We start from the raw sequence: 243,793 nt of genomic DNA, 5'->3' as shown, positions 1-243,793 counted from the left end.
AGGGATGGGGGCCCCTGAACCGTAAAAGACCACATGGCATCTCTTTTATCCTTTCCACAACCTGCTTGCCAAGTGACATCTGAGGTCTGCTTGCAGTAACTCAGGGGATCTGAAGAGAGATGGAAAGTAACGAGTTAGCAGTATGAATGATAGGAGTAGGAAAGAAGCTGAGGTGAGTAGGTTTGAATGGGATGGGGAGAAGGGTTTAAACACTTACAGGAAATGAAAACAGCAAACATTTAGTGGGATTCCTATACATTCCGCCCTGACAGAGGCCTTTCATGTTATTTGTTCCTAAGGTTCCGTTCATTGTTCTGGTGGGAAAAATGTTCCCGGGATGCTCAAAAGTATTTTGAGGAAAGAAAAAGAAAAGGGGAAAGCAAGACAACACTTTCCGAGCGCCACACGCGGCGAGGGGCTCTGGAGATGGGTGCTCAGCTCTGGCTTCCGCCCCTCAGGAACGCCAGAAAGGGCGGGGCCTCGGCGGCATTCTGCTTCCGCCCCTTCAGGTGCGTCGAAAAGGGGCGAGGCTTCGGCGGCACGCTGCAACCACCCCGCCCCAACATGGGCGGGGCCAGGAAGACGGCCGTCGGGGACTGACTGATTTCAGGTTGAGCCTTTGGGCGTGTCTTCGCGCCCGGTAGGTATTCAGTGACGCGGTCGCTTCGCACCCATTGGACGCAAGCTCAGCACCGCCTTTTCAGTGTTGTACGTTGCTACAGCAACCGTCGCGAGGGGCGGCAGTGTGCGGGCGCAGAACGTTCGTGCCAGGAGGGAAGGACTCAGGTGAGATGAAATTATACCTGGGATGTGGGGTTCTACACGTAAAGGAGATTATACCTGAGAGAGAAGGGGAAATGGGAAAATGTACCCCAGAGAGAGAGAGTGGGAGAGCTGAGATGTGGGGTTCTACACGTAAAGGAGATTATACCTGAAAGAGAAGGGGAAATGGGAAAATTTACCCCAGAGAGAGAGAGAGAGAGTGGGAGAGCTGAGATGTGGGGTTCTACACGTAAGAGATTATACCTGAAAGAGAAGGGGAAATGGGAAAATTTACCCCAGAGAGAGAGAGAGAGAGTGGGAGAGCTGGGATGTGGGGTTCTACACGTAAAGGAGATTACCTGAGAGAGAAGGGGAAATGGGAAAATTTACCCCAGAGAGAGAGTGGGGGAGCTGGGACGTGGGGTTCTACACATAAAAGAGATTATACCTGAGAGAGAAGGGGAAATGGGAAAATTTACCTCAGAGAGAGAGAGAGTGGGAGAGCTGGGACGTGGGGTTCTACACATAAAAGAGATTATACCTGAGAGAGAAGGGGAAATGGGAAAATTTACCTCAGAGAGAGAGAGAGTGGGAGAGCTGGGATGTGGGGTTCTACACGTAAAGGAGATTATACCTGAGAGAGAGGGGAAATGGGAAAATTTACCTCAGAGAGAGAGTGGGGGAGCTGGGACGTGGGGTTCTACACATAAAAGAGATTATACCTGAGAGACAGGGGAAATGGGAAAATTTACCCCAGAGAGAGAGAGTGGGAGAGCTGGGACGTGGGGTTCTACACATAAAAGAGATTATACCTGAGAGAGAAGGGGAAATGGGAAAATTTACCTCAGAGAGAGAGTGGGAGAGCTGGGACGTGGGGTTCTACACGTAAAGGAGATTATATCTGAGAGAGAAGGGGAAATGGGAAAATTTACCCCAGAGAGAGAGAGAGAGAGTGGGAGAGCTGGGATGTGGGGTTCTACACGTAAAGGAGATTATACCTGAAAGAGAAGGGGAAATGGGAAAATTTACCCCAGAGAGAGAGTGGGTGAGCTGGGACGTGGGGTTCTACACGTAAAGGAGATTATACCTGAGAGAGAAGGGGAAATGGGAAAATTTACCCCAGAGGGAGAGAGAGAGAGTGGGAGAGCTGGGATGTGGGGTTCTACACGTAAAGGAGATTATACCTGAAAGAGAAGGGGAAATGGGAAAATTTACCCCAGAGAGAGAGTGGGTGAGCTGGGACGTGGGGTTCTACACGTAAAGGAGATTATACCTGAGAGAGAAGGGAAAATGGGAAAATTTACCCGAGAGAGAGTGGGGGAGCTGGGACGTGGGGTTCTACACATAAAAGAGATTATACCTGAGAGAGAAGGGGAAATGGGAAAATTTACCCGAGAGAGAGTGGGGGAGCTGGGACGTGGGGTTCTACACATAAAAGAGATTATACCTGAGAGAGAAGGGGAAATGGGAAAATTTACCTCAGAGAGAGAGAGAGTGGGAGAGCTGGGATGTGGGGTTCTACACATAAAAGAGATTATACTTGAGAGAGAAGGGGAAATGGGAAAATTTACCTCAGAGAGAGAGTGGGAGAGCTGGGACGTGGGGTTCTACACGTAAAGGAGATTATACCTGAGAGAGAAGGGGAAATGGGAAAATTTACCCCAGAGAGAGAGTGGGAGAGCTGGGACGTGGGGTTCTACACATAAAAGAGATTATACCTGAGAGAGAAGGGGAAATGGGAAAATTTGCCTCAGAGAGAGTGGGAGAGCTGGGATATGAGGTCCTATACGTAAAAGAGAGAGGATGGATTTGGAGATTATATCTGAGAGAGAAGGGGAAATGGGAAAATTTACCTCAGAGAGAGAGTGGGTGAGCTGGGACGTGGGGTTCTACACGTAAAAGAGATTATACCTGAGAGAGAAGGGGAAATGGGAAAATTTACCTCAGAGAGAGAGTGGGAGAGCTGGGATGTGGGGTTCTACACGTAAAAGAGATTATACCTGAGAGAGAAGGGGAAATGGGAAAATTTACCCCAGAGAGAGAGTGGGAGAGCTGGGACGTGGGGTTCTACACATAAAAGAGATTATACCTGAGAGAGAAGGGAAAATGGGAAAATTTACCCGAGAGAGAGTGGGAGAGCTGGGACGTGGGGTTCTACACATAAAAGAGATTATACCTGAGAGAGAAGGGGAAATGGGAAAATTTACCTCAGAGAGAGAGAGAGTAGGAGACCTGGGATGTGGGGTTCTACCCACAGAAGAGAGGAGGGACTTGGAGATTATACCTGAGAGAGAGGGGAAATGGGAAAATTTACCCCAGAGAGAGAGTGGGAGAGCTGGGATGTAGGGTTCTACACATAGAAGAGAGAGGAGGGACGTGGAGATTATACCTGAGAGAGAGGGGAAATGGGAGAATTATACCTGAGAGAGAGAGTAGGGGAGCTGGGATATGGGGTCCTATACATAAAAGAGAGAGGAGGGAGCTGGAGATTACACCTGAGAGAGAAGGGAAAATTTACCTCAGAGAGAGAGAGAGAAGGGAAACTGGGAGAATTATGTCTGAGACATAAGGGGAAATGGGAGAATTATACCTCAGAGAGAGATGGGGAGCTGGGGCATGGGGACCTATAAGGAAAAAAGTGAGGAAGGACTTGGAGATTATACCTGAGAGAGAAGGGAAAGTTGGAGAATTATGCCTGAGACAGAGAGTAGGGGGGGCTGGGATATGGGGTCCTATAGTAAAAGAAAGGAGGGACCTGGAGATTATACCTAAGAGAGAAGCAGAACTGGGAGAATTGTACCTGAGAGAAAAGGGGAATGGGAAAATTTACCTCAGAGAGAGAGAGTGGGGGTGCTGGGATAATGGCCCTATCTGTAAAAGAAAGAGGAAGGAGTTGGAGATTATGTGCGAGAAAGAAGGGTATTGGGAGAATTATACCTAAGGGAGAAGGGGATTGGGAGAATTATACCTGAGAGAAATGGGAGAATTATACCTCAGAGAGAGAGGGGGTGCTGGGGCATGGGGACCTATAAGGAAAAAAGTGAGGAAGGACTTGGAGATTATACCTGAGAGAGAAGGGGAACTGACAGAATTATACTTGTGGGAGAGTGGGGGAGCTGGGGTATGAGGCCTTATACGTAAGAGAGGATGGATTTGGAGATTGTACCTGAGAGAGTAGGGGAAATGGGAAAATTATACCTGGGAGAGAGAAGGGAAACTGGGAGAATTATACCTGAGAGAGAGAGTAGGGGAGCTGGGATATGGGGCCCTATCCATAAAAGAGAAAGGAGGGATCTGGAGATTATACCTGAGAGAGAAAGGAACTGGGTCCTATACATAAAAGAGAAAGGAGGGACTTGGAGATTATACCTGCGAGAGAAGGGAAAGTTGGAGAATTATACCTGAGAGAGAGAGTAGGGGGGGCTGGGATATGGGGGTCCTATAGTAAAAGAAAGGAGGGACCTGGAGATTATACCTGAGAGAGAAGCGGAACTGGGAGAATTGTACCTGAGAGAGAAGGGGAATGGGAAAATTTACCTCAGAGAGAGAGAGAGTGGGGGTGCTGGGATAATGGCCCTATCTGTAAAAGAAAGAGGAAGGAGTTGGAGATTATGCGCGAGAAAGAAGGGTATTGGGAGAATTATACCTGAGGGAGAAGGGGATTGGAATAATTAGACCTGAGAGAAATGGGAGAATTATACCTGAGAGAGAGTGGGGGAACTGGGGCATGGGGACCTATAAGGAAAAAGTTGAGAAGGGACTTGGAGATTATACCTGAGAGAGAAGGGGAACTGGCATTATTATACCTGTGTGAGAGTGGGGGAGCTGGGATATGGGGTCCTATAAGTAAAAGAGAGAGGAGGGAGCTGGAGTTTACACCTGAGAGAGAAGGGGAAATGGGAAAATTTACTTCAGAGAGAGACTGAGAGAGACAGAGTGTTATGTTCTTTGTGTCTAGAGTTAGACAGTGGGCCCCTTGTTCGTGGTAAGAGCTGACTCCACCCACAGGGAGGAGCCCTGAGGGGACTCACCATGACAGGCGGAGTCTCAGAGAAGGTGAGCAACAGAGAAATAACTTTATTGTATTACAGTGGTAACCCGAGGAGTGGGTTAATAAACTCAGTCCAAGATGTAGAACCTGTAAGCAGGTCTATTCCGATGATAGCCCGCAGTGTGGAGTGGTCCAAGAAATACTTCCTCACGATGGAACTTGTGTAGGCTATCTCTGGTAGTGGTCTGCAGTGCAGATAGGCTCGAGATAGAAGATGGTAGTAGAGATCCGGTGGTAGCTCGCAGTGCGGGGTGCCCTGGGGAATACCTTCTCTTGTTGGAGCTTGTGCAGGCGATCTCCGGTAGTGCTCCGCAGCGTGGGGTAGGCTGGACGCCGGTGGTGAGGTTGTACAAGATGGTATGGATCTGGTTGTGGTCCACAGAGCGGGATAACCCGAGAATCCACTCAGTGAAGGTAGAGGCAGGAAGAGAGCAGGCTCTGTATTCACACGGCACTGAAGTAGCAGGTTGAAGCATAGACACCGAGAAGACCTGGAACGGAGCAGAGATAGGTCGTCCAAGGAACGGTGCATGGGCTCACTGAAAGAGAGCAGAGGCAGTGAGAAATGGCCCTCCGAGGAGCGGATAGCTCTGAGTACACACGAGGCCCCCCGTGGAGCAAGTACCGAGATCACCCAGACAGGAACAGCAACTGAAGTCGCAGAATGGCGGAATTAAGCAGGACCGGAATCCTTGCTAACTTGTCATACTGAAAGGCAGCTGAGCTTAAGTAGTGAAAGCGGGTGACGTCATGTGGTGGGGACGCCCCCGAGGTTCCCGCCATGACGCGCTCAAGCAGGGGCCAGGCGTGCGCTTGCCTTAGGTCACCCCGGATGTAAGATGGCTTCCAGGAGCGCCCATGCCGTCCGGGAACGCCCATGCCGTCCGGGAACGCCATGAGGGTCGGTGTGGAGAAGTGGAGGCAGCTTTTCTCCCCAGACTCGAAGCAGTGGAGAGAAAGGAGGTGAGCAGCAGAGGTTGCAGCTGCCTGCGACCAACAGGCACAACACAGAGAAGGGGAACTGGGAGAATTATATCTGAGAGAGAAGAGGAATGCGGAGAATTATACATGAGAGAGAAGGGGAAGCAGGAGAATAACACCTGAGAATGAAGAGAAATGGGTAAATTTACCTCAGAGAGAGTGGGGGAACTTAGGTATGTGGCCCTATATGTAAAAAATTATATGTTAGAAAGGGAAATGGGAAAATTTACCTCAGAGAGTAGGGGAGCTGGAGTATGGGCGTCCTATACCTAAAAGAGAGAGAGATTATACCTGAGAGAGAAGGGGTACTGGGATAATATTACCTGAGAGAGAGTCAGGGAGCTGGGGTATGGGGTCCTATACATAAAAGAGAGAGGAGGGACTTGAAGAATATTCCTGAGAAGGAAGGTGAAATGGTGAATTATACCTGGGAGAGAGAAGGAAAACTGGGAGAATTATAGCTGAGAGAGAAGGGGAACTGGGAGAATTATAGCTGAGAGAGAAGGGGAACTGGGAGAATTATAGCCGAGAGAGAGGGGGAATTGGGAGAATTATATCAGAGAGAGAAGGGGAACTGGGAGAATTATAGCTGAGACAGAAGGGGAACTGGGAGAATTATACATGAGAGAGAAGGGGAAGCAGGAGAATAACACCTGAGAATGAAGAGAAATGGGAAAATTATACCTCAGTGAGAGTGGGGGAACTTAGGTATGTGGCCCTATATGTAAAATATTATATGTTAGAAAGGGAAATGGAAAAATGTACCTCAGAGAGTAGGGGAGCTGGAGTATGGGTGTCCTATACCTAAAAGAGGGAGGGGGACTTAGAGACTATACCTGAGAGAGAAGGGGTACTGGAAGAATTTTATCTGAGAGAGAGTGGGGGAGCTGGGATATGGGGTCCTATTTGTAAAAGAGCAACGAGGGACTTGGAGACTATACCTGAGAGTGAAGGAGAAATGGGAAATTTATCTCAGAGAGAGAGAGAAGGGAAACTGGGAGATTTATATCTGAGCGAGAAGGAGAATTGGGAGAATGATATCTGAGAGAGGAGGGAAACTGGGAGAATTATAGCTGAGAGAGAGGGGGAATTGGGAGAATTATATTTGACAGAGGAGGGAAACAGGGAGAATTAGACCTGAGAGAGAAGGGGAACTGGGAGAATTAGACCTGAGAGAAAGTGGGGGAACTGAGATATAGGACTCTGTATGTAGAAGAGAGAGGAGGGACTTGGAGATTATTCCTGAGAGAGAAGGAGAAATGGTGAATTATACCTGGGAGAGAGAAGGGAAACTGGGAGAATTATAGCTGAAAGAGAAGGGGAACTGGGAGAATTATAGCTGAGAGAGAAGGGGAACTGGGAGAATTATAGCTGAGAGAGGGGGGGAATTGGGAGAATTATATCTGACAGGGGAGGGAAACAGGGAGAATTAGACCTGAGAGAGAAGGGGAACTGGGAGAATTAGACCTGCGAGAAAGTGGGGGAACTGAGATATAGGACTCTATGTAAAAGAGAGAGGAGGGACTTGGAGATTATTCCTGAGAGAGAAGGGGAAATGGTGAATTATACCTGGGAGAGAGAAGGGAAACTGGGAGAATTATATCAGAGAGAGAAGGGGAACTGGGAGAATTATAGCTGAGAGAGAGGGGGAATTGGGAGGATTATATCTGAAAGGGGAGGGAAACAGGGAGAATTAGACCTGAGAGAGAAGGGGAACTGGGAGAATTAGACCTGCGAGAAAGTGGGGGAACTGAGATATAGGACTCTGTATGTAAAAGAGAGAGGAGGAACTTGGAGATTATTCCTGAGAAGGGGAAATGGTGAATTATACCTGGGAGAGAGAAGGGGAACTGGGAGAATTATATCAGAGAGAGAATTATAGCTGAGAGTGTTGCGGACCTGCTCCCGCTTCCAGAGGCCTGGTGTGCGGCCTGTTTGGCGGTGTCCCCAGTGGGGCTGCGCCGCTGTGAGGTCTCCCATGGATGCCCGGCACCTAGGCGCGCACGTGCCCCACTTGGGCGCTTTTCTAAGCCGTTTCCCGCCAGTGGTGACTCCGCCCAACTCCTGACGTCAGACGCCGCGGCCTTGATAAGCCGGCCGCAGTCATCCAGTCTTTGCCTTGCAACGGGTTAGCCTCCCGATTTCCTGTTGCGCTGTGCCCCGGAGTGACTCACTTTGCTTCGTTGCTCCGTTCCTGCTCCAGTACCTGCTTGGTTCCTGCTTGCTTGCCCCAGTACCTGCCTGGTTCCTGTACCCGAATCCTGCTACAGTTCCTGCCTGGTTCCCGTACCTGAGTCTTGCAACAGTTCCTGCCTGGTTCCAGTACCGAGTCTTGCTACAGTTCCTACTTGGTTCCAGTACCCGAATCTTGCTGCAGTTCCTGCCTGGTTCCAGAACCCGAGCCCAGTTACAATATTGCAACCTTCCTAGTCTAGTTCCAGTTACCTGTCCTGATCCACAACCCACCTAAGTCCCAGTGGCCGGGCCCCTACGGGCTCTTCCCGGGGGGGGCCTCGGCTTCCAAGGGTGAAGCCATCTAAGTCCCAGCGGTTGGGCTCTTACGGGCTCCTCCCGGGGGAGTACCAGCTTCCAGGGTGAAGAGCATCTACGTCCTGCCTGAACATCTGCCTCCCGGCCTGCTATTCATTAGAGACATTGACCACCTTTCCCAGTCTCCAGCAGGTCGGCCCAAGGGTCCACTAAACAGAGACTCCCATAACAGTGCCAGGAAAAATAGTGGAAAGTGTTCTAAACATCAAAATCACAGAATATATAGAAAGACATGGTTTAATGGAACAAAGTGAACATGGCTTTACCCAAGGCAAGTCTTGCCTCACAAATCTGCTTCACTTTTTTGAAGGAGTTAATAAACATGTGGATAAAGGTGAACCGGCAGATGTAGTATACTTGGGTTTTCAGAAGGCATTTGACAAAGTTCCTCATGAGAGGCTTCTAGGAAAAGTAAAAATTCATGTGATAGGTGGCGATGTCCTTTCGTGGATTACAAACTGGCTAAAAGACAGGAAACAGAGAGTAGGATTAAATGGACAATTTTCTCAGTGGAAGGGAGTGGGCAGTGGAGTGCCTCAGGGATCTGTATTGGGACCCTTACTTTCAATATATTTATAAATGATCTGGAAAGAAATACGACGAGTGAGATATTCAAATTTGCAGATGACACAAAATTGTTCAGAGTAGTTAAATCACAAGCAGATAGTGATAATTTGCAGGAAGACCTTGTGAGACTGGAAAATTGGGCATCCAAATGACAGATGAAATTTAATGTGGATAAGTGCAAGGTGATGCATATAGGGAAAAATAACCCATGCTATAGTTATACAATGTTGGGTTCCATATTAGGTACTACAACCCAAGAAAGAGATCTAGGCGTCATAGTGGATAACACATTGAAATCGTCGGTTCAGTGTGTTGCAGCAGTCAAAAAAGCAAACAGAATGTTGGGAATTATTAGAATGGTGGGAAAAGTAATGGAGTCACTGCTGAAAGAGAGAATAGTGAACTATCTACAGTCAGGAGAATTAATGGACCAGAGGCAACATGGATTCACCAGGGGAAGATCCTGTCAGACAAATCTGATTGACTTTTTTGACTGGGTAACCAAAGAATTGGATCAAGGAAGAGCGCTCGATGTCATCTACTTGGATTTCAGCAAAGCTTTTGATACGGTTCCGCACAGGAGACTGGTGAATAAAACGAGAAGCTTAGGAGTGAGGGCCGAGGTGGTGACCTGGATTGCAAATTGGTTGACGGACAGAAGACAATGTGTGATGGTAAACGGAACTTTCTCTGAAGAGAGAGCGGTTTTAAGTGGTGTACCACAAGGATCGGTTTTGGGACCGGTCCTGTTCAATATCTTTGTGAGCGACATTGCGGACGGGATAGAAGGTAAGGTTTGTCTTTTTGCGGATGACACTAAGATCTGCAACAGAGTGGACACGCCGGAAGGAGTGGAGAGAATGAGACGGGATTTAAGGAAACTGGAAGAGTGGTCGAAGATATGGCAGCTGAGATTCAATGCCAAGAAGTGCAAAGTCATGCATATGGGGAGTGGAAATCCAAATGAACTGTATTCGATGGGGGGGGAAAGGCTGATGTGCACGGAGCAGGAGAGGGACCTTGGGGTGATAGTGTCTAATGATATGAAGTCTGCGAAACAATGTGACAAGGCGATAGCAAAAGCCAGAAGAATGCTGGGCTGCATAGAGAGAGGAATATCGAGTAAGAAAAGGGAAGTGATTATTCCCTTGTACAGGTCCTTGGTGAGGCCTCACCTGGAGTACTGTATTCAGTTCTGGAGACCGTATCTACAAAGAGACAAAGACAAGATGGAAGCGGTACAGAGAAGGGCAACCAAGAAGGTGGAGGATCTTCATCGGATGACGTACGAGGAGAGATTGAAGAATCTAAATATGTACACCCTGGAGGAAAGGAGGAGCAGGGGTGATATGATTCAGACTTTCAGATACTTGAAAAACTTTAATGATCCAAAGACAACGACAAACCTTTTCAGACGGAAAAAAATCAGCAGAACCAGAGGTCACGAGCTGAGGCTCCGGGGAGGAAGACTAAGAACCAATGTCAGGAAGTATTTCTTCACGGAAAGGGTGGTGGATGCCTGGAATGCCCTTCCGGAGGAAGTGGTGAAGTCTAAAACTGTGAAAGACTTCAAAGGGGCGTGGGATAAACACTGTGGATCCATCAAGTCTAGTGGGCATAAATATAGAGGAGGTGGTAAAACACTGCACGGAGCGGCAGTAGCCACAGAGGCATTCACGGAGCGGGATGCCAGTGGCAAGTAGTTGTTCCACCTTCAGGCAGCAAAATACTGCACGGAGCGGCAGTAGCCACAGAGGCATTCACGGAGCGGGATGCCAGTGGTTTGTGTTCCACCTTCACGGAGCGGAAGGTTGGAGGGCTGCCATCTCCAAAAAAACAAAAAACAAAAAAACAAAAACAAAAAAACAAAAAACAAACAAGCAAAACAGAGGTGGGTAAGAGTATGGGGCAGGGGTGTGGCCGTTTATTGTGGCAGTTGCTACCCCTGATTGAACTGGATGTTCATTGGGATGCGGATACGGCACTGCTCTCTGCATTGGTGGAGGGGTGGAAGGGAATTGGGGCCGGAGGGTGCTGGAAGCCAATAGTGACGGGGGAGGGGGAGAAAAAAAGGGGTGGGGGGGAAGATTAAAAAAAAAAAAAAATGGATAAACTGCGTAGCTTGCTGGGCAGACTGGATGGGCCGTTTGGTCTTCTTCTGCCGTCATTTCTATGTTTCTATGTTTCTATGAATAAAACGGAAAATATCATAATGCCTCTGTATTGCTCAATGGGGAGACCGCACCTTGAATACTGTGTACAATTCTGGTCGTCGCATCTCTAAAAAGATATAATTGCAGCTCGGGGGCCTCGGCTTCCAAGGATGAAGCCACCTAAGTCCCAGCGGTTGGGCTCCTACGGGCTCCTCCCGGGGGAATACCAGCTTCCAGGGTGAAGAGCATCTACGGGCTGCCTGAACATCTGCTTCCCGGTCTGCTGTTCATTAGAGACATTGACCACCTTTCCCAGTCTCCAGCAGGTCGGCCCAAGGGTCCACTAAACAGAGACTCCCATAACAGAGAGAGAAGGGGAATTGGGAGAATTATATCTGAGAGGGGAGGAAAACTGGGAGAATTAGACCTGAGAGAAAGTGGGGGAACTGGGATATAGGGCCCTGTATGTTAAAGAGAGAGGAGGGACTTGGAGATTATACCTGAGAGAGAAGGGGAATGGGAGAATTAAATCTGAGAAAGAAGGGAAATGGGAGAATTATACCTGAGACATAGGAGATTTCGGATATGAGGTCCTTCATGTAAAAGATGGAGAAGGGACCTGGAGATTATACCTGAGAGAGAGAGTGGGGTAGCTGGGATACGAGGTCCTATACGTAAAAGTGAGAGCTGGAGATTACACCTGAGAGAGAAGCGAAAATGGGAAAATTTACCTCAGAGAGAGAGAAGGGAAACCAGGGGTCATGATTTAAAACTCCACTGAGGAAGACTCAGAACCAATGTCAGGAAGTATTTCTTCACAGAGAAGGTGGTGGATGCTTGAACACCCTTCCGGAGGAAGTGAAGACCAAAACTGTGAAGGATTTCAAAGGGGCGTGGGATAAATACCGTGGATCCATAAGGTCTAGAGGATGTGAATGAAAAGAAGCATGGGAGTGGCTTGCGGGAATGACGGCTACTACCTGGAGATTAATATCCTTATTCAATAAACATACGCACGGTTAATGCGACTCAAGCATTGCTCTATGCTTCAATGGCAAGAGGAAATGTGGAGAAAAGGATTTGCATCCACATAAAAGCAAGGGAGTAGCTTGCTTACGGTGGTTACTACCTCAAATCAAATAAGCCTGATTCTTCACTTTCAATGCATATCCAGCATAGTTCTCTGCTTCAGTGGCAGGGGGAATGAAGAAAAGAGGATTTATATTCAGACAACAACCAACAAGGATTAAATTGCACAGGCTGGGTAAACAAGTGTGGGAGTAGCTTGCTTTTTACGGCGGTTACTACCCCAAACCAATTAGCTAGATACTTCACTTAGATGCAGCTCCAGCACTGCTATCTGTGATGGCGGGGATGGAAGGGAAATAGAACCAAAAAAGTTATTTAAAGGGACAAGAGTAACAGAAAAGTATGAAAAAAATGTGTGAAAGCTTGCTGGGCAGACTGGATGGACAGTTTGGTCTTCTTCTGCCGTCATTTCTATGTTTCTATATACCTGAGAGAATAGACTTAATTTTTGGGTACTTGCCAGGTTCTTATGGCCTGGATTGGCCACTGTTGGAAACAGGATGCTGGGCTTGATGGACCCTTGGTCTGACCCAGTATGGCGTGTTCTTATGTTCTTATGTAAGGGAAACTGGGAGATGTTAAGCGCCATTATACCTGAGAGAAGGGGAACTGTGAGAATTAGACCTGAGTGAGCAGGGGAACTTGGAGAATTAGACCTGAGAGAGAATGGGAAATGGGAGAATTTATATCTGAGAGAGAAGGAGAACTGGGAGAATTATACATGAGAGGGAAGTGGAACTGGGAGAGTAACATCTGAGAGAGAAGAGAAATGGGAACATTATACCTCGGAGAGAGAGTAGGGAAGCTGGAGTATAGGGGGTGCTATACCTGAAAGAGAGAGGGGGGACTTAGAGATTATACCTGAGAGAGAAGGGGTACTGGGAGAATTTTACCTGAGAGATAATGGGGGAGCTGGGGTATGGGGCCCTATATGTAAAAGATTATACCTTAGAAGGGGAAATGGGAAAATTTACCTCAGAGAGAGAGAGTAGGGGAGCTGGAGTATAGGGATTCTATACCTAAAAGAGAGAGGGGGGACTTAGAGATTATACCTGAGAGAGAAGGGGTACTGGGAGAATTTTACCTGGGAGAGAGTCAGGGAGCTGGGATTTGGTGTCCTATACGTAAAAGAGCAAGAAGGGACTTGGAGATTATATCTGAGAGAGAAGGGGAATTGGAGAATTATACCTGAGCGAGAATGGGGAGCCTGTATATGGGCCCTATACGTAAAAGAGAGAGGATGGACTTTGATATTATACCTGAGAGAAAAGGGGAAATGGGAAATTTATGTCAGAGAGAGAGAGTGGGGGAGGTGGAGTACGGGGTCCTATACGTAAAAGAGGAAGGAGTTGGAGATTTTAAGTGAGAACATAAAAACATAAGAAATTGCCATGCTGGGTCAGACCAAGGGTCCATCAAGCCCAGCATCCTGTTTCCAACAGAGGCCAAACCTGGCAATTCCCAAACACTAAGAAGATCCCATGTTACTGAAGCAATTAATAGCATTGGCTATTCCCTAAGTAAACTTGATTACTAGCAGTTAATGGACTTCTCCTCCAAGGACTTATCCAAACCTTTTTTGACCCCAGCTTTACTAACTGCACTAACCACATCCTCTGGCAACAAATTCCAGAGCTTTATTGTGCGTTGAGTGAAAAAGAATTTTCTCCGATTAGTCTTAAATGTGCTACTTGCTAACTTCATGGAATGCCCCCTAGTCCTTCTATTATTCAAAAGTGTAAATAACCGATTTACATATACTCTTTCAAGACCTCTCATGATCTTAAAGACCTCTATCATATCCCCCCTCAGCCGTCTCTTCTCCAAGCTGAACAGCCCTAACCTCTTCAGCCCTTCCTCATAAGGGAACTCTTTCCCGTTGATAGCAGGGCTGAATTATCCATGCTGTCATAGGAACTGTCAATCAGGGTCCGGGAGGCAGAGCTTCCTAAGTAGAGGTCAGAGCTTTGGTCTATGCGGCTGCGCGTGTGTTCCCGTGCAGGAAAACAGAATCTCCTCAGTCTGTTTTTTCCATGTGTTGGAACACATGCGGAGCTTCAGTCTCCTCAGTTTTTGTTTAACACGAGACAGAAATTATGTCTAAAAAACAGATCCCAAGACCATCAAGGTTTAAGCTGTGTAGATGTGGCAATATCATGTCCATCACTGATGGCCACGATCGATGTTATCGGTGCTTGGGACCGGAATATGACCAAGGCACATGCGAGCACTGCGGCTGCATGTCGCCCAGGGCCCAGTGACAGTGAGCACAAAAAATAGAGGACCTCAGGATCAGCACCGGAGGTTCCTATGCCCCACTGTCTGAGGCCCATTCATCACTGGGGTCCTCTAAAACACAGGCCCCAACGTTAAGGAGAGCATTGTTGTTGGATCCATCCACCTCCAGGCCTGGACCCCCACAGATCAAAAACCAAGGCCCACCAGGATAAGCTGGAGTCGGGGCGTTGATTGCACTCAAAAAGCTTGATGCAGAGCGGGGACCATCAAACTGCTTCTACGTCGAAACATCGACAAGGTGGGCCGCCATCGTTGGTGCACTCGGCGCCGAAGTCGATGCATAAAATGCCGATGCAATCGCGAACTTCGCACGGGGCTCCATTGTCGAAAACTGCGTCGGCTCTGATGCCTTTGGATCCAGTATCAAAGCATGGCACAGGACCGACCCACATGCAAGTGCTGTCGACGCAGGGTACGACGCAGTTGGCGCATGATGCGTCCCGATCGGCTCCAACTTCACAAAAATCAAAGCAAACATCACACTTCACAGGGAAACAATTGACAACAGCCAAATTTGATAAGGCTGGGACCAGCCTTCCCAAGAAATGCAAGACCACCGACTCAGGAAGATATGTATCCTGACACTCATCACCTGATACAGTTCACACAAAGGCTAAGGGTGAGTCGGGATGACAACACTTACCATTATCAAGCCCTCATCTCTCTAGGCAATCAAGTTCATCCTTCGGACAGCAGACCCCAGGGACCGTTTTTCAGTCAGAGGATGAATGGGTCAACATAACCTCCCACTCCTCTTCTTAATCATCACCCTCACAGATCTTCTCTGACCTATCATCTCTATCTAGAACCTGTGATCTAAGCCACGTTCTGCAAGAACCATTGGCGAAAAAGAGAAAGGTCACAGAGGAACTATACCCACAGAAAGGACAGTCTGGGGCCCCAGACTCGAATATATTATTGGCGGCAGTGCCACCGCTGGGTTCCAATCGATCCTCGAAACAGCATATGCCACCTCAGACCCAGCAGGCTTTCTCTCAATTGTCGGCAGCACTCTCAGGTTTTTCGAAACACTTCAGTCCACTTTTACCCTATCACCTTCACCAATAACTAGTTCATCAGGGACGCCACAACTCACAAGGGAAGCATCCCGGAACCCCTAATATCGCCTCAACCGCTCGAGCCTCAGCTACCTGCATGAATGCCTCCTTCCCCTTTAGGGCCCGACTCACCTCAATCATCCCCAGGTACATCTACGGGGTATCCGTCGGACCCGCCTGAAGATCCGCCAGAACTCTATTCCCCGCCTGAGGAGTTATCATACCCTAAGTTCTTAGAAAAAATGGGATCCGTCCTTCAGTTGGAGATACAAAAGATCCCAGACCCAAGAGCTGAAACATTGGGCCTGTTAAAAAATTTTTGATTTACTGGGGGAACCCACATCCTTTCCTCTGCATGAAGTGCTAAACATAGTATTGGAAAAATCATGGGAAACACCATTTACCATTCCCCCAGATTCTAGAAAGACAGATTTAAAATTCAGAATGAAGCAATAGCCATACTACTCCCTTCCACAACTACCTCAGACATTGATAGTGATGGAATCTGCCATGCAGCGCATGAAAAAATTCAGGCTGCATGCATTCACACCCCCAGGGAAAGATCCCCGCTGTCTTCACGACTTTGCGAAGAAAGCGTTCCAAGCTGCTATGCTTTCCGCTCGTATACAGCAGCATCAGTTTTATATGGTGCAATACTTATACGAGTGTTTACAATCGGTGAAAGGAGTGCTCACCACCGTTGACCCAACTGCAACGGCCATTCCACAACCAGGGTATTAGACACCTACTCCGCACAGTGTATGAAGCTTTTGAAACCTCTTCAAGAACTTCTGCATCAGCCATAGCAGCTAGAAGGATGACTTGGCTCCGGGCAACCATGATCCGTGAAGACGTGCATGACAAGTTAGCCAATTTGCTGTGAAAGGGAGATAATTTGTTTGGAGATCGCTTTCAGGAAACGGTGGCCAATTTAAAGGAGCAGTCTGTATTTATTTATTTATTTAATATCTTTTAATATACCGATACTCAAGATAAAGATCTTATCGTACCGGTTTACATCAAACAAGGGATAACCAACGATATAGTAGCATAAGAGCATAAAGTTACATGGAACAGGGTGATGAACTCAGGACGACTGTAGAATGGATACCAAGTAGAGGTAAATAGTAACTAGGTGAACGATTTAGAGGGTGAACATCTAACAAACATACATTTTTTTAAATTACTAAGTAAGTGGTCAGACAAACAGTTTTAAGGGGTAGTGCTATCTGTGCAGGGCAAAGGTTCTAGGGATGAGGCTGGTGGAAGGGGGTAGAAGGCCAAAAAAGTGAGGAAAGATTAAGGGAGGAAAGAGTGAAAGGTGGGTAGGAATCTGGCGGGGGGGGGGGGGGGGGGGTGTTGCAATTTTATTGGTTTGGGCGCAGGAGAGCATTCTGAGCTTAAAATTGTGGAAGGAACAGAGTATTTTTGTTGGAGGCTATGACAAAGTATTTATGTACAATCTATGAAAGGATAATTGTGTCCAATCTTAATTTTTGTAGTTTGAGGAATGGTCAATCGGGGAAGGCTTGTTTGAAAAGCCAGGTTTTCAGTTTCTTTCTGAAGGCGACTGGGCATTGTTCCTGGCGAAGCTCTGGTGGTAGTGAGTTCCATTGAGAGGGTCCAGCAGTGGATAAGGCACGTTTCTGAATGGCGGGGTGAAGTGAAGCTTTGGTGGGGGGTGCGCGAAGAGATCCTTTGTATGCCGTTCTGATTGGTCTAGTAGATGCGTGAAGGTTGAGTGGAATTTTCAGTTGGCGTGTGGACTGAAGATAGATGGTTTTATGGATGATTGTCAGAGCCTTGAATAATATTCTAAAGTTGATGGGGAGCCAGTGTAGATTTTTGAGTATAGGTGTGATATGGTCTCTTCTCCTTGAATTAGTTAGGATTCTAGCTGCAGCATTTTGTAGCATCTGTAAAGGTTTTGTAGTGGAGGCAGGAAGGCTGAGAAGTAAAGCGTTGCAGTAATCAATTTTTGAGAGCAGTATGGCCTGAAGGACTGAACGGTAGTCATGGAGGTGTAGGAGAGGTCTGAGCCGTTTTAAGACATGTAGCTTGTAGAAGCATTCTTTGGTGGTGGTGTTTATGAACTTTTTGAAGTTCATGCGGGAGTCTAGAATGGCTCCGAGGTCTCTTACTTGGTTTACTGCTGGTGTAGATGGTGCAGTCTCTGTAGCGGTGCAATCTTTGATAACCCCATCTACATACCCTGTGCCACGGCGTTACTTCGCTCCATCTCGCCAGCAACAATTTCACCATCTTCCATTTAGACTATATCCACCATATCGACCTCCCACATACCAACCATATCATCGGACGCAACAACAACCATCGCAAAACAGGAGAGGACGACCTAGAACCCAGCGAACCCAAGGCCAGCAACCTTCAGCCTCATCCAAAACAACCCCATCTTTTTAGGGTTACAGATGCCACCATCACAGCCAGCCCCACCAGGTAGGATAACGTCCCACTTCTCGGCGTGGGAAGCCATAACAACCAATCATTGGGTATTGGACATCATTCAGAAGGGCTACCAGCTCCAATTCTTAACCAGACCTCCACGTCCTCATTAAACAGTAAAGAAAACCAGAGTAATCCAACCCCAACTAGTGGAAGAGATAGCTTCACTACGACACCAACATGCAATTCAGATTATCGCGCATTGCGCCCGGAGCAAGGGGTTCTACTCGCCATATTTCCTAATTCCCAAGAAGTCCGGTGGCCTCCGACCAATTCTGGATCTCCGCGAGTTGAACAAATACCTGATCAAAGAGAAGTTCAAAATGGTATCCCTAAAAACCATTCTGCCCCTTCTTCAACCCAACGACTGGATGTGCTCAATAGATCTGAAGGATGCTTATACCCACATCCCTATCAACCCATCTTTGTGGCGTTACCTGTCCTTCCATAGAAACATAGAAACATAGAAACATAGAAACATAGAAATGACGGCAGAAGAAGACCGAATGGCCCATCCAGTCTGCCCAGCAAGCCTCACACATTTTTTCTCTCATTCTTATCTGTTACTCTTAGCTCCTTGTTCTATTCCCCTTCCACCCCCACCATTAATGTAGAGAGCAGTGATGGAGCTGCATGCAAGTGAAATATCTAGCTTGATTAGTTAGGGGTAGTAGGGGCAGTAACCGCCGCGATAAGCAAGCTACACCCATGCTTATTTGTTTTACCTAGACTATGTTGTACAGCTCTTGTTGGTTTTTTTTTTTTTTTTTTTCTTCTCCCCTGCTGTAGAAGCAGAGAGCCATGCTGGATATGCATTGAAAGTGAAGTATCAGGCACATTTGGTTGGGGTAGTAACCGCCGTAACAAGCCAGCTACTCCTCGCTTTGTGATTGCGAATCCTTTTTTTTCTTCACCCCTGTCGTTGAAGCTATGCAGGATATGCGTGAAGCATCAGTTTTTTTTTTTGTTTTTTTTTTTTTTCCCCCTGCCCTTGAAGCAGAGAGCTATGCTGGAAATGCGTGATGTATCAGTCTTTCTCCCATGCCGATGCAGGAGAGAACCATGCTGGATATGCATGGAAAGTGAAGTATCAGGCACATTTGGTTTGGGGTAGTAACTGCCGTAACAAGCCAGCTACTCCCCGCGTTTTGAGTGCGAACCCTTTTTCTTCTCCTTTGCCGTTGTAGCAGAGAGCTCTGCTGGATGTGTGAAGTATCCAATACAAGGACCAGCACTACCAATACAAAGTTCTCCCGTTTGTCCTATCAGCAGCCCCCAGAGTCTTCACGAAGTGCATGGTAGTGGTGATGGCATCCCACCTTCAGCGAGGTATACGTATCTTTCCATACCTCCATGATTGGTTCATAGTAGCATCGAATCCCACAATGCTCATCTGTCATCTTCAGCAACTGTTCCAGTGCTTGGACCGATTGGGGCTGGTAGTCAATTACCAAAAATCCACCCTAAACCCAAACAAATTCTGCAGTTCATGCCAGAGGACAGGAAGTTGGAGATGCAGCATCTCTTGCACTCCCTCAAGATTACGCAGAGACCTTCAGTGCACCAAATACAGTATTGGGACACATGGCAGCAGCCATTTACACTGTACCCAACACCAGGTTACTTATGTGTGTCGCCTATAGTGGAGTTTGAAACGACAATGGAAATAACACGACCGTTAACGAAACGACTGGTGCTAACTTCAGAAATGACGAAGGATATAGATTGGTGGCTAAACAAGACAACACTGACCAAAGGTGCATTGTTCAGTATTCCCCCACACAACACGGTACTTACCACCAATGCCTCTCGCAAGGGCTGGGTAGCACATTTAGACCACTGGCAAACACAGGGACTGTGGTCTCGCCAGGAACAGATTTTACAGATCAATTTGCATGGCACAGGACCAACCCACTTGCAAGTGCTGTCGATGCAGGGTTGGTCCTGTGAGCCTTTCTCCCTCACCTGCAAGGTCGTCGAGTCATGGTGTACCTCGGCAGTCAGGTAGCAATGTTCTACATAAACAAGCAAGGAGGGTCAGATTCATGGTCCCTATGCAGAGAGACACTTGTCATCTTTGACCAGGAATACCGCCACTCAATCCACCTTCAGGCAACATACCTACTGGGAGTTATCAATACTCGGGCGGACAGGTTAGGCCAGATATTCTACCCTCACGAATGGTCACTCAACCAGCAAGTGACTCAAGAGATATTCGCCAAGTGTGGAGTACCAATGATGGACCTCTTCGCTACGGAGATTAAAGCGAAGGTTCCTTGCTTCTGCTCGGTATGGACTAGTCATCAAAGGACAGCGCAGGACGCCTTCCTCATCCCTTGGACGGAGGACCTAATGTATGCATTTCCCCCCATACCTCTCATTACGAGGACAATACAGAAATGCATAAGAGATGCAGCTCAACTGATATTAATAGCACAGGTTTGGCCCAGCAAGCCATGGTACACCTACCTGCTACATCTCTCCATCGAAGAGCCAATCAGACTACCGAATTGACTAGATCTTTTAGCGCAGGAAGGGGGAACCCTTCTTCACCCAATGCACTCCTCCCTCCATTTAACAGCATGGAGATTGAGCGGGTCCTCCTGACAGAGCAGGGCATCTCAGTCGCAGCCCAGGAGATAATTTTGGAGTCCAGAAAACCATCCACTAGAAGGAATTACAGGTTTAAATGGAAATGTTACTCTACCTGGTGCACATCCAATGACCTACATCCCTTAGACCAGTGGTTCTCAACCTTTTTTTGGCCGGGACACACCCGACAAATGGTTCTCATATGCGTGACACACTGAACATGTGACCATCACGGGGCTAAGTGTAAAAATGCACTCTGCATCCACAGGAATTTCCTCAACCCTCAGCAATGAGTGCAGAGCAGATCTAGGGCATAACCCGTACAACTCACCATACAAAAAAAAGATATTCTGGTTCTGATGACATCTCAGTAAAAGCAAAACAAACTCCCTTTACTACCAGGCACAATAGCCTTCCTTATGAAAAGACAGTAATTTACCACTAATGCATATCCTATTGAGAAAACACATCAAATAAGATTGATACAAATGCCTACATGCTAGTAAAATACCTCACCTCGGTCACACATCCAGAACTGACCTTCACCAAGTACAGAAAAAACACAAATTATAAATATGGAGATAGAAACTGGAACGGAAAACCAAAAAAGCCACTCTGCATACAGTGCGAACCTGGAGAAATGGAAAGAGAAATATAGCATCTAACAGACTCAGGATTTGCAATAATGCACACAAACTAACCTGCACAAAGTTACACCTGTATTACGGAACACACGCAAACAGTAACAACCCTATCTAAGAAATACAACTATTAAACCAGGCCCTAAACACTAAAACATTTCCTATTGGGAAAACAGAATAAGCCAAGCTGCTACAGAGCCCCACACTGAAATCATTGTAAAGTTATACCAAAAATGTTACAAAGCAGCTGCTGAACAAAATAATATTCAATTAAATACTCATAAAAATTATTAAAACATGTCCAAATATCAATAAAATATTTCAAAACAGCAGACATCGCATAATACCCAATAATTAAAATGGCAGTCAATCAAGAAAAATAAATTTAAAAAGCCACCTTTACTTACCTTCTCCAGCAACTCTCCTACTCCTTTCCCTTCCAGGCCAATAGCACTAACCAGAAGCAGCAAGGGCTGCTGAAGCTCTGTCCTCAATCTTCTTCCTTAGCACCCACAACCAGTCACTCACAACACACACACCCCCAATTAGACCCCACGACCAGTCTCGGTCTCTTTCACACCAGTCATCTTCCTGACCAGTTTCTCTCTCTCACACAGAAACACATCACCTCCCTGACCAGTCTCGCTCTCTCAATCACACTCATGTTCTCTTATATACAAGCTCTCAATCACACACAAAAGCTCTTACACCCATTCACACCAGCTCTCACCCAGGCTTCCATTCACACCCCTACACACAAGCTCTCACCCAAGCACCCATTCACACCCCTACACACAAGCTCTCACCCAAGCACCCATTCACACCCAATGACACAAGCTCTCACCCAGGCATCCATTCACACCCACAGACACAAGCTCTCACCCAGGCATCCATTCACACCCTCAGACACAAGCTCTCACCCAGGCATCCATTCACACCCACAGACACAAGCTCTCACCCAGACATCCATTCACACCCACAGACACAAGCTCTCACCCAGACATCCATTCACACCCACAGACACAAGCTCTCACCCAGACATCCATTCACACCCACAGACACAAGCTCTCACCCAGACATCCATTCACACCCACAGACACAAGCTCTCACCCAGACATCCATTCACACACAAGCTCTCACCCAGGCCCCCATTCACACCCACAGACACAAGCTCTCACCCAGACATCCATTCACACACAAGCTCTCACCCAGGCCCCCATTCACACACAAGCTCTCACCCAGGCCCCCATTCACACACAGACACACAAGCTCTCACCAAAAATAACTTCTTCCTTCATTGCAGGGATGGGCTCCGGTTCCGCCGTTGCTTTAATCCGGCGGGCCTTCTTTTTTCGGCGCCACAGGGATGGGCGCCTCAGTCAGAGGTCGGGTTTTTTCTTCACCGCTACGGGGCTGGGCTCCCGTAGCGGCCTTGCACCGTCGGGGTCGGGTTTTCTCTTCACCGCTACGGGGCTGGGCTCCCGTAGCGGTCTTGCACCGTCGGAGTCGGGTTTTCCTCTTCACCGCTACGGGGTTGGGCTCCCGTAGCGGCCTTGCACCGTCGGAGTCGGGTTTTCCTCTTCACCGCTACGGGGTTGGGCTCCCGTAGCGGCCTTGCACCGTCGGGGTCGGGTTTTCTCTTCACCGCTACGGGGTTGGGCTCCCGTAGCGGCCTTGCACCGTCGGGGTCGGGTTTTCCTCTTCACCGCTACGGGGATGGGCTCCTGTAGCGGCCTTGCACCGTCGGGGTCGGGTTTTCCTCTTCACCGCTACGGGGATGGGCTCCCGTAGCGGCCTTGCTTCGTCGGGGTCCTACACTGCTATTCCTCCCACCCCACTCCCGGGCAGTGCCATGCCTGCCTCACCGGCCAATCAAAGGCTTCCTCCCTTCTTCCTACTCCCACTGGCAGGTGGCAGGGAGGAGGCTTCTGATTGGCCTGCGCGGGGGAAGGCAATATGAAGGAGGCTTCCCATTGGGCAGTGGGGGTAGGAAGAAAGGAGGCTTTCAATTGGACCACGGAGGCTGGAAAAAGGGAGAAGGAAAGTACAATGGGGCAGTGGGACACCGGGAGACGCGACACACCTGCCGGTGTTTGGCGACACATTAGTGTGTCGCGACACACCGGTTGAGAAGCCCTGCCTTAGACTATTCACCTGAATCACTACTGGACTACCTCCACATGTTATACATGTCCAGCCTAGCAACTTCTTCAATCAGAGTTCACCTCAGTGCCATAACGGCGTATCGTACACCACATCGCGGTCAGCCAATATCAACTCATCCCTTGATATCTCGATTTCTCAAGGGTCTCTCTCACCTTAGACCACCTATCTCCAAGCCACCAGTACCGTGGAACCTCAACCTCATCTTGGAACAACTTATGCTATCGCCATTTGAACCTATGAACTCAGCCCACATAAAGCACCTCACATGGAAGGTTGTCTTCCTCATAGCAGTAACCTCAGCACGCAGGGTCAGCGAACTTCAAGCCTTAGTCCATTATAGTCCATACCTACAGTTTTTATTATCACAAGGCCGTTCTTCGAACTCACCCTTCTTTCCTCCCGAAGGTGGTTTCGCAGTTCCACTTGAATCAATCGATAGAACTACCAACATTCTTCCCTAAACCACATCACAATGAAAGGGAAAGATTATTACACACATTGAACTGTAAGAGAGTGTTGGCCTACTACAAGAAAAGGACACAGTCAGATTCCCGATCATCTCAGTTGTTCGTATCATTCAACCCAAATGCACCAGGCCTTCCGGTAGCTAAACGTCGCAGGCTCCACACTCTGCAACTCTTTACCAAACTCACTAAGGCTTCTGTCGAACCCCAAAGAATTTAAGAAAAAATTGAAGACCTTTTTATATGCACTGGCTTTTAAGCAACCAATGTCTTTTTTTTAACCCTCTCTATCCCCACTGATGCAAGTTGCAGCTTCTTTTTTCTGTTTGGCTATGTTATATGAGTTGTTTATTGCTTTTATGTTTTAACGACTACTTTTTAGTATTTCATTATTGTATATGTGTTTTTGGAAACCGCTTTGACCTACCCCCATTGAAGAACGCAGCATATAAAAAATGTTAATAAATGAAATAACATTGTCGAATTGGATAACTCAATATATATAGTTCTGCTATACGTCACATTCAAACAAGCCACCTGATGCCATTAAGGCGCATCAAGAAAGAGCAACGGCTGCTTCAGTAGCATACCAGATAATGTTCCAATTTAGGACATTTGTAGATTGCAGCATGGTCATCAATTCATACATTTACACTCCACTGCTGTCTCAACTCATTTACACTCCACTGCTGTTTCAACTCATGGAGCAAGAACTTAAGGGCTGTCCACGAAAGGGAAAGTTTGCAAAAAAAAAAAGGAACACAGAAAGGGAATGCAAGTAAAATCAACTTAACTGTGTTTTTTCACACAAAACAACCCTTAGCTTGGGACGCCCAGATAGCATGGCTAAATCATCCTGCTATCTATGGAAAACACTGTTTATGGTAGCAAACTTGCTTCTACTTGCTAACTTCATGGAGTGCACCCTAGTCCTTGATTTATCTGAAAGGGTAAATAACCATTTCACATACCTATTCAAATCCTTTCATGATTTTGTAGACCTCTAACATATCCTCCCTCAGCCATCTCTTCTCCAAGCTGAATAGCCTTAACCTCTTTAGTCTTTCCTCACAGGGGAGCTGTTCTATCCCCTTTATCATTTTGGTTGCCTTTCTCTGTACTTTCTCCAGTGCAACTATATATTTTTTGAGATGTGGCAACCAGAATTGCACACAGTATTGAAGATGCGGTCTAACTAGTGAGCGATACAAAGGCATTATGAATCCTCTATTTTATTTGCCATTTACTTCCTAATCATTCCTAAAATTCTGTTTGCTTTTTTGACCACCGCAGCACACTGAGCTGACGTTTTCATTATAATATCAACTATGATGCCTAGATCTTTTTCCTGGGTGGTAACTTCTAAAATGGACCCTAACATTGTGGAGCTACAGCATGGGTTATTTTTTCCTATATGCATCATCTTGCATTTCTTCACATTAAATTTCATCTGCCATTTGGATGCCCAGTCTTCTAGCCTTGCAGGATTCTCCTGCAATTTATCACAATCTGTTGTGATTTAGATACTCTGAATAATTTTGTGTGATCTGCAAATTTCATCACATCACTCGTCGTACCTCTTTCCTGATCATTTATAAATATATTAGAAAGGACTGGTCTAAGTACAGATCCCTAAGGCACTCCACTGCTTCTTTTTCCACTGTGAAAACTGACCATTTAATCCTACTCTCCGTTTCCTGTCTTTTAACCAGTTTGCAATCCATAAAAGGACATCGCCTCCTATCCCATGACTTTTTAGTTTTCTTAGAAACCTCTCATGACAGACTTTGTCAAACGCCCCTCTGTTAGTATTTTATTGTCTCTCTATTCATTTTGGCCAGGTGGGCATAGTATAACTCCACTGTTACTCTCCTCCCCATCACACATGGAATTTCCACTCATAAGGATTCTACTGTGCATTTAGTCTCCTGCAGGATCTTTATCCTATTGGACTCTATGCCATCCCTAACATAAAGCGTCACCCTTCCACCAAGTTGATCCACCCTATCTTTGCGATATAATTTGACCCTGGTATAGCACTGCCCCATTGATTATCCTCCTTCCACAGGTCTATGAGATGCCAATTAATTTTACCTCTTTATTCAGTGCTATACGTTATAATTCTCCCATCTTTTTAGACTTTTGTCATTGGTATACAGGCATTTCAAAAGGCGTCCAGGATCTCTATACTTAATTATAGAAATATAGAGATCCTGGACGCCTTTAAATTGACTCTGATTCTTTTGAGGGGATGCTCCAATTCACATCTGGCAGGTTAAAATCTCCAACCCAACACTTCACCCTTCATTCCAGCTGTCTAGTTCTTCCGCATGAGTCTAGACCAATCCAGCATAGATGGAAGCGATATTTTCCCCTTTCCAAGACATCCCAGATATCTCCTCCTTTCCCAGTACCCGTTGCATTTCAGTTGCTTTCAGATTATTTTTTTACATAAAGAGTTTCTCACATTTTCTACCATTCCTATATGTCCTGATCTTGCTGGGCAGACTGGATGGACCATTTTGGTCCTTTTCTTCTGTAGTTACTATGTTACTTTGTTACTCTTTTTTTCTATTGGAAAGGAAACTGTAGAATGAAATGAAACTCCAGGGGGGACGATTCAAAATGAACATCAGGAAATATTTCTTCACAGAGAGGGTAGTGGATAATTGGAATGCTCTCCTGGAAGAGGTGGTAAGGTGAAAACAGTAAAGGCCCGATTTTTAAAAGCTGGCACGTGTGAAAACCGAGAGATATGCACGTGGCCAGGCCACATACGAGCTATGGGCATTTTTAAAGGCCCACGGCCACACACGTATCTCTTGGTACGTGCTGAAGACCAGCTAGAAGAAAAAGGGGCGGGAACGCCGGACATGCGCAACTTACTACTGCTCTGGAGAGCAGGTAAGTTGCAGAACAGAAAAAAAAGGTTAGAGGGGTTTAGCGGTTGGGGAGGATAGGAGAAAAGGCAGGCAGAGTAGGTAGGGTGTTTAGGAAGTTCCCTCCCAGTTGGAGTGGACTGAGAGGGAACTGGAGAATGGCCCTATTGTGTCTCCGCGTGCATATACTAAACTTTCCCCCCTTGCACATGCGAGTTGGCACTCGTGCACTCTTGCTCCCACCGATATAAAATCAAGCATATATGTGCACATGGGTAGTGGATGTTATAGTATGTGCGCGTTGACGCGTGCATGTTATAAAATTGGCGCATCCATGAGCGAGCGCCGGGAACCACGTGTACATGGACACTCATAAGCGCACACCGGGAACCACGCACACATTGTCGTCCACGAGCGGATTTAAGAATCTACCCTTAAATGAATTCAAAAGGGCATGGTATAAAACTCCGGGTCCGTAGATGCTAGATGATAGAAATGATGAAAGGGGTGCATGGGATTATCTGCATGGAGCATCAGTTACTACCCTTAACAGAAGGCATGAGGGTAACCTGCACGAAGCGGCAGTTACTACCCTTAACAGAAGGCATGGGGGTGACCTGCATGGAGCGGCAGTTACTGCCCTTAACAGAAGGCATGAGGGTAACCTGCACGAAGCGGCAGTTACTACCCTTAACAGAAGGCATGGGGGTGACCTGCATGGAGCAGCAGTTACTACCCTTAACAGAAGGCATGGGGGTGACCTGCATGGAGCGGCAGTTACTGCCCTTAACAAAAGGCATGAGGGTAACCTGCACGGAGTGGCAGTTACTACCCTTAACAGAAGGCATGGGGGTGACCTGCATGGAGCGGCAGTTACTGCCCTTAACAGAAGGCATGAGGGTAACCTGCACGGAGCGGCAGTTACTACCCTTAACAGAAGGCATGGGGGTGACCTGCATGGAGCGGCAGTTACTGCCCTTAACAGAAGGCATGGGGGTAACCTGCACGGAGTGGCAGTTACTACCCTTAACAGAAGGCATGGGGGTAACCTGCCTGGAGGGGCAGTTACTATCCTTAATTGCAAAACCGGATGGACCATTTGGTCTTTATCTGCTGCTGTTACTATGTTAGTAGGGCTCATTGAGCCTTGTCTCTATTATAGCAACAATATCTAGGTCTGTCTTTAAGGCTTGCAGATCTAACATTTTATTGACTAAACTCTGAGCATTTATGCTCCTAGCCTTCCAGCTTTTTCTCAATGCTTCTTCCTTTGTTCTGAAGTAGCCTAGTCATTTCCTCACTTCCAGAAGGTCTATCCAAGGACCTGAGTTCCACCGTTATTACATTGAATAAATCCCATAGTGTCAAATATTTTTTAATTAGTATGCAGATTAGCTGGTTTTTTTTGTAAAGAATTCCATAAATCCTTTAAGATTATTACTTAATTGAGCAAGATTTCAAAGAGATCTAATGATTGTGGAAGTCTACATAAGAAAAGCATACCAATCTGATTGGTATGCTGATACAATTAACTTTCCTCCAACTAAATTCACTAACAAAACTGAAAAGAATAGAAACAAATATTGAAGGAAGCTATGTCCAAATAAAACAAATAGCCTAAAGGTAATAATGAGAAGGAAAATATCTGCAAAGCAATAATGGAAGCAAGAAAATAAACTCAGCTTATAGTTAGCAAGTCAGTCCTGCGATGACTGAGACTGTTTCAACCCAGTCTGTTTTCAAAGTGGTAAACCCCTCCAGATGTGCTGATGTAATTATCCTTCTCCCAACTGATTCATTTAAGCAGCAAAGCAATTTTCAAAGAAAAAAAAGCAGGCAATTATCAAAGGGAGGAAATCTCAAACAGCTTGTAGTTAGCCAGTCCGACCTGCTATGACTGGGCTGACTACACAAGAAAGGCTGTTAGTAATGTTGTGCCATGGGAGGTTATGGTGGAGGGGTTCCCATCAACAGCCTGCCACAGGGGTAGAAGAACTGACTGAGTTTTGAATCTACTGACTGTGCTGACATTCAGGAGGTAGACATGTGCTAGCTGGGAGGGCTTTGCATGTCACTGTGTACCATGTGTGCTAAGGGCTGCTGACCCCAACTAGAACAAATGGTCACTTGTACGAGGCTCCAGGGGGGCTGGCTAAGGAGCAACATTAGAAAATATTTCTTCATGGAAAGGGTGGTGGATGCATATCACCGACTCGGAGAAGGTGGTAGAGGCAAAAATCAGTAATAGAATTTAAAGAAGCCTGGAATAAGCACAGATGTTCTTTAGTTAAAATGAAGTGAAGGAAAAACCAGGGTAGATATTCACAGCTGCCCGTGTAAGCAAATTAGCTGGTTAGAAATAATCCATCTACGTTACGATGTATAATCAGCAGCATGGCAAAGCCACTAAATATACACGTATAGGTGCACAGTTCGCTGCATAAGTCTACTCGGCTAAGTTTAGACCTGCTTTATGGGTTTTATGTATTGTAAACTGCCAAGAAATGGTAATTGGCAGTCTAGAAAAATTTTAAATAAATAAATGGGGAGTCTAAACTTTGACATAAACTTATCCAGCTAACTCCAAATATCAGTAGATAGGCATGTAAGTTATATGGCTAACTTGCTTCTCCCCCAATCCACTCAGTACATGCCCACGTTTTATGAGTGTAACTTTTAGCCGTATAAGGGACTTATATGGCTAAGCAGCAGCCGCTGCGCGTAGGCACATATTCAGTGGCCACTACTTAGCTGCATAAGTATCCGGCTAAATAGAGCTGAATGCGATTTGAATATCTACCCCCAGATGTCAACTGGGTATCTGATATGCACCAGGAAGTAAACTGGAAAGACTGGATGGGCCTAGTGGTCCATATCTGCCCTCATATTCTCTGTTTGGCTTCCAATTGAATACAAGATACTTACCATCTTACATAAAATTATATATGAAGAACAGACAGCTTGGCTAAATGCAGTAATTAAACTTCACGTTCCTCAACGAAACTTACGGTCAGCCAACAATTTCTTCAGTACGCCCTGCACAACTTGCGTTAGTTTGCGAACATGCAATCTCACTTGCCAGTCCAAAATTATGGAATGCATTTCCCACCGAATTACGACTATAATCTAGTCTAAAAACAATTAAGAAGGAGCTAAAAACCTGGCTTTTTACCAAGGCATACCAAGATTCGTAATAATCCTCGCACCTCCTTACCCACCCTGCTCTAACATCTTAAGACTTTATTCCTTTATATGTTCTTAATATTTATTTTCTTTTAATATGTAATTGTATCCTATTTTTATCATGAATGTTATTGTATTTTACTTTTATTACGCACTGTTTTATTTGTACTAGAATTTGTTAAACCGTTGTGATGGCTACACCGAATGACTGTATATAAAAACCGACAAATAAATAAAAATGGTGATTTTGTATCTGAGCCAAACACGGGAGTATTTTTGTGTGAGGGCCCTCAGGTATTTAATCTGAGTATGGGGCTATGTTTGCGAAATAGAGTGTGGGCTTCTGAGTGAATATGAGAGTATCTTTGATAGGATATGATTTCTTAGCTGCTTGTAGAGGTTTTTCTGAGCTGGATGTGGTGGTGTCTCTGAGGGAGCTTGGGTCTCAGCTGATTATGGGGGATTGCGGAATGATGAAACATGGGTTTCTGAGTGATGGCTTGGGTTCTCTCAGCTGGTTTTGAGGGTATCTCTGAGGGAGTGAGCTGGATGCGGTGAAGTCTCTGAGTGAAGTGGCATGGGTTTCTTAACTGGTTGTAGGGCTGTTGGACTGAGGTGGCATGAGCCTCTTGGTTATAGGGGTGTCTCTGAGCTGGGATCCATAGTGGTGGTGCCTCTGACTGAGGTGGATTGGGTCTCTCAGATGGTCGTGATGGTGTCTCTGAGGTGGCATGGATCTCTGAGCTGGTTGTGGGGGTGTCTCAGACTGAGGTGTCATGGGTCTCTCAGCTGGCTATGGAGGTGACGCTGAGTGATGGACATCGGTTCCTGAGCTGGTTATCCAGGTGTCTCTAACTGAGATGGCACGGGTTTTTTAGCTGCTTAGTGGCATGTCTCTCAGGTGGCATGGGTCTCCAAGCTGGATGTGGTGGTGTCTCTTGAGTCTGAGCTGGCCATGAGAGTCTTTTTGAGTAATGAGTCTTTGAAGCTGGTGGAGAGCTGAAAAGTAATTGATGCTTAGACTCTGGTAGCATTTTGAAGGTCAGTTCCTGCAGAATTCAATGGGTCTGTGCTGTAGTCTTTTGGATTGCCATTTTTTTATATTCCTAGATGTTTTGCTCTATTTTTTTTTCATGATAATCTCCCTCCTCTTGCTTTTCAGTGTTGAACCACTGTGCAATAGCACTGCCAGCGAGGAGGATGGAGGCCGGTGATCGGAGCAAGTGTCTATTAGACAACTGGGTAGAGGAGGTAATGTCCTTTATCCAAGTCTCACCTCACACCTGCATTCCTTGTATAGATTCTGTTTCTTTTTCTGCACTACAGCTGCTCCCATCTTGTTTGGTAGTTACAGGGCTGACAGTAGTGTGAGCTATCTGCACCTCTGTGAGGAAATTCATGCTGCTGAAATCCCCTCTGGCACAGACAATGAGGACGTTTACACTGCTGGAGTCCTGTCTGGCATTGATAGAGCACTGCTGTGAGGAAACTCACATTGCCATCATCATATCTGGCACTGCTGTGAGGAAGTTTGCACCACTGCCGGCCCATCTGACACAACAGGGCATGGCTGTGAAGAAGCTCTTGCTATTGGAGTATCATCTGGTACTGACAGGTCACTCCTTTGTAGAAGCTTCCTTTTGGAGGCCTGTCTGGTACTTACAGGACACTGCTGTGAGAAAGATCATGCTGCTGTAATATCCTCTGGTACAGACATGCCACTGCTTTATAGAATCTCACAAAAAGGGCTGTATCTCACCTAGGGGTGTCATGATAAGATTCTTTGTGTTCTATCTTTATAGAGAGCAACTGCTGCACTGGACAGTCCCCCTCCCTCTGCTGGGTGTGTAAGTGAAGGATTCTTTCATCGTAATGGACACCCCGGCCTCATTACTGTGGAGCTGCTGTCCAAGATGGCTGACCTCACAACCACACATGATTCCTTTCGCAGGCCTGTGTGTGATGTCACTCGCCAGAAAGGTAAATCTGAGCTAACTGCTGTTAGCAGATTCCATGATGATAGTGAGCTATAAGCATAGTGCACATTTTTAGCAGCACTCCTAAATGAGCAAATAACCACCTATCTGAAAGGCTATCTGAAATTCCAATAGCGGTTGCAAACCAATAGAGGCTCAGTGGTGAAGGCTTTAGCCCTCTCTCCCCATAGCCGGGACCTGTTTCCGAGAGAGGCTCGGCAGTAAAAGCTTTAGCCCTCTCCCCCTGTATTGGAAACCGTTTCTGCTCTAGCCAGAGAAGGCTGAGCTCAGGTAAAAAAAATTTTTCCTGAACATACCCAGATCAGTCCAGAGAAGTGGGTTGTGTATCCCTACCAGCAGGTGGAGTCAGAGAACAATTAGACCTTTGGGCACTGCTACATAACCAGAGTGCACCTGCAGTCCCTCAGTATTTCTCTGACTCCAGCGGGTGGTATAGATGCACTCCTGCAGTCTTCAGTTATATTTTTTATTTATGTAGTTTGAATTTAATTTTTTGGTTTACGGTCGCTTCCTGAGGTGTTAGGTGCCTTCATGGGCCATCCCTCAGTAGAAGCCGGGCGTCCGGGAAATTGGATATTCCTGTCAGGGTTTCGCCCGCCACAGTTCGGTGTCTGACGAAACTTGGAGACTCAGGCGCGTAGGGCGCGTCTCTGCTACAGCTGCTCTGCTTGTCTCCTGCAACAGCTTCTCCCTTGTCACCACCGTCTCTGCTACAGCTGCTCCCTTGTCTCCTGCAACAGCTTTTCTCTGTGTCTTGGTAAAGTTTAATTTAAAAAAAAAAAAAAGAGCTGTTTTCACTGCGGCTGACTGACAGTCTTCAGTGCTGAGGTAAGGAGAGGTGCAGGAGGGACCCGGTCTTTTAAGACCGGCCGGGGAAGCTGTCAGCAGTGTTCTCCTCAGCTCCCGGGGCATTTTTTTTTTGCTTTATAAAAAAATAAATAAGTAATACAGCAGCGAGAGGAAAAAAAGGAGAAAGGGGCTCTTAGTGTTATGAGGCTGCTCCCGGGTGCAACTGCGAGCAGCCTCTCACCTCCCACCAGCCGAGGCCAAGGGCGTCCTGCTTGCCACGGCAGGGAGCCGCTTTTATCCTCCGCTCCCGTACGGCTCAGAGGCCGCTGCTGCTGCTGCCTTTCCCATGCGGCTGGAGTGCAGCCGATACCATGCTTGTCCCTCGCGGATAGGAGGCTGCCGACATCCTCGCTTCCTCTGCAGCGTGGAGAGCAGCCACCTATGCTGTCCCTTGCGGCAGGGAGCCACTGATGTTCCTTCCTTGTCATGTGGTAGGCTGCTGCCGCTTGTCCTTCCCTTATGGCCCGGATGCCGCCACCATCTTCTCTCTGCAGCCTGGAGGCTGCCAACATCGCTGCTCCTACTCTGTCCCAGTCCTGGCTTCTCCTTAGGTGCACGGCCGTACCTCTCCTATATTTAAAGGGCCCGTGGCGGGAAAAGCCCCACAGCTCTGTTTGATGACATCACTCTGCTCTCTAGCCCTATAAAAGGGCTCTTCACCATATCCTCATTGCCTTAGCTAGGAGCTGTCTGCTCCTGGATGCTCCATTCCTATTCTTCCATCCAGGAGGCTCCGAGTTCCATCTTCTCTCCTTCAAGGTTCTTTGTTCTTTGTGGGAGCTCCCTTGTCTTCGTCCTATGTTCCTGGTCTCTTGACGGATCTTGCATCCCATCTGTCCTTTGTCCTGATGTTCCAGTTCTCTTCGGTTCCTTTCTTCGGATGCTCCAGTCCCTTCGGTTCCTGTCTTGGATGTTCCAGTGCCTTTGGTTCCTATCTTCGGATGTTCCAGTCCCTTCGGTTCCTGTCTTCAGATGTTCCTGTCTTCGGATGCTCCAGTCTCTTTAGTTCCTGTCTTCGGATGTTCCAGTCTCTTTAGTTCCTGTCTTCAGATGTTTCAGATTCTCCAGTCCCTGGATCGGGGAGTTCCAGTCTTGTCTCTTCCTGCTGGATCCAGTCTCCAGATGACCATTCTGTGAGTTTATCCTAAATCCGTATCTGATCCTGTGTCCTGTTGCCAGTCATTGGAGCCCTGTTCTGGTTGGATCCTTCTTCAAGTGCCATCTGGATTCCTGTTTTTTCCTGAGCTTCAGTCTTGTGCTCGTCCCGCTTTCCTTGTGGTCTGTGACTGGCCTTTCAGGTTGTGTAGGGTGCGCAGCGGGTCAGCGTGGTCCACGACCAGCCCATGGGGGTCTGTGTAGGGCGCGCTGAGGGGCAGTACCTGCCTGAGTCTCCAAGTTTCCATGTCTCATCCAAGGCTCCAAGTGCTTATGTTACGTCCTAGTTCCAGAGTCATCATCTGTCCTCAACCTCTGTCCATCCTGTAGCACCTGCCGTTCCTAGGTGGCAGGTCTGAAAGAACTATTGAGTGGCTGGAGGGCTACCCCAGAGACCAACATTGCGTTGCTGGGTTTTAGGTTTGGCAGAGGTCAGAGTGCTCCGAGTTTTCAGCCTGTCCGCCCGTGCTCTGATACGCCTCGCCTGCCACGGCTCATGCCCTGGGTTCTCCTCTGGGCTCGTGCTGTGGTCCAAGGGCACACACTCTGTCCCGAACAAGCGACCGCTCTCACGTGCTCGTAACAGGTTGCGAAGGCCATGTGCTCGGTGAGCGTTTTCCTGTGTTGGGCCCATGTTTTGAACTTCCAGAATTTTTAAGCCAAGATTTCTGTTTGGTTTTTTTTTTCAGTGGAATTTTTGTGAATCCCTCGACCTGCTGGAGGCACCAGCCATTCTTTGGGATTTTGTTTTTCCTATAACCTGCAGGAGGCACATGCATCTGCTTGACTGCCAACAACTCTTCGGGAAGCATCTGGAGGTGCCTTCACCCAGGGTTAATTGCTTCCACAGCGGCCTAAGCTTCTGGTTTTCTCGTCCTTGTCTTTTCCAGTTCGCCAAGATGTCTGGCGAACATCTTGGCGATGTTTTTTTCTATGACCTGCAGGAGGCGCCTGCACCCAGGTTCTCAACTTCCATTGCAGCAGAGAACTCCATGCCCTTGTCTACAAGCATCATTGACCTGCAGGAGGCATCTGTATTCCGTGGTTCCTGATATCTAGAGTCCTTCCGGGCTCCTTGCTCTAGACCAGCGCTTCTCAACCGGTGTGTCGCGACACACCAGTGTGTCGCCAAGCAAAGCAATAGATTACCTCTAGGATATCTGTAAGAAAATAAGAAACTAGTGCTGAATGCTCTACAAAGAGAAGTTCTTTAAGACCAGGGGCATTTTCACCCCTCTTTTTCTGCTGACCATTCCTCTCCCTGTGCAGCCAAGCATCTTTCTGGCTTTTGCTGTCACTTTATTCACCTGTTTGGCCACCTTAAATACAATCACTCTCAGATCCTGCTCTTACTTCATCCTTAGAAGAATTTCACCTCCAATACTGTACCTCTCTATTGGGTTTTGTAGTTTAAATGCATAACTCTATATTTTTTAGCATTAAAGTTTAGCTGCCATACCCTAGACCTTTCCTCGAGCTTTGCTAGATCCCTCCTCATGTTTTCCACATCTTACTGGCTGTCTACCTTGTTGCAGATTTTGGTATCAGCAAAAAGACAAACTTTTCCTGACAGTCCTTCCACAGTGTCACTTACAAAAATGTTGGAAAAACTGGCCCAAGGACTGATTCCTCAAACATACCACCAGTAACATCCCCCTTGGCTAGAACTCCATTTACCACTATCCATTGGGTTATATGGCAAAAGTGTAGATCGGTTATACCAGTATTTGAGGTATATGTTGAAGAGCATTGATGTCTGTATGGAGCCTTGGGGGACCCCACAGTCTAGTATCCAGTTTGCTGACGTGTTATCTGTGAAATGTATAGTTTGTTGCCTATCTGATAGGAAAGAGTTGCACCATGTTAGGACCCTGCTTAGACCATCCTCTGATAAGATAGCAGGATATTAAGATCTACTCTATCAAACACTTTAGAGAAATACAGTATAATAGCACCAAGCCTGCTGCTTGACTTCTATTGTGATATCCCAGGAGATCACCTAGCAGAGCGACTAAGACTGTTTCTAGTCCATTCTTTTCTGAATCTGGATTAACAGATGTCCAGCCAGGTTTTCTCTGCTAGTCAGTCATTCAGTCTAGCAGATGCTAACTGTTCTATACATTTCCCAAGTAAAGGGATATTTGATACAGTGAAGTTTTTTCCGGTTTGTCTGGTTCCACATTTGACTTTTTTTGTAGTGGCTTTTTTTAGATCTGTAGAAAGTATGCCCTCTTTGAGGGAAGAATTTATGATTTTGGTTGTTCAGACTGTGATGCCCGCAGGGCTGTTTTTCTCACTTTGTTTGGGTGGCGGGTTGTTTTCACATGGAGCTTCCCTTTTTTTTTTTTATAACTGTGTAGCCACTTAACCAGCTATATTTTTTAATATAACCAATTATGCATAAAATTATTCAGCTACTTGTAGTCAGATTACTTTAAACCTAACTGGCTATATTCAAACATATCAACTATGCTAATGCAGATATATATTCCAACATTCATATATATTACATCCAATAAAGGAATCTATATGTAATTAACATTCATTAAACCACAATATTACAAACAATTTAATATTTTAATAAATTACATGTGCTTCTTGCAATGTACATTATACCGTAACAGTCCCAAATTATATATACCAGTTTATGAAAATGTATATTATTCATACCAACTCTCATGTATCACACGCATGCAACCCACTCATCTCTCATCATCTAAAATACACAAAACTCACTAATATCAACCCAACAATAAACTCCCCAATTTCCATAAACTTTAAATCCCTCAATAAACACCCCAGTACCCATACAATACATTTCCCGATATCAGGATCCAGTATGCTTTGCCATAAACATGGCTTCTTCAGGGAAGGAAATACCAATGTTATACCAAATAGAATCCCTTTTAAAATCAATTTAAAAATCTGTCTTCCAAAAGCTATAGTTGAAAGGGACTATTCCATTATATGTGCTGCCCTTCTTGTGGCTCTTTCTACTTCAACTATGTTTTAATCATAGGTCTCTTAGATTTTTTTAACACATTTTTATACGAATAAAAAGAGTCTCTGAAAAAATTTTGTTAAAGAAGCTCTTATCTGTGTCTCCTGATATAATAGGAATCTGGAGATAGAAAACACCAAACCGATATGTGTTTCGATATTTCTTCAGGGGCTGTGTTTAGTGATTTGTTTTAAAGAGATACTCTCATGAAAAGTCACGGACCTATGATTAATATATTTGATCAGTATTTCATCTGGGTGGTTTACATAGTAACGTGTAACTGTCAATAAATGAGACATTACATGCTCATTTTATGAGGGTCTCAAGTAAATTCATTATTCAGATAAGTCGGTTCATAATTTGTGAATTTACCTGTGGCTGTTTTATGAATGAGCCTCATGCATGTCTGACAGCAAGGAGATGGTTCTCCTGAGGCTTTGGCAAATCCTTTTCATCATTCAAAGGAGAGATATTCTTTCTTAGGAAAATAATCTTCCTGTTCATACCCCAGATCAGTCCAGACTTAGTGGATTTATGCATCCCTACCAGCAGATGGAGGCAGAGAACAAAACTTTGAGACACTGCTACATTTCCGAGAGTGCCACCTGCAGTCCCTCAGTATTTCTCTGTCTCCAGCAGATGGTAGAGGTACAAACCTGTAGTCTGTTGGTTTAAGTAAAATAAGATTCGTTTAGGATTAGAGAGAAGATAGAAGACTGAAGATGGAGCTCCCAGAGTGTTAGGTTCCTTCGTTGGCCATCCCTCTGGTTGAGCAGGGGAGTTGGAAATCCCTGGCCAGACTTGATCCTTGATTCCAGGGTAAGGAAAGCCAGGGGTCTTGGTTCCCTCGCTCTCCATGAGGTCCTCTAACGCAGGCTGACCAGCTGTAGTGTCCTGGATCTTCCAGAAACAGGAAAGTAGTATTTTCATTTGCTTTTACTGTTCAGTGTGACTCAGCAGGCTGTTTCTTTAAGAGCTTAACTTAAACAGGCCGCACAGCTTCTGAGCTTTTTTTTTTTTTATTTTTTCTCCGTCGGAGCACCTGAGGTGTGTGTCAGCTTAGCGACGGGGTGAGGAGGAAACAGTGCACTCAAAGCTGGGACAGTGGTGGCAGTGGTGGTGGCTTTATTTTCTCCTGTTCAGGGTTATTTTTAGCCGTGTCGTGTGTAATGCCATCTCCTGCTGAGCACGGGAAAGCAAATCAGGCAAGCGGGGGGAGGCACTCTTGCCTCAATGCAGCCCTTCTCTGGCCTGTCTATGTCTCTGGAGGCGAGGGAGCCTTAGCAAAAGGATCAGGGGGCAGACACTGCACATGTGTCCTATGCAGGAGGCCCCATGGGGGGTGGGGGGGGGTGAAAGAGATGGTGGCCATTTTAACTCCTCATGGCAGGAGCCCTGACATGGATGGGAAGGCAGGGACTCTCCTCCCCCACTTTCTACTATGCATCAGGGGCCTGGAGGGAGGGGGAGATGTGCCAGAGGATGCAGGGGAGGACCCGGCGCCCATGGAGCAGGGAGACCACTGAGGATTTTCCGCAGATTTTTGTTTTATTAATGCATGAGGCCTATCTTGCCAAGCAGGAGCTGGCAGCAAAGAACCCAGCTTTTCAGACTATCTGAGGCAAGGGTAAGAAGACTCGGGCTGAGGCGCCTCCCAGGATGGGGGGCATTTTGTGTCTGTTGGGTCTAGATCAATCGCGAGGGTCAGATCTTTCCTCTGAAGGTTCCGATGGTGCTGATCCGCAGGGCGACAATCCGCAGGACCCACAGGTGGACCAGGGCTCTGGTCAGGGCTTGGATCCGGTGATTAATTCGCTGGGGGACCCAGATGCAGATGAGGTCCCTCTGGCAGGTTATTCTGTAAGGAGGAATTGTGAAATCCCTCAGGTTCTGGAGGAGCTGGGGATTAAGGTTGTGCAGGAGGATTCTGACAATGAAGGAGTAAACTGTGTGGAGAGACTGTGTGGACCTCTGAGGGCATTCCCTTTGCCACAACAGGTAAAGAAGCTTATTGACCAGAAATGGGATTTCCCAGAAGCTGGTTTGAAGGTGGCCAGGGCTATGCCCAGGTTGTCTCCCCTGCTGGAGGACACGTTAGAGCTGTGGAAACTGCCAAAGTGGATGCGGCGGTGTCAGCAGTCACAAAACGATTCCTGTGGTAGGGTCGGCGGCCTTGAAGGATGCCCAGGACTGGAAGCTGGAGATCCTGTTGAAGAGGCTGTTTGAAGTCTCGGCTCTGAGCCTTAGGGCTGCAGTCTGCGCTAGTCTAATGCAGAGGGCCTGTTTGTGCTGGGTGCAGAACGCGCAGGTGAAGGTAGCGGAAACCTCTGTGGAGACTGGCCAGGATGCTCAGTTGGAAATAGGGGTGGCTTATGTGGCCGATGACCTCTATGATATGCTTTGCACTTTGGCTAGGAATACGGTGTCCTTGGTTGCTGCACAAAGTCTTCTGTGGCTATGTAATTGGTTCGCAGATGTGTGGCCGAAGGTGCAGCTTTGTAATCTTCCCATCAAAGGAAGGTTATTGTTTGGGGAGGATCTAGAGAAGCTGATGAAGCATTTGGCAGAATGTAAAGGGAATAGATTGCCTGAAGATAAGACCTTCCCACCTTGCACTTGATTCCATGAAATGAGATTTCTCTCCAGCAGATATTCTTCAGGCTCTACGCAGAAGCAGGGTTCAGGAAGGCAGCAGTCCTTTCGAAGGACCCATAGACTAGCCAGAGAGAGTTCCAGAGGTGCAAAGCCCGTCCAGTGAAGGCAGGCTGGTCCACTCCTCCCTGGTGGTGGTTGGAGGAAGATTATCCCAGTTTTACGAGGATGGACCAGAATCACTACAGACCAGTGGGTGTTGGAAGTAAGGGAAGGCTACGCTTTAGAATTTTCTCGTCTCCTCAAAGATGCCTTTGTGGCGTCCCATTGCGCTATGCCTGGTAAGTGGGCAGTGGTGTGGGACACTCTGCTGCAGCTGCAATGATTGGAAACCATCCTTCCAGTGCTGCAAGAGGAACACGGTCAGGGAAGGTATTCCGTGTTCTTAATGGTTCCCAAGAAGGAGGGCTCGTTTTGGCCCATTCTGGATCTGCAAAGGGTCAATGTGGCATCGCAGGTACCACCTTTTCAGATGGAAACGTTATGAATGGTGATTGCAGTGGTGCGCAAAGGGGAGTTTCTGGCCTCCTTGGATCTTACGGAGGCATATCTCGACATTCCCATCAGAGCAGACCATTAGAAGTTTCCAAGCTTCACGGTGCTAGGGGAGCATTTTCAGTTTTGAGTCCTTCCCTTCGGGCTAGCTACTGCTCCGAGAACGATCACAGAGGTGATGGTGGTAGTGGTGGCAGCCCTCAGAAGAGAAGGGATACTGGTGCATCCGTACCTGGACTATTAACTCATTCGGGCGAAGTCGGAGGTGGAGTGTCTGTATTCCATTTGACGAGTGATGGAGCACCTGGAGTCCCTGGGCTGGGTGATAAACCGAGCGATGAGCCATCTGGAACCATCCCAGCCCTTGGATTATCTGGGAGCACAATTTGATACCCAGTTAGGCAAGGTGTTTCTTACCTTGGAAAGAGTGCTCAAGTTGCAGTCGCAAGTGGTTCGGCTGAGGGACCTGTCGGTCCCCAAGGTCTGGGACCATGGTTTCTGTGCTGGATTTGGTGCCATTGATGTTTGCACACATGTGTCCATTTCAGAAGGCACTTCTGTCCCGTTGGAATCCAATGTCTGAGGAGTTTCAGCTGCCATTACCGCTCCAGGAAGAATCCAGGTCCAGTCTCTCATGGTGACTGTCGCAGTCCAATTTAGAGAAGGGAGTGGATTTGGAGGTTCCAGACTGGGTGGTAGTAACCACAGATGCCAGTCTGAGTGGTTGGGGAGCAATATCTCAAGGATCTACAGCCCCAGTGGTCTTCGATGGAAGCGTCCAGGTCAGTCAACCGACTGGAAACAAGGGCGGTCCAGAGGGCACTGTTGATCTTTCTTCCTCGGATTCAGGGATGGGCGGTATGTGTGTTCTCAGTCAATGCGATGACAGTGGCCTATATCAATTGACAGGGTGGAATGAAGAGTCGCTTGGGGCTCAGGATGTTCGTGAACTCTTTGCCTGGGCAGAACTTCAGCTAGAAGCACTTGCAGCCTCTTGTGGCAGGGGTGGACAATGTACAGGTGGATTATCTCAGCAGACAACAGCTGGACCCATGAGAATGGGAGCTGTCAGCAGAGGCCTTTGTGCTCATTTGGCGCAGGTGGGGCGAACCCCAGTTTGATCTCATGGCAACAAGGAAGAATGCCAAGGTGACCAAGTTTTACAGCCACCGACAGGAGTTTGGCTCCTCAGAGATTGACTCCCTAGTTCAGCCATGGACAGAAAGGCTCCTGCTATATATCTTTCCTCCGTGGCCGCTTGTAGGTCAGGTGTTGCGTTGCATTGAGTGGCATCAGGAATGAGTGATCCAGTGCCAGAGTGGCTGTGCTATCTGTGGTTTGCAGATCTGGTTCAGCTAGCGGTAGAAGGGTCCATTCAGTTAAGCCACCTGGGAGGAGTGCTACGTCAGGGACCCATCTTGTCGGAGCAAGCAGATCACTTCTGTCTAGCGGCTTGGCCTTTGAGAGGTGACGTTTCCACTTGAAAGGATATTCCGAGCTGGTGATTTCTATTTTTCTTCAGGCTAGAAAATCCTCCACTTCTTTGGAATATATCACTGTCTGGAGAGTGTTTCAGTCCTGGTGTGGGGTCCATGACCCTGATTCTTTGCAAACGAACGGTGCCCATGTCTTGGCCTTTTTGCAGGAGGGCTTGTCAAAAGGTGCGTTTTCTGAAAGGAGAGAAGCATTTGTGTCCTCCAGTCTGTAGACGTTGTCCATCCTGGAATCTTAACTTGGTCCTGTGAGTATTGTGTGGTCCTCCCTTCGAACCTTTACGAAGGGCTACTTTGAAGGATCTTATCTTAAAGGTGGTGTTCCTGGTGGTGATTTGCTTGGTGAGACGGATTTCTGAGCTCCAAGCCTTGTCATGCAGAGAGCTTTTTATGCAAATTTCTGATGAGGGGGTCTCAGTGAGGGTGGTTCCTTCTTTTTTGCTCAAGGTAGTGTTGACTTTTCATCTTAGCCAGACGGTGGAGATGCTGGGGTTTTCTCACCTGATGCCCAATTCTCCCCATGCTTTATTTATCTTTCGGATGTGTGTCAGGTTCTCCTCAGATATCTCAAGGTGACCAATGGATTTCGGTGCTTGGACCATCTTTTTGTGTTATTCAGTGAACCAAAGAAGGGTTGCAAAGTGGCTAAAAGTACGATTGCTCATTGGTTGAAAGAGGCAATAGTTTCGGCTTATGTTAGTAAAGGTCAGTTGATCCCTGAGGTATTGTGTGCGCATTCTACTAGGGCACAGGCAGCCTCCTGGGCAGAGTGTCAGTTAATGTTGCCGCAGGAAGTTTGTTGGGTGGCAACTTGGCCCTCTTTGCACACTTTAACCAGGCATATCTGTTTGGATGTCAGGGCCCCAGAGGAGGGCTCCTTTGGTAAGAGTGTACTGCGTGCAGGTCTTTCGGGATCCCACCCAGGTTAGAGGAGCTTGGGTACATCCCACTTGTCTGGTCTAATCTGGGGTATGATCAGAAAAGGAAAGTTGGTTCTTACCTGTTAATTTTCATTCCTGGAATACCACAGATCAGTCTAGAATCCCAGCCCATTATAATGCTTTTCAAAAGACCTCTCCTGATTCTGGACACTCCTGGTGATGCAGTCTTAAGTTGTGTACTGCAGAATAATATTGTATGTAGTTCTCACTTGTTTGAGACTCAAAATTCTTTTTCTTGCTCCTAGTTCTGCGGTCAGTTTGGTTGGGAGTTTGCTTTTTTAGAGGAAGAGATACTGGAGGTTGGGGTTAGTCATCTTGGCTTGGGTATAGGTCAATACTGAGGGACTGCAGGTGGCACTCTCAGTTATGTAGCAGTGCCTCAAAATTTTGCTCTCTACCTCCATCTGCTGGTAGGGATGCATAAACTCATTTGTCTGGACTGATCTGTGATATTCCAGGAATGAAAATTAGCAGGAAAGAAACAATTTTCCTTTTATCTATCTGCTATTATTGTTTTGATTTACCTTTCTTTTTTGCTTTTGTTCAGTGTTTTATTATTTTTGTTGCTTTGTATTTTATTTGTGCTTTTATTATTTCATTGTATAGCAATTTGATTTGTTGTTAAGAAAGGCAGTAAACTTATGTATTTCATTTTCAGAGCTGCATGAGACCTTGATGTCATTGCATGTCACTTGTGCAATAACTTCCTCCATAGTGAAAGTTCTCTTCCTTGCTATTCTTGACTGAATAAAACAAAGAGAAAAAGATTAGCACAGTTGCACAAAATGCACCACCCCACAAGTACATGTTTGATGAACATTGCCAGTGTGTCTGCCAGCCTTACCATACCTTTGCAATGGGATGCTAGGGCATGCAAGGTCCCAGGCTCAAACAAAAGTTCCTTTTCCCCCATCCCCCCAACACACACGCACACACTCTCTCACACTCTTCCAGCCTTGCCACAGCTTTGCAATGGAATACACAGAATTAGCAATTCAGTCAGAAGTACTTACTGCTGAAACAACTTTCTTTTCTTTTCTTTTTTAATTTTATATTTATTAATTTCAAAATATTACACAAGCATAAACTTGAGATAAGGAATAAAAGTACATTATTGCAGCAATACATTTAAAGTGAAAGAAAAAAGAAATAGACAAATAAGTCTTCAATTAGCCCACAATTAAGGGCAGAACAAACAGAAAGGAAAATTAGTTTCTTACCTGATAATTTTCGTTCCTGTAGTACCAAGGATCAGTCCAGGACACCTGGGTTGTGACCCCGCACCAGTAGATGGAGACAGATTAAAACTTGTGGGCGGAGCTACATATGCTCCTGTGCCAGTCACAGCCCCTCAGTCATACGTAATGTCAAAGTAGACAAAAAATAGAACAACCAAACTAAATAACTAACCTTAACAGGGAGCCATTCAAGGACCCCCAACCGGAACAGAACCCCAAAACGAGGGAACGAAGCAATAACCGGAATAGTTAACAAAGAAATGAGCGGACTCTCCGTTTCTTCAGAACAGTACGGGCGGGATCCTGGACTGATCCTTGGTACTACAGGAACGAAAATTATCAGGTAAGAAACTAATTTTCCTTTCCCTGTACGTACCAGGATCAGTCCAGGACACCTGGGATGTACCAGAGCTAAATTACCGAGGGTGGGAAGCAGAGAGTCCCGCTCGGAGTACCCTCTCTCCAAAACCCCCAGAATTTGCAGCCTGAACATCCAACCGATAGTGTCTAATGAAGGTATGTAAGGACTTCCAGGTAGCTGCCCTACAAATCTCTTGAGGCGAAACCTGAGAAGATTCCGCCCAAGACGCAGCATGAGCTCTTGTCGAATGAGCCCTGAGACCGTTCGGGATAGGCTTCCCTCGTAACACGTACGCTGAGCCGATGGCCTCTTTAAGCCACCGTGCGATTGTCGTCCTGGAAGGCGGGCCCCCTTTCTTTGGGCCCGAGAATAGAACAAAGAGATGATCCGACACCCGGAAAGGGTTAGTGACTTCTAGATAACGGAGGAGAACCCTCCGCACATCCAACTTCCGCAATTCTTTCCATTGCGGGTCCGAATATTCAGCACCTGCGAAAGCGGGAAGCTCAATAGACTGGTTCAAATGAAACGGTGACACCACTTTTGGCAAAAAAGACGGAACCGTCCGCAGGGAAACTCCCGTATCTGAAATCCGCAGGAATGGCTCCCGACAAGACAAAGCCTGTAATTCCGAGACTCTCCGAGCCGAGGTAATCGCAACCAGGAAAACGGTCTTTAAAGTAAGATCCTTAAGAGTAGACCGTTTTAAGGGTTCGAACGGAGCCGTAGACAAAGAAGAAAGGACCCAATTAAGATTCCAGGAGGAACATGGATGATGTAGTGGTGGACGAAGATGTTTAGCCCCCCCGAAGAAAACGAGAGACATCGGGATGCAGGGCCAGAGAGGAACCGCGAACCTTACCCCGCAAACAACCAATCGCCGCCACCTGTACACGAAGGGTACTACATGAAAGCCCTTTGGCTAGGCCGGCCTGAAGAAAAGCCAGAATATCAGAGACGGAAGCGGAAATGGGATCTAGCCCTCGGCTGACACACCACTCCTCAAAAACTACCCAGACACGTACATAAGCCAAGGACGTAGACTGCTTTCTGGACCGCAGTAACGTGGCTACCACCGCATCTGAATAGCCTTTTTTTCTTTAGACGTTGCCTCTCAAAAGCCATGCCGCGAGACAGAAGTGATCCGCATCCTCCAAACAAACGGGGCCCTGACGAAGGAGCCCCGGAAACCCCTGTAGCCGAAGGGGAGCATCCACCGACAGCTGAACGAGATCCGCAAACCAAGGGCGCCGTGGCCACTCCGGCGCTACCATGATCACGTTGGACGGGTGCAACTCTATGCGCCTTAAGATCTTGCCTATCATTGGCCACGGAGGGAATACGTACAACAACACGTTGGTTGGCCAAGGAAGAACCAGCGCATCGACGCCCTCGGCTCCTCGCTCCCGACGTCGACTGTAAAACCGAGGAGCCTTCGCGTTGTGCCACGTGGCCATCAGGTCCATGTGGGGCAGCCCCCACCGATCGCAAATGAGATGAAAGGCATCTTCCGTCAGCTATCATTCTCCGGGGTCGAGGTGGTGTCGACTGAGGAAGTCCGCCTGAACATTGTCGACCCCGGCTATGTGAGACGCTGCTATGGAGTTGAGATGGCGCTCTGCCCAGCTCATCAGAAGCTTTGCCTCTTCCGCCACAAGTGGACTTCTTGTCCCCCCTTGGCAATTGATGTATGATACTGTTGTTGCATTGTCCGACAACACACGGACCGCCTTCCCTTGGACCAACGGGAGGAAGGCTTGCAGAGCCAGGCGCACCGCTCTGGTTTCCAGACGGTTGATGGACCACTGCGACTGGACGGAGGACCATCGGCCCTGTACAGACTTGTCTAGGCAGACCGCTCCCCAACCGGAGAGACTGGCATCCGTCGTCACCACTGTCCAGTCGGGGACCAACAGAGACACTCCGCAAGAGAGATGGCCCGGATCGAGCCACCAGTGAAGACTCTCCCACGCCTGAGTCGTGAGTGGAAGTGGGAGGTGGAACTCTTCTGATACCGGCTTCCATCGGGAGAGCAACGCAAATTGTAATGGTCGCAGATGAGCAAAAGCCCAAGGAACCAACGCCAGTGTGGACGCCATAGATCCCAGAACCGTCAGATAATCGCAAACCAGCGGCAGCTGAAGACTTAATAATCGACGCACTTGACACTGAAGCTTGCGTGCACGATCCGCGGACAGAAAAACCTTGCCCTGCTTCGTGTCGAAAAGAGCTCCCAGGTATTCCAAGGACTGGGTAGGAACAAGCTGACTCTTGTTGAGATTGACAACCCAACCTAAGGTCTGCAACAATTGGAGGACTCTGGCTACCGCCTGACGGCAACAGGTTTCGGACTTGGCTCGAATTAGCCAATCGTCCAAGTAGGGGTGCACCAGGAACCCCTCTCGTCGAAGGTGAGCCGCCACCACTACCATCACCTTTGTAAATGTTCGCGGAGCCGTGGCGAGGCCGAAGGGAAGAGCCCGAAATTGGTAGTGTCTGCCCAAGATGCAAAATCTGAGAAATCTCTGGAAAGACGGCTGAATTCCGATGTGGAGGTACGCCTCCGTGAGGTCTAAGGAGGCCATGAATTTGCCTGGACGAACCGAGGCAATCACTGACCGAATCGTTTCCATCTTGAAGTGTGGAATACGCAGACACTTGTTTACTCCTTTGAGGTCCAAAATCGGGCGGGACGTGCCATCCTTCTTCGGCACGATGAAGTAAATGGAATAACGACCCGTGCCTTGTTGATTGGGAGGAACGGGGACGATTGCTCCTAAATCTTCCAGGCGCCGGAGGGTGCTTAGCACTGCCGTCGTCTTTTTTTGGGCACTTGCAGGGCGACATCAGGAACTTGTCTGCTGGAGTCCGTGCAAAATCTAACGCGTAACCGTGTCTTATGATGTTGAGGACCCACTGATCGGAAGTTATTTTGGCCCATTCCTCGAAAAACAAGGTCAGCCTCGCCCCTACGTTTGGAACGGAGGCCAGCGGCTGCCGTAAGGAATGGACCCGCCGTATCTCATTGAGAGGCTTTGGGCCCCGTGCTGGACGGGGTGCCTCCTTGTCTGCCGTAACGTTTCCCCCGAAAGGACTGTGGCCATGAAGAAGCCCGGGAAGAAGTCGAGCGATAAGACTGACCCGAGGACCTCTGTGGACGAGATTTCTTGTTGCCTCGGAACCGGGATCTGGCCGAATAAGAGGACCGGGCTCTGGACCTGTCTTCTGGGAGTTTAAAAGCCCTGTTCTCACCAAGAGAAAGCATCAGATCATCCAACTCTTTTCCGAACAATAACTTTCCCTTGAAAGGCAGAGCTCCAAGGTGAGCTTTGGAGGATCCATCCGCCGCCCAATTGCAAAGCCAAAGCAAGCGGCGCGCCGAGACAGCAGAAACCATGGATCTAGCGGAAGTACGTAGTAGATCATAAAGAGCATCCGCACCATAAGCAATGGCAGCCTCTAGGCGATCCGCCTGCGTGGCCTCTTCAGGGGAAAGACCTGCATTCGCCTGTAGAACTTGGGCCCAGCACAAACTAGCCCGCATGGCATAGTTGCTACAGATAGCAGCTCGGACTCCCAATGCTGAGACCTCGAAGATCTTCTTGAGCTGCACCTCCAGCTTCCTGTCCTGTATGTCTCTAAGGGCCGTGGCCCCAGTGACTGGAATCGTGGAACGTTTCGTTACCGCTGACACCGCAGAATCCACCTTTGGAAGCCGAAGAAGTTCCAGTGCGTCCTCCGGCAGGGGGTAGAGCTTATCCATAGCTTTGGTTACCTTCAGTCCCAGCTCAGGAGTGTCCCACTCCCGAAACAAAATGTCCGATGCCGAGAAATGGAATGGGAAGGCTACTGCTGGACCAGTGAGTCCCAGCAGGACTGGGTCCATAGTTGCTCCGGGGCGAGAAACTGTCGGTGGGGCTTCAACCCCTAACTCGTTGAGAATTGCCGGAATAAGCGGGGACAGCTCGTCCCTTCGGAAAAGACGTACCACCTTCGGGTCGTCCCCATCACCGGCTTGCGAAGGTTTGCCCGGCCCCGACTGGGCAGAATTGTCCCCCGTCGCACCATCGACCCCCGTCAGGGGCTCGTCGGGCGGATCCACCTCATCTTGTGAGGTGGAGTCGGTATCTGTATCCTGCGGGACACCTCTTGGTGTCCGTTTTCTTGTCGCAGGGTCATCCCGGGATTTTTTCTTCTTTGGAGTGTCCCTTTTGGAGTGGCTATGCAGCTCCTTGCGCCTGCGGCCCTTGTATTTTAAAACTTTGCGCAGCAGGAGGGCAAAATCTGCCGAAAACGAAGACTCCGAATCTGAGGTGACCGAATCATCACCATCCGGGGACTTAGCCCCCCCGGTGGAAGCCCCCCCTGAAGACCGTTGTTGAGGCGACAACGCGGGAGGCACGGCAGAATCCCCTGCAGGTTCCTGCCTGACTTCATGAACAGAAGCCAAGATGGCCGCCGCTCCCGCACTGAGCGGGAAGGGGTCAGCTGGCGTGACAGAAACGGTGGGAGTGCGCGACGGTGACCGCACCGACCGGGAACGGACCCCCCTGCTTGTTGTAGACGGTCCCTCCCCGCCCGGAACGCAGGCGGAACAAATCCCCTCACGGGAGAGCCGCGCGCACGCCGAGCCGCAAGCGCGGCAAACTGTACCCCGAGGCATCCTCACAGTCGCGTGGGAACGCGAAGGAAAAATAAAAATAAAATTTAAAATTTAAAGCGCCGAAAAACTCCCCTCCCCTCGCCGAACCGAGGACCTATTTCCCCCCTGGCGAAGAAGAAAAAACGGAGAGCCGACACAAACAAAGAAAAAATAAAAAATACACTTTTTTTTTTTTTTTTTTAATCAAACCTGCCGCTGTCCAGGGTCCTGGGGCTCCTGCTCCTGTTGGGGGTGAGTGAACCGGGCTCCCCGGTGTCACCCCGACGCTGCTGCTTTGGCAGTTCGGGTCCTCGACCCTCAGCAGCGGCCTCAACCAGGGGGGGATGGTCCTCTCAGAACCTTCCCACCCCCCTGGGAGGCAGGACGGACAGCTTCCGTTTAACTACTCTAACCAGAATTAGAATTAAAAATTTACGTTAAAAAACAAACTGAGCAGAAAATTAGTAAAAGAACTAAAATAACCCTGACTAAACTAAGAATCAGTCCTCAGGGCACCCAGAGGCTGTGACTACACCTGCACCACCTACTGGAGACAGAGTAAGACTGAGGGGCTGTGACTGGCACAGGAGCATATGTAGCTCCGCCCACAAGTTTTAATCTGTCTCCATCTACTGGTGCGGGGTCACAACCCAGGTGTCCTGGACTGATCCTGGTACGTACAGGGAAAAAAACATTAAGAATATGGAGGGTGGCCAATGTAACCCCAATATTTAAAAAAGGCTCTAGGGGCGATCCGGGTAACTATAGACCAGTGAGCCTGACTTCAGTGCCGGGAAAAATAGTGGAAACTATTCTCAAGATCAAAATCGTAGAGCACATAGAAAGACATGATTTAATGGGACACAGTCAACATGGATTTACCCAAGGGAAGTCTTGCCTAACAAATCTGCTTCATTTTTTTGAAGGGGTTAATAAACATGTGGATAAAGGTGAACCGGTAGATGTAGTGTATTTGGATTTTCAGAAGGCGTTTGACAAAGTCCCTCATGAGAGGCTTCTACGAAAACTAAAAAGTCATGGGATAGGAGGCGATATCCTTTCGTGGATTACAAACTGGTTAAAAGACAGGAAACAGAGAGTAGGATTAAATGGACAATTTTCTCAGTGGAAAAGGGTAAACAGTGGAGTGCCTCAGGGATCTGTACTTGGACCGGTGCTTTTCAATATATATATAAATGATCTGGAAAGGAATACGACGAGTGAGGTTATCAAATTTGCGGATGATACAAAATTATTCAGAGTAGTTAAATCACAGGCAGACTGTGATTCATTACAGGAGGACCTTGCAAGACTGGAGGATTGGGCATCCAAATGGCAGATGAAATTTAATATGGACAAATGCAAGGTGTTGCATATAGGGAAAAATAACCCTTGCTGTAGTTACACGATGTTAGGTTCCATATTGGGAGCTACTACCCAGGAGAAAGATCTAGGCATCATAGTGGATAATACTTTAAAATCGTCGGCTCAGTGTGCTGCGGCAGTCAAAAAAGCAAATAGAATGTTGGGAATTATTAGGAAGGGAATGGTTAATAGAATGGAAAATGTCATAATGCCTCTGTATCGCTCCATGTTGAGCCCGCACCTTGAATACTGTGTACAATTCTGGTCGCCGCATCTCAAAAAAGATATAGTTGCGATGGAGAAGGTACAGAGAAGGGCGACCAAAATGATAAAGGAGATGGAACAGCTCCCCTATGAGGAAAGGCTGAAGAGGTTAGGGCTGTTCAGCTTGGAGAAGAGACGGCTGAGGGGGGATATGATAGAGGTCTTTAAGATCATGAGAGGTCTTGAACGAGTAGATGTGACTCAGTTATTTACACTTTCGAATAATAGAAGGACTAGGGGGCACTCTATGAAGTTAGCAAGTAACACATTTAAGACTAATCGGAGAAAATTCTTTTTCACTCAACGCACAATAAAGCTCTGGAATTTGTTGCCAGAGGATGTGGTTAGTGCAGTTAGTGTAGCTGGGTTCAAAAAAGGATTGGATAAGTTCTTGGAGGAGAAGTCTATTAACGGCTATTAATCGAGTTTACTTAGGGAATAGCCACTGCTATTAATTGTATCAGTAGCATGGGTTCTTCTTAGTGTTTGGGTAATTGCCAGGTTCTTGTGGCCTGGTTTTTGGCCTCTGTTGGAAACAGGATGCTGGGTTTGATGGACCCTTGGTCTGACCCAGTATGGCATGTTCTTATGTTCTTAATTACTCTGAATAATTTTGTATCATCTGCAAATTTGATTACTTCACTCATATTCCTTTCCAGAACATTTATAAATATATTGAAAAATATGGGTCCCAGTACATGAGGTACTCAATTGCCCACCCCCCTCCACTGAGAAAATTGTCCATTTAATCCTCTCTGTTTCCTGTGCTCAGATGCTCCAGATATGTGCTGGTATTATATCTGAGTACTCTGGAGAAGATATTGCCTTGGAAATATGCTTTTTTGATGGCAATTGACAGTTATTGGAGTCATTTTTGAAAGTGCATTGATGAGGTCCTGGTGAACTTTTTATGCGTCTTGGACCACAGACCTCACAAATAAGTCCATCTAAACCAGGTTCTGGAGAATCAAGACAGACTCTGAAATGACGAGCAGTGCAGATACACCCCTATAGAAAATGATGAGATCCAAATTCTTAAGGCAAATTTGAACCCTCTGTGTTTCATCTGCAGAGATCAAACCATTTATTATAATGACAAGTCCTTTTAAGGCTTTGTACAGTAGGTGGTTTGTGACAATGTCTTGAATCGATAACATTTTAAAACCAGGAACAAAAAGTTGTTTATTATTTCCTGCTGATGGGGTGTAATTGCAGCTCCTTGCCAAATGCTACGGTTAGGCAGTAGAGGCCCAACATAACCTATCTCCCATTCCCTCAACCCTAATCAATCCCTGAAGCAGATGCCTAACTAAAGTCAGTTTCTTGGGATGCAGTGGGAGAATGAGCTACTATAGGAATAGAAGAAGCAATTTTTAAGGTTAAAATCTCAGAGGATTAAGAGAAGATTTGTGTTCAAATATTTTTCTTTATTTTCCTTCACAGGGAAACGGGAAGAGATGATAGAGCGACTACTCTATAGCCAAATCTGGTAAGCAGCAAATAAGTTCAAATGAAATCAAGTTATTAAAAGATCCCAAATTTTTTAAAAAGTCATTAAAAACATTCCTATGCCAAAAAGCCTACTCTTGATAAGTATTCCATCTTAATATTCCCATAGGCTGCACGTTTGTTTTTTTTGTGTTTTTAGTGACATGACTGTATGAAGGTTTTATTGTATTATTGATGTTTGTTTTTAATTATATATGTACCTTGTACCCCACCCTGAACATAGGAAGGGCGGGTAATAAATGTTTTCAAATAAACAAATAAATATGGCTCTTGTCCTTTTCCATTGAGGCCAATCTGCTTCATGTCAATTACCCCAGACTTCTTGAAAACCTAATGATTTGAGGGTTGTAACCGTAGCTCCTTCATGTCAGTTTGCCCAGATTTTTTGGAAGCATTACACTAGAAAATGGCCAGAAAGTAGTTGACTGCATTTTCCATCATGTGCCCTCTAAAGTTGGATATGCCTGAGCAAATACTCAATTTTCCTCCTTCATTTCTTCTACCTATTACTCTGCCTCTTCTCTTACCACTATGCTCTGTGTCTGTCCCAAGCATATTTAATTTCTGTCATGGTTTTGGTTGCCACTTCCTCTGCTGGTGGCTATTTCAAGCATCCACCTCCCTCTCAATAAAGAAGTATTGCTTATTATCCATCAGACCACTCCAAGTGCATGCGTTTTGCTCCCCTACTAGCAAATGGAAACAGAGAACAAGAGTTTGCTGATATCATCCTTTATAGGGAACTGTGACACCTGCAGCTTCTCAATATTTTTCTGTTTCTAGCAAATGGTAGACTCCACCCACAGGGAGGAGCCCTGTGGGCACTCACCACAACAGGCGAGGTCTCAGCAGTGATAGACAACAGAGGAAACAACTTTATTATATAGCCAATGATGATCCAAGGAGCGGATCAATGGAGTCAGTCCAGAGAGTATGACCTGCAAGCTGGTCCATCGAACTACTCCGCAGAGCGGAGTAGTTCGGTGAATACCTTCTCTAGGCGTAGCTTGTGCTGGCAACTCCGGTAGTGGTCCGCAGAGCAGGGTAGGCTGGAAGCCGATGAAATAGTTGCTCAAGGCAGGATGGTTCCGGTAGTGGCCCTCAAGTGGGGTAACCCGAGAACCCGTGCCATGAAGGTAGAAGAGCAGGTTCCGTACTCACACTGATTCTGAGGAAGTAGATAGAAGATCAGGCACCGAGTAGACCGGAAACTGGAACAGCAAGAGGTCATCCGAGAACGATGCAGGAACTCACTGGTAACGAAGTGAGGCAGAGAGATGGCCCTCCAAGGAGCAAATAGCCCTGAGTGCGGCAAGGCCCCTGAGGAGCGGGTACCTAGGTCACCCAGAAAGGACAGCGAGGCGAAGTCCCAGAATGGTGGAAATAGCAGGACAGGAATCCTTGCTAACTCGTATTGCAAGAAGTCAGCTGAGCTTAAATATGGTAGGCAGATGACGTCATGTGGTGGGGGTGCCCCCGAGGTTCCCACTATGACTCGTTTAAGAAGGGGGCAGGCGCGTGTGCGCGTGCCTTAGGTAACCCCGGATGTAATATGGCTGCCGGGAGCGCCCACGCCGTCCCGGGCACGCTATGAGGGTCGGCGTGTAGAAGCAGATGCTGCCATCTTTCCCAGACTCGGAGCTGTATAGAGAAAGGAGTTGAGCAACAAAGGTCGCAGCCGCCTGCGACCGATGGGCGCAACAGGAAGTTCTTGTTCTACTGGGACATTCTTCCTAGTTGAATAGGGTGAACAGTGGTAGGGGGTTTGGGAAGGGGGTGGTCAGTGGCCCCTTTCTAGCTTGATCCTGTCTATTGAGTTGTGCTGATTTCCTTCCCCCCCCCCTCTCATCTTGGCCTCTCCGCTGATATACATTATGTACGTGAAATTATAATCTGACGAGATTTTCAAATCGACGGAATAGAAATTGGTTAAATAAATAAATAAATAAATAAATAAATATATCCTTCTTGGGAAGGTGGAATTTGGTCACGGTGTGGATCCTTTTATCTGTTTTTGTTTGGCTTTACAATAAAGTTTAAAAACATAGCAACATAGTGAAAGATAGCTGATAAAGACCAATATGGTCCATTCAGATTTGTTTTTATTTTGGGTAGTAGCAACTGCCACTGTATGCAGGCTAACCCCAAACCTTCTATTAAGGGTAGTAGCAACTGTCGCTCTGTGAAGGCTACCCACAAGCCTTTTGTTTAGGGTAGTGGCAACTACTACTCCATAGAGGCTACCCTTAACTCTACTGGTCAGGCTGGTAACAACTGCTGCTCTGTGCAGGCTATCCCCAAGATGTAATAGAAAAGTTTCCCCATTTCTTCATTTCTTTAGTCAGCAGGGATCCTCTGTGTTTGTTGCATACCCTTTTGAGAGAAAGGATGGTAAGAGGCAGCTTGTTTATTTTCAGTCCACAAACGCTGCATTATGGTGGCTCCTGCTGAGGTGGGAAGCTCTGAATGACAGGGGCAACTGGTATGGGAGCTTATGCCATACTTGTGTAGGAAGAACGGAGAGTTTCTCTGTTTTAGCTCGGGGGACCCCTTCTTTGGTGAAGGCAAATCTTTTCCTGTTTCTGGGGAGAAATCGAATCCTGGACCTTGAAGCAGGCTCCACCAGGAGATACCCAGTGAGGATGGGAACGACAGCCATTTTAGCACCGGTTTTGGCAGTAGCAGAGGAGATCTCTTTTCAGAGCCCCCAGTACTATCTTCAGGAGGAGGGGCCAAAAAGACCTCAGGAGGACAAGGGGCTGAAACAGTTAATAGGAAATTTCCTGGCGTGTAGCCAGATGGACTCAGAACGAATGTGTATAGTATGCTCATGCTAGCAGTTGGAGAGGGATCTGACGTCAGCACGGGTATATATACCCCCACAGGAAGCATAGCAACTTAGTAATTTCCGTCTCCAAAGCAGTTTGGAGAGCCTGCACGCTCACGGAGCGTGTTTTCCAAATCTACTTTCTATTTTCTACTTTCTTTTCACCTAATCTTCTACAGCATCGAGCCCCGCACTCCTGCGGTGATACCCTAAGGTCCCTCCCCCAATAGAGTTTCCCGGGGTGATTTCCGGGATCCCCCAGAGGTGTAAGTCCTCGGTTCGGTGGCCGAATCGCAGCAGGGACGTAGCCCCCGGGCGAGGTTCGGGTGAGGCATACGAGGCGCCTCGGTCCCGGCGTGGACGAGGCAGCGGGTGCATATCCTCAACCGCGGCGGTGAAGGTACTTGCCCTCTCCCCCCGCAGCCGGAGACCGATTCTGTATAGCCGGTGCGCGCCGAGCCGCGCAGCCTACCCCCGTTCCCTCTGAGGCCGCTCCGAAATCGGAGCGGCCTCGGAGGGAATCCTCTAACGCCCTCCCCTCACCTTCCCCTCCCTTCCTCTACCTAACCCACCCGCCCGGCCCTGTCTAAACCCCCTGCTTACCTTAGCAGACTGACAAGCAAAAGAAAACTTCCAAAACAGACACAGCAATTAATTACAGCTTCCTTCTTCTTCCTGGGGCCTTCTCCTCTCTCTCAGGGCCTCACCTTTTTATCCCTTACCTCAGGGAAATGCCCCCACCCGAGGATCCCCTTCCTGTCTGTCTTAAGGTGGACCGGGCCAGTTAGCTGGAGCCGGTCCCTTAAAGCAGTCTGAGGCTTTCTGTCATGTTCTCTACCATATTCCCTCCCCCTCAGCTCAACCTTCCTTAATTGAGCGCCTGCCTGTACAAGGGAGACTTTCCTAGAAAGGAAGTCATCATTTGCGTTTGCTTTCCCTGCTCTGTGTTGGACTTTAAAGTCAAATGGTTGGAGTGCCAGTGTTCTGTCCCCAGCAGTGGGTACATGTTTGTATCTGTATATACTGTAGTTTAACTGTGTTTAGTGCAATCCTTCCTTCTGAGGATTCTTGTTACTGAAACACTTTTTGTAACCCATGATAAAAGTCTGTGAGCTTTGCCCTTAAGAGAAAGCTCCCTCCCCCTCAGCTTTCTCTCACTATGGGAAGAGCTCGAATGCCCCTCAATCTAACTTGAATCTTCCTAGGTGCCTTATAGGTTCAAGGGACTGTCCTTCATGCTCCCCTTGTGTCACATGGTTTTTAGGCTCGCTGCCATTGGTCCTTGCCCCCTGCCCCCAGCTTGTGCAGGCGTTTCCCTTAGCAGCTCAGGACGAAAGCTCAATCTTGCCCATGCGGGCTCCAGAGCTAGCTGCACTCTGTAAAGCTCCTGAAACGATTGAGTTTTTACCTTTTTTACTGCCTTCTTCTGAAGACTAAATCAGCCTCATATCCCTCAAGCTCCCTACCTCCACCATAAACTAATTCCTTAAACTCAAGAGACCGTCTTCTCCCTCCTGCTACCCTGTCTCCAGTTACCAAAGATCTTTGCCTTGGGGCTCACGTTTGAGATGCAATAATTGTAAGTAGAATCTACCTGTACAATAAATAATTTCAGTCTTAAAGAATCTTTGTCATGAGGACTGATTGGAAAGAAAGTTTACCTGCCTGGATGGCAAACTCAGATGTCTGTCTGATCCAGATCAGTAAAAACTGGTATGACCCAGGAAAATAGCAAAAACTCAAGTAAATAGAGTAAAAACTCGTATCAAACAGGAAAATTAAACAGTAAAAACAGTGAAAAGAACTGTATGCAGTGCAATGAAACAGGGATTTCAGCCCCAAAGCACAGCCTATTGAAAGGAAGTCTACACTGAGTAGAAATCATTAAAGGTGAAAGGTTGTTAGAAGCACTGCCTTGCACTTGAATAAGCCTTCCACACCTCCCAGCTGTGGTGAGAGGCAAGGGAATCAAATATAAAAACCCTACGATTGTGAAGACTTATACTTTCAGAACTGACTTTGAGTCTGCAAAGCATTAAAGAAGCAAACTGCAGATGTAACATGAACCTATGCTATAAGCAAGGTATACAAAGAGCAAGCCCGCCAGAATTGAACACTAGACAAAAGACTTAACAACAGTACTTAAGCCCGTTCAAGCTTCCCTCTTGCCAAGGAAGAATTTCTCACCTGTGAGCAGCTCCCCCCTCCCCTAGCTATGCTCCAGCAGGCTAGTAGCAGAGAGCAATTAGTTGCCATAGATACCAGATCTTCTAACTCCAAAGGAACAGCGATTGTGAAAGCTGCTCTGCCTCTCCCCTATCTCTCCTGTTACACATTTGCCACTGAAGGTTGCTATAGATACCAGATCCCTGCTGACTCCAGGGAAAGGGAGCAGAAAGCCTAGGCTAACGTCCCTGAAGTGTTAGCTAGCCTCACCCATCTGCCTCTAAAGCAATTCAGAGTTATTCCCTTTAACTCAGTGGCAAAAGAAAAATGTTTGCTGTTGACATGGCTGAATCAGCAATACAGAAAGACAAAGACACCTTGGAACAGCTAGCCGAAGCCATTGAATTAAGAAATGACACAGAGCAAAAAGGGAGAAATGCTGAAGGAGGGGATGAAAGCAATAATTTGAAGAGATTATCTAAGCCAACAGACAAAGCTAAGCAGAGATTTGAGGCAAGAAGACAGAGGCATAAACACAGAATAGAAAGAGAGTGGCATAACCTGGGGCAGAACAGGGAGAAGGTCACAGAGAACCCCACCAACTTTAAGTATCATATAGAACAGCTGAGGGCTCATTCCCAAACCTATCAGCTCATCACAGAAGAGTATTTTCTATTTATTTATGTATTTATTTATAGGTTTTTCTTTACCAATATTAGTTTAGTAACATCACATCGGTTTACAGACAATTTGAAATTAGCAACAGTGCTTTACAATTGTAGTTAATGAACAAAACGGTTAACATAAAGAGAGTTGGCGAACAAGGGTAGAATAGGCATAAAAGGGGTAAATCTAAGTAAAAAAGGGGAACAAAATAGAAAAGAATGATGGGAAGGAATATGGGGGGGGACAAGGGTAATGAACAAAGTGGGGTAAATAAATTATAAAATCATGTAAGACATATTAAATATTGAAGACTTATGTCGAGTTCTTAACCCAAGATAAACCATACACTTGCCGAGGTGTTTTGTCCATAGTCAACAGTCTGTATGATCCACTGGGGTTTGTGGTTCCAGTCACGAATCAAGGAAGAGACTTGTTAAGAGAACTCTTGTTAAGAGAACTCTCATCAAGTACCACCAAGTGGGACATCCCACTACCTCAAGCAGTAGAGCCAGAATGGGAAAAATGGAAGAGCTCCCTAAAAGTGCTTGAACAGTCCCACATACCACACACTTATGTCCCAATATCACTCAATACAACCAGCCACAAAGAGATCTGCATTTTCTCTGACGCATCTGTGAAGATCACAGCTGCGGTGGCCTTTTTGAGAGTGACAGACACAGAAGGGATAGTGCGTGTGGGCTTCATCTTCGGCAAAGCCAAGTTAGCACCACAGCCTAACCACACCATGCCACGTCTGGAATTATGTGGAACGGTGCTAGCAGTGGAAATAGTGGAGTTACTAACAGCCGAAGGACATGCAAATTGATGCTATCCATCTTTACATGGACAGCAAAGTAGCACTGGGCTACATCTACAACCAGACAAGAAGGTTCCATGTATACGCTCAAATCTGCAGTTCAGCCACTCAGACCTGCTCCGACTGTGGAACCAACTTCGTAGGAGCCTGTAAAGAGTCGAACATTGCATGTCATGCTTTTAACTCAAAAGACTATTGACATTCCTGTGCCACATGGAGACTTTGACGGCAGGGAGCTCTATAGGCGTTGATGGAAACGGGTCCGGCAGCTTGCCAACTCCTTTTGGAGTCGTTGGAAGAAAGAGTACTTGCCGACTCTCCAGTATAGAAGCAAGTGGCAATCCAACAAACCCAACATCCGAGAAGGTGACCTCTTCCTTCTCAAAAACAGCCAAAACCAAGGCAACAGCTGGCCTCTGGGACTCGTCGTCAAGACTTACCCCGGAAACGATGGAAGCGTTTGCAAGATTGAAGTAAAGACTGTGAACCAAGGGACAACCAAGATCTTCTACAGGCCCATCAATGAGGTGGTGCTCCTCATGCCGCATGAAGAAACTTGAATTCCATGGACCGTTGCCCACCCCAGAGACTCTTTCTCTCTTTGTGTTGTCTATCTCTCGTTTCAGCTTGGTGAAATCCTTTGAAGAAGACATTACCTGGATGACTGAGGGACCGAGATGATCGTTAACTTCCCTGAACGTCGAAGGATCCAATTATAATAAACTTTGCACTCTTGCATAATGATACAGTGGTATCATAATGATATAATGGTATCTTGTGATACCAGATGGGGAGTGTTCTGTCCCCAGCAGTGGGTACATGTTTGTATCTATATATACTGTAGTTTAACTGTGTTTAGTGCAATCCTTCCTTCTGAGGATTCTTGATACTGAAACACTTTTTGTAACACATGATAAAAGACTGTAAGCCTTGCCTTTAAGAGAAGCTCCCTCCCCCCTCAGCTTTCTCTCACTACCGGAAGAGCTTGAATGTCCCTCAATCTAACTTGAGTCTTCCTAGGTGCCTTATAAGTTCAAGGGACTGTCCTTCATGCTCCCCCCTGTGTCACATGGTTCTTGGGCTCACTGCCATTGGATCTTGCCCCCCTGCCCCCAGATTGTGCTGGCGTTTCCCTTAACAGCTCAGGACGAAAGCCAGGTCTTGCCCATGCGGGCTCCAGAGCTAGCTGCGCTCTGTAAAGCTCCTGAAACGATCGAGTTTTTACCTTCTTTTTTACTGCCTTCTTCTGAAGACTAAATCAGCCTCATATCCCTCAAACTCCCTACCTCCACCATAAATTAATTCCTGCAACTCAAGAGACCTTCTTCTCCCTCCTGCTACCCTGTTTCCAGTTACCAAAGATCTTTGCCTTGGGGCTCACTATTGAGATGCAACAATTGTAAGTAGAATCTACCTGTACAATAAATAATTTCAAACTTAAAGAATCTTTGTCTTGAGGACTGATTGGAAAGAAAGTTTATGTGCCTGGATGACAAACTCGGATGTCTGTCTGATCCAGATCAGCCAGAAACCACCTCATTACTCGTCCATTGGACTCCTTATTCCGAGCGACCCAGACAAGGGGTTGGTGATCCATTACCGGTGTGAACTGGCGGCCCAGTAGGTAGTAGCGAAAAGGCTCCAAGGCCCATTTGACAGCTAAGGCATCTTTCTCTATCGTAGAATAGCGTCTCTCTCGGGGAAGTAGCTTCCTGCTAATGAAGGCTTGTGGGTGTTCTTGGTCTTCTTTCTCTTGTGCAAGTACGGCTCCTAGCCCCACCTCTGATGCGTCTGTCTGTGCTATAAAGGGCTTAGAAAAGTCCGGGCTTAGCAGAATAGGTTCAGAGCATATGGCTTTCTTTAAAATCTGGAAGGCTTCCTCTCCCTCTGCAGACCATCTAACCTTCTCCGGGGCTGTCTTTTGTAATAGGTGTGTGAGGGGTTCCGCTTTTTCTGAAAAGTTTGGTATGAGCCATCGATAGTAACTGATGAGACCTATAAAGGCTCTCACCTTACTCTTTGTCTGTGGGATTGGTACTTGGGTAATTGCTTCTATTTTCTGCGCCTGTGGGTGGACGTTTCCTCTCCCAAGGGAGTATCCCAGATATTGTACTTCTTGACCCTATAATTTACATTTCTTGGGGTTGGCTGTCAGTCCAGCCCTTCATAGACTTGTAAGTACTGCCTGTAATTGACATAGGCCTGTCTCCCAATCTCCACTGTAAATGATGATGGCATCAAAAGAGGCCGCTACATAACCCTGATGTTGTTACACCCGTCGGTCACAGAATGCTGCGACCACTGTTGCTCACCTCCTTCTTTACAGCTTTGACTCTGTTGGGAAGACTTGCGGCCTCGGCTGCCCTGCCTACCACTCCAGGGCCTCCCTGGATGCAGCGGACGCTGCCGACCACTATCTGGCCCTTGGAATCCCCTAGGCGCGCGCATAGGCCAGTCTTAATCACATCATCCTTCCAGGACATTTAAGCTGGCTGGCCCTGCCTACCTACGACTTGGCAGCAAGTTCCCTCATTGCAGAATCTGCTTCGCTCTCTACGGACTTCCCATTCCAGTTCCTGCTCGTTTGGCGTGAGACGCTTTGGGTACCCGCTCCTTGGAGGGCCCTTCCTCGTCTCTGGCTATCCGCTCCTTGGAGGGCCTTTCGCCTTGGACTGCTGCTGTCCCATTTCCCGAGGCTTCTCCTGGAACCTTCACTACTGTGAGTACCTCCGCTCTACGGACCACTACCGTACCATCTCTAGTGTGGAAACCTCATCGGTGTACCCCGCGCTGCGGACCACTACCGTACCATCTCTAGAATGGAGACCTCATTGGTGTACCCCGCGCTGCGGACCACTACCATACCATCTCTCGTGTGGAAACCTCATCGAGGTACCTCGCGCTGCAGACCACTACTGGACCATTTCTAGTGAGGAACCCTCATCGGTGTACCCTGTGCTGCGGACCACTACCGTATCATCTTTAAGTGAGGAACCCTCATTGATGTGCCCTGCTCCTCGGACTACTACTGTATCATCTCTACTAAGGAGCCTCTCTGGTCTACCCCGCTCTGCGGACCATTGCCGTATCTTCACTACAAAGGTACTCCCTTTGTACTCCCTTCACTACAAAGGTACACCGCACGGACTCTGTGACTTCTCCTGCACTCCCTGCCTCTCGGGCAGTGCCTCTCTATTCTCTAATAAAGACTCTATTCCACAGCTGTGTCTGACATCCATTGAGACCTCGCCTCCCAATGGTGAGGCTCACAGGGCTCCTCTCTGTGGTGGGTACCATCTCTCACTCGGCCCAGGGTCCACATACCTACAAATCCTAACAGATTGCCAAGTCCATAGACCCGGCACAGGTCTCGGCGATTCAGGCCATCCCTGGCTTGGCCCAGCGAATTACAGAGCAGCAAAAGGTATTAGAGAGTTTGGCTAATGCCATAAATCAATTGAGTAATCGGCTGGACTCTGTCCCAATGCCTCTCAAGCCAAGCCTTATTTCACAGGCGTCACCGTTCTGACCTCTAGTGCCCTTGCCGGCACATCCTCGTTTCGCAGGTGACCCCTTGTGTGTAGGGGCTTCTTGAACCAGTGCAGCATGCACTTTTCTTTACAACCTGCATATTTCCCCGATGTAGTTTCCAAAACTATGTACATCTTGTCCCTCCTGGACGGAAAAGCCTTGGCCTGGACGTCACCCTTTTGGGAGCGAACGGATCTGATCCTCAATGACTTGCCGGTCTTCCTCGCCCTATTTCGCTCCATATTTGACGACCCCGGTCACAAGACCATCGCCGGATCTGCGCTCCTGCATCTGCAACAAGGTGCCAGGCCACTGACCGATTATGTCATCGAGTTTAGGACTCTCTCCTCAGAATTATACTGGGATCTGGGCTGCCTGTGTGCCATATTCCTAGAAGCGGTCCCACAGGGGAACATGTGTTGCCTCAGAGTCCCTGTGGCTTTGTCACCAGGTCCTCTGGCTCTGAACACTCTAAGGCCATGGTTTTGAATCCTGCTGACCCTGACACAAAGCTGTGATTTGGAGTTCTTCTTCATACATTCACATTATATTAATGTTTGGGTAGGGATTCCCGACACAAATTTAGGTTTGGTCAGTCTGCCCTATAGGTTCTGTTTGAGGTGTAGAACCCAATTCCGATTCCTCCTAGGGCCCATTGTTATGTTTCAGGCTGCACCTCATAAGAAAATAAAAGATAAAAGGCCTGTTGCCAACAAAAATATTTTGTGGTTTTGCCCATTGGCACTGTTTACAGTATTCCCTTTTCTTTGTTAGGAGGAGCCTGTAGGTAGGAATTCTTCATTTGTGAGGACTGCCATCCTGCGTTTCCTCAGAGAAAAAGGTAGAGTGGCTTATATGTAATATGTGTTTTCTGAGGACAGTAGGATGTTATTCTTCACAAAACCCACCTGCCTCTCCTTGGAGTTGGCTTCTCCTTATGTTTTGTTTTGGGTTTTTTTTTTTTGTTAATATTTTATTGAAATTTTATCAATTCTACATTAATAAAACATAGGTATTCAGGATTACACCACAGCAAAAGAAAAACAAATCTTTAAGTAATTTTGACTAATGTCATCAACCTAATCTAGTCCACATTACTTTGGGGGAGCGCTATAACAAGCAAATATTTCTATATATAATTCAAATCATGAGAGACATTTTAAATGTGTATGTTCATCAATACCTCAACAATTCTCTAGATCATTCATGTTTCTGCTCTTTATCTCGAAGGAAAGTTTCCAAATGTGTGGAGTCAAAGAAAACAAATTTATTTCCCTATACAGTAATACAACATTTACAGAGACATTTGAAAAAAAATAATCCCCCTAAGGATAAAACCCTCTCTTTTAACAAGAAATTTTTTCTTCTCATCTGAGTACTTTTTGCTATGTCCGGGAATATCTGAATTTTTTCCCCACAATAGAGAAAATCCTTATTTTTGAAATACTTTTGTAACACCAAATTCTTGTCTATTTCACTATTAAAGGTAACTAAAAGAGTAGCCCTTGTTGGGATGTCATCAATTGATGCCTCTAAGAATGATGTTAAATTGGGGCTATTTCCTTGTATTAAATCTATTCCTTCTTCTGGACCTAAGATCTAGGTACATAAAAAATCTTAGACAATACCATTTCCTGATATGAGGGAATTTGTAATACTTCATTCAAGTATTTCCGTAGTAGCTCAGTAGCCGATAAGTCTGGTGATGGGGAAGTTAAAAAAGACGGAGATTCTTAGATCTCAATACGTTTTCCAAACCTTCAAGTTGTCTAGACATCACCAGACTATCTTTAATAAAAGATGTATTTACTGCTTGTAAGTTTACCACTTATGTATTAACCTCAGAATAATTACTTTCCAAGTTATTTAAGCGACTTGAATGGTCTTGAAGCATATTTTTTGTTTCAGTGTTAAAGAACACAAATTGTGACATAGCCTGCGTTAATAATTTATCCATACTATTCACAGATCTCCAAACATCCATCAATGTCACATTTTTTAAATCAGGCAAGTCTACATTTGAACTTTCCATATTCCTTACTGGCTGATTTTCCTCCATCGGGAGGAACTCTCTCCAGATGCACTCCCTTAGAGCCAGCCGCAGGCCCATGGTTATATCCAGTCTCACGGTCAGGTGGTTTCCTCAGGGCGCGTGGTTCAACTCGCTCCGAGGAAAAAGTTCAGCAATGTTTCTCAGGCTCACGGCAGTCCCACTGGGCGATTCCCTCCAGTGGGAGGAACTCTCTCCAGGTGCACTCCCTTAGAGCCAGCCGCAGGTCCCTGGTCATATCCGGTCTCACTCACGGTCAGGTGGTTTCTCAGGGCGCGTGGCTCAACTCGTTCCGAGGAAAAAGTTTAGCGATGTTTCTTAGGCTTACGGCAGTCCCACTGGCCGATTCCCTCCAGCAGGAGGAACTCTCTCCAGGTATACTCCCCTTCTCCTTATGTTTTTAAGGATCAAAACTGAAGTGGCCCCTTTGTGGATGCCTGGCTCAATGCGGCACAGTCAAAGTTCTAGAAACTTGGATCTAAAAGTTATGTGCCAGGCTCCATCAGATTATGTCACCTACTTGTGAGGACTGACGTCGGGCTATCCTTTTGAACACCTGTTACAGGTAAGCACGTTCCAAGCTACTTTCATGCAAATTTTCAAAGCAAACATATGCAGACTTTTTGCTGTGAAAAGCTGGAATAAAGTGTGTGTAAAAAGTGCACACATAATTTACCACAACTTGTACAGTTATAAAACTATCCTCATAGAATACTCACTGACTAGCTTTATCCAGATATATATATATATTTTTTATTTTTATTTAAAATTTTTATATACCGGCATTCATGTTACAAACACATCATGCCGGTTTACATATAACAGGGGTGTACAATGAACAATTGAATAACCTATTGGTGTGGAAGGAAGCAGTTACAAATAACAGGGTAATAGAACTGGGAGAAGAGAAGAAATGGAGTGTATAACATTAGATGAAGGTATTTACATTAGCAGAAACATATTTACATGAGTAAGTGGTAGATCTGGCTGAATAGAATTAATCGGTGTCCGGGAATGCTTTTTTAAAAAGCCATATATCCCATATATTCAAAGAAAGACGTATCCGGGTAAGTCCCATTGAATGTTTCTATAAAATGTTAAGCATAACTTTATTCAAATTAATTTTTAATTTTTTTAAGTCCACATTCAAGGCACATCATAGTAATTTACCCATTCACTGGCTGTCTGAATATTGGTCTCTATTGTTTTTAGCTTTTCAATTTCATATTTAATTTTTTAGAACTCTTGGGTGAATGCTGTATACAGCCGGTGACTTGTTACTCCTCCTGCTCCTTTTTACTTCTAGCTCAATCAGAATCTGGCTTATGCAGGAGGAAGTGACGTCATCCATGCCGATGGCAGCCTGAAACCGCGGCTCCTCCGTTCTGAGACAGCATTCTATCGCATCGAGCGCTCCAAAAACCATACCTCGGGGCCAAAACGCACACGGGGCACCTCAGCACTCCTCCTATGTCGAGCCGGAAGAAACCGCTCGATCTCAAAAAGTATTCATACCACAAATTGGTGCTAGCCGAGGAATCGCTGGGAAGCAACATGGCGGCCGGCAACGTGGAGGCGGCGGAATCGCCAGGGGAGATTGAGGAGGACCAGCTGGATACTTCAAATCTGCCTACCAGGGCGGACATGAAAAGATGGTTCGCGGATTTAAAACAAGAATTGGCAGCGAACACTGCAGACCTCCGTGCTTCAATCGATGATATCAAAGGGGACTTGGCCGAGAATGGGCGGCGACTTTTTGAGGTAGAGACCCGAGCCGAGGCGAACAGCGAGGCGGTGAAGGTAAATCGCACGACTCTCACCCTTATACAATCTGAAGTGGAACGCCTGCAGGATAAGGTCGAGGACCTAGAGAACAGGTCACGGCGGAACAACCTCCGCTTTCGCGGCGTGCCTGAACTCCCTGATTATGCAGACTGTGCTTCTGTGGTGAAACAAATCTGTGGCATGCTACTGGCGGCTGGAGAGACGGCCCAGCCCTTATCTGCGGCCGCAGAGGTCCAGTTGGTTCGGGTGCACCGGGTTATGGGCCCAAGGGTCAACAATCTCCCCAGAGACATTATTGCCTGCTTTCAGGACTATGTCTTAAAAGAAAAAATAACAGGTATTGCTCGGCGACAAAATAAATGGCAGTGGCAAGGCCACGAGGTAATGGTTTTCATAGACCTCTCACCAGTGACCATTCAGAAAAGGCGGGATTTCAAACCAGTTACCGAGCTGTTAAGAAGAGAGGACATCCGTTACAGATGGCTGTTTCCCTTTGGGCTATCTTTTTCAGTGAAAGGTGAAGCGCACCGAGTAAAAACCCCAGCAGAGGCTTCGCAAGTGTTACAGGCCGCCGGATATGGAGAGATTGTGGAGCTGCCTGCGGCCCCTAAGCCACCCTTGCGCAGGGAAGATCCACCACGGTGGCAAAGAGTTAATCGAGGTGACAAGCGGCTGCGGCGGCATTCGGACAAGGAACCGCAGGGATGAGCTCTTCATGGGTCCTGGTTCCTTGTTACTTGGAGACTGGACAGTGCAGATTAAGTTGCCTTGCGCTGCGCTGCGACGGCGTAGAGTACGCTGGGCCACACGGGGCTTGCTTGGGTGCGGGTCCTGTGGATGTTCATCTTCAGTTCATTTTGTACTGCCACGTTCTCTATCTTTGAGAAGTTGTTCATTATTGGTTTGGTTGGTAATCAGTTATTCTATTTGCAGGAGTGCTTGAATGTTTACTTTTGAAAGTATATGAGGTTAATAGCTGTCGAAGGGGGAAGGCTGTTGCTGGAATGATTGTTTCCTCCCATATTCACAGGGTATGGGCCTCTACGGCGGACCATACCGAGTGGGGGGTGGGGGCGCGGGGAGGGGGAATAGAGGTGGGTTTGTATTTTGTTTTCGTTACTGTCAGGGGGACTGCCAGATGTTGGTTATGGGGACAGGTTGGGAGCTTGATATGGTATAGCCTCAGTACGACTCAAATAGGATTTTTATTATGGTTTTGATATGGCGACCATACATATCCAAACCCTAAATGTTAAGGGCCTCAATACCCCTTTAAAACGCCAGTCCCTTTTTTCGGATCTGGCCCAGCATCACACCATGATAGCGTTCCTACAAGAAACGCATTTGAAAAAGCGATATGAACGCTTATTACGTAATGGCAATTACCCGGGACAATATTGGGCGGCGCGGCCACTAGCCCATAAATATCTGGGGGTGGGTATCCTTATTCACAAGGATCTGCACTATGAACTTCTCGGTTATTATCCAGACCCGGAGGGACGATATGTTTTAGTAAATGTGGCCATTGCGGGTGTCAAATATTCTTTACTCAGTGTTTATGCTCCTAATGTGGCCCAGGACATTTTCCTGGCCCGCTTGACACAGTTTATTGATCAGAGCGCAGAGGGCCACCTCCTTATAGGAGGGGATTTTAATGTAGCCACGAACCCCAGATTAGATAATTCTAATGGCTGTACTTCCAATCGGCGGAGGGAGCGCCAGGGCTTTCATAGCTTTCTAAGACATTATAGTTTGATTGACACATGGCGGGTTTGGCACCCCAAGCAGAGAAATTATACCTTTTACTCGAGGGCCCACAAAACGTACTCCAGGATTGATTATCTCCTAGTCGACAAGGGATGCTCTAATCAGGTTACTCAACCTGCCATTGGGGCTATCACCTGGTCCGACCACGGTCCGGTGTCTTTACAATTAGCGGTTTTGGCAACCGATTCCGGACAACGATATTGGAAGCTTAATGACAGCCTGCTGGAGGATGAGGGCTTCTGCGCTCTTTTGTATTCTGATATTCAGGAATATTTGTTACTTAATGATATTCCAGAAATCGCACCGACCACGCTATGGGATTGTCTTAAAGCCGTAATAAGGGGTAAACTTATAGCCCAAGGAGCCTTCCTTAAGAAACAAAAGCAGAAAGATAAGCTGGAGACCATACAACAGCTGCAGAAGCTGGAGCTTCTACACGCAAAAACCGGGGCAGCGCGCCTCTTATTTCAAATGGACCAATTGTGTATGCATTTGGTGTCCATTGAAGCGGCGCAAATAGCCTATCAAATGGCCCGAGTAAAACAGCTTTTTTACGAAGGGGGGAATAAGGCGGGGAGAAACCTGGCCCGTAAGTTGAAGGCTAGGCAAGTCCAGTGCAACATAGTAAAGGTAAAGGGTGAACGAGGGGATATTCTTACTTCTAATACGGATATCAGGCAGCGGTTTACACGGTTCTATTCCGAATTGTACGCCTCCAATTCTAACATTAGCCCAGAAGCTATAGCGGACTACTTACAGTCTATTCCGCTCCCACAGGTTTCATTGGAGGACCAAAAGTTCTTAACCCGCGACATTACGGCAGCGGAGGTCCTGTGGGCGATACGATCCCTGAAAGTGGGCAAGTCCCCGGGCCTGGACGGGTATACTGCAGTTTTTTATAAAAAATTTGCTAATGTCTTGGTAGCTCCTCTCGTAAAATTATTTAACTCGCTCCAACACCAGAGCACCCTGTCCAGGGAGGCAAATTTAGCAGGGGTGACCCTGATCGGTAAGCCGGGGCGCGACCCAACGGTTTGCGGCTCTTATCGTCCCATTTCCCTAATCAATTTGGATTTGAAACTCCTAGCGAAAATCCTCGCTCAACGGCTTAATACCTTCCTGCCTGCTTTGGTTCATTCCGAACAAGCTGGCTTTATTCCGGGGCGGATGGCATCCGATAATGTCCGTAAGGCTGTTGATGCTATGTGGTGGGCTAGAACTCAGAATATACCCATGGCTTTGTTGGCCATCGACGCTGAAAAGGCCTTTGATTATGTGCACTGGCCTTTTTTATTTCAAACACTGCAAAAGTATAATTTCGGGGACAAATTTTTAAGGTGGATTCGCCAATTATATGAGGGGCCGACAGCCTGCTTAAAAATTAATGGCGCTTACTCCTCCTCATTCGCAGTTCAGCGGGGAACCCGGCAGGGCTGTCCCTTATCCCCCCTCCTCTTCGCCCTTTTCCTGGAACCCTTTACCTACCGCATCCGGCATAACAATAGCATAGCAGGGGTTCGGGCCGGTGACTTCTCCTCCAAACTGTCCCTTTTTGCGGACGATTTACTGTTTACTATTACGGACCCCTTGCTATCCCTACAAACGATTACGAGGGAACTCCAGGCCTTTAGTGCGGTTTCTGGTTTCACCATCAACTGGGAAAAGTCTGAACTTTTCAATGTCACCTTAGCGCCAGAGCTGGTAACGCAGATCACGCAACAGTTTCCGTATCGCTGGGCTAGACACCAGTTAAAATATTTGGGAATTAATCTGGGACTGGGCTCCGATTTATTTCGATTAAATTACCCACCTTTATTGGCTAAAATATACAAGGACCTGGAGGAATGGGACCGCTATCATATCTCCTGGCTGGGGAGACTGGCGGTCCTCAAAATGAATATTTTACCTCGCCTATTGTACTTGTTTCAAACTTTGCCACTTGTAATTCCTGCCAACCTTCTGGCTAAGTGGCAAAAACGGTTGAATAAATATCTTTGGAAGGGCAGGAGGCCCAGGATTGCTAGGGAGACTCTATACCTTCCACGATGGCAGGGAGGTCTGGGCATGCCTAATCTTGCTAAGTACCTAGGGGCTGCTCAGCTCAAGGCGGCGGTTGACTGGCACTGTGTTAAGCGTTGTAAGCCGTGGACGCTATTAGAACAGGCGATACTGGGATCTCTGCCTTTGGGGGCCCTGTTGTGGCAGGCTAGGTCTTCCTGGCTCCCTGTGGTGCGGTTGCCGGACTCAGTTGAAGCAACCCTCTATATCTGGAACCAGTGGAGGAAAGCATTGGTGGGAACACAAACTATTTTTCAAAGTACCCATTTGTTTCACAATCAAGATTTTAGACCGGCAGGTCACCCTCGGGTCTTTTCCCATTGGATTCAGCAGGGTATAACTCAATTTGCCCACGTCTGGGAGCCGGGGGGGCTGATCTCATTTGCTTTACTCAGGGAGCGGTTCCAATTGCCAATGGGGGATCAGTTCAAATACCTGCAAGTTAGACATTACTTCCAAAGACACCAGGTGGGAGGAGCACTGACAAAGGGCATATCTACCTTTGAAAATATGTGCCGCCAGGCAGATAGAGTCGATAAACATATTTCTAACCTCTATAGTTTATTGAGCGGTAGATTTAATATGCTGGCACCACATATAAAAGCTTGGCAGTTGGATTTACAATGTGACTGGGAGGCGGAGGATTGGTTGCGGGTGTTTCAGGGTTTGCGGAAAGGTTTAATATCAGCCCTGCATATTGAGAATGGTTACAAACTGTTTTTTAGGTGGTATATTACCCCCACCCGGCTACAACATATTGTACCAGGCTCTGACGGTCTTTGCTGGAAACTTTGTGGAGAAAAGGGGACTTTCTTTCATCTTTGGTGGACGTGCCCAGAGATGCGAAAACTGTGGACCCTGGTATCTGACTGGATTACCACAGTACTGCAAATTCAGTTTCAGTTGACCCCATCGCAAGCCTTGCTAAATAAAGACAGGACAGATGGATACAAATTTCATGATTTCTTTATTAAATATGTGGTTACAGCGGCGAGATGCTCCATTGCTCAATTATGGAAGGACCCGAGAATCCCAACGTTACAGATGATACAAGCTACAGTTCAAAAAATGCATAGTTTGGGGCGCATCACAGCTTACAAGAATAAATCACTTCATTCCTTTCATAAGACATGGGGACTATATGAACGCTGGCAACAGACCTTTTCTGGTTGACTTTTACTTGCTCAGGCTGGATTGTGGTACCCAGCTGGAGAGTGGGGCCCGCTATATTATTCGCAGATCCTGGCGCTCTTTGGGATCTTGGAAGGGCTGGAGGCCTCATCATGGCTAGCAGTATAGAGCTCGGTCTTTCACCTGTCCTATAATTGCATTTTATTATGATTTTCTGTGCACAGTCCTCTACTTTTTCCATTTGGATGTACACCTCTATGGGGGGGGGGGGGGGGAGGGGGGAAATGGGAACATCATTTATATAATGGCGATTGATTGTTCGGCTAGTTACTTCACAAATTTTGTGTACTTGTTCTTACTGTTTTATGCTAGCGGTTTGTGTCTAGGCTGTTTTCTACTGCCAATAAAAGATTTAAATATAAAAAAAAAAAAAAAAAAAGAATCTGGCTTATGCAACTACCCAGGGATTTTTTTTCCCCTATTTGATATCCTGCTCCTTGCGACATACCTAATCCAGTCATTGCAATGATGATCCTTGGCCAGGGGCCATGTCCTAGCCTCCTTCCAGAGTCCGGCTAACATGGGCCCTGGATCTGGCCACCAGCTGTCACCTTTAAGCAAGGGCTAGGACTCCCCACTTCCTTCCCTGATGGTTGTGAGCAATGTCTCCGCAGCATCCTCAGCTGACCTAGGGAGAGGGAGATTTGACTTGGGGATCAAATTGGGGACCTTCTCATGGCAGTTTCAGCCCGTTAATGTTTAATTTACCTATTCATTTATTTCTTTGATTTATATATTTATTTGATATACCATCTTTCAAGATATAACAAGGCTGTGACTGCTTTTTCCATACAAATGCTCAAAGTAGTATATAATATTTATTTATTTAAAAAGTTTTGGTACCTGACTTATCCATAGTAGAAAACATAATATCAATACAATTTGTTTTAACATCTCCTGTGTTGTTACCTCAGTATGAGCAATTTCTTCATGTTAATGTTATGATGAGAATGATTCAGGTTTTGGAAGACCCCAGCATCCTCTGCAGAATATGTTTCAGTGGTCAGACCCAAGTAATTGTGCCTTTTCCTTTATAAGGACTGTATTATAGAATTCCTTACCTGGAGATCTTCAGTCTAATATAGACTACAAGCCGTTAAGCCCGTCACAACGGGCTACATTACATTTTTGTTTTCGGTCCATTTTCGAAAACAGCACCCTCCTACACTTTTTCTCCCTCATTCCCCCTTCCCCTCAGTCACTCACCCCCTTCCCACCCCTCAGTCTTACTCACTCTCTGTCTCCCACTGCCTCCTTCCCCTCACTCTCACCTCCTTCCCCTTCCCTCAGTCACTCCCACCTCTCTCCCCTTCCCTCAGTCACTCCCCACCCTGTCTCAATCCCATCCCCTCTCCCTCAGCCCTCCTCCACTCCCTTTTTCTCTGCTTCACAACTTCTTACCCTTCCACTTACTCACATCCCTGTCTCTCACCTCTCCCTCATTCTCCCTCTCCCCTCACTCTTCCCCACCCCCTACCTCCCTCCCTCTCAGTCTCTCCCCCTCCCTCCTCTCAGTCTCTCCCCCTCCCTCCCTCTCACTCAGTCCCTCCCCCTCCCTCAGTTCCTCCCTCCCACTCAGTCCCTCCCCCTCACTCAATCCCTCCCTCCCCCTCACTCAGTCCCTCCCTCCCACAGTCCCTCCCTTTCACTCCCTCCCTCCGTCCCTCCCACTCCCTCTCACTCAGTCCGTCCCTCCCTCTCACTCAGTCCCTCCCTCCCTCTCTCTCTCTCCTCCCTCCCTCGCTACTGGCCGCCGCTGCCGCCGCTCCTCGTCGTCGTCGTCGTTCGCCGCCGCTCGCTGCCGCCGCTGCCACCCGACGCCGCCGCCGCCACTCGACGCCGCCATGTTGGTTTTTTTTTTGACGCTGGCTAAGACCGACGTCCTTGCCCGCACATGCGCAGTAGAGCTGTGCTCTACTGCGCATTTGCGGGCCGTCGGTCATGGCCCATTTATAAGGTAGATTGCCTTTTTTGCAAAAAGCTTAAAGCATTGTTGTTTCAGGAGACATTCTCTGAGGAATAATGACTAGAGTTATTGTTCAGTTATCAATGAGTGTACATTGTTATAGAAGACATTTTGAGTTGATTTTTGCTGTATGGTTATATTTATGTTTTTAATTGTATTTGTTTTATGCAATCTGCTTAGCCCAACTGGCCTGTTAAAGGCAGAATATAAGTATTTTAAATAAATAAATCACAATAAACAGTATAAAATCAAGGATTGAAAGGAGTGTCTCAAATATAAAAAAGAAGGAAAATTGCACCCTCATCAGTACACTTAACAGAGAACATATACCATACACATGATGATATACACATAATATAGCATCTGTACCATTTTAGTGAGTTTGTTATTCACTGTTTTATTTATTTAAGCGTTTCTTTGACCTCTTCGGTTTCATATTGTTTTACTGCTTCATTTATACCTCCCTTTTGCCTACTCCAACACTTACCGACAATACCTCAATGTAATCTTCTTTGAAGTGCCAAAAAGCAGAATATAAATAAATGCATTTCTATGTAACTTGTTTTTATGGAAAGGTGAAGTTAACCTGTATGTAAACCTGTGATTATTGTCTTCTCAGCAAAGAAACATTTGAAAAACGTGACCCTCCTCCGCCAAAATTGATGGAGACAGAAAGTACAATGCAACATGATTATCAAGTGAAAGGCTTCAAATCCATCCCTCCTCCACCATCTAAGGTATGCTTCAAATTCACCAGTTCACCACTAATCAAGATAAGTTTCAACTGTATCATCACCACCAAACATGGTAAGGTTTAGCGCCATACTTCTGCCACCAACCACTGTATACCATGCTTCATTACCATACTCTTGCCAATAAGAATCCTCTGTATTTATCCCATGCTTTTTTTTACTGTTTTCATCTTTACTACCTCCTCAGGAGGACATTCCAACTATCCAGCACCGTTTCTGTGAAAAAATATTTCTCCCAGGACAAGCAGGATGGTAGTCCTTCCATATAGGTGACATAGAAATGACGACAGAAGACCACCAAAGGGTTCATCCAGTTTTGCACTTTTTTTTTCTCTTACTTATCTGTTACTCTTGGCTCTTAGTAACCTTTTGATTCTATTTCCCTTCCACCCCCGCCATTAACTCTCTAGATCATCTCTAGAACTCTCTGGAACCCTCTAGAGAACTCTCAGGTCATCTACGAATCCTTATGCAGTCGAAAATCAAAAAACCTAACCTTATGCCTAACACCTGTGTCTCCAGCCTACATTAGGCTCCGTAACTTTTACGTTTTGTTATTAACCCCATATATCTGTTTCCAAGTTCTATCTACCTGTTCATTGTAAGACATCAACTTGTCATTGTTATTGTTTAGAATGTAAACCGAATTGATCAGTAATTCTGTTATTGGAAAGTCGGTATATAAAAGTGCTAAATAAATAAATAAATAAATAATGTAGAGAGCAGTGTTGGAACTGCCTCTAAGTGAAATATCTGGCTTAATTAGTTAGGGGTAGTAACCACCGCAATAAGCAAGCTGTACCCATGCTTATTTGTTTACCCAGACTAAATAATTCAGACCTTGTTGGTTGTTGTCTGTTTATAGATCCACTTTTCTTCATTCCCCCTGCCGTTGAAGCAGAGAGTTATGCTGAATATGCATTGAAAGTGAAGTATCTGACTTTCTCCCCTGCCGTTGAAGCAGAGAGCTATGCTGGATATGCGTGATGTATCAGTATTTCTCCCCTGCTGTTGAAGCAGAGAGCTATGCAGGATATGCATTGAAAGTGAAGTACCAGGCTTATTTGGTTTGGGGTAGTAACCACCGTAACAAGCAAGCTACTCCCCGCTTTTTTTGTGAATGCAAATCTTTTTCCACGTTTCCTCTTGCCGTTGAAGCTTAGAGCAATGTTGGAGTCGCATTAACCATGTGTATGTCTATTGAATAAGGGTATTATCTCCAGGCAGTAGCCGTCATTCCCGCGAGCCACCCACTCTTCATTCACGTCCTCTAGACTTTATGGATCCACAGTGTTTATCCCATGCCCCTTTGAGGTCCTTCACAGATCTGGTCTTCACCACTTCTTCCGGAAGGGCATTCCAGGCATCCACCACCCTCTCCGTGAAGAAATACTTCCTGACATTGGTTCTGAGTTTTCCTCCCTGGAGCTTCAAATCGTGACCCCTGGTTCTGCTGATTTTTTTCCGACGGAAAAGGTTTGTTGTCTTTGGATGATTAAAACCTTTCAAGTATCTGAAAGTCTGTATCATGTCACCTCTGCTCCTTCTTTCCTCCAGGGTGTACATATTTAGATTCTTCAATCTCTCCTCATAAGTCATTCGATGAAGACCATTCACCCTTTTGGTTGCCCTTCTCTGGACCGTCTCCATCTTGTCTCTGTCTCTTCGGAGATACGGTCTCCAGAACTGAACACAGTACTCCAGGTGAGGCCTCACCAAGGTCCTGTACAAGGGGATAATCACTTCCCTTTTCTTACTCAATATCCCTCTCTCTATGCAGTCCAGCATTCTTCTGGCTTTAGCTATCGCCTTGTCACATTGTTTCGCCGACATCAGATCATTAGACACTATCACCCCAAGGTCTCTCTCCTGCTCCATGCACATCAGCCTTTCTCCCCCCATCGAATACAGTTCATTCGGATTTCCACTCCCAATATGCATGACTGTGCACTTCTTGGCATTGAATCTCAGCTGCCAGTGACGTCACTGGATGGAGCCCTATCATGGAAAACTTTTCTGTCATAGTTTCTAGAACTTTTGACTGGCACACTAAGCATGTCCAGCATGCCATAATCCCTCTAGCCACAGGGGTCTCCCTTCAGTCACTTTTTTTCCACGCTGCAGTTTGCCTTGCAGTTAGGAGCTCTGTGAGAATTTTCTCATAACTTTTCCTCACGGAAAAACTTGAAGTTTTCTTTACAAAAAGTTCCCTCATAGGGGTCTCCCATCGTGACATCGTTTTCCTCAACGCTCGGTGAGTAATTTCCACCGTTTTTGGTCGGTTCCGGCTACCTTACCATTGGTTCCCGGAGGCCACCGACCGTTTTAGCGGCCCTTTTTTCAAACATGGCTACGGGCTTTAGAAAATATCCAGAGTATCTGCTACGATGTCAATTACAGACCCGTATGATGTCTGTGTGTTGTGCCTTGATGCCCAAGCTGTGCTGAAATGACCCTGAAGGGCAGGCGTGCCTGACTGGACAAGATGGAGACCCTTTTCCAACTAAAGTTAACTCCATTGACATCCACCAGTCATCACCGGCAGGAGCATCGTCAAAGTCCATCGACAAACCTCGTCAGGAGCAGCAAGGCAGCTGTGACTGTCCGTCACTGACGACATCTAGGGTATCGGCATCTTCTTCCTCGGTGCTGGAGAAAGACCAGGCCGAGCACCAAGGGAAACACCGGCACTGACGCGAGTCTACTCCCGGTGCCGGCAGAGACACTGCATCAGCTTTGATGGCTATCGAGTTGATGGTGAAGAGGGTCGGGTAGAGGAGCCTCCAACCTCCTCTTTACCTGAGATACAGAGGCGATCCCCACTGACATCGATGCTGGGTACTGAGGCCCCATAGACTCCTGTGGAAGTACCAGTAGTGCCTAGCCTGCCTCCCCCTGTAGCTGTGTTACCTATACCAGCTTCCAGGGAGGAGCTGGACATGCTTGTCCGAGAATTGGTCCTCGATGCCCTCCGAAGCATTCATCCTCCATCGATGCCGGCCCCCATACCGGCACAGACACCGGAGCCATCGATCTTTACACAGCTACTTGACCACCTGGACACACTCATCGGTGCCTTTCTGATCCAGCCTGGGTCATCGGTACCGAAACGACCTACTGAGTCTCCGAAACCCCCGATACCCTGGTGCCGGCACCGATACCGCATCGGCTTCGATGGCTATCGAGCCGCTTGTGAAGAGGACACGGGTAGAGGAGTGTTATCACCCTCTACACTCAAACTCCTAAGGCGATCCCCACTGATATCGGTGCCGGGTACTGAGCCCCCACAGGTCCCTGTGGAGGGGCCAGTAACGCCTAGCCTGCCACCCCCTGTAGCTGCGATATCAACACCAGCTTGCAGGGAGGAACTGGATGGTTTCATCCACCAGGCAGTGCTCGATGCTCTCCAAGACCTTCATCCACCGGTGCCGGCCCCCAAACTGGCACCGACACTGAAGTCATCGATATTTACACCGTTGCTAACCAGGCTGGATACACTCATCAGTGCCCTTCCAACGCAGCCTGTGCTACTGATGCCGAAGCAACCTGCGCAACCTCTGAAGGCCCTGATACCCATTCCTGGGTCTTCAGAAGACGAATGCACGGATTCCAGTCCCTTTTTACCGATGCCTGAACTGATGTCTGGTCCATTAGGGCTCTCGGGACCGAGACGCCCGTGTTTTCCATCGATTCCTCCGGTGCCACTGAAACCTGCATCCATGCCATTGCACCATCCATCGAGGCCATCGAAGGATCCATCAGTGCCAACACGTCCTACACCATCAACCTTCTTCCCTCCTTCAGGATCTCAACCTGACACATGGGAAGATATAGACACTGACACTTCCACGGAGCATATTTTGTCGGAACCATCTCCTCCAGAGGAAAGGAGAAAATCTCCCCCAGAAGACCTCTCCTTTGCCAATTTTGTTAAGAGACGTCAGAGACAATTCCCTTTGATCTCATTACGGAGGAGGACACAAGGCACAAGACATTGGAAGTTCTCCAATTTGTCGATGCCCCAAAGGAAGTGGTAGTAATTCCAGTACATGAGGTACTTGTAGATCTACAGTATCGTCTCTGGGAGCATCCGAGCGCTGTTCCACCAGTAATTAAAAGAACAGATGCAACTTATCTTGCTCAGCACATCCCTGGCTTCCAAAAACCACAACTACCACATCAATCAGTAGTGGTAGAATCTGCACAAAAGAAATCCAGGAAACTGAGACCACACTCTTCCACACCTCCTGGCAAAGATCCTAAATTCCTGGACATATTAGGTTGCAAAATCTTTCAAGGGTCTATGCTGGTGTCACGAATAGCTGCATACCAACTTTACATGACACAGTACCAGAGGAACCTGTGGAAACAGGTTCAAGAAGTAGCTGACTCTCTTCCTCAGCAACAGCAGGACACCCTCAATGCCATATTATATAAAGGCCTTGAGGCTGGTAAACATGAAGTTCGTACTGCTTACGAATCTTTGAGACAGCTTCTCGAATATCAGTGTCAGGAATCAGTGCCAGGAGATGGGCCTGGCTAAAAGCTTCGGACCTGCGGCCTGAGATTCAAGGCAGACTTGCAGATTTACCAAGCACCGGCGAAAACCTGTTCAGTGTCAAAATTCAAAACGCAGTGACTCAATTGAAAGACCAAAATGAAACCCTGCGCCAATTGTCAACAGTGACTACTGAGGCCCCTTCCTCTGCGAGACGATCAACCAGAAGGGACCCTAAAAACCATTTTATCGTTCTCGCAGATACTACCCACCTGCATTTCGCGTGAAGACAGCTAGGCCATCTCAACCTAAAACATCCAGACCTCAGCCTCCACCACAAACAGGCCAGGCATCTGGATTTTGAAACCTTCCTAGAGAACAGCAGCCCCTCCACAAATTCAGAACCAGATTTGCCAGCAGGAGGTCGACTTCATCATTTCATAACCAATTGGCTCAACATTACCACAGACCAATGGGTTATTTCCATCATAACCCAGGGATACCGTCTAAACTTCTCACAGAACCCCAGAATTCACCGCCCAATCCTCTGTGGATGCAAAAAGATCACACAAGTCTTCTACAGTCAGAACTGTCCATCCTTCTGGGCGCCAGGGCTGTGGAACCTGTACCCCGGTCACAGCAGGGCAGAGGGTTCTACTCCCGCTATTTCCTTATTCCAAAGAAAACAGGCGGTCTCTGCCCCATCTTAAACCTCTTACAACAACCAATCTCGTTGCCTTGTGCTATAATCCTATACCAACGACATAACAAGGAAACTCCTGTGATGTGGGACTTTTGTGCGGATGCCAGCCTCGAGACAGCCTTTAATTTTGACTGCCCCCCTCGGATGGCTCCCGTTAATTATTCTTTATTTCTTTACTCAACCAATTTTTTAATTATTTTTGCGTTTCTCGTGCTTGCTCAGTCCATAGCTCAGTTCCCCCGTTGTGCGGACCGACCCTTCCCTTCCACTGTGAATATTGTGATTAAATTCACTTATCTCTGTTATTGACGAATACCGCTGATTTTTGGGTCTTGCTCCGCCTGCCCGACATGGGCCATGTTTCGGCAGATAATGAACGAAGACTATAAAAACGGTCCATACGAAGATCCCAGCACAGCTAGTTCCCGCGGCCCCTGAAGCAGGCAGTGATCTGCCGAAACATGGCCCATGTCGGGCAGGCGGAGCAAGACCCAAAAATCAGCGGTATTCGTCAATAACAGAGATAAGTGAATTTAATCACAATATTCACAGTGGAAGGGAAGGGTCGGTCCGCACAACGGGGGAACTGAGCTATGGACTGAGCAAGCACGAGAAACGCAAAAATAATTAAAAAATTGGTTGAGTAAAGAAATAAAGAATAATTAACGGGAGCCATCCGAGGGGGGCAGTCAAAATTAAAGGCTGTCTTGAGGCTGGCATCCGCACAAAAGTCCCACATCACAGGAGTTTCCTTGTTATGTTGTTGGTATAGGATACCATCTTAAACCTCAGCAATCTCAACAAATTTCTAAGAAAAGAAAAATTCAGGATGGTGTCCTTGGGCACGATGCTTCCCCTTCTGCAAAAAGGAGATTGGCTCTGTTCTCTGGACCTTCAAGATGCTTATGCTCACATTCCAATATACCCACCTCACCGCCAGTACTTGCGCTTCCTAGTGGGACATCAACACTATCAGTACTGGGTCCTACCTTTCGGACTGGCCTCAGCACCCCGTGTGTTTACAAAGTGCCTAGCAGTGGCTGCGGCTCATTTATGCAAGAACCACGTACATGTCTTTCCTTACCTAGATGACTGGCTCATCAAGAGCCAATCCAAAGAAGGAGCTCTCAACGCCCTCAAGCTCACCATTAATCTCCTTCACTCGTTGGGATTTATCATCAACTACCAAAAATCCCACCTAATTCCATCTCACCTCCTCACTTTCATCGGAGAAGAGTTGAACACCACAGTGGCAAAGGCCTTCCTGCCCAATGACCGCACAGACACACTCTCCAAACTAGCTTCCTCTCTGCACACAAAAGTAACAGTCTCAGCCCATCAATTCCTAACGTTGCTGGGCCACATGGCTTCCACGGTCTACGTCACTCCTATGGCCAGGCTGGCCATGAGAATCACTCAATGGACTTTGAAATCTCAGTGGCTCTAAGCCACTCAACTGCTTTTATCCCAGATTCAAGTAACCCACCAGCTATGTTTATCGCTTCTCTGGTGGACAAACAAAGCCAATTTGCTAACAGGTCTACCCTTCCAGCAACCAATTCCACAAGTAACTTTAACCACAGACGCATCCAACTTGGGTTGGGGAACTCATGCCAACAATCTTCAAACACAACTCGAAGCAACATTTCAGATCAACTTCCTAGAGCTTCGAGCTATACGTTATGCTCTATATGCATTGAAGGACTGCCTTTCACACAAGACTGTTATCATTCAAACATACAACACAGTTGCAATATGGTACTTAAACAAGCAGGGCGGCACAGGCTCTTATCTCCTCTGCCAAGAAACCGTGCAGATCTGGGCCTGGGCCCTTGCATACTCCATGTATCTCCGGGCCACTTATCTGGGAGGCATACAGAACGTAGTAGCAGATAGCCTCAGTCGACAATTCCATCCCCACGAGTGGTCTCTGGATCCTGTGGTAACGACCAGAGTCTTCCAAAGCTGGGATCAACCAACAATAGACCTCTTTGCATCCAAACTGAATCACAAATTGGACAGATTCTGCTCCCTGCACAGGCATCAAATCAAGTTAACTATGGACGTCTTCGCTCGCCCCTGGAACACAGGCCTCCTATACCCGTATCCCCCGATACCGCTGATAGCCAAAACTCTCGTGAAGCTATTGGCCTCGACAAGTATGATTTCCCATGCTTCTCGACCTCTCGATCAGAGAACCCATTTGCCTGGGCACAGCTCCCAATCTCATAATTCAGAACCAAGGCATGTTATGCCATCCGAACCTTCAGACCCTATCCCTCACAGCCTGGATGTTGAAAGCTTGTTCCTGCAACCGCTCAACCTTTCATCTGATGTCTCTCAAGTGCTCGTAGCTTCACAAAAGCCTTCCACATGAAAATCCCATTGTTCTAAGTGGAACTGATTTACCATATGGTGCACCCAAAAAGGTATCGACCCCTTTTCCTGCCCCAATCCATCTCTATTAGACTATCTCTGGCACCTTTCAGACTCTGGTCTCCAGACGACTTCGGTGAGGGTACACCTGAGTGCAATCTCAGCGACCACAAGGGAGTTGGGGATGCCCCGGTAACAGTGCAACCCCTTGTGAGTAGGTTTATGAGGGGCCAATTACAACTTAAGCCCCCTCTACGGCCACCAGTCACTGAATGGGACCTGAATGTAGTGCTTACAAGGCTCATGTGCTCTCCGTTTGAGCCTTTGCACTCCTGCGATGTTAAATTTCTTACATGGAAAGTTCTCTTCCTAGTAGCCATTACATCTGTTCGAAGGGTTAGTGAGCTACAAACACTTGTCACATACTCACCCTATACAAGGATCCTACATGACCGAGTGGTCTTCCGTACTCACCCTAAATTCCTTCACAAGGTGGTTACTGACTTTCACTTAAATCAGTCTATAGTCTTGACCACGTTTTTCCCAAGGCCTCCCTCTCACCAAGGCGAGAGGGTTTTACACACCTTGGACTGTAAACGTGCACTTGCATTTTACCTAGACCACACTGCAGTCCATAGGAAATCCACCCAACTCTTTCTGTTTCATTTGATAAAAACAAACCAGGAGTTGCAGTGGGCAGACAAACTCTTTCCATTTGGTTAGCAGACTGTATTGAATTCTGCTATGACAAAGCAGGCCTTCCTGTCCAGGGACGAGTGAAGGCGCACTCAGTGAGAGCCATGGCAACCTCAGTAGCACACTATCATTCAGTACCGATTGCCGAGATCTGTAAAGCTGCAACATGGAGCTCTCTTCACACATTTGCAGCACATTACTGCTTGGACAAGGAAGGACGTCAAGACTCTCCCTTTGGCCAATCCGTCTTGAAGAACTTATTTCCAGAATAATCCCAACTCTTTCCACATCCAATCTACTGTGATTTTCAGGCTGCCTCATTTTTCCCAACAGTACACCACTTGTTGTGTATGTTGCACAAGTTGTACGCTGTTGGGCCTAACAAATATGAGTCGGCTTGAAGCTTGCTAATCACCCACATGTGAGGACTACCATCCTGCTTGTCCTGGGAGAAAGCAGAGTTGCTTATCTGTAACAGGTGTTCTCCCTGGACAGCAGGATGTAGTCCTCATGAAATCCACCCGCCACCCCGCGGAGTTGGGTCTGAAACATTTTATTATTTTATTTTTTCGCTCGTACCTTTTTCTACAAATGAGACTGAAGGGAGACCCCTGTTACTACAGGGATTCTCCCAGGACAAGCAGGATGGTAGTCCTCACATGTGGGAGACATCACTGGACGGAGCCTTATCATGGAAAATTTTTCTGTCAAAGTTTCTAGAAAGCTTTGACTGACACTGGCACACTGAGTGCACTGAGCATGCCCAGCATGCCATGATCCCTGTGTCCACAGGGGTCTCCCTTCCATCTTCTTTTTTCCGCGATGCAGTTTGCTTCGCGTTCAGGAGCTCTGTGAGAGATTTCTCACAACTTTTCTTCACGGAAACACTTGAAGTTTTACTTCACAAATAATTTTTCCCTACACGGGTCTCCCTTCACGTGCATTTCATCGATGCTCGGTGAGTACTATGCCCTGTTTTTTGGTTGGTTCCTGTCACCTCACTACCGGTTCCCCCAGGTTACCAACTGAATTGCAGCCTTCTCTTTCTCTATGTTTATCACCCTTGGTCAGCCCCACGATATCTGCGAGTGTCCTTCCTGCGATTCTCCACTGGGTTCATCGGGGCTAGAGGGATAGGGACGTCCACGGTAACCTTTGCCACCAGGGCCACCTTCGATGCTCTCATCGATTCCATCGGTGCCTCCATCGAGTCCTTCGATGCCCTCATCCATGCCGTCGATGCTCCATCGATGCCGTCCATGCCCTCATCGATTCCGTCGATGCCCACATCGATGCTGTCGATTTCGTCGATGCCCACATCGATGCTGCCGATTCTGCCGATGCCCATGTCTATGCCATCCATGCCGTTGATGGCATCCATGCCGTTGATGGCCATGTGGATGCCATCCATGCTAATGTCGATTCTATCCATGCCATCAATGTCTGTTGATTCCATCGATACCGTTATCAATTCCATCGATGCCCGCATCGTTCCATCAGTGCCAACATCAGTTCTATCGATGCCATCTATGCCTTCGTCGATTCCATTGATTCCATCGCTGCCGTCGATGTCCTCGTCGATGCTGCCATCAATCCCGTTGATGCCACCATCGATTCTACCAATGCCATCAATCCCTCCATAGATGCCATCGGTGCTTCACCCATACCATCAATGCCTTTGCCGATGCCCTCGATGCCGCCTTCAATGCCGCCATCGATACCGTTGATACTACCGAAGCACCTAAATCAATGCCCTCGACTAAACAAAAAATGATCCATACTCCGTGTTCTAAACCAGAGCACCATGTAATCCTTGGGTGATAAACAGTGCCAGGAGCAGTGAAGGCACGGAGACAGTCTGTAACCAATTGCCATCCGAGAACGAGGGCATCTTCCTCGGCAATGGAGAATGACCGGGCCAAGCACCATGGGAATCATTGTCACCGGCATGGTGAGCGTCTGCCACTGACACCATCCAGGGCATCGGTGGCATCTTACTCTGTGCTGGAGAATGACAGGGCCGAGCGCCGAGGGAAACTTCGCTATTGCCACGGTAAACAACCATTGCTGACACCGTTCCGGACATCAGTTGCAGTTCCTCGGGGCTGGAGAATTACCGAGCCGAGCTCCAAGGGATACAGCCAGCACCAATGTGAGTTCCACATTCGGTGCCGGCACTAATACCGCACCAACATCAAGGTCCATTGAGTCAGTTGCGAAGCGGGCCTGGTACATGGGCACCTGAGGTGCCGAGTCGTTCCCCACTGATATTGGTGCCAGGTACTGAGCCACCACAAAATAATGTGGAAGCGCCAGTAACGCCTAGCCTGTCTCCTCTATAGCTGCGCTACCATAGCAGCTTATAGAGTCGAGCCGGACGTTTATGTCCCTCAGGCTATCCTCGATGCCTCCCGAAATCTACTAACACCGTAGCCATCGATATTCGCACCGTTGTGGCACCGCCTCATTGTGATACCTACCAACAACAGCCTAAGTCATCGCCGCCGACTCGTCCTTCTGAGCCTCTACCACGAAGGGCGATGGGCACTTTACTCCCGCTTCATCACCAATCTCATCGAGACCTGGTCACTAAAACTAGCCAGATTTTCTTGGAAGGTTCTAGGTCATCACATCTTCCAAGAACCATATGGGTGTCTCATATTGCTATTTACCAACTATATTTGACACAACACCAAGGGAACCTCTCTGCCAGCAACACGGGATTACTTCGAGAAGTCTTCCTGTTGCCAGTAATGGGACTCTGTACTTGATAGTAACCTGGCTTCCAGCCTCTGATTTACGGCCTCAAGTCCTGGATAAACTAGCTGATTTGTCATGTAAAAGGTTCAGCAAACAGTGCTTCAATTACAAGACCACCGTGAGACTAGTGACAGCTCTCTGCGTACTTGCACAGCAGAGAGGGATGCTAGAAAAACCTTTTATCGCTCACCCTCTCGCCTGAGACCAACGGATATCCAGATTATACCAGCTCCGCCAGTCGGGCAGGCTCCTGGATTTTTCAACCTTGCCAGACAACAGAGCAGCCATCCCATTGAGGACCAGGGCTCGGAGCATCATTCCTCGGGCGTGACAAGTGGGAGGATTTTAATCCTGCTATTTCCTTTTTTCAAAGCAAAGCAGGTGATCTCCGCCCATCCTGCACCTCAGAAATCTCAACAATTTTCTTCAGAATGAAAACATCAGAATCGTGTCTCTCGGCACCATGCTTCCCTTACTACAATAAGTGGGTTGCCTTTATCCTCTGGTCTTTCTATGCGCTCCATAGTGAGTCAACAACATTTTCAATACCAAGTTCTACTATTCGAACTAGATTTGGTGTATTTCACCAAATGCCTAGCAGTGACTGCTAGGCATTTGGCATCTACAATGAACAACAGCATTCACGCCTTTCCTTGCCTGGACGACTGCCTAATAAGGAGTCAATCCGAGCAAGGAGCTAAATTCTCTAAGACTCACTATAAATCTTCTAAATTTGGCTAGGATTTCTGATCAAATACCATAAATCCCATATGGAGCAGTTCTGGACACTACAGTCGCAACGGACTTACTGCCCAACAACCGCGCAGACATCCTGTCAAATTCTTCACATCTCTGCGCGCATGCAACATAGCCATAGTCTATAAATCCTTTAATTGCTGGGCCACGGGGTTTTCAAAATCTACGTCACTCATAAGGCCAGACTAGCCATGAGTAAGATTCAGTGGATTTTCAAATTTCAGTGGCTCTAAGCAATTAACCGCTTTCGTCCCTGATCCATATTACCGATCCAGTACCAATACGGTCACATTCAACTAGGGTTGGAGAGCTCGAATCCACATCCTCCCAACCCAAAATGCGTCTTTTCCGCTCCATAAAGAGTCTTACATCAATTTCCTGGAGCTTCCAGCCATGCGTTATGCCTTTTATGCCTTAAAATACTGCCTCTGACACAAACCTTTGTGCATACAGACAGACAGCAAAGTGGCAATGTGGTATTCCAACACACAAGCACACACAGCCTCTTATCTGCCCTGCCAGGAGGACGCTCAGCGCTAGCCCTGGGCCCTTGCTCACTCCATGCATCTACGGCCCTCTTATCTGATAGGCATACTAAACACACTAGCAGACCTTCTCCATAGATGTCTCCATCCTCACAAATGGTCTCTGAATCCATGTGTAGCGAGCAAAATCTTCTAGCGCTGAGGTCAACCAATCTTTGACCTCTGCGTCTGAATCGAACCACAGAGTGGACAGATTCTACTCCCTACACATGCATCGAAATGCATTCGCATGGATGCCTTTGCTCGCCCTGCAACAAAGGCCTCCTATATGCGTCTCTTCCGATACCGCTCATAGCCACAGCTTTCGTGATGCTACAGCAGGACAGGTTTCCAATGATTCTCATAACAACGTCCTGGCCTCGATAAGTATGCTTCCCCATACTTCTCAACCTATCACTCCAGTAACCAATTAGCCTGCCCACAGGTCAGTCACATAACACAAACTCACTGATGTTCTCAGGTACTGGTAGCTTCACAGCTTTCCTCACGTAAATCTGAGCAAGATTTACCACATGGTGTGCACAAAAGGGTATTAGCCCCTTTTTCTTCACCACTCCATCTCTCTTAGGCTATCTAGCATACTCCTCGGATTCTGGTCCCCAGACATCCTTCGCACGGTACACCTCAGTTTCATTTTACCGTACCACCTGGGAGTAGGGGATGCCCGATTAACAGCTCAACCCCTTATGTGTCGGCTTATCATGGATTCTCTACAGATTAAGCCCCCTTACAAGACTTACAAGACTCATACGTTCCCCGTTTGAACCTTTACATTCCTATAACTTTAAAATTCTAACATGGGAAATTCTTTCCCTTGTAGCTATCACTTCTGCTAAAAGGGTCAGTGAGTTGCAAGCCTTGTTGCATACTCACCCGACACTAGGTTCCTCCATGACCGAGTGGTCCTCCGTACTCATCCTAATATTCTTCTTAAGGTAGACGCAGACTGTCAACTTACTCAGAATATACTCTGCCCATTTTTCCCAAGGCCTCTCTCTCACCAGGGCAAGAGGGTTTTCCACATCTTGAACTGTAAGCGTGCACTTGCATTCTATCTAGTCTGCACTGCACTCCATAGAAGTGCAGTGCAGTGCACTCCACACCCAGCTCTTTCCTTCTTTGACAAAGACGAGCTGCGAGTTCCAGTGGCAAACAAATTCTCTCCAACTGACTAGCAGACTGTATCGAATTCTGCTATGAAAACACAGGCCTTCCTCTCCAGGGTTGAGTGAAGGCGCATTCTGTAACAGACATGATAACATCGGTACCACACTATCATTCAGTGCCAATTGCTGACATTTCGTAGGCTGCAACTTGCAGCTCTCTTCACATATTCGCAGCCCCCTACTGCTTACATATGGAAGTCTATCAAGACTCTGCCTTTGGCCAACGTGTCTTGAAATGCTTTCTTCCACTATACTCCCCAAATCCTACAACCACCTGCTGTGATGTCAGGCTGCCTCATCATTGCCAATAGCAACCAAATTATTGTGCCTGCGCACGGGTTGTCTGCTAATGGCCTGTTGTAATACGAGTCAGCCTGTAGCTTGCTAATCACCCACATGTGAGGACTACCATCCTGCTTGTCCTGGGAGAAAGCAGAGTAGCTTACCTGTAACAGGTGTTCTCCCAGGACAGCAGGATGTAGTCCTCACGAAACCCACCCGCCACACCGCGGACTTGGGTCCGCATACGTTTCTTATTTTATTTTATTTTTTGCTTGCACTTTTTGCTACAAACAAGACTGAAGGGAGACCCCTGTGGACATGCTCAGTGCACTCAGTGTGCCAGGGTCAGTCAAAGCTTTCTAGAAACTTTGACAGAAAGGTTTTCCATGATAGGGCTCCGTCCAGTGATGTCACCCACATGTGAGGACTACATCGTGCTGTCCTGGGAGAACACCTGTTACAGGTAAGCAACTCTGCTTTATGTCATGCTGGGCATGCTCAATGTGCCAATCATAAGTTCTAGAAACTTTGACAGAAAGGTTTTCCGTGATAGGGCTCCGTCCAGTGATCTCACCCATATGTGAGGACTACATCCTGCTGTCCTGGGAGAATACCTGTTACAGGTAAGCAACTCTGCTTTCTCTTGTATCTGTGGACCCTTGGGCTGAGGCAAGATTGATGCTACCTGCAGGAAGGAGCCCTACAGTTTCTCAGCATTGGCAGGTGGACCCCGGTGAAGCAGAGACCAGTCAGGACCTTCACCTATACCAGACCATGTTCCCTTCAGGTTGAGCCTTTAGGTACAACGTATCCAGAATCCAAGCAATGGTCAGAGGAAGATGTTGGTCAGGCGTAACAAAGATCCAGGGAGTGGTCGGGGCAGGCACAGGTCAGGTGTATTCGAAGTCTAGGCAACGGTCAGAACCGGTCATTCGTCCAAAGGGGAGGAAGAGGGAAGGACAGGCTGGGGCAGCAGGCAAGGCGCTTGAGAAACAAGCAATGAAGGTTGGAACAGCTGGAATGAAGACTAAATACAAGCTGGATGAAGATTGAAATGCTGAGAAGCAACACATACTATAGAGTAGCTGGATTTGCTGCTGAGGTGAGTTGCTGCTGGGGAACTGCCTTTATATAGGGCAGTACTGATTATGTCATCTCTAGGTACTGTGGGGACTTTCCCACTGTGGTCCCTTAAATCCCAGGCAAAAGTGCATGTGCTTAGCGGAAGGCACAGAGCGTGCTGTCAATGGAGGCATCTCAGCATGATGGGGAGCGGTGTCCTTCTGCATGGCCCAGCTGGTGGTGTTCGCCGCATTGACGAGAGGTGGGCCTGGCCTAGCTGGGGAGTGCGGTGGTTCACAGGAGCAGCCCACAGACCGCCAGTTAAAAAAGTACCCCCTTCTTAAGCCCCCTCCCTGAGGCTCTGATTTTCCTGGGCTACCATTGGTGGAAGTCCTTCAAGAGGTTGATGTCCAAATTGTTAGAATGGCTCCCACAAATTTTTTATGGGGCATAGTTCTTCCAAGATATTAGGTACATGACCTTTTTTCCCCTCCAGTGGGAATCCATAACTTTTTGGACTTCATAGATATCATCTCCATCAGCTGCGACTTCCTGTGGTTCAGGTGGCATTCTGGAGGGCCATGAAAGCACCACTGGCTTAAACAAGGAAAAATAAAACACATTATGAATCTTTAACGTGGGCTTTCATGACATTGCCCAGTTGGCATAGCACAGAAAAAGGCCCAATAAAACGCGGTGCCAAGCACATTGAGGGAAGTCAAAGGCTTAAGTGGTGGGTACTTAGCCAAACCTTCTCCCCTATTTTGAATTGGGGAGCTGGCTTTCTCCAGGTATCTGCCATTCTCTTGGCCCAAGTTGAAGCTTTCTCAGTCACCCGCAAGCAATACAGGACATGGAAGGAGAAAATAACAAAATCAATCAGCCCCCAAAAAGCAGAAAATTGCTACAAATCAAGGGAGAAAAGTTGGAAAGCTACGGCTACAAATGATTGTAGTTTGGGAATAAAATCTCTGACCTGCATGCCCTAATGGTGGAGACAGACTTGGACATTGTTGCTGTTACGGAGACATGGTTCACAGATTCTCATGATTGGGAAATGGCCATACCGGGCTATAACTTGCTAAGGAAGGATAGAGAGGACAGAAAAGGGGGGGAGGAGCTCTTTATTATTTATTATTATTTAAATTCTTTTACTATACCGATACTCAAGACGCGGTCTTATCGTACCGGTTTACAATAGAACAGGGGAAACCAATTAACAACTATGTAGAAGGTAAAAGTTACATCAAACAGGGAGCGAAAAACTTGGGAGCTGGAGGACAGGAAAGATATTTTAAAACTATGGAAAGATATTTTAAAACGATATCAACTGAAGAGTGCTAAAATAGTCATTGAAAAACCCTGAAAACCAAAGACAGCGATACAAAATCAGCTAGATTAAACTCGGCTGTGGGTTAATCTTGGGTAATTATTCACAATTATTCATAAATCTTGTGGACGGGGGAAGCATGAGGGTAAGCGGGGGGGGGGGGGGGTAGGAGGGCTGGGATAGGGGTAGGGGGAGAAGGGAGGCAGTCAAGGGTGAGAGACAATGTGTTTGATAAAGTGTTCCTTCAACCATAAGCTTGAGTGAACAGCCAGGTTTTCAGTTTCTTTCTGAAGGAGAGATGGCAATGTTCCTGGCGTATATCCGGGGGAAGCGAATTCCAATGGAGCGGGCCCGCTGTCGAAAGTGCTCGCTTATGAATGGAGTTGTGGACCGAGGATTTGTTAGGGGGGGCCTTGAGAGAACCTTTGTAGGTGGATCTGATCGGTCTTGCGGAAGTATGTAGTTCAAGAGGGATGGAGAGTTGGAGTGTGGATTGCTGGTATACAGATTTGTGGATGATGGTGAGAGTCTTAAATAGTATTCTGTAATGGATGGGTAGCCAATGAAGGATTTTTAGGATAGGTGTGATGTGGTCCTTACGACATGTGTTTGTAAGGATCCTGGCCGCTGCGTTTTGCAACATCTGTAGAGGTTTAGTAGAGGTTTAGATTGTCAAAAACAATATCCAAGCTACTGAACTGCAAGAAATATGGGCTAGAGAGGAAGCATTATGTGCCGTCCTAAAAAAAAGATGATGATGCATCCATATTTACTGGTGTGGTATACAGGTCTCCAACTCAAACGGAAGAACTAGACAGAGATCTGGTCAAAGACATCCAAAAGGTAGGAAAAAAGAGAGAAGTGTTGATTGTTGGAGACTTTAATATGCCGGACGTAGACTGGAGAATCCCTTCCTTGGAATCGACCAGAAGTAGAGAGATAGTGGATAACCTGCAAGGGGCTGTCTTCAAACAAATGGTAATGGAACCCACGAGGGAGGGTGTTATACTCAACCTAGTGCTCACACTCATAAGAACATAAGAAATTGCCTTGCTGGGCCAGACCAAGGGTCCATCAAGCCCAGCATCCTGTTTCCAACAGAGGCCAAACCAGGCCACAAGAACCTGGCAATTATCCAAACACTAAGAAAATCCCATGCTACTGATGCAATTAATAGCAGTGGCTATTCCCTAAGTATTTATTTATTGATTAATAGCCGTTAATGGACTTCTCCTCCAAGAACTTATCCAAACCTTTTTTGAACCCAGCTACACTAACTGCACTAACCACATCCTCTGGCAACAAATTCCAGAGCTTTATTGTGCGGTGAGTGAAAAAGAATCTTCTCCGATTAGTCTTAAATGTCTACTTGCTGACTTCATGGAATGCCCCATAGTCCTTCTATTATTTGAAAGTGTAAATAACCGAGTCACATCTACTCATTCAAGACCTCTCATGATCTTAAAGACCTCTATCATATCCCCCCTCAGCCGTCTCTTCTCCAAGCTGAACAGCCCTAACCTCTTCAGCCTTTCCTCATAGGGGAGCTGTTCCATCCCCTTTATCATTTTGGTTGCCCTTCTCTGTACTTTCTCCATCGCAACTATATCTTTTTTGAGATGCGGCGACCAGAATTGTACACAGTATTCAAGGTGTGGTCTCACCATGGAGCGATATAGAGGCATTATGACATTTTCCGTTTTATTAACCATTCCCTTTCTAATAATTCCTAACATTCTGTTTGCTTTTTTGACTGCTGCAGCACACTGAGCCGACGATTTTAAAGTATTATCCACTATGATGCCTAGATCTTTTTCCTGGGTGGTAGCTCCTAATATGGAACCTAACATCGTGTAACTACAGCAAGGGTTATTTTTCCCTATATGCAACATGTTGCACTTGTCCACATTAAATTTCATCTGCCATTTGGATGCCCAATCTTCCAGTCTTGCAAGGTCCTCCTGTAATGTATCAGTCTGCTTGTGATTTAACTACTCTGAATAATTTTGTATCATCTGCAAATTTGATAACCTCACTCGTCCTATATATAGGAAAAGCACCGGTCCAAGTACAGATCCCTGAGACACTCTACTGTTTACCCTTTTCCTCTGACATACGCCAAGAACACTGCCTGAACAAATTTAAACAAAAACTAAAACCTTGGCTCTTCACACAAGCATACTCATGATCTCAAGACACCACACTGCATCCTACTACTCCACCCTGCCTCCTATAACACCCTTCTCCCTGCCCTCACAATAACCTATGCCCCCATCACATACCTTATCACCTCACCTCTCAGTAGCTCTCCTCTCGGAGAATACTAATCTCCACCTTACCCTAGTTTATCCTACTGAAAACGGTCCAGTCCACATTCCCAATGATATTATGACAATATTTATACCAGTCACTTTAGATATATATGTACATTATTATTATATCACTTAGCAACCCTGATTGGTTAAATTATAAACCTGTTACTGCTGCACGAAGCAAATATATTCTGCTTAGCTGTTTTTGTTAAAAACATTATACTGTTATTATAGTTATTCTGTAAAAGCTGTTAAATGGGTTACAATGTAAAGCTATGTTGCTGACTCCATGTTGACTGTAAACCGATATGATGTCCAACAATGAATATTGGTATAGAAAAACCATAAATAAATAAATAAATAAATAAATAAATAAATCTGCAACAGAGTGGACACACCGGAAGTAGCAGAGAAAATAAAAAGTGATTTAAGAAAGCTTGAACGGTAGGCGAAGATATGACTGCAGAGATTCAGTGCCAAGAAGGGCAGAGTCATTCATCTGAGGTGTGGAACAAGAGAGAGACCTTGGGGTGATAGTGTCTAGCGATCTGAAGATGGTGAAGCAATGTGACAAGGCTATAGCAAAAGCCAGAAGAATGACTGGCTGCATTGAGATAGGTATAACCAGTAAGAAAAATGTGGTGATAATCTCCTTGTACAGGTACTTGGTGAGGCCTCACCTGGAGTACTGTATTCAGTTCTGGAGACTGTATCTCAAAAGGGACGGAGATAGGATGGAGGCGCTCCAGAGAAGAGCGACCAAAATGGTGATGGATCTCCATCAAATGATATATGAGGAGAGGTTGGAGGTCCTAAATTTGTATACCCTGGAGGAGAGGAGGTGCAGGGGAGATGATATACAAACCTTCAGATACCTGAAATGTTGTAATGATGCACAATCAATGACAAACCTTTTCCAGTGGAAAGAAATCAGTAGAACTAGGGATCACCAAATGAAACTCCAGGTAGGATAACTCAGAACCAATGTTAGGAAATATTTCATCACAGACAACAACCAACAAGGGCATTGAATGGCACCATCTGGGAAAACGAATAAGCATGGGAGTAACTTAATGATATGGCGGTTACTACCCTTAACCAATAAGCCTTTATGCTGTTGATGCAACTCCAACATTTCTCTCTGCTTCAATGGCAAGAGGTAACGGGGAATTGGACTCAAACAGCAAACAACAAAGGCGTGATTCTGACAGTCTGGGAAACTGATAATTATAAAAGTGGCTTGTATGGCCAGTAGTTATAACCAGAAGCTTGCTGGGTAGACTGGATGGATTATTTGGTCCTTTTCTGCTGTCATTTCTGTTTCTATGCGATGATCACTATTGCCAAGTGGCCCCACCACCGTTACCTCTCTCAACAAATCCTACATTTCCCAAGGATTTGATGTACAAATACTTCCTCTCTCATGGGTTCCGGAACCAATTGCTCCATGAAGAAGTCATTTATTTTTATTTATTTATTTAGTTTTATATACCGTCACTCGGAGTCCATCGTAACAGATCTTAGCAGAACAGGATATAATATACCTAAAAATTAGTGTACATGATAAGGCCTAAAAACTGCATCATATTATAACAGAAGTAACTTCACAAATTTAGGTAAAAAAAAGTCCCTAAAAACTCAAATCTCTTCATAAAACAACTTAAAACTATACTTAGTGATTAAAACATAAAATATTTATTCCATCCAGGAAATTTATAACTCTAGCATGTACTGATGTTACATTTACCCTGGGGGGTGAAGGGCTGATGTGCACGGAGCAGGAGAGAGATCTTGGGGTGATAGTGTCTAACGATCTGAAGTTGGCGAAACAATGTGACAAGGCGATAGCTAAAGCCAGAAGAATTCTGGGCTGCATAGAGCGAGGAATATCGAGTAAGAAAAGGGAAGTGATGATCCCCTTGTACAGGTCCTTGGTGAGGCCTCACCTGGAGTACTGCGCTCAGAGACAGACAGGATGGAGGTGGTCCAGAGAAGGGCGACCAAAAAGGTGGATGATCTTCATCAAATGACTTATGAGAGATTGAAGAATCTAAATATGTACCCCCTGGAGGAAAGGAGGAGCAGAAGTGATATGATACAGACTTTCAGATACTTGAAAGGTTTTAGAGATCCAAAGATAACGACAAACCTTTTCCGTTGGAAAAAAATCAGCAGAACCAGGGGTCGCGATTTAAAACTCCAGGGAAGAAGACTCAGAACCAATGTCAGGAAGTATTTCTTCATGGAGAGGGTGGTGGATGCCTGGAATGACTTTCCGGAGGAAGTGGTGAAGTCCAATACTGTAAAGGACTTCAAAGGGGCGTGGGATAAACACTGTGGATCCATAAAGTCTAGAGGATGTGAATGAAGAGTGGGTGGCTCACAGGAACGATGGCTACTACCTGGTGATAATACCCTTATTCAATAAACTTACACATGGATAATGTGACTCCAACATTGCTCTAAGCTTCAGCGGCAATGAGGAAATGTGGAAAAAAGGATTTACATTCACAAAAAAGCGGGGAGTAGCTTGCTTGTTACGGCGGTTACTACCCCAAACCAAATAAGCCTGATATTTCACTTTCAATGCATATCCAACATAGCTGTCTGCTTCAACGGCAGGGGAGAAAGTCTGACACTTCACTTTCAATTCAAAGCCAGAATAGCTCTCTGCTTCAACGGTGGGGAGAAAGTTTGACACTTCACGCATATCCAGCATAGCTCTCTGCTTCAACGTCAAGGGAGCAAGACTGATACTTCACTTTCAATGCATAGCCAGCATGGCTCTCTGCTTCGACGGCAGGGGGAAATGAAGAAAGATGAATCTATATTCAGGCAACAACCAACATGGACTGAATTACATTGTCTGGATAAACAGATAAGCATGGGTGTAGCTTGCTTATTGCGGTGGTTAATACTCCTAACTAATTAAGCTATTTCACTTAGATGCAGTTCCAACACTGCTCTCTACATTAATGGCGGGGGTGGAAGGGAAATAGAATAAAAAAGGTTACTAAGAGCCAAGAGAAACAGATAAGTATGTGAGAAAAAAAAAGTGCAAAAGCTTGCTGTGCAGACTGGATGGGCCATTTGGTCTTCTTCTGCCGTCAATTCTATGTTTCTATGTTTCTATATATTAGGGTAATTGAAATCTCCCATTATTACTACACTGCCAAATTGGTTAGCTTCCCTGATCTCTCTTAGCATTTCATCTTCTATGTGATCATTTTGGCCAGGTGGACGATAGTATACTCCTATCACTATACTCTTACCCAACTCACATGGGATTTCTACTCATATAGATTCTCCTGAGCATTTAGTCTCTTGTATGACCTTTATCTTGTTGGACTCTATGCCCTCCCGGACATGTCCAACCTTATGTGTAGGGGAGGAAATTAATAGTGAAAGCTGCAAGGCACTAAACAATAGTTGAAGTTCATCAAATAAATGAGTATGATATCAATATGAATATTAACATCCCCAATAATCAAAATTTTACACAAATTTAGTAATTAAGATATAAAATAATCCACAAACAATTTAAATCAGAATCATGAGGCCCTGGTGAGCGATATATTAGTGTGAAGGTCCAATCCTATAATTTAAGAATCAAATTTTCACTGCCTTGTACAATTATAGAAAGAGCTTGTTGCAGAGCAAGTATCTCAATGTAAATGCATACCCCTCCTCCCCACCCCCCCATTTCCCCTCTCTAACTTGATGGTAGTATTTGAAACCTGAAAGGCATAAAGAATTTAATAATATGGTATCGGTACTCCAATGCCAGTTCTCTGTGAGCAGCAGGAGAGTCAGGTATTTATCAACTATTTAATTATTTATTTATTTATTTATTTATTTATTTTTAATTTTTATATACCGGAATTCCTGTATACAATACAAATCAGTCCGGTTTACATGAAACGAAAAGATAGCCCTGGTCTGGGAAGTCAGACCGGGGTTTTTTACAAAGAACATTGAACAAGAACAATTAGAGGAACAAGCAAATTAGAGGGACCAAACCTATGGAATACTCTACCAGAAAACTTACGAAAACAGAGCAACTTAAAACTATTTAGAAAACTCCTAAAAACTTGGTGTTATGAACTGCTGCCCGCGGGTTCCCCCGCGAGCAGACTCACTCACCATGCCGCCTTGCTTCACCCGACGCGGCTGGATGCAGTCGTCGGGGCTTCCCATGCGGCTGGTGCCGCGGATTGAAGTTCCTTTTGCGGCCCGGAGGCCGCCTCTGACGTTTCTGCATCTTCGCGGCGCAAAGGCCGCATCCCCGGGCCGGAGTGGTGGCTGGAGCCTCCCCCAGGGCTCCCCGCAGCGGCTGGAGCCACTGCCGACATCGGAGCCTGTGTCCAGGCTCGGTCCTGCTTCTCTCTGCGTTGTGCGTCAGTGCAGGCCGCTGTCCGCGGTCCTGCGCAACTTCCTACTTGCTCCTTAGGTGCCGGCGCGCACTTCTCTGCCAGATTTAAAGGGCCAGGCACAGGATGTGTGCTGGCCCCACTTTTAAGTGGACTTCCTACTTCAGCCCTATAAAGGGCTGCTTCGTCAGCCTGTGCTTGCATCTGAGCGACATCCCTCTGGAGGCTCCTGCCTGCCAGAGCCTTGTAAGGTCTTCTGTTCTTCGTAGAGCTCCTCGTCTTGTCTGCCTTCTACCATGTCTTCGTGTCTTGGTGTCTTGCCTGAGGTCCCGGTCCATGTCCTGATGTCTTGTCATGATCTTCCACGTCCTGATGTGCCTGCCTGTCCGGATGTTCTTCCCTGCGTCTTCGTCTGGTGCTCCTGAGCCTTCTGTTCCTATAGAGCTGTGGTTCTCGGATAATGTGTGCCTGAGAATGGAGCGGTCTGCAGGTGGGATTGGTCCCTGTGCTCCTGAGCCTCTGTTCCCGCCAGTCATAGGTGGAGCTTCGGATGACATTGTTTCCATCATTGGAGTTCCTCCCTGCCTGGATCTTCCCTGCGCTCGTCCCGCTCTCCTCGTCGTCCGTGACCAGCCTCCAAGGGCTGTGTAGGGCGCGTAGTGGGACAGGGTGGTCCGCTACTCAGTCCCGCGGGTGGGCTGAGTAGGGCGCCCTGAGAGACAGTACAAATGTCCTTCCTTCCAGCTGTTAAGTTCCAAGTGTCTTCGTCTGTGATGCCGTTGCATCAACCCACGTGTCTTCATCCGTGATGCCGTTGCATGAACCCAAGTGTCTTCGTCCGTGTTGCCATTGCATCAACCCAAGTGTCTTCGTCTGTGATGCCGTCACATCGACCATAGTCCTGTCTACGTGTCAAGGCCCGTCTGCCCTCAACCTCAGGCCAGACCTGCTGCTCCATGCTGTTCGTAGCAGCAGGTCCGAAAGGGCTCGGAATGGTCAGAGGACCATTCAACTTCCAACATCCTTGGGTGTTGGCCATGGGAGCTTGCAGGCCTGGCAGAGGGTCAGCCCGTCAGCCTCGATGGAACACGTCAACCCTCGGGTCGGTCATGGATGCGTCTGGGGCCGGGCTGAGGCCCAAGGGCACACTAAAACATCCGCTACGTAACACCTGGCTCTTCGAGCAAACATATAAAGACGGCATAGGATAAAATACATTTCCACTAATACAGTTCCACAACCTCCCAAACCCCCCCATCAATTAACATGGACTATTACATATGATTCGCCTTGGTCTAAAGCAATGACAATAAGAATTAATACACTTACAACCTATAAAGGTTCTAATAACAATTAACTATGTATCTAAATTTCTATTTAATCTCCTCAAAGGACTCCCCATAATAATACACTCTCCCCTATTAATTATTCTCCTTATAGTTTGATATGTCTACAAATAAATGTATCTCTTTGCTCTACTTATAATGTTCTCCAATCTATATCCCTCCTAAGTTTTTTGTTATAATGTAATCAGTTTTTGTTCTGTTTTATGTAAACAGTTGTTATTTCTCTAAACCGTTGTGAAGGCCTGTTACAAACAACGGTGTTTAAAAACCGACAAATAAATAAATAAATAAAATCAACTTTCTGCTTTACAGAACAAACATTCAAGTAGGCAAGGGATAAATAAACATATTTGTCTGTTCACAAATGAAGAATCTTTAACACAACTGATGTAGTTAGTATAACAGTGATTCCGATACCAATAGGGATAAGAGAAGGTTAAATTGAATAGCAAGCATTTCCCGTTGATAGCAGGGCTGAATTAGCCATGCTGTCATGGGATCTGTCAATCGGGTCCGGAAGGCGGAGCTTGTCAAAGCAGAGATTAGATTTTTGCATCTGCATGTGTGTTTCCGCGCAGGAAAGTAACGGAATCTCCTCAGTCTGTTCTTTCCACGTGCGGGATTGCAAGCGGAGCTGATTTCTCAGCGTTATTTTCCATTTTTTCTAAAATGGCAACAAAATCGGGGTTTAAACCCTGTACTTGTGGCAAGGTAAAGTCGGTCACAGATGGCCATGACCGATGCCTGGGGCCAGATCACAGTCGTCAAGATTGTGAAATTTGTTGCAAAATGTCCCCGAGAGCACTGAAACAGCGAGCTTACCAGCTGCTGGAACTTTTTGCTTCATCAGAGCCATCGGAGGCTCATTCGTCACCTGGCCCCTCGATATCAATGGCTCCAGTACAAAATCGTGCTTCATAATGTGATCCTTAGTCCTCCAGGTTTGGAGGTAAGGAATTGACGTGCCGATGTAGACCATCGGATTCGACAGAACCAATAGAGCGAGAAGCGCCAAAAACCTCGGTGCCTAAAACGCATGGCGTCGGACGTATCTACGTGCACGGCGCCGGAGACATCGGTGCCGACGACACTTCCGCGTACGGCACTGAAAACATACGCGCACAAGTCCAGATCTGCACATAAGTCGAGATTTGTGCATATGGCGCCGACAACATCGGCGCACACGGCGCCAGAGCATGGAGCATTGGAAAGCCTGATGCCTCTTCAACATATGACGACAAACAAACTTATGACGCCACATGATACACCACAATCAGCTAGACATCACTCAAAACACCCATCTCATCCAATCCAACATGGGTTAAAACGACGACGAGAATCATCAGGAATATCATCAGGAATATCTTATTCCACCTCTCCATCTGTAACCCCAATTCGCTCGGGTGCTTCTCGCTCTTTGAGATCTACTTCTACAGGTTTGACAACAAAACGTAGAAAACGATCACCGTCTTCACGTAGAAGCCACACAGAATCGTCGTCACACCATTATCATAGACATTCACATCACTCGCATCACAAAAAGTTGTCGAAGATGAGTGGAACATGGGACATAAGCCCTTCTACATCTACATCGTCTCATACGCAAGGTGCAAGAACCTTATCTCATAAAGAGATAATACAAGTCACTTCCTCTAATGCTTCTACATCCTCAGAGAATTCAATGAAAATAGTGCATGAAAAGAAGGGGAAAGACTATAACGTTTCAAGTACTTTAACTCAAAAACCTCCAATGCAACCTAGAGCATGTGAGTTACAAGCACCAGTACAAAAGAGGCATTTTTTCAATTGTCCCAATCGTTAGCAGGGTTTTATGAAACTCTTCAATCATCCTTCAAGATGTCTAACGATACCTCTGTCAGTTCCCCGGAACAAAAGACACATACTACTAGAGAACCGTCGGTGGAGCATTCGGCATCCCCAACAACAAAGCGACCAACTTCACCAATTCAGAGGCAGGATACATCTCTCGATTCCCCTTCTCCACAAATGTCCCCATCATCATCTATGGGATTCCCATCGGACCCGCAGGAACCGATTTCCCCTCCAGAAGACCTTACATATCCCAAATTTTTAGGAAAATTGGTGCAATACTACTTCTAGAGGTCCAAAAAGAGACAGACCCTAAATCAGAAACCTTTGGTCTCCTAAAAATTTTGACACTCCAGGAGAACCAACATCTCTTCCACCATAAGATCTCTTACATACAGTCTTACAGAAATCGTGGGAAACACCTTACGCTCTGTCAGCGGTTTCAAGGAAAACGGATATAAAATTTCATATGAGGAAAACAGCACCTTACTCCATACCACAATTACCGCATGCTTCAATTGTGGTAGAGTTGGCGATGCAAAGATTCAAGAAATCAAAGTCACATATCTTATATCCACCGGGCAAAGATAACAGATGTTTAGATGAGTTTGGCAGGAATATAGACCACAACTCAATGTTGAATGCCCGCATTATGCACCATCAATTCTACATGGTATAATACCTATATGAGTGCATACAACCTACAAAAGGTATGCTTTCCTCAACGATGGATCAGATACCTCCGCCTCTTCATGACATGGAGGAGTGTTCTCGACACCTTCTGAGGTCAGTATATGAGGCATATGAAACATCTTTCAGGGCGTCTGCAACAGCCATTGCAGCCCGAAGGCTAGTATGGTTACGCTCCAGTACGATATGGGAAGATTTACACGAGAAACTAACGAACCTACCGTGTACAGGAGATAACCTGTTCAGAGAACGTTTTCAGGACACAGTCGGCAAACTGAAAGAGGAAGCTCTAGCAGTACAATCCTTAACATCACAATCTCACTACTCAACTACGCGTCGTTATAGCGGATCTACTCATCGGCAATCAAATGCCCGTAGGCCTTACAGGTCTTATCAGTCCTTTTGTACACAATTGTACCCTGCTTACCAGTGTCCTGCTCTGCATCAGCACACCCCGAACCAACGTAGGGGTAAAGCACGTAACCAGAGGCAGCAGGCACAACAACCGGCTGCTGCAGTGAAATCAACGCCATCTTTTTAATAACCCAGCCACCACCATGACATCAAGCACCACCCGGAAGAATCCATTCTTGCCTAGCAGCCTGGGAGAAAATAACATCCAATCAATGGGTTTTAGACATAGTACGACACGATTACCAACTCCAATTTATCACAAAACCCATATTACCTCACCTTTCTACTCTAAAGAGTCAAAGCTTTCAACCACAACTAGGGGACGAAATAGCTTTGCTTTGCAAACAGGCCATTTGAAAAATTTCCCCGAGGACACAATCAGTAGGATTTTATTCCCCATACTTCCTCATACCCAAGAAGTCGAGTGGCCTTCATCCCATCCTAGACCTGAGGGAATTGAACAAATTCCTCACCAAAGAGAAGTTCAAAATGGTATCATTGAAATCAATCCTTCCTCTGATTCAACCCACCCACTGGATGTGTTCCATCGATCTAAAGGATGCTTACAAGCATATTCCGATCCATCCCTCCTCTTGGCGATAGCTGTGCTTCCGCTACAAGCATCAACACTACCAGTACAAAGTTCTTCCCTTTGGACTATCGGCTGCACCCAGGGTTTTCACCAAATGTATGGTTGTGGTGGTGGCTCATCTCAGACAACAGGGTATATCCATCTTCTCATATCTGGACGATTGGCTCATAATCGCCTCAGCTCCAAACATATTGCTCGATCACCTCCGTCAGGTGATACAATGCTTACAGGAATTAGGATTAGTGATCAATTTTCAGAAATCACACCTACAACCGACACAGCAGCTACTATTCATAGGAGCATACCTGGACACCACTTGCAGCCGGGCATACCTACCAAACGACAGGATATCACAATTGCGTCATCTTATCCATGTGTTGAACCATACTCAGAGACCTTCGGCGAGACAAATTTTAGTACTCTTAGGCCACATGGCGGCGGCTATTTTCACGGTTCTCAACACCAGGCTACACATGAGACGCCTGCAATGGGGACTAAAATGTCAGTGCAAACAACACTCACAACCGTTGACACAGAAGTTATTGTTGACCTCCGAGATGAAAAAGGACATAACATGGTGGCTTCTAGACTCCACCCTGTCCAAGGGAGCATTGTTCAGTTCCCCTCCTCACAACGCAGTATTAACTACAGATGCGTCTCGCAAGGGATGGGGGTGCACATCTCGAGATTTATGAAACGCAAGGGTTATGGACAATCTCGGAGCAAAACCTACAGATAAATTTATTAGAACTCAGAGCGATTTGGAATGCACTGCAAGTGTTTCAAGACAACCTGAAAGGTCACAGGGTCATGATCTTTACAGACAATCAAGTGGCAATGTTTTACATCAACAAACAAGGAGGGTCCGGTTCGTGGTCCCTTTGCAAGGAGACCCTGTCAGTCTTTGAACATCAAATTGCATACATCTTTGCTCACCAAAATTGCATACATCTGCAAGCAACTTACCTACCAGGTGTGGCAAATACAAGCGCGGACAGACTAAGCCGCATATTTCATCCTCACGAATGGGCACTCAATTTGGAAGTCGCCCAAGACATCAATTTGGAAGTCGCTCAGCAATCATCTAATCACGGAACTCTCACACATAGACGTCACATCACCTAATGCAGCCATAAATTCCTGGTCTACTATAACAGAAACTGTGGCAAACAAACTTTGTCCGTGGACAACAAAAAAAGTCAAACAAGGCGAGTCAAAAAGACAGCCATGGTTTACTAACGAACTTAAAAACCTCAAACTTAACCTGCGTCAAAAAGAAAGTAAATGGCGTAAAGCCCCTTCCCCCTTTACACTTTCTACATACAAACTCGCCCTCCAATCATACAAGAGCTCCACTTTAAAAACAAAAAGGGACTTCTACACACATAAGATTCATGACATTATATTCGACTCCAAAGCGCTATTCACATTTGTCTCCAATCTAACTCAGGCCAACCCTCCTGACATACCACCTAACCAAGCTCAAACAAAAGCTGATGAGCTGGCATTCTTCTTCAGTAAGAAAATCATAAACCTGCTAACACAATTAAAGCCTAATACAGGCACACCAGCCAGCAATTACGCACTCCATAATAAAGACATCTCCCTCCAGTCTCTTGAACTCACCACTTCCTCAGAGATCCAAACACTTCTTAAGAAAATGAAACCCTCATCTCATCCACTAGACCAGATCCCATCTAAACTACTACTGCTAATCCCGGACACCATAACCAAAACCCTAGCGGACATCATAAACTGCTCATTCACCCAGGGTTTCTATCCAGACGACCTCAAACTAGCATCCATTAAACCGCTCCTCAAGAAGCCTAACTTGGACCCCAAAGATCCTAACAACTTCCGTCCAATCTCCAATCTGCCTTTCATTGCCAAGGTGATGGAGAAACTAGTTAACACACAACTATCTGAATACATAGAAGAACACAAAATTCTATTCCCTACTCAATTCGGTTTCAGAAAAGCTTCAAGCACAGAATCCCTTCTAATCTCACTGACTGACTACATTATATTGGGCCTCGACAAAGGACAGGCCTTCCTACTGATTTTATTGGATCTATCGGCAGCTTTCGATACTGTTAACCACGCCATATTACTAAAGCAACTGGCGAACATCGGTATTGCAGGATCAGCACTAACATGGTTCAAGACATTCTTAGAAAACAGAGGTTTCAAAGTTAAAATCCACAACAAAGAATCCCCCAGATACCCATCTTCACAAGGAGTTCCTCTCACCAACACTTTTCAACTTATACCTTCTCCCGCTTTGCCAACTGCTAAACAAATTGAACCTAAAACACTTCATATTCGCCGACGATGTCCAGATTGTGATCCCCATCAAAGAATCCATCACTAAAGCTCTAGAACTTTGGGAAAACTGTTTTCAAGAAATTAACGATCTCTTATCCAGCTTAAATCTTATTCTAAACCAATCAAAAAGCGAATTCATGCTAATCTCTCCAGATAATTGCAAAATCACTACAAACCCGCCAGCCAACTTGCAAATCTCAAAAGTAAGAGATTTAGGAGTTTCTATAGACAACCGGCTAAATTTAAAATCGTTTATCAACCAAACAACCAAAGACTGCTTCCACAAACTGCACGTATTAAAAAGAATAAAACCCCTATTTCATTTCCATGATTATAGAACAGTGCTCCAAGCAATAATATTTGCGAAAATTGATTACTGCAACTCTATCCTACTAGGCCTCCCATCATCCCACACTAAACCTCTCCAAATGATACAGAACACGGCAGCAAGAATTCTAACAAACAAAAGGAGAAGAGATCACATTACACCAGTCCTCAAAGACCTTCACTGGTTACCAATCCACTACAGAATAATTCATGTCCCTCACCACAATCTACAAAAATATCCATGGACTGGCTCCACTCCATCTACAAATAGCTCTCAAAAAACACTCCTCCAACAGACCCATCAGAGAAGCATATAGAGAATATCTACAAGTACCTCACAACAATACTACCCAGCATATAACATTGAGAGATCGGGCCTTCTCCACAGCAGGTCCCCCACTATGGAACTCAATCCCCTTAGAATTACGACAGGAACCATGTCTTCCAACCTTCAGGAAGAGACTTAAAACATGGCTGTTCATGAAAGCATTTCCGGACCCTTAATGATTCACTTCCATCAAATGCAGCAACACTGAGCATCTTCTATTAAACTGAAACAGACAATACCAACCAATCACTACAAGGTTTTACTTCTTGTTAAACTTTTTATCTCTCCTCTAACTCTAATCCCAGTTAGAATAACCCCTGTTTTATTGTAACTTTTTCTTCTATGCACTTGTTATACTTTTGTAATGTATACTCTTACGTTTTAGCTATGTACGTTATAATGTATTGCTCACCCCTTGTTTTATGTAAACCGACATGATACGAACTTCCGTGAATGCCGGTATAGAAAAACACAAATAAATAAATAAAATAAAAATAAATAAATAAATAAATCTTCATGCAGTGGGGGACGCCTTCAATAGATCTCTTTGCAACGGAAATCAATGCTCAGGTTCCCAAATTCTGCTTGATAAGACCAAGCCAATTCAGGATTGCTCAAGATGCCTTTCCTCATCCCGTGGATGACAGGCCTCCTGAATGCCTTTCCTCCCATACCACTCATAACAAGGACAATTCAAAAGTGCATAGCAGACAAAGCCCAACTGATACTCATCGCCCCGGCCTGGCCAAGGCAACCATAGTACAGTTTCCTTCTCCAACTATCCATCATGGACCCAATTTGATTACCGAATCGCCAAGATCTTCTCTACCAAGATCAAGGGACACCTTTACACCCACTACACTTATCTCTCCACTTGACAGCGTGGAGATTGATAGGCTCCTTTTAACAGAACAAGGAGTTTCCACTTCGGCACAATTCATCTTGTTAAAATCCAGGAAACTCTCAATGAGGAAAGATTATAGCTATAAATGGAAACGCTACTCTACCTGGTGCACTTCCAAAAGTGTACCACCATTGGACTGCTCACCTGAATTGCTCATGGATTATCTACATACACTATACGTAGCTGGTCTAGCAACATCATCCATTAGAGTTCATCTCAGTGCCATAGGGGCATATCATAGACCAGTTAACAATATGCCAATATCCAATCACCCCTTACTATCTCGTTTCATTAAGGGGTTAACTCACCTTTGTCCTCTGATCTCTAAGCCTCCAGTTCCATGGAACCTTAACATAGTTCTGGAACAGCTTATGCTTTTCCCGTTTGAACCCATGGACCAAGGTTCCATCAAGCCCAGCATCCTGTTTCCAACAGTGGCCAATCCAGGCCATAAGAACCTGGCAAGGCCACTGTTGGAAACAGGATGCTGGGCTTGATGGTCTGACCCAGTATGGCATGTTCTTATGAGTTAATAAACATGTGGATAAAGGTGAACCTGTAGATGTAGTGTACTTGGATTTTCAGAAGGCATTTGACAAAGTTCCTCATGAGAGGCTTCTAGGAAAAATAAAAAGTCATGGGATAGGTGGCGATGTCCTTTCGTGGATTACAAACTGGCTAAAAGACAGGAAACAGAGAGTAGGATTAAATGGACTTTTTTCTCAGTGGAAGGGTGTTGGCAGTGGAGTGCCTCAGGGATCTGTATTGGGACCCTTACTTTTCAATATATTTATAAATGATCTGGAAAGAAATACGACAAGTGAGGTAAACAAGTTTGCAGATGATAAAAAATTGTTCAGAATAGTGAAATCACAAGCAGATTGTGATAAATTGCAGGAAGACCTTGTGAGGCTGGAAGATTGGGCATCCAAATGGCAGATGAAATTTAATGTGGACAAGTGCAAGGTGATGCATATAGGGAAAAATAACCCATGCTATAGTTACACAATGTTAGGTTCCATATTAGGTGCTACTACCCAAGAAAGAGATCCAGGCGTCATAGTGGATAACACATTGAAATCGTCAATTCAGTGTGCTGCGGCAATCAAACAAGCAAACAGAATGTTGGTAATTATTAGAAAGGGAATGGTGAATAAAACAGAAAATGTCATAATGCCTCTGTATTGCTCCATGGTGAGACCGCACCTTGAATACTGTGTACAATTCTGGTTGCCGCATCTCAAAAAAGATATAATTGCGATGGAGAAGGTACAGAGAAGGGCGACCAAAATGATAAAGGGAATGGAACAGCTCCCCTATGAGGAAAGATTAAAGAGGTTAGGATTTTTCAGCTGGAGAAGAGACAGGCTGAGGGGGGATATGTTAGAGGTGTTTAAAATCATGAGAGGTCTAGAACAGGTAGATGTGAATCTGTTTTTTACTCTTTCGGATAATAGAAAGACTAGGGGGCACTCCATGAAGTTATCATGTGGCACATTTAAAACTAATCGGAGAAAGTTCTTTTTCACTCAACGCACAATTAAACTCTGGAATTTGTTGCCAGAAGATGTGGTTAGTGCAGTTAGTATAGCTGTGTTTAAAAAAGGATTGGATAAGTTCTTGGAGGAGAAGTCCATTACCTGCTATTAATTAAGTTGACTTAGATAATAACCACCGCTATTACTAGCAACGGTAACATGGAATAGACTTAGTTTTTGGGTATTTGCCAGGTTCTTATGGCCTGGATTGGCCACTGTTGGAAACAGGATGCTGGGCTTGATGGACCCTTGGTCTGACCCAGTATGGCATGTTCTTATGTTCTAAATACCTCACATGGAAAGTTGTATTCCTGGTTGCAGTAACATCGGCATGAAGAGTAAGTGAATTACAGGCCTTGGTCCCTTATTCTCCATATTTGCAATTTCATCACGAAAAGGTGGTTCTCCGAACTCACCCATCCTTCCTACCAAAAGTGGTTTCTCAATTCCATCTCAATCAGACCATGGAATTACCCACCTTTTTCTCTAAACCTCATGCAAATGACAGGGAAAAATTACTGCACACACTAGATTGCAAAAGAACTTTAGCATACTACAAAGAAAGGACAAACTCGGACTCCCGTGTTTCTCAGCTCTTTGTCTCTTTTGACCCAAAGGCTCCTGGACTACCAGTAGCTAAACGCACTCTAGCTGGATAGCACAGTGCATCAAATTCTGTTATGATAAACAGAATTTACAGCTACACTCTCATCCTAAAGCTCACCAAGTCAGAGCAGTGGCGGCCTCCTTGGCACACCTTAAGAATGTACAACCCATAGATATTTGTAAGGTAGCTACATGGTCATCGCTCCATACCTTCACATCTCAGTACTGCCTTGATCAACAAACAGCCACTGACGCGAAGATAGGGCATGCAATCCTGCAATCTCTATCCACTTGTATTCGGTGACTGCCACATTGTTAAAGATCACGTACAAATATATATATCATAAACAACGTGATCGGGAGCTTGGTACTCCCATGACAGCATGGCTAATTCAGCCCTGCTATCAACGGGAAAAAGCAAGTTTGCTTACCATAAATGATGTTTCCGTAGATAGCAGGATGAATTAGCCATGCTGACCCACCCTCCTCCCTGGCTGTCGCTGATTCTTTGACTACATTACAGCTTAATCACAGACTGAGGAGATTCTGTTACTTTCCTGCGCGGAAACACACGCGCAGCCGCAGAGAGCAAAAATCTAATCTCTGCTTTGACAAGCTCCGTCTCCTGGACCTGATTGACAGATCCCATGACAGCATGGCTAATTCATCCTGCTATCTACAAAAACACCGTTTACGGTAAGCAAACTTGCTTTTTTGGATACTTGCCGGGTTCTTATGGCCTGGATTGGCCACTGTTGGAAACAGGATGCTGGGCTTGATGGACCCTTGGTCTGACCCAGTATGGCATTTTCTTATGTTCTTACCCTGGCTTATAGGAATAAGAGAGACAGTAGACATGGATGATCCTGTAACCAGATTGAGTAACTGAAGAGAATTCACAAATCCAGACACAATGGCTAACAAAAATAAAGTTCCCCAAAACAGTTGCAAACTAAGGAACATGCCCTTAGGAAGCCATGCCAACCTTGGAGGTGGAGACAGGATGGGTCTTATCAGATGCTGTTGAGGGAGGCAACAGACCCACTGAGACCTGGCACCACAGCTGGAACAGTTTGAAATGCTTCTTTTATTGTCTTTTCTTTCACCTTTGCTTTTATCATCCTTATTTTTGCCCTTGTTTCTCTATTTTACCAGATTGATTAGATGAAAAGTAGGATTGCAAAAAAGAAAAGATAAAAGGAAAATGAATGAATTTAAACAGACAAATTTATAGGACTGTATAAAAATGCTAGTTCACAATAACAGGCAACATGCATGCAGCTGGAGCAATGCTGAATGTAAACCATGCAATATAACGTGCAATATAAAAACAGTATTAGCCAATAAAAATAGCTTTTTTGAAAAGCTGGTCAAAGTCTGCTAACTGGCAATGGAGCCAGCAAAGCTCCTCCTGATGTTTTGCACTACACAGGGTGCTTTTTGTATGCACTCAAACAGCAAACGCAACTTTATGGCATTGCATCGGGAAGTAAATTTGATCGCCTAGATGGGCCTTACAGTCTGCCCTCATATTCTAGATTTTTGTATTAATACAGACAAAAAGTGCAATGAAGAGCTACAGTTGAAAGCATGCATAAAGTAATGAGAAGGCTTGGCTGACCACAGTTCTTATCTCTTCTAAGATTAGTGGTTCACAGTCTATAGACTCACTGTTTGATCTATTTGTTTGTGCTCCTGCATGAGAAGCTTTTCAGTGCCACATCTCTGCCTCCTGAAGCACTTAGCATGTTGTAACCTTGTCTGCATTAGAAGTGGCTTTATTGCCTAATCCTGCTTTCACTTTAGGTTGGATGTTTTATCACAGGAGAACATTGGTTAGTATAAAAACTATTAACTGTTCATTAGCCACATGATGGAGAAGAATTAATCTAATAGTGAATTGAGCTAAAACATATCCACAGAATTGGAACTCTAAAAACAAACAAAAAAAGACCAGAATTTGAAAGAGCACAAAGGAACAGAAAAGAGAATAATAAAGGATCCAAGATTTCAATACAAATGTGGAAGACACCAAATAGGAAAAAAGTTAAGATCAGAATGGTATTTTTTTTTGTGATTTTTGTACTGAAGTTATTTTCTATTATATGTTATTCTAACCTGCTCTGAGATGAAAGAGAAAGGTGGGATATTAAATTTAAATAAATCGATAAAGGGGTAGATTTTATAAAGTGTGTGCGTGTGTCTATGTGCGTGTGCTTCCAGGCGTGCACACGTGCACCAGATTTTATAAGTTGCACGTGTATGTGTGGGCGGTCCGCGCAATGGGGGGAGAAATTATGCAACCTCCGCACGGTGACGCATTCGGGCCGTCCCCAGTTCCCTCCTAGTCTGTTCCAATTAGGGAGCGGAGTGGGAAGGAACTTCCCTACTCCCTATCTAAACTCCCTCCCTCTTCCCCTCTCCTCTCCTCCCCACTCCTTAAACCCTACCTTTTTTTTTTTTTCTTTGTTTTGCAACTTACTTCAGTTCCCGAGCTGAAGTAAGTTGCGTGCACCAGCTGGCTGCCGGCGCGTGAGTCTTCGGGACAGCCAACAATGGTGCTGTCCTGGCCCGCCCCCCCACCCAGAACACGCCCCTGGTCCGCCCCTTCAAAGAGGCCCAGCACTTATTCATGTACCGGCCTTTACATATGTGGCTGGGCCTCTTAAAAAATTTGCTCGGTGCGCACAAGATCCAGCCACGTGTGTAAAGGCTGGAATGTGCGCACGTAGGGCTTTTAAAATCTGGCTGAAAATGTTTAATTGAATATAAGATAAAGAATCTCCTGCTACGATTCCCCACCCCCCTCCCCTGCAGCATTCCCTATACGTAGTAACAAGTACCCTCCCTTGGACATTCTAGACACAACCTCAGCAATAGAAATTGAAACTGTACTAAAAAAGCTCAAACCCTCCTCACACCCCTACGACACATTACCCTCCAAAGCCCTACTAGACATCCCAAACATAATCGCCAAGCCCTTAGCACAGGGGTCGGGAACCTTTTTGGCTGAGAGAGCCATGAACGCCACATATTTTAAAATGTAATTCCGTGAGAGCCATACAAGACCTACCAAATTAATTTACTACAACCCCCTACTCTCCTGATGCCCCCCCCAAGACCTGCCAAATTAATTTACTACAACCCCCCACCCTCCTGACACCCCCCCCCCCAAGACCTGCCAAAAGTCTCTGGTGGTCCAGCGGGGGTCCAGGGCTCGCAGACAAATCTTTAATAAAAAAGTAAAAATCTAACAAAAACGCCCACCCTCCTGACACCCCCCAAGATCTCCAAAATTAATTTACTACAATCCCCCACCCTCCTGACCCCCCCAAGACCTGCCAAATTAATTTACTACAACCCCCCACCCTCCTGACCCCCCCCCCCCCAAGACCTGCCAAAAGTCCCTGGTGGTCCAGCGGGGGTCCAGGGCTCGCATACAAATCTTTAATAAAAAAGTAAAAATCTAATAAAACCCTCCACCCTCCTGACGCCCCCCAAGACCTCCAAAATTAATTTACTACAACCCCCCACCCCAAGACCTGCCAAAAGTCCCTGGTGGTCCAGCGGGGGTCCAGGAGTGGTCCGGGAGCGATCTCCTGGACTTGGGCTGTCGGCTGCCAGTAGTCAAAATGGCGCCGACGGCTCTTTGCTCTCACTATGTCACTGGGGTCGATCAATGGCAGCGGTAGCCCCTGTGACATAGTGAGGGCAAAGGGCCGTCGACGTCATTTTGATTACTGGCAGCCGACAACCCTTTGCCCTTACTATGTCACAGGGGCTACCGCCGCCATTGGTCGACTCCAGTGACATAGTGAGGGCAAAGGGCTGTCGGCGCCATTTTGACTACTGGCAGCCGACAGCCCAAGTCCAGGAGATCGCTCCCGGACCACTCCTGGACCCCCGCTGGACCTCCAGGGGCTTTTGGCAGGTCTTGGGGGGTGGGGGTTTTTGTTAAGATTTTTACTTTTTTATTAAAGATTTGTCTGCGAGCCAGATGCAGCCATCAAAAGAGCCACATCTGGCTCGCAAGCCATAGGTTCCCTACCCCTGCCTTAGCACAAATAATCAATTGTTCGCTCACCTCCGGGATAGTTTCAGACGCACGAAAACTTGCTATGGTAAAACCCATCCTAAAAAAACCCAACCTCGACACCTCAGACCTAGCCAACAACCGTCCCATTTCCAACCTCCCATTCCTGGCAAAAGTCAGGGAAAAAATAGTCAATGCCCAACTCTCAGACTACCTTGAAACACATGATACACTTGCTAACAGCCAATTCGGATTCCGGAAATTCCTTAACACTTAACACAGCTCTCCCTTACGGACACCATACTAAAAGGAATTGACCAAGGTCACTCCTACATCTTGGCATTACTTGACATCTCAGCAGCCTTTGACACCATCAACCATGACATCCTAATCAGTCGCCTCTCCGAAATCGGTGTCACTGGTGCAACCCTCCGCTGGTTCACCTCTTACCTTAAGAATAGGCGCTATGTGGTCAAAATCGGAAACTCCGAATCATCACCCACCCAACTCACCCAAGGGGTTCCCCAAGGTTCTTCCCTCTCATCCACATTGTTTAACATCTACCTCCTCCCTCTCTGCCAGCTTCTTACAGACCTAGGCCTTCCTCACTTCCTATATGCGGACAATGTCCAAATTCTCATCTTCATCCAAGAATCGTTACCCAAAGCCATCAAAACATGGGAGAACTGCCTTAGTGCAATAGACCACCTACTCACCAACCTTCACCTCGCTCTGAACACAATTGTAGCAATAGCAATGAAGACACCTCAGACAGTATTCATGGTGAAGCGTGCTCCCGGCTTCTGGGAAGCCTCTCCTTTTATTGTAAATGATTTCATCGCATAGCATAGGATACATACGTCACACAGTGTTTTTCCACCATAAATGTTTGTGCTGACCTTTTACTAAGTAGGCGCAAGTGGGCAGTAGGTGCAAGCGGTCAGTCTGCAGGCAGGGAGGGGGGAGGTCATTAGCTGGTCGTGAGGCAATTGTACTGAGCTATCTAGGTGTGAAAGGCAAGTAGGCCATGAGCTGTTCTGGGGGTTGCAAAAGCTTGCACTAGATATGTTTACTGCAGACTGATTTCCTGTGTAGCCAGTGGCAGATGAAGGCTGTTACTTGCTAAAGCTTGCTGCGGTCGGAACGTGACATTTCCTATGCACTAAGCGTAGGCCCAAGGAAAAGACAGTTAGACGTGGCGATAGATTTTAGCTTCTGACGTGGCCTGCCAACTGCCAGAAAGCCAAACTCCTAACCCCCACACACAATGAAAACAGAGCTCATCCTTATCTCGCAACAAAACTCCTCCAAGCTCATGACACACAATAACCAACACATTAACACCATCCAATTCCAACCACACGCACGTAGCCTGGGAGTCACCATCGAAAACCAACTCAACTATAAAAAATTCATTAGCACCACAATAAAGGAATCATTCTTCAAGCTTCACATCCTTAAGAAAATTAAACCCCTCCACTTCAACGACTTCCGCACCGTACTACAGGCTATTATCCTGACAAAAATTGACTATTGCAATTCTATCCTCCTAGGCCTCCCCGCCTCCTACATCAAACCCCTGCAAATACTCCAAAACACTACAGCCAGAATACCAACCAAAACGAACACATCACACCAATCCTTAAGGAGTTACACTGGCTCCCAGTTGTATACCGCATCCTCTACAAAAACTTATCCATTATACATAAATCCATCCACAACAGTAACATTAAATGGACCAACAACAAAATTCGCCTACATGCCTCCAAGCACCCCTCCAGATCAGTATACAAAGGCACTCTTCACATCCCCCACACAAGACCTATCGGTTAACATCCACTAAACTGCGAGCATTCTCTATAGCAGGTCCCACTCACTGGAACACTATGCCACCAGACATTCGACTAGAAATAAGCACTCAACAATTCAAAAAGAAGCTGAAAACCTGGCTTTTCAAACAAGCCTTCCCGGAATAACTAGATTACCCCACCACCCCTGCCAATGCTCTCCTCCACCCCTCCCCCCCCCTTGCCAGTACCTTTAGCTTCTCATCGTTCGTGTATAGTCTTCCCGCAAAGATATATCTATTTATGTATTAACTTATATTTATTATCCGCAACTCCATGTTATTTTATTAGCCATGTTATATATTATCCGCAACTCCATGTTTTACTTATTATCAGCAATTCCATGTTAATTGCTTATATTTATTATCTACTTGATCTTTCCAAAGCATGTTATAATACCTCTGTATACTCTCCAAGTTTCACCTATCTCCCTGTTTTATTGTATTTCCCTGCTGTTATAAGTTACATGTAAACCGATATAATGTCTCGACGAATACCGGTATATAAAAACCCCAAACAAATAAATAAATAAAATAAATATACAGAGTCAGATAAGCTCTGCAGTGGACAAAGTGTGGCGGTCTCCTGTTCAAAATGACAATGGGAGCTGCATTTTAAACAAGAGGTGGTATCACAGCCTACTTTGCAGGGGAAGGAGAGGAGGTATGGTGACTAGGCAGGGGTGTACCTTGAAGAGGCCAGGTGATCTGAAGCAGCCAGCATACTCCATAGGTTGAAGCCTTGGGTGCAGGCAGCTGCCAGGACTTTCCAGACAGAAGCAGGAGCCAGGAAGAACCCAAAGACCAGGACTGGAACATGAACCAGGAAACACAGGATCAGGGCCAGGCAATAGAATCTCACTGGTGAGATCAGAAAAGAATCCAACGCAGCTCTTACTCCACTCCTCTCACTCTAAATCTAAGTCATTGACTGTATGAAAAAATATTTATAAATGGAAAATTGTAGTTTCATGCATTGACATCATAAGTGCCATCCAGGTTACCATGGCTTGTCTTAATCATTAACTACCAGTTAATTTTTCCAAAATCCTGTGTTATATTTTTTTGGGAATTTTTCTTACAGTGCATATTAAAATCGCCATCTTAAATGCTATCCCACTCAAATTTGTAAATCCCAATGTGGCACGATTCAAAACTTAGTATTTCATCAGGGGATACTCATTGCTATTCTTAGGTGGGTGAATCTCACTCCAATATTTTCAGTGGCTGCCTCTGCCCTAACTTTGTTCAACCTCAGAGCTACGGCAGAGGCAGCCACTGAGCAGGATATGAACAGTAGAACATCTGTTTTATGGTGATTCAGCGGGAGAGAGCTGGCTGACATCCGGTATAAGTGATGGAAAGGAGACAGAGATCTGGATATTATTCACAGATGGAGCACAGAGTCAGGAGGAGAATCATGAACAAGTAAAGTACATGGAGGAACAAAATGAGATCAGATCAATATATGAAAATATTGTCTTTGCCACAAAACTATGAAAGTAAAGAATCAGTCTAGATTTGGCACTGCTGCTGCTTTCTTTTGGTTGTCCTGACTCTACAGGGATCAGAGCACATAGAAAAGGTAACTATGGTTAAGTGTATAACATGAGAGGACAAAATGAGTCTAGTGAGCTGGAGCACGAAAGAGGAACTGAATGACAGATGAAAATGCAGGAACTGAGAGATGGTAACTGAGATGGTACAGTAACAATGGAGTTGAATGTGTGTGTAGGCAGGAGGGGGAAAGGGTATGAAATCTCTTTTTATACTCCTCAAACAATAAGCTTCCTTACAACATATTTATTTATTTATTGGTTTTATATACCCTCATTCAGTATTCTGTCCTTTGTCTCAGGAACATGATTACCTCAAAGAGCAGCCCACGACCTTCTGGACAGAGAATGTGCACAAAGTGACAGTAAGTACATGTCTCAGGCACAGTCCTGCAGGATGCCAAGGTGTGGTGCTGTTGATGGAGTCAGGGAATGGGGCTGTGTGATACTTGGATTTGGGTCCCGATTCAGTAAGGCTTTTCTCCAACTCAGTGGTGAAAAAAGCTTAGAGTCCATATTCGGTCACAGGCCAGATTGCAAAGTTAGCTGAACAAAGTAATCCAGGTAACTTTGCTATTTCACTATTGAATATAGCCGGCTATCTTAAAGTTAGCCAAATAACTTTATTTGGTTAATTATAGGACAGCTCTACGCATGACCACTCGAAGGGGGAGATTTATCAAGCCACAATGTTTTTATTGCAGGAGGGGTGAAATATCGTGGGGTGGGGGAGGTGGCATCACTGTGAAATTTAGCCCATCCCTTACAAAATGTTGCCATGCAATTTTTTATCACAAGACAAGCAAGTGACAAAATATTGCATGTCAAAACGAGTCCTACTCTCATGATGACAGCCCCAAGAAATACTCCTCCCTTGCAATAACTCCCCTCAGTAGCAGCCCCCTCCCAGTCAAAATCTGTGAAAATCCAAGGGGTCTGATGGTCCACCAAGCCTCTCCACTCGTTGATTTATAGTGGGGGCCTGGAGTGCTTCCTAGCACTGGACCCTTTTAACATTATTTTCCAAAATGGCACTGTCCAGCCTTTGCCCCTACCACATGGTACAGCAAAGGAAGTTGGCACCATTTTTGAAAATGGTGTTGCTTGGGCCCAGAGGTACGGGGTGTTCTGGGCCCTCACTATAGATCAACAAGCTTTTTAGGGGGTAGTGAGATCTGGAAATGGGGGAATCAGGTTGCCCTCTCCCCAGACCACCAGGGTCTTTTTTTCTGGATGGGAAAATGGGGGAAGAGCTTGGATCGATCACTAGATCCCAGGGATTTTTATACATTTTGACAGGGGGGAGGGGTGGGGGCTGCTGCTGGGGGGGGGGGTATTGCAAAGGAAGAGGTATTGTTTGGGGCAAGGGGGTGGTGTTAAGACAAAGGGGAGGGGTTTGGGAAGGGAGGTGTGGTGTGGTGTGGTGTGGTGTTCTATCTCACAACCTTTTTACTATTTTTGGGATTGCCACTGCCTCAGGAGGACAGGCAGGAGGTCTCTTCTCTGGTTTGGGGCTGCTTGGTCCTTTAAATTTTACCATGGGACCATCGGAGATCCACACTAGTGTCCTGATACTCCCTTGGTAAAATAATTATATCTCCCTCAAACGCAATAAAATAACGGGACTGATTTTTTTCCTGTCAGCCACGTTATTTTATTTGCATAGAATTAAGATATGCATAAACTGCTTTGCATGGATTTGCACAATTTATATATGCAAATGCATGCAAAGCAGCTCATTGTAATAGGGATGGGTTTCAGGCCCTAACATCGGTCAATATTTTTTTACTATTTCTTGTTATATTTTGTTATTATTTCTTGTTATTTGCAGTACATCACTTATTGTTTGCATTATATCTTTTGCTCTGTTTCCGGCTTCTCCCGGTTCACTGCTCCCCCCCCCCCCCCCCCGTTCCCGTTTTATGTACTTTCCACCTTTCAGTTCGGATGTAAACCGGTATGATGTTGCACACTAATGTCGGTATATAAAAGTGTTAAATAAAATAAATAAATGTTAAACGCTGTTCCCTGTACATACCCACCCAGATCAGTCCAGACTCCTGGGTTTATGCATCCGTGCCAGCAGATGGAGACACAGAAAGTTTTACTGACACTGCCTCATAAGCCTGTCTCCAGTAGATGGCAGACTGTGATATGTGTTTCTTCCCTTTTTTTTTTCTAGGACTGTGTTCTTTTGAGCCTTCCGGGGGTTTCTTTTTTGGCCTGATAGGTCCTACCCCGTCCGGTTGAGGTGGACGGGTCGGGGGTTGTCACCCTTTTGTATGCCTGTCTGTGTGCCCAGAGGGTGTACATCTGGTTGTCCATATCCCTCCCCTCACGAAGCTGTTCTGGTGGTTGCAGGCTCACTGGGGGTTTTTTTTTAATTTCTTGCCCTCTGGTTCTGTGACCTCCTGTCTTTTTTTATTGCAGGTTTAGGTCTCAGTTCCTTTGTTTGTGGTAAAATTTTTGTTTAAAAAAAAAAAAAAAAAGCAGGACAGGTTTAATCACAGGCAGCAGCTCAGCAGGTGACTTCCTCCTCCTGTGCCATTAAGGTCGGCCCAATTTGGGGGGGGTCTGTTGGTGTTTGTTTTTGCTTTTTTTTCGGTGGTCAGTTGCCTGTAATCTGTTTCCCCTTCCCCTCATGGCGCGTGGTACAGCGTGTAGGGCCTGCAGCTCGGCAAGATCATGGCTCAATCGAGCCGGTCTCTGTGCAGTGTGTATGGAGGGCGGGGAGGGCTTGTCAGGGGCTCCTTCACCTGCGAAGCAGCATTGCAGCTCCGGGGATTGCAGTGCTATTTTAGGTCGGGGCCCTGTCCTAGTTGCTGCTGCTTCCTCCGGTGGTGCAGGAACGGTGGCCATCTTAGATTTCGCGGCGGCTGTTCCCACACCATCGGGGGCAGTGGGGGAGGGTCCTCCAAGTTTGTCTCCAGCCTGGTCCGACTTAATTTTCGATTGGGAGGGGCCAGGGGAGAAAGGAAGCTGCCATAGTGCTTGTTCCTCCTGCTTACTTCCCCTGAGGGGGTCTGGGGCAGGGAGAGTATTCTCTCTAGAATTCATTCTTCTATGCCTTTTGGTGGGTCAAGCAGCCCTCTAGGGCAGTCCTGTGGCCAGGTCTGTTCAGGCACACCCCGGGGGAACTGCCAGGGGGGGCCTCATTGCCGGGGGATGGTTCTGGTCCAGCCTCGATAAAGCCCTCATCGTCCCAGAGATGGCTCTGCAGATTCAAATACGGCTCCTAGTTTATCTGGGGAGGTGCCTGATCAGGACTTGCCGACGCGTACAGGTGAGCTGATGACCGGAGAAACAGGTCTTGGGGACAACTCGGGGTGCCTTACTCTCAGGGGTCAGAGGACCCGAAGGAGGTCCGTTTATTTAAAAGGGAGGACTAGAGGTCTTACTACTCCTGCTGGCCTTCAAGTGCTGGGGGTTAAGATGCCCCAGGGCGATGCAGACTTATAGGGTGAGGACCTGTCCTAGATGGGGGTGAGGAGTCCCCCAGTTTCTTTCCCATTCCATAAGTCGGTTCGCAAGTTGGCTACTGCGGAATGGGGTACGCCTGATGCTGGTCTGAAGGTCCCTCGTACCATGGGAAAGCTTTATTCCCTTCTGGAGGAGGATTTGGAATCTTTTGCGCTTCCTAAGATTGATGCGGCGGTGTCTATGGTTACTAAGAGGACAACTATTCCGGTGGTCGGTTCTGTGGCCTTGAAGGATATGCAAGATCGCAAATTAGAGGTGCACCTCAAGTGGGTTTTTGAGGTCTCGGCTTTAGGTTTACATGCGGCGATTTGTTCCAGCTTTATGCAGCGTGCGTGCCTCCGCTGGGTGCAGCAGCTGCAGGATCACCTTCCCAAGGCTGGAGAGCAGGCAGACAGTGCTGAGCGCATCAAAGTGGCAGTAGCTTTCGGAGCAGATGCTCTTTACGATTTGGAATGTACCTCTTCTAGAGCTATGACTTCAGCTGTGGCGGCCAGAAGACTACTCTGGCTGCGTAACTGGACAGTAGATGTCTCCTCTAAGGTGCAGTTAGGTTCCTTGCCTTTCAAAGGTCGCCTTTTGTTTGGTGAAGACCTTGAGCAACTGATTCAATCTGTCAGAGATAACAAGCCGCTCCGTTTACCTTCAGATAGGCCTAAAGCCAAAAGATTTTTTCAGGCTAGGCCTCGGTTTCGGTTGGACAGGCGATCAAGACCAGTAAGACCTACCCTTGGTTCTCAGAGACAGTTTTATTCTCGCGGTCAGTCTTGGGGGCAGTCCTTTCGAGGAGCCGCAGGAGGCTCAGCTGCCGGTGGCAGGTCCTCACAAAGAGGTGAGGCTGGCCCACTCCGTCATTCCTATTATAGGAGGTTGCTTGACGCAATTTTATACGAGTGGGCTAAAATTACACAGGACCAGTGGGTTCTCAGTGTGATAAGAAATGGCTACGTGTTAGATTTTGCTTGGCCCATTCGCAATCTTTTTCCAATTTCCCTCTGCGGTCCAGTGAGCAAGCAGTTGGCAGTGCGAGAGACCCTAGCGCGTCTCCAGAGCTTGGGAGTGGTGATTCCTGTCCCCACCACGGAACTTTGCACGGGTTGCTACTCCATCTATTTTGTAGTCCCAAAGAAGGAGGGCACATTTCGGCCCATCCTCAATTTGAAGAAGGTGAATGTGGCCCTCAAAGTTCCCCTCTTCCGGATGGAGACCTTGCGTTCAGTGATAGCAGCTGTTCGCAAGGGGGATTTGCTGGCATCCTTGGATCTCACGGAGGCCTATCTGCATATTCCAATACACCTGGACTCCCAGCGCTTTCTCCGCTTTATGGTGCTGGGCCAGCATTTTCAATTTCGGGCTCTTCCTTTCGGACTAGCCACAGGCCCCTCGCATCTTCACCAAGGTGATGGTGGTGGTAGTGGCGGTGCTTCAGAAGGAGGAGGTCTTGATGCATCCATATCTGGATGATTGGCTTATCCAGGCAAAATTGGAAACTCTCCGTCTTCAGTGGGTCAGCAGCGTTCTCAAGGTTCTTCAGTCTCGGCTGGGTCGTAAACCTGGCAAAGAGTAATTTGTTTCCAACTCAGTCCTTGGAATACCTGGTTCGACACTTGGCTCAGCAGGGTTTATCTTTCAGAAGACTGAGTGCCCAATTTGCAGGATCAGATCCGCCAGTTGTTGAACCCGCGAGTTCCCAAGGTGTGGGATTATTTACAGGTTCTAGGTTCCATGACTTCAACCTTGGAATTGGTTCTTGTGGACGTTTTTCCATATGAGACCGTTGCAGAGGACGCTTTTGGCTTGGTGGAAACCGATCTCTGAGGAATTTCACTTGCTGTTGCCCCTTGAGGGTGTAGCCAGAGACAGTCTAGCTTGGTGGCACCACTTTCCCAATCCTTCGCAGGGTGGATCTTGAGGTCCCAGACTGGGTGATAGTTACTACAGATGCCAGTCTAACTGGCTGGGGAGCCGTTTGTCAGCTTTGGTCGGTCCAGGGTCTCTGGTCTGCAAGAGAATCTGCGTGGTCTATCAACCGTTTGGAGACCAGGGCGTCCATCTAGCCTTGAGGGAGTTCTTGCCGGTAGTGAAAGGGCGGTCGATGAGGATTCTTCCAACAATGCGACAACAGTGGCATATATCAATCGGCAGGGTGGCACCAAGAGTAAGGCAGTAGCGAGTCTTAATGCATTGGGCGGAATCCCACCTCGAGGGGATTGCTGCATCTCACATAGCCGGAGTCAAAAACATTCAAGCGGATTTCCTAAGTTGGACTCAGATCCAGGCGAGTGGGAATTGTCGGACGCGGTGATGCGGCTCATCAGGCGACGTTGGGGTCCGTTCATATGGATTTAATGGCGACGCCAAAGCTTTTCACTTCTTCAGTCGACATCGACAGCATGAGGCTGAGGGCATTGATGCTCTGATTCTATCTTGGCCTCAGGGGGTTCTACTTTATGTGTTCCCTCCTTGGCCGTTAGTGGGCAAGGTGTTCTGTCGCATAGAAAAACATTGCGGAGAAGTGATATTGGTCGCTCTGGAGTGGCCGCGGCATCCGTGGTTCGCGGATCTCATCAACCTGGCGGTGGACGGTCTGATTCGTTTCGGTCATCTGCCAGGCCTACTTCGTCAGGGTGCAATATTTTCAGACCAGGCCGATCACTTTTGTCTAGCTGAGAGGAGGAAGTTGAGGTGTAGAGGTTATCTGGAATTGGTTGTGACCACTTTATTGCAAGCCAGGAGGAAGTCCAATAATCTGGCTTACATGTGCGTATGGAAGGTGTTCGAGACTTGGTGTGCTACTCATAGAATCCGTGCCCTCCAGTCCTCCATTCACGATATTTTGTCTTTTCTGCAAGATGGTTTTCCAAAGGTTTGTCTCCCAGCTTCTTTAGAGTTCAACTGGCGGCCTTAGGCTATCTCTGTGGTAAGATCGGGGACTCCACTATTTCGGCGCATCTGGATGTTATCAGGTTCCTCAGGGGAACAAGAAATTTGTGACCTCCGGTCAGGAGAGTTTGTCCCTGCTGGAACCTTAATCTGGTTCTCAGAGGTTTGCGTACGGTGCCTTTTGAGCCTCTCCGAAGAGTGACGCTGAAGGACTTGACTCTTAATGTAGATTTTTTAGTAGTGATATTTTCTGCTAGGTGGATTTCGGAGTTACAAGCGTTGTCCTGTCAGGATCCCTTCCTTCAGATATCAGTCGGGGGTTTCTTTGAGGACAGTGACTTCTTTTTTACCTAAAGTGGTTTCTGCTTTTCATGTGAACTAGACAATTGAGCTTCCAGCTTTTCCATCCGTCGATGTCTCCTTTCTCCTTTCAAACGGTTAGAAGTTCGTCAAGCTCTATTGTGCTATCTTGAGAAGACGAATGATTATCCCAGGACAAGCAGGATGCTAGTCCTCACATATGGGTGACATCATTGATGGAGCCGTATTGTGGGAAAACTCTGTCAAAGTTTCTAGAAACTTTTGACTGGCCCTGTGAGGCCACTGAGCATGCCCAGCATGCCATGATATTCTGTGCCACAAGGGTCTCTCTTCAGTCTTCGTTTTTCCGTGCTGCTGTAGGCATCGCGGAGCAGGAGCCTTGTGAGTTTTTTCTCACAGTGTTTTGCTGACAAAAGTCACTTTTTCTTATATATATATTCTCCCACACGGGATCTCTCAGGTTTCCACAGGCTGGTGAGTAATCGTTGTCTCGTTTTTCTCTCATGAGAAAAAATTTTTTCTCTCACACTTTCTCTTCATTTCATCGACGGCTGTTGACATTAAAATGGCTACAGGATTTTAAAAATGTCCCATCTGTAATCGGACAGTGACCATTACAGACCCACTTTAAATATTTTGAGCAGAATTTCCCTAGAAATTCACTGAAAGAGTGTCCCTTCCACTCGCTCTCCCTACTGCCCTGGCCACTTTGCCCTCTCAGGCCCCAACTCCTCCACCTGCCAGTATCTCTCCCCTCCACCTCTAGCCTCAACCCCTTCCATTCTATCACCAGTCCCAGAGTTTGACCCCCATTCTCAGTACTGCCCCTCACACAGGCTCCCTCTGTCCCTCCCTCTCTCACACACATGCTCCCGCTCTCTAGTACACATACACTGTCATACAGGCTCCCTCACTCTCTTGCACACACATATCCACTCCTACAGGGTCCTCTCTCTTGCATCCACACCCACACAAGCTTCCTTTTTCTCTCACACAGGCTACCAATATCTCTCTCACGCACCCCTTCACACAGGCTATGTCTCACATATACCACAATCCCTTCACACAGGCTAGCACCCTCACATACACATGATCCCTTTCTCATACACACGAGCTCCCAATCTCTCTCTCTCTCTCTCACACACCCACACCCACACACACACACAAAGAACATAAGAAAATGCCATACTGGGTCAGACCAAGGGTCCATCAAGCCCAGCATCCTGTTTCCAACAGTGGCCAATCCAGGCCATAAGAACCTGGCAAGTACCCAAAAACTAAGTCTATTCCATGTTACCATTGCAAATGGCAGTGGCTATTCTCTAAGTGAACTTAATAGCAGGTAATGGACTTCTCCTCCAATCTTCTCCTTCACAATCTTCTCATATAGGCTCCCTCTCTCTGAAACCCACACTGAAGCAACCCCCACTCTCTTACCTCCTATGCTTTCTCTCACCCTCCCCTCTCTTACACTCCTCTCCCTGCTCTCACCCTCTCCTCCCCCACACACCCCCTCCCCTCTCTCACATCCCTCTCCTCTCACACACACACACACACACACACACAGATTCTCTCTCACTGGGGCCTTGATCTTCGCCGCGAGCAGAGCACACTCCATTCACGGCATACAGGGCCTTCCATCTTCGCCTCGAGTGGAGTACACTCCGTTCGCGGCACACGGGGGCCTTCCATTTTCGCCGCAAACGGCGCGCCCGGCCTTCATCTTCACCGGGAGCGCATGTCCTGTGGCACAAGCGGGCCTTTCTCTTCGCTCGCTCATTTCATGGCATGCTGGGGTCTCCCCTGCTATTTTCTGTGCAGAATTTGGCTATTCTGTGCAGAAAATGGCAATTCTGCGCAAGGGGGGGAATTCTGTGCAAATTCTGCACTCCGCAGTAGCACAGAATTCCCCCAGGACTAATGTGTGTATCTTTGCAGTTAGCTATGCTATTGAAAATGTATCCATTAATCTTTGTTGTTCTTTGCGTCAGCTACTGATGGAAAAGGCTGCACAGTCTGGGAGCTCTCTCTTTTCTCTCTGTCTGTCGGTGCCCATTCTAAGTGCTTCTCATACCTCATGTCTTCTTTCCTAACTGAATCTTGATTTCTCAGTAGATATGTTTCTCACAGGACAAGCAGGATGGTAGTCCTCAAATAATGGGTGACATCATCAGGATGGAGCCCAATCACGGAAAACTTCTGTCAAAGTTTCCAGAACTTTGACTGGCCCCTACTGGGCATGCCCAGCATGACACTAACCCTGCAGCCAGCAGGGGTCCCCCTTCAGTCTTCTTTTTTTCCACGCAGCAGTAGCCTCGCGGTAAAGGAGCTCTGAAGAGATTCCTGACAGGAATTTTCTTCACAGAATTACTAAAAGTTAAGTTGCCCACAGGGGTCCCTCTTCTACCTTTTATAAGTCCGCTGTTCTCTGGTAAGTTTTTACCAGTTTTCTGTCGATTACCGTCGAGTTTGGCCTTCGCGGCCTACTGGCCGTCGACCGTACCACGGCTAAAGTTTTTCCATAGCCATGGCGTCGGGGTTTTGTCAGTGCCCGGACTGTACCCGCACCATGTCTATCACAGACCCCCATAAAGTCTGTGTAATGTGTTTAGGATGCAAACACGATGTCTTGACCTGCACCAAATGTGCCCTAATGACCCCGAAGGGTCGCAATGCCAGAATGGAGAAGATGGAACTTCTCTTCCGTGCTCAAACCCCGACTCCGTCCATCGCATCGACGTCGTCAGAACCGGCACCGTCGACTTCACGCCAGCATCGACCACCGACCGGTGACCGACCGGCATCGATGATTACTTGGCCATCGACACCTTCTACTCCCCCTCAGGATCGAGGAGATCGAAGGGAGAAACATCGCCATCGACACCGTAAGACTCGGACCATCGAGGGAGCGAAATCATCGACCGAGCCGCTGTTGAAAAAACCCCGTCCAGGAAAGGCACTGACCATTCCTGCGACCAGGTCACCGAGGCAACCCTCACCCGATCGGGGATTGGGAGCCACGACTCCGCCTGTAATGGTGGTCCCTCCGGCTATGCCCCTACCTCCTTCTTCTGTTCCGGAGCCGGGGCTGCTTGCTCCAGGTCTCTGAGAAGAACTGGACCGGATGGTCCAGGATGCCTTCGACAAGGCGATACAACGTCTTCAGGTTCTTCTGGCACCGACACCGGCACTGACTGTGGAACCGTTCATCGACCCAATTCCAGCAGCGCTGGCACCGCTGCTTTCCAGGATGGAAGCCCTCATAGCCTCTTTTCCATCGATGGAGCCCAGGTCTCCGATGGCTCCGATGCCCTCCCCACTGACAGCATCTTTGGGAGGAGAAACACCGTTCCGCATTCCTCCTTCCGGAGTTATGCCTCAGCCATCGATGCCTGTACGTCCCTCGCCACCGATCTAACCATTGGTGCCAATATGTCCATCGGCGCCACCGAGTCATCCCTCAATGCCTATACCGGTGCCTTCGATGCCATCATCGGTGCCTCTGATAATTCCTCCGATTCCTTCAGAGCCTAGACCAGGACCTACAGGCATCCAACCAGCCTGTCCCCCTCTACTTCCTAGAGGAAAGGGTGTTGATCCTTATGATACCTGGGGAGATGATACCTCAACAGACACCGATGACTTACCTTCTCCACCTTCACCCACTGAGAGTAGAAAGTGTTCTCCTCCAGAGGACCTCTCATTTATAAATTTTGTGAAGGAAATGGCTGAATTGGTTCCTTTTCAATTGCAGATGGAACAGGATGATAGGCACCAGATGATGGAGTTGCTCCAATTCCTGGATATCCTCAAGGTAATAACCTCTATTTCCGTCCACCAGGTCCTTCTTGATCTTCTCAAGAAGAACTGGGAAAATCCAGGAACAATTGCTCCAGTACACAGAAAAGCTGATACTACTTACTTAGTGCAGTCATCCCCAGGATTTCAGAAGTCACAGCTTGACCACCAATCCGTCATGGTGGAGTCTGCTCAAAAGAGGGCAAAGAGGTCAAAACCTCACTCATCTACCCCTCCTGGTAAGGAACAAAAATTCCTGGACCACATTGGACACCGAGAATTCCAAGGAGCCATGCTCATCTCCCAAATTGCTGCCTATCAGCTTTATATGACCCAATATAACAGGGCCATATTTAAGCAGATACAGGATTTCTCAGACTCCCTGCCTTAGCAATTCCAAGTTCAACTACAAACCCTTGTAAGCAAAGGTTTTGAGGCAGGCAAGCATGAGATCAGAATATCTTATGACATCTTCAACACCTCTACCAGAGTGTCAGCAGTTGCTATTTCAGCGAGACGGTGGGCCTGGCTCAAGTTTTCTGACCTTCGCCCAGAAGTGCAAGACCGGTTGTCCAACCTGCCCTGTGTAGGAGATAATCTATTCGGCGAACAGATTCAATGGACGGTGGCTGAATTAAAAGATCATCATGAGACCCTAAAACAATCCATGAGACCCTAAAACAATAAGACCCTAAATCAATCCACACTTATTGTCTTTCAGCAACAATGTAGTGTCTATTTAACAGTGTCTATGCTGCTTCGGTTACAGTGTCTATATTGCTTCAGTTTTATATTTCCCAGTTGTTCTCTAAGTTGATCCCAGTTGTTTTATAATAGATTGTACCTTATTATAGATTACCCGTTCATTTTTTCAACATGTTCCTTGTAAATCGCCTCCCCGGCGATAGTTAACTCTGTTAAATGTGAACCGGAGTGATATGTATTGTATACAGGAACTTCCGGTATATAAAAGCTAAAAATAAATAAATAAATAAAACAGCTCTCTTCGATGCCTTCTGACTTCTCTTCAAAGCAGCCCTTTAGAAAGGACTCTAAGAAGTCATTCTACCGTCCACGAAAGTCCTACCCACCACCAGCCAGATCCCGTGCTACGAGACCTTATCAGAAACATCAGTCTCGCCAAACCCGAAAACAGAAACCACAAGCAGCTCCCCAGCCGGGGCCTACTTCAGGTTTTTGACTTCCACTTGGAGAGCAGCAGCCAGATTCCTCTTTGCACATACCAGTAGGAGGTTGACTGTGCCACTTTCTCAACATGTGGCATTCAGTCACAACCGACCAATGAGTATTGGCAATCATTGCTCAGGGTTACCATCTGAACTTTCTTGCCCTGCCATCGGACCTCCCACCTCTGCCGATGTGGAGAATGTCCGACCACTCCATTCTTCTGGATCAAGAGGTCTCCCTCCTTCTCCAGTCAAGAGCAATAGAACCCGTTCCACAGTCTCAGAAAGGCCTAGGGTTCTATTCCCGGTACTTCCTAATTCCCAAAAAATCGGGAGGAGTCTGTCCTATTCTAGACCTACGGGCCCTCAACAAGTACCTCCAGTGAGAAAAGTTCAAGATGGTCACCTTGGGCTCGCTTCTACCTCTTCTACAAAGAAGAGACTGGCTCTGCTCTCTAGACCTCCAGGACGCATACATCCACATTGCGATAAGTCCAGCTCATCACAAATTCCTGAGATTCCTAGTAGGCCTCAAGCACTATCAATACCGAGTGCTTCCATTCGGCCTAGCGTCTGCTCCACGAGTCTTTACAAAATGCCTCATAGTCGTCGCAGCATTCCTCAGGAAACAAGGTGTTCACATCCACCCCTATCTGGACGTCTGGTTAATCAGGGCTCCCACTCAGCAAGCTGCTCTGTCATCAATCAATCTAAACTTACACACTCTAATTTCGCTAGGATTTCTTGTCAACTACGGCAAATCCTACTTAGTCCTATCTCAAACCTTGTCGTTCATTGGGGCAGACTAGGACACCTTACAGGCAAAGGCTTTCTTGCCTCAACAACGAACACTGACCATCGGGTCTCTTGCTCACCAACTGCAGTCTCAGCATGCTGCGACTGCACGCCAATTTCTCGTCCTCCTGGGACATATGGCATCCTCAGTCCATGTCATACCAATGGCCCGCTTGGCCATGAGACTCATGCACTGGACTCTGAGGTCTCAATGGACTCAAGCTATTCAGCCTCTGTCGACCATTGTCCACGTCACCGACTCACTCTGTCTGTCCCCCTGGTGGAAAAATCAGAACAATCTCCTTCAGGGATTGCCCTTCCAGGTTCCGAATCCTCAAATCATTCTCACCACCGATGCTTCCAACCTCGGGTGGGGAGCCCATGTAGCCGATCTGCAAACCCAAGGCTCTTGGTCTCCAGAGGAAGCCAAACACCAGATAAATTTCCTGGAACTTCGAGCAATAAGATATGCTCTAAGAACTTTTCTGGATCACCTGTCAAATCAGGTCATCCTAATTCAGACGGACAACCAGGTGGCCATGTGGTACATCAACAAACAGGGAGGCACAGGATCCTTCCTTCTGTGTCAAGAAGCTGCCCAGATTTGGGCAGAAGCCCTCTCCTATTCGATGTACCTCAGGGCCACCTACTTGCCGGGAGTGGACAGTGTGCTGGCAGACCAGCTGAGTCACGTATTTCAACCACACGAGTGGTCTCTCAACCCCTCGGTAGTGAACTCCATCTTCCGACAATGGGGATATCCTCAGATAGACCTCTTTGCATCCCCTAGGAACCACAAAATTGACAACTACTGCTCCCTCATTCGCAGCAAACATTCTCAGCCCAGAGACGCATTCTCGCTCTCATGGGCAACCGGTCTGCTTTATGCATTCCCTCCACTTCCTCTTCTCTCGAAGACTCTTGTGAAGTTGCTTCAGGACAAGGGAACCATGATCCTGATAGCACCTCACTGGCCCCGCCAAGAGTGGTTTCCAATACTTCAGGATCTCTCCATCTGCAGGCACATTCCCTTGGGAAAGGACCCGCTCCTGATCACTCAAAATGACAGGAGCCTACGCCATCCCAATCTTCAAGCCTTGTCCCTGACGGCGTGGATGTTGAGAGGTTAATACTTCAACCACTTAACCTTTCAGATCCAGTTTCCTGTGTCTTGATTGCTTCGCAAAAGCCTTCCACAAGAAAATCTTACTCTTACAAGTGGAAAAGGTTCACGTCATAGTGCTCTTCTCAGTCCCTTGACCCCTTTTCCTGTCCAATCCTGAAGTTTCTGGACTATCTTTGGCATTTGTCAGAATCGGGTCTAAAGTCCACTTCCATCAGAATGCATGTCAGTGCGGTAGCCGCCTTCCACATGGGTATCGGGGATGTTCCTATATCAGTGCAACCCCTTGTAACATGCTTATTAAAAGGCTTGTTCCATATAAAGCCTCCCTTACGTCCTCCGGCTCCTTCTTGGGACCTTAATCTAATTCTCAGTCGGCTCATGAAACCGCCATTCGAGCCTCTTCACTCACATGGAAAGTGATTTTCCTTTTGGCAATCACTTCAGCGCGCAGTTAGTGAATTGCAGGCCCTAGTTACCTATCCGCCTTACACTAAACTTCTGCAGGACCGGGCGGTCCTCAGCACTCACCTGAAATTCTTACCTAAGGTAGTGTCGGATTTTCATCTAAATCAATCCATTATACTATTTACTTTTTTTCCTAGGTCCCATGCCAACCCAGGAGAACAGACTCTGCATACCCTTGACTGTAAACGGGCTCTAGCTTTTTACCTAGACTGTACAGCGGCCCACAGGGAAAGCACTCATTTGTTCATCTCTTTCCACCCTAACAAGTTGGGAAAGCCTGTGGGTAAGCAGACTCTCTCCTCCTGGTTGGTGGACTGCATATCCTTTTGCTATCAGCAAGCGGGCATTCCATTTCAAGACCGTGTTAAAGCATACTCTGTGAGGGCCATGGCGACTTCAGTAGCGCACCTACGATCGGTGCCGCTTCCTGACATTTGCAGGGCCTCAACCTGGAGTTCTCTCCATACCTTTGCAGCCCACTATTGCTTGGATAAAGCCGGAAGACAGGAGTCCATCTTCGGCCAGTCTGTCCTTCGTAACCTGTTTACAACATGACATACCAACACCCTTCCGCCTGCCCTGTGGGGTTCAGGATGCCCTCTCCCAAATTCCACCCCAGTTGTTGTGCCTATTGCACGCCTTTGGGTACATTTGGTGCAGGTTCGGACATCCTCAGCTCGATACTCACCCATATGTGAGGACTACCATCCTGCTTGTCCTGTGAGAAAGCAGATGTTACTTACCTGTAACAGGTATTCTCACAGGACAGCAGGATGTTAGTCCTCACAAAACCCGCCCACTGCCCCGTGGTGTTGGGTTCGTAACGTTTTATTACTTTATTTTTCGGCACTGCCTGTAGCTTTCAAATAAGACTGAAGGGGGACCCCTGCTGGCTGCAGGGTTAGTGCCATGCTGGGCATGCCCAGTAGGGGCCAGTCAAAGTTCTGGAAACTTTGACAGAAGTTTTTCGTGATTGGGCTCCATCCTGATGATGTCACCCATATGTGAGGACTAACATCCTGCTGTCCTGTGAGAACACCTGTTACAGGTAAGCAACATTTGCTATATGTTTGTACTTAAATATCCACCTGGTTATTTGGGAAAACCTATCAAGAACATGACTGACACAAGATCATGCAATTTATTTTCTTTAATGTTTTCTTTTTATTTCATCATTTTGTTAATATGTAAGATGTTTTAGTTAAATTTTATAGGCTCTTAGTTTATTTATTGTTTTATCTATCAGACTGAATTCTTAGATTTTATAGTTTTATTCCTACTTCATTGTATTTCCATTTTAATTGTGTGAACTGTTGTGATGGTATGTCTGAACGACGGTATCCAAAAATCTTCAAATAAATAAATCTGGTCTTTTTTAGGGTATTTCAAACATCCGGACAAGAGACATTCCATTTAAGAAAAATGCTACCTTCACTACACCCATTGATGAATATCTGGATGAACCGATGCCCTACACCTTGGAGAATTATCCCAATCTATAAACCCTTGTTATGCATTTCTTCTGTAGTATTCACAGACTGACCCTCTCATCACTCTTCTTGAAGCACAACCTGACACTTCCACTCTTCACCTTGGGTAATGCACAACCTGAGTCTCTCCTCACCACTTGCATGATGCATAGCCCAACTTTCCCACCATCCCTCTCCTTGCATGATGCAAAGTCCAATTCTCCTCCCCTACTCTTTACATAAAATATAGCCTGAGTTTCCCACCCCACTCCCTTGCATGATGCACTGCCCTGCTCTCTCATTCCCTTTCTTCTGTTGTGACACCAGCCCCAATTCTGCCACCCTCTCCTTCTCCTTGGGTGACTTTCGGCCCAACTCTCCTACACTCCCTCTTTATCCTTTGGTGACATACATCTCAACTCTCCTACCCTCTCCTTTTCCTTGGGTGATGCACATTGCAAGCCCAATTCTCCCACTCTCTCTCTTTCTCCATGGATGACATGGTCCAACTCCCCCCCACCCCTTCCTTCCCCTTGGGTGATACACAGCTCAACTCTTTCTCCTTCCCTTGAATAATGCACAGCCCAACTCTCTCACCTTCCCTCTCCCCAGGAGATACATAGCCTAATTCATCCAGTCTTTTCCTTTGAACAGAATATTTCCCTGCTATTGTTCTACAGTGCAGATTCTGGAATTGCTGCTGATAAATTTGTGATATATAATACCTGTTGTTGTCTTTATTATTGATGGTTGATAAACAGCTCCTCTCTTATTCGTTTGATCCAAAATCCATTTCCCCCAACAGAAAAAAATATATCTACTATAAAAGAAGTGAATATTTCTACCATATTACATGTTTCCTTTGACTGTATTGATGACATTGTCCTGCTTATCTGGGGGAAGGGCTCATGAATGTGCTGTTGTACCTCTGGTAATGATTGTTCTGTACAACTCATAAAGGGGTCGATGTAATAAAACACATGCTACAATCCAAGTTGGATTTTAGTGTGGGTTTCATTTAATATGCTTGTTAAAATAAGTAGTCCCCACTGGATGCAGGAAGCTAATGACATGTAAATAATCCAGGAGTAAAAAAAAAGCACACTGAACAGCTTTTCCATATCATCCTCATACACCAGTCCAATCCAAACATGTGGGTTATGTCCCCTCCCAACAAATGGAGGCAGAATATATGGATGTCTCCAGTGACATCATCACACCTGTGTCTAGGTCAGTGGTTCCCAACCCTGTCCTGGGGAACCCCCAGCCAGTCGGGCTTTCAGGATATCCACAATGAATATGCATGAGAGAAAATTTGCATATGCATGAGAGAACATTTGCATATTCATTCCCTGTACGTACCCGGATCAGTCCAGACTCCTGGGTTTTGCCCCCCCTCTAGCAGATGGAGATAGAGAAGTTTTAAAAAAAAAAACTCCGCCTTATACAGGATGGTGCCACGTACAGTCCGGCAGTATTTCAGTCTCCAGCAGATGGTGGAGGTGCAAGGCCTACAGTCTGTGCTGATTCCATAGTGGAGTTAGAGTTGTGAGTTCTGTGAGTTTTAGAGAGTTTTAGGTTGGTAAAACCTTTTTACTTTGATTTAAAAAAAAAAAAAAAAAGCAGTTTTTGTCCTGAGCCTCCCAGGGGGTTTGTAAGGTCCTGAGGTGACCATCCCCCGCTGGTTGTTGAGGCAGCTGCATTACAAGGGTCGAGGGCCCTCTTGTTCCAAGCTAGCAGGTCTGGGTGCGACACCGGGGAGCCCGGTTCACTCCACCCCACCAGATCAGGACCGTGGATCACTGCTGGGCAAGTCTTTAAAAAACAAAAAAAAGTTTTGATTTTCTTTCATTTTCTGTCAGTGTCACCAGTGCTGTGGCTCTCTTCACTTCCTGACTCGGCGCTTGGGCGGACCACGATTATTTTTCTATTTTTTTACAGAATCGAATTTTAGCTTTCTCAGCCCCGATGCCGCGCTCGTCTGCGTGCCTTGCATGTAGCTCGGCCCGCGCGTGTCTTTCTCGGGAGGGGCTGTGCTCGGCATGTCTTCCCGGGGGGGGAGGGATCCTCCAGGGCCGCAAAAATGGTTAAAGGCAAAGCTGCTCGAGCTCCTTCAGTGTTAGCTGCACCGAGATCAGCTGAGGCAGATCTGTTCCCGCTGAGCGCGGGAACAGAGGCCATTTTGGAGTCTTTTAGATCAGCGATTCGTGCAGCTATGGGGGAGGGGGATTCTCCCACCTCATCTCTCTCCTCAGCCAGGGTTTCCTGGAGGGAGCGAACCTTTACTGACTCCTCCTCTTCCTCCTTCTCCTCAGAGGAAGTAATTGACATACTGCGGGTGCCCAAGGTGGACGCAGCGGTGTCTGCAGTCACCAAAAAGACCTCAATCCCAGTTACGGGTGCTACAGCCCTGAAGGATCTGCAGGATAGAAGGTTGGAGCTGCAGCTCAAGAAAAATTTTGAAGTCTCGGCACTGGGAGTGCGGGCAGCTATTTCCAGCAATTTTGCCTTGTGAGCAGGCCTTCGCTGGGTTCAGCAGTTATAGGCTAATGCTGGTCTTTCCGATGCTGAAGCACAGCAAGCAGGAAGCTTCAATTGCTTACAGTGCGGATGCACTCTATGATCTGTTACGGACTTTGGCCAGATCCATGGTGTCAGCAGTCTCGGCTCGACGGCTCCTGTGGTTAAGAAACTGGTCGGTGGATATTTCCTCCAAGGCTCAGCTGGGGACGTTGTCTTTCAAGGGTAAATTGCTTTTTGGCAAGGACCTTGAGGATATGATTCAATCCCTGGGGGAGAACAAAGTTCACTGACTGCCAGAGGATAGGCCCAAGTCGAGGGGCTCCTTTTTCTTCACCATCTCAATTCAGAGGGAATCGGAGATTTCGTCCATCCAGAGCTCCAGCTTCTTCCTTTTGGCAAGCGTCCGGTCGCCAACAGAATTGGTCTCAGCCCTTTTGTGGCTGATGCTTTGGCAGAACTGGGGCTACCCAGTCCTCATCTGGGGCAAGTCTTCCCAATGAAGGGACGCTGACCCATTCCTCAGTTCCAGCTGTCGGGGGGCAGATTGTCCCTGTTTTATGAGGAATGGGTCAAGGTGATGTTGGACCAGTTGGTCCTTACTGCGATAAATCAAGGCTACGCTTTAGATTTTAGACACCACCTTCCGGAGCGGTTTCTGGTCTCCCCATGCGATTACGAAGAGATACGACAGGCAGTACAATATACCTTGCAACACCTTCTGCAACTCAGCGCCATCACCCCGGTTCCTCAGGCAGAGCAGCAAAAAGGGCGTTATTCCATTTACTTCGTATTCCCCCAAAAAGAGGGGTCCTTCCGACCCATTCTGGATTTGAAGCGCGTAAACCACTGCCTCAGGGTGCCACGTTTTCGCATGGAGATGTTACCTCAGTCATTGCCTCGGTAAGAAAAGGAGAGTTTCTGGCATCACTGGACCTAACGGAAGCGTATCTTCACATAGGCATTCGGGCCGACCACCAGACGTTTCTGAGGCTCTCTGTGATGGGTCGCCATTTTCAGTTTCTAGCTTTGCCCTTCGGTCTTGCCACCACGCCCAGAACGTTTACTAACGTAATGGTTGTGGTGGCGGCTCATCTGCGCAGAGAGGGGTTCCTGGTGCATCCATACCTGGACAACTGGCTAATTCGGGCAAAGTCAGAGTTGCTTGGCCAGTTGGCAATTTTCAAAGTGCTTCAACTCCTGCGATCACTGGGTTGGGTGATCAACTTAGCCAAGAGCTGACTGGTGCCCACCCAGTCTTTGGAGTTTTTAGGAGCTCTATTCGACACTCAACAGGGGAGAGTGTTCCTTACCTCGGACTGAATTGTCAAGCTACAAGGACAAGTGTGGGACTTATTGGCCAACCATTTCACCAGAGTGCGGGATTATTTGCAGGTTCTTGGCTCCATGATGTCCACTCTGGAGCTGGTGCCCTGGACCTTTGCTCATATGCGTCCTTTACAGTTCGTGTTGGAATCCAGTCTCTGAACAGTTTCATTTACCTGCATGAGACTAAATGCAAAATGCGTGGATGAGACGATGGTGCAAGGAAGAGGGATTCAGTTTTGTTAGGAACTGGGGAACCTTTTGGGGAAGGGGGGGGAGTCTCTTCCGAAGGGATGGGCTCCACCTTAACCAGGGTGGAACCAGACTGCTGGCACTAACCTTTAAAAAGGAGATAGAGCAGCTTTTAAACTAGAACAAAGAGGAAAGCCGACAGTCGCTCAGCAGCGCATGGTTCGGAGAGAGGTATCTTTAAAGGATACTAATGATGCATTAGAATTAGGGCATCCCGACAGCGAGGTTCCAATAATTAGCAAAGTAGTCCAAGTGCCTGTAACTAAAAACTCACCTGAGCTAAAAAATGCTAACTTATCCCTATCAATTAAAAAGCAGAATGAAAATACAAACAAAAAACAAACTTTGAAAAGTTTGTATGCTAATGCCAGACGTCTAAGAAGTAAGATGGGAGAATTAGAATGTATAGCAGTGAATGATGACATAGACTTAATTGGCATATCAGAGACATGGTGGAAAGAAGATAACCAATGGGACAGTGCTATACCGGGGTACAAATTATATCGCAATGACAGAGAGGAGCACTCGGGAGGAGGTGTGGCTCTTTATGTCCGGGATGGCATAGAGTCCAACAGGATAAACATCCTGCATGAGACTAAATACAAAATTGAATCTTTAAGGGTAGAAATCCCTTGTGTGTTGGGGAAGACTATAGTGATAGGGGTATACTACCGTCCACCTGGTCAAGATGGTGAGACGGACAGTGAAATGCTAAGAGAAATTAGGGAAGCTAACCAAATTGGTAGTGCAGTAATAATGGGAGACTTCAATTACCCAAGCACACTGGTGCAGGACAAATCTCACTTCCACTGAAGAATTCAAAAAGTCTGTTTATTTCAGAAGATTCAATGTCAAATTCATTCGATTGGCACCTCCATCAGTAATAACAGTGATTTCTTAAAGTCCCCCGACACGGTCCCGTGTTTCGCGACTGCTGCATCGGGAGGGACCAAGGTAACAGTTATAATCTGCAATATAATATACGTACATAAGAAGTGGAACAGCTTGGCTACAATAACCATTAAAACATAGAATCACATACCTGTAGCAGTAATCACTGGAGCGCAAGCGCCCTCTGAAAATGACAGCCATTTAAACAGAAAAAGGCGCAAAAACAGAACCTCTCGCGAGATCTATTTCAACCAAATTAATCAGCGGATTTCCTCCATCAGTCAAAAAGATACCACTCAATATCTTTATTAAGTCCTTTGGGGGAAACGGTATCAAGAGTGAAGATCTCATCTCTGCTCTCTCCGACCCAGTGTACCGGAGAAATCGCCCCCCCCCCCCCCCCGGGGTGGGTGGGGAACCACCTCTAACACTAGAAAGGAGAGATCAGAGATGGAATGGCCACTGTGGGACCAGTGGGACACCAGGGGCTCGTCCATTCTAAGTGACCGGATATTTGAGCAGTGTTCTATTATCCTTGTTTTAACCATCCTGGTCGTTTTTCCTACGTACAGTAAAGAACAGGGACATCTCACAATGTAAATGACACCTTTTGTGGTGCAATCAGAGTTTGAATACAGTCTAAAAGAACGCCCGGTGATAGGGTGTATAAAGACTGAGATGGTGTCTGTATGGCTGCACATAGTGCAGTGCCCACACGGTCTGTGGGTACCCCCCTTCCTATGAGTGTTGTCAACATCTAGCGCTGCTGTGTGCACCAGTCGATCGCGCAAATTTCTTCCCCGCCGGAATGTAAAACGAAGGGGACTATGAAATAAATCTGATAATGCTAGTGCTGACCAATGGCGCCGAATCCATCCCTATCGCTTTTCCCACTATTGAAAAAGGCAGGATGCAGTTGTTAGCCGTATCATCAGAACTAGTAGGTGGGAGAAAGAGCCAATCCCGGTTTGTGTACAAAGCCCTTTTAAATGCCTTCTTAATCACTGGGCCGGATAACCCCGATCTAAAAACCGGGCAGTCATAGTTTGGGCTTGGGTGATGAACTCGGCTCGAGAAAAGCAGAGGCGGCGTAGCCTTAAAAATTGGCCAATGGGTATATTATCCCGGAGAGCCCTAGGATGACAGCTATCATAGGATAATAAGGTGTTGTGGTCCTTGTCTTTACGGAACAGGGTGGTCTCAAAATGATCTCCCACTACCGAGATCAAGATGTCTAAAAAAGAAACATGCAGTGGATGAATGCAAAAATTAAATTGTATATTACAGTTTAAAGAGTTGACCCAATCAAAAAACATAAAAAACTGCACGTCAGTGCCTGTCCAGATAACAAATACGTCATCGATATAACGTAACCAGACTTCAATTACCCCAATATTGACTGGGTAAATGTATCATCGGGTCACGCTAGAGAGATAACGTTCCTGGATGGAATAAATTATAGCTTTATGGAGCAATTGGTTCAGGAAGCGACGAGAGAGGGAGCAATTTTAGATCTAATTCTCAGTGGAGCACAGGACTTGGTGAGAAAGGTAACGGTGGTGGGGCCGCTTGGCAATAGTGATCATAATATGATCAAATTTGATTTAATGACTGGAAGAGGAACAGTGTGCAAATCCAAGGCTCTCGTGCTAAACTTTCAAAAGGGAAACTTTGATAAAATGAGAAAAATTGTTAGAAAAAAACTGAAAGGAGCAGCTACAAAAGTAAAAAATGTCCAAGAGGCGTGGTCATTGTTAAAAAATACCATTCTAGAAGCACAGTCCAGATGTATTCCACACATTAAGAAAGGTGGAAAGAAGGCAAAACGATTACCGTCATGGTTAAAAGGGGAGGTGAAAGAAGCTATTTTAGCCAAAAGATCTTCATTCAAAAATTGGAAGAAGGATCCAACAGAAGAAAATAGGATAAAGCATAAACATTGGCAAGTTAAATGTAAGACATTGATAAGACAGGTTAAGAGAGAATTTGAAAAGAAGTTGGCTGTAGAGGCAAAAACGCACAGTAAAAACTTTTTTAAATATATCTGAAGCAAAAAGCCTGTGAGGGAGTCAGTTGGACCGTTAGATGATCGAGGGGTTAAAGGGGCACTTAGAGAAGATAAGGCCATCGTGGAAAAATTAAATAATTTCTTTGCTTCGGTGTTTACTGAAGAGGATGTTGGGGAGGTACCCGTAATGGAGAAGGTTTTCATGGGTAATGATTCAGAGGGACTGAATCAAATCACGGTGAACCTAGAAGATGTGGTAGGCCTGATTGACAAACTAAAGAGTAGTAAATCATCCGGACCGGATGGTATACACCCAGAGTTCTGAAGGAACTAAAAAATGAAATTTCAGGCCTATTAGTAAAAATTTGTAACTTATCATTAAAATCAGCCATTGTACCTGAAGACTGGAGGATAGCAAATTTAACCCCAATATTTAAAAAGGGCTCCAGGGGCGATCCGGGAAACTACAGACCGGTTAGCCTGACTTCAGTGCCAGGAAAAATAGTGGAAAGTGTTCTAAACATCAAAATCACAGAACATATAGAAAGACATGGTTTAATGGAACAAAGTCAGCATGGCTTTACCCAGGGCAAGTCTTGCCTCACAAATCTGCTTCATTTTTTTGAAGGAGTTAATAAACATGTGGACATGACTAAGCGCACAGAGTAGTAGATGAGCAGCTTCATCCCAAAACTTCTGCTAAAGAAATTCATTCCTGTCACTGGAGCCCACAAAGCCCTTTTACAAAATCACAGGGTTTCTCAGCCGTGCAGCTTACTTCATTTGAAGTAGACTCTCAGAGGGGTTGAATTTAACTCCTTTGTGTCGGATATTTTTTATTTCTAAGCAGGTGATTTCAGGCATTGCTTCCCAACGCTCTTTTTATTTTCTGTACTGTATCCAAGCAAGCAGCATCTCTCTCTCTGCAATGTTATGTTTTAGTGCTTCCCTTTCATTTCTGTTTCTTTCGGCAGTGTCAGCTTGAAACTGACATGGCGTCCCTGCATTTCCTGTTTCATTCAGCTCGATAGGTACAGGTCCCGCTCTGAGCAACCTGCCCTGCAATTTAATTCTAAAAAATGTATATCTCTTTGCAGATTTGGTGGATGCTAAGCCCTGATGTTGGTGCTTCGGGATTATGCATCACACTAAATGGTGACCAAAAACCACCTGAGGAAGGAGACAGAGAGGCAAAGTAAGAGACAGGCATGTCACTCCTTCTTGTGTCTTTTATTGTATCTAAACAAAATATTTTGCCCTATCTTAGATACTTATATTTACAACCTTTGACTGAGAGGATAAAATATATTTACAGATAGATTTCTTCTCAAACATATCGTAGAAATCTCATTGTAAAAAGCACAATCAAAAATAAACACTTAAAAGTCCCTGCCTCTGAGGTACAGTAAAAACCACTCTCTGAGGCCTGAACACTCCACGGATCCAGCAAATGGGGTGGGTTTGGAGGGATAATGGTTTTCAGAGTTCCAGTTTCCCTAAGAAAAGTAGGATTGTAATTCTCAGCACGCAATAGGGCAAAAGCAGGACTGGCTCAAGCCGATAACTTGAGGCTATCTGGTGACCCATTATCTCAGCTCATTGTGGAGCCAATGTAATAAGCTATGCATTAAAACCATGTGCACCATTTCTTAATGCCTGTACTTTCAAAGGTTTAGCTCCCAAGGCAGTAAACTGGTATTGTACTGATATACCAGGAGTTTAAAAATATGCACACACACACACACATTCAGTTAAAATGGGCACTCAGCTTTTTGCTTAAGCTGAGCTCACATTTTACCTCGGGAGAGTTATTTTTTTTTTTTTTTTTTTTTTACCAGAAATTAAGCTTTGTGCACGCGCAAATCAGGTTTTATTTTATTTAACATTTCTGTGCATAATCAGGTTTTATGTGCAGAAAAAAGGATTTACTGTCTGTACAGAAAAGCCAATTTGTGCACAAAGCACAATTTCTGCATATCCATACTGATCCCCGCACCATGAAGTCCAGTTTCAGCCCCGCAGACTAACACTGAGTACAGGAACTTTACCTCTGACCAGGACTTGAATTTCCAGTGATAAGAATATATAGGTTAAGCCTACCCACCTTTCTGCATTGAGGGTTTATAGCTAATGCCATCATTAACATGGGATTTCCATAGAGGTGTGCTAATTTGTGCACATATGCTAAAGCGTGGTTGTGCGCAAAACTCCTCGTTAAATCTGGACAAAAATGTGCGTAGAACGGCTCACTAGCAAGTGTGTACAGACTAGCACAATTTATTGCATTGGCCCCTAATCTTTCTGTGCAAACTCTTTCTAGTAATGTGCAGTAACCATCTGTGAACCCTGGCTGCACGTTGGGGTTAAATTGCTGTGAATATTCTCTGATGAATCAGAGAGCAAGAAATGGCACCTCGTGGAGTGTCTCTTTAGTTCACCGGTGGTAATATTATGGCTAAGAGTTCCTTGTTGCAAGGTTTGGAGAGTGCAGCCCCTCACTAGGGATTAACAGAAATGACACCTGTGAAACCCTGAAACTAAGGGATGGGAAACAAGGCTTGCTGTACAAGGGTTCTGTGCCGTTTTCATGTCTGTGAATCGAATGATGCCTTCAGACCAAAGATGATAACCTGCTGAAAGTTAAAATGATAATATCCTATTTTATTTTTTATTTTTTTTTAAAGATGAGACCATTATTTTTGGTATCAGCATTGAGAAAAGAGATCAAGGTTTTACTGATTATTCTGTATACAAGATCTTTGGAATGCAAGTTAAAAATTAAAAATTATCACAGCAAAAATGAATCTTCTCTCTGTATTTGTACTTAATTTTGAATGTTTTACAAAGTGGAAATGAACTGTGTAAATGGGAATTAACTGAAGATACAAAGTCATTAAAAAACTGTTTCAACTCCTGCATCAGAGTTTTTCACATTGAGGAACTCCCAGAGTGCTTCAAAACAGAGTTGAACCTCGGTTGTCCTAACTGAGCTCTGACTATAAAACTACATTTTTGTTTATTATTATTTGCCCTACTTCATGTTCTGCTGGGAATAAAAATGGCTGGCAATCAACCAGAAAGTGGCTGAGAGTTGTGTCTGACTGGGCAACCTGACTAAAGTTTATACTGTTTTATAATTAGTTGGTTAGTAATTTTTTGCAGCAATCTGTATTTAATGTAATTGTCCAGCAACCTGTTTGAAACTGTTGATCTAACAAATGCAAGTGCAGTGTGGAGACCCCCAACCCTTTACATACACCCACTGGAAGAATTTACGCTCCTTGTGAACATTTCCAAATGGTAGGAGTCTCCCTCTGCTGGAACTTGGTTTCCACCCCACCTCTATAGCCTCTGAATTCCTGTAATCCTTATTCTGCTTCTTTTTTATTATTTTTTTAGGACATTAAAACAAGTCTGCAATGAGATTAAAACCAGGGCTGGCTCAGCTGTCTCTGAATCCTTCTATAATTCTAACCTTTGTGCTCAATAGAATAGGCAAAGTAGTGCGCATATTTGGGCAGCAAGGTGAATATTAATATCATAATTTAATTGTGGGTCTTTCTGTTTGTAACATTCTCTTTATCTTGATGTAATGTTTAATATGGTTGATAACAGAAATGTAGAAAGAACAGGCCCAAGGGGACTTGGTTTGTGTAATTTGTTTTTACAAACTTTTAGATGTACTGTCAATCCTCTTCTTCCCAGTGATATGTGTACAAGTTATCAGAAGACCAGAGATGTGACAATCAGTTGGTCCTGTGGTGTTCTGACATGGTTGTTTTTGTTGTAGCCTATAAGAAAACTAACCCCAGAATGGCACACAGCCACGCACAGCATCCAATTACAACAGCACTGACTGTACCACCCAAAACGACCAACTAAAAACAGGGCCAACTGTTCCACATGTCTACAAACCACAGTGCAACTGGCTTTCACAGATTAACAAACCACAACATGGCCAACTATCCCACACATCAGTTAACTGTAACACAGCCAACTGTTTCATACATACCGACCAAATGAAACATAGTTGACTGTTCCACATTTCATCAATCAGCCACAACAAAGCCAACTGTTCTACACTTCATCCACTACCACACCCTGGCTGGCTGTTCCACACTCTCACTAACCAACCACAATAAGGCCAGCTGTTCTACATATCAACCAAACATAACACAGCCAAATGTTCCACACACAGTGACCAACTGCAACATGGCCAACTGTTCAACACATCAACTAGTTGCAATGTAGGTGAATATTCTGCACACTAATCAACCACAACAGGGCCAACTGTTACATATACCAGTCAGCTGCAACATAGCTGATTTTTCCATAGGTCAATCAACAGCAGCATGACTGACTGTCCTAAATCAATTAACTGCAACACAGCCAACTATTCCATAAACAACTAACCACAGTAAGGCTGACGGTTTCACACCTACCAACCAATCACAATAGAGCTGATTTTTTAGCACCTCAACCAAGTCTAACACAGTTGACAGTTCCACCTACCACCATCCTTTGCAAGACAGACGGTTCTGCATATAAATAAACCACCTAGGAGCCAATGTTCAGTCTATAAACACATTGTCACAAGACTGACTGTATACACGACTGTAAACTCGTTCCATATGGAAGCCGACCATTCCATAAGTCACTGCTCTTTCAGCAGTTCATAGAAATAAACCACTAGCAATAACTTATCAGAAACATGGGATAACCTGCATGAAGCAGCAGTTACTAACAGAAGAAACTTGCTGGGCAGACATGGACTATCATTACTATGTTACTATATAAGGGGATTAACAATCTCGCCTCAAACCAATGAAAACTCTCTGGTTTATGCTCTCTGAGTCTCTGAGACTCCCTCTCCCTATGCTATGAAGGAAAAAGGTGGATATCTTCCAGGAAGAGGGACACTGGAAGGAAGAAAAAGCAGTAAATAGAAATGCAAACATCAGTATGCCAGTCGTCTGCCATGTGTAGTGTGTAAGAGATGAAGGATGATATCATAAGGCAGCTCAAATCACTGCAGGGAAAGAGGCCCCAAGTCTAAAAGAGACCATCGTGAAGAAGACGACTTGAGTAATCAAACTAAGAAGACTTCACAGAGCGTGGTCCATCAGACCGTGTTGCTCTTTGATACACATGCCAGGACATATTGACTGAAGGCAATCTACTCTTAGGTACACCCGTGCCAGTTGCTGGAGGTGGGGCTGGTTTGGGGACCAAGGCAAAGGGAATGGAACATAGCTTATTCATATGCTATGTTTCCTAAAGTTTCAAACATGCATATCCTGAATACTACAAGATTTCAGCTCTTCATGAAATACATCAATGCAAAAAACATCACTGTGGATTCCCATTCTGTTTTATTTTTGTTGATACGCCTGCTGATTCCACTATTCCAATGCAGCTGATGTCTATCTTTTCCTGTCCAGTGCATACTTTTGCCTCTCCCCTTAATCTTCTGCTTGTCCCAGCACACAGAGCAATGGGACAGCAATGGGACTGACAGGAGTGGCAGAGATGGTGTCTCTGGAGGAAGACACAACTGAACAGAGGATAATGCTTCAAATAGCACAGCTAAATGGAGAATGCTATTGCACAGTGGGTGTAGCTGTTACACATAGAGACAGATACAGATTTTAGGAATGGCACATCTAGAGCAAGGATGTTTCAGAAAAGGCAGAGCTAGATGTAGTGGGTTTTAAGAGGGAGAAAGTTAAAAGAGAAATATTTCAGGAAGGGCACAGCTGGTAGGATAGTTGTAATTCAGGGACTGCACAGCTGGATAGAGGTATATTTTAGGAAAGGCACAGCTGGATGGCCAAGGATCTATCAAGAAAGGCACAGCTTTTGGATAGACAAAGTTGGGTTAGAACAGCACATCTGTAGAGGTAAACCTCAATGAACATGTTCTTGGGAGGGGAATGCTGGAGAGAAGTGTATTTTAAAAAGGCACAAATGGAGGGACAGAGTAAGGGAAAATCATGAAGGAGAATGATGGATGAAGAAAGGTGAATACAGATCAGCTGGATGGGAAAGGCTATATCAAAAAGGGCACAGTTGGATGGGGGAGCATGGTACTCAGCTGGGTGTCCTCTTCTCCCCCACCATGGTTATTTGTCCAGCCTTCCTCATCCAGCCCAGATTTCTGAAATGTTTGCCCTTTCAGGGATCTCTTGGAGCAATATCCTCATCTGTTTGATACACATTGTCACTATTCGACCTGCACCTGGGACTCTGGGGAATCTGTCCTATCAGTTCGGTCTTCAGAAGATATTACGGGAGTGCAGGCGTTGAGGCTTCCTTGGTGTTATTGCTTGAAACGGAAGATTTCTATAATGCTGCATCCAGCTGTAGCACTACAGAAATAAGTAGTAGTAGCAGTAGTAGCAGTAAAAAGGCTGCTGGGTCCAGCACTGTACAGTAATCCAGGTAAGGGTGTGTGAAAGATGAACAGATTCTGCCCAATGGTGGACTTCCTGCAGCCAGGGTATCACTCCAGTGTATGAGTGTGTATGCGCTCTGTCCTCCACTGTTGTGTGCACAGGTTCTCGGTTTTGCTGTAGTCTCTCCTGATGCAGTTACCTAGAAATGGATGTTTGAGATGAAAGAGAAGCGCCTCCTGCGGTGGGCGGTAGTGTTTCCGTAATAAACCGCTGGAGGAAGAGCAAGCTGCAACCCCTGCATCTTCAGAAGGTCTTCTCAAGTCCCTGGAGCAGCAAACCCATACAGACTGAAAAAAAGATATTTATCAAACATGTTCATCAGATGATGTCCTCCTCCGGCTGCTCCCCCAGAAGCCAGTATGTCCTCACTTTGCCTTTTCCCTGAAACAGATACAACAAGGCAGCCTTCAGAAAATATGACACAATATGATTCATCTATTTGACTGAGTACAGCTCTGGACAGAGCTTCAGTTTAAATTTACCATACACAGCTAGTGGAATGAATATGGGGGCTTAAGAGCACCTTGCTCCTCCCTTTGTATAGAAACACATAATATGACAGCAGATAAAAGCCACATGGCTCATCTAGTCTGCCCATCCATATCTCCTGCTCAGCTTTTCAATCCTTTCCTCTCAAAGATCATCTATGCTTCTCCCATGCTTTCTTATAGTCTGATACTGTCCTTGTCTCTACCACCTCCACAGGGATGCTATTTTGAAGCAAGGAAGAACATAAGAACATGCCATACTGGGTCAGACCAAAGGTCCATCAAGCCCAGCATCCTGTCTCCAACAGTGGCCAATCCAGGCCATAAGAACCTGGCAGGATCCCAAGGGGTAGAGAGATCCCAAGCAGCTTATCCCAGGAATAAGCAGAGGATTTCCCTAAGCCACCTTAATAATTATCAATGGTCTTTTACTCCAGGAAATTGTCCAATCTTTTTTAAATGCAGCTAATCTAATAGCTTTTCTCCGGCAACAAATTCTAGAGCTTAGTTATATGTTGAATAAAAAAAATATTTTCTCTTATTTGTTTTAAATGTATCACCTAGTAACTTCATTGTGTCTCCTCTAGTCTTTGTACTCTTCGAAAGAGTAAACAGCTGATTAACATTTACTTGTTCCACTTCATCTCCCTTCAGCCATCTCTTCTCCAAGCTGAAGAGTCCTACCTTACCTCTTTAGTCTTTCCTCATAGGGGAATCATTCCATCCCCTTTATTATTTTGGTCTCCCTTTTCTGCACCTTTTCTAATTCTACTATATCCTTCTTGAGATGTGGTGACCAGAACTGCACACAAGACTCAAGATGAGGTTGCACCATGGAGCGATACAGAGGCATTATGATATTCTCTGTTTTATTCTCCATTCCTTTCCTAATAATCCCCAGCACTCTATTTGCTTTCTTGGCTGCTGCTGCACACAATGCTCATTGTATGGTTTCTCTATGGAGCGATACAGGGACATTATGATATTCTCTGTTTTATTCTCCATTCCTTTCCTAATAATCCCCAGCACTCTATTTGCTTTCTTGGCTGCTGCTGCACACAATGCTCATTGTATGGTTTCTCTATGGAGCGATACAGAGGCATTATGATATTCTCTGTTTTATTCTCCATTCCTTTCCTAATAATCCCCAGCACTCTGCTTTCTTGGCTGCTGCTGCACACAATGCTCATTGTATGGTTTCTCTATGGAGCGATACAGGGACATTATGATATTCTCTGTTTTATTCTCCATTCCTTCCCTAATAATCCCCAGCACTCTATTTGCTTTCTTGGCTGCTGCTGCACACAATGCTCATTGTATGGTTTCTCTATGGAGCGATACAGAGGCATTATGATATTCTCTGTTTTATTCTCCATTCCTTTCCTAATAATCCCCAGCACTCTATTTGCTTTCTTGGCTGCTGCTGCACACAATGCTCATTGTATGGTTTCTCTATGGAGTGATACAGGGACATTATGGTATTCTCTGTTTTATTCTCCATTCCTTTCCTAATAATCCCCAGTGCTCTATTTGCTTTCTTGGCTGCTGCTGCACACAATGCTCATTGTATGGTTTCTCTATGGAGTGATACAGAGGCATTATGATATTCTCTGTTTTAGTCTCCAGTCCTTCCTAATAATCCCTAGCACTCTACTTTCTTGGCTGCTGCTGCACACTGAGCAGACGATTTCAATGTATTTTCAACGATGACACCTAGATCCTTTTCCTGCATGGTAACTCCTATTGTGAAACCTTGTATTTGTAGATATAATTTGGATTAGTTTTCCCTTAATCCATCACTTTGCACTTGTACATATTACATTTAATTTGCCATTTGCATGCCCAGCCTCCCAGTTTTGCAAGGTCCTCTTGCAATTTCTCACAATCCTCTTGTGATTTAACAACTTTCTATAATTTTGTGTCATCATCAGAATAGATCACCTCCCTCATCTCCATTTCCAGGACATTTATAAGCATATTAAAAAGCATCGGTCCCAGAATAGATCCCTGGGGCACCCACTATTCACCTTTCTCCATTGGGAAAATGTAGCACTACTCTCTGTTTTCTATCATTTATCCAGTTCACAATCACAAAAGCACATTGCCACTTATCCCATGACTTTTTTAAATTTCCTAATAATTCTCTCATGAGGGACTTATCAGCTGGCTCACCTTTATCCACAGGTTTATTTACACTTTAAAAAAAAATGTAGCAGATCGGTGAAGCAGGACCTACCTTGGCTAAATCAGTGTTGGCTTTTTCCCATTAAACTATGCTTATCTATATGTTCAGCAATTTTGTTCTTTATGTTAGTTTCTTCCTGGCACAAACCATGCTGCTGGCCCTTGCAACATCTTAAGATTGAAGCAAATAATTAATTTAGTCTGTCTGCTATAGCATTGTCATCCCTAATTGCTCCTTTTACCCCTTGATCATCTAATGGCCCAACCTACTCCCTCGCAGGCTTTTTACTTTGAATGTACCTGAAAAAGTATTTATTATGAGTTTTTGCTTCCAAGGGAAGCTTCTTTTCAAATTATCTCATGCTAGTTCCTGTTTTCTTCATTCAGATCCCTTTTCCATTTCTTGAAAGATGTTCTTTTATCTATTATAGTCTCTCTCATCTCACCTTTTGACAATGCTGATAGTCGTTTAGCTTTCCCTCTGTTTCTAATGAGTGGAATATTTTTTTATTAATTTATTTAATTTTATATACCGGCAACCGTTTGCACATCGTGCCGGTTTACAGATAACTTATAACAAGGATATATATAGGCAAAGCCTTTACAAGGAACATAGTGTAACCTAAAACATAGTAACAGATCAATAACTAGATAAATAGGGGAGGGAGGGGAGGGGGTGATCGAGACAAAGGAGGGGGCAGGGGGGGGTGAAGACGGAAACATGAGGAGAAAATATGTACAAGGAAACAATGAACAAGTGGTATGTACATAGGTTGTGTGCAATATTTGAAAAAGCACAAGGGCAACAGTGAAAGGGGTAAGAAGATATGTACGGTGCTAATAAGTGATAATTTATTGTGTGCATGATGTTAAGTGAGGGGTTTGTGGTTGTCTTGAGGGGATGGGTGTGGGTCTGGTCTGGGCTTCCAAGATGGTATTTCTAAACAGCATCCAGATGTAAACTCAAACTGCAGCTGCTTCTTTCAGTTTTTTCTTAAGTATTTTTTTCCTTTGATTATAGTTATGTTTCAAAAAGTTAAATGTTGTTGAGATAGATTTCTTTAGTGTCCGCCCTCCAGTAATTAAGTCAAATTTGATGATGTTGTGATCACTATTGCCAAGTGGCTTTATCAACACTGTTACCTCTGACATCAAATCTTGTGTTTCACTAAGGACTAGGTCTAAAATAGTTTCCTCTTTTATTGGTTCTTGAGCCAAAGATCCGTGAAGCAGTTATTTATTTCTTCTAGGAACTTTACTTCTCTCAAGACAGCAGGATGTTAGTCCTCACATGTGGGTGACATCATCGATGGAACCCTATCACAGAACACTTTTGTCAAAGTTTCTAGAACTCTGACTGGCACACTGAGCATGCCCAGCATGTTACTAACCCTGCATTCAGCAGGGGTCCTCCTTCAGTCTCTTTTTTTCCATACTGCAGTTGCCTCGCTTTTCTCAGGAGCTCTGTGAGAATTTCTCACAACTTTTTTCCTCACTGAACTTTTCTTAAAAATTTCAAAACTTTCCCCATCCTGGGGTGCCCCATCAACCGTCGACCTCTGCTAGCGCCAGTAAGTTTTACCTCGTTCTTTGCGGTTGGTTCCCGACGGTACTCTCATCGGTGCTCGATGACCACCGACTGCACGCCATGCTTATTTTTTAAAAAAATGGCGACCGGTTTTCGGAAGTGCCCTGAGTATTCGAGGACTATGTCCATTACAGACCCGCATGACATCTGCGTTTTATGCTTGGGGCCTTCCCACGACGTCCAACTGTGTACCAGTTGTGCCCAAATGACTCCGAAAGGCCCCCGGGCCCGCTTAGAAAAAATGGAACACCTTTTCAAATCTAAGCGCTCGTCTCTGTCTACTCCGACCAAATGTACACTGAGTTGGAAGCATCGGGATATCGGGGAACGGCCTTCACCAGCATCATTATGCTCAAAGGCCTCAACATCATCGTCCTCGGCACCGGAGAAGAACCGGGCCAAGCACCGAGAAAGCACTGTCATCGACACCAACGAGAATTTTATTCGGGATCGGGCACCGAAAAACCATCGACATTGTTGGAACCAACAGTTCCACTGGTGAACAGAAAAACTGATACTTCCTACCTGGTTCAATAAGCTCCAGGATTCCAGAAAAGCCAGCTCCCTCACCACTCCTTAGAGGTCGAATCCGCTCAGAAGAAGGCTAAGAGGTCCCGCCCTCATTCTTCTCCCTCTCCTGGCAAAGAACAGAAATCCTTGGATGCCTTCGGGCGTAGGGTGTTCCACAGTTCTATGTTGATGGCACGCATAGCAGCCTACCAGCTATACATGACACAATATTCTAGAAACCTCTGGAAACAAGTTCAGGATTTCTTTGAATCCCTACCGGAGTTTCAAGGAGGATTGAATTCCAACCTCTAGAAGAGCCTTGATGCTGGAAACACGAGGTCAGAGCTGATTTTGATACCTTCGAGACTGCCTCCAGAGTGTCAACAGCAGGTATAAATGCCAGATGCTGGGCATGGCTGAAATCTTCAGACTTACGTCAAGAAGTCCAGGACAGGTGAGCAGACCTTCCATGCACAGGGGATAATTTGGAGAGAAAATCCAGAAATCAGTTGTGCAACTCAAAGACCATCATGAGACATTGCGCCAACTATCTACTCTTCCCTCTGACTTTTTGTCTACCACCAAAAGGCAGTTCAGATGGGAACCCAAGAGGGTAACCTATAAAACCTGTAGGTATTACCCTCCTCCATCCCAGACTCGACCAACCAGACTCTAACAAAAAGGTCAGCCTTGTCAGCACAGGCCTCCGAAAGCCCAACCAGCTCCTCAGACTGGTCCTGCATTGGGGTTTTGACTCCCTTCTAGAGAACAGCAGTCAACCCCCGCCTCCAACAATATTTCCTGTGGGAGGCCACTTGTGCCACTTTGCCAACATATGACGCTCAATTACAGTGGACCAATGGGTCATTTTTGTGGTTGCCCATGATTACCATCTAAACTTCTTTATACTATCACCGGACTCTCCACCACGTCTGGCGTGGAATCTACCCAACCATACTCCACTCCTTGAGGCAGAATTCTCCACCCTTCTGCAGTCCAATGCTGTAGAACTGGTTCCCCGACTGCAGCGAGGAAAAGGGTTCTACTCCGATATTTTCTAATTCCAAAAAAGTCAGGCGGCATTCGTCCTATACTGGACCTTTGTGTCCTAAACAAACATGTCTGCAAGGAAAAGTTCAGAATGGTAACCTTGGGCACCATGCTCCCTCTCCTACAACAGGGAGATTGGCTCTGCTCTCTAGATCTTCAGGAGGTGTATGCCCATATAGCCATAACCCCTCCTCATCGAAAATACCTCAGATTCTTAGTCGGCCATAGGCATTTCCAATACTGAGTGCTACTGTTTAGCCTAGCGTCAGCACCCCATGTGTTTACAAAATGCTTCTCAGTAGTAGCAGCTTACCTACGACAATGCAGTATCCACATCTATCCGTGTCTAGACGATTGGCTGCTCAGAGGTCCATCCAAGGAGGTAGTACTTCAATCCCTCTGTCTCACTATACAACTGCTACAGTTCTTGGGGTTTTTCATAAACTATCCCAAGTCAAATCTGACTCCATCACGCACCTTCTTGTTCATCGGAGCGGATCTAAACACCATTCAAGCCAAAGCGTTCCTCCCAAAGGGCCAAGCATGCACATTGCCAACCTTAGCCAAAGCAGTACAGACTCGCCGAACCACTACAGCTCGTCATCTACAAACCTTGCTAGGTGACATGGCATCTACGGTTTATGTTACCCCAATGGCTTGATTAGCCATGAGAGTTACACAATGGACTTTAAAGTCCCAGTGGTCCCAATCACATTAACATATGTCCCATATTGTCCACGTCACCAGCCAGCTTCATCTCTCACTAGCTTGGTGGATAAAGGAGTCCAATCTTCAGATAGGACTACCTTTTCAACCTCCAGAACCTCAGATTACATTAACAACAGATGCCTCCAACCTGGGTTGGGGAGCCCAAGTCAACAACCTGCAAACCCAGGGAACCTGCACCACAGCGAAAGCAAAGCACCAGATACATTTTATGGAGCTCAGGGCAGTACAATATGCCCTCTTCGCTTTTCAGGATTGCCTGTCCAACAAGGTAATCCTAATTCAAACAGACAACCAGGTAGTGATGTGGTACTTCAACAAACAAGGTGGCACAGGCTCTAACCTGCTATGCCAGGAGGCAGTGCAGATCTGGGCCTGGGCTCTCTCCCATTCCATGCTACTGAGAGCAACCTACCTGGCAGGCGTGGACAATGCGATGGCGGACAATCTTAGCCGGACATTTCATCCCCATGAATGGTCCCTAGATTCCACTGTAGGAAACCAAATTTTCCACCAGTGGGGCCACCCGCACATAGTCTTCTTTGCGTCACTTCACAACCGCAAGGTAGACAACTTTTACTCTCTTCACCACAGCTGCAGACACCACCGAGGGATGCCTTCGCCCACTCATGGACAATGGGTCTGCTCTATGCCTACCCTCCACTTCCACTCATCAGCAAGACTCTTGTGAAGTTGCAACAAGACCGAGGCACAATGATCCTCATAGTCTTTCAATGACTGTGGCAGGTTTGGCTGCCCATCCTACGCGACCTCTCAGTCCAGCATCCAATTCGCCTGGGCACAGATCCAACTCTAATAACGCAGAACAATGGACTGTTGCGTCATCCGAACCTCCACTCCCTGTCTCTGACAGCATGGATGTTGAAAGGTTTATACTACAATCCCTTAACCTTTCTGACAATGTCTCCCAGGTCCTCATAGCTTCATGAAAGCCTTCTACTAGGAAATCTTATTGTTCCAAATGGAAAATATTCTCCTTGTGGTGCACGACAAGGGAAATAGATCTCTTTTCCTGCCCCACAACAAGGTTCCTGGACTACTTCTGGTACCTCTCGGAGTCTGGCCTACAAACTTCCTCCATCTGAGTGTATGTCAGCGCCATAGCCGCTTACCACAAAGGTGTAGGAGATGCTCCGATCTCGACGCAACCCCTGGTAGGGTGCTTTATGAGAGGCTTACTACAACTGAAACCTCCACTGCATCCTCCGGTTCCTGCATGGGAACTCAATGTTCTGCTAGCATGGCTTATGCGACCTCCGTTCGAGCCCCTGCACTCCTGTGAGCTACGTCATCTCACTTGGAAAGTGCTCTTTCTACTTTAACATCAGCTCGCAGAGTCAGTGAGCTACAGGTGCTGGTAACATACTCACCTTATACAAAATTTCTCCACGATCGTGTGGTACTCCACACTCACCCTAAATTCTTGCCTAAGGTTGATTGATTTCCACTTGAATCAGTCCATAATGCTGCCCACATTTTTTGCAAAACCTCACTCACACCCAGGTGATCTTGCCCTGCATTCCTTGGACTGTAAACATGTGATCGCTTTTTATTTGGACTGCACTGCAGCCCACAGGAAGTCCACCTAACTTTTTATCTCCTTTGATAAAAACAAACTAGGAGTTCCAGTGGGCAAGCAGACCCTGTCCACCTGGCTGGCGGACTGTATTACTACTTTCTGCTACCAACAAGCAGGCCTTCCGCTACAGGGACACGTGAAAGCGCATTCAGTCAGAACCATGACAACGTCAGTAGCACATCTCCGTTCTGTACCGATTGCTGACATCTGTAGATATTGCCTCGACAAGGCTGGCAGACAGGATTTAGTCTTTGGCCAGTCTGTCCTACGTAATTTGTTCCCAGTTTAATTACTTAACTTTCTACCTGCGACCCACTGTGAAATTCAGGCTGCCCTTATACCCAACAGCACCCCTGTTGTGCCTACTGCACGTCATTGGGTGCTTTTGGTTCACTCTATTCGAACATCCTGTAGCTCCTCGCTATTCACCCATATGTGAGGACTATCATCCTGCTTGTCCTGGGAGAAAGCAGAGTTGCTTACCTGTAACAGGTGTTCTCCCAGGACAGCAAGATGTTAGTCCTCACGAAACCTGCCTGCCACCCCGCGGAGTTGGGTTCACTTACGTTTTATTATTTTATTTTTCGCTCGTACTTTTTGCTACAAACGAGACTGAAGGGGGACCCCTGCTGGATGCAGGGTTGGTGCCATGCTGGGCATGCTCAGTGTGCCAGTCAGAGTTCTAGAAACTTTGACAAAGGTTTTCTATGACAGGGCTCCATCGATGATGTCACCCATAGGTGTGGACGAACATCCTGCTTGTCCTGGGAGAACACCTGTTACAGGTAAGCAACTCTGCTCTCTCTAGCATATCCTGATGTGACATTCACTCATTCAATACTGAGTTAATTGAAATCACTCATTATTACAATGCTGCTGATTTTGTTAACATCTCTAATTTCTTTTAGTATTTCATTGTCTGTCTGTTCATTCTGGCAAGGTGGGCGGTAATACACATTCACTGCTATTTTATTTCCCTTTTCACCTAGAATTTCTATCCATAAATATTTAATATTGCATTTTGCTTCCTGCAGAACATTTATTCTTTTTGACTCAATGCCCTCTTTAATATATAGTGCCATCCCTCCACCATTTTGATCTATCCTATCATTTCGATATCCTTCCACCAAGTCTCAAAGCTGCCAATTATATCTACCTCTTCGTAACTCTCTCATCTTATTTTTTAGACTTCTAGCATTTGTATACAGACATTTCAAAGTATGTTCAAAGTATGTTTTATGTTTGTATTAACAAACTGTTTATCAGTTGATAGGGGTAATTTGAAATCTTTCTCCTCTGTCTGCTCTTTCGTTAAAGGTGCCTGATCCCCTTTGGCATTTATTGCAATCTCTCTTCTGGGATGCCCTATTTTTCCTGTTCTCTTACGGGTGGATTTTAAAAGCCCTGCTTGCCGGCGCGCCTATTTTGCATAGGCCGCCGGCGCGCACAGAGCCCCGGGACGCGCGTAGGTCCCGGGGTTTTTTGAAGGGGGCGTGTCGGGGGCGGGACCGGATGACGCGGCGTTTCGGGGGCGGGATGCAGCGGGACCGGGGGCGGGACCGGGGGCGTGGCGCCGGCCCGGGGGCGTAGTCCAGGCCTCCGGACCAGCCCCTGGGTCGGAAGATGGTGCGCCAGCAGTCTGCTGGCGCGCATAGATTTACATCTGCTTCTCGCAGGCGTAAATCTAGGGACAAAGGTAAGGGGCGGGGTTTAGATAGGGCCGGGGGGGGTGGGTTAGGTAGGGGGGAGGGAGGGGAACGTGAGGGGAGGGTGAAAGAAAGTTCCCTCCGAGGCCGCTCCGATTTCGGAGGGAACGGAGGCAGGCTGCGCAGCTCGGCGCGCGCAGGCTGCCCAAAATCGGCAGCCTTGCTCGCGCCGATCCAGGATTTTAGAGGATACGCGCGGCTATGCGCGTATCTTATAAAATCCAGCGTACTTTTGTTTGTGCCTGCTGCGCAAACAAAAGTACGCGATCGCGCTTTTAAAAAAAATCTACCCCTTAGTGTCCTTCAAAGATTCATCATTGCAGACCATGTGCTCCTGAGCGACTGTCAGCTTACCCACCATCATGTAGTTTAAAAGCTGCACTATCTCCTTTTTAGAGGTTAATGCCAGCAGCCTGGTTCCACTCTGGTTAAGGTGGAGCTCATCCTTTCAGAAAAGGCCCCTCCCCTTTCCCCATAATGAAGCCCAGTTCCTATCAAACACCTTTGTCTCATCCACGCATTGAGACTCCGGAGCTCTGCCTGCCTCTGGTGACCTGCACGTGGAACAGGGAGCATTTCAGAGAATGCCACCCTGGAGGTTCTGGATTTCAGCTTCCTACCTAAAAATCTAAAGGGGACACCTTTAGAAGTAAGGTAAAGAAGCATTTTTTTTTTCACTGAAAGAGTGGTGGATGCAAAACAGTATTGGAAGTGAAGAAAGCCTGGGACAACACAAAAGATTGTAAATGCTGGGGAAGTACAGGTAAAGCCAGATATATATGTTAGTTTAGTAGGATGGCAAATGGGCAAACTTAGAAAGAGTTTTCTCCCATTTTGTGCCTATGGAAGAAATGCTACATACATTTGGTCCTGGATGTTTCTGTGTTTCACCGTATTATAAAACACTTAGGGTTCAGCACTGCACACAGAAACGATAAGAGTCTGACTGTAGGATGAAAGGGAATCAAGAAGTAAAACACTGAATTTTAGGGCCTCGTCAAACCATATCAGGTATCGTGATTGGGAGAAGGATAAGGGGAAAAATGAACCAATGAAATGGCCTGACTACAAAAGTTACCTTCATTTCCACATCTCCGCGCAGCAGCAACTCAAAGCATCCAAATTCATCCAAGACCTCCTTAGTGGTGGACGAGACGTGGATCTTCAATGCTGGATGAAAAACAAAAGTGTGAGGTGGAGGAAGGGGAAGAGCAAGAAAAGTTTCAAAACGCCGTGGAGAAGGAACGTTAAGAAAAAGTGAAAAGACAAAAGCAGAGTTGAAAGAGAAAAAAAGAAAAAATAGCAAGTGAAGCAGAAAGAAAGAAAGGGAGAGATGAGAACAGAGAGAGAGAAAAAATTGGAATGAGAATAAAAAGAAAGTATAAAAAAGGAAATAAATAAAGACGGATTGGGAAAAGAGGGTAAGAAAAATGAATACAGGAGAGAGAGTGAAAAGGGGAATAGGTGGAGGAGAGAAGAGAAGAGAGAAACATTAGAATCTCCCTTAATCTGGAGAGGCATAAAGCACACAAAAATGACTCCCATGGAAATAGATCTCTCTAGACCATGAACCAGAGCCTGACTGTTCTTGCTGTTCTTTATGATCCAGTAAAGGATCATCCTACCTTCTCCATTGGACTCCATGCGGGATGCGGTGTTTACTGTATCTCCAAACAGACAGTACCGGGGCATTTTTAACCCAACTACACCAGCACAAACTGGACCTGCAAGGCAACCCAGAGAATGAGTGCGAGAAAGAGACTCAGAAGAGTGGCTCTGGGGTAAGAACAGTGAGGGGACTCTCAGCTAAAGGAAAAGAGGCAGAACAAACTCTGGCGTAAAAGGACAAGGAGGACTCTGAGGTAAGAAGGACTAACAAGATGCTAGAGGAATATCTCAGGTAATATCCAGGTGCTAAAAGGCTCAGGCTACATTAGTTTGCATCCCTGTGTGAATGTGTACGACCTGAGCAGCTCAGGTAACACTCACCTGTATGGATCCCTGTGGGAATGTGTAAGAGGCGAGAGGCTCAGGTGACGCTCACCTGTATGGATCCCTGTGGGAATGTGTAAGAGGCGAGAGGCTCAGGTGACGCTCACTTGTAAGGATCCCTGTGGGAATGTGTAAGAGACGAGAGGCTCAGGTGACGCTCACCTGTATGGATCCCTGTGGGAATGTGTAAGAGGCGAGAGGCTCAGATGACGCTCACCTGTATGGATCCCTGTGGGAATGTGTAAGAAGTGAGAGGCTCAGGCGACGCTCACCTGTATGGATCCCTGTGGGAATGTGTAAGAGGCGAGAGGCTCAGGCGACGCTCACCTGTATGGATCCCTGTGGGAATGTGTAAGAGGCGAGAGGCTCAGGCGACGCTCACCTGTATGGATCCCTGTGGGAATGTGTAAGAGGCGAGAGGCTCGGGTGATGCTCACCTGTATGGATCCCTGTGTGAATGTATAAGAGGCGAGAGGCTCAGGCAACGTTCACCTGTATGGATCCCTGTGGGAATGTATGAGTGGCTCAGGTGACATTCACCTGTATGGATCCCTGTGGGAATGTGTAAGAGGCGAGAGGCTCAGGCGACGCTCACTTGTATGGATCCCTGTGGGAATGTGTAAGAGGCGAGAGGCTCAGGCGACGCTCACTTGTATGGATCCCTGTGGGAATGTGTAAGAAGCGAGAGGTTCAGGTGATGCTCACCTGTATGGATCCCTGTGGGAATGTGTAAGAGGCGAGAGGCTCAGATGACGCTCACCTGTATGGATCCCTGTGGGAATATGTAAGAAGTGAGAGGCTCAGGTGACGCTCACCTGTGTGGATCCCTGTGGGAATGTGTAAGAGGCGAGAGGCTCAGGTGACGCTCACCTGTAAGGATCCCTGTGGGAATGTGTAAGAGACGAGAGGCTCAGGTGACGCTCACCTGTATGGATCCCTGTGGGAATGTGTAAGAGATGAGAGGCTCAGGTGGCGTTCACCTGTATGGATCCCTGTGGGAATGTGTAAGAGGCGAGAGGCTCAGGTGACGCTCACCTGTAAGGATCCCTGTGGGAATGTGTAAGAGACGAGAGGCTCAGGTGACGCTCACCTGTATGGATCCCTGTGGGAATGTGTAAGAGATGAGAGGCTCAGGTGGCGTTCACCTGTATGGATCCCTGTGGGAATGTGTAAGAGGCGAGAGGCTCAGGTGACGCTCACCTGTATGGATCCCTGTGGGAATGTGTAAAGCGTGAGAGGCTTAGATGACACTAACCTGTATGGATACCTATCCGCAGGCAGAGCTGGTTATTGGGCCGATGTCGGATTTTGAATGTTTTCACGGTCTCCAGCAATGCTAGGGACATCCTGGCAATCTCACGTGCATGGAGCTTCCCGTTCCTTACTGGCAGCCCTGACACCACCATGTAGGCATCTCCTATTGTCTCTACCTACAGAAGGCACAAGACATCACTGCATGATAAAGCCCCATCCAGAGTCTTTTACCCCTCTCTCCTATTAGCAAAGCCCATGGCTTCCTTCTCTAGGATAGCTCATCACCCTTTCTCATCTGTTAGTATAGGCCATTGTCCCTTCCCTAGGACTGCCCGTTACACCCCTCTCCTCTGAATACAGACCATCCTCCTCCCCAGGAAAGCCCGTCCTCCTGTCAGTACACATCATTGTCCCTTCTCCTAGGATTGCTCTTTTCCCTCCCTTTCCTGTTGCAGATATGAGGACATGCAAAGGCCAACATCTAAAAGTATCTTCAGATGCAGGTCTGACCTCTGTGTCACCCAATGATACACTGGTGCCTTAGTGTAACTCTGACACTGGCTGGACATTGAAGGATCTCTCAGTCTTCCAATGACACATTAGTGTAACCCTATTATTGATTGGGAACTGCTTTTGTGTGAGTGAGGGGAGTGGTTGGATAGATTAGAGGGCAGAGCAATTGGTCAGAGTGTATTTTGGAATGATATGAAAAGGGGTACACAATAGGTCTAGTATATGTCAGGGGAGTTGCTTAGCCTGTGGTGGAGGTGGGGGTGTGCTGGGAAGGTAGGGATATCTCAGAGTAGCTGCGGAGAGAGTGCTGGGAGCATGGCAATGCAGGGGTAACTCAGGAGATCTGCTGAACCTGTGTATAAGAGGTTAGGGTAGGGTAGGGATACCTACTGGAAACTGCTGAGCCTGTGGTTGTGGATGGGAAGGGGGCTGACAGGACAGGGATACCTCCTGGAAGCTGCTGAGCCTGTGAGGTAGGATGGGAAGGAGGATAGGGCAGGGAGGATGGGGAGGAGCCGGCTGTCGTGGTACATGTGGGCACCAATGACATAGGAAAATGTGGGAGAGAGGTTCTGGAAGCCAAATTTAGGATTTTAGGTAGGAAGCTGAAATCCAGAACCTCCAGGGTAGCATTCTCTGAAATGCTCCCTGTTCCACGCGCAGGTCCCCAAAGGCAGGCAGAGCTCCAGAGTTTCAATGCGTGGATGAGACGATGGTGCAGGGAAGAGGGATTCAGCTTTGTAAGGAACTGGGGAAACATTTGGGGAAAGGGGAGACTTTTCTGAAAGGATGGGCTCCACCTTAACCAGAGTGGAACCAAGCTGCTGGCACTAACTTTCAAAAAGGAGATAGAGCAGCTTTTAAACTAGAACAAGGGGGAAAGCCGACAGTCACTCAGCAGTGCATGGTTCGGAGAAATGTATCCTTGAAGGATACTAATGAAACAGGAGAGTTAGGGCATCCCAACAGAGAGGTTCCATTAAAAGCAAACATAGTTCATATGCCTATATGTAAAAAATCACAGAAGAAAATGATTTCCAAATTATCCTTTGGAATGATTTTCCAAATTATATCATATTATGTTAATCGTATGCTTTTGCTCTCTACTCTCCCACTCTGTAAACCCCCTGTTCACTGTAACTTTATCTTCATAGTTAATTGGTTACCCCTTGTTTCAATGTAAACCGGTACGATAAGACACTAGTCTTGGGTATCGGTATATCAAAAGTATTTTAAATAATCCTAAACAACTGAAAAGCAGGTTGTTAAAACAAACACAAAACACACTTTGAAATGTCTGTATGCCAATGCCAGAAGTCTAAGAAGTAAGATGGGAGAGTTAGAGTGTATAGCAGCAAATGAGGAGATTCATATAACTGGCATCACAGAGACTTGGTGGAAGGAAGATAACCAATGGGACAGTGCTATATCAGGGTACAAATTATATCGCAATGATAGGGAGGATCAACTTGGTGGGGGTGTGGCACTTTATGTCCGGAAGGGTATAGAATCCAACAGGATAAAGATCATAGAGGAGACTAAATGCTCAGTAGAATCTATATGGGTAGAAATCCCATGTGTGTTGGGTAAGAGTATCGTGATAGGAGTATACTACCGTCCACCTGGACAAAATGGTCAGACAGATGATGAAATGCTAAGAGAAATCAGGGAAGCAAACCAATTTGGTAGTGCAATAATAATGGGAGATTTCAATGACCACAATAATAGTCAATAGAGTCGTCAAGGTTACCCAAGCAATAATATAGTAATCAAAAGATGGGAACACAATTATCAATGTTACACATAGCCTCCATGAAGGTGTCAGCAAGCCTGTCACTGTGTTTACAGTCGAAACCAGCCAGTCTTCTCTATCATTACCCCAATATCAATTACCCCAATATTGACTGGGTAAATGTAACATCAGGACTTGCTAGAGACATAAAGTTCCTGGATGTAATAAATGATTGCTTCATGGAGCAATTGTTCAGGAACCAACAAGAGAGGGAGCTATTTCAGATTTAATTCTTAAAGGAACGCAGGATTTGGTGAGAGAGGTAATGGTGGTGTGGCCACTTGGCAACAGTGATCATAACATGATGAAATTTAAACTAATAACTGGAAGGGGGACAATAAGTAAATCTGCAGCCCTAACACTAAACTTTCAAAAGGGAAACTTTGATAAAATGAGGAAAATAGTTAGAAAAAAACTGAAAGGTGCAGCTGCAAAGGTTAAAAGTGTTCAACAGGCTTGGACATTGTTTAAAAATATAATCCTAGAAGCGCAGTCCATATGTATTCCACACATTAAGAAAGGTGGAAAGAAGGCAAAACGATTACCGTCATGGTTAAAAGATGAGGTGAAAGAGGCTACTTTAGCCATAAAAACATCCTACAAAAATTGGAAGAAGGATCCATCTGAAGAAAATAGGATAAAACATAAGCATTTTCAAGTTAAGTGTAAAACATTGATAAGACAGGCAAAGAGAGAATTTGAAATGAAGTTGGCCATAGAGGCAAAAACTCATAATAAAAACTTTTAAAAATATATCCGAAGCAAGAAATCTGTGAGGGAGTCGGTTGGACCATTAGATGACCGAGGGGTTAAAGGGGCTCTTAGGGAAGATAAGGCCATTGCAGAAAGACTAAATGAATTCTTTGCTTCCGTGTTTACTAATGAGGATGTTGGGGAGATGCCAGTTCCATCAGGGGTGATGAGTCAGATGAACTGAACAAAATCACTGTGAACCTGGAAGATGTAGTAGGCCAGATTGACAAACTAAAGAGTAGCAAATCACCTGGACCAGATGGTATGCATCCTAAGGTACTGAAGGAACTAAAAAATGAAATTTCTGATCTATTAGTTAAAATTTGTAACCTAACATTAAAATCATCCATTGTACCTGAAGACTGGAGGGTGGCCAATGTAACCCCAATATTTAAAAAAGGCTCCAGTGGGAATCCGGGTAATTATAGACCAATGAGCTTGACTTCAGTGCCAGGGAAAAATAGTAGAAACTATTCTCAAGATCAAAATCGTAGAGCATATAGAAAGACATGATTTAATGGAACAAAGTCAACATGGATTTACGCAAGGGAAGTCTTGCCTAACAAATCTGCTTCATTTTTTTGAAGGGGTTAATAAACATGTGGATAAAAGTGAACCAGTAGATGTAGTGTATTTGGATTTTCAGAAGGCATTTGACAAAGTCCCTCATGAGAGGCTTCTATGAAAACTAAAAAGTCATGGGATAGGAGGCGATGTCCTTTCATGGATTACAAACTGGTTAAAAGATAGGAAACAGAGAGTAGGATTAAATGGTCAATTTTCTCAGTGGAAAAGGGTAAACAGTGGAGTGCCTCAGGGATCTGTACTTGGACCGGTGCTTTTCAATATATATATAAATTATCTGGAAAGGAATACGATGAGTGAGGTTATCAAATTTGTGGATGATACAAAATTATTCAGAGTAGTTAAATCACAAGCAGATTGTGATACATTACAGGAGGACCTTGCAAGACTGGAAGATTGGGCATCCAAATGGTAGATGAAATTTAATGTGGACAAGTGCAAGGTGTTGCACATAGGGAAAAATAACCCTTGCTGTAGTTACACGATGTTAGGTTCCATATTAGGAGCTACCACCCAGGAAAAAGCTCTAGGCATCATAGTGGATAACACATTGAAATCGTTGGTTCAGTGTGCGGCAGCAGTCAAAAAAGCAAACAGAATGTTAGGAATTATTAGGAAGGGAATGGTTAATAAAATGGAAAATGTCATAATGCCTCTATATCGCTCCATGGTGAGACCGCACCTTGAATACTATGTACAATTCTGGTCATCGCATCTCAAAAAAGATATAGTTGCAATGGAGAAGGTACAGAGAAGGGCAACCAAAATGATAAAGGGATGGCACAGCTCCTGTATGAGGAAAGGCTGAAGAGGTTAGGGCTGTTCAGCTTGGAGAAGAGACGGCTGAGGGGGGATATGATTGAGGTCTTTAAGATCATGAGAGGTCTTGAACAAGTAGATGTGACTCAGTTATTTACACTTTCGAATATTAGAAGGACTAGGGGGCATTCCATGAAGTTAGCAAGTAGCACATTTAAGACTAATCGGAGAAAATTCTTTTTCACTCAACGCACAATAAAGCTCTGGAATTTGTTGCCAGAGGATGTGGTTAGTGCAGTTAGTGTAGCTGGGTTCAAAAAAGTTTGGATAAGTTCTTGGAGGAGAAGTCTATTAACGGCTATTAATCAAGTTGACTTAGGGAATAGCCATTGCTATTAATTGCATCAGTAGCATGGGTTCTTCTTAGTGTTTGGGTAATTGCCAGGTTCTTGTAGCCTGGTTTGACCTCTGTTGGAAACAGGATACTGGGCTTGATGGACCCTTGGTCTGACCCAGCATGGCAATTTCTTATGTTCTTATGATCTTAGGGATACCTCCTGGAAGCTGCTGAACCTATGGGGTAGGATGGGAAAGGGGATGACAGGACAGGGATACCTGCTGGCAGCTGCTGATCCTGTGGGGTAGGATGAGAAGGGGGCTGACAGGGCAGGGATACCTCCAGAAAGCTGCAGAGACTGCTGGAGTTCTGCCAGGGCAGAGGTAACATGGAGAAGCTGCTAAGACTATGGTGAGAGGATGTGGGGTGGGATCTGACAGGGCAGGGATTTCTCCTGGGAGCTGGTGAGCTTCAATGTATTCATAAATCCAAAATCTTCCCAAACTCAGCATCTTGCTTTATTCTTTTATGTGAAAACAAAAATGCTTCTAAAATATGTGCAGTAAAATTAGTGAGAGGAAAAACCCCAGAGTGTTTCTCTCTGTTACACATGTGTAATCTTAATAATAAATGGTCATTTATACTGCTGTCAAACTGGAATATATTGAAGAACGTGATGACAGCTTGCTTACCTTGTAAACATCAAAGTTATCAATGATGGCATCAAAACAGGTGTAGAGGTCGTTCAGCAAGGTCACGACCTGTGGAGTCAGAGAGAAGGCAGATTATAGACCACAGGTAGGACTGTTTCCTGAGGGCTCTTGGCGGGATAGGTATTTATGTAGTGAATTTTCAGCACAGGGTACCAGTGAAAGGGAACTTAGTGTAGCACAATATACAGTCATGGAGCTCCCTGCTTCAACTGAATTTAATATTCTGCTAATGAGTAAAAACCCCTCAGAGCAGTCAGAGAATGCACAAAGACCTCACTTGGAATGCTGAGTACAATTCTGGAGACCGCGCCTTCACAAGGATAGAAACAGGAGGGAGTCAGTCCAGAGGGAGGCTACTAAAATGGTCAGTGGTCTTCTTTCTAAACCATACGGGGAGAGACTTAAGGATCTAAACATGTACACCCTAGACTAGAGGAAAGGTGAGATAGGGGAGATAGGATAGAGACATTCAGATATCTCACAGGTTTGCATGCAAAGGAAGTGAGCCTCTTTCAATGGAAAGGAGGCTCTAGAGTGAGGGGTCATGTGATGAGGGTGAAAGAGGGTAGACTCAGGAGTAATCTTAGGAAATATTTCTTTACAGAGAGGGTGGTGGATGCATGGAACGGCCTCCTAGTGGAGACAAAAGCAGTTTCTGAATTAAAGAAAGCCTGGGATAAATGCAGGGGATCTCTAAGGAAGTGATGCTTAATTAATTGGACGGATGGGCAGATGGATGGTCTTTTTCTGGCCTCATGTTTCTTTGTTTCTGTATTTCTATGTATAACTGTGTAACACTAAGGAATGCATATAGAGAGGTGGACATCATTACTGTGTAAAAGTAAATGGTGACATTATTGTACTTGAATACTTATCACCACTGTACAGTACTATGATTGTCCAAGCTCAACTGTCGAGATTGGATGGGCCATTTTTATTTTTCTGCTTGGACAAGCAGGATCAAATGGTGCCAAGAAGGATAGCTCTGAGAGCTTAGAAAGAGCAAGAAGTGTGTTCCCATGTAGCCACACGTCTCCTCAGTCTTTCTAGCAAGCTGACCAACTCTAATGGCGCCATCAACATGCATTTGCATGTTGCGGGCGCCATTAGTTTTGGGGGGGGGGTTGGACACACGTTTCCTACAGGAACTTGTCCAAACCTTTTTTAAATGCAGCTACACTAATAGCTTTCACCACATCCTCTGGCAACGAATTCCAGAGCTTAATTATGCATTGAGTAATACAATATTTTCTCTTATTAGTTTCAAATGTATTACCCTGTAACTTCATTGTGTGTCCCCTGGTCTTTGTATTTTTCCAAAGAACAAACAACTGATTAATGTTTACTCGTTTCATTCCACTCATTTTATAGACCTCTATCATATCCCCCCTCAGTCGTCTCTTCTCCAAGCTGAACAGCTCTAACCTCTTCAGCCTTTCCTCATAGGGTCATCTTGGTCATCCTTCTCTGTACCTTTTCTAATCCTGTTATATCTTTCTTGAGATGTGGTGACAGAACTGCACACAATACTCAAGATGAGGTCGCACCATGGAGCGATACAGAGGCATTAGGATATTCTCTGTTTTATTCTTCCCTAATAATCCCCAGCATGCTGTTTGCTTTCTTGGCTGCTGCTGCACACAATGCTCATTGTATGGTTTCTCTATGGAGTGATACAGAGGCATTATGATATTCTCTGTTTTATTCTCCATTCCTTTCCTAATTTATTTATTTTGATTTTTCTATACCGGCATTCGTGATAACATCACATCAAGCCGGTTTACAGTAAACAATGGGGTAATAACCGGAACATAGAACAAAATATGTAATAAACATATTATAAATGCAGTTACAATAAACAAGGAGACGTACAACTAGGAGTAAGAAGAAGAAAAGATAGAAACTTTAACATGGTGTATTAACCTGTAGAATGGTAAAGTTTCCAAAAATGGAAGTGAATGATTTACAATGAATTGTTCAGTTCAAAAATGCAGTTTTTAACAATAAGGAAGAAATCATAAGTAATGAAGATTCTGGATGTTTATAAAGTTTAGGGGAAGATTATCAGGATGGTTATAAAAGAAAATTGTTGCTTGGAATTTGAATATCGGAGAGAGTTGTTTTTAGTCTGAGTCTGGGAAGGCTTGTTGAAAAGCCATGTTTTGAGTCTTTTTCTGAATGTCAATAAGCAGGGTTCTTGTCTAAGTTCCGTTGGTATGGAATTCCAAGGAGTGGGTCCTGCTGTGGAGAAAGCCCTATCTCTATAAGTTATATGGAGGGAAGTTTTGGACGGTGGTACCTGCAGAGACTCTTTGTAGTACTCTCTTATGGGTCTGGAGGAAGTATGCTTTATGAAAGGGATTTGTAGGTTGAGAGGAGCGATTTGTTGGATGGATTTATAGATTATGGTGATTGACTTATAAAGAATTCTGAAATGGATTGGCAGCCAGTGTAAATCTTTAAGGATCGGGGTGATGTGCTCTCTTCTCCTTGTATTTGTTAGAATTCTAGCTGCCGTATTTTGAACCATTTGTAGCGGTTTGGTATGTGTTATGGTAATAATATGGTAATAATATGGTAATAATCCCTAGCATTCTATTTGCTTTCTTGGCTGCTGCTGCTGCACACAATGCTCATTGTATGGTTTCACTATGGAGTGATACAGAGACATTATGATATTCTCTGTTTTATTCTCCATTCCTTTCCTAATGATCCCTAGCACTCTGTTTGCTTTCTTAGCTGCTGCTCCACACTGAGCAGAAGATTTCAACATATTTTCAACATTGTAGTGTGTTTTTTATTTATATATGTCTTTATATTTTTAGGGACCACATGTTTCTCTTGGCACTTCCTATCTGTTTAGTTATATCAGCTGCATCTCCATCTCTGCTTATACTCCACATTTGTTTGGTATAGGTATATGTTCAGTGTAATGCCGCCCCTAAGACCTGTAAACAGTGGACAGGTTTTACAGTGCATTTTATGCTGTTTCATAGGTGCCCAGCTTGTCTACAATTTTTATTATGAATTTCATATTTGAGTTTTTCAGCTGATGCAGGCATTTTTGCTAAAACATGGCCATCTCTGCTGTTAGCATATATTCATTTTTATGTATTTATAATATTAAAATATTATTTGCTTAATTGGCTGTTCTTTTATTGTATTGTATTGCATTTATTTATTATATATAATTTATGTTCATCATTCGTCCCTCATATTTTGATTGTATTATCGTATATTTATACAATTTGCTTTTTTAACCCATGCTGAATGCTCCTTGAAATTTGTAGACTATAAGACTTCAAAATAAATAAACAAATACATTGCCTTGAGCCTTTCACATGGGGCAATTAATAAGTGGAATAATAATAAATAAATACATGCTGGTTACTCATTTGTGTTTCACAGTTTGCAGCATTTTTCTCTCCTTTTTGTCTCTGGTTTCATGAGTTGAGCCAGACCTACATTTAGATCCCAGGGTATGGGAGGATAAACAGAGGTTTAACATGATTTAGGCCTTTCATGAATCTGGCAAATGTAGGTTGATGAGAAACAGGAAGATCCTTCAAAATGTTCATAGTATGCCACTATAGCGCTAAGATGAATTCTGACAGAATTAGTCTTCAGTCCTCACTGAGAAACATTTTAACAAATATTGAAGTAAAATGGGAATAGGACATTTGAAGATATAATATCTTCTTATTGAGCATTTTCTACTTGCTGGGAGAACTTTGGTAACTTCAAAAGGCAACTGTACAGAAGATAAGGACATAAGAACATAAGAAATTGCCATGCTGGGTCAGACTAAGGGTCCATCAAGCCCAGCATCCTGTTTCCAACAGTGGCCAATCCAGGCCACAAGAACCTGGCAATTACCCAAACACTAAGAAGATCCCATGCTACTGATGCAATTAATAGCAGTGGCTATTCCCTAAGTAAATTTGATTAATAGCAGTTAATGGACTTCTCCTCCCAGAACTTATCCAACCGTTTTTTAAACCCAGCTACACTGGGGGGACCTTTCCTATTCTACTGCCGGGACCTGGAGGCTTTTGTGATCGTTGCAAGCACCTGCTTGGACACCCTGCCTGTTATAAGACCCCGAGGACTACAAAATGAAGCTTGTTGCAGTGAGAGAGGGGGACCTTTCCTGTTCCATTTTTGGGACCTGGAGGCTTTTGTGATCGTTACGGGCACCTGCTTGGATACCCTGCCCGTTATAGGACTCCAAGGACTACAAAATCGAGGTGTGCTGTGGCACGCCACCACCCCGAAGCCGTGCACCAAAGGGACACGCCCCTTCTGCCAGTTTTTCCTTCTATTTTCTTTTTAGATTATTATGGGAAGGAAAAGGAAGGGGAAAACTTTAACAACAGTTTCCACCCTCACCTCAGTTCATGGGCCAATGGATTTACATGTAAATAAAGCTAATTCATCACTGTGTGAATCGAGTACAGAATTAGCTGGGATTTCATTATCCCCAGAAGCACGTTCTCCACCTCCTAAACCCCAATCTCCTTCAGGTATGCCTATGTGTGATTTAAATATTTCTTTAAATAACTCTCATCATCTCAAGTATATGAACACTTTGGAACTTCAACAGGTTTTAGCTCCCATGCCTACTACCAGCAATTTATTGACTGAGAGAATAGAGAATCAGGATAATCTACCATTTTTGCCAACAGTTTCCCAACCTGTTCCTGAACCAGTTTTATTAAATTTAATAAAGGATGGGGCTTCTTTGATTAATCAAGAGGAACCAGTAGAAGTTTCTCTTGGAGAGTGATTTCTAGGATTAATAATTCTTTAATTCTGTAAACCAGTTATCTTATTATACTGAAAAGGCATCTCTTAAGTTTTCAGAGCTGGAAAATAGAATCTGAAGTTAAATTACAGTCTGGAGTTATATATAATTTGCAATCAACCTCAGTTATAGGCATTAAGGATAATTTAATTATCCACCAGTAGTGTGAAGCCTTAGAGAACTGTTTGCTTTCAAAGAATTTATGTCTATTGAATTTTCCTATAACTTGCCTCCTTTCAGGAGTCGAGCTATTTAAACAATATACAATCGAAACCCTTCAATTTTCAAGTGTTAAGATATTCTTACTCTCTAATTCTTATTACCTGCCTGCTAAAAAAGAGTGGGGGAAATATAGCCAACGAGTCTTTTGACGCCTTAACACCAATTGTAAGTCTTAATATTTCATCATTTCTTGAATCTGATGATATAAGAACTAGAGCCACCTTTGTGGTTACTTTTGTATTAGATACAGATAAAGGCTTGTTCTTTCAGCAGTATTTTAAGTTTAAGGAGAGTAATTTTTGTGGACAAAAGATTCAGATTTTTCCAGATGTCTCTAGGGAAACTCAGTCAAGAAGGAAGCAGTTTCTTCTGTTGAAGTCCAGGGTGTTAGACATAGGGGCATCCTCTTATTTGAAATTTCCTTGCAAGTGTGTTATATCTTTTCAAGGTAATAAGTTTATTTTTTCAAACCCAGCTGCACGAACTGCACTAACCACATCCTCTGGAAACAAATTCCAGAGCTTTATTGTGCGTTGAGTGAAAATTAATTTTCTCTGATTAGTGTTAAATGTGCTACTTGCTAATTTCATGGAATGCCCCCTAGTCTCCATACGATTCTTTTTACACACTTGGCAGATCACACGTTCTCCTATCCTGCCCCGGACCTCTTTCAGTTTTGACCTGGACTGGACATACTATCTTACCATCTTACACAGACTTATTATTGTACATATATATATTTATTTTAAATTGCTTTTGTGTTGGTTTCTGGTCTTTTTCTGATTAATCGACATCCTGTTCTCCAAGTATCTCTCACTGTAACAGCTGCTTATACTACACCTAGTTTTATCACCTGTTTTCCTAGTTCTATGTAACCTCTGTTCTATGTAATGCCTGTTGCAATATTCTGTTCCACTGTAAACCGATATGATATGTAACTTTCTACATGAATGTCGGTATAGAAAAGTTCAAAATAAATCCTCTGGCAACAAATTCCAGAGCTTTATTGTGCGTTGAGTGAAAAAGAATTTTCTCCGATTAGTCTTAAATGTGCTACTTGTTAACTTCATGGAGTGCCCCCTAGTCCTTCTATTATTTGAAAGTGTAAATAACCAATTCACATCTACTCGTTCAAGACCTCTCATGATCTTAAAGATCTTTATCATATCACCCCTCAGCCATCTCTTCTCCAAGCTGAACAGCACTAACCTCTTTAGCCTTTCCTTATAGGGGAGCTGGTCCATCCCCTTTATCATTTTGGTTGCCCTTCTCTGTACCTTCTCCATCTCAACTATATCTTTTTTGAGATGCGGCAACCAGAATTGTACACAGTATTCAAGGTGTGGTCTCACCATGGAGCGATACAGAGGCATTATGACATTTTCCGTTCTATTAACCATTCCCTTCCTAATAATTCCTAACATTCTGTTTGCTTTTTTGACTGCTGCAGCACACTGAGCCGACAATTTTAAAGTATTATTCACTATGATGCCTAGATCTTTTTCCTGGGTGGTAGCTCCTAATATGGAACCTAACATCGTGTAACTACAGCAACAGTTATTTTTCCCTATATGCAACACCTTGCACTTGTCCACATTAATGTTGCATATGTTGACCCTTGAACCGAGATGAGGTAGGAACCACCACCGAAGGCAAGCCCTCAGTAGTCCTGGTCATCGGTTAGGCGGTACAGGTGGAGAAGACCCAACTGGAGCTTCACCTATACCAGCCCACATTCCCCTCAGGTTGAGCCCTTGGGTGCTGGGGCCAGCAGGTCTTAGGTGCGGGTCTCCCTTGAGGAGGTGTCCAGAAGAAGACAAGATGCCATCAGGCAGACTGGGTCGAGGCTGGTAGTGGACAGGCGTAACCAGGAACAGGGCAGGCAGCGAAGTGGCAGTTTCTCTTAAGGGTAGTAACTGCCGCTCTGTGCAGGTTACCCCCATGTTTCTCTTAAGGGTAGTAACTGCCACTCCCTGCAGGTTTAGCTTTTTTATTTATTCCCATCCTCTAGCCTTTTAGGGATCCACAGGTTTATCCCACCCCCCTTTGAAATCCTTCACAGTTTTAGTCTTCGGAAGGGCATTCCAGGCATCCATCACCCTCTCAGTGAAGAAATATTTCCTGACATTGGTTCTAAGTCTTCCTCCCTGGAGTTTCAAATCGTGACCCCTGGTTCTACTAGATTGTTTCCAATGGAAAATGTTTGTTGACGACCATGGATCATTAAAACATTTCAAGTATCTGAAGGTCTGTATCATATCCCTCCTGCACCTCCTCTCCTCCAGGGTATACATATTTAGGTTCTTCAGCGTCTTTTCATAAGTCATTTGATGGAGACCACCCACCATTTTGGTTGCAAGGGATGTGGGGGTAAAGAAGAAGCATTAAGGATCATCCTAAAAAGAAGTTGCTGCTTCCATTTTTACTGGGGTGATCTACAGGCCTCCAACTCAATGGAAGAACTGGACAGAGACCTGATTGAGGACATCCAAAAGGTGGGAAAGAAGGGAGAAGTTTTCCTCACTGGAAATTTTAATCTTCAGGATGTGGATTGGAGCATCTACAAAAAGTAGAGAGACAGTGGATTCCCTTCAAGGGGTTTTTCTCAAACAAATGGTAATGGAAACTAGGGATGTGAATCAGGCTTTGGACGATTGAAAATATCGGACGATATTTTCAAAATAGTCAGAAATCGGGGGCTCCCCCAAAACGATAGGAAAACCCCACGATATTGATTGTGGGGGTACTCTTATTGTTTTGGGGGAGGGCGGGAAAAACGGCACACAAAAATAACCCCTAAACCCACCCCGACCCTTTAAAACTAATCCCTTAGCTTCCCCCACCCTCCCAACCCCCCCAAAAACTTTTTACAGGTACCTGGTGGTCCAGTGGAGGTCCCTGGAGCGATCTCCCACTCCCGGGCCGTCGGCTGCCATTAATCAAAATGGTGCCGATGGCCCTTTGTCCTTACCATGTGACAGGGTATCCGTGCCATTGGCCGGACCCTGTCACATGGTAGGAGCACTGGATGGCCGGCGCCATCTTGTGCTCCTACCATGTGACAAGGGCTGACCAACGCTCCAGAGATCGCTCCGGGAGATCGCTCCAGGGACCCCCACTGGACCACCAGGTACCTGTAAAAAGGAATTAGTTTTAAAGGGTCGGGGTGGGCTTTTTGTTTATCGGCTCGGGCGCAGCCGATAAACAAAACCGAGATTGGGCCCGATGAAAAAAAACCACATGTGAATCGGAACCGGAATCCGAACCGATTCCGGTTCCGATTCACATCTCTAATGGAAACCACAAGGGAGGATGTGATACTCGATCTAGTTCTCTCTAATGGTGATAATATCTCTAATATTTGAGTAGAGGCTCATCTGAGGTGATCATCAGACAGTCGGGCTGATACAGTACAGTGCGCTCTGCCGGAGCGCACTGTTAACCCGCCATTGGACGCGCATTTTCGATGCGCTAGCGTTACCCCTTATTCAGTAAGGGGCCGAAAACGCGTGTCCAACCCGCCGAACCCAATAGCGCCCGCAAGCCACCGAACCCAATAGTGCCCGCAAGCCACACATTTTGCTTTCAGAAATTAGCGCCTACCAATTTCTTCGGGCACCGGGAAAGTGCACAGAAAAGCAGTAAAAACTGCTTTTCTGTGCACCCTCCGACTTAATATCATGGTGATATTAAGTCGGAGGTCCCGAAAGTTTCGAAAAGTAAAAAAAAAAAAAAAAAAAATTGAAGTCGGCCCGCGGCTGTCGGGTCAAAAACCGGACACTCAATTTTGCCGGCGTCCGGTTTCCGAGCCTGTGGCTGACAGCGGGCTCGAGAATCGACGCCGGCAAAATTGAGCATCGGCTGTCAAACCCGCTGACAGCCGCCTCTCCTTTTGCCTGTTTTTACCGCCGGGCCTCATTTGAATAGAGAATCGCGTGCACAGGAGAGTGGCCTGTGGGCGCACCAGGAGAGCGGGCATTTGCCCGCTCTCCCGTGGACTTTACTGTATTGGCCCAAATGTGATTTGATATTGCAACCCAAGTAAATTTGAATGTCCCAATAGAGAGGTGGTTATAAAAGCTAATATATATATATATATATATATATATTTTTTTTTTTTTTTTTTCTAGTTTAAAAGCCACCCTATATCCTTTTAAAAGTTAGCACCAGCAGCCTGGTTCCACTCTGGTTAAAGTGAACAGTTCATTATGGTGGGAGGTGTCTTCATGGAAAAATGTAGCAATCTACTTTAAAAATATACCTAAAAGCACATTTTTAAAGTTTTAGGCCCATTATAAAAGCCTCTGTGCAGGTGGGAATGTCCTGCATAAAATCAAATTATTCCCAACATGTAAATTCTATGTAGGACATTTAACATTCAACTCAATTAAGTCTTAAGGGAGTTCCTAAGGGCAGCACCGACTGCATCACTTTTTAATTAGCTAACTAATGGTATCATCTAACCCCGGCAAACCACTGGGATGCTGAAGTCACCAGCCCTGGAAAAAACAATGGGCTGAAAGTGTTTGAAGTATAATCGTTTACCATTAGTGCAACAGTAAATCCTTTTTCAAAGTACAAAATTACTTATCTTTGCAAGAATCCAGTAGAAGCTGATGACAAGAGGCGCTCTGGGCCACACAGTAATTGTTTGATCCTCCTATGACATCAGCTTCCATTGGATTCTTACAAGGACAAGTAATTTTTGTACTTTGAATTATTGTTTAATAGCAGCAGAACTTTTGTTTAATTTGCAGTGACTTTTTAATTGCACCCAAAAAAAATATAATGAGAGAGGATTTATTGTTACACTAATGGTAACACAGTAACATAGTAATGAGAGCAGAAAAGGACCAAATGGTCCACCCAGTCTGCCCAGCAAGTTACTACCAATCCTTATGATAAGGGTAGTAATATTTACAATCAGAAACCAAGTAACTGTCGTACTCATAAAAAATTACTGCTAGCAATAGTTTTACTGGGAGAGGAGCCTTCCTGAAAATTCCAGCAATGCTCACTTACTTTGCTTTTGGACTTGGCCACAGAAGCAGTTCTTTGCTTTTTCTCTTACGTCTGCATATCAGAACCTCCAGACCGTAAAAGTCAGGGCTCGTTTGGGTTGCCGTCTGAATCCAATTCCCCTTTCGCCCTCACACACCCGTCGTCAAAGCAGAGGGTGATGTTGCAGTTGTATAAAAAATATCAATGCTTTTTAGTTGAGAATACTAATCCCTCCCTGTGCTTCTGCTAAGGGGAGAACCTGTCGCACTGAGCCGGTTACCCCCATGCACTCTTCTCTTCATTCCCATCCTCTCGCCTTTAGGGATCCACAGTGTTTAATAAACACTGTGGATCTAAGATGTGAATCGGAACCAGAATCGGATCCGATATCAGTTCCGATTCACATCTCTAGTGTTTATCCCATGCCCATCCTCTTTTTTATACACATTTTTAAGAAAAAAAATAATTTTCAACATTTTTTCATGAATTTCCATAATGATTTACAGTACTAATTTTATTGTTATTTATGTCTACAAAAATGTACCTAGGGAACACTGTAGTTAGGTACTATTCAATCTTCATCCTCAAAACCCAGAAGTTCATCTCCAGAGCTGAATGAAGAATCACTTGAAGCCTCTTCTTCAGAAACAGAGACTTCGTATCACAAATCATCCTCTGTGCCATCAAGTGAGTTACTAATTCCACATTTCTTAAATGACTTTACAAGTGTCTCATGTTTCACAGCATCCCATGAAGTTCTGACCCATTCACAAATCTGCGAAATGCTAGGCCTCCTCCTTCTTCCTGATGGTGTCACTTCAAAATCTGTAGACTGCATCCAACTGTTCCATTTCTCCTTCATGAATCCTTTAAAAGGTTTATTAACGCAGACATCTAAAGGTTGAAGCTGGCTCGTTAGACCACCTGGAATTACAACTATTTGAGTTTTCAGTTGGTTGATTTTATTTTTCACAGCTTTGTTCTGTGACTCTGAAACTGATCCCATACTAGGAAGGCAGCTTTCTATAACAGTCCACCAGGACGCCTAGACCACACATTGTCTATCCACAACTTCATCCCCCTTCATCCATCCTGCCCTTAGGATGAACATGCACAAACACACCTTTAGGCAGTTTTTCCTTGGGCAAGGTTTTCCTTTTGAAAATCAAAAGAGGCGGCAATTTTGTTCCATTGGCACAGCAAGACAACATGACTGTGTAATGCGTTTTCTCATGCCCACATGTTTTAACAATAACACTTTATATCACCTTTGGAATCTACTGTTTTGTTTGAGAGTACATCGAATGTCAGTGGGACCTCATCCATTTTTCCTATTTGTGAAAGTTCAAAATGTTCTCTTTTTCTTGCATTAATGACAAATCTATGAAACTCAATAATCTTGTGATCATATTCTGTTGGCATCTTTTGTGCTATTTTTGTTATAGTCCGCATACTTAGGTCATTTCTCTTCATGAATCTAGAACACCATGACGTTGATCCTGTAAAATCAGCAATGCCCCTGTTAGTAGCTATCAGTCTTGCTTGTTGATTAATCATTTTTGTGGAAACTGAAAATCCCGAGCTTCTGTGGTCTAATATCCAAGTTTTTTATTCTTCTTCTAGTTCCGGCCATTTTGCAATTCCATGTCGCAGATTGTGTTTACTATGCATAGCTTTTTATAAGTCCTCTTCCTGTCTTCTCCAAGTTCTTATCATCTTTTCAGTTGGTGGTGACCTGAAATTTCTCTCTGCTGCTCTGTTTCTGTGTTTTTTAGCATATACAATCACTCGTAGCTTGAATGCAATATCATAGCAGAATCTGCATTGTTTTTGAGCCATGTTTTGCCAAGAAATCTCAACATAAAATATCACAGCACACTGAGACTTGATTCCCTAGAAACTAAGATGTAGGCTCTTGAAATGGCAGCTACTTCAGGTAGCAGTAAAGTAGAGAAGCTTGAACATCAATACGCAGCTGTGACCGAAAAGATTGAAGACCTCGAGAACTGCGGACGTTGGTGAAATATCCGACTTGTGGGATTTCCTGAAGGGGATGAGGGTACCGACCAAACTGCATTCTTTGAGAAGTGACTTCCCGATATGCTCGGCCTCTCAGCAAAAAGAGGCCGCATTAAACTCAAGTGGGCGCATCGGGCTCTCCTACCACTGCCAGGGCTGAGCAACCTCTTCCTGTCTTTCAATTCATAAGGCTCATTTTATCTCTTCTGATGCATGCATTGAATGGTTTTCCCTCTGTGGTACATATACTGTATTCACCGGCGCATAAGACGCACCCCATATTTTAGTCGTATTTTGAGGGGAAAATGCGTCCTATACACCGGTAAATACAGTAGATACTGCACTGTGTTGAATTGATGCGCAGCTATTTTAGAACTTAATATGGCTGTGTTATCCAGTAAGGCAGGATTTTTCCCTAAAGAGGTATTAGAGTGAGTCTGAAATTTCTTTTCTGTTTTAGAGCTAATTCTACCAATACTAATTGGTGGGGTATTTGGACCTTTTGAGGGCCTCGCAAGACTGAACCTAATACTTGATATCCAAGTTTTTTGAGAGTGGGCATGTTGGCAAAGGCATCTGCCACATTCATGTTTGCAGTTCTTGCTGAAGTCTATGTTCTGGAACTGCTACAACTTGTTTTGGAGGTTCAGGAAACTTTAATAAAGTAAAGATGTCTTCTCTAAGTTCTGCCTCTCGGAATAGGAAGAAAGGAATCTTGTTGACTATCTTTTGTATAAAAGCAGAATAGGCCATATCCTCAGGAGGAGACATTTTCATAGCAGGCTGTGGAGAAGGATCGGATGGAAGGTCAGTGGCGTCATCATCATCCGAGTGGGTACAGTGGAGGAATGTAAGAAGATTCAGAGCCTTCTTATGAATAAGAAAATATTATAGGAAGCTCCTTGGATGAGGGTGAGTCATATGTTATCTGTAGCCATGAAAAGGTGTAATAGCTGACTGGTTTTCCATCTTTGCTTTCAATGACTCTAAAATTGGAAATATCTGCTCCAAGGGAGGAAGAGGTGGCATATTAGTAAAATAATGTTTTACGAGATCCAGCCACATCTTCCTAACCAAGGAACATTGGTCAGATGCAGAAAGAACAGTAGAAGAACCAATTCAGGAACAAAAATCGGGATTGATGAGCTTTGGTCCTGCTTTGATTTCTCTACGCCAAAAACTGATTCTTTGTGTCAAAAAGCTGTCTATGCAGAACATGGTATCATGGCTTTGGTTGTGGATGGAAAATCACCAAGAAGACAAAGACTACCTGATATGTTACAGCGACTCTATAATGCACAACAGACTGTGACAATCTTGCCATATAACAAGCAGCGACGGATTGAGGATTTTGCCAACCCCTAGGCACTGTTGGTGCTGTCACCCCACCTCCCCGCTCCCCCAAACAAGCGACAACAGAGCAGAAGGTGTAAGGCACAGGGTTGTTTGCTCTCCCCTGTCTGCTCCAGGCTCACCTCCTGCCCTCATGTCCCTGAATGACAAGAGGAGAGGGGCAGGATTAGGGAGCAGGGCTTTTCTTTTGCTCCCTGCTGTGTGTTAGGGCATCAACCCTCTCCTCATTTTCCCAGCACAGCATGGTGGGGGATGAGTGTGTGTGTGTGTGTGGGGGGGGATATCTATTAGGGATCAGAGCTGTTTTTCTTTGCTCTGTCCCTTCCTGCCTCACCCTTCCACTCTTGTTCTCTGCACTCGGAGGAGAAGGAAGCAGAGGGTTGTTCTCTGCTAAGTGAGATTCAGCACAGCTGAGAGGCAGCAAATCTTCAGCTGGCCTGCTGCCCCCCCCCCCCCCCCCCCCGTGAATTTTGCCGCCCTAGGCACAAGCCTATTGGCAAATCGAGACCCGTATATAACAGGTCACACTAAAACCATGTAACACTATGGGACACGCACAGACAGAAGAGGAGGTGAGGAAGGTGAAGGAGTGAGCAGTGGCAGGGACTATGAGAGAGCTGAAGGGAAGGCATCTGGTGCCTTTATAATCTGCAGAAGACAAATCTCCATTACCTGCATGGGCGTGCTCTCTGCTGACATAGAGGTGAAGCCCACAATGTCGCTGAAGTAAATTGTGACACTATCGAAGGCCTCGGCCTGGACGGTCTCGCCCCGTTTCAGCTGCTCAGCCACAGAACTGCAGAGGAAAAGAAGGAGACGGGAACGAGTCAGAGACTGGGGGAAAGAGGCAGCTGAAACATCACCCAGAGAGAGGGGAGGAGGGGACAGTCAACCTAACCTCACCGTGATAGAGAGAGTAAGGAAGGCAATAAAATTACACACATAGCAGGGGGCCTGATGTAGCGCAGCAGCACAAAACCAGAAGCAGATTTTCCAGATGAGAAACTACAGCCAGACCCCTCCCCCCCAAAAGATGCTGACCAAGTGGTAATGGGGGACACAAATGCAGTTTTCCTCAGAGCCGCAAGGGAACCACTAACTGCCAGACCAGGATTTTAAAAAACTGATCAAAGAAAGCACACCTAATGCAGGCTGGTTTGGTAAGGAACGAAGCACAGAGGCCCATATTCAGTAAGCCAACGAGTGGGCACGTATCCGCTGAATATTCCTGAATAAAGGTATCTGGCAGCCACCTTTAACTGGAAAACCTTTAAATCTAACCAGTTCTATTTGATTGGTGGCTTGCAGTGAACACCAGGGCGAGAAAGTTTAAAAACTCGGGGTTTGCCTGAGTAACCCAAAAAGTCATCCACTTGAATATCGACTTCTCTACCTCATCGAGGTAGCATCTCTGTGTGTCTGTACTGGAGTGCAGTGTATCTGGGCTTCTCATCGAGGTATTTATTTATTTATTTATTTAAGTTTTTTATTATACCAACATTCAAGACGGTAGTCCCATCATGCTGGTTCACAAGAAACAGGGGTGCAATAAACTTTACAATTTGAACAATGGTGCAGAAAAGCAGTTACATGTAACAGGGAATCAATAACTAGGAGTAAGAAGGAAAATGAAGATCAGATAATTATATATATATATATAATAACATTATAAGAGGTGGCTATTAATGCTATTACTAGCGAAGAATGTTGATTGGAGGAAGTTAAGTAATGTTGGAGTTAGGAAAGGCCTGCGTGAACAGCCACAGGTAGCATCTCTGTGTGTCTGTACTGGAGTGCAGTGTATCTGAGCTTCTCATCGAGATAGCATCTCTGTGTGTCTGTACTGGAGTGCAGTGTATCTGGGCTTCTCATCGAGGTAGCATCTCTGTGTGTCTGTACTGGAGTGCAGTGTATCTGAGCTTCTCATCGAGATAGCATCTCTGTGTGTCTGTACTGGAGTGCAGTGTATCTGAGCTTCTCATCGAGATAGCATCTCTGTGTGTCTGTACTGGAGTGCAGTGTATCTGAGCTTCTCATCGAGGTAGCATCTCTGTGTGTCTGTACTGGAGTGCAGTGTATCTGGGCTTCTCATCGAGGTAGCATCTCTGTGTGTCTGTACTGGAGTGCAGTGTATCTGGGCTTCTCATCGAGGTAGCATCTCTGTGTGTCTGTACTGGAGTGCAGTGTATCTGGGCTTCTCATCGAGGTAGCATCTCTGTGTGTCTGTACTGGAGTGCAGTGTATCTGGGCTTCTCATCGAGCTAGCATCTCTGTGTGTCTGTACTGGAGTGCTGTGTATCTGGGCTTCTCATCGAGATAGCATCTCTGTGTGTCTGTACTGGAGCGCAGTGTATCTGAGCTTCTCATCGAGGTAGCATCTCTGTGTGTCTGTACTGGAGTGCAGTGTATCTGAGCTTCTCATCGAGATAGCATCTCTGTGTGTCTGTACTGGAGTGCAGTGTATCTGAGCTTTTCATCGAGATAGCATCTCTGTGTGTCTGTACTGGAGTGCAGTGTATCTGAGCTTCTCATCGAGGTAGCATCTCTGTGTGTCTGTACTGGAGTGCAGTGTATCTGGGCTTCTCATCGAGGTAGCATCTCTGTGTGTCTGTACTGGAGTGCAGTGTATCTGGGCTTCTCATCGAGGTAGCATCTCTGTGTGTCTGTACTGGAGTGCAGTGTATCTGGGCTTCTCATCGAGGTAGCATCTCTGTGTGTCTGTACTGGAGTGCAGTGTATCTGGGCTTCTCATCGAGCTAGCATCTCTGTGTGTCTGTACTGGAGTGCAGTGTATCTGGGCTTCTCATCGAGGTAGCATCTCTGTGTGTCTTTACTGGAGTGCAGTGTATCTGGGCTTCTCATCGAGGTAGCATCTCTGTGTGTCTGTACTAGAGTGCTGTGTATCTGAGCTTCTCATCGAGGTAGCATCTCTGTGTGTCTGTACTGGAGTGCAGTGTATCTGAGCTTCTCATCGAGGTAGCATCTCTGTGTGTCTGTACTGGAGCACAGTGTATCTGAGCTTCTCATCGAGGTAGCATCTCTGTGTGTCTGTACTGGAGTGCAGTGTATCTGGGCTTCTCATCGAGGTAGCATCTCTGTGTGTCTGTACTAGAGTGCTGTGTATCTGGGCTTCTCATCGAGGTAGCATCTCTGTGTGTCTGTACTGGAGCGCAGTGTATCTGAGCTTCTCATCGAGGTAGCATCTCTGTGTGTCTGTACTGGAGTGCAGTGTATCTGGGCTTCTCATCGAGGTAGCATCTCTGTGTGTCTGTACTGGAGTGCAGTGTATCTGAGCTTCTCATCGAGGTAGCATCTCTGTGTGTCTGTACTGGAGCGCAGTGTATGTGAGCTTCTCATCGAGGTAGCATCTCTGTGTGTCTGTACTGGAGTGCAGTGTATCTGAGCTTCTCATCGAGGTAGCATCTCTGTGTGTCTGTACTGGAGTGCAGTGTATCTGGGCTTCTCATCGAGGTAGCATCTCTGTGTGTCTGTACTAGAGTGCTGTGTATCTGGGCTTCTCATCGAGGTAGCATCTCTGTGTGTCTGTACTGGAGCGCAGTGTATCTGAGCTTCTCATCGAGGTAGCATCTCTGTGTGTCTGTACTGGAGTGCAGTGTATCTGGGCTTCTCATCGAGTTAGCATCTCTGTGTGTCTGTACTGGAGTGCAGTGTATCTGAGCTTCTCATCGAGGTAGCATCTCTGTGTGTCTGTACTGGAGTGCAGTGTATCTGAGCTTCTCATCGAGGTAGCATCTCTGTGTGTCTGTACTGGAGTGCAGTGTATCTGAGCTTCTCATCGAGGTAGCATCTCTGTGTGTCTGTACTAGAGTGCTGTGTATCTGGGCTTCTCATCGAGGTAGCATCTCTGTGTGTCTGTACTGGAGTGCAGTGTATCTGGGCTTCTCATCGAGGTAGCATCTCTGTGTGTCTGTACTAGAGTGCTGTGTATCTGGGCTTCTCATCGAGGTAGCATCTCTGTGTGTCTGTACTGGAGCGCAGTGTATCTGAGCTTCTCATCGAGGTAGCATCTCTGTGTGTCTGTACTGGAGTGCAGTGTATCTGGGCTTCTCATCGAGGTAGCATCTCTGTGTGTCTGTACTGGAGTGCAGTGTATCTGAGCTTCTCATCGAGGTAGCATCTCTGTGTGTCTGTACTGGAGCGCAGTGTATGTGAGCTTCTCATCGAGGTAGCATCTCTGTGTGTCTGTACTGGAGTGCAGTGTATCTGAGCTTCTCATCGAGGTAGCATCTCTGTGTGTCTGTACTGGAGTGCAGTGTATCTGAGCTTCTCATCGAGGTAGCATCTCTGTGTGTCTGTACTGGAGTGCAGTGTATCTGAGCTTCTCATCGAGGTAGCATCTCTGTGTGTCTGTACTGGAGTGCAGTGTATCTGAGCTTCTCATCAAGGTAGCATCTCTGTGTGTCTGTACTGGAGGGCAGTGTATCTGGGCTTCTCATCGAGGTAGCATCTCTGTGTGTCTGTACTAGAGTGCTGTGTGTCTGGGCTTCTCATCGAGGTAGCATCTCTGTGTGTCTGTACTGGAGTGCAGTGTATCTGAGCTCAAGAGTCAAAAAGGCCTGCCCGGCTAACTTCAGGAGTCCGCCAAACCCCAAATTTTGAATTTCCTGCCCCGGCAAACAGATACGTTTATCCAGGTGAGTCATTACCTGCATAAAACGTAACCAGGTAGAAAGAGGTGGTGTGGAAGGCATGGGTGTATCTCTGAATATCAGTGCTAGCCAGGTAACGCTATCCAGCTAACTGCAGCTGGGGTTCTGGAGCGACCAATCCCCATGTCCTCCTGCTCCCCAAGAAAAAAAGCATTGCCCCCCTAGTGAGCTGATCCCCCTCCCTCTTAACAATCAGTAGTGGGACTCGAGAGGACCAATTTCCCCCCACCTTCCCTAAGGACGCAGATTCCCACTCCCACCAATCATTTGCCAAGTGCAGTGCATAAATTAGCAGTAGGGGCAGGTAGCCCTGATCTATGGGGGAGGTGAGAGGCCTCTTCCCCTCAGCTCTGGAGTGGAGACAATTTTGGGGGTTTAAGGATGGGGGTGGAAAGAGTGGGAATTTGCGCGATACTTTTCTTTTAGTTAGGGGATGTGGGGTGGAGGGGAGTGGGACTGTTTTTTTCTTTTCTCTTGGGGGGTGAGAGAGAGGGAATCAAGGGTGCTGCTATCTACATTTATTTATTTATTTTTTACCAATACTCAGAAGGCTGGTGAGCAGCAAATTGACTTGGATTAACAATTTCTGGGTAACTTTAGCCAAGAATATGCAGACTGTGCTGTTACGGGCTGAATCTCTGAGAAACGTTAGCCAGGGAGCTGTCCTGCTCACCGGCTTTTTAAATTGTCGACTTGTACTCAGTAAATCAATCCACCAAGGCAAACTAGTGAAGGGAACGACAGGCCACACAAAGCAAAACCTTCACCGTCTATGCTTAAATACAACTTTAGAAACAAGGGAAAAGATCTCAAGAAAGCATTTTTCCAATCAAAGGTCAAAAGAACCTCTGGCCTCCAATTTTTTAAATGTTATTTATAGCTTAGGATTCTGTAATGACTATCACTTCTATTCTTTCTCTTTGTATCTTTTTATAAAATGTGCGAAGCGATCACAGAGCCGTAATCGTCAAAGCAACAGTTCTCATTAAATACTTTTTTTGAGGAAAAAAAGAGAAGAAAACTCATTTGATCTCTCTTTTGTAGATGTTTTCTTTGTATTCTATTTATTTTTACGATTGCGAAAGTGCTGACAGTGTCCGGGGGGGTGTTGAATTCTTCCCGTGGGGGAGAGGAAGACTCTTCCAAGGCCTAAGGTGTAGGGATGAGCTTTCCCTTTCTTTTGGGGAGTTTTCTGCCTCAAAGTATTTTGAAGAGGAGTGGGTGCCAAACAAACCTTTACTGCAGAAATTCTTCAAAGCACGTTTCTGGCCCCGTTTTTAATACAGGCAATTGTTATCTCAGTACTCCAACTCTTCCTGATCTGTGCAAGTGTCCCTCAGTAGATGGGGCCTGGGATAAAACTCATTCTCCAGGGTATGGAAAGGTAAGCCTTGCCAGATGGGCCAAAATACCGGCAGTCAAACAGAACATCACACTACAGTGTACCTCTTCTCCCCAGGGTGAAGACTCCACAGAGGGGGCCTCCAGATGCAACACTTCTTCTTTTAAGATGACCAACAGGATCTATCGGATGAAAGGGCCAGGCAGCAGAGAGCAATCAGCTCTCCAACCTTCCTCACTCTAGGTCAGGAAGGGTGGCACAAAAATCTTCCTTCCAGATCCACAGAACAGACTTTGTTTACTGAAACGTCCCAAACCTGGAAGTCTCCTGCAACAGCTACCATCCACAGATTGTGAGATAGAGCAGGGAGAGCCTTCCCTACGCAGACCACATGGGCTAGGATCTATGGGTCGCACAGGAAGCTCAAAAAGTCATCACAATCCCTGGGGCTCATAACGAGACAGGTGGCAAACTGGAAGGGGTTAAGTCTCTCGCCCATCTTTAATCCCAAGTCCTGAGACCACCAACAATAACAGGTGCCACTCCCACACAACTCCAAACAAAAGCTGCACTGTCCCATCCATCCATGACTCAGCCTGTTCCAGAAATGCCCTCCATCCACTGTTCCAGAAATGTCCCTCCATCCACTGTTTAAATCCTAGCCAAGGGCCATCTGCTGGTGATCCCAAAGGGTTGCCACATGTCTCTTATAGCAGCACTACCTCTATGTGTGTTTATACTATATAGGAGTAGATTATATTTTACTGCAGCAGTTCTGTGTGCGTATATAGGAGGAGAACATATTTTACTGCAGCCTGTAGTAATACCTGTGTGTGTGTGTGTGTGTGTGTGTATGGGTGCAGTGAATCTTGCTGTGGCAATACCTCTCTGAGTGTGTATGTATAAATGCCGAGCCTCCAACTGCAGCACTAACTCTGCATGTGTGTATATGAGTTCAGTGCCTCTTACAGGCACAGTACCCTTGCATGTGTGTATATATGCATGCATGCAGTGTGTGTGTGTGTGTGTGTGTGTGTGCAGGTAGGGCATAGGAGTGCAAAGCCTCATACTGCAGCAGACTATGTTAGTATATACAGTATAGTATTTGTTACTGCAGTAGTACATCTGTGTGTGTGTATAGAGCACAGTATTTGTTACTACAGCAGTATGACTGAGTGTGTATATATAGGCGTGCAGTGTCTCTTACTGCATTAATACCACTGTGTGTATAAAGAATACAGTATTTGTTACTGCAGCAGTATGTCTGTGTGTGTGTGTATACAGGAGTGCAGTGTCTCTTGCAGCAGGATATGTATGTTTATAGGAGTGCATTGTCTCCTACTGCAGCAGTACCTCTGCGTGTTTATATAGAGTACAGTATTTGTTACTGCACAGTATGTCTGTATGTGTATATACAGCAGTGCAGAGTCTCTTACTGCTGCAGGATATGTATGTGTATAGGAGTGCATTGTCTCCTACTGCAGCAGTATCTCTGCATGTGTATATAGAGTACAGTATTTGTTACTGCAGCAGTATGTCTGTTTGTGTACATACAGGAGTGCAGTGTCTCTTACTGCAGCAGGATATGTATGTGTATAGGAGTGCATTGTCTTCTACTGCAGCAGTACCTCTGTGTGTGTGTGTATATATAGAGTACAGTATTTGTTACTGTAGCAGTATATCTGTGTGTATATACAGGAGTACAGTAAATACCACTGTGTGTATACAGAGTACAGTATTTGTTACTACAGCAGTATGTCTGTGTGTGTATATATATATATATATACAGGAGTGGAGTGTCTCTTAGTGCAGCAGTACCTCTGTGTGTGTATACATATAGGAGTACAGTGTCTCTTACTACAGCAGTAAATGTATGTTACATTTACATTTATTGGATTGCTCAGCACAAAAAGGCCTGAGCAATGAACAATGGAAACATACATAATCATAAAATTAACAAAATTAGACAAAGTTAAAACAGAAAATCACATAAAATTCTCTACCATTCTCTACCAGCCATGTATCATAGTTTGATATATATATATATATATACCCTGGTTTGTTTCAACAGTTTCTTGATCCTAGTTCTGTATTCCTCTGTTTTATGTAATTGCACTATTTGAGGCACTGTTATTGTTATTATGTAAACCGTTTTGATTTGTAACCTTTTACAAGAAATTCGGTATATAAAACTGTTAAATAAATAAATAATAAATAAAATCATAAAAAATCTTCAGTCTCAGAGTGAAATAAAACCAAAATACAATGACATCACAGAATAAATAATATAAGAGATAAAAACAAAATAAAATTCAACAAAAAAATAATTAAAAATAAGCTAAATTAAGCAAAAAGGTTTTGACCTGTTTCCTAAAAATGTTTATTGAATCTGATTGCCTCAAGTCAATAGGAAGTGAGTTCCAAAGGTATATATAGGAGTGCAGTGCCTCATACTACAGCAATACCCCTGTGTGTATATAGAGTGCACTATTTGTTACTGCAGCAATACCTGTGTGTGAGTGTGTGTGTGTGTGTGTGTGTATATATATGTATATATATATATATATATATATAGTACAGTGTATCTTACTGCAACAATACTTCTGTGTGTGTATATATATAGAAGTACAGTGTCTATTACTGGAGCAGTATATATGTGTATGTATGTGTGTATAAAACTGCAGTGTTTCCTACTGCAGCACTACTGCTGTGTGTATATGAGAGTACATTATTTGTTTCTGCAGCAGTACCCCTGTGTGTGTCTATAGAATACAGTATTTGTTAGCGCAACAGTACATGATTGTGTGTTGTATATATATAGTACAGTATCTCTTACTGCAGCAGTATATGTATGTGTGATATGTATGTGTGTGTGTGCACATATAGGAATGCAGTGTCTCCTACTACAGCAATACCACTGTGTGTATATAGAGTACAGTATTTGTCACAGCAGCAGTACCTCTGTGTTTATGTATATAGGAGGGTCCCACAAAGCAGACTGGAAGATGGTCTGTCGAAGCCAGAAGGCAAACAGAAACAAGACAGGTTGCCTTAGCTTGTGTATGTGTGTATAGGAGTGCAGATTCTCTTACTGCAGCAGTACCTCTGCATGTGTGTATATAGAGTACAATATTTGTTACTGCCACAGTACATCTGTGTGTATATAAATATAGAAGTACAGTGACTCTTACTACAACAGTATCTATGTGTGTACAGGTGTTCTGTCCCCAGAAGTGGGTACATGTTTGTATCTGTATATACATTGCAGTTTAACTGTGTCTAGTGCAGTTCTTACTTTTTGTAACCCATGTTAAAGGTCTGTGAGCCTTGCCTTTAAGGGAGCTTTGCCCTTAAGAAAAGTTCCCTCCTGCTTTGCTTTCTCTCACTTGGGAAGAGTTTGAACACCCTCTCAATCTAACTTGAGTCTTCTTAAGTGCCACTGTCCTTCATGCTCCTCCGGTGTCACATGGGTACTAGGTTCATTGCCATTGGACCTTGCCCCCCCCCCCCTGCCCCCAGCTTATGGAGGTGTTTTCTGTAACAGCTTTCTGGGAAACTTTCAGTCTAGCCCATGTGCCTTCAAAGCCAGGAGCACTTGCAAGCTCTGTGAAAATGATTGGCTCTTTTACATTCCTTCGTATCGCTTTGATTCTAAAAAGATTAAATCAGCCTTAAAACCCTCTTGCCTTCTCTCCCTGTAACCCAAGAAACTCCGTTCCTTCCTCTCCTACCTATTTCCAGCTACAAAGATCTTTGTCTGGGACTACACATTTGGAATGCAACAATTGTAAGTAGAACTACTTGTACAATAAATAATTTCAAACTTAAAGGATCTTTGTCTTGAGGACTGATTGGGAAGGAAAGTTAGCTGTATGGATGAGGAAACAAGGGAAGTTTCTATTGAGCCAGCACAACAGGTGGCAGTGTTCCCTACTGCAGCAGTACCGCTATGTGAATATAGAATACAGTATTTGTTAGTGCAACAGTACATGAATGGGTGTAAATATAGAAGTACAGTGACTCTTACTACAGCATTATCTTTGTATGTGTGTACAGGAGTGCAGTGTTCCCTACTGCAGCAGTACCACTGTGTGTATATAGAGTACAGTATTTGTTACTGCAGCAGTACCTGTATATGTAATATATAGAGTACTATATTTTTGCTGCATCAGTACTTCTGTGTGTGTATATACAGGAGTGCAGTGTCTCCTATTGCAGCAGATTCTCTGTATGTGTATGTAGAGTACAGTATTTGTTTCTGCAGCAGTACCTGTGTTTGTGTGTGTGGGTGTATAGGAGTGTAGACTGTGTATGTGCATGTAGGAGTACAGTTTTTCCTGCTGCAACAGTGCCTCTGCATGTCTAAATATAGAGTACAGTATTTTTACTGCAGCAGTACCTTTGTAAATGTATAGAGTACAGTATTTGCTGCTACAACAGTATCTTTGCATGTATATATAGAGTACAGTATTTTTGCTGCAGCAGTATCTCTGCATGTCTGTATACAGAGTACAGTATTTGTTACTGCAACAGTACCTCTTCATGTCTAAGTATATAGTACAGTATTTGTTACTGCAACAGTGCCTCTGCATGTATTTAGAGTACAGTATTTTCTGCTACAGCAGTATCTCTGGGTATGCGTATATATAATACAATATTTATTACTGTAGTAGTACATCTGCATGTCTGTATAAAGAATACATAATTTTAATTGCTGCAATACCTCTGTGTATGTATATAGAGTAAGTATTTGCTGCTGCAGCAGTACCTGTGTGTCTGTGTGTGTGTGTGTTTGTGTGTGTGTGTGTAGGAGTGCAGTCTGTGTGTGTATGTGTGTGAGTATAGAAGTGCAGTCTGTGTGTGTGTATATAGGAGTACAGTAGTTATTACTGCAGCAGTACCTCTGTGTGTATATAGGAGAGTAGACTGTGTGTGTATGTAGGAGTACAGTTTTTCCTCTGCATGTCTGTATATAGAGGACAGTATTTTTAATGCAGTAGTACCTCTGCATGTCTAAATATAGAGTACAGTATTTTTACGCAGAGCTACCTCTGTGTATGTATATAGAGTACTGTGTTTTCTGCTGCAGCAGTATCTCTGCAAGTCTATATATAGAGTATAGTATTTGTTACTGCAACACTACTTTTGTGTGTGTGTATATATAGAAGTACAGTGTCTCCTACTGCAGCAACATCTCTTTGTGTATGTATATACTGTATAAAGAGTAAAATATTTTTTACTGTAGCAGTATCTGTGTGTGTGTGTGTGTATAGGCTTGCAATCTCTGTGTGTATATAAGCAGCAGAACCTCTGTATATGTATATAGAATACAGTATTTGCATGTGTGTACAGAGTACAGTATTTGTTACTGCAGCAGTACCTCTGTATATGTAGAGTACAGTATGTTCTGCTGCAGCAGTATCTCGGTATGTGTGTATATAGAATACAGTATTTTCTGCTGCTGCAGCACCACTGCATACTTGTATATAGGAGTGCAATTTTTCCTACTGCAGCAGTACCTCTGCAGGTCTGTATAGAGTACAGTATTTGTTACTGCAACAGTACCTCTGCGTGTCTGTATATAGAGTTCAGTATTTGTTACTGCAGCAGCAGCACCTCTGCGTGTGTGTATATAGAGTTCAGTATTTGTTACTGCAGCAGCAGCACCTCTGCGTGTGTGTATATAGGAGTACAGTATTTCTTACTGCAGCAGTACTTCTGCGTGTGTGTATATAGAATTCAGTATTTGTTACTGCAGCAGTATCTCTGCGTGTGTGTATATAGAGTTCAGTATTTGTTACTGCAGCAGCAGCACCTCTGCATGTGTGTATATAGAGTTCAGTATTTGTTACTGCAGCAGCACCTCTGCATGTGTGTATATAGAATTCAGTATTTGTTACTGCAGCAGCAGCACCTCTGCGTGTGTGTATATAGAATTCAGTATTTGTTACTGCAGCAGCAGTACCTCTGCGTGTGTGTATATAGAGTTCAGTACTTGTTACTGCAGCAGTAGCACCTCTGCATGTGTGTATATAGGAGTACAGTATTTCTTACTGCAGCAGTTCCTCTGCCTGTGTGTATATAGAGTTCAGTATTTGTTACTGCAGCAGCAGCACCTCTGCGTGTGCGTATATGAGTACAGTATTTGTTACTGCAGCAGCAGTACCTCTGCGTGTGTGTGTATAGAGTTCAGTATTTGTTACTGCAGCAGTACCTCTGCGTGTCTGTATATAGAATTCAGTATTTGTTACTGCAGCAGCACCTCTGCGTGTGTGTATATAGAGTTCAGTATTTGTTACTGCAGCAGTACATCTGCATGTGTGTATATAGAGTCCAGTATTTGTTACTGCAGCAGCACCTCTGCGTGTGTGTATATAGAGTTCAGTATTTGCTACTGCAGTAGTACCTCTGCGTGTGTGTATATAGAGTTCAGTATTTGTTACTGCAGTAGTACCTCTGCGTGTGTGTGTATATAGAGTTCAGTATTTGCTACTGCAGCAGTACCTCTGCGTGTGTGTATATAGAGTTCAGTATTTGTTACTGCAGCAGCACCTCTGCGTGTGTGTATATAGAGTTCAGTATTTGTTACTGCAGCAGTACCTCTGCGTGTGTGTATATAGAGTTCAGTATTTGTTACTGCAGCAGTACATCTGCATGTGTGTATATAGAGTCCAGTATTTGTTACTGCAGCAGCACCTCTGCGTGTGTGTATATAGAGTTCAGTATTTGCTACTGCAGTAGTACCTCTGCGTGTGTGTATATAGAGTTCAGTATTTGTTACTGCAGTAGTACCTCTGCATGTGTGTGTATATAGAGTTCAGTATTTGCTACTGCAGCAGTACCTCTGCGTGTGTGTATATAGAGTTCAGTATTTGTTACTGCAGCAGCACTTCTGCGTGTCTGTATATAGAGTTCAGTATTTGTTACTGCAGCAGCACCTCTGCGTGTGTGTATATAGAATTCAGTATTTGTTACTGCAGCAGCACCTCTGCGTGTGTGTATATAGAATTCAGTATTTGTTACTGCAGCAGCACCTTTGCGTGTGTGTATATAGAATTCAGTATTTGTTACTGCAACAGCACCTCTGCGTGTGTGTATATAGAATTCAGTATTTGTTACTGCAGCAGCACCTCTGCGTGTGTGTTACTGCAGCAGCACCTCTGAATTCTATATACCCACACGCAGTACCTTGAGGAAGAACTAAAAGGCTGGGAGAATGTGAGAGAAGTGGATCAACAGTGGACCAATCTAAAAGGAGCAATTGCCAAGTTAACTAATCTATATGTTAGAAAAGTAAAGAAAAGCAAAAGAAAAATGAAACCTATCTGGTTCTCAAAGGAGGTGGCTGACAAAATAAAGGCTAAAAGAACAGCGTTCAACAAATACAAAAGATCCCAAAGAGAGGAGCACAAAGAAGAATATCTGGTAGAACTGAGGGAGACGAAGAAATTAATCAAGAGAGCAAAAAGTCAAGCAGAAGAGAGGATTGCCAAGGAAGTAGAGAGAGGTGACAAAACATTTTTCAGATACATCAGTGAAAAGAGAAAAGTTCAAAGTAGTATAGTGAAATTGAAAGGTGGAAAGGATCAATGTGTGGAGAGAGACGAAGAAATGGCAGAAATATTAAACGAATACTTCTGTTCTGTGTTCACGAAGGAGGACCCTGGAGAAGGACCGTCCCTAGTTAACAAGAAACTGGAGGGGAGTGGAGTAGATGTAACTCCATTTACAGTAGAAAATGTATGGGAAGAGCTGGGGAAACTGGAAGTAGACAAAGCCATGGGACCTGATGAGGTTCATCCCAGGATACTGAGGGAGCTCAGAGATGTTCTGGCGGGTCCGCTGTGTGACCTGTTCAATAGATCCCTAGAAATGGGAGTGGTGCCGAGTGATTGGAGAAGAGCTGTGGTGGTTCCGCTTCACAAGAGTGGGAACAGAGAGGAGGCTGGAAACTACAGACCGGTTAGCCTCACTTCGGTGGTGGGAAAAGTAATGGAGTCACTGTTGAAAGAGAGAATAGTGAACTATCTACAGTCTGGAGAATTGCTGGACCAGAGGCAGCATGGATTCACCAGGGGAAGATCCTGTCAGACAAATCTGATTGATTTTTTTGACTGGGTAACCAAGGAATTGGATCAAGGAAGAGCGCTCTACTTGGATTTCAGTAAAGCTTTTGATACGGTCCCGCACAGGAGACTGGTGAATAAAATGAGAAGCTTAGGAGTGAGTGCCGAGGTGGTGACCTGGATTGCAAACTGGTTGACGGACAGAAGACAATGCGTGATGGTAAATGGAGCTCTCTCTGAAGAGAGGGAGGTTTTAAGTGGTGTACCACAAGGATCGGTGTTGGGACCGGTCCTGTTCAATATATTTGTGAGCGACATTGCGGATGGGATAGAAGGTAAGGTTTGTCTTTTTGCGGATGACACTAAGATCTGCAACAGAGTGGACACGCTGGAAGGAGTGGAGAGAATGAGACGGGATCTAAGGAAGCTGGAAGAGTGGTCGAAGATATGGCAGCTGAGATTCAATGCCAAGAAGTGCAGAGTCATGCATATGGGGAGTGGAAATCCCAATGAACTATATTCGATGGGGGGAATAGGGCTGATGTGCACGGAGTAGGAGAGAGACCTTGGGGTGATAGTGTCTAATGATATGAAGTCTGCGAAACAATGCGACAAGGCGATAGCAAAAGCCAGAAGAATGCTGGGCTGCATAGAGAGAGGAATATCGAGTAAGAAAAGGGAAGTGATTATCCCCTTGTACAGGTCCTTGGTGAGGCCTCACCTGGAGTACTGTGTTCAATTCTGGAGACCGTATCTACAAAGAGACAAGGACAAGATGGAAGCGGTACAGAGAAGGGCGACCAGGAAGGTGGAGGGTCTTCATCGGATGACATACGAGGAGAGATTGAACAATCTAAATATGTACTCCCTGGAGGAAAGGAGGAGCAGGGGTGATATGATTCAGACTTTCAGATACTTGAAAAACTTTAATGATCCAATGACAACGACAAACCTTTTCCGTCAGAAAACAATCAGCAGAACCAGAGGTCACGAGCTGGGGCTCCAGGGAGGAAGACTAAGAACCAATGTCAGGAAGTATTTCTTCACGGAAAGGGTGGTGGATGCCTGGAATGCCCTTCCGGAGGAAGTGGTGAAGTCTAAAACTGTGAACGACTTCAAAGGGGCATGGGATAAACACTGTGGATCCATCAAGTCTAGAGGGCGTGAATAAAGAGGAGGCATTCAAACACTGCACGGAGAGGCAGCAGCCACAGAGGCATTCACGGAGCGGGATGCCAGTGGCCAGTAGTTGGTGTTCCACCTTCACGGAGCGGAAGGATGGAGGGCTGCTATCTCAAAAAAATAAAAAAATAAAAACAGGGGTGGGTAAGAGTATGGGTAAGGGTGTGGCCTGCTTGTTACAGCGGTTGCTACCCCTAATTGAGCTGGACGTTCACTTGGATGCAGATACGGCGCTGCTCTCTTAATTGGTGGTGGGGTGGAGGGGAATTAGGGCTGGAGGGTACTGGAAGCCAATAGTAACAGGTGGGAGAGAAAAAAAGGGGAAAAAATGGATAAAGTGCGTAGCTTGCTCGGCAGACTAGATGGGCCTGGAATGCCCTTCCGGAGGAAGTGGTGAAGTCTAAAACTGTGAACGACTTCAAAGGGGCATGGGATAAACACTGTGGATCCATCAAGTCTAGAGGGCGTGAATAAAGAGGAGGCAGCAAAACACTGCACGGAGCGGCAGTAGCCACAGAGGCATTCACGGAGCAGGATGCCAGTGGCCAGTAGTTGGTGTTCCACCTTCACGGAGCGGAAGGATGGAGGGCTGCCATCTCCAAAAAAAATAAAATAAAATAAAAACAGGGGTGGGTAAGAGTATGGGGTAAGGGTGTGGCCTGCTTGTTACAGCGGTTGCTACCCCTAATTGATTAGGGCTGGAGGGTACTGGAAGCCAATAGTAACAGGTTGGAGAGAAAAAAAGGGGAAAAAAATGGATAAAGAGCGAAGCTTGCTGGGCAGACTAGATGGGCTATTTGGTCTTCTTCTGCCGTCATTTCTATGTTTCTATGTATATATAGAATTCAGTATTTGTTACTGCAGTAGTACCTCTGCGTGTGTGTATATAGAGTTCAGTATTTCTTACTGCAGCACCAGTACCTCTGCGTGTGTGTATATAGGAGTACAGTATTTCTTACTGCAGTAGTACCTCTGCGTGTGTGTATATAGAGTTCAGTATTTGTTACTGCAGCACCAGTACCTCTGCGTGTGTGTATATATAGAGTTCAGTATTTGTTACTGCAGCACCAGTACCTCTGCATGTGTGTATATAGAGTTCAGTATTTGTTACTGCAGCAGTATCTCTGCGTGTGTGTATATAGAGTTCAGTATTTGTTACTGCAGCACCAGTACCTCTGCGTGTGTGTATATAGGAGTACAGTATTTCTTACTGCAGTAGTACCTCTGCGTGTGTGTATATAGAGTTCAGTATTTGTTACTGCAGCACCAGTACCTCTGCGTGTGTGTACATAGAGTTCAGTATTTGTTACTGCAGCACCAGTACCTCTGCATGTGTGTATATAGAGTTCAGTATTTGTTACTGCAGCAGTATCTCTGCGTGTGTGTATATAGAGTTCAGTATTTGTTACTGCAGCACCAGTACCTCTGCGTGTGTGTATATAGAGTTCAGAATTTGTTACTGCAGCAGTATCTCTGCGTGTGTGTATATAGAGTTCAGTATTTGTTACTGCAGCACCAGTACCTCTGCGTGTGTGTATATAGAGTTCAGTATTTGTTACTGCAGCAGTATCTCTGCGTGTGTGTATATAGAGTTCAGTATTTGTTACTGCAGCACCAGTACCTCTGTGTGTGTGTATATAGAGTTCAGAATTTGTTACTGCAGCACCAGTACCTCTGCGTGTGTGTATATAGAGTTCAGTATTTGTTACTGCAGCAGTATCTCTGTGTGTGTGTATATAGAGTTCAGTATTTGTTACTGCAGCACCAGTACCTCTGCATGTGTGTATATAGAGTTCAGTATTTGTTACTGCAGCAGTATCTCTGCGTGTGTGTATATAGAGTTCAGTATTTGTTACTGCATCACCAGTACCTCTGCATGTGTGTATATAGAGTTCAGTATTTGTTACTGCAGCAGTATCTCTGCGTGTGTGTATATAGAGTTCAGTATTTGTTACTGCAGCACCAGTACCTCTGCGTGTGTGTATATAGAGTTCAGAATTTGTTACTGCAGCACCAGTACCTCTGCGTGTGTGTATATAGAGTTCAGTATTTGTTACTGCAGCAGCACCTCTGCATGTGTGTATATAGAGTTCAGTATTTGTTACTGCAGCACCAGTACCTCTGCGTGTGTGTATATAGAGTTCAGTATTTGTTACTGCAGCAGCACCTCTGCATGTGTGTATATAGAGTTCAGTATTTGTTACTGCAGCAGTACCTCTGCGTGTATGTATATATTCAGTATTTGTTACTGCAGCAGTATCTCTGCGTGTCTGTATATAGAGTTCAGTATTTGCTACTGCAGCAGTACCTCTGCTTGTGTGTATATAGAGTTCAGTATTTGCTACTGCAGCAGTACCTCTGCATGTGTGTATATATTCAGTATTTGCTACTGCCTCAGTACCTCTGCGTGTCTTGTATAGAGTTCAGTATTTGCTTCTGCAGCAGTACCTCTGCGTGTCTGTATATAGAGTTCAGTATTTGCTACTGCAGCAGTACCTCTGCGTGTGTGTATATAGGAGTAGAGTATTTGTTACTGCAGCAGTACCTCTGTATATGTAGAGTATAGTATACTGCATGTGTGTATATAGAGTTCAGTATTTGCTACTGCAGCAGTACCTCTGCATGTCTATATATAGAGTTCAGTATTTGTTACTGCAGCAGTACCTCTGCGTGTCTGTATATAGAGTTCAGTATTTGCTACTGCAGCAGTACCTCTGCGTGTGTGTATATAGGAGTACAGTATTTCTTACTGCGGCAGGATCTGGTACAGAAGGTTCTCTGCTTTCCTCTTCTCTTCAAGGTATGCCTGTGTCCTCTCCTCCACCAGCTTCTCCAGGTTGTTTGCATACTGTTCCATGCGGGAAAGCAGGTTATCCAGGATACTTGAAGTGCCCTCTCTGTGGAGAAATCAGAGGGTTACAATGGAACAGACCCAAAGCACAATGAGAGGAAGGGTAACAAAAGCTGTGTTAGATAAAGGGCAGGTGCTGGTGAGATTGAAGGACAGGGCAGGGTGAAGTTTGCGATTGTTTCATGCTATTACAGCATCCCTTCCTGGCAGAACAGGGCAGTTATGTTTCTCATTGGGCGGGAATGGTCTAGCATGCTGGACCCCTGCCCTGACTGTCCCAGACGTCTCTCCTTACACCTTTTGTTTTGGGCTAAATAAACTTGAAGTGGAACATCCTTACCCTAGCTGCCACAGACATCAGTCTCCACCTGCAGTTTTATCCTGACTTTGGGAGGCCTCGTCCTCCTGCAACCTTACCCATTTCAGTCTTAACAGGCTGATCCAGTCCTGGCTTTGGTTCATTGCTAGCGTGGAGTTGTAGTTCTGAGTTTACTAAGACATGTAAAACTAAATCTTTGTGCAGCAGAACTGGATCAGCCTCTTTGGCTTACCCAAGGTGAGGCATCAGCTCCTCACCCCCACTATTTATTTCTTCTAAACTGCCTTCCCAATCCTGAAAGATCACAACAAATATTAAAACATACAAAATATACAAAACAAAATTGATTAAAAACTACAAATAAAAAAAAATTTGCCCCACAAATCTGAGCCCCAACACAGTCATCAAAGCAGTTACGCCATACCCAACCATACATAGGACCCAAGCCCACCGCCCTTCTCAGAAATGGGAAAAAGCGAGGCCTTAACCTTCAATTTCTGCCTAATCCTAAGAGGAAGATGATCCCATCATCATCTTCAGCGCAATCGGCGCTGAAGCCCGTCGGGGTAAGGCCTCTTGTTCCGCTCACCCCGATCGGGCTCCCTCGCCGATCACCGGCCTGTCTCTCCAGCAGCCACTTACCTGAGAGGCCACGAGTCTCTGCCTTCAGCCAGCCGCCATCAGAGCTGCAATACGCCGATTCCACCCAGCCTCGAACAGAAGCACGAGCCCTCGCCTCCAGCAGGCCCCCAGCCGAGCCGCGAGCCCTCGCCCCGTATCGCCCACGAAAAAGTCGCGGCGGTGACGTCAGAGGCGCGACCGGCGGGCTATTTAAACCTCCGCTCTCCGCTACATCCTCCTTTCTCCTCCACGGGGCTCCAGCGGTGAACTAGGCCTGCGCAATCGGCGCTGAAGCCCGTCGGGGTAAGGCCTCTTGTTCCGCTCACCCCGATCGGGCTCCCTCGCCGATCACCGGCCTGTCTCTCCAGCAGCCACTTACCTGAGAGGCCACGAGTCTCTGCCTTCAGCCAGCCGCCATCAGAGCTGCAATACGCCGATTCCACCCAGCCTCGAACAGAAGCACGAGCCCTCGCCTCCAGCAGGCCCCCAGCCGAGCCGCGAGCCCTCGCCCCGTATCGCCCACGAAAAAGTCGCGGCGGTGACGTCAGAGGCGCGACCGGCGGGCTATTTAAACCTCCGCTCTCCGCTACATCCTCCTTTCTCCTCCACGGGGCTCCAGCGGTGAACTAGGCCTGCGCAATCGGCGCTGAAGCCCGTCGGGGTAAGGCCTCTTGTTCTGCTCACCCCGATCGGGCTCCCTCGCCGATCGCCGGCCTGTCTCTCCAGCAGCCACTTACCTGAGAGGCCACGAGTCTCTGCCTACAGCCAGCCGCCATCAGAGCTGCAATACGCCGATTCCACCCAGCCTCGAACAGAAGCACGAGCCCTCGCCTCCAGCAGGCCCCCAGCCGAGCCGCGAGCCCTCGCCCCGTACCGCCCACGAAAAAGTCGCGGCGGTGACGTCAGAGGCGCGACCTGCGGGCTATTTAAACCACCACTCTCCTGGCGCCGCGCGCCGGGCGTCGCGCGCACGAAGGAGCGCGACAAAGGGGCCTGCCCCTTTGTTTCGCCCCTTCGTTTCGACCTTCACTTCCCCGAGCTGCAACACTCCAATACCGCACTAGAACTCATCCAGCATCCACCCATCATTCAATTCAACTAACAGCCTCAGCATTCAACTAACAGCCTCAGCATTCAACCCACTGTCTCAGCATTCAACCCACTGTCTCAGCATTCAACCAACAGCCTCAGCATTCAACCCACTGTCTCAGCATTCAACTAACAGCCTCAGCATTCAACTAACAGCCTCAGCATTCAACCCACTGTCTCAGCATTCAACTAACAGCCTCAGCATTCAACTAACAGCCTCAGCACTCAACCCACTGTCTCAGCATTCAACTAACAGCCTCAGCATTCAACTAACAGCCTCAGCATTCAACCCACTGTCTCAGCATTCAACCCACTGCCTCAGCATTCAACCAACAGCCTCAGCATTCAACCCACTGTCTCAGCATTCAACTAACAGCCTCAGCATTCAACTAACAGCCTCAGCATTCAACCCACTGTCTCAGCATTCAACCCACTGTCTCAGCATTCAACCAACAGCCTCAGCATTCAACCCACTGTCTCAGCATTCAACTAACAGCCTCAGCATTCAACTAACAGCCTCAGCATTCAACCCACTGTCTCAGCATTCAACCCACTGTCTCAGCATTCAACCAACAGCCTCAGCATTCAACCCACTGTCTCAGCATTCAACCAACAGCCTCAGCATTCAACCCACTGTCTCAGCATTCAACCAACAGCCTCAGCATTCAACCCACTTTCTCAGCATTCAACCAACAGCCTCAGCATTCAACCCACTGTCTCAGCATTCAACTAACAGCCTCAGCACTCAACCCACTGTCTCAGCATTCAACTAACAGCCTCAGCATTCAACTAACAGCCTCAGCATTCAACCCACTGTCTCAGCATTCAACCCACTGTCTCAGCATTCAACCAACAGCCTCAGCATTCAACCCACTGTCTCAGCATTCAACTAACAGCCTCAGCATTCAACTAACAGCCTCAGCATTCAACCCACTGTCTCAGCATTCAACCCACTGTCTCAGCATTCAACCAACAGCCTCAGCATTCAACCCACTGTCTCAGCATTCAACTAACAGCCTCAGCATTCAACTAACAGCCTCAGCATTCAACCCACTGTCTCAGCATTCAACCCACTGTCTCAGCATTCAACCAACAGCCTCAGCATTCAACCCACTGTCTCAGCATTCAACCAACAGCCTCAGCATTCAACCCACTTTCTCAGCATTCAACCAACAGCCTCAGCATTCAACCCACTGTCTCAGCATTCAACTAACAGCCTCAGCATTCTTCCAGCAAAAGATTACACAACCAAACATATCATTCAGTCCTCCTTTAAGAACATTTCCTCAATCTACTACTGCCATAATGTCATAGGACACCTGATTCTGACAATACCATCAAAGTCATCTCCCTCGTACAACCATGTTACAAGGACACCCAATACATATATTACATCACAACTCCTTCTCCAAGATGAAGCCTACACTAAGATATCAATCTATAACCCGTAGAAATCTAACCCCGGTAATGATCTCACCAGTCACACAATTACTTGGTTTGGCTCTATTCACCTTATCACTCTTCAATGCCCAATCAATCACAAAAAAAACCCACATCCTTAATGACCATCTGCTAGATACCAAACCAGACATCTGTGCCATCACAGAGACCTGGTTAAAATCCTCAGACACAGTCCTAATAAATCAATTGCCTACACAGACATATGATGTCTTCTCCTTACCCAGAAAGAAAAAAAAAGGAGGAGGTCTCCTAATAGCTGCAAAAAACTTTTTAACCTCACGCAACAACCTATCCATACTATACCCAAACTTGAGGTAGGCTTATTCAAGTCTAAGTCACTTCAAATTCTCCTCACCTACGCTCCTCCCGGACTTTTAGATCAAGATGCCTCTCCCATGATAGAAGTTATAGCCAAATACTTAAAACTAGACTCTCCTGCCATAATCATTGGAGATTTTAACCTCCACATTGATGCCAATCCTCGATCGACCAACTGTGATGCTTTCCTATCAGCACTCTCGGACATGGGCTTCAAACAGCACATTAACCAACCAACACATAAAGCGGGTCACACTCTTGACCTTATCTTCACAAATTCTAATCTCACCCCACTCTCACCCCCCATATGCCTACCAGTCCCATGGTCAGATCATTTTATGATCAACTCCACCTTCAGGTCATTGACAGGATTGACCACACCTCATCAGCCTACAACTCTATACTACAGAAAAACTTGTTCTTCAGAAGATCTTGGCAAATCCCTGATCAGAAAACTCCCAAACTTGGATCTTTCAAATCCCAATTCAGCTATCACCTCATGGCAAAACATCACTGAAATGATTGCCAACGAATTATGCCCACTGTCAAGAAAAATTATAAACCCCTCCCATAAAAATAAGCAACCATGGTTCTCAAATGAACTCCGCACTCAGAAGCAAAATCTAAGACGGAAAGAAAAAGAATGGAGGAAGAATTCTAATCCCCTCACTCTTTCCATATACAAAACTACTCTCCACCAGTACAGATCAGCAACACTCCGAACAAAAAGAGATTTCTATGCTCACCGCATCCACGATATGCTATATGATGCGAGGGCCCTCTTCTCCTATGTTTCGGAACTTACCAAAACGGCTCTTCCTAATATCCCTGACGATACAGCTCAATCAAAGGCCAATGACCTGGCCTTATTCTTTCAAAATAAAATCACCAATACCCTGGCTAGATTACCTGTCAACACAAACCCTACTCTTCCGGACACAGTTCTCCTACCAAACTTAGACATAAGATTGGACTCCTTTGATTCAACCCACACTTTAGAGGTAGAATCGCTGATAAAAAGAATGAAACCTTCGACCCACCCGCTGGACCAAATACCCTCCAAGTTACTGATTCTCATTCCAGAATACATATCCAAATATCTAGCTGATATCATCAATTGTTCCCTTACACAAGGAACATTCCCGGACGCGCTCAAATTGGCCACGCTCAAACCCATACTCAAAAAATCCAACCTGGACCCGGAAGACCTCAACAACTACCGTCCCATATCAAATCTCCCATTTGTATCTAAGATCATGGAGAAAATTGTAAATAAGCAACTTTCAAATTACCTAGAAGACCACAATATACTTCACACGTCACAATATGGTTTCCGAAAAGAACACAATACGGAAACCCTCCTCACCTCCCTCCTGGATCAACTATATATTGGTTTTGATAAAGGACAGTCATTTCTTTTAGCTCTCCTCGACATCTCTGCGGCTTTTGATACGGTAAATCATAACATCCTCCTAAACCGACTCTCAGACATAGGAATTACAGGTTCAGCCCTCAGATGGTTCGAATCTTTCCTCAGTAATAGAGGCTATAAGGTAAAAATTAAAAACATGGAATCACCTCATACTAATGCTCCTTTTGGCGTCCCCCAGGGCTCCTCCCTTTCACCCACCCTGTTTAATATCTACATTCTCCCCCTCTGCCACCTACTTTCAAACCTCAAACTCAAATTTTATATTTACGCAGATGACCTTCAAATTTTAATCCCTATATCCAAATCATTGGACTCAACACTCAGGTTATGGAACTCTCATCTACAAACTATAAACCACTACTTATCCAGCCTCAACCTTGTGCTCAACACTTCTAAAACCGAACTCTTGCTAATTACTCCAGAAGGTAGTCCCATACTTCTCCAATCACAAAATATTCCACATATATCACACGCCAGAGATCTTGGAGTCTTAATCGACAGTCACCTGAACCTAAAGCATTTTATAAAACACACTACTAAGGAGTGCTTTTACAAGTTACAAGTACTCAAAAAACTCAAACCGCTCCTATTCCACTACGATTTCAGATCCGTCCTCCAAGCCATTCTGTTCTCCAAGATCGACTATTGTAACTCCATTCTGCATGGTCTTCCAGCCTCTACCATTAAACCGCTCCAGCTGCTACAAAATGCAGCGGCAAGGATTTTGACAAATACCAATCGGAGAGAGCATATTTCTCCCATTCTAAAAGATCTCCACTGGCTCCCAGTAAATTTCCGGATCCTCCATAAATCTCTCACAATCATTCATAAAAATATCCACCATCAAACCCCGCTTGACCTGTCTCATCCTCTCAGACTGCACTCGACAGCCAGGCCTTTAAGGGATGCTTACAAGGGATCTTTACACGTTCCTACAATCAAATTAGTGCACCACGCAAACCTCAGAGACCGGTCTTTTTCTACCGCAGGCCCTTCCATGTGGAACACCATGCCTCCGGACCTCAGACTGGAGACTTGTCTAACAACTTTTAAAAAGAAACTAAAGACATGGCTGTTCAGCCAAGCCTTCCCCACTACAAACTCCATTCCCTGATCTAGAATTGTACACCACACATCTCTGTAAACAAAACTCTCCAAATTTTTCATGCATAATATCCATTAAAGAGAGGTTGGCCCCTTGCCCCCTCTTCTGTATATAGTATTTATTCTATTTTATTTCATTTTATTTATATATTTATTACTCCGTTCACCCCTTCTTTATTTTCCTACTCCAAGTTAAGGCTTCCTTGTTATAATGTAACTGTATGCTCTGTATCTCTTGTTGATTGGTTAATTATATTTTCTGCTTAGTTCATTGTAAACCGAATTGATTTGATTTGTATCAAGAAAGTCGGTATATAAAAGCCTTAATAAATAAATAAATAAAATGTAGGGGCCACTATAACAAAGGACTTTGACCTCATCTGTATCTGGAATCTGGAATCTGGAGCAGAGACCCTTAACTCGAACATAGGCAACACAATGGCACCTACTATGTTAATTTATTACGTAGATAAAGACGATCATGGAATGGCTGCATGGTGATTTTTCTGCCATCGTGTTTCTATCTTTCAATACCGCTTTTCACTCAAAACGAGAGAACCAAGATGCAAGAGCAGCAAGCATCACCGCCGAGGAAGTCCTTGCCACTGCATTCACGACTACTTGAAGCCTATGGGTGAGCCGCCAAGGAAGGTCCTCATCCAGATAAGAAAATACCAACAGGTGAGTAACCAACTTTAAACAATTCATGTCCAGAAAAGATGATGCTGACATGCTGCAACTTCAGGAAAGCAATCCTTACCAATTTAGAAACCCGAGTCTCCAAATGAACCACCAGATTCTTCACCATGACAGCGGATGCAATGCTAGTCAGTACTTCTGGCCTAGTATTCCCAATTTTAAGACTAGCGGAAGCCTCACCTCTCTGCAACCTTTCCCTAACTGGCGAAGGTTTTGTTCTTTACACCCTTATCTTAGCTAGGGACATAAATCTTTTCCCACAACTTTACCTGGCTGCCAGAGGCCTTGGTCCTCACACTCTTCTGAATGGGACAAGTCTCATAGCTTCACATCCTCTCTCCTTTCTCTCTTGCTTGGAGTAGGTATTTCCATTCACCCTTGACCTGGCTGGGACAGGACTCTCTCTCGACATCCTTAGCTAGCTGGGGCAGGTCTTGCTCCCTGCGCCCTTTCCCTGACTGGAAAAAGCCTGTCTCCCCACACCTTTGCCCTGTCTGTGCCTAGACAACAACTCACTTGTTGAATTTGCGGATGTAGATCTTGACTTGACTGAACTCAGGCCTCTCGTTGGGGTCCTCGGCCCAGCAACGCTCCATCAGGATGGCCAGTTCCTCACTGTGGAAGCTGGTGTCTGTTGTCGGCCGGAAGTAGGGCCTTTGCCCGTTCTGCACCTTCTGCACGATCTCTGCCAGAGGATGGAGGAGAAGAGAGATATGATCATCCCTTGAGGATTAGAGGGGTGGGAATGGGATAAACACAGTGAAAGAAAAGAGAAAAGAGAAAATAAAGAGAGATGGCAGAAGGCAGCAAGCGAGAGCACTAGAACCATAAAGGCACAGAGAGAGAGGCAGCGTGACAAAGAGTAACAGCGTAGAGGGGTAAACAAACCTCACACATTGTTTGGCAAGAAAAGCTCTATGGACTGCCAAAGAAGAATGAGAAGCAGAAAAGCCTCGGCCTGCCACAGGCAGATCCAGCTGCCATTAATTAGGAACCCTAGGTCCCCCCGAAATAAAATCCCAGCAGCAGGAGAGCTGCAGATGTGCCCCATATGTGTTAAGGCAGCTGAGAGCTAAAAGCTGGTTTGAAGTAAAGTGCTTTAACTTGAAAAGAGCGAGCCAAAACTGCTGCTTACTGGCCTCAAGGCTTCATGAGCAACGTGCACTAGCCGCAGCAAGGACCTCTAGCAGACACAGAAGTGTCATGCCTTGAGCTAGGGTAGGTGGATATTCTCCTTCCGCATATTAATAGACACTGACTAACAGCAGGAGCCCACAAGAGAGCCGTCCTAGAGGGAAGGCCTGAGCCTAGCCCTGTTGTCAGGCCGGCCTATGAACTTTCTCTTTGGCTAACAAATTGTCTCTGAGCATATGAAGTAACTCCCTTTTCTTTCTTCAGAGTGCCCTGCCTCCTCTATTCATCCCCCAGTACTTCTGGCCGTCAGTCACAGACAGACAGGAAGAGAGACCAAGGAAGATCCTGATTATAAAGGAGGCAGAGAAAACAGAAGAGAGATCCTGGGAAAAGGATAAGGGGGCCAGGAGAAAGTGTGTGAAGGAGAGGGGAAAAGGAAGGAGGTTACTACCAGGTGGGACCAGCAGCAGGTAGTCCATGGACACACCTAGAGTCCTGAGCCTGGATGGGAAGGTGTCCAACACCCACAACACCCCCATGGCCAGCACTCTCTAGTGAGACATTCCCATTCCCATTCCCGTGTCACCTTCCTCCCAAACCCTTACACTTTATATGCAACTTATGGAGGAGAAGGCACTTACACAGAACACAGACTGAACTGCAGCCAATGTCCCACAATCAGTCTGTGAAGCCTTCCCTTGGATTTTGGGATTCTGCCCTAAGTTGGCTTTCCTCTTACTTCTCCCCATCACACTTTTAGTGGTTCCTCCTACACTGCCAGCTCTGTCCTGGGCCCTCGTTTCCTTGGTTCTTTGATCTCCTCCCACAACATTCAGCACTAACTTTATGCCCACCCACCCCACACACACTCATCCAGAGCCCCCGCCTTTAATTTAGATACATTTTGTGCATACAATCTATCCACTCAGCAGGGGTAATAAATCTTAGCTTTTGTCTGATTAACGCCAAATGTTAGCTAGACAAAGCCTCTGAGTATTGATCGTGTTTCCTTCTCTTTAACTCAACACAATCCATTCCTTCCTTTCTGAACTCACCCTTATCCACTCCCTCGCCACCTCCACAACCTGCTCTTCACCGGTCTCCCAGTGAACCATCTCTCTATGCTTCTCAACATTCAGCTGTGCAACTTATCGTTATCTTCCACCAGTGCATTAAGACCTTGTAGCCTTGGTCATGTCCTTGGTCCTTCTGTCTTTGGGCTACTGCAATGCCTTGCACATTGGTCTCCCTCAATCCTCTATCAAAGCTTTGCAGTATGTCCAAACTTCTGCTGCAAGGGTAGTCTATGGGGTCTCTATTTATTAATACATTTCCCCTTTGTTACTGCAAATAAAATGGGTTACCCGTCAAATGGAGGAGCAAGTTTAAGATTTTAATGTTAGTTTTCAAGGATCTTAATCACTTGGCGCCAGCCAGTTTTAATGCTGCACTGAAGTTTTATCGGCCTTCGAGACCACTGAGATCTTCTGCTCTAAATTTATTTGATGTGCCTTCTTTTAAAGTAGCAAGGCTTGATGAATCACAAGAGAAATTTTTTTATGTGCCAGAACTTTAGAATTTGCTGCCTCTTCCAATAAAAGAAGAGACTTCTTTTTTAAAATTTAGAAAATTGGTGAAGCGTTATTTTTTTTCTGGAGGCTATTGAATAGTCTGTTTACTGGACTCTGATAGTAAATACTAGTTCTATCCCTTATTTATTAGAATTAGCAATTTAATGTAGGAGAATATAATGAAGGAGGAAGATGTATAGCTCATTTCTTCTGTTTTTATTTGGTATGTTTTATTATGTTTTAATTACCCGTTTGATTTGAATTTTCTTTTGTTTTATGTTTCTGTTTTATATTATGTTATGTATAACTATTTTATGGATGTAACTATGGAAACTGCTTAGAAATTCTGATTTGTGGTCCAAAAGTTTAAAAATAAATAAATAAATAAAAAGATAACCTAGATGTGGGCAAACTGGAATCTGCAGGCGTTTTCAAAATGGCCCTGAGTGGTAAGTTGGTCCGAGAAGATGACTGGACATCTAGTTCTCCCCTCCCCCTCATTGCCCTCACTGCAGATAAGGGAAATATTTCCTCACCCATGCTCTAACCCCTTTTCAAGTCACTATATGGACTCCCTATCTGCTTTTCCTACCCACCTACAAGTGCATTCATTCTGCGACTCCTCCTAACGCACCTCTCTCATCTCCCTCGACTTCCCTCACTCTTATCTTGTCCTTTTCTTCCATCACCAACTCTTGACTCTATGCTTTCCACCTTGCTGTGACATATGCCTGGAACAACCTTCTGGAGGTGGTGCCTCATATCTTCTCCCTGGCCATATTCTTGGCCCACCTAAAAACCCATCTTTCTGAAATTGCTTTTAAATCTTAATCCCTAGCTTTCCCTAATCATAGCCTTGTTGATTTTACACATGTTCTCCGCAATAAATACATTTCTTGCATTCTCTTATTTGTCTTGCTTGTATGTCCTGATTAGACCGTTTTAAGCTCCACAGAGTAGGGACTGCCTCTTATGCATATCTGTACAGCTTTGTACATCTAATAGCATTGTGGAAATTATACGTAGTGAGAAACATGAGTCAACACATGTCAATACGTCACCAAATTCTAAACTCCAAACATGACTGAGAGCAAAGAAGGAGACACAGTTCTCGAGAGAGAGTAAAAATAACTGACCTGGGAGCAAGCAGACACTCTTAACCTCTGCAGCTAAGGTCCTGTGACCTGATGGAGATCCTTACTTGGGACTGAGTTCCTAGCTTCTCTCTCCCTGGGAGATGGCAGAGATCCTTACCTATGGGGATCAGGTCTTGCCCTGGCAGCTGATGGAGATTCTTACCCTTGGGGCTGAGGTCCATGCCCTCAATGAAGAAGCAACCATTACGCAAAGCGATCTCCTGAAGGATGATACCAAAGCTGTACACGTCTCCCTTCTGAGTGCCTTGGGGAGGCATCCTCCCCCTGCGCAGCAGTTCTGGAGCAGTCCACAGCTTTTCTGAGGAATAAAAAATGGAAGATGAGTGCTTCTGAGTGCCCCCTATCACTATTACCCAGGGAGTACCTTCAGTGCAAAGTCTAGCGCTTCCACGCTTTCTGTGAGCAATGCTGTCCTCTCCCCTCACACCCATGTAGCTCTGATCTTCAGTCCCTCCCTGCATACCATGCTGGGACATCTCCCCCTCCCCAAAAAGCTCTGCTCTCACACTTAGGGATCCTAAAATGCACTGCACAGAACCTCCCTCCCTCCAGGACTCTGAAAGGGCTCTTGGTGCAGACTTTTCCCCTCACTCCTGCCCTGCAGCTCCCCTTGTATTGTACTACAGAGCTCCCCTCCTACATATGTCAGCCATCAAATCATAATAGTGAGAGAATTTAGCCATGGGATGGCCTTTTTGGGCTGAGTTCGCTGCCTGAAATGGTGACTGCAGTGTGGTGCCTGCCACTCACTTGCGTACATGGCGTAGGTGTCCTCGGTGTCACAGTTGGAGCGGAAGCTGGCCAGGCCGTAGTCTGTGATCTTCAGCACAAAGCGACTGTCCACCACGCAGTTGGAAGACTTGAGGCTTCCGTGAGAGCCGATTATACTGGTGTGTAAAAAGGACATTCCCTGCATTCAGAAGACAGGAGAGAAGGACACAAGACAATGTAGGATGAGGGACATGAGCCAGACGCATGACCTGGAGGACTGGAAGTGTCCTACTGCTTCTCCAGCATCTCTAGTCTGCACATCACATGACAGAGACCTGCTAAGGAGCTAAATTTTGTCGGATACCTTATACATTCTCTAGAGAGAAACCTCCACAGCAGGATACTGGTCTTGATGGACCCAGTCTGGTATATCTTATGTTTTCAAGTTATGTTCTTATCCCTGACTTGTACAGATCCACCTCCTGTTTCTTGCTCATAGATGGATGTAATATAATTTAATGATTTATATATTTTATGAATGTATTTAACTTGATCATGTTACGTTTTATTTATTTATTTATTTATAGAATCTTTTATACCGAGGTACGTATAGCTATACATCACCTCGGTTTACAGGGAACAATAACTTAGCAACAGGCTTTACATATTTTTATTTATTTATTTATTTAAGGTCTCTTTTATACCGACATCCGTTGACACATCGCATCGGTTTACAAAAAACAAAAACATTTGGGCAGAGCCCTTACATATAACAGCGGAACAAGGTTAACTTTTGGGCGGGGCCCTTACATATAACCAATAGAGTACATTAAACAGGGGGGTGAAAACTAGCTATAAATATAACTCAATATGAGTAAACCAACTATATACACAGATAGGAGAGTTCAAAGTACAAAAAACAGCAGGCAAATTCTTAGTCTTAAATCGGAGGCATTCATAGTCATAGCTCGAAGAGTATATATTATAGAGGAATTCACTAATGGGGGAAATTCTAAGTGGTAGGGGGGGATATGGAGTAGGCTTGCTGGAAAAGCCAGGTTTTCAGTTTTTTTTTGAATTTGGGTGTATGTGTCTCTAGGCGTATATCATGGGGTAGGGAGTTCCATAAGGTGGGGCCGGCGAGGGAGAAAGCTCTGCTAATAGTAGAGGATAGTTTGAAAGTTTTGATGGGTTGGGCACGAAGGGTTCCTTGAAGGGCTGTGCGGGTGGGTCTGTTGGAGGTGCGGGGGAGGAGGGGGGGTTGATCCAGTTGAGGTTGGAGTTTAACAGACTTTTATGAATGATGGAGAGTGCTTTATAAAGAATTCGTGATTTTATTGGGAGCCAATGTAGTTCTATGAGTGTGGGGGCAATATGGTCTCTTTTTCTTGTGTTTGACAGAATCCTAGCGGCGGCGTTTTGCAAAAGTTGCAAAGGCTTGGTATGTATTGCAGGGATGCCAAGGAATAGAGCATTACAATAGTCTATTTTAGACAAAATGATAGACTGGAGAACTGTGCGGAAGTCGGAGAAATGAAGCAGGGGTCTGAGTTTTTTTATCGTTTGGAGCTTAAAGTAGCATTCCTTTAGGATGGATTTAATGAATGGTTTAAAGGTGAGATGATTGTCAATAAGGACACCTAGGTTGCGAGTGTGCGGGGGGAAAGTGGTAGATGAGTATGCAAAAGGAATGTCTGGGAGCGGATGCCTGTTAGATATGATTAATAGTTCAGTTTTGTTGGGATTTAGAGCTAGCTGCATGTCATTGAGAAGTTGGTTGATAGAGGAGAGACAGGATTCCCAGTTCTGTAGCGCAGTTTGTAGAGAGTCAGAGAATGGGAAAATGAGTTGCACATCGTCAGCATATATGAAATGCTTGATGTGAAGGTTAGTGAGAAGCGTGGTAAGGGGAAGCATGTATATATTAAAGAGGGTAGAAGAGAGAGAGGATCCTTGGGGCACACCTTGAGGGAGACTGATGGGGTCAGATTCATTGTTGTCCACTAAAACAGTAAAGAAGCGATTTTGGAGGTACGATTGAATCCAGGTGAGGGCATTGCCAGTAATCCCGATACTCTTCAAGATATTGAGGAGGACATCGTGATTGACTGTATCAAATGCAGCAGAAATGTCAAGCATTGCAATCAGGTACGAGGATCCTGAGTCGATTCCTCTGATGAGGGTATCATGTAGGGAGAGCAGTAGGGTTTCAGTACTTAAATGCTTCCTGAAACCGTGTTGGGTGGATGGGAGAATATTGTTCTGTTCTAGGTGATCAGATAGGCGTGAATTAACTAGTTTTTCCAGGACTTTGGCTAGGAGGGGTAGATTGGAGACGGGTCTGTAATTAGATAGGGTGGCAGGGTCAAGATTGGGTTTTTTGAGTAGCGGTTTCACTACTGCTTGCTTAAGAAAATTAGGGACTGTGCCATGCTCTAAGGAACAGTTAAGAATATTCGATAAAGGTTTGGCGATCACTTTGGGTATAGATAGTAAGAGTTTAGAAGGAATAGTTTCAGAGGGATGTGAAGAGGGTTTCATTTTTTTTAGGATGTTCTCAACTTCCAGGGAGGAAGAGGAATCAAAAATGGAAAGGGAGACTGGTGCGTTTATAGAGGGGAGACAGATTTTGAAGCTGTTGCGAGAGAATTGTGCTGTGATGGAGGATACCTTGTTTTTAAAAAATTGTGCAAGCTCATTGCACCGATTTTTTGAGGAAATTGCAGGTTGTTGTGTGAGGGAGGGTGAGGTTAGATTGGCAACCATGGAGAAGAGGGCCTTGGGATTGTGTTGCAGACCATGTATTTTTTTGGCGTAATATTCTCGTTTGGTTTGGAGTATGGACTTTCTATATTCATGCATACGTTGGTAGTATATTGTTTTGGTTGCGGGGGATTGGTGCTTACGCCAGGACCTTTCTGCAGCTCTGAGATGGGTTTTAAGATCCCTGAGCTCAGGCGTGTACCAGGGTTTTCGATTTCTACGGTTTGGGTTTACAGTTTTCGTTATTAAAGGGCAGTGTTTATTGGCGATGCTAAGGGTGGAATTAACCCAGGTGGAGAAGGCGTTGTCGGTGGAGGAGAGATCAATATGGTTGCCTATATCCGAGCATGCTTGTGTGATGGTGTCTATATCGCAGGATTTGCGAAAATTGAATGCTATGGGCTGACTGGGCAGTATAGTAGAACTTTGAGGGAGGGTGAGTCTAGTTTGAATCAGGGAGTGATCAGACCAGGGTACTGCCATGCATGATGGGGGGTTGCTTATGTTGAAGTGGGAGTTGATAAAAATCAGATCAAGAGTGTGGCCAGCTTTGTGTGTGGGCGAGTTCACAATTTGTTGGAAACCCATGGCTTCGAGGGAGGACATGAATGCTTCGCATGCTGGGGATTGTGGGATGGTATCTATGTGTAAGTTAAAGTCTCCTAGGAGAATCGTGGGTACGTCGGGGGATAACGAGTTAGCAAAGAATTCAATAAGGGGGGATGAATCTTTCTCAAGGAGACCTGGGGGGGTATAAATGAGACATAGTTGGAGTGATTTTGATTTGAAGAAGCCAATTTCATATTGCTTAGGGATGTCACATTTCTGGGCCAAGAGTTGAAAGTCCTTTTTTACAGCCAGGAGTATGCCGCCTCCTCTCTTCTTTTTTCGAGGGATTGAGAAAACATCGTAGCTGTCTAGGGGTAGTTGGTTGATGAGGGGAGTGTCATGCTGTTTGAACCAGGTTTCCGTGACAGCGCATATTTCAGGTTTGGAGTCAATGAGAATGTCATGTAAGAGATGAGTTTTCTTTTGGAGTGATTGTGCGTTGAAAAGAATAATGGTAATGAGAGAGAGACTGATGGCTTGTGTGCGTGTGAGTGTGTGTATTGGGATAAGCCTTCTTTTGTTTTGAGTTGTCTTGTGGTGTGCGGTCTGATGTGTGAAAGCGAGGGGAAAATTAGTGTGGTGTCCTGGCTGGTATGATAATGAATAATTGTCGATTAAAGGAGGCATTGTAGAGCCGTAGAGTAATACAGGTAAAGATTTGGGTGTGAGTGATAATGCTGCAAAATACAGAGAACCAAATATTGCACATTTAACAGGCAGAAATATGGTTGAATAGGACTAGTATAGAGAAAACAGGGAAAATCACATATTAGAAGACTGGAAATCAAAATAAATTAGGAGCAACTGACTAGGTTACCAAAGCAGTAAGTGTAGCAAGAAGAGGGGATTTCTCTTGGGGGGTATTAGTTGGAGCGCATAGCTGAGATACCTAACCTACGTAGGTGGAGGTGAGGAATGGCTGGTACAAATTCCATATTACAGGCAGATTACAATGCTGAGAACACTCAGAAGCAGGGTACAGACAAGGTATGGTACACTTCAGAGACGGCCAGGAGCCTGGAAGTGCGGAGCGTTGCAAACACAGCTGCGTGCACCGTTGAGTTGTAAAAATATTTGCTGTCAGATACAGTGCAAACGCAGGGGTTAAACTGTGGGCACTCAAGGGTCAAGGGTCGGTGCTCCTTCGGGGCTGCAACGAAGGGGCGAGACAAAGGGGCAAGCCCCTTTGACGCGCTCCTTCGGCGCGCGACGCTTGGCGCGCGGCGCCTGGAAAGATTGAAATTTAAAGGTATTCTTAGTCTGTGTGTGATTGGCTGCCTTGCAGCGGTCGGCTGATTGGCCGGTTCTCGGTGGGGGGCGGGCTTCGGCCGCGAGGGGAGCGGGCCTGGAGCACTGCTTGTTCTGGTCGCGCTGTCGGCGGTGGCCCCGTCCGGGTAAGAGAAGTAAAAGAAGGCCTTACCCCGATGGGCCGCCGGCGCCGATTGCGCGGGCCTTGCAGCTGGAGTGGCAGCGTGTCTCGTCAGGTAAGCCGGACAGAAAGGGCGATTCGCGGGCTTCGTAGCTGAACTTAAAGAGCCACCCGATCTCGGCTGATTGGCTGCCTTGCAGCCGTCGGCTGATTGGCCGGTTCTCGGTGGGGGGCGGGCTTCGGCCGCGAGGGGAGCGGGCCTGGAGCACTGCTTGTTCTGGTCGCGCTGTCGGCGGTGGCCCCGTCCGGGTAAGAGAAGTAAAAGAAGGCCTTACCCCGATGGGCCGCCGGCGCCGATTGCGCGGGCCTTGCAGCTGGAGTGGCAGCGTGTCTCGTCAGGTAAGCCGGACAGAAAGGGCGATTCGCGGGCTTCGTAGCTGAACTTAAAGAGCCACCCGATCTCGGCTGATTGGCTGCCTTGCAGCCGTCGGCTGATTGGCCAGTTCTCGGTGGGGGGCGGGCTTCGGCCGCGAGGGGAGCGGGCCTGGAGCACTGCTTGTTCTGGTCGCGCTGTCGGCGGTGGCCCCGTCCGGGTAAGAGAAGTAAAAGAAGGCCTTACCCCGATGGGCCGCCGGCGCCGATTGCGCGGGCCTTGCAGCTGGAGTGGCAGCGTGTCTCGTCAGGTAAGCCGGACAGAAAGGGCGATTCGCGGGCTTCGTAGCTGAACTTAAAGAGCCACCCGATCTCGGCTGATTGGCTGCCTTGCAGCCGTCGGCTGATTGGCCAGTTCTCGGTGGGGGGCGGGCTTCGGCCGCGAGGGGAGCGGGCCTGGAGCACTGCTTGTTCTGGTCGCGCTGTCGGCGGTGGCCCCGTCCGGGTAAGAGAAGTAAAAGAAGGCCTTACCCCGATGGGCCGCCGGCGCCGATTGCGCGGGCCTTGCAGCTGGAGTGGCAGCGTGTCTCGTCAGGTAAGCCGGACAGAAAGGGCGATTCGCGGGCTTCGTAGCTGAACTTAAAGAGCCACCCGATCTCGGCTGATTGGCTGCCTTGCAGCCGTCGGCTGATTGGCCGGTTCTCGGTGGGGGGCGGGCCTCGGCCGCGAGGGGAGCGGGCCTGGAGCACTGCTTGTTCTGGTCGCGCTGTCGGCGGTGGCCCCGTCCGGGTAAGAGAAGTAAAAGAAGGCCTTACCCCGATGGGCCGCCGGCGCCGATTGCGCGGGCCTTGCAGCTGGAGTGGCAGCGTGTCTCGTCATTATAACAGTTTACATAGAGAACAATAATCAGAAACAGGCTTTCCATTAAACAGCAACAGTCTATACAAATAATAAAAATAATGGCATTCAAGGTAAATCTGCTAACTTCATTAGCTATAATAACCATAATGTATTAAACTTCTGGCTTTACACAGTATCAATAACTGACGAAGGCAAAGTCTTATGTCACATTAGATTCCATAAATCGGTTTGAAAGACAGGGGGAGAGGTGAGAGGGATCAGGTAGGGATAGAAGGGAATGAGAAAATATGGGATTGCTGGGTTTAAGGGTAGAGATAAATCATTGATAGAAGGCTTGTTCAAACAACCATGTTTTGAGGTTTTGTTTGAAAGTTTTGTGACAGGATTCAAGACGCAGGTCCAAAGGCATGTTGTTCCAGATTTTGATACCAGCTATTGAGAATGAGCGGTCTCTGGTGGATACATGTTTAATGTGTTTTAGAGGATGAGTAGATAGTTTCGCTTGGAGAATAGATCTGATTGGTCTGTTGGAAGTGTGAAAAATAAACTGATCAGAAAACCATTGCATCTCTTGGTTGTGAATGGATTTGTGGATGAGCGAGAGAACTTTAAATGTAATCCTGTAGGATACGGGGAGCCAATGTAGGAACATGAGTGCTGGTGTAATGTGTTCATGTCGTCGAGTGTTCGTAAGTAACCGAGCAGCAGCATTCTGCAACATCTGTAAGGGTTGAATTGTGTTCTTCGGGAGACCCAGAAGTAGTGCGTTACAGTAGTCAATTTTTGGTAGGATTGTGGCTTGTAACACAGTTCGGAAGTCCTGAGAATGTAATAGTGGTTTAATCCTTTTCAGTGTATGTAACTTGAAGAAGCCACTCTTAATCGTGCTCGAGATGAAATTCTTCAGGGAGAAATGATTATCAATCATGACCCCAAGGCTGCGGACATGCTTCAGCTTAAAAACGTCAGTGGTTGATGTAGGTGATGGTGAAGAGTTAGATGTGGTGTTCTTGTGTGGTGTAATGATGAGGAGTTCTGTCTTGTTGGTGTTGATTGCAAGACAGTTATCCATGAGTAGATTTTTTATTTCATCAAGAGCTGATTCCCAGGTTTTCATGGCCTTAGCGAGTGAATCGTTGATAGGAATGATTATCTGTACATCGTCGGCGTATATAAAATGACGGAGATCCAGTTTCATCAGAAGTTTACAGAGTGGAGATAGATACACGTTAAACAGTGTTGAAGAGAGGGAGGACCCCTGTGGAACAACTTGTGATAGGTTTCTAGGTTTTGAAGTTTGGAGTCCCATCTTGACACTATATGTCCTATCTTCCAGGAAAGATTGTATCCATGATAAAGCAGTGCCGGTGATGCCGATTTGAGATAGGAGAGCGAGAAGGGTAATGTGGTTGACAGTATCAAATGCCGAAGAAATATCAAGGAGGGCTAGAAGGTACGAGTGACCTGTGTCAAGGGATTTTAGAATGGAATCTGAGAGGGACACAAGCAGGGTTTCGGTGCTATGATTCTTCCTGAATCCGTATTGTGAAGGGAATAGTAGTTGATTTTCGTCTAGATAGTCAGTTAGTTGTTTGTTTATGACTTTTTCTAGGATTTTAGATAATAACGGGAGGTTCGATACTGGTCGATAGTTAGCCGGTTCAGAGGGGTCCAGGTCAGGTTTTTTCAGAGTAGGTTTTATTATAGCATGTTTTAGTTGCGTTGGAAAAACTCCCTCTGTAATAGACTTGTTGATAATGTTAGCAATCGCAGTGGCGATCCTAGAAGGAATGGCAAGGAGAGTTTTTGTTGGCATGATGTCAATGGGGTGTAATGCTGGTTTGAGTTTCTTTAGAATTGCTTCAATTTCAGAAGCAGTGGACGTTTCAAAGTTTGGGAGTGTGGGTGAGGTCCTTGGGGTGCTTGTAGGTGAAAGTATTTTTTGATGTGGAATAGAAAAACGAGCCATGATGTTTGAAATCTTGTCCTGGAAATAGGAGGCTAATTTCTCGCACTTATTTTCATCCTCATGTTCACGGTCAGTGTTTATTGAAGGGGAGATTAAATTAGATACGTATTGGAAGAGGGCACGTGGATTAAACTGATATTGATGAATTTTTGTTGAGTAAAAGTTTTTCTTAGCTTCATCCGTTGATTTACGATACTTGTGTAGTAGTGATTTGAATTTTTGTTGCTGAATTGAATCTTGGTTTTTGAGCCATTGATTTGTATCAAGAAAGTCGGTATATATTGTATAGATATAAACCCATATACAAAAGTGGATAACTAAATAGATTTGGGATGGACTGAGAGTTCTCTGCCATTCCTGCCAGTGTTTAATAGCATCTAACATGCCTGTATGTGGGTTCCTGCCAGCCCCATCGTCAGCCAAGGAAACTCACAAGCAGACGATCAGACAGCAGGTAAGGGGGGCCTGTCCAGTCTGTCCAGTCTATTCTTCTTACTGTTCCGTAGACCCCAACTGATCTCTGCTTTCCCTTCTTTTTTTCATGACTAAGCATCTGGCTGGATAAAGATTTGCAGGTAACTGGTTTGGGATATCCAGTGGTGTGGCCATGCTGCTGGTTATACTCAGGTAACTAATAGTTGCCCAGGTAACTTTATCTAGCTCTAGACCTGCTCAACAGCAGCTTCAACTTATTTATTTATTTATTTATTGAAGGCTTTTATATACCGACTTTCTTGATACAAATCAAATCAACTCTGTTTACATCGAACTAAGCAGTAACTATAAATAACCAATAAACAAGAGACAATTTAGGGAGCATAAAAGTTACATTATAACAAGGAAGCCTTAACTGGGAGTAGGAAATAAAGAGGGTGAACGAAGATAAGTACTATATACAAGGGAGGGAGGCAAGAAGCCGACCTCTTAATAGCTAGAAAGCGTGATCCAGCTGACTTGCCAGATGAAGTCTGAATATTACCACTTATCCAGCTTAAGATAGACGGATAAGTAGCCAAGGGAGTGCCCCCATCTCAGCTACTTTCTAGATGGATAACTATTTATCCACCTAATTGTCATAGACGAATATGAAAATGCTGTCACATAGCCAGATGTGTCTGAACTAATCCAGTTAAGTGGTACTGAAGAAACAAGTCTACCTCTTCTTCTAGAATTTTCTCTCCATTGAAAAATATTTTCTTTTGTACATGAAATATACTTCACAAGTATTTGAATATCCCTCCTCTCCCTTCTCCCATCTAGGGTTTATATATTTAGGTCCTTAAGTTTGATCTCAGAGGGCTTTTGTTATAACAACACAGTAACATAGTAGTGACAGCAGAAAAAGACCAAATGGTCCATCCAGTCTACCCAGCAATTTGCTTATGATAGTAACTGCCACTCCCTGCAGGTTACTCCCATGCCTTCTGTTAAGGATAGTAACTGCCACTCCCTGCAGGTTAACCCCATGCCTACTGTTAAGGATAGTAACTGCCACTCCCTGCAGGTTAACCCCATGCCTTCTGTTAAGGATAGTAACTGCCACTCCCTGCAGGTTAACCCCATGCCTTCTGTTAAGGGTAGTAACTGCCACTCCCTGCAGGTTACTCCCATGCCTTCTGTTAAGGGTAGTAACTGCCGCTTCGTGCAGGTTACCCCCATGCCTTCTGTTAAGGGCAGTAACTGCCACTTCGTGCAGGTTACCCCCATGCCTTCTGTTAAGGGCAGTAACTGCCACTTCGTGCAGGTTACCCCCATGCCTTCTGTTAAGGGTAGTAACTGCTGCTCCGTGCAGGTTACCCCCATGCCTTCTGTTAAGGGTAGTAACTGCCGCTCTGTGCAGGTTACCCCCATGTTTCTGTTAAGGGTAGTAACTGCCGCTTCGTGCAGGTTACCCCCATGCCTTCTGTTAAGGGTAGTAACTGCCGCTCCGTGCAGGTTACCCCCATGCAGAAATGTTATACCATCCTTTTCTTTAAGTCTTTAGGGATCTGCAGTATTTGTTCTATGCAATTTTGAATTAACTGTTCTCGTCTTCACCACCTCTTTTGGGAAGGCATTCCAGGCATCCACCACCCAATCTGTGAAAATATATTTCCTGATATTGGTTCTTAGTCGTCCCCCCTGGAGTTTCATATCATGACCCCTAGTTCTACTCTTTCCTTTCCGGCAGACAAGGTTTGAATTCTGTGTATTTTTGATATCTTACAGGTATCTGAAGGTCTGTATCAAATCTCCCCCTGTACCTCTTCTCCTGCAGGGTGTACATCTTCAGATCCTTCAGCTCTCTTCAAAGGTTTTCTCAAACAGACTCCACACTATTTTGGTTGCCTTCCCTGTCAATGTCCTTTTTGAGATTAGAGCTCCAGAACTGAACACAGTACTCCAAGGACCTGTACAAGGGCATTATCACTTCCCTTTCCCTGCTACTTATAACTCTCTCTATGCAGCCCAGCATCTTTCTGACTTTAGCTCTGCCTTCTCTCATTACTTTGCAACCTTCACAACACCAGACACAGTCACCCCAAGACTCCTCTTTTGGTCTGTGCACATTAATCTTTCACCCCCATCATATAGAGCTATTTCAGATTTCCGCACCCTAGGTGCACAGCTGTAAATGTTTTGGCATTGAATCCCAGCTGCCAAATCTTCGACCACACTTCAGGTTTTCTCTTTTCATTCTCTCTACTCCTTCAGGCATGTCCACTCTGTTGCAGATCTTAGCATCATCCGCAAAAACGCAAGCTTTTCAATTTAGCCCCTCCTCAATATCGCTCACAAAGATATTGAACAGAACTGGTCCCAAAATTGATCCTTGAGGCACTCCACTTAACACCATTCTTTCATCAGAGTGGGTTCCATTTACCATTACCCACTATCTTCTACCCTTCAGCCAGTTTGTAATCCAGGCCACCACCTTGGCACACACTCCCAAGCTTCTCATTTTATTCACAAGCCTCCTATATGGTAGAGATGTGAATCGTGTGATCGATCGTCTTAATGATCGATTTCGGCTGGGGGGGGAGGGAATCGGATAGTCGCGGTTTTGTTTTTGTAAATATCGTGTAAATCGTAAATCGGGGGAGGGCGGGAAAACCGGCACACTAAAACATCCCTAAAACCCACCCCGACCCTTTAAAATAAATCCCCCACCCTCCCGAACCCCCCCAAAATGCCTTAAATTACCTGGGGTCCAGAGCGGGGGTCCCGGTGTGATCTTTTACTCTCGGGCCTGCGTTGTAGAAATGGCGCCGGCGCTACCTTTGCCCTGTCATATGACAGGTCAAAGGTAGCGCCGGCGCCGTTTTGTTTTTTGTCCCCCGACATCAGGAGCGTAGGAGATCGGACCCCCGCTGGACCCCCAGGGATTTTGGCCAGCTTGGGGGGGCCTCCTGACCCCCACAAGACTTGCCAAAAGTCCAGCGGGGGTCCGGGAGCGACCTCCTGCACTCGAACCGTTTTGCCGTACGGCCGGCGCCATTTCTACAACGCTCCGCAGGCCCGAGAGTAAAAGATCACACCGGGACCCCCGCTCTGGACCCCAGGTAATTTAAGGCATTTTGGGGGGGTTCGGGAGGGTGGGGGATTTATTTTAAAGGGTCGGGGTGGGTTTTAGGGTTGTTTTAGTGTGCCGGTTTTTCCGCCCTCCCCCTTCCCCTGATTTACGATTTTTGACGATAAATCGGGGGAATTCCTATTGTATCGCGCTTCTAACGATTTTTGACGATTTAAAATGTATCGTACGATATTTTAAATTGTCAAAAAACGATTCACATCCCTACTATATGGGACCCTTTCAAATGCTTTGCTAAAATCCAAATAGATCACATCAAGCGCTCTTCCTCAATCCAATTTTTTAGTCACCAAAACAAAAAAATCAATCAGATTTGTTTGACAAGGCCTTCCCATAGTGAATCCATGCTTTCTCAGTTGCAGCAACCCTCCTGATTGTAGATAGTTCACTATCCTTTCCTTCAGCAGAGTCTCTATTAATTTTCTCACCACTGAAGTGAGGCTAACGGCCTATAGTTTTCAGCCTCCTCTTTTCTACCTCTCTTGTGAAGCAGGACTACCACCACTCTTCTCCAATCACTCGGCACCACTCCCGTTTCCATGGATCTATTGAACATTTCATTCTGTGGTCCCACCAGCACATCTCTGAGCTCCCTCAGTATCCTGGGATGAACCTCATCAGGCCCCATGGCTTTGTCCACTTTCAGTTTTCCTAGCTCTTCCCATCATTTTCTTTTGTAAACGGAGTTTCGTCTACCCAGTCCCCATCTACAGTCTTGTCAACCAGCAACGGTCCTTCTCCAGGGTCTTCTTTAGTGATCACTGTACTGAAGTATTGGTTTAATATTTCTGCCATTTCTTTGTCATTCTCCACACATTGCTCCTCATCACCTTTCAATTTCACTATACCACCGGGCATTCCTTCTTTCTTTGATATATCCAAAAAATATTTTGTCACCTTGCTTTTCCTCTTTGGCAATCCTTTCGTCCACTTGACCTTCTGATTTCCTAATTTCTTTCTTTGTCTCCTTCAGTTTCCTATGTTCCTCTTTTTGGGATCCTTTATACTTCTAAGTGCTGTTCTTTTTGCTTTATTTTTTCAGCCACCTACTTTGAGAACCAGATCGGTTTCTTTTTCCTCTTACTTTTGTTTACTTTTCTAATATATAGATTTGTTGCCTTTGTAATAGCTCTTTTTAATTTGCCCTCTGTTGTTCCACCTCATCCATTGTCTCCTAGTCTTCTTCCTCCAGGAACATCCCCATTTCAACAAAGTCCATGTTTTTGAAACTCAAATTTTTGTGCGACTTTCTAATTTATTATTGTCAATATCAAACCATACCATCTGATAATCACTGGCGTTCCGATGGACACCTACTTGGACATTAGAAATATTATTCCCATTTTTGAGCACCAGATCAAGTATCTCACCCTCCCTTGTGGGTTCCATTACCATTTGCTTGAGTAGAGCTCCTTGAAGGGCATCCACTATCTCTCTACTTTTTGTAGATTCTGCAGAAGTGATACTCCAATCTACATCCAGCAGATTACAATCTCCTTCCTTCCCACTTTTTGGATATCTTAAACCAGATCTCTATCCAGCTCTTCTATCTGAATTGGAGGCCTGAAGACCGCATTAATGTAAATGGAAGCACCATCTTCTTTTTTTAGGACAGCCCATAATGCTTCTTCCCTACCCCATGTCCCTTGCATTTCAGTTAGTTGGATATTGTTTTCGACATAAAGCGCAACTCCTCCTCCTTTTCTGTCCTCTCTATCCTTCCTTAATAAGTTATAGCCTGGGATGACCATATCCTAATCATGAGACTCCATGAACCATGTCTCTGTAACAGCAACGATGTCCAAGTCTGCTTCCACCATTAGAGCTACACAGTTTTGGTAGGTGTTCTCTGAATTGCCTCTACACTTATCTTTATCCTTGTGGAAGAAAACACTTCAGAAGTGACACAGAACTCTAGGTAAGGTCTTACCAGTGACCCATTCAGGGCATTATCACCTCATTTTTCTGTTGGCCATACCTCTTTCTATGTATTCAGGTATCACTTTGGCTTTGGCCATTGCCTTATCACACTGTTTTACTACCTTGTGACCATCAGACACTATCACCCCGAGATCACTCTCCTCAATGATGGGATTTTTGCCAGCAAACCTCCAGGTTGCATTGTTAGAAATGTTCCCCATTCCATATGCAGGACCCCAGAGGCAGGATGAGCTCCAGAATCTCATTGCATGGATGAGATGACGGTGAGAAGAAGGTTTTAGATTTGACAGGAATTAGGGAACATTGAGACTCCGGAGCTCATCCTGCCTCAGGGGTCCTGCGCAAGGAACAGGAAGCATTTCTGAGAATGCCACCCTGGAGGTCCTGCATTTCAGCTTTCTACCTAAATTTGGCTTCCAGAACCTCCCTCCCACATTTTCCTATGTCGTTGGTGCCCACATGTACCACGACAGCCAGCTCCTCCCCAGCACTGTCTAAAATCCTATCTAGGTGACGTGTGAGGTCCGCCACCTTCGCACCAGGTAGGCATGTTACCAGGCGATCTTCACGCCCACCAGCGACCCAGCTATCTACATTCCTAATAATCGAATCACCAACTATGACGGCCGACCTAACCCTTCCCTCCTGGGCAGTAGGCCTTGGGGAGATATCCTCAGTGCGAAAGGACAATGCATCACCTGGAGAGCAGGTCCTTGCTACAGGATCCTTTCCTGCTGCACCTGGTTGGTGCTCTCCCATCATGAGACCTTCTTCCTCCAAGGCAGCACCAGGGCTGCCAGTCTGAAGTTGGAACTTGACTACTATGTCCCTGAAGGTCTCATCTATATACCTCTCTGTCTGCCTCAGCTCCTCCAGGTCTGCCACTCTAGCCTTCTGAGATTGGACTCATTCTCTGAGAGACAGGAGCTCTTTGCACCAGGTGCACAGAAACATCTCACCAAAAGGCAGATAATCGTACAAGTGGCACTTGGTGCAAAAGACTAGATGGTCCCCAAATTGTTGCTGGACGATTATCTGCATCCTAATTTTATTAAGTTGCTATAGTTTTAAAGCTGATTAAGCAATATATATGTCTCTCAATTTAAGGAGTTTTAAATTATTTGGTGTCTTTTAAAATCTAACAGGTAAATTTTCAAAGGAGTTACACGTGTGAATGTAACATACTTTCATAGCAATTTTCAAATGCCTTTGTAAAGTGAACTTATGTGAGTAAATCCTATGGACAATTCAATGGTATATTATAGCAATTTTCAAAAGCCCACTTGCACAAATATAAACCCATTTTTAAGCACAGAAATGCTTTTGAATATTTGCAGGAGCTACACTACCAATGAGATACTGGACAAGACTGCACCTCCTGCCATTCCTCACTACAGAATGCTACAGTATGTACTCAGGGCCTACAGCTGCCGGTTGATGTTCACTGGGTTTAAAGGTTGAATGAATGCACCTGCAACATTCAACTTGAAACCACTTTCATGTGCTCGTGATGCTGCTCTCGGTGGAGTACAGAACATCTGTGCACCAAGAGTGCGAGCATTATTCCACTGCAACTCGGGTGCCCGCCTTCCCCAATCCGATGCTGGGCAGATAAAACATTCCGACCCTCCAACCTTCTCAGTTCCTGGCACTGACGGACTTCCAGTCCAAACCATATGAGCCACACATTTATAAATAGAAGAGATGGGGGGTGCAGCTGTCTAAAATAAATCCATGACACAAGGATCCCCAACAGCAAAGCTACAGACACCCGGACCCAGAGACAAACTCACAGCTGAGTGCACCTGCCAGGACCCTACTAATCTTGTCCCCTGGGGAAAGCTAGAATCCTCCTATTCCTAAAGCTCAATGAATGCGAGCACAAAGCTTACCTCCCCAGTGCTGGTGTGACCCCAGCCCCAGCACTGCCTCCTTACACCAGAGCTCCAGCTCCACCTTCTAATCCTGGAGCTATGATACGAGCTTTGCCTCCTAATCCCTAGCTCCAGCGCCTTACCCCAGAGCTCTGGCATCGCCCCCTGACCCTAGTGACCAAGCTATCATTTCCCTAGGCTGTTATCTGGGGGACAGCAGCATCCCAGCTTCCCATCACAAGTCTCTTGGGGAGGGGGGGTGAGATCATAAATCCCCACCCAATTACCTTCACAATGTCATTAATGAGGGAATACCGAAACATCCAGTCCAGGTTAATGCTGTCGTTCTCCAGGATATCCTACGTGGAAAAGATGGAAAAGGAAAGTCAAGCTTCTGCGTGCAATTCAGGCTTCCCCTACTCGCCTACAATTCCTCACTGCCATTCCTCTCCGCGGGACCTCTGCCTCTCTTTTCTATGTCCTACTTCTCGCCTTGCTGCACCGTGCGTGTGCCTGGAATAAAGCTCCTGATTTGGGACCCTCGTGCTCCCTTTCTGACCACATCCACATCTCACCTTTCCGAGGCTCCTTTGAAAATCGTAACACCTGCTCCTGTGCCTAACCATAGCCTTGGTGATTTTAAACCTGTTCTCTCTAACAAACACATTTCATGAAGCCTCTTACTTGTCTTCTCTATATATTTTCAGATAATCTCTGCTCCGTGGAGCTTGTGTGTAGCTGAACAACACTAGCACTATGCAAATTGATCAGTATCAGAAATAGCTTTATATCCATGACTGCAGGGTGATCTCAGGGCTAGGCCTCTGTATACCAGAGCATGCTGGAGTGTTTTAGGGCCAGATCTAGGATTGCCAACTGGCTCCAGGCAATAGGGAACTGGCTAATCAGGTCCCAGTCCCACTGCATAAAGGGACTTGCACTTCTGACTGTCCCAGTGATATCCCTTAGAAAACAGGAAAATGCCTTCACCTTGATTATCCTTTCCTTTCCTTTCTTCTTCTTTACTGCCTCCTCATTTGATGGGGTGAAGTTAAAGGCCCTAATAGACCACTCAAACCACTGTGGTTCTTATTGAGTGCTTCTAGTGTGATCTCTGTGGGATGTCAAGACCTGAAATGTTTTGTTTGCCTTTAAGAACGAGGAAGCCTAATGTGGAAGCCTTTGGTGGCCTCCCATGCTCAACTTATTTTTGCCTTCAAAGAGGTCCCTAAGAAAATCAGAACAACAACTCTCTGCATGCAACGGCTTAGCCTGTTCATTATGACATGGAAATGACAAATGAGTGGGAAGCACTCCAAAAGGAGCCCAATTTACCAAACAGCTGCTTTGGGGTTTTATAAGTCAGATTCAGGTTGGCCAGGTTTGGCATAGTATAAGTATTGTGTTGCTGTTTCTCTTAAGACAGAGAACCTGATGGTATCCATACACCAGTGCATGCTGGGTAATCTCATAACAAGGCACCCACAGATGCAAGCATGCTATGTAATCTCAGAGCAAGCTATTTGTACACCAGTGCATGATGGGCAGAATGAGAACTAGGCATCCATATACCAGAGGATGCTGGGTAATTTGAGAGATAAGCAACCACACACCAGTACATGCTGGATAATATCAGATCACGACAGCTGTACACCAATGCATGCAGGGTAATATCAGAACAAGGCAGCCGTATACCAGTGCATGCTGGGTAATCTCATAACAAGGCACCCACAGATGCAAGCATGCTATGTAATCTCAGAGCAAGCTATTTGTACACCAGTGCATGATGGGCAGAATGAGAACTAGGCATCCATATACCAGAGGATGCTGGGTAATTTGAGAGATAAGCAACCACACACCAGTACATGCTGGATAATATCAGATCACGACAGCTGTACACCAATGCATGCAGGGTAATATCAGAACAAGGCAGCCGTATACCAGTGCATGCTGGGTAATCTCATAACAAGGCACCCACAGATGCAAACATGCTATGTAATCTCAGAGCCCAAGCTATTTGTACACCAGTGCATGATGGGCAGAATGAGAACTAGGCATCCATATACCAGAGGATGCTGGGTAATCTGAGAGATAAGCAACCACACACCAGTACATGCTGGATAATATCAGAGCACGACGGCTGTACATCAATGCATGCAGGGTAATATCAGAACAAGGCAGCCGTATACCACTGCATGCTGGGTAATCTCATAGCTAGGCAACCACATATCCCATTAATGGTTGGTTTCTGAGGCTTTTATGCACTCAGAACCTTAATCTAGGATCTGGTTATAATTTTTTGCTCTTCTATCTGGGGTACAATTCCATGCCACTGGTTATTTTGAATGGACTCTGTCACCCAACGAAAAAGAGTATTCTAAACCCATGAGCTGCTATCACTTCTGTAACATCTCTGCTTACTCAGAATGTAACACAGAGCTTTATTCACAAATTATAAATCTAGAGCCCCATAGGTACTTTTCTCCCCCTCCCCAGGAAAACTACACTGTGAGAGTAGTGTGCCGATACCCCTAAGGTAACGTCCCCTCCGATCAGTTATTGTGACTGCAGTGTGATTGCAGAGATACACCACCTGTAAGCTTCCGCGGGGACAGTACTCCGTCACAATGCAGATGTTCGGGGGATCGATACAGGCTCCAATAAACCTGGTGAGGTGGTTAAACTGTACGTCCCGCATCTGTACAAAGAGAAGGAGAATAAACTTTGCTGTCATGCTCTGAAATTCATGTTATCGTAGTGATACACACCTGCTTTTAATGGGGAATGCACAGATTTTCTGGCATTTTGCACAGAGGAGGCTTGACTGTGCAGGACTGTGCTCCATTTTAATCCCACTGTAAATCCTTTTGCCAGCCAATACTGCATCACACTATTTATTTATTTATTTATTTGCAGTGTCTTATTTTCCTCAGACTCCAGAACAGGACTGTTCATTACAGATTCCAATAAAAAATCATATCCAGGTATGAACATGACAAAGCTAAAGATAAATAAAACATTGGCGAGATACATCACATTTTAAGCTCTACACTTCTCAAGTTGTCGATCTAAAAAGCTCAGCCTTAAATCTATTCCTAAAACGTAAATAATTTGCATTTACCCTAATATATTGATTCCATAATACTGGATCTGTATTTGGATTTTCAGAAGGCGTTTGACAAAGTCCCTCATGAGAGGCTTCTAAGAAAACTAAAATGTCATGGGATAGGAGGCGATATCCTTTCGTGGATTACAAACTGGCTAAAAGACAGGAAACAGAGTAGGATTAAATAGACAATTTTCTCAGTGGAAAAGGGTAAACAGTGGAGTGCCTCAGGGATCTGTACTTGGACCGGTGCTTTTCAATATATTTATAAATGATCCGGAAAGGAATACGATGAGTGAGGTTATTAAATTTGCAGATGATACAAAATTATTCAGAGAAGTTAAATCACAAGCAGATTGTGATAAATTGCAGGAGGACATTGTGAGACTGGAAAATTGGACATCCAAATGGCAGATAAAATTTAATGTGGATAAGTGCAAGGTGATGCATATAGGGAAAAATAACCTATGCTATAGTTACACGATGTTAGGTTCCATATTAGGAGCTACGACCCAGGAAAGAGATCTAGGCATCATAGTGGATAATACTTTAAAATCGTCGGTTCAGTGTGCTGCAGCAGTCAAAAAACCAAACAAAATGTTAGGAATTATTAAGAAGGGAATGGTGAATAAAACAGAAAATGTCATAATGCCTCTGTATCGCTCCATGGTGAGACCGCACCTTGAATACTATGTACAAGTCTGGTCGCTGCATCTCAAAAAAGATATTGATGTGATGGAGAAGGTACAGAAAAGGGCGACCAAAATGATAAAGGGGATGGAACAGCTCCCCTATGAGGAAAGACTAAAGAGTTTAGGACTGTTCAGCTTGGAGAAGAGACGGCTGAGGGGGAATATGATAGAGGTCTTTAAGATCATGAGAGGTCTTGAAGAGTAGATGTGAATCAATTATTTACACTTTCGGATAATAGAAGGGCTAGGGGGCACTCCATGAAGTTAGAATGTAGCACATTTAAAATTAATTGGAGAAAGTTCTTTTTCACTCAACGCACAATTAAACTCTAGAATTTGTTGTCAGGGGATGTGGTTAGTGCAGTTAGTATAGCTGGTTTAAAAATGTTTGGATAAGTTCTTGAAGGAGGAGTCCAATTCCTGCTATTAATCAAGTTGACTTAAAAAATAGCCACTGCTCTTACTAGCATCAGTAGCATGGGATATACTTAATGTTTGGGTACTTGCCAGTTACTTATAGCCTGGATTGGCCACTGTTGGAAACAGGATGCTGGGCTTGATGGACCTTTTGTCTGACTTAGTATGCCATGTTCTTATGTTCTTTGTCCTGTAATTTATAATTTGTAGACGTTGGTGGGAAGCGTCGGGAAAAGAATGGACAGGGGTGTAAGATCTTTGAATCACCGGTCTGGCTTAGCACGGCCCCTACACCTACATCAGAGGCATCGACTTCCACAATGAAGGGTCGAGTAGGGTCCGGATGGCGGAGACATGGTTTGCTTTGAAAGGCATCTTAACTTCTGGAACGCAGTCACAGCTTCCATAGACCAAGTAGCAGCGTTGGCTCCCGTCTTAGTCATTGCTGTTAATGGAACAGTCAACGAAGAGTAATTTTTAATAATGGTCCGGTAGTAATTGGTAAATCCCAAAAATCATCTTAGAGCTTTTAGGCCTGTGGGTTGTGGCCATTTTTGAATACTCTCAAGCTTCTGAGGGTCCATTTGGAAACTGTTGTTTGAGACAATGTAACCTGAAAAGGGCACGGATTCTTTATGAAATTCACATTTAGACAATTTGGCATACAAGCGGTTCTCGCGAAGTCTCTGCAGAACTCTTTTGACATCTTCCTGATGGGATTGCAAGTCCTGAGAAAATATCAAAATGTCATCTAAGTAGACAATGACACATTGGTAGAGTAAATCATGCAGAATATCGTTCATCATGTTTTGGAAGACAGCCGGGGCGTTGCACACACCGAAGAGCATCACCAGGTATTCAAAGTGTCCATCCCGGGTATTAAAAGCTGTCTTCCATTCATCGCCAGAGCAGATGCGAACTAAATTATACGCTCCTTTAAGGTCAAGCTTGGAGAATATCTTGGCTCCCTGTAATCTATCAAATAGCTCCGAGATGAGTGGTAAAGGGTAGTGGTCCTTTATGGTGATCTCATTCAGACCTCTGTAGTCAATGCATGGACGTAATGTTCCGTCCTTTTTCCCCACGAAGAAAAATCCTGCGCCGGCACGAGACTTAGAAGGTCTTATGAAGCCTTTCTGGAGATTCTCCTGGATGTACTCTGACATCACCTTATTCTCCACTACGGAGAGGGGGTAGACCCTTCCTTTGGGTGGTTCCATATTTGGCTTCAAATTAATTGTGCAGTCGTATGATCTGTGTGGAGGTAACACATCAGCAGCTTCTTTTGAGAATACATCTTGGTAAGATGCATATTGAGGCAGCAACCCAGGCAACAACAGGGTAGTTGGCATGCATGGTATTGGAGAGACTTCCATTAAGCATTTGCCATGACAGTCTGGACCCCAACGTGAAAGCTCCAAAGTGGTCCAGTTGAATTGTGGCATGTGTTTCTGCAGCCACGGTAGCCCAAGTACCAAAGGGTGCATGGCCTTCTCTAGCACAAAGAAGGAAATAGTCTCTGTATGAAGAGCACCAGTATGCAAGGTTACTTCACCCGGTAAGGGTTCTCCATGATTCAGGACAATAGTAATGGAGGCGTCATAGTAGTGGTAGGGATCCGCAAATGTTCCACTAGACGTTTCAAAATGAAATTTCCCCCTGCCCCAGAATCTACAAAGGCAAGGGTCTGATATTACAAAGGCCCGCAGATTAAAGATACTGGAAGAGAGCGTGGAGGAGAGGGTGCAGTTAGACCTAAGAAGAGTCCTCCCACAGGACTTAAGTCTGCCAGTTTCCCGGACATATAGGGCATGTTTGTACAGCATGACCAGCTTGTCCACAATACATGCATAGTCCCAACCTCTTTCGGACTCATCTCTCTTTAGAAGTCAAATGACTGCGGCCCAATTGCATTGGTTCTTCTTCGCTAGCAGCAGGACCTGGAAGTGTAGGCTTGGGTACAGACTTGACACGAATCTCTCCGTGGGGTGGTCTTCTGGGACTCTTGACCTCTTGAACTTTGTCGCAAATTCGGCGATCAATCTTTGCTGCCAACTTCATAAGTTCCGCTAAGGTCTCGGGCATCTCACGAGTCACCAGTTCATCTTTCAACCGGGAGTTCAGGCCCTCAAAGAATAGGGTCTTCAGGCACCTAGGGTCCCAATGTAATTCAGAAGCCAACGTCTTGAATTCAATGCGAAGTCTGGTAAAGGTTTGTTGCCTTGTTTTAGATGAACCAAAGCTGATCCTGCTATTGAGTACCGGGCAAGGTCATCATATACTGACTTAAACAGTTCAAGAAACCCAGCAAGATCATTCAGGATAGGGTCATTGAGCTCCCACAGCGGTGAGGCCCAAGCCAGTGCTCTTCCGTCCAGATACGAAAGGATATAGTTGGTCTTGGTAAACGCTGTAGGGAAATGGTTAGGTTGCAGAGAAAAGTGCATACAACATTGATTAATAAATCCTCTACACTTCCAAACTTCACACGCGAAGCATGTCGGAGCAGATAGAGGCACTGTAGATTTGACCGTCACTTCTGGCGGTGTAACTTCTTTACCTGCGGCATTCATCTGCTGGTGCATTCATCTGTGTGTGTAGCTGATTAAAGGCAACAGTCAAGTTGTCTAACAAATTCTGTTGTTCGGAGATTCACTGGGCCAGGCCCAGAATGGCCTGCAAAGCGGTGAAGTTTTGGAGTGGATTCTTGGGTATTGCAGTGATGGCCACTCCCACGGGGAGGAGCCCCGTGAGGAACCGCAGTACTAGGCTAGATTCTATACTCGCAGACACAGAGAACTTGTATTTATTGTACAGCTCGATGGTACTGCCCAGGGATTGGTAGTGAAGGTAGCCCAAAGAAGTAGTCCAGGGTTCCTCAGCAGAGGAGACCAGTCTCACACTCGAGTAGATGATAGGCAGCGAGGCATAGCAGAGACAGGTCCTGGATGTGGGCACAGAGCGCTGAAGCTGAAGAGGAGACAGACTGAAAGGGTTAGTACTCACTGAAGCAGACAGCTGTATAGTTGAAGGTCTTGGCAGGCAGAAGTTGTTCAGTGGCAGGCACCAGATTAGGGAGAGCAGGCCCCCAAGGAGCTGGTACCCAGGTTAGAGAAGAATTACCCCGAAGGGCAGAGAGAGCTTCTTGCGGCAGCTGGGAAGCAGCAGAGCAGCTTAGACCGGAGGCAATCCAATCCTTGCTAACTCAGTTTGTTAGCAAACGAAGGGCAGGCTAAATACCAGGATGTGAATATGTCACACAGAGGGGATGCCCCCGAGGTTCCCGCCATGACGTGGATAATGACGTGGGTGGTGTGCGTGCGCGCACCCTAGGAGGCCCTCAGGAAAATCATGGCGAACACCGTCGCCGTTGCCGATCCGGGGACACCAGAGAGAGCGGCATGAAGACGTGGCAACAGTCATCTTCCCAAGGCTTGAGGAGAGAGAAGGAAGAAAGGTGAGGCACAGAGGTCGACACCATCTGAAACCGAAGGATGCAACAATTGCCTCACTCCAAGCCCAGATCTCTGCATTGCCTGACTATGCCGTTGCCTCTCTCCAAGCCTGGACCTCCGCTTTGCCTGACCACATCGCTGACTCTCTCCAAGCCCAGACCTCTGCATTGCCTGACTACGCCGTTGACGCTCTCTTTGTCCTGACCTCAGCCTATCTTGCCACTGCTTCTCGATTGCTGCCAACCCTGACTCTAGCATGCCTACTATGCTCCATCAGTCTACGACCTGGACTTGGCTTATTCAGGCTTCGGCCTGTTCTTGCTCGGGCGCCTCCTGTCTGACTCTGTTCCTATTGGCGCCCGGGTCTCCAGGACTCCGCCTCGTCCAGCACAGACTTCTTCTCATCCTTGTTGCTGCCTCTGGGCTGACCCTTCGATCCATCCATCCATGACGACATTCGGAGGCCCACCTAAGCCCAGCCGGCCCCAGTACCCAAAGGCTTAACCCGCGTGGAACGAGGGCTGGTATTGGTGAAGCGCCAGTCGGCCTCCGTCCTTCAGCCCACTCTGCCTGCCGACGGTGGGGACCCATAGGATTCCTTCTACGGGTAGCGTCAACCCCCACCTCGGCCCAGGGGTCCACCTCTGGCGCAACATCTACATCATATATCTCATTTTTCAGGTGCCGCACCATTCTTAGCTTAAAAAAAGCAAACTTCACCCCCCCCCCTCCCAATATTGGATTCTAAACTGTTTGGTATCAAGAAATACGCCAAGATTTCCAGCTTCAGGCACAATAGGAATATTACCACTTTTTAACCACTGTAACCTCCTCCATTTTAACCACTGTAACCTCTTTAACCACTGTAACCTCTTTAACCACTTTTTAACCACTGTAACCTCCTCCATTTCCCCTGCCCCTTTGGTTATGCTGTTAAAAATGTTAAAAATGTTTCGATGTAAACTGCCTCTCCGAGGCATCAGTTTTATTTCCATGTAAACCGGTGTGATATGTATATTATACAGGAACATCGGTATATAAAAACTAAAAATAAATAAATAAATAAATAAATAAATTACGATTATCAGTCTTGAAACGAGGTGTATTGACTACAAGATCACATCTAGCAAGATGCAACAAAACCTATTGTTTGTCAACTACCCCTTCATGCTAGCGAGCCAGTACCCCAAATGTTCCATGGGCACACTACCATCTGGATTACAACGGATATAAAACTGTGTATCGTCGGCAACTCGTGTTAAAATATTCCCCAGGGGTCATATATTAAATAGTGCCGATGATTATGCAGACCCTTGGGGCAATCCTGAACTTACTGAGCACTTTTCTGCTATTCCCACCTGAAAAGTAAGAGGTGAACCAAGCAGGCATAGTGGAACTTAGTCCTACTGCCTGCAAACAGCGCAATAAAATGTTATGATTTACTGTGCCGAATGGCGCTGGGGGCCCATCATCTATTTCCCACCTGCTAAATACAAAAGTGGCTAGTCCAGAATTCACACTTTCCTAAAACCAGACTGATAATTATCAAGTACCCCATTATCCCTCAGCTAATCTTCCAGTTGTGCCAGTTCCCAAATTTCTACTGTTACTAACATTTCTGTGCAACACTCAACATGTGCAGCAGTGTACAAACAACACACAAGAGACATTCCCAGCTCTATAGAGCTCACATTCTAATCAAGACAAATAAACAGCTCGACAGCCAATTAATAAAATTAGTTAATGAGCCTGAAGGCAGACTAACAGGCTTAAAATGTAAAAGCAGCCTCAAAAAGGTGGGTTTTCAGATGGGATTTAAACAAGGTGTGTGAGGGAGCATGAGGCACCAGCTCAGGAAGTCAGGTGGAAAGCACGGTCTGGAATTGTTGGTAGAGGAGAAGGGCACAGATAGGAGTGGAATGCACAAGGAAGAGGGTAGAGAGAGATAAAAGAGGAAAGTGAGGAGCTGCAGAGTGAAGGTACTTGTAGGTAAGTAAGAGGAGCTTGAACTGTATGTGACAGAAGACAGGGAGCCACTGCAGTCACTTCAGAAGAGGGGTTATGTGAGCATAGGGACTGTGGTGAAAGATAAGTCGTGCAGCTGAATTTAGGACAGATTGTAGGGAGAGAGATGGATCACTGGGAGACCTGTGAGGAGCAGGATGTAATAGTGTAAGAGGAGGAGATGAGAGAGAGGAAAGGGTTCTGGTATGGGTGCAGTGACTTTGGTGAAAGATAAGTCGTGCAGCTGAATTTAGGACAGATTGCAGGGAGAGAGATGGATCACTGGGAGACCTGTGAGGAGCAGGATGTAATAGTGTAAGCAGGAGGAGATGAGAGAGAGGAAAGGGTTCTGGTATGGGTGCAGTGACTTTGGTGAAAGATAAGTCATGCAGCTGAATTTAGGACAGATTGCAGGGAGAGAGATGGATCACTGGGAGACCTGTGAGGAGCAGGGTGTAATAGTGTAAGAGGGAGGAGATGAGAGAGAGGAAAGGGTTCTGGTATGGGTGCAGTGACTTTGGTGAAAGATAAGTCATGCAGCTGAATTTAGGACAGATTGCAGGGAGAGAGATGGATCACTGGGAGACCTGTGAGGAGCAGGATGTAATAGTGTAAGAGGAGGAGATGAGAGAGAGGAAAGGGTTCTGGTATGGGTGCAGTGACTTTGGTGAAAGATAAGTCGTGCAGCTGAATTTAGGACAGATTGCAGGGAGAGAGATGGATCACTGGGAGACCTGTGAGGAGCAGGATGTAATAGTGTAAGCAGGAGGAGATGAGAGAGAGGAAAGGGTTCTGGTATGGGTGCAGTGACATTGGTGAAAGATAAGTTGTGCAGCTGAATTTAGGACAGATTGCAGGGAGAGAGATGGATCACTGGGAGACCTGTGAGGAGCAGGATGCAATAGTGTAAGCAGGAGGAGATGAGAGAGTGGAAAGGGTTCTGGTATGGGTGTAGTGACTTCGGTGAAAGATAAGTCATGCAGCTGAATTTAGGACAGATTGCAGGGAGAGAGATGGATCACTGGGAGACCTGTGAGGAGCAGGATGTAATAGTGTAAGCAGGAGGAGATGAGAGAGAGGAAAGGGTTCTGGTATGGGTGCAGTGACTTTGGTGAAAGATAAGTCGTGCAGCTGAATTTAGGACAGATTGCAGGGAGAGAGAAGGATCACTGGGAGACCTGTGAGGAGCAGGGTGTAATAGTGTAAGCAGGAGGAGATGAGAGAGAGGAAAGGGTTCTGGTATGGGTGCAGTGACTTTGGTGAAAGATAAGTCGTGCAGCTGAATTTAGGACAGATTGCAGGGAGAGAGATGGGTCACTGGGAGACCTGTGAGGAGCAGGGTGTAATAGTGTAAGAGGAGGAGATGAGAGAGAGGAAAGGGTTCTGGTATGGGTGCAGTGACTTTGGTGAAAGATAAGTCGTGCAGCTGAATTTAGGACAGATTGTAGGGAGAGAGATGGATCACTGGGAGACCTGTGAGGAGCAGGATGTAATAGTGTAAGAAGGAGGAGATGAGAGAGAGGAAAGGGTTCTGGTATGGGTGCAGTGACTTTGGTGAAAGATAAGTCATGCAGCTGAATTTAGGACAGATTGCAGGGAGAGAGATGGGTCACTGGGAGACCTGTGAGGAGCAGGATGTAATAGTGTAAGAGGGGGAGATGAGAGAGTGGAAAGGGTTCTGGTATGGGTGCAGTGACTTTGGTGAAAGATAAGTCATGCAGCTGAATTTAGGACAGATTGCAGGGAGAGAGATGGATCACTGGGAGACCTGTGAGGAGCAGGATGTAATAGTGTAAGCAGGAGGAGATGAGAGAGAGGAAAGGGTTCTGGTATGGGTGTAGTGACTTTGGTGAAAGATAAGTCATGCAGCTGAATTTAGGACAGATTGCAGGGAGAGAGATGGGTCACTGGGAGACCTGTGAGGAGCAGGATGTAATAGTGTAAGAGGGAGGAGATGAGAGAGAGGAAAGGGTTCTGGTATGGGTGCAGTGACTTTGGTGAAAGATAAGTCGTGCAGCTGAATTTAGGACAGATTGCAGGGAGAGAGATGGATCACTGGGAGACCTGTGAGGAGCAGGATGTAATAGTGTAAGAGGAGGAGATGAGAGAGTGGAAAGGGTTCTGGTATGTGTGCAGTGACTTTGGTGAAAGATAAGTCATGCAGCTGAATTTAGCACAGATTGCAGGGAGAGAGATGGATCACTGGGAGACCTGTGAGGAGCAGGATGTAATAGTGTAAGCAGGAGATGAGAGAGTGGAAAGGGTTCTGGTATGGGTGCAGTGACTTTGGTGAAAGATAAGTCGTGCAGCTGAATTTAGGACAGATTGCAGGGAGAGAGATGGATCACTGGGAGACCTGTGAGGAGCAGGATGTAATAGTGTAAGAGGAGGAGATGAGAGAGTGGAAAGGGTTCTGGTATGTGTGCAGTGACTTTGGTGAAAGATAAGTCATGCAGCTGAATTTAGCACAGATTGCAGGGAGAGAGATGGATCACTGGGAGACCTGTGAGGAGCAGGATGTAATAGTGTAAGCAGGAGGAGATGAGAGAGAGGAAAGGGTTCTGGTATGGGTGCAGTGACTTTGGTGAAAGATAAGTCGTGCAGCTGAATTTAGGACAGATTGCAGGGAGAGAGATGGATCACTGGGAGACCTGTGAGGAGCAGGATGTAATAGTGTAAGAGGAGAAGATGAGAGAGAGGAAAGGGTTCTGGTATGGGTGCAGTGACTTTGGTGAAAGATAAGTCATGCAGCTGAATTTAGGACAGATTGCAGGGAGAGAGATGGATCACTGGGAGACCTGTGAGGAGCAGGATGTAATAGTGTAAGCAGGAGGAGATGAGAGAGAGGAAAGGGTTCTGGTATGGGTGCAGTGACTTTGGTGAAAGATAAGTCGTGCAGCTGAATTTAGGACAGATTGCAGGGAGAGAGATGGGTCACTGGGAGACCTTTGAGGAGCAGGGTGTAATAGTGTAAGAGGGAGGAGATGAGAGAGAGGAAAGGGTTCTGGTATGGGTGCAGTGACTTTGGTGAAAGATAAGTCGTGCAGCTGAATTTAGGACAGATTGCAGGGAGAGAGATGGATCACTGGGAGACCTGTGAGGAGCAGGATGTAATAGTGTAAGCAGGAGGAGATGAGAGAGTGAATAGTGTATTCAAAATTGGAGGGACGGATTTCTCTAATAGTTTGCCTAATGTAGGTAAATTTGTGATGGAACAAAATCTTATCACATCAGCCTCAAGCAGATCAGGGTCTTTCAATACTGGGTGAAGGACTCCTCTTTTAAACATTTCAGGTAGGCTCTCTTCTGCAAGTAACTTGTTTACTGTCTGAGTGACAAATCCTTGATCTCGCTGCCTGCATGCAAACTGCACACAGGTCTAGCTGACAGTAAATAGATTTCATTTCAGGCACATTTTTCGAAGCTGTAAATCTACACTGGGTGGAAGGAGAAGTACTTATCGCAATCAATGATTCATTTTCAAAATGTTCTTCCATTGCTGGTAATCCTCATGGTAAGTTATCGACTTTCCTTTGAAAGTAGCTTGCTAGTACTTCACAATCAGAGTCCAAGCAATTGCTCCAGACAAGCTTTTTCAACAGATCCTTAACCTGATAGAACAGTTCCCCAGGCTGATTCACAGCAGTTTTAATTGGCTCTGAATTGTACTTTTGCCTGGCCTGCTGGACACTTTTTTCTATAGATTTCCACTAACGTTTGATGATTCGTGTAATAATAGCCTACATTTTCTCCATTGCCTCTCAGCTTTCGATGGAGCCCCTGCCTCTCTATTCCTAAATCATTACCTGAAACAGCGGGCCCTTGAAAAACATATTCCCCCTGCTCCCCCGTTGTAAAAGAACCTGTAGTGCTACAAGGGTTTCGGGGAGTGACATCTAATATTCCCCTTCCATCACCAGCTTAACTACTGAATTACAGCCTCCTACGGGGACGGAGCTGGGTTGGTTAGTTCGATGCCCCCCCACCGTGGCCAACCAAAACGTGTCCAGTTCTGCAGGCCATATCTGCAAGGGGATGTAGAAAGGCTGAGGTGGGCCAAATAAGGGGCAGAATGATGCGGGTGCGATATGAAATGCCGTATGTACATCCTAGAGGAGAGGAGAGGAGAGGCGGGGAGGGTGGGATCCATAGCGGAAAGAATGGCCTAGAATAAGAGATCACAGCCTGAGGCTGCAAAGGTAGACTCAGCAGCAACACTGCAAAATATTTCTATACAGAAAGGGCAGAGGATGCACAGAGGGGGTCTCTCGAGGGATAGAGCGGTGACAGGCGTGTGCTGATGTGAGGCGAAAGCTAGAGATCAGCTGGGGCCTGTGGCATTGCAGCAGGAGTGGAACGGGGCAGACTGGATGGGCCTTCCGGTTCTTTTCGCTTCATTTTCTCTGATTTTATAAATTCAGATGAGGCAAGTGAGTTCAAGAGATTAGAGGAGGCCCTTAGGCAGCAGGCGAAGACGGTGAAGCTTTCTGAGGTGTTACCTGCAAATGGGAAGTGGATAACATCAGTCGCTAGCTTACATTCCTTCACAGCACGTCCCACCTGTAACGTTTCCATCTTCCTTGAATTCAGAAGCAGACAGCTTTCTTTCAGCCAGACTGCCAACATACAATCGTTTAAACTGTGCCAAAACAGTTTCTGGATCCTTACCCAAAGTTACCAGAATTTGCATATCATCTGCATATGTAAATGAGACAAATCTAAGTGATCGCTTAAAGACGAATTTTATAAGCTCGACACACACCGAAATTAGGGGCTGCCCGAAGAACTGGGGCTCACGTGCTGACTGTATTTTTAAAAAGTGCCCATATACACGTGTGAATGCCACAGCGTGCACATCTCAAACGTTTTCCAATAAGGGGCGTGGCATGGGCATTTCGCTGCCTGGCCAAGAGACGTGCGTCTATGTATTTATGTGCCCTGCAAGATAACTTTACTCCTGCTATGAAATGAAAGGACTGAAGATTTTAAAGGGTCTGGGATAACTGGGGGGAGCATAGGCTATCAACCCCGGGGCGGGGTTGGAGGATTTAGCTGGGTGAACGGCTGGATGAGCTGGTAAACTGGGAACGGCATGGGCGGTAGAAGCAGGATTTGCATGCCCATGCGTGCTCCCACTTAAAATTAGGTGCAGATGGGCAAGCAGCCAGGCTATTTTATAACATGCGCATACACACACACACACGCAAGTTATAAAATAGCTGCGTCGTTGAGCACGGGCTGACACACACACACAAATATGCACCTGCACACCAGTTTGAAAGACACCGTCCCTATGTTCCCTAAAGGGGACAATTACATATTGAATAAAATAGGGGAGAATGAAGAATCCCTGTGGAACTCCATAGTTCATCTTACGCACATGTGAGTATGACCCCTGAAAGTTCACCAACTGTGTCCTGTCCTGCAGAAAACTCTTTATCCAACTCAAGACTCTTACATTTGGTGGCTCACGGGATGGCCTCTTGAGCCACCGCCCTCACCTCAGACATCACCGGCCTCTTCCTGCGGCAAGAACACTGCCACTAGACAAATGACACCGAGAGTGGCGCCTGGATGCCACCATACTCTGGCTCCTTCCTGAGGCCTCCCCATGTGCACATAAACGTGCAGCAATACTTCAAAGGTCTGCGGTGGAAAAGTCCCTGCAGCACACTTTGATGATATCCGCAGGCTCTCCCTGTTTAAGGTGTTCCCAGGCAACCCATCAACGCCTCAGCAACACGTCTCCTACCTGGTGCACTCTGTGTTGCTTTCACATTCAGCTGTTTCTGTGATCCTGTGTTTCAGTATTCCTGCAACCAACCTTGCCCTGCCATCTCATCTAGCCTTATCGCACCCACCTAGTCCCATCCAGTGTCATAAGAACATAAGAACATGCCATACTGAGTCAGACCAAGGGTCCATAAAGCCCAGCATCCTGTTTCCAACAGTGGCCAATCCTGGCCATAAGAACCTGGCAAGTACCCAAAAACTAAGTCTATTCCATATTACCGTTGCTAGTAATAGCAGTGGCTATTCTCTAAGTCAACTTAATTAATAGCAAGTAATGGACTTCTCCTCCAAGAACTTATCCAATCCTTTTTTAAACCCAGCTACACTAACTGCACTAACCACATCCTCTGGCAACAAATTCCAGAGTTTAATTGTGCGTTGAGTGAAAAAGAACTTTCTCCGATTAGTTTTAAATGTGCCCCATGCTAACTTCATGGAGTGCCCCCTAGTCTTTCTATTACCCGAAAGACTAAATAACAGATTCACATCTACCTGTTCTAGACCTCTCATGATTTTAAACACCTCTATCATATCCCCCCTCAGTCGTCTCTTCTCCAAGCTGAAAAGTCCTAACCTCTTTAGTCTTTCCTCATAGGGGAGTTGTTCCATTCCCTTTATCATTTTGGTAGCCCTTCTCTGTACCTTCTCCATCACAATTATATCTTTTTTGAGATGCGGCGATCAGAATTGTACACAGTATTCAAGGTGTGGTCTCACCATGGAGCGATACAGAGGCATTATGACATTTTCCGTTTTATTCATCATTCCTTTTCTAATAATTCCCAACATTCTGTTTGCTTTTTTGACTGCTGCAGCACACTGAGCTGACGATTTCAATGTATTATCCACTATGATGCCTAGATCTCTTTCTTGGGTGGTAGCTCCTAATATGGAACCTAACATTGTGTAACTATAGCATGGGTTATTTTTCCCTATATGCATCACCTTGCACTTATCCACATTAAATTTCATCTGCCATTTGGATGCCCAATCTTCCAGTCTCACAAGGTCTTCCTGCAATTTATCACAATCCACTTGTGATGTAACTACTCTGAATAATTTTGTATCATCTGCAAATCTGATTACCTCACTCATCGTATTCCTTTCCAGATCATTTATATATATATTGAAAAGCACCGGTCCAAGTACAGATCCCTGAGGCACTCCACTGTCTACCCTTTTCCACTGAGAAAATTGTCCATTTAATCCTACTCTCTGTTTCCTGTCTTTTAACCAGTTTGTAATCCATGAAAGGACATCACCTCCTATCCCATGACTTTTTACTTTTCCTAGAAGCCTCTCATGAGGAACTTTGTCAAATAACTTCTGAAAATCCAAATACACTACATCTACCAGTTACCTTTATCCACATGTTTATTAACTCCTTCAAAGAAAATGAAGCAGATTTGTGAGGCAAGACTTGCCTTGGGTAAAGCCATGCTGACTTTGTTCCATTAAACCATGTCTTTCTGTATGTTCTGTGATTTTGATTTTTAGAACACTTTCCACTATTTTTCCTTTCACTGAAGTCAGGCTAACTGTCTGTAGTTTCCAGGATCGCCACTGGAGCCCTTTTTAAATATTGGGGTTACATTAGCCACCCTCCAGTCTTCAGGTACAATGGATGATTTTTACTAATAGATCTGAAATTTCATTTTTTAGATCCTTCTGAATCCTGGGGTGTATACCATCTGGTCCAGGTGATTTACTACTCTTCAGTTTGTCAATCAGGCCTACCACATCTTCTAGGTTCACCATGATTTGGTTCAGTCCATATGAATCATTATGTGTCTTCATCCATCCTTGCCCTGTTCTCCTGGTACTGATCTCTTGCCTTGGACCTGATTACACTTGCTTGCTACCTGCCCCAACCATTGGCCTGTTCCCTGGATCTCAGTTCTGCTGCCTGTCCTGACACTGGTATGACCTTGCACACTTACTCTCGCTACCGCCCTAAGGACACATCTAAGTCCTGCCAGCCACCAGAACCCAAGAGTTCAAACTGCGGGGTAGTTGGCTGGTATAGGTGAAGCTCCAGTTTGTCCCACTTCAAGGTGCACTCGCTATCTGTTGGTGCACGCCACAGCAATAAGAGCTCACTTCAGTGCCACTCATCACAGTTTGCTGAGGCCATGAGCTCGGCAGACTCATCCCAGGCCCTCACCATTGCGGAATTAGCTCACCAGCTAAAACAGCAAGACCAATGGCCAATTTTCTGCAAGGTATGGCTGCCTGTCCAGCTCCCATGTCACCTGCTCCAGCACCTCTAGTACAGCCTGCTACTCCCATGCTTCATCTGCCTCTGTCTCCAAGGTATGATGGGGATTCCACCAAGTATAGAGGCTTCTTGAATCAATGCCTGTTACAATTTGAATTGCAAGCACCCCTCTTTCCATCTGATCAGGAAAAGGTTACATATATCTTGTCCCTTGCTTGGGATTCACCCTTCTGGGAGAGAGATGATCCACTCCTAGGAAATCTGAACAACGTCCTGCAAGAGTTCCGCATGATTTTTTTATGAGCACGGTCACACATTTTCAATGGTATCTGAGCTTCTTCAGATTCAACAAGTCTCACAGTTGGTAGGGGAGTTTGCGGTTCATTTTGCATGCTGGCATTTTAATTCCAATGGGGCACTGACACATTAAATGGCAAGGGCTGTCAGAATGTATCAATGATGAGCTGGTCCCCTGGGATCTTCCTGACACCTTGGAGGAGTTAATCAGTCTGGCCATATCAACCTCAGATATCATGAATGGGCTGAAGAGAGGGGCTTGGCTCATCGTCCCATGCACCTCGTCTCTAGTTTCCAGTGCCCAGTGCTATCCAGGTCACCTCCAGAGCTGGGACTGTCACAGGAGGCATCCATGCAGGTGGAGCACTTCAGGTTGTCCCTTGAGGAGAAGCAGAGATGCTAATGCCTCAACTTGTGCCTATATTGTTCCACCACTGGGCACTTTGCGAATCATTGCCCAGCCAAGCTGGGAAACTCCAGGACCTAGATCTGCTGGGAGAGGCCACCCCAGGTGGACCATGTTCCTCTCCACAAATTCTAGTATCAGTTCATCTCTCATTCAGGAGCACCCTTATTGATACACAAGCGCTGGAGGCAGCTTCATTTATGAGTCCTTCGTGCATCAGTATGGTATCCCGATTGTCCTGTTGGACCCTCCACTGACCATCTCTTCTGTTCATGGAGAACTCCTACCTGGACAAGTCATGATGGCCTCTGTTCCACTCACTATGCAGACAGGCCTCTTGCTTGGAGGACAGATCAGCTTGTATGTGCTTCCCAAAGCGGGTACATCACTGTCATCTTAAGCCTATCTTGGTTCATGCTGCACCAGCCCCACATTGATTGGGGTACTCTACAGATCACTTGATGGAGCACCTGCTGCCATAAGAATGTCTCTCTAAGGTCTCAACTATTATGCACCTTGCCTGAGCAGACACCCCAGAGCTACCGGGTCTGCCACAGCAATACACAAGAGTATGTGAATGTCTTTAGCAAACAGCAGGTGGAGGTTCTGACTGTGCCATGGACTTGATTCCAGGGAAGGTACCACCCAGTGGAAGAGTCTACCCTCTCTCCATGCCAGAAACAGAGGCTATGTCAAAATATATCAAAGAAAATATGAACAGGGACGTTCATTTGCCCTTCTTCATCGCCTGCCGGGGCTGACTTCTTTCTTGTAGGGAAAGAGGATGGTTTACTATGCCCTTGCATCGACTACCATGGGCTGAATGCAATTACCAAGGAGAACTGGTACCCTCTTCCACGTATCACAGAGTTCTTCAACCACCTCCGAGAGCCACAGATATTTACCAAGCTTGACTTCCCGGGGGGGGGGGGGGGGGGGGGGGGGCATACAACCTAACTAGGATCCGAGAGGGCGATGAATGGAAAACCACTTTTAATATAAGGGATGAATACTATGAGTACCTGGTGATGTTTCCTCTTGGGTTATACAATGCCCCAGCGGTCTTTCAGTTTATGATCAATGAGATTTTTCAGGATCTTCTCTACTCCCATGTAGTGGTATATCTGGATGAGATCCTAGTCTTTTCAAAATCATTAAAGGAACATAAAGATCACATGAAGCAAGTCCTCCAGAGACTCTGTGAGAGCCATCTTTATGCAAAATTAGAAAAATGTACTTTCAAATAGGAAGAACTCCTGTTCCTTGAATATATCATCTCCCAACAAGGCCTACGCATGGACCCGGAGAAAGCAAAACCCATTCTGAAGTGGCCCCACCCAGTGGTCCTCAATGTCCTGGAGCGATTCCTCAGGTTTGCAAACTGTTATTGGCAATTCATTCCTGGCTACTCTGTGTTGGCTGTCCCACTTACAGCTCTAACCAAAAAGGGTTCTGATAAAAAGAAATGGACCAACAGTGCTATTCAGGCATTTAAGCAACTCAAGGAAGAATTCACCCATGACCTGTGTCTGCATTACCTAGACACTTCCAAGCCATTGATACTGGAAGTAGATGCTTTTACCTTTGGGGTACAGGCTGTGCTCTTCCAGCACAACAACCTTGAAACCCTTGTGACCTGCTCTTATTTCTCTAAAAAATGTACTTCTGCAGAGAGAAACTACACCATAGGAGATTGCAAGCTGCTAGCCATATAGGAATGGCAGCATCTGTTAGATGGGGCCAGACATCCAGTGACTATCTACAAGGATCACAAAAATCTGGACACCTGGTACATGCACAGTGACTAAATCCTTGGCAAGCCTGCTGGTCACTATTTTTCAACCGGTTTAACTTTGAACTGCGATATCACCCAGCAGAGAAAAACCGAGGGGCTGATTCCCTCTCATGCTCCTTTGATACAGAAGACCCTTGGAGCCCCCACACATTATCAAGAGGTAAAAGGAGCACTTAGGGACGACAAAGCCATCTTTGCTTCAGTATTTACTGAGGAAGATGTAAGAGATATACCCATGGGAAGCAGAAAAAACGGTAGTGATCAGTGTATCAAGGGATTCTTTATTGGAATTTGCCCGACTCTGGCCGAGTTTCGCTCATGTAGGAGCTGCCTCAGGGGCTACTGTTCCAATGGTTACTTTTCATATGTCACACTTCAATGTGGCAGCATCACAAATTATTAGTAAGAATTCTTGGTAATTCAAGTGCAGTCAGTGCCTTCGATAAGGAATCCAAAAGTGATTAATTATGTTTCTGTGTCGCATAGCTTCCCAGAGATATACCCATGCCAGAAATGATATTCAAAGGAGATGATTCAGAGGAACTGAAACAAATCTCAGTGAACTTGGAAGATGCACAAGGGTAAATCGACAAACTAAAGAGTAGCAAGTCACCTGGACCAGATGGTATACATTCCAGAGTGCTGAAAGAAAAGAGAAATGAAATTGCAGACGCTGCTATTGGAAATTTGTAAACTATCAGTAACATTATTTATGGTACCTGAAGACTGAATGGTTGCCAATGTAATGCCAGTTTTTAAAAAAGAATCTATGCCAGACAAAATGGTGCTCCTCAGATCTCCCAGTGATCCATCTCTCTCCACTGCAATTTGTCCTAAATTCAGCTGCGTGACTTATCGTCGACGTTCACCAAAGTCACTACACCCATAGAACCCTTCTCATGTCATCGCATTGGCTCTCTGTCCACTCCCTCATACAGTTCAAGCTACTCTTACTCACCAACAAGAGCTTTCACTCTGCAACTCCTCACTACTCTTATATCACCTGTCGTCCCTTATGTGAACTTGCTGCTCAGGCAAGTCACTCCTATCTATGTCCTTCTTCTCTCCTGCCCACCTCTGATGCCATGCACTGTATTCTTGGAATAGACTTCCTGAGTCAGTGCATCCTGTTCCTGCTCTGATTTATTCAAATTCAGCCTTCTAGACTAGAGGTTGCATTTAAATCTTATCCCATGATTATCCCACTCACAGCCTTACTGATTTTAACCACTTTTTTAATAAATGGAATTTCCAAAGTCTCTTTTGCCCTGAATGCTTGTCTTGCTTAGACTGTAAGCTCTGCTGAGCAGGAACTGTTTCACATGTGCTTTTTTGATCAGGACCATGTACATCGAGTAGCACTGCAGACATGATAAATAGTAGCAGCAATCATCATTCTTCTCACTTTCCCTGTCTGGGGATGTCCTGCAGCAGTCAGCTGTCACACACCCACTCCATGTCACACTAATGAGGTCCAGAAGAAAGACTTTGCCCCAAAATGTGTCTGATCTATCCACACTCTTCTTATAACATTTCACATTTAACATTCTGAAAACAGAGCATCTCTTATCTTCTTCTGCACCCTAGTGCACTGCTCCACCAGTCTCCCGTGCCTCTTCTTCCTCTTTCCTCCATATTCCCTCCACCCCCAAGGCCCACTCTGATCATCCTGGGCTCTCACTGCCAAGGACTTCCACAGTGTCCCCTGTACAATCTGCTCACCAAGGGAACTGACTTGTCTTCAGTGTCAACTTATCCAGTTCCTCCTTCTTCCAATGGCCTCTCCTTACACCCCTTCAGTCAGGACTCTTTCCGCTCAGCCCTAGCTTGTCTCCTCAATCCATATCTTCTTTGTTGGCCCCATCACTGGATCACAGCCTACCCACTCCCTCTGTCTCCACATCTGAATGCCATCAATAGATGTATCTCCTCAGAGAGCCATTTGATTTGCTCCATAAAGACCACCACTTCCTCTGGGGTCTCCCATTCAACTTCCCTGTCTCTTTCTCACATCTCTTGGTCAATAATCATCTCATGGTAAGCTCTTGGGAGCAGGAGATCCACTAGCCTACGGTAGGTGTCTGGTTTATGTTTATCCCTCCTTGTGACCGCATGCTCAGATAGCTCTCTTAGTACAGCTTTGCAAGATTGTCAGCAAAATCACAAGACAACACATAACAATAACATAATCTGAGCTCATTTGTGTGGACACATGATACATACATGTTTCAGCTCAAACAGCACTTGTCTGGTCAACTCAATCCTCTTCTTGTTCACATGCTTAATAGCAACCACATTGCCCTAGGAAGAGAAAAAGACAGGTGAGGAATCCCAAGGGGATGCAGGATGGAGCCACTATCTACCCATACTACAGACATTAGAAAGCACAGCTCAGAGATCCACAGAAATAGAATATGCAAGGCCCATCCACCCGATCTCATGTTTCACCTTCACACTCTCGCATCTAAGGATCCTCTGTACTTATCCCAGGCTTTACCTCTCACACCCTTCTCAGCTAAGGATCCTTTGTGCATATCTTAGGCTTTACCTCTCCCTCCCTTCCTCAACTAAGGATCCTCTGTGCTTATCTCAGGCTTTACCTCTCCCTCCCTTCAACAGCTAAGGATCCTCTGTGCTTATCCAAGGCTTTACCTCTCACTCCCCCACAGCTAAGGATCCTCTGTGCTTATCCCAGGCTTTACCTCTCACTCCCTCACAGCTAAGGATCCTCTGTGCTTATCCCAGGCTTTACCTCTCACTCCCCCACAGCTAAGGATCCTCTGTGCTTATCCCAGGCTTTACCTCTCACTCCCCCACAGCTAAGGTTCCTCTGTGCTTATCCCAGGCTTTACCCCTCACTCCCTCACAGCTAAGGATCCTCTGTGCTTATCCCAGGCTTTACCTCTCACTCCCCCACAGCTAAGGTTCCCCTGTGCTTATCCCAGGCTTTACCTCTCACTCCCCCACAGCTAAGGTTCCTCTGTGCTTATCCCAGGCTTTACCCCT

The 243,793-nt window shown here is 45.7% G+C and overlaps 2 protein-coding genes across 2 annotated transcripts in view; one reads left to right on the top strand and one right to left on the bottom strand.

Annotated features, from left to right (window-relative positions):
- Positions 1 to 647: 647 nt before the first annotated feature.
- Positions 648 to 130,869, top strand: SPAG8 (sperm associated antigen 8). The gene is made up of 7 exons (XM_029583274.1): positions 648 to 786; positions 31,060 to 31,148; positions 31,700 to 31,877; positions 51,794 to 51,839; positions 73,303 to 73,420; positions 114,929 to 114,991; positions 130,058 to 130,869. Exons 2-7 carry the CDS (start codon positions 31,098 to 31,100, stop codon positions 130,178 to 130,180), a joined length of 579 nt encoding a protein of 192 aa, XP_029439134.1. The 5' UTR covers positions 648 to 786; positions 31,060 to 31,097; the 3' UTR covers positions 130,181 to 130,869.
- Positions 130,870 to 138,359: 7,490 nt separating this feature from the next.
- The window catches only part of NPR2 (natriuretic peptide receptor 2), a 393,621-nt gene continuing 288,187 nt past the window's right edge, over positions 138,360 to 243,793 (bottom strand). Inside the window, exons 10-22 of the mRNA XM_029583214.1 lie at positions 243,011 to 243,088; positions 223,198 to 223,302; positions 220,892 to 220,963; positions 205,315 to 205,474; positions 204,707 to 204,862; positions 201,219 to 201,387; positions 193,559 to 193,705; positions 176,221 to 176,344; positions 162,129 to 162,197; positions 156,699 to 156,873; positions 155,077 to 155,175; positions 154,530 to 154,621; positions 138,360 to 143,980 (exon numbers count right to left, since the gene is read on the bottom strand). Coding sequence (XP_029439074.1) covers positions 143,918 to 143,980; positions 154,530 to 154,621; positions 155,077 to 155,175; positions 156,699 to 156,873; positions 162,129 to 162,197; positions 176,221 to 176,344; positions 193,559 to 193,705; positions 201,219 to 201,387; positions 204,707 to 204,862; positions 205,315 to 205,474; positions 220,892 to 220,963; positions 223,198 to 223,302; positions 243,011 to 243,088 — 1,509 coding nt within the window. The 3' untranslated portion in view covers positions 138,360 to 143,917. The remainder of the gene's footprint in view (positions 143,981 to 154,529; positions 154,622 to 155,076; positions 155,176 to 156,698; positions 156,874 to 162,128; positions 162,198 to 176,220; positions 176,345 to 193,558; positions 193,706 to 201,218; positions 201,388 to 204,706; positions 204,863 to 205,314; positions 205,475 to 220,891; positions 220,964 to 223,197; positions 223,303 to 243,010; positions 243,089 to 243,793) is intronic.

This window comes from Rhinatrema bivittatum, chromosome 1 (genome assembly GCF_901001135.1).
Source record: "Rhinatrema bivittatum chromosome 1, aRhiBiv1.1, whole genome shotgun sequence".
Lineage (NCBI taxonomy): Eukaryota > Metazoa > Chordata > Amphibia > Gymnophiona > Rhinatrematidae > Rhinatrema > Rhinatrema bivittatum.
The sequence above is the reverse complement of the archived record's forward strand: the minus strand, read 5'-3'. Positions and strand labels throughout refer to the sequence as shown.

Excerpts from the sequence above, each read along its gene's own strand:
- SPAG8 (XM_029583274.1), top strand. The coding sequence starts at position 31,098 with ATGGAGGCCGGTGATCGGAGCAAGTGTCTATTAGACAACTGGGTAGAG. Across the intron at positions 31,149-31,699 it reads TAGACAACTGGGTAGAGGAG|AGAGCAACTGCTGCACTGGA; the intron begins GTAATGTCCTTT and ends CTATCTTTATAG. Across the intron at positions 51,840-73,302 it reads CTACTCTATAGCCAAATCTG|CAAAGAAACATTTGAAAAAC; the intron begins GTAAGCAGCAAA and ends TTGTCTTCTCAG.